Raw genomic sequence first — 288,358 nt, forward strand, 5'->3', positions numbered from 1 at the left:
GTTCTCCCCGTGCATGCGTGGGTTTTCTCCGGGTACTCCGGTTTCCTCCCACATTCCAAAAACATGCTAGGTTAATTGGTGACTCCAAATTGTCCATAGGTATGAATGTGAGTGTGAATGGTTGTTTGTCTATATGTGCCCTGTGATTGGCTGGCCACCAGTCCAGGGTGTACCCCGCCTCTCGCCCAAAGACAGCTGGGATAGGCTCCAGCACCCCCCGCGACTCTCGTTAGGAAAAGCGGTAGAAAATGAATGAATGAATGAATGTATTCATTTCGGCTGCACAGTGGTCTAGTGGTTAGCACGCAGGCCTCACAGCTAGGACACCCAAGTTTAATTCCACCTTCGGCCATCTCTATGTGGAGTTTGCATGTTCTCCCCAGGCATGAGCTCACTCCACTGTGATTGGTCACATACCCAAAGTGCTTCCTAACTATGAACCATATAAGCATGTCCGCCGTCTGTGACATCACAAAGCGGCAGTTTTGCCACGCCTTTTGAAACCGAGTGTTTTGACTCATCCCGCACTTCTTTCAGGGCTCATTTTCAAAGGAAGAAAAAGGTAAAAACTAACTTTTCCATGTCGGCTGCACAGCAGGGGAGTGGTTAGCGCGCAGGCCTCACAGCTAGGAGAGCCGAGTTCAATTCCACTCTCGGCTATCTCTATGTGGAGTTTGCATGTTCTCCCCATGCATGAGTCCACTCCACTGTGATTGGTCACATGCCCAAAGTGCTTCCTAACTATGAACCATATAAGGATGTCCGCCGTCTGTGACATCACAAAAGGGCAGTTTTACCACACCTTTTGAAACCGAGTGTTTTGAGTCACCCCGCACTTCTTTCAGGGCTCATTTTCAAATTTCATTATCTGGTGGCCAGCCAATCACAGGGCACATATAGACAAACAACCATTCACACTCACATTCATACCTATGGACAATTTGGAGTCGCCAATTAACCTAGCATGTTTTTGGAATGTGGGAGGAAACCGGAGTACCCAGAGAAAACCCACGCATGCACGGGGAGAACATGCAAACTCCACACAGAGATGGCCGAGGGTGGAATTGAACCCTGGTTTCCTAGATGTGAGGTCTGCGCTCTAACCACTAGATCACTGTGCCGCCCACAGCCAGAACATGGATGCATAAAATCAATTCAGAATGTGATATCAGTTGGTCATTTTAATTGTTATTATGCCTTGTAGCAAATGCCTTCTCCTGTTGTCATGTGTCGTTAACATGATTAAACGCGTTCAGCCTGGCTGCTCTGTAATGAGAAGATGGCTCTCATTGTCTGTCATTTCGGACATTGAGGAGTCAAACCAGCGAAAGCTTTAGCTACTTCCTCTAACGTGGCATCCTCATGATACTTGACTCACCTTCGCTGACATCTCAGCAAGATAATCCCCCTCATCTGTCCGTGTTGCCCACTTCTCAAGTAAATCTCCATAATCAAGACCAATGTATGCCTTGGATACCATTAGTCCAAATCCACTATTCACAGTTCCTGTCTGACCTGCCATCAGATGTTAAACGCTTTCTGATCTTCAGTCGACCGCCACCGCCATTAAAATCCTTTTAGTGCTTAGCAGGGTGCATCGGACACTAATGGAGACTGACTGTGCTCATTTGCTTTCTGTTATCACATTAATTTAACCTCAGCTACCTTGTTTGTGTCCACATACGGGACAAGAAAGGAGCTTTTCTCAGAGTCAGCGCTGTACCTCCAGGCACAGCTAGTTAGCGGCGTGTGAAGGGTGGTGTGCAAACACTTTTGGAGTGCACGCCTCATGAATAAATATTTGTAATTCCTGTTTGGATAGCGAGGAACGCTTTCTTTTTCTCCTTCTCCAGAGCCGTCACTGTGTTTTAAGGACACGGGAGGTTGAGCCCATTCGATTGCCAGTGGTGCCTTGATGAACAGAATCGTCCCCTATTTCCAAACAATAGTAAAAAAGTTGAAAAGGAATATGCTTTACTCCATATTACTGTCAGATTCAAAATAACAGGGCGCTTTGTATGAAATAAAACAATAAAATCCACCAAACTTACAGTATAACAGTAATGCATCTTTATTGTGGTTAATTGGTTCCAGACCCGGATGTGAATTTCCACAAAGTGGGATTTCTTCATCATCTGTTAACTATAGGGGTGTTAGTTCATATTTAGAGGGCTCTAATAATGTTAAAGGTGAACTGCATTTTTGGGGAGAATTTTGACCATCATTCACAATGCTAATGTGAAACATAAACAAATATTCATTTCCCTTTTCTCATTATAACACGAGACATCAAGTTAATATGAGCTAGTTAACAATGCATGTCAAAGTATTTATATATACTTATACTTATACTTATAGTATAATTATTTCCCATTAAGTCCATTGTTAGCTAGCTCATATCAACTTGTTTTCTCACGCTTTATACTTGTACTTATACTTATAGTATAAGTATTTCCCATTAAGTCCATTGTTAGCTAGCTCATATTAACTTGTTTTCTCACGCTTTCTCTCCTTATGTGTCACATAAGGATTGTGAATGATGGGCAAAATTCCTCCAAAAAGTGCAGTTCACCTTTAACGTGATTAGAGCCCTCTAACCATGAACTAACACCCCTATAGTCATCGTGAATTCTCATATTCTCACAAAACAAGAGTAAATAATCATTTAAAGACATACAGTACATGCTCACATGTATTGCGGTGTAAATGTGTTCTCTAGGAGAGGAGACTGAATGGCGAACAGGAAGTGATGTCGAATACTTACTTCCTTGTAAAACCTTCTAAGACCCTTCTTGTTCTTATGTTGTTCTAGTCGACCGTGTGTGCTTCAAAGGTACACACGTGTGCTGCAGGTACCAAGTGCTAGCACGTGAATAATGACAAGTTGTATGATTATTTATTTAAACTCATATTTTCTACTTTATATTGAATTTGTTGGTACTTTAGGGGAAAAAAAACACCAAATTTTTGAGAGAGTTTAAGAATATTTTGGGAGGTTTCAGCCAACCAAAACTAGGCCAAATGACGGCACTCTTACACCTCCCCTTTTTTTCTGATTGCAGTGCCACCCTACCATGTGCTGTGGAAATTGAACAAGTGCATTTTGTATTGGAACTATGCCCATGGTTAGGGGCTTAATGTATGCCGTCATCACTACATACCACATTGGGTTTTCTCCTTTCGAGAGGGGGATGAAAGAGTGCACAACATGCACACTAGCAGAGCAGTGATTGGTGCAAAGCCCTGCCAGTCACACAGCAAAGACTCTTCACTTCCTCTGTCCTCCTTTCCTGGTGCAGCCTGGGAAGAGGGAGGGGAATGGATCTCTTCAGTGTGAGTCGCTAGAGCTCCCTCAGCCAGCTTTTTACAACCTGTCCTTGAAAGGCCGTTCTTGCCATCAGTTGTTTTGGTTTTTTTTGGGGGGGGCGTGTTTGACTGTGTCTCTACCTGGTTCCATGAGACAACTGAAGTACTGATTTGTCCTCGATTGCTGGAGCTCTGATGGGAGGCAGTGCCGGCTCCGGCTGGGACTGGGGATGCTGAGCGGGGGGAGGGAGGGCCTGTTTCAGCTGGGACAGCAGCTCCAGCAGCAGGGGGAATACCAGGCCGCACTGCACTGCTTCCTCAGCTGCCTGCTGGGACTGACCCATGTGCAGAGCTTTACCTCTCTGCCCAACTGCCTGCACCAGGTGAGCATCAATGGTTTCTGTCCTCCAAATCTGATGTATCATGTTTTTTTCTTGTTGCTGTGTTGCCATATGCAGTTTAAAATTTAAGCCAGGGGTCTCAAACTCAATTTACCTGGGGGCCACTGGAGCTAGGGTCTGGGCAAGGCTGGGGCGCATCAGGTTTTCCAAAAAAAAAAAAAAACGCATTTATTAAAAACAGAAAAATATACAAACTTTTTCAGTGCTTTGGTTACGATTTTCTACAATAAAAGCTCTGATAAAACATTCCACTGTTCTCAAATATCTTGTTTTTTATTTTTCTGCACAAAATAAGATGAAAAAAAAATAAACAAATCAAGAATAAAGAAAATCTATCAATCAGTAATAAATACACATAATAATAATAATAAAACGGCAAATAATAAAAACTTAAAAAACCACATATAGTTGGTGGGTAGACAAATGATTTTTTTCAGATTAAAATGAACAAAGCATTATTAGAGCCCTGTAGACATGACAAAACACGACTATAGTCACATTTATACTTTTTTTTAATTTACAACATATTGCGCAACTGCAGGGTCTTGAGACACATGCTAACTCGCAAACTAGAGAGCTAGCGACCTAAACGGTAGCCTTCAAGTTATTTCCTTTAAACTTAAATAGCCAAAAACTTACCACTTCCACACGGATAGGGAGGATAACTATTAACAGTTATTTAACCTTTAACATGAACATTAATCAAACGTAATAATTTTTTCTGGGTACATGATACCATACAGCATCCATATCAAACTTGCGCGGGCCGCACTAACATTATACTTTCATATCAAGGCGGGGGCCTCAAACTAGTGTCCTGCGGGCCACATTTGGCCCGCGGGCCGCGTGTTTGAGACCCATAATTTAAGCCATATTAAACATCGTTTGTGTTCAAATGGCATTTCTCCCCGAGTGAAGGAACGTCATGGTTGTTATAACATAGTTCACCCCAGACTGTCACGGTCGCGCTTGGCGGTGTTGCGTTGCGACCCCAGGATGCAGAGAGCAGGACCAAAAGTGCAAATAAAAGGTTTAATGCAGAAATGGCAGCAGCAGGAAAACAACAGCCAGTACCAACCAACGACAATTCGAAATGAAGCCACAACAGAAAGAGCACGCACCTGAACTAAATAGGGATAATGAAACTAGAAGCAGGTGCGTGAAACGAGCAGGAGAAAGGAAAACCAAAGGGAACAACAAAGGAAGTGGTTACCAAAATAAGGGCATGGAAACAGGAACAGAGGCAAAGAAGGAAACTAACAGAGCTGTCACGAGGGGGTGAAGCCCGCTCGTGACAGTACCCCCCCCTCAAGGACGGATCCCAGACGTCCCAAAAGTTCCACAGGCAGAGGGATGGGAGGCGGGGGGACCGGAGGTGGGTTGCTGGCCAGACCTCTCCGGAGGTCGGCCAGGGTGGCAGGGCCACGCACGAGGGCGGCCTGAAGGGTGAGCAGCCCGAAGCGCCTCTGGAGGACGCCCATGACGGCAGGCCCAGCAGAAGCCATGGATGGACCCCTCAGGGGGGCGGCCAGGGTGGTGGGCCTGGCAGGGGAGGCCAGCCCGCCGTGGAAGAGGTGGCGCCGGAGGAGGCGGCGGCGGCGTGGCGTCCCGCCGTGGAAGAGGTGGCGCCGGCGGAGGCGGCGTGGCGTCCCGCCGTGGAAGAGGTGGCGCCGGCGGAGGCGGCGTGGCGTCCCGCCGTGGAAGAGGTGGCGCCGGCGGAGGCGGCGTGGCGTCCCGCCGTGGAAGAGGTGGCGCCGGCGGAGGCGGCGTGGCGTCCCGCCGTGGAAGAGGTGGCGCCGGCGGAGGCGGCGTGGCGTCCCGCCGTGGAAGAGGTGGCGCCGGCGGAGGCGGCGGCGGCGTGGCGTCCCGCCGTGGAAGAGGTGGCGCCGGCGGAGGCGGCGGCGGCGTGGCGTCCCGCCGTGGAAGAGGTGGCGCCGGCGGAGGCGGCGGCGGCGTGGCCTCCCGCCGTGGAAGAGGTGGCGCCGGCGGAGGCGGCGGCGGCGTGGCGTCCCGCCGTGGAAGAGGTGGCGCCGGCGGAGGCGGCGGCGGCGTGGCGTCCCGCCGTGGAAGAGGTGGCGCCGGCGGAGGCGGCGGCGGCGTGGCGTCCCGCCGTGGAAGAGGTGGCGCCGGCGGAGGCGGCGGCGGCGTGGCGTCCCGCCGTGGAAGAGGTGGCGCCGGCGGAGGCGGCGGCGTGGCGTCCCGCCGTGGAAGAGGTGGCGCCGGCGGAGGCGGCGTGGCGTCCCGCCGTGGAAGAGGTGGCGCCGGCGGAGGCGGCGGCGTGGCGTCCCGCCGTGGAAGAGGTGGCGCCGGCGGAGGCGGCGGCGTGGCGTCCCGCCGTGGAAGAGGTGGCGCCGGCGGAGGCGGCGGCGTGGCGTCCCGCCGTGGAAGAGGTGGCGCCGGCGGAGGCGGCGGCGTGGCGTCCCGCCGTGGAAGAGGTGGCGCCGGCGGAGGCGGCGTGGCGTCCCGCCGTGGAAGAGGTGGCGCCGGCGGAGGCGGCGTGGCGTCCCGCCGTGGAAGAGGTGGCGCCGGCGGAGGCGGCGTGGCGTCCCGCCGTGGAAGAGGTGGCGCCGGCGGAGGCGGCGGCGGCGTGGCGTCCCGCCGTGGAAGAGGTGGCGCCGGCGGAGGCGGCGGCGGCGTGGCGTCCCGCCGTGGAAGAGGTGGCGCCGGCGGAGGCGGCGGCGGCGTGGCGTCCCGCCGTGGAAGAGGTGGCGCCGGAGGAGGCGCGAACCCTCGGTCTTGGCTGGACTGTGGAGCAGAGGAACAGCAAGGTGAGTCATGGACGAGTGGTAACATACCGGACAGCACATCCCGGTTAGCTGCTAGAACGGGTCGTGCTGGAGGTCCGGTGGGCTGTTCCTCCTTGGGCGACCAGCAGAGGCCATCATCCCCACACTCCACGGACGGGGTGTGATGTGCGTCCTCCGACGCACTGCTGGTCGTACTAGCCCCCCCTTCCGAAGGCGGATTCCAGACGCCGTATGCCGCTGGACGTGGAACCAGGGAAGGGAGGAGGGGGGCCTGGAGGAGGGCCTTGAGTTCCGCCTGCTCTGCTGCCCGGACCAGGTCTACAAGGGACCTCAGGCGGGGCTTGGGCACAGGAGGAATCTGGGCTGTCACGCAGCTTGGCATGGGAGCCGGGGTTTGGGAACCCTTGGGGCTGCGCGGTTTGGGCACAGGAGGGGAACGTGCGCCGTGGTCCTCTTCGTGTTGCATGGGAGGCAACGGGGATTCCGAAGAGGTGGGCAGCTGGGGCTCGGCGGGCAGTCGTGACGTGGGAGTCATCGGCAGCTGCGAGATGGGCCAGCACTCAGTGTCGGCGTAAGCTGAGGGTTGCGCCCTGGCTTGGCATGGCGAGGAGGAAATGAGCGGCTTCACCTTTCGACGCCGTGGAGCCCTGGCTGGAGGCGGCCGAGACGTACGTCGGTGTCGCGGCCAGGCCGGTGTGTCGTCCACGGGGCCCGGATGAACCCACGCCATGGGAACGAGCGTGCCATCCGGCCCCCACACCATGTCCTCCAGTTCCTCCGGAGTGAACTTAGTGCACTCCTCTTCCATCGCCTTCAGGATCTGCCAGGTCCAAAAGTCGCTCTCCGCGAGGTCATCGTTTGGTGGCTTCATTCTGTCACGGTCGCGCTTGGCGGTGTTGCGTTGCGACCCCAGGATGCAGAGAGCAGGACCAAAAGTGCAAATAAAAGGTTTAATGCAGAAATGGCAGCAGCAGGAAAACAACAGCCAGTACCAACCAACGACAATTCGAAATGAAGCCACAACAGAAAGAGCACGCACCTGAACTAAATAGGGATAATGAAACTAGAAGCAGGTGCGTGAAACGAGCAGGAGAAAGGAAAACCAAAGGGAACAACAAAGGAAGTGGTTACCAAAATAAGGGCATGGAAACAGGAACAGAGGCAAAGAAGGAAACTAACAGAGCTGTCACGAGGGGGTGAAGCCCGCTCGTGACACAGACACTCTGAAAGCGTGATGATGACCAGACCGAAGACACTGACTTGCTTGGCAACTCATAACATCATCCAACCCGTAACTTTTTTATTGTTTTTCCATGTTTTACAGATCGCAGAACTTTTCATCACTGAAAAGAACTGTATCCTTTTCAAAGCTAAAGTGTCCAATATCTTCAGTTCATTTAATACTGATGACCTAAAAGAGGCGAGAGTTGATAATAGCACTTCCTTAGCACATAGTGCCACAGTGTCTCTAAAGCTTTAACGGTAAGAGGCTTTGTAGGCTCTTATCTTGGCACAAAAGCGCAGTGGAGTAAACTAATTAACTTGACTAGGTTAACGGGCTTCTATAAACTACAACATTATAGGGTGAAGGGATAACAGAGAGGTGTTGTGTGTCAGTGTATATTTCCCTCCCCTCTTGACTTGCCGGCTCAGGTTATATTCATGTACTTGTCCCTGTACCCCTCACTGACCATCGTTTAAATGGCAGGCAATCAGTACGCAACATTATCCTCATACCTTGTAAGGCAGGTTTAAATCCTGTGTAATATGACATGACAGCATGAATATTCATGGCAACACGTTAAAGTGTTGGTCATTTAGCAGCCTTACACAATGATACTTTTCTATAACAAGCATTTTTAAATTGAAATTTTCACTTTAGTAGATCTTACAGGCATAATTTTTTGAAAATTATGTTGCTTTTGCAACAGTCCTTTGAAAAGGACAAAGGTCAGCTTGGGTTACGCTTTCCTTAGGTGAGACATTTCCATTTTCTGTGACCTCTAAAGAGAGAAAAACAGCCAGCACAACTTGCTCCTAACAGGGCACCATCTACAAAAACTCCCTTATGTTTGATTTTCATAACATTATTATTGTAGCTAGGAGACCAGGGTTCAATTCCACCCTTGGCCATCTCTGTGTGGAGTTTGCATGTTTTTCCCGTGCATGCGTGGGTTTTCTCCGGGTACTCCGGTTTCCTCCCACATTCCAAAAACATGCTAAATTAATTAGCGACTCCAAATTGTCCATAGGTATGAATGTGAGTGTGAATGGTTGTTTGTCTATATGTGCCCTATGATTGGCTGGGCACCAGTCCAGGGTGTACCCCGCCTCTCGCCCGAAGACAGCTGGGATAGGCTCCAGCACCCCCCGCGACCCTCGTGAGGATAAGCGGTAGAAAATAAATGAGTATTATACTAAACTTCACGGCGGTCTAGTGGTTAGCACGCAGACATCACAGCTAGGAGACCGGGGTTCAATTCCACCCTTGGCCATCTCTGTGTGGAGTTTGCATGTTCTCCCTGTGCATGCGTGGGTTTTCTCCGGGTACTCCGGTTTCCTCCCACATTCCAAAAACATGCTAGGTTAATTGGCGACTCCAAATTGTCCATAGGTATGAATGTGAGTGTGAATGGTTGTTTGTCTATATGTGCCCTGTGATTGGCTGGCCACCAGTCCAGGGTGTACCCTGCCTCTCGCCCAAAGACAGCTGGGATAGGCTCCAGCACCCCCCGCGACCCTCCTGAGAATAAGCGGTAGAAAAAAAAATGAATGAATGAATGTTTTGAGCCTGGATAATTGGGGCTTGTCCTGTCATGTTTACAACAACAATGATTATCTGTGTGTGCACTGATGATATGTAAGATTGTGTTACATTAATTAACCAATTATAAGGGTTAAAAAAGACAAGAAGGTTAAATAAATAAAGATACAAAGTGTTACTTATGCATAAACAGAACATGAACGCGAACAGAATGTGAGGCAAAAATCATGCAAGTGTCAAGCTGGCATTAGACGTGATATACATTGCTATCAGTGCTATGAACTTTGCCCTAGCCGAACATGCTGACATGTTTGCAGTGAAAATGCTATCAGATAAAATAAGTCATTACACAGGGTGATGATGCATGCAGGCTTAGGGCAAGAGTATTAGTATTAAATATCGTATTAATACAGTGTACATGAGATGCGTCAATTAAGTTTTCATCATTAATATAACGATAGCACCGTGAAGTGTTTAAATTGTGTGAGGTTCTTAATGTGACCCAGTAAAGGCTAAAAATAGCTGATGACAGCTCCACCCCAAATCCGTCCTCTTCAGACAGTCCACCACATCCCTCTAAGCCATTTGGCTCCCAGGCCCTGACACAAACATATGCATTTCTAAAAACACATCATTATTCACTCTGCATCCAAATACCATCATCGACATACATTTTGTACTTGCTATATCATCCTTTGCATGTTTTAATGTGCATTGAATTATTAAAATGTGCGTTTGCTTGTTAGGCCTCTAATGTCTTTCCCCTTATAACATCTCCACCATACTTATCAGTCGTATGTCTTTAATATACGGTATTTTTTCTTTGGATTTCATTGGATGTACATTTGTGGTAAGATATTTGCATACATCATGTCATATTACAAGAATTAGTTGTAAAGTTTGGATTTATATTGGAATTTATCTAATTCAGTGTCAAAATCATACACACAGGCTGAAATATATGCATACCTTCACCTAAATCAGTTAATAAGGGGTGCTGAAGTTTATACAATGTTTTTTTAATTTAACCAGGCCGAGCAATATTAACTTATTGCCAGCTTTTTTGCCTTCATGGACCAATACTATTCAGAAGTCCGACGAGCTCAATCTAAAGCAATCGTTTGTTTCTAGAGCACATTTTTAGAACAAAGTGTTCGAAGTGCACAATATTGCAACATAGGTATCAAACAAGTCAAAATCGCATCATGTTTATATCAGAAATTTGAACCATGGGCATTTTTAGTATCATAATTGCCATACTCTTTGATGAATACTAGTACGGTCATGTGATGCATATATTCATTCATTCATTCATTCTCTACCGCTTATCGTCACAAAGGTCGCGGGGGGGTGCTGGAGCCTATCCCAGCTGTCTTGAAGCGAGAGGCAGGGTACACCCTGGACTGGTCGCCAGCCAATCACAGGGTACATATAGACAAACAACCATTCACACTCACATTCATACCTATGGACAATTTGGAGTCGCTAATTAACCTAGCATGTTTTTGGAATGTGGGAGGAAACCGGAGTAACCGGAGAAAACCCGGAGACCATGCAAACTCCACATAAAGGGTGGAATTGAACTTGGGTCTCCTAGCTGTGAGGCTTTCATGCTAACCACATATTTAACAATATTTCCAAATAAGTCAAATTCTAGTGAATTGTCAGTCAAGTCTATTTGGGGAGGCGTTGCCAGGTCTTTAATGCAACTGCATTCACCTGCTACCTATTTATCATATAATACATGTTATAGTGTACTATTAAAAAAAAACTACACAATGATTAGAAACAATTGTAATGTCCATGATGGGCTGCATTAAATAGGTTTAATTAATAAACGACATTCTGTATGCATACACCTGACCATATTTTAGTGAAGCAATCAGTATTTATAGTTTTGCATGTGAGAGATTTGGTTTTAAATAGGCCGTTTAGACAAACGGGACAGTGTTTATTTTAAGCACTCAGTGTCCTTGTTGGTTTTTAAATTCACCTGACAAGCATCACTGGTGTCATTTCACAGTGGGCCAAGTTCAATGGAGTCTTTCTGACAGAGTGAGCAGGCGCTATTTTTAAAGGTGCTTTTAATAGACAGGCTTTTTCACAAGGACAGTACGAGCAAATAAAAGAGCAAAACTGGTCCAAATCAAACATTGCATGGATGTTTTGATACTAAATAGCTCTGGGTTATGAATCAAAAAATAAACAAGTCAGTGACTGACACCGGTACCAATCATGGTAACAACATGGACTGGATTCGCTGCATACCAGGTCATTCCTGAGACGGACGTTAGGGTGAAATAAACAAGTTGAGCTGGGGCAACAGGGCTGTTTTTAACTTCAACAACTGACTAATCCCAGTGGACAACTGAGTGATCCTTCACCCATATAAACAGATGGGAAGGCTCTCCAGTTCATCCAGGCTGAAAAAATGTTCTACGAGGTGGCACTGATCGAGCTCACAGCGCTGCACGGGAGAACAGGCAAGTTCAATGAGCATTATATGATTCCATCTGGGGATAGAAATGCATGCATTATATCTAATAATAAGCACGTGTAGTAAAGCTTACCAACATCAACAGGTGATGACAGTGTTACTAAAACAAACTACAACAAACTTGTTCTTGACTGTGTTTCCACTCGTGCTTAAAATACCTGATTGAAGGCTTACAAATGTGTTTTTGTTTTGGAAATAGTACTTCAAAGTGCTAAATCTCACAGCAAACATCAGAAACTGTCATTAAATGTATTTAAAAATTAACTGTACATTTTCAGACACTATATTAAACAAATGCTAAATGTAAATACCGTATTTTCCGGACTATAAGTTGCACTTTTTTTTGTGTAGCAGAATAACCATTGTGTTAGCATATCTTGCACCTATTCAACCTGTTCTATATTCATTTATTAATGTTAGAACTTGCCTTCTAATAGGACATAATGTCTGTTTTGGTTAAGTAATTTGTAAAATAAATTACCCGCAAAAAATGCGACTTTTTTGCGACTCAAGTATGTTTTTTTCTACCTAATTATGCATTTTTTTGCATTAAATGTATTTAAAAATTAACTGTACATTTTCAGACACTATATTAAACAAATGCTAAATGTAAATACCGTATTTTCCGGACTATAAGTCACACTTTTTTTCATAGGTTGGCTGTTCCTGCTACTTATACTTCGGAGCGACTTATAAATGAAAAAACTGTTTATGTTACATAAACACCGGACACCTTTTCTGTTCATGTTTATTTTTTTGTGTAGCAGAATAACCATTGTGTTAGCATATCTTACACCTATTCAGCCTGTTCTATATTCATTTATTAATGTTAGAACTTGCCTTCCAATAGGACATAATGTCTGTTTTGGTTAAGTAATTTGTAAAATAAATTACCCGCAAAAAATGCGACTTTTTTGCGACTCAAGTATGTTTTTTTCTACCTAATTATGCATTTTTTTTGCATTAAATGTATTTTAAAATTAACTGTACATTTTCAGACACTATATTAAACAAATGCTAAATGTAAATACCGTATTTTCCGGACTATAAGTCGCACTTTTTTTCATTGGTTGGCTGTTCCTGCGACTTATACTCCAGAGCGACTTATAAATGAAAAAACTGTTTATGTTACATAAACACCGGACACCTTTTCTGTTCATGTTTATTTTTTTGTGTAGCAGAATAACCATTGTGTTAGCATATCTTACATCTATTCAGCCTGTTCTATATTCATTTATTAATGTTAGAACTTGCCTTCCAATAGGACATAATGTCTGTTTTGGTTAAGTAATTTGTAAAATAAATTACCCGCAAAAAATGCGACTTTTTTGCGACTCAAGTATGTTTTTTTCTACCTAATTATGCATTTTTTTGCATTAAATGTATTTTAAAATTAACTGTACATTTTCAGACACTATATTAAACAAATGCTAAATGTAAATACCGTATTTTCCGGACTATAAGTCGCACTTTTTTTCATTGGTTGGCTGTTCCTGCGACTTATACTCCAGAGCGACTTATAAATGAAAAAAACTCTTTATGTTACATAAACACCAGACACCTTTTCTGTTCATGTTTATTTTTCGTGTAGCTGAATAACATAACATAACATAAACAATAACATAAACACTGGACACCTTTTCTGTTCATGTTTATTTTTCGTGTAGCTGAATAACCATTGTGTTAGCATAACTTACACCTATTCAGCTTGTTCTATATTATTTTATTATTGTTAGAACTTGCTTTCCAAGAGGACGTAATATCTATTTTGGTCAAGTAGTTTGGAAAATAAATTACCCGAAAAAAATGCGACTTATGTATGTTTTTTTCTATCTAATTATGCATTTTTGGCCTTGTGCGACTTATACTCCGAAGCGACTTATAAATGAAAAAAACTGTTTATGTTACATAAACACCGGACACCTTTTCTGTTCATGTTTATTGTTCATGTAGCTGAATAACATAACATAACATAAACAATAACATAAACACTGGACACCTTTTCTGTTCATGTTTATTTTTCATGTAGCTGAATAACATAACATAACATAAACAATAACATAAACACTGGACACCTTTTTTGTTCATGTTTATTTTTCATGTAGCTGAATAACCATTGTGTTAGCATATCTTACACCTATTCAGCCTGTTCTATATTCTTTTATTAATGTTAGAACTTGCCTTCCAAGAGGGCGTAATGTCTGTTTTGGTTAAGTAATTTGTAAAATAAATTATATATATACTTATACTCAAGTATGTTTTTTTCTACCTAATTATGCATTTTTGGCCTTGAGCGACTTATAGTCCAGAAAATACGGTAAGTTCATTTTTAATTTATTACAAACGTGCTTAAAAGATTCAAAAAGTTTGTTGAACTTGTCCTTGGAAAAGGTATATGAACCCTGTCTTGAACTTGTAGTCTTTGTGACTCCATGTTTTGTTTACCTGCTGCGTCTGGCCACCATCACCAGCATGGTGGTCATTCATCATGTCTGAGATCAGCCCAGTGTGGCGTTGTCTACAGCGGAGACATAATGCTATATTGCTATGCATCTCATTTCAAGCTGTGTCGTTTCAGAATACTCGCTCACCTCGTCTAATGTGGGTTGCAAAAGTTTTGGGTTGCATATTCATAAGCGCAGTGTGTAGAGTATTCACATATTTGCTTTGTCACTTTGCACGCCGCGCATGTCACAGTGTTCCAATGGGCGTGGCAACTGTGTTGTTTGACCCCTCTTATCTGCTCTCTTCTACCCGTATCACTGACTTGTCTCTAGTTCTCAGATGGCTCTCACAGTTCTCAGAAGAGCCAGATAGCCAGGCATTTTTTTGATTTGTTTTTTTAAACCCTAGAGGGGTGCTGTGAGTGGGGTGTATAGCCAGGGGAGAAGGGTTTGATAGCCTTGAGTGGTTTTCTGGCAGGCTGACTGAGATCCTATGCCCTGCGTTTGCGTAACAGGGCCCCAGGAGGAGCCTTCGCTGGGATCTGCAGGATGGACAACCCCAGAGGAGTTCTCGGAGCAGGCCTCCCAGGCTCAGCACCTCGAGCGGCTGGCCCAGCTGTGCATCATGAGCAAACAGTAGGTAAAACTTGCAATGCGCGGGGATTAATGTGCCGTTACATGTTCTGAGTTAATTTATAGCCATGTAAAGTTTGTTTTATGATGCTTGTAAAATAGAGATGTTAAACAAAGTATGCATGCTGTTTGTGCATTTTTTCTTTTAACGTATTTTATCATGATAATTAAACTAAATATGTATGATAATAGGACACACTCACTAAAAAAAAATTATATTATTGTTTTTTGTTGTCTTTTGAGATACACTTCCTGGTTAACACTTTAACCTTTTTGAATGCCAATACTAGTTTCGGTGTCAATACAATACTTTTTCTATAGTGTCAAAATGTACTTTCTATGCCAAAACTTCATGGCAGTGTTCTAGCTCTATAGGGAAACTAGAGTAGAATTTTTTAGTTAATTTATAGCCATGCAAAGTTTGTTTTATGATGCTTGTAACATTAGATAATATAGAGATGTTAAACAAAGTATGCATGCTGTTTGTGCATTTTTTCTTTTAATGTACTTTATCATGATAATTAAACTAAATATGTATAATAATAGGACACACGCACTGAAAAAAAAATATATTATTGTTTTTTGTTGTCTTTTTGAGATACACTTCCTGGTTAACACTTTAACCTTTTTGAATTCCAATACTAGTTTCGGTGTCAATACATCTTTTTGGAATGGAATGGAATGGAATGGAATGGAATGGAATGGCCTTTATTGTCATTATACAAGATGTACAACAAGATTGGAGAGCTTCTCCTTTCAGTGCAGTAGTCAAGTTTAAAAAAAAGTATATAAAAGTAGAGTAAAAAAGACAATTTAACAAGATATATACAAGATATATACAAGATATATACAAGATATCCAAAATATACACTTTGACCAGGATCATATGCATTTTCTATAGTATCAAAATGTACTTTCTATGCCAAAACTTCATGGCAGTGTTTTCTGGCTCTATAGGGAAACTAGAGTAGAATTTTTGAGTAAATTTAAAGAAAAGAGACACCGTAATGTACGCAAGTAGAGGGAACACCTCTGGTGTCTGGTGATCTGCTATCTCAGGCAATCTGTTGATGTGTGTGTGTGTGTGTGTGTGTGTGTGTGTGTCGTTTCTTGGATTGGACGCCACTGCAATGTTCACATACGTATAGTCCAAATGAAACATTGCTTGTGTGTGATTGTACCCCAGATGATGGAGTCTCTGGTCTTAGATCAAAATCCCACAGCTAAAATCCATAAATAAGCTGACCAATGCCTCCATCATTCATTCAGCAATGTGGTAGGAAGTCCTTTTCAGGTGTTCCTCTGATCAGGTGTCCACTAAAAGGGCCCTCCTAAACAGGCAAAGCGACACCGCGCCATTACTAATTGAAGGGAAGTTTGGCTTCGGAACAGCGAGTCTGACATTCTGTCACAATAAACAGAGCTCGCGCTACATGTTTACTCAACACATGAGGGTGTGAGGGTGACGGATGTCCTCGAATGACCTTCACATGGTCACATATCACAGAAACAGCTGGCGGATCCTCATATCTCCTGCGATGTGTTTACATTGATTAACACTACGCATGAAGGTGGGCACGTGCCAGCGAGCTCGACCTGGTGGCTGCAATAGAAGCCTCCTCTTCCTCCTCATGCTTCCTGTGTTTAATCACGGCACGTTGAGGTCAAGCTCATTGTTGGGCCCCACCCCGGACAATTAAAAATAACTAATAACTAATAGCAAATAAATAATAGCAAATAAATAATAGCAAATAAATAATAGCAAATAAATAAATAATAAATAATAAATAATAAATAATAAATAATAAATAATAAATAATAAATAATAAATAATAAATAATAAATAATAAATAATAAATAATAAATAATAAATAATAAATAATAAATAATAAATAATAAATAATAAATAATAAATAATAAATAATAAATAATAAATAATAAATAATAAATAATAAATAATAAATAATAAATAATAAATAATAAATAATAAATATAAGCCGCTACTTTTTTCCCAAACTTTCAACCCTGTGGCTTATTCAGTGATGCGGCCAATTTATGTAATTCTTCTAATGACCGCCAGGGGCTCTCGAGTAGAAAAGGTAAGATTAAGACCGGTGGAATATATGCGTCGAGGAAGACTGCAACTTCTTGTCTTGTGCATAAATTAAATTAGCGTGAATATACCCTCATCATGGAAAATGTAAAAAAAAGGCATATGACGCAGCTTTCAAGCTAAAAGCAATCGAGCTGTCCGATAAAGAAGGAAACAGAGGTGCTGCACGTAAACTTGGCATAAACGAATCGATGGTGAGACGCTGGAAAAGCAATGTAAAAAGACGAAAAAAGCTTTCAGAGGTAATAAAAGCAGGTGGCCCAAACTGGAAAGCTATTGTGTTGCTAGCGTGTTGTTACCATGTTGCTACCGTTTTACTGCCGCGTCACAGGCACCGTTTATGAAGAAAGTTATATTATTATTATTGTTAAGATATATGATTAAAACTTTGACAACTCTTTCTGTGTACCGTCTTTCTTTGTAAATATGTTTATGTTAGAAAGCCCATAATTTACATTGCATTGTATGTTCAGCTTAGAGTGCAGTGTTAGTTCTCAGGCAGTATTCAAGATTACACTCTGTTACTTAGTATACAGAAAACGCATTGATATTAATTTCATAAACATTGTGACTGTTTGAAAGCCCATAATTTACATTGCATTGTATGTTCGGCTTAGAGTGTCGTTTGTCGTACGGTGTTCGGCGGTCAGTAAACGCACCACAGTGCGGGACGTTTTTTCGGTTGAACAATATATAGATCTCTGAGCCTTATTGCGCCTCATACATCATATCACCAGGTTGATGCTGTGCGTGAATGCATAATGGTGAGTTTTTTGGCTTATTGTGGGAGCTGTGGAGTAGTTTGGGCACCCTTTTCACAAAGTTAGGCTCCCTTTTCATCGGTGCTAATATCAGTATTTAAGCTAACTATGACTAAGGGTTATTCTAGTGAGTGTCATGTTTGCTTGGTTTCTTTGTTGAATTTCTGTGTGTAGCGTGCATTTAGCTCATCATTATACTTGTGTAATATGAGTTACATTACGTTACTTATCATTTATTGTGTATTTGTCTTTGTATGTATGTCTCATCAGTACCACATCATAACCTAAATAATATAGTCGGAAATTACGGTAATTACCATGCATCTAACATTTGTACATTGATGTGTTCAATTTTTTGCCTGTTTCTTAAATGCAGAAGAGTTGCTCAGTGAATTAAACTTTACCACCTTTTCACTTTAAAAAGATTCATGGCTTGTTCCGCTCAGCTATTGATTTTGTAGGTGACAAATGTTAGCCAAAGCCTTGGCAGGGTTATGCTCTCTTCAGGTACATGTGATTCATGTTGGTTTTTTCCCCTCCATTTTTCTTCCAGGCCACATCTTGCTCTAGAGTACAGTGGTAAGGTACGTACGTCACTACAGTGAATTTGCATAGAATTCTCAAAATTCATTATAGATTATACGAATAAATTAGATATAAATTCATTTCTCAGGCTACAAAGATCCACCAGAAGACTTTCGGCAATGACCATCCCATTACTGCCAGAAGCCTGGAGCTCATGGCCACAGTCTATGCTGAGATTGGCAAGACTGAATACTCAGGTAGGTAATACTCACCAACTCAGGTATTAATACTCACCTTTAGTTGCTGATGAGCCAAAGAACCAAAAGACCACAATAATATTTATCCCATCTTTGCACTTTCACATGGACTGCTGGGCACCAAAAAGAAAACAAAAGTTTTGTCTGTATTTTTTTTGCATCATGGTCACTCAACTAGCTGACAGAGGCTAATATGAGATATATAGATAATATGAGATGTATAGATATAGCTATATATGAGATATATAGATGTGCGTACGGTCATAACCTTTTTGGAAAATTCAAACACAAAACAAACAACTCTAATTTTTTGTTCACTATCACCACACAATCAACACATAATTGGGAAAGATACAAATGAGTGAGTGCTGTTTTCTACAGTACATTGCAACCAAACCAGACCATACCAGTTCGGTATCCAGTTTCAGGTGGCCTCCTCAATACATGTCAGCGATTGGCTTATCAGTTGATTATGTTAACCATCAGAGAGCCATTGTTGAAGGAAACGTGCAAAGAAACGACAGATTGCCTTTAGTATGACGTAGGGGTGCACAAACTGTGGTTTATTCTTACTCTTTCTGGCAGTGGAACATTTTTCTCAGATAAGAATGATTACCGGTGAGTATAAATTAGATATAAATTTGAGCTGGCGCTGACAGGGTTAACTTGCTCCGACAAGTTTGCATAGTTCATGTTGTTTAACTGTCTTCAAGGCACACTGCAGTGTGAAGCAGTGTTAGGAAGTCAAACTCATGTGTGGTAATGGTTTTGTCGCTAGACTCGCTAGGTCAGTGTGTGTCTGCACTGTCCAAACGCTTTGCTGCTGCCGAGTCCATCAGAGAATCGGTCAACAGTCTTCCCCATCGGGAGAAACACTCAGAAGTTCGCCACAGAAAGGACAGTCGCCACCAACAGGAGGACAAAGCAAAAGCTAAGGTCGCGTCAAAAACACAAATTTTGTCCTGGAGGGGGGACATTTGTATTGCATGCATTGAATTCACTCATCATGGAGTTTTTAATGTTGTGTTCAGTTACCCAATGGAAAAATCCCCACATCCATCCTCAAGAAGCCAAGTCCTAGTTATGGCTTGGACACAGAACAGAGACGGAAAGGTGAAAGGAGGGTTCGATTCCGGGAGCCGGAGACTACAGTACATGGTAACAGTCTGAAGTTTTATGATTAAGTTTTCATTTCCAACACAGAACACAATTCAGCTTCAGTCTCCTCCTCACGCCGTCTCCCACAACAAAACACTTCCTCCTTCACAAACATCAGAATTTAGAATCTCACTGTTAAAACAATAACAAGTCATTAGAGTAACATTACTGACACCTTGTGACCAAGGTAGAATATAGTCCTAGAATATCAACATGTTGTTTTCTGAATGTATTTTAGAGTACTACATTGCATCACGTGATTGAATGCATCTTCAGAATGCCTTATAGTTTTGCCTTTTAGTTAATTTTGTCATTTTTACGTTTAAAAATGACTAAATAAAAAAGTGTTGCCACCTCACCTCACCGCATGTCATCTCAGTTATGATTTTAAATGAAACAAAACTACATTTACATTTTTTACATTACAATACATTTTTTTTTCATTTAAAAATGTATTCCAAATCAAAGGTCAAAAGGACTGTGTTTGACATTGGAGGTTTTGCTGTATTTGAGTGATAGCCATTTTACATTATTGTTCTTTTGTGCTGCCCCTTATGCAAACAGCCCCTTTTATCATTACACAATAAGAGAGTGCACACTTTGCAGAAAATTAACAAAAGCCATCTAGAGATTGCATTGTAACCTAATGTCCCTCTGGGAATCTGTACTATTGTACCGCTATTAAAAGTAATACATGGCATCGAAATGCCCAAACATAAGCAAGTGATTTACTGCTCCAAATTAATTATGCATGCAAAAGAGGCAAGCTCCCAGTCTGCTCCAGAGAGATAGTAAAATCTCCTGGGATCAAACAGGCGGGTGTACTGTAGCTGCAGTGCATCCCATACTTCTTCCCCTTAGCTGATGGGTTGCTTGTCTGTCTGACTTCACAGACATTCCTTCCCGTGAGAGCAAAGGTGGTAAGTCCTGTATGGAAGTGCATGAGGAAGTGTATGCAGCACTGCTTTTTTTTAAGTTACAGCCAGAGTCAGTAAACATCAGTGTTTTTAACACTATTCCTGAATGTTTGTGTGGCTCTCGTTACATTAACCATCACGTTTTGAGCCAATTAGAGGAGTCGTTTTGATGAAAATAATCGATGCTTTTTATGTTTAGCCTACGAGATAACGCCCTCCCGCCCTCACCTGGCCTTGTTCACGTGCCTCTTTCTGATGATGTCCTTCCTGGGCGTGGCCATGTATTGCACAGACCGACGGCGTCCGCAGCGAGCGTGCGAGGAGCTGGAGGCCGCGTTGGCTGTCTATCTCCTGCATATGAAGCAACTCGTGTGGGGGTGTTGGATATGGCTGACCATGCAGTGATGGAGACCACCCATAAGGGTGATGTTGGACCACTTTTACAGTTAACATGTAGCTCTCATGAGTCACGCCCATTTGCAGGGGGCGCCGGATAACGGGGGGAAGGTTAGAATAATTCCATGCTAATTATTATTAACGGCAATGTGATTGTTTTTGTTTTTCATTGGGCCCAGAATTCCTGCACATCAGTCATGGCCATGCCAGTACTTACGTATACCGCTCATTCTTCTTAAGTACTTCTGACATTACTGCACTCTTGCTTGACACATTTGATTCATGAATGGAAATATTTATTTTTACAGTACAGTACATGATTTGTGTATGTATAAGATATTAAATTATGATATTAATGTTAATGTATTTGCAGTACACTAAGGAAGAACGTCAGTTTGATACATTTGCACAATCTAACACAAGAGTTATATAAAAATGTGTCAGATAATTTGGCAAAAATATTTGAAACACCTCAGTAATAAAAGTACGTCACTTACAGTGTCAATCAAAACTCTGCATTAATATCTTTGTAAAGATTGTGCAGCTGTATTGAATGTGTGACAAATGTATTTGGCAGCTGTTATACACGTGGGTGGCATTTTGTCACATTACAAAACTGGTTGACAACTCAAAAAAAAAAACTATTAATTTCTGATTTTTCAGATTATCTGTTACATGTCTTTCTACAGGCAGTGATCAGCTTTCACTGTGTGCGTATATGTACATACGGTATATGTACATACGTGCATGGTAATCGGGTCATTGTGAGGCCAAACAAACAACAAACAACCAATTGCAGTGTGAGTCCCCTTTATGGAAGCATCATTTCAAGCATGACATGAACATCTTTAAGGGCACATCACACATACTGTGTACCTCTCATGAGCAATAACACACTAATTAGAGTTCTAATTAGAGCTTATGGGATTTAGCGAAGGAAGGATTTTTAACATCAAACTTTGTAAAAAGATGTCTTGTATGCACATTTAGCTTAGCAGCATTTCACGTATGGCCACTTTGAAAGAAGTGCCTTTAAAGAAGCTTTTCTTTGTTTTTTTTTTATGATTTCAATTGTTTTGAATAAAACTGTTAACAAGTAGGAAGACACTTGACCTCTGATGATTTTTCGATTTCTTTCATAAGGTATACTGTAAATATTGAATGCAAAATACAATATATATATATAGTAATGGAGAAGCCTGAGGTGAGATACAAGTTGCTAAAAGTAGAATGGGACTTGCTGCAGAAGTACAGTAATATTTGTTTATAGTGTGGGTACACAAAAGCACATGTTTTATTAGGTATGCTGCAGCATGCAGGGTGAAGAAAAAAAATTCTACCCTCGGAATACATTTATTGGTGTATAAAACAAGATTTAAATACTGTATGCTCCCTTCACACCTAAAAACACCTTATTATTATTATTAATATTTGCTTGTCATGCATTTGGTTTCATGCATAAGGTTCACAAAGACACCATCCAACAAAGCATCCAAGCCTCCCTGAATAGCAGGGAGGTGTTGGCATTAAAGAGCTTTAGTGGTTGAATGAACAACTATTGGTGTTTTTTTTTAGGGGAAATCAATCAGCAATGGAGAACAAAGCTAAAGCCTTCACTCGGACTCTATCTCTGCACGACGGGAGCAAAAGCCAATTGATTGTGATTGTCTACAGAGGCAAACAGTGGTGTTTCTCATGGCAGGCAAGAAGAAGGTATGGTGTATGTGTGTGTGTGCATCCTTTGCTTCCTAGATGAGGCCGGTTTTGAGGTCAGAGCCGCGACGAGAAGAAGAGCGTCCCAGTAGCAGCTCCTTTTCGTGGATGAGACCGTCCAGCAGGCTGTAGTTGTGGTAGACCTTGAGGAAGGCCAACGCGGCAATCCCCAGCCAGGTGAGCCATGCAGCCCACAAGCCAAACTATAAGAGGAAAAAAGTGAAATTAGACGTGTTTTTGGGAGTATATGGGGCTCTTCGATGATGATGATGATGACCCACCTGAGCTATAGCAAACTGGTCATAGAAAGCAGAATTGTTAACGCCCAGCTCCAGATCAGTGTCCTGCAATTCCTCGCAACTATAAAACAATACACAAAAGTTTGATAATGTTAAGGAGAGCACAGATAACCTTATTATTTTTAATTTAGGTTAAATGTTCCACATAACATAACCTGCATATTAACATGGGTGACTGTATAAAAACTATAACTACACAATTTGGCAGGGAAATAAACGGGAATCAGACTCACTCAAGCTAACAAATAAAAATGAAGGTGAATGAAGCTGTATTTAGTTTTTGGACCACTGCAACAAATTAGGGACTGTGGAGTATAATACAGTAATCATGTTTTTTCAAAAATACTATATTAACTAATACAACTTTTGTGGTTGAGTATGTAATATACACTGGTCACTAGGTGTCAATCACGTCCCTGTAATATTTAGTGAGGCACAAAACATCAGACTTGATCGCCAGAACAACAGGCTTTTATTGCAGGTTTGAATTATCTCATAACAGACATAATACTAACATAATTATCATCATAATAATAACACGGGCTACTGTTGCGGCTGTGATCCACTCCTAGCTGAAACTCAACTCTGAACCCCTGACATCACTTCCTGTCCTCCAGACGCATTTATTGAAACACACACAAGCACAGAAGTGGACCTTCCAGAAGGTCCAACTTAAACCATAATGGACTCTAAGCAAAGCACATTTTCATTCATTCATTCATTTTCTACGGCTTTTCCTCACGAGGGTCGCGGGGGTGCTGGAGCCTATCCCAGCTGTCTTCGGGCGACAGGCGGGGTACACCCTGGACTGGTGGCCAGCCAATCAGAGGGCGCATATAGACAAACAACCATTCACACTCACATTCATATCTATGGACAATTAAACCCACGCATGCACGGGGAGAACATGCAAACTCCACACAGGGAGTGGAATTGAACTTGGGTCTTCTAGCTATGACGCCTGCATGCTAACCACTGCACCACCATGCAGCCTAAACAGGATATTTTGGACGCTAAACAAATGGGCGAATGTAAGCCAAGGCCAAATTTGAGCCAAAATCAGTTGTATGGTTTTTGCATAGTCCCACCATAATAAATAATCTGATCAATTATTTTTTTTCATGCTTGGTAATTACAAAGAAGAAGCTATGTTGTTCTCTCACCTGTTGGGCATGGTGCCCCCCTCTGTGATGGAGTCACACCACAGGTTGAAGCCCACGCTGACCATGGTGCTGGACAGGAAGATGGTGAAGACCACCAGGGAGCTGATCAGCAGGTTGAGGAAGGCATTGAAGATGGAGCTGCAGAAACAATGGAGGGAATTATTCTTCAGGAAATCATTTCTATAATACAATACTTTGGTGCCTTGGTTAATGTCAGTAATGTGTTCCAGAAGGTTTGTCTCAAACCAAAACAGACTCTAACCAAAGCAAATGTTCCTATAGTATCAAGAGATACATATTTTGGACGCTAAATAAGCAGGCAGGCCTATCACGATAATCAATAAATCAATGAAAACAAAACATTATATTGACATGTGCATGCATGTTTGATTCCCTCGTGTCTCGAGGGGGCATAGGATGCTATGATATGCTGTGATATAGTGATTTATATAGTGAAATGTAGGCTGCACGGCAGTCAAGTGGTTAGCGCGTAGACCTCACAGCTAGGAGACCAGGGTTCAATTCCACCCTCGGCCATGTGGAGTTTGCATGTTCTCCCCGTGCATGCGTGGGTTTTCTCCAGGTACTCCGGTTTCCTCCCACATTCCACTCCGACATTCCAAAAACATGCTAGGTTAATTAGCGACTCCAAATTGTCCATAGGTATGAATGTGAGTGTGAATGGTTGTTTGTCTATATGTGCCCTGTGGTTGGCTGGCCACCAGTCCAGGGTGTACCCCGCCTCTCGCCCAAAGACAGCTGGGATAGGCTCCAGCATACGCCCTGCGACCCTCGTGAGGATAAGCGGTAGAAAATGAATGAATGAATGAATAGTGAAATGTAGTTATGGCAGCCATTATTATGTTTCAGAGGCCGTCGAAGGAGCACCGACGTGTTAACATCAAAAGGTCGACTACTCACTCGTCGTGTCCTTTGCACAGGAAGAAGAGCAGCCTCCAAGCCTGCACTGCGGACAGGATGAGGGAGGCTATCCCGACAAAAGTGATGAAGCTGCAGGAAGACTCGGGTCCCCATTCATCCACGATGAACCGCTGCTTCGACACAGTGATGTTCTCATTCTGCCACATCCCACGCGTGAACAGCAGACATTTCCCCCCAAAATCCTCCGTGTTTTCGGACAGAGGAACCACTGCGATGAAACCGAATACAAAAGCTAAAAAATACAGAATGCATTGAGCGAAAATTAAATTGTCGAGGGCCATTTTTTCCCCCGTTTCCCTCCTCCTTGCAGGAACAGGCGCAGCATCCACTGTTGCCGACACCTCAGTAAGAAAGGTAGCTATTGGCTGTCCCAGATGTACCCAGCTGGCGTCATCAACGAATTTGTACATGATGTAGGCCAGACAAAAAAGTATGTTAAAAAAATTGTTTGAAAATACAAATCAACATTTTATCAATTTAATTCATAAAAGTGAAATAATTTTAATTTAAAAAAATGCCTCTTTAGGTCTAACCAGCATAATAATTACATTCGGACTCATACTTTTATCTTGCTTTTCTGACCTATAAATGTACTTAGAATGTTGTATCATTGTGTTAAACCAGGGGTCTCAAACTCGCGGCCCGCGGGCCCGTGCTAGTTTGATATGGATGCTGTATTGTATCATGGATCCAGAATTGACAACTTAAAGCTGTGTGCACACCGGGCACAATTGACGCGATGCTAACGGTGCTAACTTGCTAATTGGGTAAAATGGTTATGTTTCATTAATTAATTCATTGTAAATTAATTCATTGTTAAAGGTGAAATAACTGTTAATACTTTGAATCAGAAAAAAAAACTTTATCTACCCACCAACTATATGTGGTATCTTAAGTTTTTGGTATCTTTTTGTTGTTTTATTATTATTTTATTTATTTATTACTGATTGATTGATTTATTTTATTTATTTGGATTTATTTATTTTTTATCGTATTTTGTGTAGTAAATAAAAATTAATATATTTGAGAACAGTGGAATGTTATATCAGAGCTTTTCTTGTGGAAAGCATTGAACATAGTTTTTTATTTAAAAAGATTACATTTTTAATAATTATTTTATTATACTATTTTTTTTTAACCTGATGCAGCCCAGCCTCACCCAGACCCTAGCTCCAGTGTCCCCCATAATTTAATTTAATTAAAATGCATTTTTATTTTATTTTATTTTATTTTATTTTATTTCTTTGGGTTTTTTTTGTTTTGTTTTTAATGTGTATGCAATGTTATTATAGTAGAAGAAATGTAAACGGATTGGTCCAGCCCACATGACCAATATGGAGATTTATATAAATGCATGACTTTGCACACACACACACACACACACACACACATAAATGCATTTTTTGATTAAAAATTGTGATAGTTTTTCATCTGCTGTGCTTCAATAAGACTTCCTGGATCCCTATCTCCTGCTCACAGCGTCATCTAATGGACAAGTACATGGCGTCATAATTCAGCGACTGATTACAAATGTTTGAAAAATGTCTAAAACTTAAAAAGATGCTAATGTGAGGAGCGTCAACACCGACTGACTAATGAGAGACTAATTTGGCATCAGAACGACAGAACGAATGGTGCATTTTCCTGGAAAATCTCCAAGGCTTGGGGTGACAAGTATTTATATGAGCGTTGTTGTGCACACACATCAGACACCATCATGCAAACTGCACAATTTTGCATCCACTCTGCACATGATTTATGTTCTACTCGGCGCTGCTTCTCATTTTTCCTTCACGGTATCAGATAAGCTTTGTCATTGTAGCAGTGTACCACTATAAAGCAGATTTCATTTCTTGCCTTAGCTTCATTATTGTTATGTATAATTTATGATGCCTGTGCATTTACTGCTTTAAATCATGTTTGCATGACAAATTGCACAGATTTCCTGCTTTGACTCACTTGTAGCGTCTTCAGTGCAGATCTATTTTCTATGTAACAGTCATAATAATAATGTGATGTTGTGCAGATATTGAGTCACCTGCCAGGTCACAGAGATGATGTGCATCCCCCCTGGTAAACAAAAAAAGGAGACTGCAGGCACACCCACACACGGACAAGACCAAAAGCTGCACTTTTAAATAAAACAACATGTGTGGGCTCATGAACTGAGCACCCAGGGGACACCCACAGCAAAAAGTGTGTCAGGCTGAAATATGTGTTAAGTTATTCACCCGCCTCCCCGAGAACAGACCACAGAGGTAGAAGAGGAAGAAGGAGGATTGCTAAGGCAAATGTAGTCCCGGGATTCAGACACGGGGCGTGCTGGGCAGCAAGAAAGCAATAGGAGGTCATGCATGTTTCATGAGATGCAATGACGGCAAAGCAAACATGCTTTATCAAGCACGGTGAAGAATCTTAAGTGCGCTTTCAAGGACATCACGTTAAGACTTTCAATTGCCCACCGTTCATCCTTGCATGTAACCCACACACAGTTTTAATCAGCAAAGGTTTTTAATAATTTACACATGATACTGGCTGAGAAGTACAGTATTGGGAAAGCATATATAAAGTGTATGAGACGGCGCGGACAACAACAACATATAACCACAGATGACACAATAATGTATAGGATGATTGTAGGATTGTCATTGGTCGTTGGTCATTGTGACACGGTTACAATTGTATTATTTTTTAAGGCAATTATTTTCTTTATTAAAAAAGTAAAATAAAAAAAAGTTTTTTTATTAGAAAAAGTTTTTTATTATTTAAAAAAAAATTTAAGGCAAGAAAGTGCAGACTCTGCAAACATTAAACAATTACATAGAGGACAAGCTACTCTTAAATGTTGTTTTTAACAAAAGGTTGTTTTTTTTAATTTATTGTATTATTTTTTTAAGGCAATTATTTTTTTATTAAAAAAAGTTTCTTTTAAATAAAATTTTTTTTTATTAAAAAATTTTGTTTTTTTATTTTTTTTAAGGCAAGAAAGTGCAGACTCTGCAAACATTAAACAATTACATAGAGGACAGGCTACTCTTAAAAGTTTTTTTAATAAAAAGGTTGGGTTTTTAAATTTATTGTATTATTTTTTAAGGCAATTATTTTTTTATTAAAAAAAGTTTCTTTTAAATAAAAAAAAAATTATTAAAAAATGTTGTTTTTTTATTTTTTTAAGGCAAGAAAGTGCAGACTCTGCAAACATTGAACAATTACATAGAGGACAGGCTACTCTTAAAAAAAATTATAAAAAGGTTGGGTTTTTTAAATTTATTGTATTATTTTTTAAGGCAATTATTTTTTTAATTAAAAAAAGTTTCTTTTAAATAATTTTTTTTTATTAAAAAATGTTTTGTTTTTTTTTTAAGGCAAGAAAGTGCAGACTCTGCAAACATTAAACAATTACATAGAGGACAGGCTACTCTTAAAAGTTTTTTTTAATAAAAAGGTTGGGTTTTTTAATTTATTGTATTATTTTTTAAGGCAATTATTTTTTTTTATTTAAAAAAAGTTTCTTTTAAATAAAAAACAATTATTAAAAAATGTTTTTTATTATTTTTTAAAAAAAATTTTTAAGGCAAGAAAGTGCAGACTCTGCAAACATTAAACAATTACATAGAGGACAGGCTACTCTTAAAAGTTTTTTTTAATAAAAAGGTTGGGTTTTTTAATTTATTGTATTATTTTTGAAGGCAATTATTTTTTTAATTAAAAAAAAGTTTCTTTTAAATAAAAAAAATTATTAAAAAATGTTTTTTTTGTTTTTTTGTTTTTTTTTTAAGGCAAGAAAGTGCAGACTCTGCAAACATTAAACAATTACATAAGGACAGGCTACTCTTAAAAGTTTTTTTTAATAAAAAGGTTGGGTTTTTTAATTCATTGTATTATTTTTTAAGGCAATTATTTTTTTAATTAAAAAAGTTTTTTTAAATAAAAAAACGTTTTTTATTAAAAAAAGTTTTTTATTATTTTATTTTTATTATTTTTTTAAGGCAAGAAAGTGCACACAGGAGAGAGCCATCTATGTTTGTATTAGCAAAAGAGTCCTCCCATCCCTGGTTGCTACCTTTGGAGGTAGAAATTTTTTTTTTTTTTTTAATTAAAAAAATATGTATTTTTTTTCTAATTGCAAGAAAGTGCACACAGTAGAGACCCTGTGTTTTGCTATTTCTCCAGGTCTTTATCGTCTTTATCTGCACCCTGATCATCAATTCTGTTATAACATCAACATCAACCTCACCGGCTGAATGGCTCAGACGTTAACAAGCCTCCACATGAAACTGAAAGGTAGACTTGTTGAGAAACTCATGATCCACAGCAGACCACATCACATGCTAAAAACATGGTTGAGACAGTCTTATGGTATGGTCATGTATGTCAAAACATTGTGCCCCGAGATGCGAAACATTCACGCCTAAACAAAAGCAGGCACCATCCAAACAGATACAATTACATCCTCATATCCTGTGCAGTGATGTGAGGGATCTGATGAAATATCCTGTTTCCATTAATCTTTCCCCGAGGGGTGCAGGAAACTGGGAGCACTGGGCCAGCCACTGATTAAATGCTCCTAATAAAAGCCATTCATCTCCTCTTGTTTGAAACCACAATATCTAAACACGTACAATTAGGAGACACAGTACTAACCTGTTGGTGTGTGCAAATGTCGCCAGTTCAGGAGATACGCTACTCCACGCTTGCAGTACATGGACAGTATAATGATCATACATGAACATGGTCTAATTAGGTTTCACTTGCCAAACACCATATGGACACAAATCCTGGACTAAAATCATGAGGTGACTCCTCGACGGTGAAACAATTATCCCATAAAACATGGCTAAAACAATTAAGCGCTCATTTTCCGGTAATGATATTAAAATGTCTAACCGTGCTTTGCTTTGATCAAGCATCTACTTGCAGAGCGGTGACATCATGGAATAGTATGAGAACCGAGTACATTGAAATACTGTAGGCTGTGTTTAGAAAATGACATCATCGCAGGGATTGATTTTTATGCAGGAGGACAGAAGAAGAGACAAGGGGGGGGGGGGGGGGGGTGCCAAAGAGGGCACCTGCTGGCTTGTGATGAAGCAAAATCCTCAAGAGACCAACATGAGCTCATCCAAGAGGCCGTCAGCCTTCTGGATTGGAACAATAGCGTCGCCTAAAGACCACCGATAGCTATAGGCAGCTGACGAATGGCTGACTATACGTAAACATGGTCCTGCAGAAGTAGATTGGAATGGTGTGATTATTTGTACACAATTATTATTCAATTATTTTCATTTTCATTATTAGTCATTTCATTATTACCTCTGATATTCACTATCTCCCCTCTGGACATGTCCCAACCATCTCAGTCTGGCCTCTCTGACTTTATCTCCAAGGCCTCTAACATGTAATGTCCCTCTGATGTACTTGTTCCTGATCCTATCCATCCTGGTCACTCCCAATGTGAACCTCAGCATCCTCAAGCACGGGGTCACTTGATCTTCTTGAAGATGTTTCACTTCACGGGCTGCACGGTGATGAGTGGTTAGCGCGCAGACCTCACAGGTAGGAGACCCAAGTTCAATTCCCCCCCCTGTTTGCATGTTCTCCCCGTGCATGCGTGGGTTTTCTCCGGGTACTCCGGTTTCCTCCCACATTCCAAAAACACGCTAGGTTAATTAGCGACTCCAAATTGTCCATAGGTATGAATGTGAGTGTGAATGGTTGTTTGTCTATATGTGCCCTGTGATTGGCTGGCCACCAGTCCAGGGTGTACCCCGCCTCTCGCCCCACAACCCTCATGAGGATAAGCGGTAGAAAATGAATGAATGTTTCACCTCACAGGCGGGTGCAAAACTCCTCTTTAATTTACAGTAAACCTCGGATATATCGGACTCGGATATATCGGACTCGGATATATCGGAAATTCGCACACAACGGACAGATAAAAAAGAACCGATTTTTCTGTAATGCATTTCCAATAAAAATTCATTGCATATATCTGATTTTTTATAACGGATTTCGCCTATTTCGGACAAAATCTCCAGTCCCGTTCCAATGCATTTCCATTAAATTTCCCTCGCATATATCGGATGGCCGCATCGTGGCGCTCCGATTCGCCGAATCGTGACAGGCCGCTATACGACGTCATTTGCAGCGTTTGCAGCGTTGCCTGCGCGTCCAGGTACATTGGAAACATAGTCAAGGAAGTGCCTTTTTATAACGGATAAAATCCGATTTACGCATATACCGGATATAAATCCGATATATGCGTAAAACGGACATTTTCCGGTATACGCATATAACGGATTTCGCTTATATCGGACAAAACCTGTGGGAACAATTGAATCCGATATATCCGAGGTTTACTGTATTTTAATCAATGTATACATCAAATCTTCTGTCCTGCTTACTCTCACAAGGATCGAAGGGGTATGCTGGAGCCTATCCCAGCTGACTTTGGGTCAAATATATAATATTGGAGACATTTGAGCTGAAAATTTAGGCCACCGCTTGTCTTTGAAGGGTAATGGTAGTCAAACCAGAAAAGAACAAAGCATATTTCCATGCTTTGTTATGAACTGGTCTTATAGTCCTTCTTCTTGTAGCATTTCTTTTATTTGCAACTGACCTTCCACAATCGGCATGAGGATAAAAATCCCTGCTGCACAACCAGGCAGATGGCAGGAGGTCTGCTGTCGGGGAGGAGTAGGGTGTTGCCTATAGATAAGTGATTGCAGCATCCTTAATGGAACCAGCCCAGACCCCCTGCCTTTGTTATTATGTTTGTGTGCATCCTGACCCCTGCTGGGCTGCAATGGAAAACAACAACATCTCTGACATGGGACTACATCAGCAGCATGAATTAAGTCTGCTGTGGGACATGAAGAGCAGGGAACCGTTGGCCTGTGGCGCCATCTAGTTGCATTTAAGTTTTAACCATTGTAATAATATTTTAATGAATAAAGACTCATTTTCTGGCACTATTTTCTTTATTTTTATTCCATGAAAAGAAATGCACAAATCTGCAAAGCTACTACATACAAACAGCCATACAATAGCAATTCCGTTTTTTTGCTGTTCAAAGTCATTTATAACAAGTAACATTGGCATGTATGCATTCGACAAAAGAAATTAATTTTTTCTATGTTAAATAAAAAAAAAAAAAAAAAAGGTCTACTTACATACGTTAAGAAAAACAGCACAGGGTTTTGCATAGCTTCTTTGTAATGTAGACTCGGTACTATAAGGCACTTCCTGAAAAATAAATACATCTTGTTTTTATTTTACATAATACAACCGGCTGCATCTTCACTTGCAAGATGACATGAAAAATGCACGAATTGAATCCACTTGCACTTTTCTTTTGGCATTATTTAAGTCTCAACATTCTGAAAATCACTACGGTGGATTCTTGTGCATAATTTCACTGTCTCGTTAAAACACCAGTGTTTCTCAGAAAGACAAACACAACATTGTGCAATGATGGGGGGGTTATGCACAGTAAAAGGCAATGCTGTCTGTCAAAGCCCCCCACCCCCGGCAAAAAAAAACAACAACAAACAAACCTGAAAATGTGAATTAGAGGCTGAAACCGCGAGGCCATGGAGGGCAGCTCTCGTCCTTGCTGGATAAGAAGGTCATTTGTATCTTCTCTCCTGAGGCCGTCTCAGTGTTGTTGGTGGGGCCGACAGGGCGGAGATCAGTGCAGTGGCCCTCCCCCCCGGACCGAGGCATGGAGGATGGATCTGCACTATCCCAGCTGATCTTCGTACTGTTTGCGGAAGCAGTCTCCAGCTGGGAAGAAATCCCAGCAGCGCTCCTGGTACATCTTCCACACGTACGATTCCTGAGTGGAGACATGCAAATAATTGTTAAATGCAAAGTCTATTAATATTGTAGCTTTTTGAAATTATTTTGTTTATTTTTCAATATCAGAAAAAATAAAAATAAAAATAAAAATAAAAATAAAAATAAAAATAAAAATAAAAATAAAAATAAAAATAAAAATAAAAATAAAAATAAAAATAAAAATAAAAATAAAAATAAAAATAAAAATAAAAATAAAAATAAAAATAAAAATAAAAATAAAAATAAAAATAAAAATAAAAATAAAAATAAATAAATAAATTTTGATAATAATTATTATTATATTAATTATATATATTATAGAATATTATAATATTGTTATATGTATTATATTAATTATATAAATACATTTTATAATAATTGTATTTATTTTTTAAATTTATAAATACAAAAATAGTAGCTGATGGACAGTTGTTTGATGACTCTGCCTCACTGATCACCATTATCTTAGCATGATAGATGTAATTCCAGATAATCATACTGTACCTGTCCAGTGTGCTCAGTCTCGTCCTTGTTGATGAGGTACATCAGGAAAAACCTTGAAAAAAAAACCCAGAAAAAAATAGCATCATCGCTAGAGACACAAAACAAAAATCTTAGGTCAATGATTTCTCTGAGGTCATACTCTTTCGACCTCCCTGGCAGCTCTAAACGCAGCATCCTTCTACCAATATATTCACTATCTCTCCTCTGGACATCTCTGTCCCAACCATCTCAGTCTGGCCTCTCAATGTCCCTCTGATGTACTCGTTCCTGATCCTATCCATCCTGGTCACTCCCAATGAGAACCTCAGCATCCTCATTTCTCCTACCTTCAGTTCTGCTTCCTGTCTTTTTCTCAATGGCACTGTCTCTAGACTGAACATCATGGCTGGTCTCACCACAGTTTTGTATACCTTCGTGGGACAATTATTATCCATCAATAATTGTTATTGTGACGGGCCGAATGTAGCGTATCTCACTTTAAGATAGTGATGCTAACATGTAATGTTCCTCTGATTTACTCGTTCCTGATCCTATCCATCCTGGTCACTCCCAACGAGAACCTCACCACCAGTTCAACTAGCTTTAAGATAGTGATGCTATCAAAGGGGTTTTCCAACAGGTAGCTCTTGAGCTATTATAATATAATATTTGCTTCCACATATGAATAGTTTTTATAACTGTTCAATACAGACATGATGCCTGTATTTAATAACTATTGACCACACTTTCAGATGAGATCTGCTTGGTAATTAAGTACAATTTCAATATTTCCTGTCACATAAAACAGTGACAAAATAGTGCTGGACGTTGGATAAACCTTTACTCATAAATCTGGTCATTGAATTTATAGTGCTTAATCAGGACAGATGTTTGTTTTTTTGAAATAATTGCTTCTCAAAGTTCTCAACAACCCAGTTCGTTCGGTACTGGGTCACGCCGTGATGGTTGGGGAGCCCCTTTTTAAATCAAACTGGTGGTTTCTGTCCTACAGTAAATACTGAAGGCGTCATAAATAACATGATGGAGCCCAGTCATGTGGTTGGTATTTTGGTTCCTTCAGTGACTTTGTCGCTATGAGCATGAAAAGAAACTCCTCCAGGTGGAATACTCACAGGTAGTTGGCCAAATTGTGCTCTTGCAAAGTGTGAGTCTCAAAACCGTGAGGCGTTGTGTCAAAGTAGTCGTTTCCGATCCCACAAATGAAACATTTTGTCTAAGGGGAGGGGAAAGAGAGATGATGATTAAAAAGAAGAGGAAAATGATGTTAATTAACTGCAGTTCTTGTTTATTTATTTTTATTTTTTTAAATCCCCCCTAACCTCCATGTCCTCTTTGACTTGTTCCTGCTGGTCCCTCAGCTCTCCAAAAGCATCAATGATCAAACCTGCAAGATTTGAGGCCTTTAATGTCATGTCATGACTGTGTGTGTTTCTGTACCGTCATGATGAGACGCTGAAATAACGTTTGTCTGCTCGTCTAAACGATCTCCATGATGCCACTCACCCTGGATGATGGCCAGGAGGATAACGATGACAAAGAAGAAGAAGGTAATGTCAAAAAGGATGCGGTAGAGCTCATAGGGGTCACCAGCCGGGTCTTCGATCTCATCCCCAATGCCCCCGCCTGCTCTCACGCCAACGTACATGTGGAATAAGTAGCACTGCAGAAGAAATATAGAATTAAAGCATTTCCAGTGGTCCATTTCAGATCTTTGAAATTTTTCTCTTACTGTCATCATGTCGTCACATTTCATGTCTGGCTCGTCGTCATCTGCACTCTTGTTGTAGAACTTCCTGAAGAAGTTGAAGGCCACCACAGTGTAGAGATAGACCACGACGGCCAGCAGGCCCACCGTTAGCACCAGCTGTAGACACAGAGCTTTCATTTAAGTATACAAATATATTCATTCATTCATTTTCTACTGCTTTTTCCTCACGAGGGTCGCCTATCCCAGCTGTCTTTGTGCGAGAGGCAGGGTACACCCTGGACTGGTGGCCAGCCAATCACAGGGCACATATAGACAAACAACCATTCACACTCACATTCATACCTATGGACAATTTGGAGTCGCCAATTAACCTAGCATGTTTTTGGAGAGAAAACTGAAATTATGAAATGCATAATTAGACTTGACAATATGAAATTGTTCATGAAAGGGGTTTTCAAAATGTGGCACACTGAGAACAACCAAAAGTTCATTCATTCATTTTCTACCGCTTTTCCTCACGAGGGTCACAGGGGGTGCTGGAGCCTATCCCAGCTGTCTTTGGGCGAGAGGCGGGGTACACCCTGGACTGGACTGTTAATGAGATGCACACTATTATTCTCATTCATTCATTCATTTTCTACCGATTATCCTCACGAGGGTCACAGGGGGTGCTGGAGCCTATCCCAGGGCACATTTAGACAAACATTGTTAATGAGATGCACACTATTATGTTCATTCATTCATTAATTTTCTACCGCTTATCCTCACGGGGATCACAGGGGGTGCTGGAGCCTATCCCAGGGCACATTTAGACAAACATTGTTAATGAGATGCACACTATTATGTTCATTCAATCATTCATTCATTTTCTACCGCTTATTCTCACGAGGGTCACAGGGGGTGCTGGAGCCTATCCCAGCTGTCTTTGGGCGAGAGGGGGGGTACACCCTGGACTGGACTGTTAATGAGATGCACACTATTATTCTCATTCATTCATTCATTTTCTACCGATTATCCTCACGAGGGTCACAGGGGGTGCTGGAGCCTATCCCAGGGCACATTTAGACAAACATTGTTAATGAGATGCACACTATTATGTTCATTCATTCATTCATTCATTTTCTACCGCTTATCCTCACGAGGGTGCAGGGGGTGCTGGAGCCTATCCCAGCTGTCTTCGGGCGAGAGGCGGGGTACACCCTGGACTGGTGGCCAGCCAATCACAGGGCACATATAGACAAACAACCATTCACACTCACATTCATACCTATGGACAATTTGGAGTCGCCAATTAACCTAGCATGTTTTTGGAATGTGGGAGGAAACCGGAGTACCCGGAGAAAACCCACGCATGCACGGGGAGAACATGCAAACTCCACACAGAGATGGCCGAGGGTGGAATTGAACCCTGGCCTCCTATACAAATATATAAGATACAATATTTCATTTAAAATGGCTCTGTATTCTTGCGTTACAATACATGCATGAATGATATCGAAATATCGAAAAATGAGCAAATATAAGTATTTCCTGGGAGCTTTCTCACCTGTTTGCCGTTATGTGTGACAGAGGACAATATGGTGCGAAGCGTCTTGAATCCCATAGCGATGTCCAATAGATGAGCGGCAAAGAAGAAGTTGTTGTAGTGACCCAGAATGGACATGGTGGTGTACCATACCAGGTAGAGGAACGACTGGTGTGGAAAAAAAACATCCTGTCATCCATCATCCATCCATTCGTCTATTATGCATTTATCCACGCATACTTACATTATCGGTAAAAACCACGCCCAATTTCCAAATATGATACATTGTATCAATTGAGCTCAACCTGAGTACAGAAAAATAATAATGACGGCTTTTGTTATTAGTTTTTTGCTTCTTTATCGGTGCCATGTCTCACCAAGACACCAATGAGGCTTCCTTGGTGACGGCTTCCTCTGTAGGATTAAAATCAAGAGCACTTTTATCCAAACCCAGCAGCTCTGCTATCCTCTCAGCTCCATACAGATCACCATATTTCTTGATCACCTATGTGAAGAAGAAACAAACTCTTGAGCATGATGCATGTTTTACACATCACAATAGTTTATAGGTGGCTTCAAATATGGCCGCATACTAATAACCCTTTCACAGTCCTATTTTGGTAATCTTTTTCAGCATATATGCATTCCATACAGTTTATCCTCACGAGGGTCGCGGAGGGCGCTGGAGCCTATCCCAGCTGTCTTCGGGCAGGAGGCGTGGTACACCCTGGACTGGTGGCCAGCCAATCACAGGGCACATATAGACAAACAACCATTCACACTCACATTCATACCTATGGACAATTTGGAGTCGCCAATTAACCTAGCATGTTTTTGGAATGTGGGAGGAAACCGGAGTACCCGGAGAAAACCCACGCATGCACGAGGAGAACATGCAAACTGGGGGTGTAATTGAACTCGAGTCTCCAAGCTGTGAGGCCTGCTAACCACTCGACCGCCGTGCAGCCGGTATTTTTTTTTTTTGCAGTTTTTTTTACATTATATTCACAAATATACACAGTCATCCATTTCCTATGACACTTATCTTCACTAGGGTCACAGGGGTATGCTGGAGCCTATCCCAGCTGTCTTCAGGCGAGAGGTGGGGAACACCCTGGACTGTTCGCCAGCCAATCACAGGGCACATATGTATAGACAAACAACCATTCACACTCACATTCATACCTATGGACAATTTGGAGTCGCCAATTAACCTAGCATGTTTTTGGAATGTGGGAGGAAACCGGAGTACCCGGAGAAAACCGACACATGGGTAGAACATGCAAACTCCATACAGAGATGGCCGAGGGTGTAATTGAACTGCACGCTAACCACTCGACCGCCGTGCAGCTGACCCAGCTACTACTATACAAAATATAAAATAATCAATTCTTAGTGTACCAATGACTAAAATGACTTACTTTTCGTTTGACAAATTTATCCCAGTAGTTGTTGGGGAAGGACCTGAGAAAACAACACCACAGTGGAATAAAAATCACATTCACGATAAAGCAATAATGCCAACCAGCAAGGTAGACGCACGGCGTGTTAATGACCAGTCGGTCCCACTGTCCTTTAATGTCATCGTCTGACGGCTGCTCTGTGATGTAGAGGCCCGCAAACTCCAATTTCCTGGCTATCTCCTTCTCACGCTTGAACACCACCAGCGGAACCTTATACACACAATCATATATATTCCTGTACGGTATTCTAAACACCTTTATTATACATTGTTTCATTTGGAAAGTACACTATAAGGACAAAAGTGCAGTGGAACCTTGATACATAAATGAGTTATTATTGCAGGGGACAGAATTAAAATAATGATAATGAAATACAGTAAACCTCGGATATATCGGATTCAATTGTTCCCACTGGTTTTGTCCGATATAAGCGAAATCCGTTATATGCGTATACCGGAAAATGTCCGTTTTACGCATATATCGGATTTATATCCGGTATATGCGTAAATCGGATTTTATCCGTTATAAAAAGGCACTTCCTTGACTATGTTTCCAATGTACCTGGACGCGCAGGCAACGCTGCAAACGCTGCAAATGACGTCACGATTCGGCGAATCAGAGCGCCACGATACGGCCATCCGATATATGCGAGGGAAATTTAATGGAAATGCATTGGAACGGGACTGGAGATTTTGTCCGAAATAGGCGAAATCCGTTATAAAAAATCCGATATATGCAATGAATTTTTATTGGAAATGCATTACAGAAAAATCGGTTCTTTTTTATCTGTCCGTTGTGAGCGAATTTCTGATATATCCGAGTCCGATATATCCGAGGTTTACTGTAATAATAAGTATTAATGATCTGCATAAACCACTGTATGACTCTCTGGCACCACAATGCCGCATAAAATCCCGATTACCATGATAGATCAATAAATGCTAACTCACAGCCCACCTGACATCTTTCAGGGGATCCTGTCATGCTATTTGAAAATAAAAAATAAAAAATGAAAAGCACCGCTCAAAGGTCTAAAGTGGCAAAAAAGAACCATTGTAATGCATGCTGCTCAACACATTACCAATATAAATTCAGAAAGCATTTTTTTGCTTTTTCTTTAGATTTTTGTGGCCTTTTCATAACATACATTACATGCGGTACGGGGACTTAAAAGCCTCAAAGCCTCAAAAGCAGTACGACCAATCAAAACAGAGCATAATGGAATCCCTATAAAGGTGGCAACACATTGAACCTGGAACAGATCATTTTTATTTACATTACTTATGAGGCTAAAGTGCTTTAAAAATGTAAACAAATAAAGTGAGGGTGAGGAGCTCAGCCATCCGGGAGGGGCTCCGATTAGAGCCGCTTCTCCTTCACATCGAGAGGAGTCAGTTGAGGTGGCTCGGGCATCTAGTCCGGATGCCTCCCGGACGCCTCCGTGGTGAGGTGTTCCGGGCATGCCAAGCCGGGAAAAGGCCAGCAGACCTAGGACACGCTGGAGGGATTATGTCTCACAGCTGGCCTGGGAACGCCTTGGTGTCCTCCCGGTGGAGCTGGAGTAGGTGGCCGGGGACCGGGAAGTCTGGGCTTCCCTACTAAGACTGCTGATCCCGCGACCCGGACCCGGATAAGCGGAGGAAAATGGATGGATGGATGGACAAATAAAGTTCATCCATATAAAGTGCGGGAAATCCAGCACCTTTGTCCTTATATTGTACTTATATGTTAGTTTATCAGTACTTAATAATGGAAAAGTACCTTCAGGTAGTAGTATCCCACCACACACAAAAAGGATATAATAGTGTGCAGTATTGCCAGACAGCGAAGAGTCGGTGCCATATAACCTGTGCTCTCTTGCAGGATAAAATATTCCAGAGAGCCTTCTTCCTCTTCTTCCTCTTGTCCAGTTCTCCCTCGACCATTCCAAGGATCGTCATCATCCGTGTTATCGCCAGTCACCTGATAACATTTAGTTATTTACAGTATCCGTTAGAAATGATTTGAATTATTTCATAGTATTAATGATGCATTCAACTCACTTTGTAGAAAAGAAGAATGAAGTTGATTGCAAATGCAACAAAGAGAGCCAAAAATCGCAGGTTGTAGAAGTTCCTAGCCAGGTAGTTCTGGAAATTAAAAAATATTAAAGACACGTTCACCAAATATGAACCTGCCAGAGAAGACAAACAACTGACCAGCATCTTAGTCTGGTAGATTTCCAAGCCAGCAAAAAAACTCGCTGTGAAGGCCTCCGGTGGATCTTTCTTCAGGCCGAGTCTCTTTTTAGGGGCTTTCTTCTCCTCCAATGAGAGCTCAGGAGGGGCTTCATCTTTGGCCTTGTCGTGGTCCTTCTTCTCACCATCTTCAGAGCTGCACCATGAAATATCCCATTTGATGAAATACAGGAAGAAGAATACGAGAATGACATGAAAGGGAGATCACGCATCTAAAATGGTATAAAAAAACACTCACTCTGCTTTTTCGGAGTCGGATTTGTAGTCTCCATTTGAAGCTCTCTTCTTTGCAGCCATCTATAACAATACGTAAAAGTAAGTAAGTAAAATGTATTTATATAACACCTTTCACAGACAGGTCATAAAGTGCTTCACAATCAACAGTAAAACAGTAAAAACAATGCATGCACAATTAAAAGAGCCCAAAAATAAAACAACAGTGGAAATATCAGCCCAATTAGAAAGCCTTACAGAATATAAACGATTTAAGTTGGGTTTTAAAACCATCAACAAAGTCTAATGAACGCAGAGAGACAGGAAGATCATTTCAGCCTGGAAAGATCGGTCCCCTCGGTCTGGAAATCGAGTGATCGAGCCGGGGTGTAGGACAGGATCAGGTCACTAACATAACAAGGAGCCTGAGCATGCAGTGCTCTTAAAAGTGAGGACAAAACATTTTTTAAACTTTCCGATAAGACACTGGCAGCCAATGAAAAGCTTTTAAAATAGGCCGTATATGCGTCCTCCTATTTGTGCGTCAAAATCCTTGCTGCAGAATTTTGCACCAATTGTAGGCGAGACATCTCTTTCTTAACTAGGCAAGAGAAAAGACTATTATAATAGTCTAATGGTGAAGACATCAGGAGGGGCGGCATGGTGGTCTAGTGGTTAGCGTGCAGACCTCACAGCTAGGAGACCAGGGTTCAATTCCACCCTCTGTGTGGAGTTTGTCTAACGAGTGGGTTTTCTCCGGGTACTCCGGTTTCCTCCCACATTCCAAAAACATGCTAGGTTAATTAGCGACTCCAAATTGTCCATAGGTATGAATGTGAGTGTGAATGGTTGTTTGTCTATATGTGTCCTGTGATTGGCTGGCCACCAGTCCAGGGTGTACCCCGCCTCTCGCCCCAAGACAGCTGGGATAGGCTCCAGCATGCTGGAAACCTTAGTGAGGATAAGCGGTAGAAAATGAATGAATGAATAATAAGGGATGAAACAGGCTGCACGGCGGGTGAGTGGTTAGTGCACAGGCCTCACAGCTAGGAGACCCGAGTTCAATTCCACTCTTGACCATCTATATGTGCCCTGTGATTGGCACATATGTAAACTGCCTCTCGCCCGAAGACAGCTGGGATAGGCTCCAGCACCCCCCGCGACCCTCGTGAGGAAAAAGCGGTAAAAATGAATGAATGAATGAGTCATCCATTCATTTTTTACTGCTTTTTCCTCATGAGGGTCGCGGGGGGTGTTGAAGCCTATCCCAGCTGTCCGAGCAAGAATGAGAGTCTCTGTTTTATTTATGTTTAGCTGCAGCGAGTTAGCAATCAACCAGTTCTTTATGTCCACTAAGCAACTTTTCAGGGAGTCGAACTTGTAAAATTCAGATAGCTTGAAGAAGCATTAAAGGTGGATGTCATCGGCATATAAATGATAAGAAATCTCACAGAACCTTTGAATGATCGTTCCCAAAGGAAGCAAGTACAGCATAAACAGGGCAGGCCCCAGAACAGAACCCTGGGGAACTCCACACACCAGTTTTGCTGAATCAGACTCTACTTCACTGTGAAGCTAAAACTAAGACCAGATAGATATGAAGCAAAGCAATCAAGGACTGATCCCGACAGACCTACTTGGTGTCCCAACATTCCCAACGGAATATGATGGTCAACAGTATTAGATTGAAGACTAGAGTAGCACCAACCTGGGCCTTCTTCTGCCTGACAGCACTGGCTATGGACGGAGCATCGCCGACCACCACCTCAGATACGTCCCCCAATCCGGGCTCCGCACCGTGCTTTCCTTCCTTCTTAGGCTGAATGTTGAGCAGCTCGGCCATCAGATCCGCCTCCGCCTCTTCCCCCTGAGCCATGTGACCCATCTCAGTCAATGCCGATGCCTCGCTGGCCTCCATCTTCTCTGTCTCCAGCACATCCCCGTGGATCCCGAATTGGGTGGGATCCGGCATGTTCCCCAGAATATCCGTCACCTTCATATTCTTAGCCCCTTCAACAAGGCCGCCCCCAAACATGGTGGTCCATAAAATATGAAAGAAACCCCAAATCAGGCTGTAAACAAACTGGAAGACGCCAGTGATGATCACCCAGAAGAAAGCAAAGAAGCTGTGCACAGTCTCCTTCACGCTCATCTTCCTGAATTTTCTGTACTGTCGTCTCATGCTCTTGAGAGTGAGAAGCTGGCGGAAGTGGCAGATGTTTTTTCTCATGGAGATGCAAGCGATGGTAAAGGCCGATGAAGACTCTAACGTAACACTCTCCTCTTCTTCCTCCTCCTGGTTCTCCCCCACACTCTGACCGTCATCTTCATCATCTTCTTCCTGACGTTCCACCGGATCCGGTTCTGAAATCTGAGATGCTAGCTGCATCTCAAAGATGGTGTCCTCGCAGAAGTTCACAAAGAGTTCCATCTTCTCGCTCTCTCCACCTTCATTGACGACATCAAAGATGAACTGTCGCTTCGACTCCTTAACCTGCGGCTTCTCCCACTGGGTCCGACTTGATTCGCTGATGTCAAAGTATACTCGCTCGATGCGCTTGGCTCCGCCCATGATCTCAATACGACCCAAATAGGGTTCAAAGTAGCTGAGGACACTCTCGGCCAGGTCCAGGAACGTGGAGAGGCGGCCATCGTGCGGCATGTGTTCCGAGAGGTTGGTTAGGAGGACGGCCACATTGAAGCCAATGTCCTTGGCGGGTTCGTGAAATCTCTCCACAAACTGTACATAGTTGAACATATCGTTCTCGTCCGCCTCGGCACAGGACAGAAGAAACTCGATCTCAGACTGGGAATACTGCTTCTGGTTCTCCATGGACTTCTGGAAATCCTTCTTTGATATGAAACCTTTGCTCTCGGGATCATAGACCTTGAAGCTGTCCGAGGTGGTTAGATCCTTCAGCTTGAGGAACATGTCGAAAAACTTGAGGATCATCTCTACATTGCTAGATGATTCCACCAAGGTGTCCACCATTTGTTTTCCAATTGTCCCATTGACAACATTTCCTGTGAAGAAAAGGAAATTGTTGTCATCCTTGATGGATACATAAATCTTCTATGAAGGCTTCCAAGCACTCAAAGAAGAATATAAAAAAAATGATAACCTTCTAGAAGAGACAGCATCATGACGATCATGTCCTTCTGCAGGTCCAGTAGCTCCTTTAACAATTCTATCTGACTGGAGTCCTGTTAGAAGATCAAGACAGAATAGAGACATAAGACAAACCATCCTCCTCGAAACAAGCCCCCCCACAGGCTGCTTCTAGCTAGCCTCCATCCATCAGCACACAAGTTAATGTTATTTTTCAGTCTAAAAACAGATGGTCTGGTCTGTGTGACGCATTTGGGGTCTTTATCATGTCTGGACTGAGAACATCATCAATCTGAAGTGTACTTTCATAAGCTTCCACTGGGCCTCTGCTTCTCACTGTGACCTCAATTGTCAGATGAGGAACTTTCTGGTCAGGAGGTCTTGATTAGAATAATGTAGAATAAAACGATATTTTACAGACTGACTCATAGCAAATACTGTATATAGATGTGTCTATTGCATTGATCTTTCTATGATTCTATTGATCTTTCTATGTCCATGCAGACATGGGGAGAACATGCAAACTCCACACGAGATCACCGAGGGCGGAATTGAACTTGGGTCTCCTGGCTGTAATAATGTAATGTTTCTCCTAAATGTAATGTTTAGTACAGGCACTGTTCAGGGCAGACTTGGGTTTGTACCAGGCAACTTGCGGGGCAACTAAGGGGTCCTCAGTAGGACCACAGCTAGCCATTCGGTACATTAGAAGGTTTGCTCTCGTGCTGTATATACCTGTCTGCGTTCGTGATAAAGGTAAATTAATGGGCTGTTAATGATCGTTCGCGACTATTATTTATATGCAAATTAGGTGGCGAATATCGGCCATTGTTTTGTGCGCGCCAGTGTATTGTTATTGACAGTTCAAGTGCTAGCTAACCTGTTGCCGCCCTTTCCAAATCCAGTATATGTGTGTGTGTAAATTAGCATGTGCTGTTTTAAGCTTGTGACTTACATGTATGCTAATGTTCATTCATTACAGAAACCAGACACATTAAGACATACGACTCACCACGGGCGAGGTAAGTCACTAGGATCCAGTCTCATTCAACACTGTAGCGGCTACATATATCACCATCAGCTAAGACAAGACCAAATTATTTCATGCCTATACATAGTCGATATGGATGTTTACTTTTTGGTTAATGTGAATTTAACTTTTACTGCCAAAAACAATAAAAAATAGATTTTTCTCGGGCCCCTTGGAATTGTCCTAACTTCACTGATTACCATATGATTGTATTCTACACTTTAGCTCATCATCATTACTTGTGTCTGTCACCGCTCCTCCATCTTAAAATGAAAAAGTCACCTGGTTTCATGAGAGTAGGGAAGGATTATAGTCATAAACCTGCAGAAAACACTTGTCCCATGTCATCATATACAGACCCAGACTACCTACCTGGGATAACTTCATCTGCATGTTGGCAAAAACATGCAGGAAGCCCACAACTGCATCCCACAGTCTGCTGTGAGCCAGGCTCTGTTGGTTTCCTATACACGGACCCTACAGCAAACAGATCACAGTTAGGGATGCGCCATATTGGATATAAGATCATTAAGATAAATAAGATCAAATAATCAATGTGCCCTCAGATTAGTCTTGTTAAGTCGTACCTGTATATACTCTGTTAACGAGTTGAAGACCTGCTTAGCGACTGCAAGCGCCTTGGAGAAATTCCTCTGCCCAGCCTCATCGATAATATCTTTTCCAGAGTAGTACCAATAAAAATCACTGATGGATTCCTACCAGAAAAAAACAGACAGAGAATATAAACAATGTACTACCTATAAAGTATATTTATGGCAGAGTCCAAATGTCCTACCTGAAGTCTGAGCAAGTAGTCTACAGTACTAATGATGATGTTGACTGTTGTTGTGTTACCCGTCTGTGTCCTCAAAAAGTTCTGAAAATCTGCAAATAATGTGTTTATATAATTAGGACTATGGATAAAGTTGTTTTTTAGCGGATGCGGACATACCGTTGTTGTGTCCCTCACACAGAAGCTGTAGAAACCTAAAAAGATCCTTTGTGAACTCGTCATTCTGCAGCACTTTGGAACCTGTGGAGCCCCAAAAAAAACAAATGAACTGTTTGTTTCAGTGATTAGCAAGAAACATTAATTTTAATGTTATTGCATAATTGTAAAGCTGATTTCATTTTAATATATAGACATTGTAATGTGAATAAAACTGAGCTGAGCAAAGCTTTGTTTTCCTGGTGTAAACAAAGCTTTGTGACATTTAACTCTTATCATCTGCTGGTTAGTATAATCCAAATATCTGCCAAGCATTAACTTGTTCCTCCCTCGAATGAACAAACTATCTATGTACGTAGCACATGTTATAATGAGCATGCATGTGTTCTGTCAAGCCAGGTGAGTAATGGTGCTTTTATTGCATTCCGGGTGCAGAGGAGAGGAAGGGGACGGAAGGGGGTCAAAGAGGGAGCAACCAAGATGACAGCATTTCATAGAAGAGTAAGGGAGAATCTAAACCGTGTATTTACCCCGCTCACTCACGTTGACTGCGACCGATGACATAAAAAACATGATCAGAGGAACACACAGAAAGCAGACATAAGCCAAGGAGAAGACACTGATATTTAATCACAACCACAGGAGAGAATGATAGTACTACAGCTAGAATTAGAGTACAAAGTTACCATCACTTATGTCTGAACTAGTGAAATGGAAATGAGCTGGAATATGAATGATGATGCATGTTATACACTGGTCAATAGGGACAACTATAAACACATATAATGACATTCAGTAAGACCTGTATTGAAAGTTTTGATTGACACGGTCAGGAACATAAGGTTTTAGTAATGTAGCATACCGTGTACCAATACAGATAGAGTACCTATCATTTCTACCGCTTATCCTAACGAGGGTCATGGGGGGTGCTGGAGCCTATCCCAGCTGTCTTCCGGCGAAAGGCAGGGTACACCCTGGACTGGTGGCCAGCCAATCACAGGGCACATATAGACAAACAACCATTCACACTCACATTCATACCTATGGACAATTTGGAGTCGCCAATTAACCTAGCATGTTTTTGGAATATGGAAGGAAACCGGAGTACTCGGAGAAAATGCACAGGGAGAACATGCAAACTCGGGTCTTCTAGCTGTGTGGCCTGCGCGCTAACCACTCAACCACTCTGCAGGCCGAGTGCCTATCAATAGTTTAATAAAAAGGAAGGAATATATTGTGATTAGCAATCTGGGGTTTTCTCCCACATAATTGCTGGGTTTCATTACACGTCTGGTTGTTATTCGTCATGGAGGATAGATGAGGATCAAACAGGAGTAGTTGGCGCGAGACATCAAATCAAAAATTCCGCCTACATGAAGTGTTCTCCTGTGTGGAAATCAATCATTTTGGGAAAACTTATTGAAGACTTCTTAAGATAGTCATCATAAAGGGAAAAAAGTTCAAGAAAACAGCAAGAGAGGTGGCTGCTGAACCTTTCGCTCTTGTCCAGTGGAGTATGAACATATTCAAGCTTGCAGCTAAAATATTGTTGGAACAGCAAAATGCTCATTAAATGAAGAAATAGAGAAAGTATTGGCTCACAGCAAATAACTATAAACCCTCATTATGACAGGTTAAGGTTTGAAACGTTTGATTAAGCTTTGTACTTTGTATATTCTTATTCTATTGCTCATTTGTCCTGCAGTTAGTAGGATGTGAACACTAGGGGGCAGCCTTTCACCTGTTGTTGATAAAACTATAACGCCATGGAGCATATCCATTGTTTTAGAGTGTGAGAAACATTATACATTATATGAATTATACCATTCATTGTATTAATGATGTAATCAAAACAAAATAGGATTTAGATGACTAACATTTGGACTATATATTTAGATAAGATCAACAACAGTCAGTTACTTACTCGATCCTTCTTCAGTAACCATCCCTAGACCTTCTGCTTTGTTTTGCCTCTCAAATGCATTCAGGTCCAGGACACTAACAGGAGAAATAACACAATGTTGGATTCAAATATTTAAGTCATCGTTGCACAACTAAAAAAAAAAAAAGAAAACAAAAAGTTAGTGTCTTTATGTACTGTACCTGCAAGACATCATTAGTCCAGATAAGCTTTTGAAGAAGCCGACATCCCTCTTCTCTTTAAGGTAGTCCAACATTTTCTGCACAGAACAATGAAGTTAATTGGGTTCATGAAATTCATTTCAGAATTTCTTCTCCAGGAGTGCTCGTTACCTGCTGGACCAGAATGTTTCCCCCATTGAGAATAGAGATGCCCAGCTTCAGGGTAAAGGTCACCATAGCAACCAGTCGACCTGATTGATGACCATAAGGTATAAATCATACTTACAGCGATAAGTGGTGACTGCATGAGACGGGACTGGTGAAGATACTCCACCTTTACTAGCACCAATCATCTGGAGCACCATTTCTGCAGCCCCGCGGTCGTGCAGTCGAGCCTGCTGGTACAACATCTTTTGTTTCTCCATTTCCTTTTCCTGTAAGACATGACACCATTTATGCACCGTACTGTGAAATAATTATTGTGTCTGCTTCAGTCATACCTCAAAGGTTTTGTCTTTTTCTTCCTCGTCGTTCTCCTCTTCACCTTCTGCACAACTCTGAGAAAGAAAATACGTCAAACCTACCAATTTTTGTATCAGTCAGAGCCAATAAGACATTAAAGTACCTTTGCCATCATATCGGCATATGCAATATATAAAGGATCTTCTTCCAAAGAACTGAAGGACAAAATATCATCAGTACCGTATGAGTCAAATCTGATGGTTCTGAACTGCAAAGCATTCAGTCAAACGTGTGTGGGTATGCCCATAATTTACCTGCACTCGGTCAAAGCATTGTGGCTGAAATGCAGAATGAGTTGGTGAAGAGGATCCGGCTGTTTCCGGATGTCCTCCTCTTCCTCGTCTTCAACTTTGGGCTGTGTTTTCTAGACAAGTCAAGGCCTCTCATTATGAACTGTACGGTACATTAGACTGCTGTGAGGCCGCCTGACTCACCTGGACACGACAAGCTTCTATGTGGATACACCGGGAGCATGCAGGCCATCAAGCACACGGACAAGGATATTCTCATGCAAAGGTGACATGCAGCAGCTTGGTAAAGGCGTAGAATGGAAGTAAGCATGATTCTCCGTGAGCCCACTTTACATGTTTAAATGTTTTAGCGCAGGGGTTGGCAAACTACGGCCCGGGGGCCACATGCGGCCCGCCAGTTGCTTCCAAAGTACTGTATTTTCTGGACTATAAGTCGCACAATGCCAAAAATGCATAATTAGGTAGAAAAAAAAACATAATTCCCACTGGAGTATAAGTCGCACTTTTTGCGGGTAATTTATTTTACAAACTACTTGACCAAAACCGACATTATGTCCTCTTGGAAGGAAAGTTCTAACAATAAAAGAATAGAGAACAGACTGAATAGGTGTAAGATATGCTAACACAATGGTTATTTTAGTTTAAGTAACATAAACAGTTTTTTCATTTACAAGTCGCTCTGGAGTATAAGTCACAGGAACAGCCAACCTATGAAAAAAAAGCATGAGTTATGGTCCAGAAAATACGGTATTTAGACCCTCGTGAGGAAAAAGCGGTAAAAAATGAATGAATGAATGAACCTTTAACATACAAATACTCCCCCTGGTGGCAGTGAGCAGCGTAGGGTCACGTCAGCGCTTTTTGACTGTATACTGGGCGATGAAATTGCTTTCCTAACATTATTTTCCTTTTCTATTCTTTCAAAACCCATCCAAATTTAGGACCTCATAACCAAAACAGTTTTTCTCCGTTATTATGCAGGTTTTAAACAAGTGGAAGAAGAATATAAATACTAAAGAAGCACAGACTAAACATTAAATTGGCAAGCTGAACATAGCACTACAAGACAACTCGGTGATGCCGCTCTGACATCAGCGGCGATGTCATGCTTGCTACACAAATGGGCCACCTCACTGACAGGTGATAAGAAACACTATGAAAGGCCAGGTGTCACCCAGTGCAATGTGGCAGACGCCGTCAAAACAATATCACAAGTAAAGCAGGATGGGACGGGGGGGGAGGGCCAAAGCTACCCGCAGCACGTCCGCCAACACAAATGTACGGGAGGGCCTTTATTAGTACTTACTGCAAGATCCTGTACTAGCTTCTCTTCAAAAGAGTACTCCTCTGTTTCTATCCATATTCTCTGATAGGCCAGGAGGAAGAGGTTAATAGAGCGATGCCTACGGAGGGGGTAAGAGGACATTAGCCTGGGTTAGATCCAAGCAGAGCAAAGGAGGGAAGCAGGCCCTTGAGGAGAGGTTTAGAACGGTTAGTCAGGGTACTGGTACATCCCACTGGCCATACATTGGTTATGGTTTAAGAAAGATAAATGTCAGACGTCACAAATTGATTGCTTGTCAGCTTTGAGGAGGATCAGTCAAACCCGATTGGGTGAGCAGAATAATGTTGTATAATAATACAGTAAACCTCGGATATATCGGATTCAATTGTTCCCACTGGTTTTGTCCGATATAAGCGAAATCCGTTATATGCGTATACCGGAAAATGTCCGTTTTACGCATATATCTGATTTATATCCGGTATATGCATAAATCGGATTTTATCCGTTATAAAAAGGCACTTCCTTGACTATGTTTCCAATGTACCTGGACGCACAGGCAACGCTGCAAACGCTGCAAATGACGTCGTATAGCGGCCTGTCACGATTCGGCGAATCGGAGCGCCACGATGCGGCCATCCCATACGTATATGCAAGGGAAATTTAATGGAAATGCATTGGAACGGGACTGGAGATTTTGTCCGAAATAGGCGAAATCCGTTATAAAAAATCCGATATATGCAATGAATTTTTATTGGAAATGCATTACAGAAAAATGGGTTCTTTTTTATCTGTCTGTTGTGAGCGAATTTCCGATATATCCGAGTCCGATATATCCGAGGTTTACTGTATAATAATAACACATGCAAGCTCTTGATAATGTTTGAAAACAATGGAATCTTGAGCCAGTGGCAGACAGAAATGATCAATATTATGATTATATACTATATTAGTACGTCCATTCCTAGTTCTAACCTACACATCTGACCTTTGACCTCACCTACACCCAATATCGCTTTTTTCAGCTCGATGCCTTACTGCCTATTACACAGACCAGTGGAGAAACCAGTATGGATATTTGAATGGAAGTTAAGAATTGTGCCTGGAAGGGAGCAAAGGGTCGTTACATGAGGCGGGCGCGGCCTCTGCAACATTGTTGACTACGTTACCGTCAGCATGGAGAGCAGACTGTCATAGCCTGAGTTCTCATGCATTTTCTCCAGCCAAATATGTCGGTAGGCATTCAGGAAGTAATTGTTATTTTTGTCCCTGAGGTGGGGAATAGAGGAAGTACAATAGAGTGTGACACTGAGGACAGAGCAAAGATTTCAACTGAATAGACTTGACATTACTCCTCACATGCAATACAAGAGTACTCCAGGGCAAAATGTGGCCGCCATGGAAATAGGGTCGTAATTGTTTGCTATACTGGGACATATTTCACTGTCAACAAGTCTGAATGAATGTGACATGCTGCCAGGCAGGCAGGTTGCCGCCTCTGAGCACATATTGAAGGTGGCCGCCCTCCTGCTTGGGCCCCATAATTGTTTTCCTCCTACTGTAGCTGGCTTCCTGTAATTGAGTTACAGACCAGCAGGGCATGAAATTGCTGGTGTCCCTTTTTTTGAAAAGGGAAAACATCTGCAGGCCAGACATTTATCCTACAAACACACGGCGGGTGCCTGTGCATTAATGCATGGTCACGATCCAGGAAGTGAAAAATGAGGTTTCAGAGAGAAAACACTAAGAAAGATGTTGCAGATGCTAGAACAATTACAAGGAGCTGTCCAATATGTGTCCTCATGGAAGGATCGTTATAAAGTTTTTTAGCATCGTTTAGCACATGTATTCTGAAAGTATAACATTTTTATTGCGATACCTCGGTAGATTATAGAGTGGAGCCATTCGGAAACAAGCAACGACGGCTCTTTTCCTCTGCTTGGACAGCAACTTCTGCCAGACACATTTCTTGGATCTCAATGGCTGCTCCACCTAATAGAAACAGTACATTTATCACACACATAATATCTTTCAGCTCAAGTGTTTTAAGTGATTGTAATTCATGTTAATCATCGTCAATCTGGTCATAACAAAGTGAATGCAGAAGGGGGGAAAACACTTTTAAATCCATCCATCCATTTTCTATGCTCACTAGGACCGTGTGAACCGGTCCACTTATAAGTGTACTTTCATTCATTCATTTTCTGCCGCTTATCCTCATGAGGGTCGCAGGGGTGCTGGAGCCTATCCCAGCTGTCCTCGGACGAGAGGCAGGGTAAACCCTGGACTGGTCGCCAGCCAATCACAGGGCACATATAGACAAACAACCATTCACACTCACATTTTATTACCTATGGACAATTTGGAGTCGCTAATTAACCTAGCATGTTTTTTGGAATGTGGGAGGAAACCGGAGTACCCGGAGAAAACCCACACATGCACGGGGAGAACATGCAAACTCCACACAGAGATGGCCGAGGATGGAATCGAACTACGGTCTCTTAGCTGTGCAGCACATGGGAAATTAATTGTTCAATAATATTTAATGTTTTGTTAAAAATCATACAATTAACAGAAAACTTTATGTATAAAAGCACATTACTCAGTATGCTTGTTGTCTATTATGTGTCAAGTAAGAGCCAGGTAAAATACGTAAGGTAAAGTTGAGCAATCACACACGCTGGCACCACATTTTATTTTTCATTCTCATGGTTAGCTCGCAGACCTCACAGCTAGGAGACCTGAGTTCAATGAGAACATGCAAACTCCACTGGGATTGAACTCGGGTTTCCTAGCTGTGAGGTCTGCGCGCTAACCACTCTTCCACCATGCAGCCCTATAACTGATAAACTTATAAACAGAATATTGGTCCGGTCTGCAGTGTTAACAAATAAGCTATACAAATGAATCACTGACCTTTTATGAAATAAATGAAAAAAAAGGTACAGAGTACCAGTTTTTGACACTTGGTGGAGCACTCTTCCACTCCAAACAAATTAACCATGTGAAAAACTATGGAAAACCACCAGGGTTCAGTAGATTCTATTCTTCATTAGTGCATTTAGTAACATGATGTGAAACAGTTAATATTCACAGATGAAGTATGCCACCTGTTTTCTGCCAACACCTCCACCTCCAGTGTGTGAAAGTGCAAATTGTTCCTACCAGCTCCAGGTTGAAGACAGCAGCGGAGATTCTCTGGATCCGGTCCACCACCTTCTCAGGATCAGGAGGTCCCTCGCCACGTATTATGATATCCTTGTAAAGGTTTATCTGCCACCTCACGGCAGGGTCTTCAGACTGGGGGCAGTTATCACAGAAGGATGTCAAATTCATTCATTCATTCATTTTCTACCGCTTATCCTTACGAGGGTCGCGGGGGTGCTGGAGCCTATCCCAGCTGTCCTAGCTTGGGGCGAGAGGCGGGGTACACCCTGGACTGGTGGCCAGCCAATCACAGGGCACATATAGACAAACAACCATTCACACTCACATTCATACCTATGGACAATTTGGAGTCGCTAATTAACCTAGCATGTTTTTGGAATGTGGGAGGAAACCGGAGTACCCGGAGAAAACCCACGGAGAACTTTCAAAGAACTTCCACCAAGGGTGGAATTGAACTTGGGTATCCTAGCTGTGAGGCCTGCGTGCTAACCACTAGTCCGCCGTGCAGCCCACCTCTATAAAAATGCAATATTAAAAAATAAAATAAAATATCAATACAGCTCTAAAAAACAATACAAAAATTATGAACTCACTTTTTATGGGCAAATTGAAAAAGTAAAACAAAAAAAAACAAACAAAAAAAATACAATATTAATACATATTTTCAATCAATTTTAAATTATATTTTATACTATATTATACATGATAATTCTATGTTATTGATGTTTTAATGAAGAAATGGAGGTGCCTCAAGAGGGTTTGAAATGATTCAATGACAGTACAATATAAGAAAATAAATAAAATAAAATATCAATACTGAAAAACTGATTTTAAACAAAATAAAAAACAGTAAATATGGTTTTGATTGATGTTTTCATTAAAGGCGTCCTTGCCAAGCATCAAAAGGGATTATGAAATGACCCAAAGCTAAAAAAAAAAAAAAAAAAGCATGATGTCGGTTTCACTTTTGGATAAAGTTGAATCTCGCCACTCATAAAAAGTCATTCTGTGACTCAGCTACTAGACGAATCACGAGTCCCACTAGCCCAAAGTGCTTTAGATGGACCCAAGCATGGAACCATTGGTCTTAGTGTGAGTACTAGTACTGTAATGGGGAGTCATTAGTCCGCATCATACTGCATCAGTTGTATTATTATGAGTTTTTCATTTAAGAATTCTAAGGGGAGCATTCATTCCACACTCACCTTTTCTCTGAGGTGAAGGTTTTGCCGAATGTGATCTTTGACCTCATCATCCGTGTCTCTCTGTAAAACAATATTCAAAAGCTTAGACGTGAATCAAATGTGTGTTTTTTTTTTATCAAAGCTGTCACATTTATGTTAGTCTGACCATCAAGTAGCGTGTCTTGGCCAAGGAGATGAGTTCCTGGTCTCCCGGGGTGCACATGTTCAGGCCGATTGGAAGCATCTTCTTCAGAGCGGCCACGATTAGTGATGTCTGGATGGAATAGAACTCACCCCGCCTTTTCTTATGTTTCCTCTCCTGGTCCTGTCCCCCAGACTGAAACAAATACAGTATTCACCTTACAAAATACACAATGAAGGAGAAATACAATAACGTATTACACTTCATGTCAACGGTGTAACTCATCATAAAGTAGAGAATTATCATTTATCAATGATCTTATTACAAAGTGGGAGCCTGGATGAAAATAAAAGCCAGTGACAGCAATAAAGGCATTGTTTGTCAGCCATGGCCACAATCTGTGATATCTGTAAGCATATAAATATCTCACACCTCACATGAAAACACAACTAACAAGCTGTCTCTATTCCAAAAGCAAGATGTCACAAAAAAAAAAAAGTAGAAAGGAAATCTCCACTACTGAGCCAAATCCAGGCAGCAGGCTCTGGGAAAAACATAAATATATCCACACTGATTCAAAAAACACACATAACAACATATACAAACTTGAGCCGCATAGTGGCCAAACACAACACAATCTTAAAATTTAACAAATTTCAATATTTCACCCAGTAAAAGACAACAAAGAACGAGGAAATGTACTATGCCACACACAGCAATAAAAAGGATAAAAAAGACACCAGCAAACAGAATAATATGACTTCACTTTCAATGACAAAGCACAGAGGCACAATGCACTATTTATTATCTTTCCAGTAAGCTGCCATGGAAACATGCACTGCATCACTCTACCTTTTCCTTAAAGGACTGTATGAGACAGAGACAGGCAAAGAGAGAGAGACAGGTAGGTAGAAGGGTGACAGTTAATGGAGGCTCACTTTGTTGTGTCCACTGCAGTGAAAGCCGTCTCTTCAAAAAGCATTATAATGCAATACTTGCTTCAGACGGGTGAGTGTTAGTTCCATCCACTTATAAAAGTATTTTTGGTTATTTGTTTTCTGATACTGTATACATTTTATATACCGTATATATTTTTCTGTTGACGATTGTATTGTTTGGGAAAGCTTGTTTATTTTCCTTTGGAATGATACCCCATTTGTAAAAAAAAAAAAAACATGCTGAGTTTCATGTAAAATGAGGCAAAACTTGAAAGTCTTTGCCAAACAGTTTATTCTGTGTGTGAAAAAAATATTTCCGGGTCTTGGAAAAGATGTTACTCTGTTTCACAAAGGTCTCATTATTGGCTTGAATTAAAAAAAAACATTAATAAACCAAAAATCAATTTGAAAATATGTACTGTATTTTCCGGACTACATTTTCAGACAATATATTAACATTATATTAAACAAATGCTAAATGTAAATACCGTATTTTCCGGACTATAAGTAGCACTTTTTTTCATAGGTTGGCTGTTCCTGCGACTTATACTCCAGAGCGACTTATAAATGAAAAAACGGTTTATGTTACATAAACACTGGACATCTTTTCTGTTCATGTTTATTTTTCGTGTAGCTGAATAACCATTGTGTTAGCATATCTTACATCTATTCAGCCTGTTCTCTATTCTTTTATTGTTTATTTCCGTAATATCTGTTATGGTCAAGTAGTTTGTAAAATAAATTACCCGCAAAAAATGTGACTTATGTATGTTTTTTTCTACCTAATTATGCATTTTTGTCCTTGTGCGACTTATACTCCGGAGCGACTTATAGTCCAGAAAATACTGTAAATATTACATCTGGTAATAAAAATTACTAGCTGTTTAAAACCCGTTTTTAATGTCTAACTTTTTATATCTGACTGCTGCGCCCCACCCCGCTTTTAGCTTTGTTTTTAGTTCTGAATGAATGTATGGATATTGTATTTTAATGCATAGTTTACTCTGTTTTTACTCTATTTTATTTTTTTCTCTACTGTAAAGCGTCTTTGAGTACTCTGAAAAGTGCTATACAAATAAAATGTATTATTATTATTATTATTAGCATAACTCCTGGCTATTTTATATATTGGCAGGCACAATGCAAAGACGTACATCACTTTGTAGCCTAAAAAAACACTTTTAAAAGGTCGCAGATGACTTAAAAGAGTGGTAAAGGTAACTGAATGGGCAGCATTAAACCTTGATGGGAACATCCATGGTAAGTACAGTATCAATCATATAGCATAAATATGATGTTATGCTGGCATGAAGCGATGCATGTAAACTAACCTTTGACATCTTAGTTTTATTGTCTCCAGTCAGGAAGGAAAGATTGTTGATTTCATTCTGGACCACAAAGTTCTGCTCCTCTCGTTTGAAATTCTGTGAAATTGTAAAAAAAAAAAAAAAATTAGATTAAATTTTTTTAATCAGATGTCCTACTAATACTGTTATGTTTTCTTACATGTGATTTGCACCACAGGATAAAAATCTCAGCAACCATTTTGAAGAGCTGATTAGAGTCTGGGTCTGGTTCTTTCAGCCATCTGGATCTGCACATAAGGAGGTTTGACCTTGACCTTATTCATCTAAATCGCAATGATCTCACCTGTTGTTGTCCACGTAGCGAATGAGCATGGGGTAAAAGGCGTAAAGGTCCCTGCAGAGCACAGCGAACTCATCCAGGATCAGCAGCTCGGCCTCTTGGGTGTCTCCCTTGCTGTCAGCCTTCAACAGCTCCTCCTCAGACACCACCTTCACCGTCTTCTTCTTCAACTTCTCCAGCGTTGGCAGGAAGTGACTCTTTAACAGGTCAGTGCGGGCTTTACTGATGATGGGCTGCACGTACACTGGAAACACAAACAGTGAAAACATGCAGAATATGTATCGAGTCAGCCATGAATGGAGAGTGAAAAAAGTTCTCCCATTCCATGTGGAAGTGGTACATTTCTTTGCTTCTTATTTTGTCCTTCTTCCCCACTCAGTTTGAAAACTAGCTTGCTATCCTTAAACTGGAAGCTGTCTCTTAGCCTGCATGTAAGAGTTGCACAATGTGGTAATACTAATACTAATATGTGAGTGGACTGCACGGTGGTCCAGTGGTTAGCGCGCAGACCTCACAGCTATTTCTGTGTGGAGTTTGCATGTTCTCCCCGTGCATGCGTGGGTTTTTTTCCGGGTACTCCGGTTTCCTCCCACATTCCAAAAACATGCTAGGTTAATTAGCGACTCCAAATTGTCCATGGGTATGAATGTTAGTGTGAATGGTTGTTTGTCTATATGTGCCCTGTGATTGGCTGGCCACCAGTCCAGGGTGTACCCCCGCCTCTCGCCTGGAGACAACTAGGATAGGATCCAGCATACCCCCGCAACCTGAGTGACGATAAGCGGCATAAAAAATGGATGGATGGATTCTGTTGGCTAGTTTGCACCACTATGTCGATCATTACATTACATCAGGGGTGGGCAAACTACGGCCTGGGGGCCACATCCGGCCCGGATGTGTTTAAATACAGCCCTGTGATTGGCTGAGTTTGCATGTTCTCCCCGTGCATGCGTGGGTTTTCTCCGGGTACTCCGGTTTCCTCCCACATTCCAAAAACATGCTAGGTTAATTGGCGACTCCAAATTGTCCATAGGTATGAATGTGAGTGTGAATGGTTGTTTGTCTATATGTGCCCTGTGATTGGTTGGCGACAGCTGGGATAGGCTCCAGCACCCCCACGACCCTCGTGAGGATAAGCAGTAGAAAATGAATGAATGAAATAGTTTAAAGGTGACTATAGGGGTGCTATTTCATTTCTACAGAGTTCTAATAAAAGTAAAACCATATTTTGAAGGTTTTTCTACAACAAAAATACTCAATTTATGAATACTGTTCAATACTGTACCTGCAATCCTCTTCATCCACGAGGCCTCATCGATGCCCAGGTTGTTGTTGAGGATTTTCAGGATGTTGCCCAGAATGAGGCTGAGGTGGTGTGACGTGACGGTGGTGCAGCACACACTACTGCTGCTGCTGCTGGCCGCCTGGTTCTCGGGCCCCCTTTCCCACCAGTAGGACAGGTAGTTGCAAAGCATGGGCAGGACCACTTCGATCACATGGGGCATCTCTGTGTACCGCGCTCCAGATTCGGCCATGTCGTTGATGTCTTTCACCAGCCCGTCAAGTCGGGGCATACCGGGACACATTTTCTCAACTGATTCTGGAATTCCGAGCACTAAAGATTGACTATTTAGTATCACATCGAAAGGATTGTCGGGGAAATGAAACAACATCGAACTTACTAGCTCGTTCACGGCCGCTTTTAGTGTTAAAAACAGAGCATGGGTTGTACATGTTCAGCATGGGTTCCAAGAAAGCCACAGGCATGGCCCCCGCCAAGGTGGCCAGACACTGACCCAGAGCTGGCAGCTGTCTGAAGAGAGCGGGGAACAGAACAGGACAAAGTGGTTCAATGTATGGATTCGATTACAAACACTGCAAATTCGCTGTGGGATACCTTTCTACGTAGATGTTCTTCCCGGTCCCCAGAGCATAGAGGCTGGTCAGGATCCGATAGCAAGACACTTGGACATCATCCACTGCAAAGGGCAAAACAATTCCGACTGAATCATGTCCCGTTAAACGTCAGCTGTCTCTCTTATTCATAGACGAAGAACGGAAGTCCGACATGTGTAGAGAACTGGAAATAATCATTAGATAGCAAGGTTGCTTCTGGTACACCTGGTTAGCATTTCAGAAACAGCCTCAACATTTGAATGCTAAAGCTGTTCACTTGGTAATTGGCCAAGATTTAAAAAGGTCAAACTGCCGTCATGCACGCCATCGACTGAAACTGCAGCATAATCTTCTGAAACTTTGTCAACTTCTAATATGAGGAAGTTTTGTTTTTTCTTTGGCTTATATGATTTTCTAGTACCACTCATTGCAACGAGGGAAAAATGTGATGGCAACCATAGAACCGGAGATGCCAGTCTTTGAAATGAATCTGAATCTGTTCACAAAAGGGAACATTTGATTGGATTTTCAAGTGTGGATGTTCTTCCCGTGCATGCGTGGGTTTTCTCCGAGTACTCCGGTTTCCTCCCACATTCCAGAAACATGCTAGGTGAATTGGCGACTCCAAATCATTTATTTTATAACAGGTCAGTGATTCGTTTGTATAGCTTATTTGTTAACACTGCAGACTACCAATGTTCTGTTTATAAGTACAGTTATAGGGCTGCACGGTGGTCGAGTGGTTTGCGCGCAGACCTCACAGCTAGGAAACCCGAGTTCAATCCCAGTGGAGTTTGCATGTTGCATCCGTGGGTTTTCTCCGGGTACTCCGGTTTCCTCCCACATTCCAAAAACATGCTAGGTTAACTGGCGACTCCAAATTGTCCATAGGTATGAATGTGAGTGTGAATGGTTGTTTGTCTATATGTGCCCTGTAATTGGCTGGCCACCAGTCCAGGGGTGTACACCATCTCTCGCTCCAAGACAGCTGGGATAGGCTCCAGCATGCTCGAAACCTTAGTGAGGATAAGCGGTAGAAAATGAATGAATGACTAATAACGGATGAAACAGGCTGCACGGCGGTTGAGTGGTTAGTGTGCAGGCCTCACAGCTAGGAGACCCGAGTTCAATTCCACTCTTTACCATCTCTGTGTGGAGTTTTGTGTGGGGGGTTTCTCCGGGTACTCCGGTTTTCTCCCACATTCCAAAAACATGCTAGGTTAATTGGCGACTCCAAATTGTCCATAGGTATGAATGTGAGTGTGAATGGTTGTTTGTCTATATGTGCCCTGTGATTGGCTGGCCACCAGTCCAGGGTGTACCCCGCCTCTCGCCCCAAGACAGAGGCTCGGGATAGGCTTGTGAGGATAAGCGGTACAGAAAATGGATGGCTGGATTTCGGCTTCTCAGCCGTGAGGACTCACACAGCAGGTCCACTCCAAAGTGGTGTTGCGTGATGTGCTCGAACAGAGCGGTCAGGATGGGGAGTAGCGCCACCGTAGTGTAGTTGATGTTCTGCGACACGCCTTTCATCTGCGAACGTGAGTGAGTGAACTTCCCCAGTTTGAGGTTCTCGAACGTTTTCTCCAAGTCCTCAGCGGCGTTCTCAAAGAACGTCCTCAGCCCCACCCTCACTGATTCCGAGCCCGATTTCATCACCGTCCTGTCGTAGTGGAAAAGAGCTTGATCAACACACAAAAATATTGCAGTGATGTGCTCAGTAAATGACATAACTATTTACATTAAATCCAAGGTGACTTTGCAGAGAAACGGTGCATGCAATGCATTAATATGATTAGTCTGTCTATTTTCAGCATTTCATAATTCATAACATTACTACATGAATAACAAGGCCTTGATGTATCCCAGCAGAAAGGATAAATGAAAGGTAAAACACAATATGGCCTTCATTAAGTGTGAGCTGCATTAACAAGCGGCACGCTGTAAGCTTCGGGCATCGTATGCTGCATGGAACTTGTTTGCTTAATTAAATGCCAAAGGATGCTCTTTGCTAATGTCAGTGCTTCCCACAAGACATTCCAGCAATAAGAATATTTCATGCCGTATATGCTTTTAACGAGATGAAACAAAATGTCATAAATGTAGAATGGGAAAGAATTGTTTAGCAATTTATCAAACAGTGGGCTTTTTGTTTCATTTACTTTGGTATATGAATATCCAGTGTACCGCTTTACACGCTGCCATGGTTGCACCTACCTGGTATCCAGGGTGTGTGCCAGGATGTGCAGACAGCTCACCATCGTGGTAGAATCGCTCCCTAAGAGACAACAAGCAATAATCAGAATTAGGGATATTATTGGTCAACTGATATAAATGCAGTATATATGGTAATGGTAATGGTTTTATTTCATTTGAACATGCATCAGATTACAATTGAATGCATCACATAATCAGTTCACAGTTCCACATGTCCAAAAGGAGTAGGAAGAAGCAAAGCTTATTAAATAAATTTAAAAAATAATTAAAATTTATTGTTCACTTCCTGCTTTCCTAATACAATTAAAGTTTTCTTTACTGAATTTTATTAATTTTTTATTTTTGTAATTAATTTATTTGACCAGTCCAGGGTGTACCCCGCCTCTCGCCCAAAAGACAGCTGGGATAGGCTCCAGCACCCCCGCGACCCTTGTGAGGAAAAGCGGTAGAAAATGAATGAATGAATGAATGAATTAATTTTTTATTTATTTTTTATTTTAGTACAAGGTGATATGACCATCCAATGGCATAATGGGTACCATAGTACCCATTATATATATATAATATATATTATATATAATTATATATTATATATATATATATATATAATACGTATATAATATACAGATTTTATGCGATTGGCATTGAAAGACATTTATCGCCATATGCCGATCACATGATTTTTCACTGAAATTGGCCGATATTGGCCGAGCATCCCTAATGTATTTATTTACTTTGTTTTCAGCAAAATTAATTAATTCATTCATTTTCTACCGCTTTTTCCTCATGAAGGTCACGGGGGTGCTGGAGCCTATCCCAGCTGTCTTGGGGCGAGAGGCGGGGTACACCCTGAACTGGTGGCCAGCCAATCACAGGGCACATATAGACAAACAACCATTCACACTCACATTCATACCTATGGACAATTTGGAGTCGCTAATTAACCTAGCATGTATTTGGAATGTGGGAGGAAACCGGAGTACCCGGAGAAAACCCACGGGTGGAGGGTGGAATTGGACCCTGGTCCTCCTAGCTGTGAGGTCTGTGCAGTTTTCATTCATTTTCTACTGCTTTTTCCTCACGAGGTCGCAGGGGGTGCTGGAGCTTATCCCAGCTGTCTTTGGGCGAGAGGCGGGGTACACCCTGGACTGGTGGCCAGCCAATCACAGGGCACATATAGACAAACAACCATTCACACTCACATTCATACCTATGGACAATTTGGAGTCACCAATTAACCTAGCATGTTTTTGGAATGTGGGAGGTAACCGGAGAAAACCCACGGGTGGAGGGTGGAATTGAACCCTGCTCCTCCTATCTGTGAGGTCTGCGCGTTTTTCAGCAAAATGAAAAAAAAATACTCTGCATGCTTTATAAATTGCATTTTTAAACATGCATATTTTTCAATCATGTTCAACAGGTGGTATAATTGTACACATGCATGCAGAAGGGAGCAGCTTACCAAAGAGAGAAATCCTATGTCTTACAAGAGCTGCCAGTTTACAAAACAAGCTAGAGGTGTGAAGTTTTTTTTTAAAAAAGGGGGAGGAATTCAGAAAGTTAGAATGAGTACAGAGTTGAAGCAAAGATCATACAAATGATGAGTGTTACTCTCATGCTGTGTACAGTCAATATGTGTGGATGCAAGGCAATATGCTGACCTGGTGACCATTTCCTTTTCCTTATTGGAAGCGTAGCCGCTGCTGCTCAGGTTCTTATTAGGTGACGACAGGAAGTAGAGAGAATGATTCTTGAAGTATTGGTCAATGAGTGGAAGAAGAACCTGCAGGAGCACGAGAAAGAAATATATAAGATATTCCTACACAATCACACATAGAATTCCATTCTTACTTTGGCAAAAAACTTGATTTCTTGCTCATGAGGTGACCTGTCCGTTTTTCCACTGGCAGCCATGGCCTCTGGATTGAATAAAAACCCCCAAAATGAAAAAGTACTTTCATATGCGTATTACAGTTAGAAACTTTGTGTTATAATCGTACCTAGATGAGCGATGAACTCCTGGGCGGAGTCAACATACTTGAGTAGCTTCTTGAGGAACCTGTAAGCGAACCTTTTCTCCATGGACGACGAGTCCTGCTCCAGGTCCTTCAGACCTCTGCAGCTCAAAACATAAAACAACAATCACCTTTTTGACTCATCATGTCAACTGCACTGTCAAACGGGAACTTTCAGAGGCTGTGTTTGCCATGTTAGATTCCACCTTGTGATGCTGTAGCCGCTGATTTGAAGGAAGCGGAAGAGCTCCTGGGCCTTCTCTCGATCGCGAGCCTTCTCTTTGGCTGTCAGTGTTTCATAGGGCACCAGCAAAGGGTGCGTGCCTCCACCTAAAAGCAGTTTCCAGGCAAACTGTCAAGTCAAATGTGGAGTGTACTGTGTACTGGTTTGGACCTCTTTACAAGTGACCTTTAACCTACTATGGTAATGGTAATGGTAATGGTTTAATTTCATTTGAACATGCATCAGATTACAATTGAATGCATCACATAATCAGTTCACAGTTCCACATGTCCAAAAGGAGTAGGAAGAAGCAAAGCTTATTAAATCCTACCCCTCCATCTGGTACTTTTACAATCAGTAACTGTTACATTTGTTCACTTCCTGCTTTCCTAATACTAAGCCACAACAAGTCGTCATCAAAAATTAAGCAGGTGCTTGATGTTTATTTTTAACTTGACACTCTGACATCTGGAAAGCTATGACGACCTTGTGTGACAATGTCTGGGGACCAGGGGCGTCACTAGGTTCTGAGGAGATGCACAGGATGTGAATAAATTAAGTAGACATTCACAAAAATCCAAAAACCAAATAAGGAACAAGAACCGGGATATAACTTTCCCACTTTTGGACAGATTTAGTAGAGATACTCAATTGTTTTAGGCCACCATTAAATGTACACAAGTACACACAATCTACACTGCAAAACCGCTGCTCAAGCTCTGCAACCATTCAGTCCAGTGGACAGTCATCAATTATATAATAATGATTATTATATTATTAATTAGCCTATCATTACTACTATCATCATTATTCTTCGTCTGATTATTACTACTACTAATAGGCTAGTATTTGCCTGCTTATTGGCTTGCTTATTAGCCGGCTTTTGGCCTATTATATGAAATTTGACAGAGATTTTTTTTGTAAAAAATAAAAAACATCAATAAAAAAATAAATAAATAAATAAAATATCAAATTATTTAGGGGGGCTTAAGAACATTTTAAATAGGCCTAATGACGCCCCTGCTGGGGACACAAACATCAAATTTGCACTTCAAAAATGACAAAAAAATGAAGCGCTTTGAATCTGCACACCCGTGCAAGGTCACACAAATATTTCTTAAGACCAAATAAAAGTGTTTTCGGTGAAAATAACAACATGGTGATAGGTTCAAATAGCATAGGATATTATATTTGTTTGTTTGCATGTTTAAATCTGTATAAATTGGGTCAAGATGGTACAATTAATCTCAATAATATAACATATCACCTCTATATCCCAGGTCACTCTTTTTCCTTTTGGCCCAGATGTTATGGTAATTTTCAGCCACCACCTCCACCATTCCCTTGGAACAAAGACATCAAATAGGAAAACACAAAAACACAAAAACAAATACATTCAATTTCATATTCAAAAAATATTATTGCAGTTTATATTTTGTACTCTTTGCTGTGTGGTATTCATGTTAATGAATACAGAGCTGGTGCACATACACACTGTAGAGTCGCTGTGTAGTTAATTCTATTGTTAGCTGACAACATATGTAATGCACGTAAATGCGTGTTTCGGGGGGTGTGGCTATGCCCGGGAAATAAGTGGTCACTAACCTGCAGCTCTCGGGATAGAACCACATTGCTTGTGTCTACCGGGCTGGGATGAAAACCATTGGCCTGTGTTTAATGAAATAGAAATGAATGATTAAGCAGGTTAAGTATGTTTATTTGTATTATATTATATTATATTATATTTTCCACCATACTTGTGAGGCCTGAGAGATCTTTCGCATCTTTTCATTCTCCCGGTGCTGAGATGTGCACTCTCCATCTCTGGCCCGATCAACACTCCAGCCCATTGCCAGCATGCTCTTCAATGACTCCCTGATTGGCCATCTGTAAATCTCTTTCTCCTTAACACATATTCAAATAATTACTCTCAAAATAGTCCTTTAGTTACACCATGTAGACAAAAGTACTGGGACATGTTTTTTTAATCAATTACATTAGTCTACAAGCAGAATGCTTCTGGAACAAAAGTAGTGAAGTTTATAGTGAAGGTTTAGATCACTAATAAAGAAAAAGTCAGATATGTAGATTTATACATTATTTGTACATTTATGCAAAATAAGGTAAAAATGGTGATTTATCAGAATGTTCAGTGTGTCTACAAGCAACCAATTCCATCTGAAAGCCTGTCTGCATATTACAATATATTCATTTTAATATGTCTAGAGTTCATTCATTCATTCATTCATTCATTCATTCATTTTCTACCGCTTTTTCCTCACGATGGTCGCAGGGGGTGCTGGAGCCTATCCCAGCTGTCCTCGGGCGAGAGGCGGGGTACACCCTGGACTGGTGGCCAGCCAATCACAGGGCACATATAGACAAACAACCATTCACACTCACATTCATACCTATGGACAATTTGGAGTCGCTAATTAACCTAGCATGTTTTTGGAATTTGGGAGGAAACCGGAGTACCCGGAGAAAACCCACGCATGCACGGGGAGAACATGCAAACTCCACACAGAGATGGCCGAGGGTGGAATTGAACCCTGGTCTCCTAGCTGTGAGGTCCGTGCGCAAACCACTAGACCGCCGTGCAGCCCATGTCTAGAGTTTTTACATAATTTTTTTTATTTGCTGAATTTTGCATGCATGGAAAGAAATGTCATGAACAGAAGCAGAAATTTACTTTGTCAGAATTTATCGGAAACTACAAGGCAGATAATTATAAGCAGCTGGTGGCAAAAGTCCAGCTGCATTATGTCACTTTTTGAGTTCCCATTTAGATTTTTTTTTTTCCATTGAACTGTGGAGAAGTAAGCGGTTAGCAAGGGGAATGATTCCAGCGGGACATTGTAGCTATCGAGAAAAGATATCCGGGAAAGTGGAATCCATCTTTGCTTGCTGACTCAGCATTCTTCAGAAAATGAATAAACAGAACTTTGTTGTTTTATGTGTTACTTTAGCTTGTTTTTCGCAACATTACTAGTTTATTGTGCAACTATTTTCTAAATATTAGTATTATTTTTTGCCACTTTTAGCCACTTTTATATTGAGATAGACCTTATAGTTGGTTTGTATGCTAACTGAATCAATTTAACTCTGAATTATTTATTTTAGCCCTTATGATTCCAACCATAAGAGTACACAAACCAAGGTGCATAGAGACATGCATGGATGAGTTTGATATGGAAAAACTTCTTCTGCAACATCAGTGACCTTTGACCAAATAAGACTTTCGGAGATTACCAATTTTCACTTCCTGGAAATGGGTGTCCCAATACTTTCCCCTCTGCATTCAACAAATGTAAAAATGCAATATTATCATAAATTTTATGTTGCGTACCTTCTCTGTCAGGGCTTTGTATGTCCTGAGCTGTGGGTGAGTCCTGGCCTTCTCGTCCACACAGTCTCCATATTTCCACCCAAGCAACACCTGGAGAAGAGTCACAGTGGGAGGTATGAGGCCAATCTATGTATTGTTTATTCTTTGAATGTCATGGTAGATGATATAGACGCGATATGATCAGATTTTGCTTTCCTCAGCTGTCTTTTCACAGATGCAACACTGCATCATGTAGCAGCAACAATGGAAATCATTGGTCCCCAATACAGAAACAAGCAGTCTTATAGTCAAGCCTCATTAGCTTTACCTTCTCTGCTGACCATTTCTCATGGGAATGTTCAGCATACTTGTTGACAAAGTGCTCAAGCTTCTCTGGGAGAGCAATGCTGAAAGATAAATGTGCGTATTAATAAGCAAGGACTCCCGATGCATGCAGTTCACTTTCTTTGTACCGTATTGTTCGTGTAATGTGCACGAGCGCAGCTGCAGTGTGACTTACTTAAAAGTGGTGATCGGTTTGGGGTCAAAGTTGCCATGAGTATCTACAGAAAGAGGCTTCTCCATGGTACTACTAATAGACCCATCCACGTAGTCGGGCGGCAACGCTCCGGCTATGGCGCTCAGACACGGCATTGCCATCTTGAACAGCTCTGGGTCATATTTCTGCACAAAAGGAAGAAAAAAAAAGGTATTGTCTTGCATTGGTTGCTCATTAGCCTGGTTGGAACAACAATAAGGCAGCAACGAGACAAAGAGGAAGATATATTCATGATGAATTATTAAGGCTTCATATCAATATCATCCATTCCGATATTGATGTTTTTAGTGCGGGCCGCCTGCACACCCTCCTCCAATGGGCATCCATTTAGAAAGATGTGCTGAGTCCAGACGTTTACACTATTTCAGTGTACCAATGCCAAGATGTGTTTTTGCACACATGCATGTTCATCATCACCAAGAGATCAATCAAACAACTTTAAATAACACTATATTATATTTATATACTGTATAATATTCATTGACTCATTCACTGCCAGCCATTTTCACACAAGAGAGCTCCATACTGCATCCGAACGGTTGTTTGCTTCTATGAAACAACAAAAACAACACATGAAAAAAATATTTTGATGACAAAAAGCGTCTGCACGGTGGACGAGTGGTTAGTATGCAGGTCTCACAGCTAGGAGACCCAAGTTTGATTCCACCCTCGGCCATCTGAATAGTTGTTTGTTTCTATGAAACAACAAAAACAACACATGAAAAAATTATTTTGATAACAAAAAGCGGCTGCACGGTGGCGAGTGGTTAGTATGCAGGCCTCACAGCTAGGACACCCGAGTTCGATTCCACCCTCGGCCATCTGAATAGTTGTTTGTTTCTATGAAACAACAAAAACAACACATGAAAAAATTATTTTGATAACAAAAAGCGGCTGCACGGTGGTCGAGTGGTTAGTATGCAGGCCTCACAGCTAGGACACCCGAGTTCGATTCCACCCTCGGCCATCTGAATAGTTGTTTGTTTCTATGAAACAACAAAAACAACACATGAAAAAATTATTTTGATGACAAAAAGCGGCTGCGCGGGGGTCGAGTGGTTAGTATGCATGCCTCACAGCTAGGAGACCCGAGTTCGATTCCACCCTCGGCCATCTGAATAGTTGTTTGTTTCTATGAAACAACAAAAACAACACATGGAAAAATTATTTTGATGACAAAAAGCGGCTGCACGGGGGTCGAGTGGTTAGTATGCAGGCCTCACAGCTAGGAGACCCAAGTTCGATTCCACCCTCGGCCATCTGAATAGTTGTTTGTTTCTATGAAACAACAAAAACAACACATGAAAAAATTATTTTGATAACAAAAACCGGCTGCACGGTGGACGAGTGGTTAGTATGCAGGCCTCACAGCTAGGAGACCCAAGTTCGATTCCACCCTCGGCCATCTCTGTGTGGAGTTTGCATGTTCTTCCCGTGCATGCGTGGGTTTTCTCCGGGTACTCCGGTTTCCTCCCACATTCCAAAAACATGCTAGGTTAATTAGCGACTCCAAATTGTCCATAGGTATGAATGTGAGTGTGAATGGTTGTTTGTCTATATGTGCCCTGTGATTGGCTGGCCACCAGTCCAGGGTGTACCCCACCTCTAGGCTCCAGCATAACCCCGGCAACCTGAGTGAGGATAAGCGGCATCAAAAATGGATGGATGGATTCTGTTGGCTAGTTGATCATTATGTTACAATGGTGGGCAAACTACGGCCCGGGGGCCACATCTGGCCCGCCAAGTTTTTAAATACGGCCAGTAATCTGTGATGCTCTTCATGTTTTTAAGTCGCAGAAAAAAAAATTTAAAAGTAAGTTTTAGTGAAACAGCTGATGCATAACACTTGGCAGAGGTATAAGAAAGTCCAAAATAAACAGACGCCTCTCACCCTCTGGGAGAGCGAGTCAAACACTCCCCAGAAGATCTTCTTGGTGAGCTGCAGTTCATCCTCCGAAGCCGTGCCGTAGCTACCCCAGCCGGATGGCAGACAGTAGTACTTCCAGTTCTGCTCATAATGGTTGGTCAGCAGCTGGAGGACACACCATGGAAAAAAGATGAAAATTAAAATACAGAAGAGACTTTTATCACAGGGACAATAATATAGAGGCCGTGGAAACGCATACAAGCAGCACTCAGCACAAATGAAATGTAAATGTAAATTCAGTATAATTGTATACAGCAGCATGGTGGACGAGTGGTTAGCGCGCAGACCTCACAGCTAGGAGACCAGGGTTCAATTCCACCCTCTGCCATTTCTGTGTGGAGTTTGCATGTTCTCCCCGTGCATGCGTGGGTTTTCTCCGGGTACTCCGGTTTCCTCCCACATTCCAAAAACATGCTAGGTTAATTAGCGACTCCAAATTGTCCATAGGTATGAATGTGAGTGTGAATGGTTGTTTGTCTATATGTGCCCTGTGATTGGCTGGCCACCAGTCCAGGGTGTACCCCGCCTCTCGCCCGAAGACAGCTGGGATAGGCTCCAGCACCCCCTCAACCCTCGTGAGGAAAAAGCGGTAGAAAATGTATGAATGTATAACAGGGCGGCACGGCGCTATAGTGGTTAGCGCGCAGACCTCACAGCTAGGAGACCAGGGTTCAATTCCACCCTCGGCCATTTCTGTGTGGAGTTTTCATGTTCTCCCCGTGCATGCGTGGGTTTTCGCCGGGTATTCCGGTTTCCTCCCAACATTCCAAAAACATGCTAGGTTAATTAGCGACTCAAAATTGTCCATAGGTATGAATGTGAGTGTGAATGGTTGTTTGTCTATATGTGCCCTGTGATTGGCTGGCGACCAGTCCAGGGTGTACCCCGCCTCTCGCCCCAAGACAGCTGGGATAGGTTCCAGCACCCCCCGCAACCCTCGTGAGGAAAAAGCGGTAGAAAATGAATGAATGTATGAATGTATAACAGGGCGGCACGGCGCTATAGTGGTTAGCGCGCAGACCTCACAGCTAGGAGACCAGGGTTCAATTCCACCCTCGGCCGTTTCTGTGTGGAGTTTGCATGTTCTCCCCGTGCATGCATGGGTTTTCTCCGGGTACTCCGGTTTCCTCCCAACATTCCAAAAACATGCTAGGTTAATTGGCGACTCCAAATTGTCAATAGGTATGAATGTGAGTGTGAATGGTTGTTTGTCTATATGTGATTGGCTGGCGACCAGTCCAGGGTGTACCCCGCCTCTCGCCCAAAGACAGCTGGGATAGGCTCCAGCACCCCCGCGACCCTCGTGAGGAAAAAGCGGTAGAAAATGAATGAATGAATGTATAACAATGTATGTGAAAGTGCGTCCACTCTTTCACAGGCTAGTCATATCTTACAAAAATGTATCTTTTTTTTCTTCCCTGGCGGCCAGATGGGTGAAGTGGATCAGCAGAGCCAACACGCTTGTAATCTCAATGTCTAATACTCCATCCGCATGTTTTTTTTTTCTACATCTGCTTCTTCCACAATGTCACTTTATCACAGATGTCAAACAAACAAGTGGAAGTATATAAGAGAGGGTGGAAACAGTTATTCTATCCATAAAACACACTGAAGGAGACCACAGTGACCATGCAGAAGAAAAGAAAAGGTCTCATAATGAGGCATGCGGGCGAGGCAACCGGAAGGGGGGGGGGGGTGATAAGAGACCGCGCCCGCCAAGAGAATTTTAAACAGAGTGAATAATATGTTGGCCACCCTGAGAGGCATCTTGCAGTATTCAGTCAGCAAGGGCACGTCAAAGACGAGGCGGTGCAGAAGCTGCTGCAGCATAGAAGGGCGAAGGTGCCTGCAGAAAGAGGTGAGAGAGAGAGAGAGAGATAAGTGTGCCCCCCCCCACTGAGCTTCTCTTAACCACCGTCTCTGACTTGGGAGACAAGCCAGACCCCATTTATTGTTAATCTCAACCCCTGTCTGCGCAGATAAATGCGCCTATTGTGCTGTCCTCACTTGCAGACAGCCAGCAGGCACTCCTCAATGGCGTCTCTCTGGGCTTTGGTGAGGGAGCGGCCCTTGGAGAGGCGGTAGATGGTGTGCAGGGTGGAATCGATGAGCGTGGCGTGGTGCTCGGTGCCGGCGAAGAGGGGCGCGCAGCGAGTAAGGAGGGGGAGCATGGCTGAGCCGATGTAACGGTTCATGGCCAATGCCGTCTCGGTGGTGCACAGACCCTCCTGCAGAGAGATGTGGGATTACACTCTGACACCGCGCGCAAACATTTAGATGATACTCAATAGCCTAAGATGCTGCCCCCACGACCTGGCCACAGGTAAGTGGAAGAAGATGGATGCTTTCATACATTTCTATCATCTTGCATAAAAAAATTAAAAATAATAATACTATTATAATATATACTATACTAGAATAATATAATATTAATTTAAAAAATAATATATAATATATATATACATATATAATATATTATAATAATATACTATAAATTATAATATAAAATATGACATTATATTATATTACAATATAATATAAAATAATAATAATATAAAATATATAATATAATATATTATAATAATATTATACTATAAATTATAATATATATACAGTATATAAAATATTACATTACTACATTATATTATATTACAATATATAAAATAATAATATATGTTAATATATAGTATGATTAATATATAATATATTATATTAAGATATCACATATTAATATATAACATTATATTAATATTATATTATAATAATATTACACTATATATTATAATATAAAGTATTATAATATAATGTACTATTTATATTATAATTCATAGTATAATATTATAATATTATATTATTTTTATTATGTTTTAAATATAAAATTATAATAATATATAATATAATATGATACAAATAATATTATACTATATATTATAATATAATATAAATAATTATATTATAATTTAAATTAACAAGACAAGTCTTTTATTATTAAATGTCTTTGTTCGGTTAATTTTGACAGAAAAGCATTTATCAGAGCTTCTTATTTTTTTCTTAGTTTTTGTAGTCAAACCCCACTAAAAATTATAATTTTTAAATGATAATAAAAAAATTATTATAATAATAATACTAATAGTATACATTTGAATGAATGGATTTCTGCTTGGCGCCTTGATATCTAATTTCATTGTAAGTAAATGATCAGACATGTAATAATATCATTATATAATAGTAATATCAGTTATTATTTGATTTGCCCACCTCTAGATAACTGCACTTTGTCATTAATATGTTATTTTATGTCTATTATTTAGTCAATGCAGGCTGTATTTGGCTCAGTTTCCCTGCTTTAATTGACCTTCAGCATAATTCAACGTCATGCTGAGAAATGATCTTTTAGAGCACAAACAGCAGGCTGCACTAAAAGGAGCAGCCCACTATAACACATAATAGACTAAACAGATAATAACTATAACACATGTTGCCTTCATCCAATTAGCATTGAGTATCTGACTGTCTATATTGAGTGAAAAGCATTGTATTCATATGGACGCCAATCAGAGATAATGGCTTAATGAGTTTTGCGGTGAATTGTACATTTCATATTGACAACAAGATAAATGTTTCCAATGTAACCCAGGTCTTCCCGATCTGCTAACCACTCACGCCCCCCCTGTGTGCGCTGTGCCCCATAGAGTCGTCTTAAAAATCGCTCGAAGGCCAAACGTCTACCTACCGTATCGAGAGAGTTTGCTGCCCTCAGGTCAGGAAGGAAGCCAACTTCAAGCAGGTGAAGCAAAAAGCTTTGGTCCTCAATACCGTACACTCGGTCCAGGAACAGCACCATTGGGGCTTTGTGGTCCGGACAAAAGCTGGCTGACATGTCTGGTTCTGTCACAGAGCCATCTGAGAGGGCAAACAAAAGGAATCTTCAATACTGTATACGTCAGACTTTTTTCGTCTTTTAGTCAGCAACTTAAATATTAAAATACAACATGATTTCCGATGCATAAGCCGCTATTTTTTCCTCACACTTTGAACCCTGCAGCTTATACCGTGATGCAGCGAATTAGTGGACATCGACACTGGGAGTGACAACAAAAGATGGCGAGACACTGGCGGTGTCTGTGGTGAGAGAATTGTGGAACTATTCGGTTCCAACAGTGACGAGGACAACTTTAGTGGACGATCGTTTTAAAACGATTTCTTCCTGGGTAATTAAATATTCTACGTCAGGATGTGACTTATAGCCTATGTATGTACAAATAATGTTTTCTCTTTACATTTACATAAATTCAGCTTATATACCATGCTCTAAAGCAGGGTTCTCAAACTCAATTTACCTGGGAGCCACTTAGAGCTAGGGTCTGGGTGAGGCTGGGCGCCGCATCAGGTTGAAAAAAAAAAAAAAAAAAAACAAAACGCATTTATTAAAAACTGAAAAAAATCAATTAAAAAAAACTGTCTTCAATGCTTTTGCTTCTGCTATACGCTACACTTTGCTTTTTGCTTTGGTTCCGGTTTTCCACAAGAAAAGCTCTGATAAAACATTCCACTGTTCTCAAATATCTTAATTTTTATTTACATTTTTTTTTTAATTTTATTATTAAATTTTTATATTTTATTTTTATAATAAATATTTTTATTTACTACACAAAATAAGATGAAAAAATAAATAAGTCAAAATAAAGAAAATAAATCAATCAATCAGTAATAAATAAATAAAATAATAATAAAACAGCAAATAAAAAAAACTTAGAGCAATTATTTTTTTCAGATTCAAATTAACAGTATTATCAGTTATTTAACCTTTAACATGAACATTAATAAACCATTTTACCCAATTAGCAAGTTAGCATCGTTACATCTGGGAGCAGCGTCGTAACTTGCAAAATCAATTGTCAAATTGTGTCCGGTGTGCACACAGCGGGCCACGAGTTTGAGACCCCTGCTCTAAAGTCGGGAAATTATGGTATCCATAATTTAACAAATTTACGAAATGTTAATATATACTGACTATTCGGTATTGCCTTCAATAGCCGCGAAAGGGTGAAAAACTAGATTCGGTGATGTGGAATGAGATCGGGAGCTTGGTGAACTTGCTTATCAGTAAGTTGCTTATCGGAGTCATGGCTGGTTGTGTTAATTTAACCCATTCAGCCTCCCAGGTATGTTCTTTATGCTTGTGTAGCTGAATAACTGAATAACTCAGAAATAAAATTCTAAATACATGCTACTTATAGTCAGGTGTTTTTTTATATATATTATGTTATTTTTTCCTCTTTGTGAAGGTTTTTTTTTTTTTTTGACAGATGCCACTTTTACTCTGGATTGATTCATAGTCCGGCAAATAAAAAATAAAACTTTCAATACTTTACGGTACGAGTGGTTTACTCAGCAGATGAAACCGTTCTGTCTTCCCTGCTGACAGAGCTCATGGCAAGCCTCGCCATGCTCGTGCAGGTCAATCATTAGAACAAGACAAGCTGGGTACCAGTGATCTGGCTTCGTCAGAGCCGTGGGCGTGCACAGAAAAGCACTTGGCTGATTAAAAAGGCATGAGTAGTAAAATGAAATCAATATCCTTCAGCTATGCTCATGCTTTTGTAAGCATGGCTATGGAAAGCACACAAATTGTCTTATGCAAATATGCACAATGGATATTTTCATTAGCCTGGTATTTATTGATTGACAGGGACAGGGCACATTCGTGACATTTCTAGCAGTAGGCCAAAATTTGTCAAAATGCTATTTTTTTTTTTCTGTCGTCCCTCATCCTAAAGCCATTTACTAAAAATCTAATAATGGGAAAACATTGAGCCAACAATCAAACAACAACACTTTCACAAAAGTGAGTACATGCATCATATTTCATCAACCAAGCTGTACACTGACTACTCTATATTAGAGCCGCTATGTTATGTTTTATATCTTAGCCCATTCATAATAAATAATACAATTAGAGATATTTAGTGAGATACTGTAAGGAGTCCAGTAATTACTTCTATGAGGTAAATATTCTTGTAACTAGTGTGGTTACCTCATCAATACGTCTTTAATTAATACAGAACGGCACAACAAACAATGGCCTCTAACATCATCCACCATCTAGCTCAGGGGTCTCAAACACGTGGCCCGCGGGCCAAATGTGGCCCGCAGGACACTAGTTTGAGGCCCCCGCCTTGATATGAAAGTTTAATGTTAGTGCGGCCCGCGCAAGTTTGATATGGATGCTGTATGGTATCATGTACCCAGAAAAAATTATTACGTTTGATTAATGTTCATGTTAAAGGTTAAATAACTGTTAATAGTTATCCTCCCTATGCGTGTGGAAGTGGTAAGTTTTTGGCTATTTAAGTTTAAAGGAAATAACTTGAAGGCTACCGTTTAGGTCGCTAGCTCTCTAGTTTGCGAGTTAGCATGTGTCTCAAGACCCTGCAGTTGCGCAATATGTTGTAAATAAAAAGAGTATAAATGTGACTATAGTCGTGTTTTGTCATGTCTACAGGGCTCTAATAATGCTTTGTTCATTTTAATCTGAAAAAAATAATTTGTCTACCCACCAACTATATGTGGTTTCTTAATTTTTTATTATTTGCCGTTTTATTATTATTATTATATTTATTTCTTACTGATTGATTTTCTTTATTCTTGATTTATTCTTATTTATTTTTCATCTTATTTTGTGTAGAAAAATAAAAAGTAAGATATTTGAGAACAGTGGAATGTTTTATCAGAGCTTTTCTTGTAGAAAATTGGAACCAAAGCGAAGTTTTTTTTTAAAAATTGTTTTTAATAAATGTGTTTTTTGTTTTTTTTTGGAAAACCTGATGCGGCCCAGTCTCACCCAGACCCTAGCTCCAGTGGCCCCCAAGTAAATTGAGTTTGAGACCCCTTATCTAGCTGAACTTATATGACACTCTAATTGCCATTCCAACTCAGTTGTGCATAAAAGAGAAAGTGAAGGCACCACCAATAGCGAATGAAGCCACAAAGTAAAAGTCCTAAACAGGAAATAATGGTGGAAACAAAGGAAAACCAAAGTACCAAAAGTAGTCAAAGTGTAGCAACCACTTAAACGTTCTACCTTTATTAATGATGGGTGTTTTAAGTGGTATGCTGATGATTCCCACCAGGTCCTCCATGGGCACCAAAGAACGTAAAATGGCTCGAATACGAAGGGCTTCACCTTTCCCTTTGTTGATGAGCTGTAGACAGTAATAAGACGTAATGTAAATATAACATATAATATAATAATAAGAGATGAAATTTGTCGCTAACGCACATGCATCTCCGGGGCACAACGTCCCAGCAGGTCAATGAGTGCAGAGTAGAAGGACATGATGGCATTTCCCATGTGGACCACCTCCTCTTCATCGTCACCATCAGCAGATCTAAAGGTCAAGGGAGAACATAAGCAGAGAAAAGGCTTTCCTTAAGGTTGGGAAAGAGGATGAGCAGCAAATCAGTTCCTGGCCACTTCCTGTGATCGATTCAATAAGCTTTGCTTGATCTGTAGAGCTCACACGTCAGAGCTGACTCCCTGGACAGAGCCAGGCAGGTCCAAAGCCGGGGTTTCAGAGATCTTGATGGCTTCTTTCATAGCAGCCAGAAGGCCGTTCCCTCCCTCTCCTCTCAGGGCGGGCCCGAAACACTCGGGGCGACGGATGAGAAGCTTGACCACAACACTGGAGTTCTCCTCCACACTCTCACCTAGGAAACAGAAAAATGTTCAGTTAGATGGAAGGGAATAACAGGAATAACAGTAATAACTTCACAATATGTTGATTGTGGTTTGCAATAGGGAAGAATTACTCCTCAATGTAGAAATTGTTACTAATATTTCTACTAGTCAAGGGCTGCACGGTGCGCAGACCTCACAGCTAGGAGACCCGAGTTCAATCCCACCCTCGGCCATCTCTGTGTGGAGTTAGCATGCGTGGGTTTTCTCCAGGTATTCCGGTTTCCTCCCACATTCCAAAAACATGCTAGGTTAATTAGCGACTCCAAATTGTCCATAGGTATGAATGTGAGTGTGAATGGTTGTTTGTCTATATGTGCCCTGTGATTGGCTGGCCACCAGTCCAGGGTGTACCCCGCCTCTAGCCTGAAGACAGCTGGGATAGGCTCCAGCATTCCCACGACCCTCATGAGGACAAAGCGGTACAAAATGAATGAATGAATAATAGATATCAAGGCTGCAAGGTGGACTAGTGGTTAGTGCGCAAGCCTCACAGCTAGGAGACCCGAGTTCAATTCCACCCTCGGCCATCTCTGTGTGGAGTTCGCATGTTCTCTTCGTGCATGCGTGGGTTTTCTCCGGGTACTCCGGTTTCCTCCCACATTCCAAAAATATGCTAGGTTAATTAGCGACTCCAAATTGTCCATAGGTATGAATGTGAGTGTGAATGGTTGTTTGTCTATATGTGCCCTGTGATTGGCTAGCCACCAGTCTTCTCGCCCGAAGACAGCTGGGATAGGCTCCAGCATACCCAAAACCTTAGTGAGGATAAGCGGTAGAAAATGAATGAATGAATGAATGAATAATAAGGGATGAAACAGGCTGCGCGGTGTATGAGTGGTTAGTGTGCAGGCCCAGCTAGGATAGGCTCCAGCACCCCTCGTGAGGATAAGCGGTAGAAAACGAATATATGAATTTCTACTAGTGAACCAAAATATTAGAAGACTGCAGTTGCAACAATGATTAAAACTCAAAATCAAAATTGAGCATCGGTCGGTTCTGAAGTGGAATCTAATCTCATCATAACAGTCCCGCTCAATTTCAACATGGCATGAGGGTTTGGAGCCGTGTGGCAAAAATAGATTTTCATGGAGGTCTCAGTTACTCAGGAATTTACAGCATTCGCTATTGTGTTCTTGGAACCTAACCCCCCACACAAAGTGCAGTAAATAAATACATCAAATATCCAGGGGCTCTTCATCTTTTTCTATTGGATTTTATGCACCGTTGTGGTGTACCAAATAGTGTGATTATAAAATATTTAACACCTGCAAGAAAATGTAATTCATCTACAATCAGCACTGCTTCACATTTTTGTAGCCAAAGGCCAAACTTGCACCTGACTCACTAACTTTATAAAGTAATGTAAGTCGAATATAAATCATTAAACTTCCACAAGGGTCTGATATGCTAACAGTAGTCATACCATTAACAAAAACAGCAAACCGCAAGAAGGAAAGGTAACGTTCTCCCTCAATGGGGTTCCAGCCGATATCTGGATAACCTTTCGCCAGAAGCATCGGACAACTCTGGAGACCGCAGCCCGCCAAGTACGTGACTACCTGCAAGGAAGAAAGAAAGTACAACCTCACTTAATCCTGGTGTTTAGTTCCGGAAATTACCACAACAATCATTCCAGAAGCTCCACCTTGTCTAGATCAGGTTCTTCCAGGGCCAGAGCCAGACCGTTGTTGTCCATGACAGAAGAAGCGGCCACATCGAGAGGAGTGGAGCCCCTCATGGCTGGTGAAGCTGCAATGATAAATACAGAAAACACACAAGAGCTAATAAAAAATACATTATATTTAACATTATTAGAGCCCTGTAGACATGAAATAACACCCCTATGGTCACCTTCACACACTTTTTTACACCAGATTGCACATAAGAGAAAGCATCCACTAGTGTAGCAAGTTACCAAGTACAAAAAGGACAAAGTAGGAAGTAAAATTGTATACATTTGGACAGCGCTAAAAACGTTACGGTATGTGGAATTAAATTACTGAGCCATTTCAAGAAAAAGTACAAGCAGTTGACATTTACCAAGTATATGGAAGAGGAACCCAGACCTATGTCTAATCTACTTATCCTTTATTCCTATTCAGGCTATTATACCCAAAATAACAATATGGACATTCCCATAGAAGTGAAATAGCTGCCAATAGGCATCAACATGGAGACATCCGTGTTGATGGGTGAGGTGTTCTGGGCATGCCCAGCCGGGAAAAAGGCCCCGGGGCAGACCTAGGACACGCTGGAGGGATTATGTCTCACAGCTGGCCTGGGAACGCCTTGGTGTCCTCCCGGTGGAGCTGGAGGAGGTGGCTGGGGACCGGGAATTCTGGGACTGCTGCCCCCGCGACCCGGACCCGGATAAGCGGATGGATGGATAGATGGATGGAGGCATCAACAGTAAATGTGGACTCTTAAATCTTCACCCACCAAGGCCGACGCTGCTATTCGCTAGCAGGTAACTCAGGTGGTCAAACATGGCTTTCTGATTCTGGCGACTGATCCGGCAAAAGTAGCACAGGAAGCGACAACAGCTGGCGACCATCTTGGGGAAGGCAATTTCCTATGAGATGGCAAAATGAGAGCAAACACGGACCAGAAATGTGTTACTCCTCCTTGCTTGCATGTACAATACATGTATGTGAATTGGTACTTGGTGTGGAGTAATGGAGACAATAAACATATACATCACATCCTATATGTAATGATATGTGTAATGATATGCAGTATAATTTGATTGCATAGAATCTTTGCCCTTCATTTGTATATAAAATTAAACTGGTGCATTTTTACACCACATTATCATCTTTTTTAAGGCAATTACTGACCTAGCTCTAATGTTGTGGCTTATGTGTCTAATATGGTGGCCAATGAGCATTAACCACTAGACCAGGGGTGAGCAAATTACAGCCCGGGGGCCACATGTGGCCCGCCAAGCGTTTGAATCCGGCCCCGCCAGTTGCTTTCTAAGTATTTCAACTTTTAACATACAAACTGGCCAACATGACTTGCAAGTCGGATGTCTTATTTAGTAAAAAAACAACAAAACTGTCAAATTAAATGACATAGTTTGATGTGGTCTTATGTTTAAAGTGCTCCTGAAAAAAAGGGACATGAGAACATAAAGCTGATAGCAGATAAAACTAGACAAATAATTCAAGAAAAAATATAAAATAATAAAAAATATAAATAAAAAAATAAAGTATAAAAATAGTGTGTGAGGGCTGCACGGTGACCAAGTGGTTAGCACACAGGCCTCACAGCTAGGAGACCCGAGTTCGATTCCACACTCGGCCATTTCTGTGTGGAGTTTGCATGTTCTCCTCGTGCATGCGTGGGTTTTCTCCGGGTACTCCGGTTTCCTCCCACATTCCAAAAACATGCTAGGTTAATTGGCGACTCCAAATTGTCCATAGATATGAATGTTCTGAACTCCTGTTTTATCAATGCTGGATTAATCAGAGAGAAGTAGAGCAACTTCATATAGCTGCCGTCATGTTATTTGTTAAAGCAAAAACAATTGTCCATAGGTATGAATGTGAGTGTGAATGGTTGTTTGTCTATATGTGCCCTGTGATTGGCTGGCCACCAGTCCAGTCCTCTTGCCCGAAGACAGCTGGGATAGGCTCCAGCACCAAACGGTAGAAAATGAATGAATGAATTTTGTGAGTGGGTCCTGTGTTTGTGTAAAAAATGAAAATGAGATGTAATCCATCAAAAAAAAAAAAAGACGTCATACCTGGGATTTGTCACTTCCAAGCACATTCACCATGACCTCCATGACTGTCTCATGCATGCCCAGTATTCTCATTAGATTGGGATGCTGATAGAACACCTTATTGTTCATGATGTCACTGGTAAGAAAGAAGAGAATTGATTATAAATGTACAGTTACAGTAAAAAAAAAAACATACATGGCTACCCAAGTCATTGTTTAATATTTATATGAAACATATTTTCACCTAAGCCCATCAATCATGAGCTTCTCCTCTTCTTTCCCCATCCGAACAGAAAGCAGCGATCTGATCTGACCCAAAGAAGCCAGCAGCTTGATGGTGTCCTGGACTGAGGCGGCACTGATGGTGTAAGTCTTCCTCATGGCCCTGAGCAGCTCACCAATGCTGTCATATTGCCTCCTCAGAAGGCTGAACATCTTCCGAACCAGTTCTGGGTCTTGGATGTGACACTCCTGGGCCCAGCTGACCATGGTCTGTGAGATCAACTCCTTCAGGTTAGCTGCAAGAAAGGTTATTGGATGGAGTTTTATAACATTTTGTATATAAACGGTATAAATGAATGTAAAAACAAGCAAACATCAGTTACAGTTTTTCTCGATTGATGCCTGAGACACAATGACCACAACACATAACCAACCAAACAATCCCCTTCTCCAAGCTATGGAAGATGCATGTGGAGAGATTCCAGCGGATGCTTTTCCATGGCTGGATTCGCCATGCTAAGCAATATTTCCCTCACTGCTTGGCCAGAGAAAACCTTGCATGTGATGTAAATGAGGTGCTGTGGCCTGACCTAAACAGAAGACGTGATGCAGTATAGTCTTTTGCTTTGTTATTGATTGATTTTTTGTTTATTATTATTTTTATTATTTCTTTAACTGAAGCTGTATACATGATGCAGACCACTGTATGTGGAACTTTGTGTTGGCTGTGACACTTCGTACATTGTTTTTTGGCGAAAAATTAAAAAAAATTAAAAAAATATATTTCTGTGTAACTCTGTGTTCTGAGTCAAAAAAAATACCACAAAAACCAAAAAACAAAATTCTAAAACATTTTGCAAGAAGTGTCACACTGTTTTTTGGATGTAAAGTTTCATTTTGCAGGAGAATTGAGGGGTTTTCAGAAATGTGTGAGTGATTTTTGGATTTGTGTGTAGAGTTCTGAGAATATGAGGCATTCTTTCAGAAAATGTGTTTAAACAATGGAGAAAAACTGTATTGATTGATTTTTTTTGTTGATGATTATTATTATTTCTTGAACTGAAGCTGTATACATTTAGATGCAGACCACTGTATGTGGAACTTTGTGTTGGCTGTGATGAACACTTCGTACATTGTTTTTTGGCGAAAAATTAAAAAAAAAATATTTCTGTGTAACTTTGTGTTCTGAGTCAAAAAAAATACCACAAAAACCAAAAAACAAAATTCTAAAACATTTTGCAAGAAGTGTCACACTGTTTTTTGGATGTAAAGTTTCATTTTGCAGGAGAATTGAGGGGTTTTCAGAAATGTGTGAGTGATTTTTGGATTTGTGTGTAGAGTTCTGAGAATATGAGGCATTCTTTCAGAAAATGTGTTTAAACAATCGAGAAAAACTGTATTGATTGATTTTTTGTTGATGATTATTATTATTTCTTGAACTGAAGCTGTATACATTTAGATGCAGACCACTGTATGTGGAACTTTGTGTTGGTTGTGATGAACACTTCGTTTCTTCGCATTGTTTTTTTGTGAAAAATAAAAAAAAATATTTCAGTGTAATTTTGTGTTCTGAGTCAAAAAAAAATCACAAAAACAAAAAAAAACGATTCTAAAACATTTTGCAAGAAGAGTCACACTGAACACAAAAAGGCCCGAGTCATGATGAATATGATGTAATTACAGTGTTTTACACTGAGCACATCAGTGTTCAACTGCTTCATTTAAATGTTTGTTTGTGTGCGTCATTTGGAGACAAAACACCATTTTGAGAAGAATGAAGACTGTTTTTGGATGTAAAGTTTCATTTTGCAGGAGAATTGAGGGGTTTTCAGAAATGTGTGAGTGATTTTTTGGATTTGTGTGTAGAGTTCTGAGAATATGAGGCATCCTTTCAGAAAATGTACTGTAAAAACTGTAACTCAGAGGCATCAGCAAATGCACAGTTTATACAATATTGATCCCCGAGAACCAATCGCAATTAGGTGATGGTGTCTTTAATGCCCACGTGATTGCCTAATTGTTGCTTTTCCAAACAGTATTTGACAGCAAGGGCATTGATCACAGTTCTGGATGCGTGTGAGTCCAGTCAGAAAGATGACGTTAAACTTATTGGATGCTGGAGAGAAACGCAGTAGCAGTACTTTTAGCTATAAAGCTTCAAAGGATTAATACTGAAAGCCTTCTTTACTTGCAGGGGGAATTGAACTGAGGTTGAGGTTGGCGGTTGTCTAGCAGATCATGGCCGCAAACAGCTATTGCCTTTGATTTAATATAACGCCATCAAGGACACAAAAGGAAGGAAAAAGAAAATCTAATTCTATCTAATCTATCTAATTAACCGACTATATTAAAGCTAACAAACACATATAAGTACTAATGGTAAACTTTATTGCAAGAGAATTTAATTTAAAAAAAAATCCCCCGCCTGCAGCAATTGAATTGTGCCTCAATTATTCTCCTGCTTCCTTCGCTCGCATTCGGACGCCACCAGATGCTGCTGAAGTAGACTTTTCTGAACTGCATCTGCCACCATAAACCAGTACGCTGATCAATCAGCGTTATGCAACATGCCTCACAGTCTTTTACAAAAAAAAAAAAAAAAGTGCCCACTCCTCTATTTCAATCCCGCCTTGCATCGAAAGCATCTGCACTCTGCATTTTCTTGCAGGGAGAGCAAATGTGCTAATAAATCACATTAAGTGTTTCCACATTCAATAGCATGCAGTTCCATACTTGTGTGTCCTTGTCTCGGACCTGACTCAGGTGTAATTGATAGAAGTGAAAAGGAGCAATGATGACGACAATACAGCAAATATCCATCATATTCGTAATGAACAGCAGGTAAAACGCACACTGCACCATTTAGAGAATCATTTCAAATTACAATTTTGATTGGAGGTCATTAAAGTGCCTCTCAAGCAGGGAAATTAATCCCCATTTATTGTGTCTGTCTAAAAACTGATTGAGAAGGGTTTTTATCTTAATGGGCACCTACCTACCTATCTATTGCTTTAATCAGGGGGAAGATTTGATTCTATTACAAGTGCAGGGATTGGAATAAAATGGAATTTTGCAATGAAAATAAGAGACATTTTTTATTTGATGACGCATATGCAACCAGGTAATATAACATTCATTCATTCATTTTCTACTGTTTATCCTAACAAGGGTCGCGAAGGTGCTGGAGCCTATCCCAGCTGTCTCCAGGTACACGCTGGACTGTCACAGGGCACATATAGGCAAACAAACATTCACACTCACATTCATACCTATGGACAATTTGGAGTCGCTAATTAACCTAGCATGTTTTTGGAATGTGGGAGGAAACCGGAGTACCCGGAGAAAACCCACGCATGCACAGGGAGAACATGCAAACTCCACACAGAGATGTCCGAGAGTGGGATTGAACCCGGGTTTCCTAGCTGTGAGTGAGATCTGCGTGCTAACGACACGACCCCCTCATTAACATGGGAATGAAAAATAAAATGTGTGATCGCAGCGTGTATGATCGTTCAACTTTACCTTACGTATTTTACCTGACTCTTACTTAACACACATAATAGACAACAAGCATACTGAGTGGAGATGTGCTTTTATACATAAAGTTTTCTGTTAATTGTATGATTTTTAACAAAGCATTAAATATTATTGAACAAATTAATTTCCCATGTGCTGCACAGCTCGGAGACCGGAGTTCGATTCCATCCTCGGCCATCTCTGTGTGGAGTTTTGAGTGGGTTTTCTCCGGGTACTCCGGTTTCCTCCCACATTCCAAAAACATGCTAGGTTAATTGGTGACTCCAAATTGTCCATAGGTATGAATGTGAGTGTGAATGGTTGTTTGTCTATATGTGCCCTGTGATTGGCTGGCCACCAGTCCAGGGTGTACCCCGCCTCTCGCCCGGAGACAGCTGGGATAGGCTCCAGCACACCTGAGACCCCTGTGAGGATAATCAGTAGAAAATGAATGAATGAATGAATAGTATTAGTAATAGTACTAATAATTAATAGTAGTATAATAATAATATAATAATAATAATATTAATTCATTCATTCATTTTCTACCGCTTTTTCCTCAAATAATAAAATAATAATAATAAAATAATAACAATTAATAGTACTAATTTTTTCAGCCCAGTAGTGGACAGTAAGGCACAAATGAGGTAGTTTGAGGGCGGCATTGGCATTACCATATAGTGAAAATTAGAGGAAATGTGAATAATTCCTTTGCAAGTTGATGTTGACCCTAAGTCGGGGGGCCGCAGAGCTCTTTGTATAAAAAGTCTCGAGCCCTGAAGTGTTTTGTTCTTCCTCACAAAGTCTCCAAATTATGCTTTTCACTCTGAGGCTCCATTAGCATAATGGAGTTAGAAAGATATTAACACGGGAAATCACTGTTACACCTTTTCTAACTACTTGACTACTTGTTAAATTGTTGTGTTTATTGGAGTGGTTGTATGGTGTGTATGTGTTGGTCTGTGTGTATGTCTGATAAGGGTTCTACACACAGGATGTATACACTTATCATGTTCATTTCAGGGGCTTGTAAATGATATTGAATCCGAGTGGGGCACTATATTAACTTTTTTAAAATATATAAATACTAGTAAATCTAATATGAATGGTTGTTTGTCTATATGTGCCCTGTGATTGGCTGGCGACCAGTCCAGTGTGTGCTTCGCCTATTGCTGGGATAGGCTCCAGTGTGTGTGTGTGTGTCTAGTATGGAGGGTGGGAGGGAGGGTCTTTCTTTTGTTTCTTTGTTTTCCCTTTAATTGTGGTAATTGTTTTAATTCTGTAAAGTACTTTGTGTTGCATGTCTTTGCAGGAAAAGTGCTATACAAATAAAGTTGATTTGATTTGAACATGCTCGGGTTCTGCAGCCTCCTTCGAAAACCACTCCTACTCTATTGCTATTGGTCAGGGGTCGAAGGTCGCGTCCAGCCCCACACCACAAATCTGGGTTTCATCGAGACACGGCCCCTTGAACCAGTTATGTGATATTGTTATAAAAAAAAACGGTAAAGAATATCTGGATATTGAATACAAATAGATGAAAATTGGAGTATATTCATTCACCAAAAGAGTTCTGTAGCTCACCATCAAATCCTCCGATGGCTGCCTTAATCCAGTTGAAATACACAATTCAAACATTTTCAAGACAAATCACCATCATGTAGAACAGAAGTGTGAAAATCTGAAAATGTAGACTAAGGCTACTTTAAGTCACACAGTCCATCATTTATTTCTTTTAAAGACCTCATTTAGTGATTTCCCTTTTCCATTCCCTGATGTTCTTATCAAATTGTCCGTAAGGACATTTTTACGTTAGAGTGGATTTAACAGTTTTACCATTTTCCCAAAAAGATGGTACCCCATTATCCTTGCGGCGATAAAAGCGTGTTGGACGATCTATTTAATTGTTTTTCCCTTTTTGGTGCAAGCCTGTGCTTTTTGTCACTGCTGCTGAAATACACAATCTTCTGCCACTATAGCAGGGGTCACCAACCTTTTTGAGGCCGAGGGCTACTTTGTCAGCACGGATAGTAATGAAGGGCTACATGACCTGTTTGCGGTGAACTTCCAAAATGACAAAACTGCACGGATCACTTTTTAGTACTCAGAACAAAAGGAATAGTAGTAGTAACACTATGTGAAGCGACTGCTCACATTCATTCATTCATTCATTTTCTACCGCTTTTCCTCACGAGGGTCGTGGGGGTGCTGGAGCCTATCCCAGCTGTCTTTGGGCGAGAGGCGGGCTACACCCTGGACTGGTCGCCAGCCAATCACAGGGCACATATAGACAAACAACCATTCACACTCACATTCATACCTATGGACAATTTGGAGTCGCTAATTAACCTAGCATGTTTTTGGAATGTGGGAGGAAACCGGAGTACCCGGAGAAAACCCACGCATGCACGGGGAGAACATGCAAACTCCACACAGAGATGGCCGAGGGTGGAATTGAACCCTGGTCTCCTAGCTGTGAGGTCTGCGCACTAACCACTCGTCCGCCGTGCCGCCCCCGACTGCTCACATATCAATGTTAATTATTTTCCACGATAATGGTAACAAAAACATATTTTTTAACAAGAAACATTTATTTATGTGCTCACATATTTGAAAGTCAGAGGGAACACCTTTCTGTGATTTTTTTCACCTGCCTAGTGAAAAAAGTCCTTTGTTTGTCCAAAGCCGCCTTTAACAAACGGGCCTTTTTCATCCGCTTTGGTATTGCAACAGTCGCCCCGCAAATAAGACACATACATTTTTCTTCAAAATACAATATAATAGAAAAATTCTTCCTCTCAATCACTGTGGAAAATTTAAGTCCTTTTTCACTTTTCTGCCAGGTTTTTGGGGGCTAAACTGCACAAGTAAGCTAACTCCTCATCACCGCTGCACTATATCGGAAAAGCGGTGAGCGGACGCGTGCGCACACATGAACTTTGACTTGAGGTAAGAGTTCGTTATAAAATATTTTTGTTTAAATTTTTGATGTTATAAGACGCTCGGCACGGCAGTCGAGTGGTTAGCACGCAGACCTCACAGCTAGGAGACCAGGGTTCAATTCCACTCTCGGCCATCTCTGTGTGGAGTTTGCATGTTCTCCAAATTAGGTATGAATGTGAGTGTGAATGGTTGTTTGTCTATATGTGCCCTGTGATTGGCTGGCCACCAGTCCAGGGTGTACCCTGCCCGAAGACAGCTGGGATAGGCTCCAGCACCCCCGCACCCCTCGTGAGGATAAGGGGTAGAAAATGAATGAATAATAGATATCAAGGTTGAAAGGCGGACTAGTGGTTAGCACACAGGCCTCACATCTAGGAGATCTGAGTTCAATTCCACCCTTGGCCATCTCTGTGTGGAGTTTGCATGTTCTCCCCGTGCATGCGTGGGTTTTCTCCGGGTACTCCGGTTTCCTCCCACATTCCAAAAACATGCTAGGTTAATTGGCGACTCCAAATTGTCCATAGGTATGAATGTGAGTGTGAATGGTTGTTTGTCTATATGTGCCCTGTGATTGGCTGGCCACCAGTCCATGGTGTACCCCGCCTCTCGCCCGAAGACAGCTGGGATAGGCTCCAGCACCCCCGCGACCCTCGTGAGGAAAAGCGGTAGAAAATGAATGAATGTTATAAGACGATTAAAAAAAAATACATTAATGTAAGCAATTCTGATTCAAAATTTAAAGCACAAAATAACAATGATAATTTGTGACCAGTGCTATTTTTAGACGATGCCTTGCGGGCTCCTTAAGTGGTCCACATGCGGCCGCGGGCACAGCGTTGGTGACCCCTGCGCTATATAGCCTGGCATGTGAAATGTTGTGTTAAGTTAAAGGTATTGGTGCAGGCGCTGGTGCCAAGTAATGCACCGTTACAGGGTATTGCATCATATCTGCAGTTAATTGGCATGACAACACCATCCAGTTGACAACATAATCCACAAATAATACAGTACATAATAACGGGATACAAGATATGCTCACATGGTGCAGCTTGTTCCTTCTTGGCCGGTTGCTCTGTTTTATGAGCTTGTCCTTTGATTTTATTCACCAGGGTTAGAAGGCGGCCTTTAATAGACGTATCCTGGTCATCCTCATCTTCCTCCATGGGGATTCCTACAGCACATAAACAGACACACGATAAACAGGATGTGAAAAGACTATTGCGGCAATATCTCAAGTCAAGAAAAGCTGCCTATGGGGGGGTTTGGGGGGGGGTCTCTACGTGTCAAATGTATGACGTGTGTTGCAGTATGGACGGTATCTCATGTTTGTGGGCAATATCGAGTTAATTGCTTTTCTGTGCGGAGGCAGCCATGACAGGTCGGTGTTTTGTGGCGGGACTAAGGCGACCATTAGATCGGTTGAACCGCAGAGGGCCGGGTGGTTTCATTATTTATCAAAACATAAAGATATTCTCACACGGATAGGAAGTTCTCAACCACAGCATACTGCAAAGGAACAGAGGAAGCCCAGAGCATTAAAGAGAAATGCTGTTTAACTGTATTGGGGGGTGGGGGGTCCAAAACCAGTAAATGGTTGGACCACTATTTGCCCCAAATATTGTATTCACCGATCCAGCATCGCAATAATGCTTGCTATCTTCAAAACGGGGGCTGCACGGTGGTCGAGTGGTTAGCGCGCAGACCTCACAGCTAGGAGACCCGAGTTCAATCCCACCCTCGGCCATCTCTGTGTGGAGTTTGCATGTTCTCCCCATCCGGGTATTCCGGTTTCCTCCCACATTCCAAAAACATGCTAGGTTAATTAGCGACTCCAAATTGTCCATAGGTATGAATGTGAGTGTGAATGGTTGTTTGTCTATATGTGCCCTGTGATTGGCTGGCCACCAGTACAGGGTGTAACCCCGCCTCTCGCCCGAAGACAGCTGGCATAGGCTCCAGTACCCCTGCGTACTACTGTACTACTACTACTACCTGTTTTTGCACCATACTATTAACATTCTATATGCCTCACAGCCAGGAGACCCGAGTTCAATTCCACTCTTCTCTGTGTGGAGTTTTGTGTGGGTTTTCTCCGGGTACTCTGGTTTCCTCCCACATTCCAAAAACATGCTAGGTTAATTAGCGACTCCAAATTGTCCATAGGTATGAATGTGAGTGTGAATGGTTGTTTGTCTATATGTGCTCTGTGATTGGCTGGCCACCAGTCCAGGGTGTACCCCGCCTCCCGCCCGTAGAGAGCTGGGATAGGCTCCAGCACCCCTGTGACCCTTGTGAGGATAAGCGGTAGAAAATGAATGAATGAATCTTCAAAATGTACCAATGTTTGTTATCCATAACATTACCCTAACCCAGGGGTTAGCAACCCACGGCTCCAGAGCCGAATGAGGCTCTTCAGCCTTTGTTGTGGCTCCCTTTGCAATGCTCAAGTAAGTATTTTTTAACACCCAAATGAAAAAAATACTCATCTTTCTAATTTCTGTGAGATCGTATAATAGCAAAAGTACTCCACTTTTTCTCCTCGGAACTACTTTATACCGCAAAATTCCCTCCAAATCCGGCAGTCAATCAAATTTTGGGAGCATGTCGGTACACATTTGTTCATGCGTCAGGTACTGAGGTTTAACCAAGATTTCAAACTTTCGAAAGTTTATAAGATATTGTTTTCAAATTGTGTTTTGCGGCTCCAGCGTATTTTATTTAGTGAGGCATCGGGTAAAAGCGCTCTTTTGATTGTAAAGGTTGCCGACCCCTATCCTAACCCCACTATCTGTGACTATGGCCCATTGTTGTGTCATTCACTCACAAGTAGCAGCATGCTAATGCACATATCACAACAGATATACACCCGGTTTCAAACCCCTTCAGACCACGGCCAATACAGTTGAACTTCACATTTTAGCGAGGCCTTTTATTGTGGCCACCCGAGGGCACAATTGTGCAATAATTATGCTGTGTCACCAGCATCTCACAAACAAAGATTTAGACATATTTGGACATATTTTCATCCCAATATGGCTCACAGCCGTTTGGGAGTTGATAGCGACAACCATATGCCAAATCTGAAGGATATGCAATGTCTTCATCCATCTTCATCTCACCGCAGTGAAGCTGCAGCTGGTTGTGAAAATCAAAAAGCTCCTCCTGGATATCTGATGGACAAGGACAGTCGTCACCGGTGCTGAAGGTCAGCAGCATGTTAATCTAAAATATAAAGACAAAACAATAATTTAGTTATGATATAGAACTACTAACATCTCATTGTGCTCAACATTGGAGAGAATGGTGAGACTTGTGGTTCACGTTTTGGACATCATGACAAGTCATTAAAGCAAAGAACTCTGCATCCAGCTGTGACCCCCAAGGGTGTGTGTGTGCATGTGTGTGTGTACATGTACTCTCAATGAAGAAATGACACAAGAGATGAGAAACTGTTATGCCTTGAAGCTCATGTCAACACAAATACACAAAGAAGACTTCATTTGGTGCATGGAGCAGCTGGGCAGTAAGACAACCTTAAGTCCAAAATGAAGGAATCCAATGCTACAATACACACACAAACGAATGGGAATTGGAGTGTTGGCAGCTAAATTAGTCATGTATGTGGAAAATTACATAAGTCATGTAAATTGTCCCTCATGAATCATTGAGTTATATGCATCATTTCAGCCAGAGTGGCTGCAGGCTGTGTCTGTGGTCGGTGATACATACATTCATGTGTGGTGGGGTTATGATTTATTGTATCTGACATCTGGCTGACAAATGTTTATATTTTACACACGTAAAGTCAATACATGATCAAAAGTGTGGACATTTTGAGGTTTGTTGTTTAGTTTTTATATATATATTTATTCTATACTGTATAACATTTGGAAAATGATTTAATTTAATCTCACTGAGGAAGAAAACTACTAACTTAATTATGCACCCTTTGCACAATATGAAAAACAATACCAAATTAACAATAAACATAATCTGTCCTCCGGGTGGGTTGCACGGCGGACGAGTGGTTAGCATGCAGGCCACACAGAGTTTGATTCCATCCTCAGCCATCTCTGTTTGTTAGGGCAAAAACAAGTGGTCGAGTGGTTAGCGCGCAGGCCTCACAGTTAGGAGACCTGAGTTCGATTCCACCCTCTGCCATCTCTGTGTGGAGTTTGCATGTTCTCCCCGTGCATGCGTGGGTTTTCTCTTCGGGTACTCCGGTTGTTTCTGTTTTTTCGTCTGACATTTTCGTGGAAAACTGTTTAGTGATTACTCATTTGAACGCATATTGTTCAAATAACTCGCCGGAACTACTTTCCTCAACACGACCAGAAGGGCTGCACGGTAGAAGAGTGGTTAGCACGCATGCCTCACAGCTAGGACACCCGAGTTCAATTCCACCCTCGGCCATCTCTGTGTAGAGTTTGCATGTTCTCCCCGTGCATGCGTGGGTTTTCTCCGGGTACTCCGGTTTCCTCCCACATTCCAAAAACATGCTAGGTTAATTGGCGACTCCAAATTGTCCATAGGTATGAATGTGAGTGTGAATGGTTGTTTGTCTATATGTGCCCTGTGATTGGCTGGCCACCAGTCCGGGGTGTACCCCGCCTCTCGCCCGAAGACAGCTGGGATAGGCTCCAGCACGCCCTGCAACTCTCGTGAGGATAAGCGGTAGAAAATTAATGAATGAATGTCCTCCAGGTGTCTTATATCTAAATTACAGCTAAATTAAATTAAATTAACTCCTAAGTCAGTCACACTGTACACAGAACACAAGAAGGACATCAATGCAGTAATAAAATACTACATACAAGAATTAAATTCAATAGTAATAAATAAATAGGAGTCTTTCAATGTCAATAATAAGACCGCTACATTGCTTGACTATTAGCGTTACTTTCGGAGGATCAGCGACCTGGCAGTTATGTGTACAGTTGAGTTTAAGAGTTTTGTGATTTCCGACCATCTGTGAATGTGACATGAGTTCTGACGATGTGTGTGTCAGTGTGGGGCGAGGCAGACGGTTGCGTGGAGAGAGGACGGTTGAGGTAGCTGATGTTGTTTTGGCAGTCGACAGTATTGCGTTTTGTTTTTGCAATAAAACGATTGGGTAGACATTACAATACGATCTTTATCCTTAAGGATGGTAACTACTTTGCCAGCAAGTCTTGTGTCTATAGGCTGTTTTTTATACATTTACGGGAGTGCATGTGTGTGTGATCATGAAAATCCGTAACACTGGACAACGTAAACCAAGGACCACCTCTATTTGTAATTACCGCAAAATGTATTTTCATGTATCACTGCAGTGATAGTGTACCTGTTCTTGGGGAGGTGATCGGAACTCCTTGGTCTTCTTGGCAGTAACCGCGGCGGACATATTTAGCGCAAGCATTAACTCGTTGTAGCGGAACTTTTGGTTGTACTGCAACTTGGAGACAAAGTTGTCCGAAAAGGACACGATGGCTTCGATGCGGTGCTTCAGCTCACAGTCGCAGAAATAGTGCAGCAGCTCGCACATCTGTAGAGACAAATAAAAGTTACTGAAAGATCAGATCGTGTATGTTCATGTCACTATACCATATTTTCTGGACTATAAGTCGCACAAGGCAAAAAATGCATAATTAGGTAGAAAAAAACATACATAAATTGCACTGAAGTATAAGTCGCATTTTAGTAATTTATTTTCCAAAGGAGTAGGAAGAAGCAAAGCTTATTAAATCCTACCTCTCCATCTGGTACTTTTACAATCAGTAACTGTTACATTTGCTCACTTCCTGCTTTCCATAATACAGTTTAAGGTTGTTGTTTTTTTAATAATGCACCTTTTACTGAAGTACAAGGTAATATGACGATACAATGACATAATGGGTACCATAGTAACCGTCAATATAGTGATATATATATATAGCACATCATGACTGGTTCAAGACTCTTCATCCTTGTATTTAGCAAACATCAACTGCTTGTGTCTTGAATTGGCTCATCGTTGTGCATTGTTTGAGGGTCTCAAATACGCGGCCCGCGGGCCAAATGTGGCCCGCAGGACACTAGTTTGAGGCCCCCGCCTTGATATGAAAGTTTAATGTTAGTGCGGCCCGCGCAAGTTTGATATGGATGCTGTATGGTATCATGTACCCAGAAAAAAATATTACGTTTGATTAATGTTCATGTTAAAGGTTAAATAACTGTTAATAGTTATCCTCCCTATCCGTGTGGAAGTGGTAAGTTTTTGGCCATTTAAGTTTAAAGGAAATAACTTGAAGGCTACCGTTTAGGTCGCTAGCTCTCTAGTTTGTGAGTTAGCATGTGTCTCAAGACCCTGCAGTTGCGCAATATGTTGTAAATAAAAAGAGTATAAATGTGACTATAGTCGTGTTTTGTCATGTCTACAGGGCTCTAATAATGCTTTGTTCATTTTAATCTGAAAAAAATAATTTTTCTACCCACCAACTATATGTGGTTTCTTAAGTTTTTATTATTTGCCGTTTTATTATTATTATTATTATATTTATTTATTACTGATTGATTTTCTTTATTCTTGATTTGTTTCATTATTTTTCATCTTATTTTGTGCAGAAAAATAAAAAGTAAGATATTTGAGAACAGTGGAATGTTTTATCAGAGCTTTTATTGTAGAAAATCGGAACCAAAGCACTGAAAAAGTTTGTATATTTTTCTGTTTTTAATAAATGCGTTTTTGTTTTTTTTTTTTGGAAAACCTGATGCGGCCCAGCCTTGCCCAGACCCTATCTCCAGTGGCCCCCAGGTAAATTGAGTTTGAGACCCCTGATCTATTGTGATCCCCAGAAATTTATATTCATACCCATGAACAGAAAAGGTGTCCAGTGTTTATGTAATAGAAACAGTTTTTTCATTTATAAGTCGCTCTGGAGGATAAGTCGCAGGAACAGCCAACCTATGAAAAAAACTGAAAAAAGTGTGACTTATAGTCCGGAAAATACGGTAATACACACATGTCCATATACATTTGTATATATAAATATAATCTAGTTATGTTTGCGGTGTATTACCTGTCGTTTCACAGGTTCAGGCAGTCTCTTCTCCAGAAGCCCTTTCATCAGCTGTTTAGCTTCTTTGGCTTCTTCCTCTCCGGCTTCCACTGCCTTCTCCTCGGCCCCCGTTAGTCCTTCTTTGTTGGTGGTACAAATGGTTTCTTCCTTGTGTGTCCGGGTAAATACATTCGGGTCAATAAGCAGTAAGATCTTGTGAACGTCCTCACTGCAGAGTATACCCATGGTCAGCAATGTGCTGATGAGCTTCAGGATTGGCACAAACTGGTACTCGACACCTCCTCCGACAGGATCACGGATGTAGTGCCCGCCTCCTTGGACAGCCTCCGTCAACATCGATATCGCTTTTGCTTTTAATGCGTCCAGTGGAATCTGTGGACTGTAGAGATAATGTTCCCGTTTGGTGTTGATGAAACAAGGCGGAGCAAAGTTGAGGCGGGGTTTCAGCGACGTGCTGAGCCCCACCCCTGGTGGTAAGTGTTTTTTGGAAGAGTCAGAGAAGAGCCGGATGGAGCGTGTCTCTGCCGTGACCGGGATGATGAATTCATCTTTCATCATGAGTCGAGCCTCCTTAGCTGTTTCCAAATGGATGCTGATGAGGAGATTGTAAAAACCTTCCCGTAGCATTCCCGACAGGTACTGGTTGTCGATGGTGTATAACAGTTGAGATTGATCCAGGTGGCTGCAGAGGGCGTGGGCCACACGGGTGTTACCCAGAGCGCAGAGGGCGCAGTAGAGCTTCAAGGTGTGATAGTGGAACTTCCTCATGTCCTCCTGCTCGGACAATTCCATGATGTCAACACACCTTGGAATACATAGGATAATTATGTCAATAATTAGAAATGAGTCGAAGGAAAAAATGCTGCACTTATCATCAATCTGATTCAATCAATCGGATTTTGTTTTCACAATTAAGTATTTCATAACAATTACTCGGCTGCACGGTGGTTGAGTGGTTAGCACGCAAGCCTCACAGCTAAAAGACCCGAGTTCGATTCCACTCTCAGCCACCTCTGTGTGGAGTTTGCGAAAATGAATGAATGAATGAATAACAATTACTCGGCTGCACGATGGTTGAGTGGTTAGCACACAAGCCTCACAGCTAAGAGACCCGAGTTCGATTCCACTCTCAGCCATCTCTGTGTGGAGCTTGCATGTCCTCCCTGTGCATGAGCCCACTCCACTGTGATTAGTCACATGCCCAAAGTGCTTCCTAACTATAAACCATATAAGGAAATCCGCCCTCTGTGACATCACAAAGGGGCAGTTTTACCACGCCTTTTGAAACCGAGCATTTTGAGTCATCCTAAACTTCTTACAGGGCTCACTTTCAAATGCGCAAACCTCATTATCTGAAATGTTGGCATCGTTAAATATGAGGATACAACATTCTAAATACATTTATAGGTCAGAAAAGTGGAAAGAGCATAATAGGTCCCCTTTAAAATGTAGCCTTTTTTCTCCCTCTTTTGTTCATTCATTCATTCATTTTCTACCGCTTTTCCTCACGAGGGTCGCGGGGGTGCTGGAGCCTATCCCAGCTGTCTTTGGGCAAGAGGCGGGGTACACCCTGGACTGGTCGCCAGCCAATCACAGGGCACATATAGACAAACAACCATTCACACTCACATTCATACCTATGGACAATTTGGAGTCGCCAATTAACCTAGCATGTTTTTGGAATGTGGGAGGAAAACGGAGTACCCGGAGAAAACCGGAAGCACATGCAAACTCCACACAGAGATGGCCGAGGGTGAAACTGAACCCTGGTCTCCTAGCTGTGAGGTCTGCGCGCTAACCACTCGACCGCCGTGCCACCCCCCTCTTTTTGTTGATATTTTGATTAAACTTACCTATCTTCTACTCCTGATTACGAAAGAACGGAAGAAGGTAAAAACTTTTTTCCATGTCAGCTGCCTGGCTGAGGAGTGGTTAGCGCGCATGCCTCACAGCTAGGAGACTCAAGTTCAATTCCACCCTCCACCATCTCTGTATGGAGTTTGCATGTTCTCCCCGTGCATGCGTGGGTTTTCTCCGGGTACTCCGGTTTCCTCCCACATTCCAAAAACATGCTAGGTTAATTGGCGACTCCAATTGTCCATAGGTATGAATGTGAGTGTGAATGGTTGTTTGTCTATATGTACCCTGTGATTGGCTGGTTCAGGGTGTACCCCGCCTCTCGCACGAAGACAACTGGGATAGGCTCCATTATGAACCGTTATGAACCGTTATGAAATCTTCTTATGAGCATGTTTTTGGAAGCAACCAGTAACAATGACACCATTCAGCAGCAATAACACAAACATCCATCTCTACTGAGGAAAACAAACCTGTTCTCCTCAGGTATGTGAACTGCCATCATCTGAAGCGGCTCCACACAGTGTACCGACCATCCGTGTCTCTCACTGGCCCGGGCCATTTCCACCTTCAGGAAAGTGTTTGGCATGCGGCTCCACAGCACCGCATTGATGGTTTGAACGTCCAATCGAGGGGGACACTGAGGCACCGGGTTCTTATGTTCGCTCTTAAAGATGGCTGACGACAGCGGCATGGCGTTCTGCACGGGGAAGCGTAACATTCAAGTGGTTAGAAAGCTCTGTGAGTAACCCATCACCATCACGTTGCTGTGCTTCCCGCTTGAGAGATGATGTGATGGTGAACTTTAGGAACAAATGACCTTTTGAAGATAGGATGTAGTTGTGAATGTGGATGGCTTATTCTGTGAGTCTGACATTTTCCTACGAGCAAATGGCACAAGTTAGCATCAGAATGCTCATGCTAATGCTTGACCGAGCTAGTCAAGGCTCTGCAATTTTGTGTGTGACTGTATTTGTGTGTGTGTGTGTGTGTGTGTGTGGTATAGACATGCATGTTTTCTGTTATCAAAATTTGCAAACAGAACCAAAATAACTCATTTGTTTTGTTTTTGTTTTATTTGTTTTGTACCAACCAGTGGTACAGGGTGGTCCCAAAAAGGGGTGGACTGGTCGACAAAGCATTGACACTTGCAAAAGTTGCAAAATAGAGTTCTTCCACAGAAACACAAAATGTACCACTTCATGATAAAAGTGGTTTTCGACTTTACACAAACTTTACCTTTATCTTGGCAAGTTCAAACTGGAAGAGGTTCGGGCTGGTGGGTCGCACAAACACAGCAGGGAAAAGCTTGGTGTTTGGTTCCACCTGGAGACAAGAGCAGTCACCACACAATGCATGACTTGCAGAAAAAAATCAGCTTAATGGTTCATGGTGAAGCTTCAACCACTTGATGCCGGATCAGTATGCACTATAAACGGGCTGGGTGGGGATGACTCAGCGCTGGGTGACGCAGAACAGATTTCAGTGAGAACATAAGAAGATTAGTACCTTCGAAGGAGTTCTCAAAGCTGAACAGAAAAACTGTCAAACGTCTGATGTTCAACAATGCAAACGTCAGGGTTTAAATATGCACATACAGGAAAAAAGTTCCTCACCAGGTCAACAAACTGTAACTAGATAGATGCATGAACAATTGCACAGGAAATCATTCTCATTATATATTCGGAAGTCCATCCATGCATCCGTTTTCTATGCCCCTTGTCCTCATTAGGGTTGTGGAGGTATGCTGGAGCCTATCCCAGCTGACTTTGGACAAGAACCAATCACAGGGCACATATAGACAAACAACCATTCACACTCACATTCATACCTATGGACAATGGAGTCGCCAATTAACCTAGCATGTTTTTGGAATGTGGGAGGAAACCGGAGTACCCGGAGAAAACCCACGCATGCACGGGGAGAACATGCAAACTCCAAACAGAGATCGCCGAGGGTGGAATTGAACTTGGGTCTCCTAGCTGTGAGGCCTGTGTGCTAACCACTAGTCCGCCTTTCAGCCTTGATATCTATCATTCATTCATTCATTCATTCATTTTCTACTGCTTATCCTCACGAGGGGTGCGGGGGTGCTGGAGCCCCAGCTGTCTTCGGGCGGGGTACACCCTGGACTGGTGGCCAGCCAATCACAGGGCACATATAGACAAACAACCATTCACACTCACATTCATACCTATGGACAATTTGGAGTCGCTAATTAACCTAGCATGTTTTTGGAATGTGGGAGGAAACCGGAGTACCCAGAGAAAACCCACGCAAAACTCCACACAGAGATGGTAAAGAGTGGAATTGAACTCGGGTCTCCTAGCTGTGAGGCCTGCGCACTAACCACTCACCCGCCGTGCAGCCTGTTTCATCCCTTATTATTCATTCATTCATTTTCTACCGCTTATCCTCACTAAGGTTTCGAGCATGCTGGAGCCTATCCCAGCTGTCTTTGGGCGAGAGGCGGGGTACACCCTGGACTGGTGGCCAGCCAATCACAGGGCACATATAGACAAACAACCATTCACACTCACATTCATACCTATGGACAATTTGGAGTCGCCAATTAACCTAGCATGTTTTTGGAATGTGGGAGGAAACCGGAGTATCCAGAAGTCATTCACTGATAAATGAGTGTATTAATATTTATTACATAATTGCATTAATTACCTGATAGGACGTGGCTACTTCCTTGCCGTTGACAGTGAATGTCACCAGACCAGTGGCCAGGTCTATGAGACAGCCAATTTCCAGGTCCACATTGCTGCGGCTTGAGCCATGAGTGGCGTTGGTCACGTCGCCTCCCCACACCATGTAGCAGTTACTCCTCCTCACACTATCAGAACGCAGCCATCACAAATACATTAACATTATACAAAGTCGAAAAAACGATTGGCTTCGAGATCTCACCTCTCATGGACCCGTCCTCGCTCATCCCCCAGGGTGACAGTCACAGTTCTGGTCTTATTGAGGGAAAAGTTGTTGCTATAGTAATGGTAGTCGGGAGTCACCCAACCCACCCACACACATGCGGGTTCCTGACCAGCAAAGACTCTCACAGAGTGGTAGTACTGTAATAACATGTAGATGAATGTTACTGTAAATAGGTTTTCTGTTAATGTTGACTCGATGATGATTCAATACCGTTGTGATGCTGCTGTAGTCCACTCGTCTACTTTCATCGCTGTGTCGAACAGATCGCAGTGGATATCTACGGTCAACAGATAATTAACTACAGTGCAGGTAACGAGCCTAATGAGTTTGAATAGATTTTCATGTAATGTAGATTAAAATTACATGCTATGATTGACATTTGGTCTGTGCAGCAATGTACCAAAGATGAGTACCTGTGTTTGACCTTCAGGGTCTCATCATCATGAACTCCATTCATGTCTACAACAGGACTGGTCTTGAAGAAGGATTGGAACTCCACAGGCATACTGAGACGACAAAACACCATATCCGCATTGCTGTTCTGGGTACCAAATGTCTTGTGTGTTACTTTGAGACACGGGGGGCTGTCAATGGTCCCGTCAATCCTGGTGACCTGATAAGAACCAACAAAGTCTGAGCAAGCATCCAAACTTTAGTTGAGATGAGGTATTGAAGTGTTAGATGATACCGTGATGTGATTGTGGTCCTTTGGCACATTGACAAACGTTGGCAGACGTTTGCTGAACCACATGGTGAGCTCTCGGTTCATGTTGACAGCGAAGGGTTCAAACCCCTCCTGGAGGCCACACATGGTGTAGTACTTGAAGGTGCTGGCGTCTTTGCCAAGATTCATACGACCCACCTGAGCCAAGCCCAGACTGCATACCGGAATGAACCCTGCACAGTCAGCATGAGTTTGATGGATGGTGTCACATTATATACTCTATAATTCTTCTTCTTAAATTTTTGATGAGTTCCTTGGACCTTCTCGATGTTCCAGCGTGTGCTGTCAAACAAGTAATTTTTTATGACGGCAATAAAAGAAACTACAAACTGCAGTCAATCAGGATCTCGATCAAGAACTGAACAGGGACTGACCTTATCAAGTTAGACATTCTCCAACCTTAGGCCCCACTTATTTAAAGATTTAGGTCAGGGGTCGGCAACCTTTACTATCAAAAGAGCCATTTTACCCCCACGCTCACTAAAGGAAAATAGACTGGAGCCACAAAACATAATTTTAAAACAAATTCAAAGTTTGAATATTTATTGTGTGAAAAATAAATTCGGTTAGACCAGGGGTCGGCAACCTTTACTACCAAAAGAGCTATTTTACCCATATGCTCACTAAAGGAAAATAGCCGCAAAAACATAATTTAAAAACAATTTGAAAGTTTGAAAATTTCTTGTGTGAAAAATACATTCGGTTAGACCAGGGGTCGGCAACCTTTACTACCAAAAGAGACATTTTACCCCCATGGTCAATAAGGGAAAATAGACTGGCGCCACAAAACATAATTTAAAAACAAATTAAAAGTTTGAATATTTATTGTGTGAAAAATACATTCGGTTAGACCAGGGGTCGGCAACCTTTACTACCAAAAGAGCCATTTTACCCCTATGCTCACTAAAGGAAAATAAACTAGCGCAACAAAACATAATTTAAAAACAAATTGAAGGTTTGAATATTTCTTGTGTGAAAAATGCATTCGGTTAGACCAGGGGTCGGCAACCTTTACTACCAAAAGAGCTATTTTACCCATATGCTCACTAGACCAGGGGTCGGCAACCTTTACTACCAAAAGAGCCAGTTTGTACACTATATATTTCACTTGGTTTACGGCGTTTCTGGTTATGTATGCACTCTCATAAATGACTTATTGAAAAACTCTTATTGGTATTTGTATGTATATTTCTTAGGTATACCTTTTGACTGTTAAGTTGCTGTGTGATGACTTTATTTGTAATATGACACTGTGAGTCAGACTGTTATATTCAGTAACTTGGACACACTGGACGCAGGGTTCAAAGCTTAAGAAAAAAGTGGTGGTCAATAAACCGGTACAACACAAAAGAGGAACAGAACTTGTTCCTAATCCGATGTGGATTACACAAATCCTCACACACAAACACATGCATTTTCTCACCATCCTCAGTTTCAAAGTCGGTGAAGCAAAGTTCAGAGCCTTTGGTGGTAATAAGTATCTCTCCATTGAGGGTGAAGATCATGGATTTGTCCTCCATGTTAATCATGCAGCCCACCACATCTCCACTGTGCCAGCAGCGTCCGAACAAACGGCTGCCCATGTTCAGACAGTGGCCCTGTGTACATGTCAAGCATATAGAACAATGGCTGACAAAATGTTCAGACTTATTACCAAGGGATAGTTTATAAAGTGAATAGAAATGTTTTTTAAAAATGTGCAAATTTGTTTGATGATGGGAAGAATGAGGGAGGCTGTATTATTATTATTATTATTATTATTATTATTATTATTATTATTATTATTATTATTATTATTATTATTATTATTATTATTATTATTATTATTATTATAGACAGCTGCTAAGCAGCAGTCTATGAGGCTTCCATTACTGAGCAAGCCCATATTGGTATTATTATTTATTATTTATTATTTATTATTTATTATTTATTATTTATTATTTATTATTTATTATTTATTATTTATTATTTATTATTTATTATTTATTATTTATTATTTATTATTTATTATTTATTATTTATTATTTATTGTCATTATTATTATTAATGGATGACATCCCCCATGACTAATTGGAGCCTTGTCCACCTTGAGTCAGTTTATTGCACGTTTTAGTTTGTATTTAATTTAAAATGTACGTGGTTTCCTTGTAAAAAAAAAGTGTAAATAATTTTTAAAATATATATATTTTGTATTTAAATAATATAAATAATAGAGAAATAATACACTGCAATGGAGGACAATTTTGTTGTTTCAAATTGTGCAATGACAATAAAATGAAATTTATAAAATAAATTCTCTTGCTCCGACATAGACAAATGTAAAACAATAAGGGTTATGATTACCCTGTAGCCATCAAAGACGAAGGCGAGGTCATCTGTGCCCAGCTCCACGTCTGGCTTGCATCCAGGTCTGGCCCAGCCAACTCTCATGTCTCCTCCTGTCACCGCCTCGAATTCAAAGTACCATTTGCCCGTCTTCACCGCATATGTTCGCTCCACTCGGAAGAAGCGGATTTTATCGATGCTGAGCCGTTCAACCACTTGTCCTGGAAGGGACAACCACAGAGAAAACCAGGTTTGTAGTGTAACTTTATACATCATTTTGAAGTGTGTTTTGGTGCCTTAATGGAACTTTCATTGGCGTAGTCCCACCCACATGACGACAATGACCAATGACAATGAAAACACACCTCCTTCTTGATCAGATGGCTCTACATTGTAACCATAACCAATCAAAGTCCGTATGGCCTCCCGTAGACTGTCACGATTAGACTTCTTGGTACGTTCATCCAGCATGGCGTAGGGGACCAGACGGGGGTTCCGCTTACTTTTCAGATCCTGCAGGAAGTCACAAACATCGATGATATGCACTCAAGGGGCTTATTTAAAGCAGAGTCTCGCTTACTTATTAACTGTGATTTTTTTTTTCGCAGAATCTTACTTATTTATTGCAGAGCCAAACACATTTGGAAACAACCAATAAACCTTGAGTAGGTTGTTCTAATGAATCCTGCATGTCTAAATGTGAATTTTGAATTTTCAGATTTCAGTGCGTGCCCCAACAAGGTCAAAGTTCACGTAAGAGGAAAAAAAACAAAAGGCTAAATATTTTCCATGTACTAAACCAAAATCAACTTATTGTAAAATAGCAAAAATGAACCACACTGGCTACACACTGCACACACACTGCGGCACATCCAGTGTACCTGCTGAATGCCGTACGTCCATCCCTGCTTGATGCGGTCTTTGGCCCAAACATTGTGGGCATTTTCTGCCAATTTATCCACCAGCAACTCCTGACCTGGAGTCAGTTTCATCTCAGAAAGGTCTAGAGGGGATGGTTTATAACCACTGGACATCATGAAGCTACAAAAGAGAACATTTGGAAAAAGTCATGAATGTTTAAATATGAATTCGATCAATATATGTATCTCGAGAAATACACTCTTACTTCTTTGGGAGTTTGATCTTCTTGAGTGATTCGTCAGCGTTTGGATTGACTTGAACAACTCGACAGCCCAGAGCCAGCAGGGTTCTGTGAGGGGGGGGGGGACGGGGATCAGTGAATAAATACTGGTCTTTAGAGACTGTTTAATCCCAAACATCACCTCTGCCTTGACGAGACATGCACATCTAAGTGGTAGTGGGTAGGTGGGGGTGTGTTAATGCATTAAATTGTGCATATCAGCAATAATAAAAGTCAAGGGAATACCCCGAGAACTGCATTAGGTGTGAAATCATCTTCACACCCTGTGGGAGGAACCTGTAAAAATCTTTTTTTTTTTTTTTTTGGATTGACGTCATTGACTCAGAGAGCAACACTGCTACCCGGATGTGTCAGTTCGTACACACATATTGAGAATAATTATGCTACTATGTGCTTCATGTACAGAGCATTTACCTAAAGCACTTTTAATTGGTCTCCGTGGGAATTTAAGTGTTGAGCACTGACACGTTCTTAAGACGCAGCGTCTGTCTGGTTGTGCAATCATGTTAATTGAGACGTCATATTTCCCTAAATACTCTTAGAAGACCAAATAATGAAAAATATATTATAGTCGAACAATATGGAAAAATCATTGAGAAAATGGGCATAGTCTACGGGTCCATAAGCAACAATGACAAGAGACAATGTTGAAAGTGTGTCAGCTTTTCCGGATAAACAGCAAGCTGAACACGTGATGTGTACGTATCCATTGTACGTATCCACCTACAGTACATGTCACATGCAGGGGTCTCAAACTCAATTTACTTGGGGGCCACTGGAGCTCGGGTCTGGGTGAGACTGGGCCGCATCAGGTTTTCCAAAAAAAAAAAAAAAAAACGTATTTATTAAAAACAAAAAAAATTAAAAAACTTCGCTTTGGTTCCAATTTTCTACAATAAAAGCTCTGATAAAACATTCCACTGTTCTCAAATATCTTAATTTTTATTTTTCTACACAAAATAAGATGAAAAACAAATGAACAAATCAAGAATAAAGAAAACCAATCAATCAGTAATAAATAAATAAATATAATAATAATAATAATAAAACGGCAAATAATAAAAACTTAAGAAACCACATATAGTTGGTGGGTAGACAAATTATTTTTTTCAGATTAAAATGAACAAAGCATTATTAGAGCCCTGTAGACATGACAAAACACGACTATAGTCACATTTATACTCTTTTTATTTACAACATATTGCGCAACTGCAGGGTCTTCAGACACATGCTAACTCGCAAACTAGAGAGCTAGCGACCTAAACGGTAGCCTTCAAGTTATTTCCTTTAAACTTAAATAGCCAAAAACGTACCACTTCCACACGGATAGGGAGGATAACTATTAACAGTTATTTAACCTTTAACATGAACATTAATCAAACGTAATAATTTTTTCTGGGTACATGATACCATACAGCATCCATATCAAACTTGCGCTGGCCGCACTAACATTAAACCTTCATATCAAGGCGGGGGCCTCAAACTAGTGTCCTGCGGGCCACATTTGGCCCGCGGGCCACGTGTTTGAGACCCCTGGTCTAGAGACAGCGCCACTGAGAAAAAGACAGGACGCAGAACTGGAGGTAGCAAAGATGAGGATGCTGAGGTTCTCATTGGGAGTGACCAGAATGGATAGGATCAGGAAACGAGTACATCAGAGGGACATTATACTATGTTAGAGGCCTTGGAGATAAAGTCAGAGAGGCCAGACTGAGATGGTTCAAACATGTCCAGAGGTGAAATAGTGAATATATTGGTAGAAGGATGCTGCGTTTCGAGCTGCCAGGTAGGAGGCGGTTCATGGATGTAGTTCTCCTCGTGCATGCGTGGGTTTTCTCCGGGTACTCCGATTTCCTCCCACATTCCAAAAACATGCTAGGTTAATTAGCGACTCCAAATTGTCCATAGGTATGAATGTGAGTGTGAATGGTTGTTTGTCTATATGTGCCCTGTGATTGGCTGGCCACCAGTCCAGGGTGTAACCCGCCAGCTGGGATAGGCTCCAGCACCCCCGCGACCCTCGTGAGGATAAACGGTAGAAAATGAATGAATGAATGAGTAAAGTTATACTGCTATAGATGCTGAAGTTCTCTGAGGATACTGAGGTTCTTGTTGGGAGTGACCACGATGGATAGGATGGTGTGGGAGAGACAGAAGACAGGGTTGGATGGAGGAGATTGATTTTGCTGTGGTCGGTCTTAACTTACTTTGAACACTGCAAAAACAAAATTCTTATAAGTCTTATTTCTCGTCAGCCCGTCTACGGTTCGGGTTTTTAATGCACAGCCATCATCATAATGTAATATGTCATTTAGTCCTAGTCATGGAAATTAACTTAAATTAATTATTATGCTCCTTTTCCAGTCAATCATCCCGTCATCTCAGTCTCGGATGAGTAAACTCATCTACAACTCACCGTTACGTAGTCCATCAGATCCAAGAAACTAAAGAGGAGTTCAGAACATTCACTTGAAGATACGTACTTCAGAGTTTCTGTCGACATCTGTAGGTTGTAGTTCTTCTCAGTCTCGGGCAGCTTCGAGAAATCCACCAGACACGGATGCTGCCGCTTATTATCATCCCTGATCTGTGCGCAAAAACAACATTTATGTCAACTCGGTTCTTTTTTTTTCCGTACTAAAGTCTTGTCGCTGTGGACGAACAAGTGAAGAAGAATGCGGTCTACTACAGGCTGCTACTGATAAAGTAACAGTCTGCTACTAGTGATCATGTTATGAAAGAGCAGCGAGGGAACACTTTCCTCTTAATGTATGAAATACCAAGCCGGAAATGTAGTACCTGTCATGACGCTGCACTTTATGCCAAAAAAAAGTCCTTTTGGCAATGCCCGCATGGCGATGGTGACTGTCTTACCATAAACATGCATTGGTATGGAGCTGTGTTTGTGTGTGTGATGAACACCAGCCAGCTCTGAAGGAGTAATACTACAAGAATTCACTCTTTGGAAGCAGCTTAGAAGAAATTAAATGAAGAAAAGAACATCGTCTATGCAGATTTGCATTTTTAGGAAAAGTGGGAGTGAAGCTCATCGTATGCTAATTCTCTGTCTACAAAAAGTAATGAGTTATAATAGATGGAGGATGTTCATATATGTAAATTACACATTTTTGTTTTTATTTATTCCTACTAGGGCATAACAGGTCTGTTTATCCGCATGACTTATATTGTACAATAAACCAAGAAACACATAGGAGATATTATATAACCATACAGCCACTTCATTAGGTACCCCAGCATCATCTAAGTAGGTCCAATTCAGCTTTCATTGCGCATTCATAGATAATAATGCTCAGTATTTTTAGTAGTACAGTAAACCTCGTATATATCGGACTCGGATATATCGGAAATTCGCTCACAACGGACAGATTGAACCGATTTTTCTGTAATGCATTTCCAATAAAAATTCATTGCATATATCGGATTTTTTATAACAGATTTCGCCTATTTCGGACAAAATCTCCAGTCCCGTTCCAATGCATTTCCATTAAATTTCCCTCGCATATATCGGATGGCCGCATCGTGGCGCTCCGATTCGCCGAATCGTGACAGTCCGCTATACGACGTCATTTGCAGCGTTTGCAGCGTTGCCTGCGCGTCCAGGTACATTGGAAACATAGTCAAGGAAGTGCCTTTTTATAACGGATAAAATCCGATTTACGCATATACCGGATATAAATCCGATATATGCGTAAAACGGACATTTTCCGGTATACGCATATAACGGATTTCGCTTATATCGGACAAAACCAGTGGGAACAATTGAATCCGATATATCCGAGGTTTACTGTAGTTGCATTACAATGACAAGTTACGCAAAACCAAAACGTAAAGAACACGTCTCAGAATGAAACAGTGCAGTTCGACCACCCACCATAATGAACACCACAAAACAGCATTATTATCTTTGCAAAGACAGTATCATAAACATAAATTATACTGTTAGGTTTCATTAGATTATGCGGGTACACCTAACATTTTGGCTTGTACTATGTAGTATGAAGTTGAAAGTAGAATAACCCAAATTATAGTATAGAATTTCCCATTTTTAGGTTATGGAAATTACATGTGTATATTATAAGATTATGTTATATTATTATTATTTTGGATAATTGCCATTGTAAACATACAGGTAAAAAAAAAAGCATTAAATTATAGGATAACAGAATATTACTGATCTTTACTGGCATGTAGAAGATTTTATAGGTCAAATGTTCACATCTAACTCCAGGCAAGAATGTCACGTGACCTCTTATGGTGCCTGCATAATCAATTTAAAGCCTCATTTATGTTCTTCCATAAAAAGAACAATTAAATAAAAATTTAAAAAAGCATTCTTCTTGGTTTATCGCCGTACTGAAACTGTCACAATCCTGTTGTGCCCCTTGGATGAAACAACACTTGGTCGTTTTTTGATTGTATACATTGAAACATGGACACAATGGTTGTGCTAATCTACGAATAAACTGAAAAAGCAGCAAATGACATGAAAAGCACTCAGAACGGAAAATGAGATTTTTCTTTTCCACTTACCCTCTTTTTTGGTGTGAACCGCAAATTATGAGAGAGAAAGCAAGATGATGTACAGGCATTTTGTGGTAAATAAATGCTACTATTAGTATTCCAAGCTACAGAAAATGTGTCATCGAGATGTTTATCTCTCATGGCAAAATGCATGGATTATGTTTTCTTTCAAATCTCGATGATGTCATAGTGAAATTTCTCACCTTGCCGTAGGACCAGCCAAGTTCGATCTTATTCATGCCCCACAGTTCATGGATGTTCTCCGCCAGTTTGTCCCGCACCTTCTCCAAATGTGGTGGCATGACAATCTGAGGAAACCCATCAACTGTATGTTATTACTGCTAATAAAACACATTACGTTGTTTATTATTACCTGGCTGGTTTCCACAGGCGTAGGAATGAAGGAAGCCTGCGACGAGATGAGGGTGGTCCCCAGCAGATCTCGGACCCCATCCACATCTCTCTTGTACTCCTTCACTGGCTCCACCCTCATCTTCTCTTTGGGTAGCAGAGCCTCGTAACAGGGGGCATAACTTGATGGAGGCAGAAATTTAAAGTCGCCGTGTCGACCGCCCAACAGGAAACGAACCCTGATGATGATGAAAAAAATAAGGTCTCTTGTTGGAATGGTATGGAATATTAGTTGGAAAAATAATGTAACATGCACATATTTGTATTCTACTACAAAAATCGAACTTGAATATGGGAGTAGTCGGTCTTCTTCTTTCTCTTTGGGCTTTTCCCACAGCATCCTTCTACCAATATATTCACTATCTCACCTCTGGACATGTCCCAACCATCTCAGTCTGGCCTCTCTGACTTTATCTCCAAGGCCTCGAACATGTAATGTCCATCTGGTGTACCTCTTCCTGATCCTATCCATCCTGGTCACTCCCAACAAGAACCTCAGCATCTACAGCAGTATAACTTTACTCATTCATTCATTCATTTTCTACCGCTTATCCTCACGAGGGTCGCTGGAGCCTATCCCAGCCTAGGGGTACACCCTGGACTGGTGGCCAGCCAATCACAGGGCACATATAGACAAACAACCATTCACACTCACATTCATACCGATGGACAATTTGGAGTCGCTAATTAACCTAGCATGTTTTTGGGATGTGGGAGGAAACCGGAGAACATGCAAACTCCACACAGAAATGGCCGAGGGTGGAATTGAAACCTGGTCTCCTAGCTGTGAGGTCTGCGCGCTAACCACTAGGCCGCCGTGCCGCCCGCCTTTCCAACATGATATGCCCAAACACACCTCCAAGTGCCTTGTGAAGAAGCTGAAGCTGATGCAATAGGTGATGAATTATGTCTCCGGACTTGAACCCAACTGAGTACCCGTGGGGCATCCTCAAGCGTAGGATGAGCGGAAGAGGATTTACGTACTACGTAAAACAACCTGTGCAGCTCTCAGGTGAATTCTATGCCCAAGAGGATTAAGGCAGTGCTCAATAATAATGGTGTTCAAATTAAATATTCACACTTTGGGTACAATTTGGAAATATTCGCTGTACTAGCTCGTAAACCTAGTGTGTTATTATCGTTGGTAAATCTATGCAAACTGTACAATGACTACTGTAAATTATTTTCAAGTTTCATCTCCATATTAATGTTCCTTTCATATATATGTATATGGGGAAAAATGTGGGTGGTGTACTCACATACATACAGTACTGTGTATAACCATTAGATATGAATGTAATGTGAAAGTTACTGAATATTATATAAGATACCATTTAACAAATCAAAACGACTTAACTGTAGTTGTAACTTTCTAGTTCAACAAGACTGCTTCAATGACATCTAAAATGCAAGAGTGATGGGTTTCCTTGGAGAGTTTAAAAAAAAAAATAGGTCTCAGTCATGACTGCTGAGAAGCTCTCGAGAGGCATCCCAAAATAAAGATTGGAGTATTGTAGTAGTGGTGACGCAAATGAGCCTTTTATGGCTGCGCCACTCAATTATTGAAGAGAGAAAATGTGCCTTATGCGACTCATCCACAAATGACAGCCATGTTCTCCCTGTTCAGTGTGTCAGCAGTTTCATCTCCCAGCATGTCTCCCTCCCCAAATTAAATGGTACAGTACATTTGGAAATCAAACTTGAAAGGATTTTTTTTTGTTGTTATTAACGTTTCAGTTATAGCACAGATAGTTAATAGTACACGGAGAGAAATATGGAGATTCTGACTGTATGCAAACCAAAAAATATATAAGAACAACACCACCTGTTACCAATATTTGTTTGAAAGAACGGATTGTACAAACAATATATATTTTTATATTTTTCACAATTACTAACTCAAGTGCATAAAATTGGTCATAAATTTTCATTCGGTCTGAATGTTGGAACTCTTGCATTACAGTAATGAGTCCACTGGGCCAGTTGGTGCCAGTTGGTGCCAGTGTGTGCCAATTCGCGCCAAAGATTATGTGATTGGCATGTCGTGGCACAAAATTAATGTTCGCTCAGCATGTTGCCATTATTCGGTGCCACAGCGAGCCACTACACGCTAATAACATAATCTTTGGCGTGAACTGGCACCAACTGGCGCCGGCTCAGTGAACTCCTAGCATCATTGCCGCAACTTGGCTCGCGCCATTATATTCCAGTGGATTCCAATAGACGGATTGTTTGCGACATTTGGTTCCACTTGGTGGACACAAAATATTTAAAATTTTAAACATTTTGAAATATTCTTGCCACCAAATTGAACTTTTACCGCCGTTACAGGCCCCAACGAGCCAGTTGGGAGGCAGTTTGAGCCACTGCACGCCACTAGGCACCTTATTAGTGACACTAGGCGCCAAAGATAGATAGACTTCCTTTATTGTCATCGCACAATATCACAGCAGTGAAATTCCCAAGGAAATGTCATTGCCTGGCTCCCGTATAATAAGAAAAAGTAATAATAATAATGTGGTGAATAAATAGATGACATCAAATATGAACAACAATGTACAGCGTAAACAGTAAATTGCACGAATAATTTAAATTAAATTGATTTTAAAATGAATTATAATATATAATTCATTTTAAAATGAATTTTAATATATAATTGATTTTAAAATGAATTATAATATATAATTCATTTTTAAAAGTTAATTATAATAATATATAATTAGTATATATTAATAATATATAGTTAATTTTAAAATGAATTATAATATATAATTAATTTTAAAATTAATTATAATATAGAATTACTTTTAAAATTAATTATAATATATAATTAATATTAACATTAATTATAATATATACTTAATTTTAAATTAATTTAAATAAATTAAAGCAAATTGCACTGGCGCAAACTGGCGCAAACTGGCGCAAACTGGCACCAACTGGCACCAACTGGCACCAACTGGCACCAACTGGCACCAACTGGCACCGGCGCAGTGGACTCTTAGTTTAGTTTAAAGGATTAAGGATAGAAAATAAATAGAAAATAAATATTTGTTACACAGTGATATTTCATCCCTTTCCTATTGTACAGCACTGACAACTACAACAATGACAATATGCTAATCAATATCAATAAAGATGAACATAATAAAGGCCAAATTTCTAATGTTCTGTTGTTCTCAATGACATCAGACTGAGCAGGTGTGGCTGTAGGATCGTGAGCATACAGACTATATTCCATGCAGGGAGTTGAAGGAATAGAACGCTTCCACGATGTCCCTTGTTGTACAAGGTCTCTGGGTTTGAAAGAGTTAAATCTGCATTGTAAAACGGAGCTGTGCTCATCAAAGTCAGCACCAATCCTCATAAAAAAACTGCCCAAGCTTAAAATTCCATTTCAGCGTCACATCAATCACACGATCTGTGGTCACCATAGCAACAGAGGGAGCTACACAGCCGGGCTATTTCACCTGCGTCCAATCTCAAGGCCTTGAGGATGCATGCATTTGGACTGGAGTGGGTGGGTATGTGGATGAGATGGATTTCAGACAAGCGGGGTTTTTGTGTGAGTCGAGAGTGTGTCTGCTTCATCTCATCACGCCTGTTTGAGTGTGTTTGCCTGACAAACAAATAAAAACTCACTTGACGCCTGCAGAGAAGCTGACGACGGGGAAGAAGAGTCCATCTGTGTTGAAGTTTTCAAACATGCCCTGAACGGGCTGTCCGTTGATGCGGAAGGAGATGCTGGGGGCTCCGAGGTCGAGGCAACAACTCACCACATCCTCTGAGGTTAGGATGTGCTGGTTGAGGGACGCAACTGCCCGCGGGATGCGACCTAGGAAACATCCAAAATAGGATACGGTAGGGTTCTTTTCTGTCTGGACTCCTCCTATCCTTGTCAAACAAACATACGCATTATTATCTCACCTGACCACAGGTGGAGTCCATCAAAACCGTAGGAATAGAGGTCATCTCCCACGCCGTTGCCCCCCCAGCCCTCGCCTCCTCCGGGATAGGGTGCATAGCCCTTAGTGTTGGCCCAGCCTACTCGCAGATGGGAAGGCTCACTGGTCACAAAGTGGTCCACCTGGTCGATCATAAGCTCGTAGTACCATTTCTTATACTGAGCCGAGCCGTCGCTCACACCGAGAAAGATGTTCGGTCTCATGCTGGCAATGAAGGACAGACATAAGCAGCCATGTTCATTTATCGTACTGTAATATATCCTGTACTTTATCCTTCAGTGCCAAAGAGAACAACCACTAGGACAATATAGCCAATGATTTTAACTTAAATGGGACCTATTAGGCTTTTTCCATTTTTCTGACCTATAAATGTAGTTAGAATGTTGTATTCTCGTGTTAAACGATGCCAGCGTTTCAGATAATGAGGTTTGCGCATTTAGAAATGAGTTTGGAATGGTTCAAAACGCTCGGTTTCAAAAGGCGTGGTAAAAAGGGCCCCTTTGTGATGTCATTGAGGAGCGGATTTCCTTATATGGTTCATAGTTAGGAAGCACTTTGGGCGTGTGACCAATCACAGCAAAGTGGCCGTGGGGGGAATAAATTAAAACAGATCGTTTTGGCAGGAAATAAAGGAAATACAGCTGGAATAGGTGCAGATTCTGGAAAATCTAAAAAAGGGAGAGAACCCAAACAGAAGACTTCAGTGATGAAGAGGTTTTCAAGCTAGGCTTCTCATCAGCGCGATCGCTAGCCATGACTCCTGTTAGCTGAAATGTACCGTATGTGTTTGTTGAGTATACCAGGGGTGTCCAAAATGTTGTCAAAGGGCCATTTGACAAGACAAAAATTGTGTAATCTAATGCTAAGAGTCCACTGAGCCAGTTCGCGCCAATGCAATTTGCTTGTGTCACCAATAAGGTGTGCAGTGGCATAAACTGCCTCCCAACTGGCTCGTGGTGGCCTGTAACAGCAGCAAAAATTGAGTTTGGCGGCAAGGAAATTTCAAAAAGTTTCAAATCTTCGTCCACCCAGTGGAACCAAATGTCACAAACAATGCGTCTATTGGAATCCAATGGAATGTAATGGAGCGAGCCAAGTTGTGCCAATGATGCTCGGAGTCCACTTGGCCCCGGCGCCAGTTCGCGCCAAAGATTATGTGATTGGCGCGTTTTCTGTGTGGGTTATTGTGTGTAGCTGCTCTATAGGAGCAATTCAATACAAAGGGTGGTAAAATGAGCATAATCGGTCCCCTTTAACCCAGTTTCTTTTTAAAAGATGCCGACAAAGAGAACCATGACCGTTCTAAAAGTCAGAATTAATTTTCAATACAATTCAATTTCATGATGATGTAACCTTACATGGGCTTCTTTGTTATCGCCCATGTGATTTATTGCACACCAACTAAATAAAAGGAAAAAACACATAAATAAAAGAAATACAGCTGGAATAGGTGCAGATTCTGGAAAATCAAAAAAGTTTTCTGTGCGGGTTATTGTGTGTAGCTGCTCTACAGGAGCAATTCAATACAAAGGGTGGTAAAATTAGCATAATCGGTCGCCTTTAACCCAGTTTCTTTTTAAAAGTTGCCGACAAAGAGAACCATGACCGTTCTAAAAGTCTGAATTAATTTTCAATACAATTAGATTTCATGATGATGTAACTTCTTTGTTATCGCACATGTGATTTATTGCACACCAACTAAATAAAAGGGAAAAAAGACAGCTTCCCTGATTACATTAATTAGCCATTTTAAAATGCATGAGCCAGCACAAATCAGCTTTGGAGCCTGGACAATATTAGTGTCCAATGACCCATTGGTGATGAAGTTAGTTAGTATTTCATCAATATGAATTATTTGGTAGCACTAAAATTACATTTGTTAACATTTTGTTTGATGGTGTTCTGCAAGAATGTACAAAATATCAAGAAAATATCCATAAATCTCGGGGACAGGTCTGGTGCCAAATCCAAGATATTTGTTTTCATTTTTGACATACAAAAGTAGTTCCTAGGTAAATGGATTTCTAACCTTTGGACGTCATTGACCAGCTGGGTTTGCAGTAGCAGGTCTCTCTTGGGCAGCAAGTGATCACAAATGAGGTTTTGATTGGTTCGTACGGCAACGCCATTGCACACACACAGTGAGCAAAGCACATCAAGGATCTAAAGGTGGAGATGTCGGAACCAAGGGAGGACAAAGGAGCAACAGTATTATGACAAAGACCTTCCTTCCCGACCTCTGATATGCAGTATAAGGAAAAGATTATCAAGACTCGAAGTATCTGTGCTAATCACCTTGTGGTTACGTCCGTGTTTATACAGCAGCGATATGATGGACTTAATGTGTCCCCTCTGGATCATGTTGAGCGCCTCTGGGCTCTCAATCAGAATGCAATGCAGAACTTCCAGAATGCCTGCAAAGCCACCGCATCATCCGTTAGTCAGTACAACTATTGGTGTATCCTTTATGTTTACAGTGGAACTTTGGCTAGCGTCCTTTATCTGTTTGTTGGAAGCCCTGAGTCTAAACAAGGGGTCAGCAACCCACGGCTCCAGAGCCATATGTGGCTCTTCGACCTTGTTGTTGTGGCTCCCTTTTTTTTTAACACACGAAAATACGCATCCTTGTAATGAGTTTTTTTTTTATCTGACTTTCTGTGAGACCCTGAATCAATCCTGGCTGAATTATTTTTTATTTTTTTTAGATAGACTTTCTTTATTGTCATTGCAGTAAACAGCACAGCAGTAAAGCAGTAAAATTGCCAACGAAATGTTGTTGCCTGGCTCCCGTATAAAAATAAATAATAAATAATAATGTGGAGAATAAATAGAATTATATATATATATATATATATATATATATATATATATATATATATATATATATATATATATATATATATATATATATATATATATATATATATATATATATAAATATTTTTGATAGTAAAGGTAGTAAAGGTTGCCGACCCCTAGTCTAACCGAATGTAATAATATAAATCCAAATAATCAGTTCCAGAAAGCTAAAACTTGTTTAAAATGCATGTAAAAATTATAGATATAAATGACGAATTACATGGATAAACAAACATTTATTGAAGACATGACTTTTGACGACTGTCCCCAAAGACATGATGTGGCAGCAAGATCAACCACCACCTCCTTCCTGTTTTGACATGTTTCTTGAATTCAATAGTCATTCATTAAAGCCAATTAAAGCCAATGAAAGCTGCAAGTGCTGGAATTTTTGATATTATTGAATTCATGAATTAACTCATGGTGGACAATGGTGTCCTTGTGGTGTCTCACCACCACAACGTGTCTTTGGGAACAGAATTCTTCAATGTCAGTCATTTATATGCATTTAGAATTTTTTTAGGCATGTAAAACAATAATTGGAAAACTACAAAAACATGTTTTCCGTCAACCGCTGATGACAGGTGGTGTAACTCCCGGAATGCTAACAAGGAAGGGCAATATTTATACAGTCCATCTGTATTTTTAATTTATAAAGACATGAGGGAGAGTTAGTTAACCAAAAAAAAAAACCCTAACCAGGGCGGATGCTAACCGAGGTTCCACTGTATATTGCATAATTTTTACAAGCTGGGCATTATTTATTTAGGGTGTTTAATAATGCACCTTACAAGGATGTGTTGAGCCTACCTGAAGAAGACTCCAATCTCTCCAGCTTGCTAACCAACCAATCCAAGCTGTTGGAGAACTGGGTGCAGTTGTTTCTGTTTCCTCTGATTAAGGCGGCTGTAAGGCAAAAGAAAAGAGCACATGCTAATTGGGAAAAGGATTTCTTGTTTTCCAGCGTAGGCTTAAGAAGCCAGACACTTGACCATTTCATTTGTGGTGGTCAATAAAAGTGAAGAAACCAGAGAAGCATGCAGAGAGCTTTGTGTGCGCTAGCAAAAAGCAGGTTGACAGGAATGGACGGAGGCATTTTAAATCCACTTAATGCTGCACAGCAGCAGGTGTGGAGGAGGAGACGGTGGGAATGAAAAAAGATGAGACATGTCTAGAACACTAATACAACCTTGTAGGTGAAACTTGTGTAAATACGGCTTGGAAAGACACAGGTGGGAGTGGGAAGAATTTTCAGGTTGACTGAGGTTGTCCTTAAAAATGCACTTTTAAAAAACACATCTTTGAATTTTCTGCACCTGCATATTTTATGTTAATGTTACTCAGAGAAGTCGAACAGTCGCCATCTTAGAGTAGAACACCGGGGCCATGGGCCCATGTCAGGTCAGTGAATTTATGAGCTATCGCAGATCAGCGGAACATTTATGAATGTGCAAGTTGGCCTTTCTGAATCCTCACAACCTTAGAAATCAATCCCAAGTGTGCAGCGTCAGTAAGTGGAGGGTTAAATAGCATGTCAGCACAGCTCTATCCTGGCACAACCATTCATCACAGTAAAGAACGTGCATGTGTGTGTGTGTGTGTGTGTGTGTGTGTGTGTGTGTGTGTGTGTGTTACCCAAAAGCTCATAGAGCAAGTTGAGAATGTCTTTCCACGCTGCTCCGGCCTCTGAACCGGCACACTCCCCAAAGTGGGCGACACTGTTGTAGACGTTCAGACGGTCTATGCAGTTGGACACCAGTGTTAGCATACCCTACGGAATAAACAATGTCATAATTTTAAAATGATAATTTAAGAGAACATCAAAATGTGTACCTGAGTTCAATCCCACCCTCGGCCGTGCATGCGTGGGTTTTTCCCACGTTCCAAAAACATGCTAAGTTAATTGGCGACTCGAAATTGTCCATAGGTATGAATGTGAGTGTGAATGGTTGTTTGTCTATATGTGCCCTGTGATTGGCTGGCCACCAGTCCAGAGTGTACCCCGCCTCTCGCCCAAAGACAGCTGGGATAGGCTCCAGCACCCCCGCGACCCTCGTGAGGAAAAGCGGTAGAAAATGAATGAATGAATGAACAAAAGAGGGAGAAAAAAGGCTACATTTTAAAGGGGACCTATTATGCTCTTTCCACTTTTCTGACCTATAAATGTATTTAGAATGTTGTATCCTCATATTTAACGATGCCAACATTTCAGATAATGAGGTTTGCGCATTTGAAAGTGAGCCCTGAAAGAAGTTTAGGATGACTCAAAACGCTCGGTTTCAAAAGGCGTGGTAAAACTGCCCCTTTGTGATGTCACAGAGGGCGGATTTCCTTATATGGTTTATAGTTAGGAAGCACTTTGGGCATGTGACCAATCACAGTGGAGTGGGCTCATACACAGGAAAGACATGCAAGCTGGCCACCAGTCCACGGTGTACCCCGCCTCTCGCCCGAAGACAGCTGGGATAGGCTCATGATGGAAATGGATGGATGGATTGATTTCGGCTTCTCAGCTGTGAGGACTCACAAAGCATGTGGAGCTACATAGCGTCCGAGTGGTTAGCACGCAGGCCTCACAGCCAGGAGACCCGAGTTCAATCCCACCCTCAGCTATCTCTGTGTGGAGTTTGCATGTTCTCCCCGTGCATGCGTGGGTTTTCTCCGGGTACTCCGGTTTCCTCCCACATTCCAAAAACATGCTAGGTTAATTAGCGACTCCAAATTGTCCATAGGTATGAATTTGAGTGTGAATGATTGTTTGTCGATATGTGACCTGTGATTGGCTGGCGACCAGTGTAGGCGGGTGTACCCGCCTCTTGCCGGAAGACAGCTGGGATAGGCTCCAGCACCCCAGTGACCCTCTTGAGGATAAGCGGTAGAAAATGAATGAATGAATGGGGGGGGGGGGGGGGGGGGGCAAAGTGAACCAAAATGGCTGATGATTTATAATGCCAGGAAAAAAAATCACGAGTCAGCTGTCCAGAATGACAAATTGATCTTGTGGGTATAATGTCAAAGAGTGGATCCAAGATCACTAGGACTGATAAACAGGATAGAAAACAAGCTGATGAAATTGGCCTAATTGCTATATTGTATGCAAATAGATTTTTTTTTTTACAGATTGTGATAAAAGGATGTACTGCGTTTAATTGATTGTTTCTGTTAACGTCATTGCTTCTCCACCACTCGGCATGCAGCTGACATTTGGTAATTGATGACAGCAATTTGGGCTGGAGGCTCCGCACAAAGCCTTTGTGCATTCATGCAAGCCTCACAAATACTTAACACGCCATACTGTAGCTGCTGATGCCTTATAACACACTGCCTCCAGTCACACAAGATGCTACTGAAACTCACCAGAGAATACATTGTTTTAACTTTCACACGTACACACATTGTTCCCCTCTCTCATTTGTGCAACCGCTACCTAAAATTGCCCCAGCAGAATGGTGGCCTATTGGCTGCTTGCCCCTGCAAGTGAAACATGAAAGTCAAGCGCGGACTGCCTCTAGGTCACATGGTTACAACCCAGCAATACCTAATAAACGGTAGATTAGTGTAGAATGTACCTTGAGGGACAACATTTTGTATTTATATGAGCCACCATTGTTCGCAGGGGGTGCTGGAGCCTATCCCAGCTGTCTTTGGGCAAGAGGCGGGGCACACCCTGGACTGGTCGCCAGCCAATCACAAGTGAAATGTATAATCTGTAATGCATAATCTACAGTCACTACATTCGACATTAGCCACTTTCTCATTTAGTAGCATAATGAAGTATGTCTCCACCCTCGGCCACCCTAGGTATGAATGTTCTGAACTCCTGTTTCACCGTTGCTGGATTGATCAGAGAGAAGTAGAGCAACTTCATATAGCTGCCGTCATGTTATTGGTTAGGGCAAAAACAATAGTCAACTAATGACGGCGGACGAGTGGTTATCGCGCAGGCCTCACAGTTAGGAGACTCGGGTTCGATTCCACCCTTGGCCACCTCTGTGTGGAGTTTGCATGTTCTCCCCGTGCATGCGTGGGTTTTCTCCGGGTACTCCGGTTTCCTCCCACATTCCAAAAACATGCTAGGTTAATTGGCGACTCCAAATTGTCCATAGGTATGAATCAAATCAAATCAAATCAACTTTATTTGTAGAGCACTTTTCCTGCAAGGAGATGCGACACAAAGTGCTTTCCAGAATTAAAACAATTACCACAATTAAAAAGGAAAACAATGAAGAAAAAAGAAAGCCCCTCCTTCCCACCCTCCATACTAGACCCACACACACACACACACCCATCCACCCACACACACACACACGCAAGCACACAATCACCCACATTAGGGAGACATGGCATGGTACTGAGGAACAAGGAAACGCCACCTTTGGGGCCGTCCACACTGGGAGAAGCTGCAGGCCGTGCCATCGGAGGACCAGCACCCGGGCCCTCCGACTCCGTTAGACGGGCGGACCCCCACATTAAAGGGAGGAACCCCCCAGCCGGCCGTGTCGAAGGGACCCAAGGATGGCACCCCCTCAGCATACCCAAACAGCCCCCAGTGTGGAGGACCCCCCTGAGGAAACACTGGAGCTGGAGCTAAAAACTAAGACCATAAAATAGGACTAAAAGATAAAACATAACACTGGAGTTAAAAACTGAAGATTAAGAGCATAAAATAGGACTAACAAGATAAAAACAAAACACTGAAGTTAAAAGGTGAAGAATAAGAACATAAAATAGGACTAAAAGGATGAAAACATAATAAAAGCTTAACAATATTAGTTAAAAGCCTGATTAAAAAGGTGCGTCTTTAATCTTCTTTTAAAAATATCAACAGTCTCCACAGTCCTGAGGCTCTCCGGCAGGCTGTTCCACAGGTGGGGGCCATAGTGGCTAAATGCTGCCTCACCGTGGGTTTTTGTTCTGGGTTTTGGTTTCGCTAAAAGGCCAGTGCCGGAGGACCGCAGGGACCGCGGGGGTTGATATGGTAAAAGCAGATCAGATAAATAAGAAGGGGCAAAGCCGTTAAGACATTTAAAAACCAGTAAGAGAATCTTAAAATCGATCCTGAAGCGGACGGGGAGCCAATGCAGCGACTTTAAAACCGGTGTAATGTGCTCCCGCCCTCTGGTCCTCGTCAGCACACGTGCGGCTGAGTTCTGTAATAATTGGAGATTTAAAATACTTTTTTTGGGAAGACCAGAGAGCAGGGCATTACAGTAATCTAAACGACAGGATATAAAAGCATGCATTAGCACCTCCGTGCTGGCCTGAGAGAGAAACGGGCGGACTCTGGCTATGTTCTTAAGGTGATAAAAACCTATTTTTGTTATATTTTTAATATGTGGGATAAAATTTAGCTCAGAGTCAAAAATCACGCCCAAGTTTTTGACAGAGTCGGCTAGTTTAATATCCTGTAATTTTGGTAAAAGTTTCTCTCTCTGGCCTTCAGGACCTATGACTAAAACCTCAGTTTTGTCCTGGTTGAGCTGCAGGAAATTCTCTGCCATCCATGACTTAATGTCTACAATGCAGTTAAAAAGGGCATCAAGTGGCCCTGAGTCATCAGGAGACACGGCGATGTATAGCTGTGTATCATCAGCATAACTATGGAAGCTGATGCCGTGCCTCCTGATCACGTCCCCAAGGGGAAGCATGTACAGATTAAAAAGGAGTGGACCTAAGATTGAGCCTTGAGGAACCCCACATTCAATTTCATGGGTTCCTGAGGAACATGTATCCATACTTACATAAAAACATCGGCCTGTGAGATAAGAACAAAACCAGTTAAGAACAGTACCAGAGAGGCCGACCAGGTATCTAAGTCTATTTAATAAAATGTGATGGTCCACTGTATCAAAAGCAGAGCTTAGATCCAGTAGAACCAAGACTGTGAGGTTCTTGTTATCCAAATTCCACCTGATGTCGTTTAAAATCTTTACAAGTGCTGTCTCGGTACTGTGGTTCCTCCTAAAGCCAGACTGATGTTTCTCTAAAATGCTATTTCTGTTTAAAAAGTCATTAAGTTGGTAAAAAACCAGTTTTTCTAAAATTTTACTTAAAAACGGCAAGTTGGATACGGGTCGGTAATTATTAAGATTGTTGGGATCTAAATTGCTCTTCTTCAGAAGGGGCTTCACCACCGCCGTTTTGAAGGCGGTGGGGAAGACACCCGTCTGGAGAGAGCAATTCAAGATGTTTAAAAACTGCTCCTCAAAGAATCCATAAAGTGATTTTAAAAGTGATGTGGGAATTGGATCTAAAAGGCAGGTTGTTGGGCTTACTTGGGAGAAAACTCGACCAAGTGTCCTTGCATCAACCAGGGCAAAACTCTCCAGTCTCTCCTCAGGCAAGGACAACAGTCCAGGTGTGGTAACAGAAAAAACTTTCTGGGGTAACAGGCAGGATCTGATGTCCTTGATTTTAGTTCTGAAGTGGTCTGCAAAGTTTTCACAAAGATCGTCTGTTGGTGTCTTAAAAACTTTATTAAAATTTGTGCCTGTTAAAATATTAAAGGTGGAGAAGAGGAACCGGGGATTGTTTTTATGGTTGGAAATGAGTTGTGAGAAATGGGAAATTCGTGCCTTTTTTACTGTATTATTGTAGGTTTTGAGTTGTTGACATAAAATCTCGTAATGAACTGTCAATTTAGTTTTTCTCCATCTTCTCTCAGCACTCCTGCATTTTCTTTTCAGTTTATTGATCTCATCGTTATTTCTCCACGGGGGTGTAGGTTTCCTTTTTATTGTTTTTGTTACAAGTGGAGCTACTGAGTCCAGAGTTGACTTCAGTTTACTGTTAAAATTATCAACGATAAAATCACAAGGTGCAGGTAAAATTTCAGCAGGAGTGCTCTGTAAAATCTCAATAAAATTTGCAGCCACTTCAGAAGTTAGATAGCGTCTCCTCACTGTTCTCACCGGGGCCTCCTCCTGGTTAAAACTGGTGATGCTAAAAAATACACAGTAGTGGTCGGACATAGCCAGGTCAACAACAGAGGACACACCGATGGACAGGCCATGGGTTATGACCAGGTCCAGGGTGTGTCCTCTGTTGTGAGTTGGCTGTGTGACGTGCTGCTTAAAATCAAGACAATTTAAAAGGTTTAAAAACTCTCTGGATATTGGATCCGAGGTGTCATCAACATGTAGATTAAAATCACCAGATAATAAAATCCTGTTATAAGAAGTGTGAATGATTGATAAAAATTCCGAGAATTCACTAATAAAAGAACTAGAGTGATGGGGTGGTCTGTATACAGTGACACAAAGAATCGGAGGGCTGCTAAAAGTAAAGGCATGGTGCTCAAATGACTTGTAACTGTTAAAATACACTCCATTTGAGGTCAGTGAGTCATTTGTGATGGATGCCGTCCCACCTCCTCTTTTACCCTCTCTAGTAGAATATAAAAAATTAAAATTTGGTGGGCAGGCCTCAGTGAGAACAACGGATGCGTCAGTACCAAGCCATGTCTCAGTTAAAAGAAGACAGTCTAACTTATTATCTAAAATCATATCATTCATTAAAAAGGTTCTATTTAAAAGAGAGCGGACATTAAAAAGTGCTACATTGATGGTGACAGGTGGCTTGTTGATCATGGAGGTGGGGTATGGGTGTCTATTGAGTGGTCGGAGGTTATGAGGGTTCACAGGGTGAGTATGGCGGTGTCTGATGTGTCGATATAGTGTAATGATTACTGGAATGGAAGTAGTGTTGATGTAAGTTTGAGGTCCAAGTCCAGTATTATGTGTATGGTAGTCAGAGGTGGAACTGAGTGAATAGGAGCATGGACCTGGGGGACATCAATCAGAGTGGGACAGAGCAACAGGTGTGGGTTTGGGGATGATACCATGTTGAAGGCCAAAAGTCAGGTTGGAATGTTGAATGTGAGTGTGAATGGTTGTTTGTCTCTATGTGACCTGTGATTGGCTGGCCACCAGTCCAGGGTGTACCCCGCCTCTCGTCTGGAGACAACTAAGATAGACTCCAGCATACCCCCGCAATCCGAGTGACGATAAGCGGCATCATAAATGGATGGATGGATTCTGTTGGCTAGTTTGCACCACCATGTCGATCATTACATTACATCAGGGGTGGGCAAACTACGGCCTGGGGGCCACATCCGGCCCGCCAAGTGTTTAAATACGGCCCTGTGATTGACTGAGTTTGCATGTTCTCCCCGTGCATGCGTGGGTTTTCTCCGGGTACTCCGGTTTCCTCCCACATTCCAAAAACATGCTAGGTTAATTGGCGACTCCAAATTGTCCATAGGTATGAATGTGAGTGTGAATGGTTGTTTGTCTATATGTGCCCTGTGATTGGCTGGCCACCAGTCCAGGGTGTACCCCGCCTCTCGCCGAAAGACAGCTGGGATAGGCTCCAGTACCCCTGCATATTACTGTACTACTACTACTACTACTACCTGTTTTTGCACCATACTATTAACATTCTATATGCCTCACAGCCAGGAGACCCGAGTTCAATTCCACTCTTGACCATCTCTGTGTGGAGTTTTGTGTGGGTTTTCTCCGGGTACTCCGGTTTCCTTCCACATTCCAAAAACATGCTAGGTTAATTGTCGACTCTCTTGCCCAAAGAAAGCTGGGATAGGCTCCAGCACCCCCGCGACCCTCATGAGGAAAAAGCAGTAGAAAATGAATAAATGAATGAAGTGTGTCCAGACTTTTGTCTGAAACGTTTGTTTGCAACATTTACTCACTTCCTGTTTGAAAAGATTTTGCCTATTTTTCAGCGAGCGTAGCTTGATTTGCCTCTCTTCGTGCTCCAACTCGGCATCAGGGAGCTGGAAATACGTGATGAGGTCATTGAGGGTTTGGAGCACCTCCTCGACGGGCAAAGCCACAAGTGCCTTGTTCTTCGCACCCAGACAATCCAGATCTCTGGAATGAGACACAAGGCGCAGAATGCTAATCATCCTCAGCTAACATACGTACTTCCATTCATTAATGAGCCATCTACAACGTTATGTTATTGGTATTGCCCACAGCTGCATCATCCTGAAATGTTGATTTCCGCTAGCTGGCTAAAAATAGCGCCAGTCGTATGAGCGGGAGGGGTGGGGTAGACGTGTGTGTCACCGCCTCAGGGGAGGCTGACACACTCACATGTTCCCACTATGAGTGCTTCCAAGTCAACACAGGGGTAGAAGATGGGTGCTTTGATAACAAAGAAAGGTAGTCAGAACATCCACTTGCTTCCTTTTCATTGCCGGCCATATGTGGCTGTTTCCCAATTGGAAACGCATGAATGGACCACCGACTGAACTGTTAGATGCTGCGGCACCCTGCGGCTTAATTCCACGTTGAATATGTTTACCCTCTGGAGGCACGTTACATCATGACTCGGAGCGTTTGTGGGATGAATATGTGCGCTTTATCATCAATGACAGTACATTTGGCAACATGCTATTGTGTAGAAAACTTGCATAGACTCAGCAGCAGAAGCACTCCGGCGTACCTGATGAATCGGTTAAAGAGGAGCGTGGTGTTGCGGATGATGCGCGCCGCTCGGGATTCTTCATGTTGACAGCGCTGCAGGGTCAAGCCGTCATCCATGTGACCTTCAGAATGAAGACACGCCTTAAGGAAGACAAAAGGAATGTTGTCACGATGAGGAAATCATTTCTCAATCGTGTCTCTATGCACCCGAAATGAGGGGAAGTGTGATATTGAGTCCAGGCTGCGATACAATCTTATAGACATTTTAATCAACTCATTACCCTGCACATATTTATCTTCTCTAAACAATCTCATTCATTTATTAATTTTGTTTGTTTTTGTCTCTGCCTTGCATTCTAATTTAAAGACACGCTTTTGTTTCTGCACTCACTCGTCTCTTGAGAGGACCCAGGCGGGCAGATTTGACATCAGGTGCCTGGTAAGACAGCCACAGACTCGTGGCCACGTGCATGATGAAGCAGAGCGAGTCCCCATATTTAATCTCCGCTACTCCCATCCCCTCAATGTCACGCTTGGGGCTCTGCTCCAGCTTCTCCTGTACACGTGGATGAGAGAGAGAGAATAAACATGTCAAACATACTGTGAGTATGCAGTCCAATTTAGTACACACTAGTATATACACTAGTATATACACTAGTATATACATATACCACATGTATTGGCACACTTTGCTTAATCAATAAATGATTGCTTTGGTGTCCTGGTGCAAACTTTTTAGGCTACCACTGATGGATGGATGGATGTGTGGATGGATGGATGATGGATGGATGGATTGGATGTGTGGATGGATTGGATGGATTGGGTGGATTGGATGGATTGGATGGATGGATGGATGGATGGATGGATGGATGGATAGATGGATGGATGGATGGATGGATAGATGGATAGATGGATAGATGGATAGATGGATAGATGGATAGATGGATAGATGGATAGATCGCGGGGGTCGCGGGGGTGCTGGAGCCTATCCCAGCTGTCTTTGGGCGAGAGGCGGGGGTACACCCTGGACTGGTCGCCAGCCAATCACAGGGCACATATAGACAAACAACCATTCACACTCACATTCATACCTATGGACAATTTGGAGTCGCCAATTAACCTAGCATGTTTTTGGAATGTGGGAGGAAACCGGAGTACCCGGAGAAAACCCACGCATGCACGGGGAGAACATGCAAACTCCACAGAGTGGAATTGAACTCCGATCTCCTAGTTGTGAGGCCTGCGTGCAAACCACTTGTCCACCGTATAGCCACCCAACACACATGAAGAGTAACTTTAGTTACATGCAATCTTGAAATCCCACATAAAGGGTCACTAATTTGCTCACAATCACTGGCCGTATCTTAAATCTGATTACTCAGAGTAGAGTCCGATGGTGACTTCAGTCCGAGTGGGCAAGTTCAGCTACATTAACCTCCATGGCAAAGCTTCTACCGGTGCAACAACTCTTTTCATTTTCATTGTCCTTGAAAAATGGTGATTTGCCAGTCCAAGGTGAGTGGGTGGTTAATTTGTTTCTGGTGATCCTTGGTGACTGCTTCTCAGTGGAGCTTACTTAATGAGGAAGTGTGCAGTGTTGGCTCCTCTGTAACATGGGAGGAGAAAAAAAAAACTAAAACATGCATGTTCGTGTGACCTTGCCTTAGAAGCTCTGAAGCAGAAGGCAGTCGCTATTGTGTCCGACCTGTCACGGTCCTGCAGCACCAAGCCATGGTCCTCGGTCATTGCTAGGTAGTGGCCGGTGGTCAGGTGGCGCAATCGGAAGGGCTGACCCCAGCGGATGTGGCTGCCGCTCCAACTACATCATTACACGTGCACACACAAAAACGTATCACCCATATAAGTAGGATAGTTGGATTTTTTATTTTTTTTTTCAAGCCCTGACAACCTAATATCCACTAATTAGTTGATCTGTGTATTGCTGCCGGCTGTTAATTATCAAAAGTGCGATGCAATTAAGTAGAATAATTTGCAAATGGCTAAAAACATTTGACTAATTATGCTGTTTAATCATATTTCCACCCACGTATGGTCATAACCGTGACGTGGAAACTGAACTATGAGTCAGGGGAAAGAAAAGAGACATTAAAAAATGTGCAGTGTTAAAGTAACCTTTGGCTTTGGAAGGACAGATGTGTCCATAGACAAAAAAAACAGTAAAAAGAAGACATATTGGATAAAAATCATGTTAAGTGGTTCAGAACCGACCTGATCCGGAGTGGCTCCAGCCTCCACAAAGATCTGGCCTTGGCACCAGCTTTACCTGTCTCGTAGTTGACGATCCTGTGAAGAAAGACATGACAGACATGGCTGCCATCACTGATACAGTCAAGGTCATCCGGGCTATAGTAAACAAAAACAGTCGATCAATGGGGGAGTGTTTTGACACATAAAGCTATGAACAATAAGTATACATTGACTGTGTGAATAGAGCTCAAAGAGAGATGCATACGTCCAAGATAAGACACAGCCATAATCACAATCAGTGAATGGAAACAAAGACTTGGCTCATTACTCCGAGTGACATGTCTGCGCGTCTTTGAAAGAAATGCATGAGGCTCGGCCCTTTTGTGAGATTTCCAAGGGCACACAATGAAGAGAAGCCAAAAATGGAAATTACTATTCAATCCTGCCCTCCCACATTTGCCATGCTACGTTCTAAAAACAGACTCAGTGTGTGTGTGTGTGTGTGTGTGTGTGTGCCTCGCATACGTACGACGTACACTGAAAAGGCAATCATATCAGGACATTATTCCACACTGAACTCATTCAAGCATGCTTTTAAAGGAAAAGTGCACTTTTTTTTAATCCACAATCCTGAAGTGAGACTTGAACAGTGCGTTTCAAAGATATAAAAACAGGTAAAACTGGGACGCAACTATGAAAAAACCTCCAAAAACCGCTGCATTTACATCATATATTCATTCTCTACCATGGGCTACATCCTGGACTGGTCACCAGCCAATCACAGGGTTGTATTTAAACACTTGGCGGGCCGGATGTGGCCCCCGAGCCGTAGTTTGCCCACCACTGATGTAATGTAATGATCGACATGGTGGTGCAAACAAGCCAACAGAATCCATCCATCCATTTTTGATGCAACTTCTCGTCACTCGGGTATGGTGGAGCCTATGCTCAGGCGAGAGGCGGGGTACACCCAATCACAGGGCCATATTTAAACACTTGGCGGACCGGATGTGGCCCCCAGGCCGTAGTTTGCCCACCCCTGATGTAATGTAATGATCGACATGGTGGTGCAAACTTCTCGTCACTCGGGTATCCTGGAGCCTATGCTAGTTGTCTCCAGGCGAGAGGCGGGGTACATCCTGGACTGGCCTCATATAGACAAACAACCATTCACACTCACATTCATACCTATGGACAATTTGGAGTCGCCAATTAACCTAGCATGTTTTTGGAATGTGGGAGGAAACCGGAGTACCCGGAAAAAAAACCCGCATGCACGGGGAGAACATGCAAACTCCACAGGGTGGAAATTGAACTCGGATCTCCTAGCTGTGAGGCTGTGCATGCTAACCACTTGGGACCACCGGTGGTGCAGCCCTGCATTTACATCATGTTATTGACACCTCGACACACCACACCCGATAGATACTAGCCAGCTAGCAACAAGCTAACCAAAAGGTAATGCTACATATGTGAGTTTGGTTTTGAATTTGCTACATGGTTGCAGTATGCGTATAAAATTAAAAAAGGTTTTTGGAGGTTTTTGAAGTGTTTTAATAGGAGGTTTTGTAGGCAGAATTGGTATGTCCCATTATGTGCATTTTTGAGCTGTCTTTTTTTATCTCTTTTTATATCCTTAGAACACACAGAACAGAGAAAGACATGTCTGTTCCAGTGTCACTTCAGGATTGTGGGTGATGAGCAAAATTCCACCCAAAAATGGGACCAGAAAAAGATCCACTGATCTAATGATGGTCAAGAGATTAAGTGGGCTGCCCCGATTATTTTGTCTATATAGAGTATCCAGGACCGAGTCTGCAGCTTTGACCCACTTCAAACTCCTTGTGCCACTTTTTTTCTTTCTCTACATCATCAGCCTTTTCTGTGTCACCAAACAACTATCCTGGATATAAAAATAAAAATGCATCCTTATTTTGGTCCCGAGTGTTGTGCATCGTTTGTGTCATGCAGCCTCTTGCGCCGCCACATGTATGTGACCCAGACACTGCGTCTATATCCAAGTGATTTATCACCTAGTCCTATTTCGTACCTCTGCTGCTCTTCACTCTGGTCTGACCCCGGAATGGTCACCACCTCATCATGCCCATGAAACAGTCGCATCACATGGCCGCCCAATAGGTAGCCTATAACAGAAATATACTTATTACTGCTTCAGTGTGATAAGCCACAACGTACTGTTAAAAAAAATATATAATCAAAATCAAAGTTCAATACAGTTCATTTGTATGACGAATTTTTAATAATAACAATTTTAGATGATATTATTTTTGCAATCATTTCCCACTATTGTCACAGGTAGTAGGAGCAGGCGAGCTCAGACAACTGCAATTTTCTTTAGACGACTGCAAAATTGCAAAAGAAGTAAAAGAAGATAAGTGAGGTGTGTTGGCACGGCTCTCTACCTTCCTCGATGTTGCTGCCAGAGCAGATTGGGTGGACGTTCCACAGTGTCTGCATGAAAGAGGCGTCCACCTGGATGTTGCCGTTGGAGATTGATAAGTGCTGTTGGACACAAGATTGCACAGTGTTCACACCAAATAAGAGACAAAAGGAGTTTATGGTGGCATGATTCAATGACAGAACATAAAAATATAAGTCAAGTATTTAGTACATCACATCCCCATTAAATCCATCTTTTCTATACAATCTGAAAGGGTCAGATTTTGGATACAGCTCTTGTATTGCTCTATGTCATTTTTCATGAACCTGGGGTGACAGAGCCTTCTGTATAACTGCCCCCACCCTTTGGAACTCTTTGCCCCATTCACTCCGTCCTTGCCCTGACCTTCCCAGTTTCAAAAAACAACAAAAAACCCGCTTTTACTCATGTTTTAACTGTGTATAAACGAATCAATGTTGTATTTTAACGTATCTTTTACTCTGTTTTTATTCTACTCCATTTTTCTGTAAAGTGTCTGAGTATGTATTATTATTATTTATTATTATGAGCTGAATTAAAAAGGCCTATATTTATCAGATATTGTTCACAGTTCTGTCTAAGCAGTAAGCATTCATAATTCATTCATCCATCTTGATGGCATATCAAGATGCTGATGAAACAGCATGATTAATGTACAGATATGACTTAGGTTGAATACAATAAAAAGCCACTCCAAAATATGCAGCTTTCTTGTACTGGGAGGGGGTCAGACCATTAGTCAGTATCTGGTGTTACCAGCATTTGCCTCAAATACACGCACTAATTGAGAGGCACCAATGTTAGACCAAAGGCTGGCTGACACCACGGACAGATTGACAATAATAAATGAAAGGCAATAATACACAGTGGAAGGTCAGACCCCTTTTCTGTGGATCACTGGGTGTGTTTTCATGGTTTTAAGTGTACAATGCTGTGATGCAAAGACCAGGAATGTGGTGTGGAACAAAGCCTCGCTGAGGGAGATGACAAGGTTGTGACAAGGATGATAACAGCACAGGCCTCCACCTCCTTTAAAAAGCCACTGACAGCAGTCTGAATACATCACAACAATATGCTAATCCTGCAAAGACGACATTTCCAGTCCACGTCGGTGCAGGTTGTGATGTGATGTGACGTTTGCGGCACACTTTACTACGTAATTTTATGAACACATACATTAAATCAAGGGGTGGGCAAACTACGGCCCGGGGGCCACATCCGGCCCGCAAAGTGTTTAAATATGGCCCGCCCGTTCTTTCCAAGGTATTTCATTGAGCCTATCCCAGCTGTCTTTGGGCGAGAGGCGGGGGACACCCTGCACTGGTCGCCAGCCACAATCCTTAAGTGCATTTCAAAGATATAAAAACAGGTAAAACTGGGACGCAACTATGAAAAAACCTCCAAAAACTGCTGCATTTACACCATATATTCATTTTCTACCATGGGCTACACCCTGGACTGGTCACCAGCCAACCACAGGGGCCGTATTTAAACACTTGGCGGGCCGGATGTGGCCCCCGGGCCGTAGTTTGCCCACCCCTGATGTAATGTAATGATCGACATGGTGGTGCAAACTAGCCAACAGAATCCATCCATCCTTTTTTGATGCCGCTTATCGGCACATATAGACAAACAACCATTCACACTCACATTCATACCTATGGACAATTTGGAGTCGCAAATTAACCTAGCATGTTTTTGGAATGTGGGAGGAAACCGGAGTACCCGGAGAAAACCCACGCATGCACGGGGAGAACATGCAAACTCCACACAGAGATGGCAGAGGGTGGAATTGAACCCTGGTCTCCTTGCTGTGAGGTCTGCGCTAACCACTCAATCACCGTGCCGCCCGACTGTTAGAATTATATATGTCAAATATATAGTCTAACCCCCCGTCAATTTTGTTAAATCAAGTCAAAAAGTTTGTCCGCCCCTGCACTAAACCAATATGAAAATCCACATAAACCAAAAAAAACTTACGAGATAGCGCTCGGAGGACACGCTGACGAGGATGAGGTCATCACCAATGCGTACCTTCTCTCCTTCCGATCTCTGTTTGGAAGCCGGGTGGATTGTCCACCAACAAGCCTCACCTACGGTGACAAACATGTATACGGTATTTATACCATTGTACATAACCTGGAACACTTCACTATTTATGAAAACAAAAAATATGAAAAGAATGGAAAAACATAACAAATTCAAAAAGAGGCCGAGTCAAGCATCAAGATCGGACCAGACTATAAAATGTGTAATCAGCTTTCCCAAAAGAAATACACCAGTATTCCACAGGGAATATTAACAGTGATGATAAAGAGGCGCATACTGAAATGTACTCAAGCAAAGATAGATAAGGAACAGGAGGAGGTGCAGAGAGAGTGAGAGAGAGATAATCTGTGGAGGTTAAAAAAAAAACTAATGAAGCTTAGCCCTCCCCCCGCCTCCTTTTTTTTTTTTTTTTTTTTACCTGTTGAGTCCTCCTGCAGGCCGACGTCAAATGATAGCTTATCAGTCTGTGACCTTGACGTTTTCAAGCAGGCCAGGTACTGTGGTCAACGCACACATACACACACACACACACACACATTAAATTAACCGAGTTGTCACATGTGACATCACCACTGATTGTGAATGCAGAAATTGTCCATGACAAAAATGACCAGATGGTGTTTTTATATCTTTCCTATGTGTATTTTACATTTGGTAATGGTAATGGTTTTATTTCATTTGAACATGCATCAGATTACAATTGAATGCATCACATAATCAGTTCACAGTTCCACATGTCCAAAAGGAGTAGGAAGAAGCAAAGCTTATTAAATCCTACCCCTCCATCTGGTACTTTTACAATCAGTAACTGTTACATTTGTTCACTTCCTGCTTCCCTAATATAATTTTATTTAATTGTATTTTTTTAATTAAAAAAATATTTTTGATTTTTTTTTACATTTTTTTCATTTTTTTATGGTTTTATTTCATTTGAAAATGCATCAGATTACAATTGAATGCATCACATAATCAGTTCACAGTTCCACATGTCCAAAAGGAGTAGGAAGAAGCAAAGCTTATTAAATCCTACCCCTCCATCTGGTACTTTTACAATCAGTAACTGTTACATTTGTTCACTTCCTGCTTTCCTAATATAGTTTAAGGGGTTTTTTTTTCGTTTGTTTTTTTTTTTAATAATGTACCTCGAACCGAAGTACAAGGTGATATGACCATACAATGACATAATGGGTACCATAGTAACTGTCAATATAGTGATCTATACATATCACTATATTGATATTTAGCAAACATCAACTGCTAGTTTCGTGAATTGGCTCATCGTTGTGCATTGTTTGAGGTCCTTACTCAATCCATTCCATAGTTTGATTCCACATACTGAAATGCTATGGCTTTTTAACGTAGTCCTAGCATATAAGTGTTTCAAATTAAATTCTTCCCTGAGATCATATTTCTCCTCTCTTGTACAGAAGTATTGGATGACATTTTTAGCTAATTGCTTATTTTTAGCCGGTTTAAGTATTTGTGATTTTAGAAATAAGGAATTAGTATGTTCTCTGTAGGCGGCATTATGAATTATCCTTACTGGCCTTTTTTGCAGTACATTTAGTGAGTGAAGATTGCTTTTTTTTTTATTTTACATTTAATACAGAGTGAGGGTTTTAATTACAATTGTGGATGTGGATTTGTGGCATTATTAACAGTAGTCCTTGCCTGGGGCCTGCAAGTCCTTACCATGGAACTGAACGAGTGCCGAAGCAGGATAGCATGTCCGTAGAGTAGAGTCTTATGGCCGCCACTCTGCGCTGCCTGAAACATAATTCAAACATATACATCATTATGTAAATTACTAATTAATCATCGACAAGTCTCCCTCCAAAGACTGCAATATTCGACTTCAACAAGGACCTTCTCACACACAAAGCCGGCCTCATGCTGGGCGCACATATCTTATGGAAAGGTTTTCCTTCCCGTTGAGATATGTGCAGGAATACAGGGGTCATCTTTCCAGCAATCCAGCAAAAGGAATGTGGGAAGGATGCTCAACGACCAGTCAGTCATTGTCCACATCAGAAGGGAATGGCTCCACCCGATTATGGCGTTAGGATGCAGGAAGGGTACGGCTGATATTTGAAGTGTTTTTTTTTTGTTTTTTTTCAGCAGACCTATTTTACTCACCTTCCTTATGAGCCTCTAGGAAGCATTAAGGTAAGACAAGAGTGTTTTCATTATTCTAAGTCTTGTCGTCTCGACCAATATTTTTAATTTATTGTTGTCAATAAGTAGATGTTAAAGAGTGAGTAAGAAAACGCTCAATGGTATTACATAATACCATTTGCACCACATCACAAAAAATGAAACTAAGACATAAATGCTACAAAACTAATGTTAACTGTGTCACTGTGAGTGTTCGCAATACAATATATGGACAAATTTGACCCCCGAGGAATTTGGGAGGTCAGAGGTCGATTTGTGGTTTGTGCATTGGCGTACAGAAGGTCCTTCCTAAAACTGTTCCCACAAAGTTATGCATTGAATTGTCTAAAATATCAAACAAATAAGACGTAATAGAGCACTAAATTGCTTAAATATGGTTTCCTGTTACTTTTGTCCATATACTGTAGTATATATAGAGTATTTGTTGATATTATTTCTACCATGCACCATCTGACTTACTCTGTTCTGTATATACTGCATATGCACCGCCACTGGCTAACCAGGAACGACAGCCAGCCTGTGATTTGATGCAGTTGCTGTGCAGACTGCAGCAACTGCAGACTTCTCGGCTTCCCGTGTGCTGTTGGCTAGCCGCTACAGCTGCTGGCTGAGGTATACTGAGCTTAATGCACTGAGGCACATACAGCTGCAATCCCCACAACCAATAAAACCTGAGTCTCCTCTACCCACTGTGAGGCAGTCGGCGATACAGATGGAGCCACAGTGAGAGCGTTCAAGGCTCACATCAGTAAGAACCCGCTGTAGCGATTACTGAAATGAGAAAATGCATCACCCGTGGCTAAATGAAACATAAAGGTAAAGATATAGCAACATGGATGGTCTACTGCGGGGGTCTCAAACTCAATTTAATTGGGGGGCCACTGGAGCTCGGGTCTGGGTGAGACTGGGCCGCATCAGGTTTTCCAATAAATTTATTAAAAACAAAAAAATTAAAAAAACTTCGCTTTGGTTCCAATTTTCTACAAGAAAAGCTCTGATAAAACATTCCACTGTTCTCAAATATCTTATTTGTCTACACAAAATAAGATGAAAAATAAATAAACAAATCAAGAATAAAGAAAATCAATCAATCAGTAATAAATAAATAAATATAATAATAATAATAATAATAAAACGGCAAATAATAAAAACTTAAGAAACCACATATAGTTGGTGGGTAGACAAATTATTTTTTTCAGATTAAAATGAACAAAGCATTATTAGAGCCCTGTAGACATGACAAAACACGACTATAGTCACATTTATACTCTTTTTATTTACAACATATTGCGCAACTGCAGGGTCTTGAGACACATGCTAACTCGCAAACTAGAGAGCTAGAGACCTAAACGGTAGCCTTCAAGTTATTTCCTTTAAACTTAAATAGCCAAAAACGTACCACTTCCACACGGATAGGGAGGATAACTATTAACAGTTATTTAACCTTTAACATGAACATTAATCAAACGTAATAATTTTTTCTGGGTACATGATACCATACAGTATCCATATCAAACTTGCGGCGGGGGCCTCAAACTAGTGTCCTGCGGGCCACATTTGGCCCGCGGGCCGCATGTTTGAGACCACTGGTCTACTGTATGATGCCACGCAGATAGTGACTATAAGTGAAATATTAATTTAATGCTGTGACATTAGCAGACCCCCCCTTCGAGGTGTAGATGTCGTGCACCTGTTTGTATTTTCAGACAAACCTGCTGTGGTCGAGAAGGAGCCAAAAACAGAGCAAAGAAGGTGCACATTAGATATCTCCAGGGTAGTGCTGTCTCTTTGATGGACTGATCTAATCCAGCTGCTGGATATCTGGCCCTGCAAAGTTGGCATGCACTACCAACTGGTGTGTTATCTTTGCGGTTCATGTTGGTTCCCACTGTGTCTCCTGGCTAAAACAGACCCGACTGGCAATTTGCTTCAGGCAGCCTCTATTGATAAGTCCATCTGTTCCAAGTCGCATTGATTTCGGCGTCTCGGCCGAGACATATTCAACCTCCAGCTTCTCTTTAATGACGCTTCCTTTTGACATTTCAGTGAAAGCAAAGAATAAAGAAGAGGCAGACAACATTGATAATAAAATGCATGGGTGGAAACAAAGCACTGAATAAATAAAGCAAATTGCAACCAAGCATCCTAAAAATGACCAGTAGCTGGTTATTATTTGCAACTCCATACATAAACCTGATTTAAGTTACAAAATAAGTATTTTTTTCCGATTTAGTGTAAATATATCCCATGAACATATTCAGATTAAATCTCATCTTTACCTTCTAGTTTCGACAATCTCTGCATGTTCGCTTGTATTACATTTGTGGTTTGACACCAAACCACTTGATCGGTATTGAACCTCAACTTTGGTTCACTTAGTGTTCATACTGACATCATCTACTTATCAGACATTCATTCATTCATTCATTTTCTACCGCTTTTCCTCACGAGGGTCGCGGGGGTGCTGGAGCCTATCCCAGCTGTCTTCGGACGAGAGGCGGGGTACACCCTGGACTGGTGGCCAGCCAATCACAGGGCACATATAGACAAACAACCATTCACACTCACATTCATACCTATGGATAATTTGGAGTCGCTAATTAACCTAGCATGTTTTTGGAATGTGGGAGGAAACCGGAGTACCCGGAAAACCCATGCAACTCCACACAGAGATGGCCGAGGGTGGAATTGAACCCTGGTCTCCTAGCTGTGAGGTCTGCGCGCTAACCACTAGACCGCCGTGCCGACTCTTATCAGACATTGTCCAGTAAATATCAACCCCAAAAAGTCCCAACTTTATTGACACTAGCCACGTATACATGGACCCAAATATTATGATTGTATTTGATTTATTTGCTTAAACTGAAATAATGTAACCTTTGTATACACCTCATTCCGAAAGAAAAGTGCCAATCCGAATGAACATATAATCGGATTCACAGGGGTGGAATATTCCTTTCCCCAATCCGATTGAGGTATCTTGTTCTTCTTCGTGGTGTTTTTCTTCTTCTGTTGTTTATTGGCGGTTGACAAGCAGCTTTCGTGTGCATTAGCTCCATCTGTGGAACAGAATCTAAACACTTCTATACTTTATTCATAAGTCCAGTTTTATTAAAAAAGAAAATATATATCTATATAAAACATGTCCCATAAAATATTCATTTTATCGTTTAAATTCATCCCGGGTGCGTTCTTTCAGCGCATGCTCAGATATGACGTAACACGCACGCTCGAAAGGTTCTTCGGTTTTAAAAATGGAGGCCAGCAATCGGCACTGGACTGCTGATGAATTTTTTTTTATCCAAACTAAATTTCAAGAAAAACGAAAAACTCGCAAAACCGAGTTATTCCAACAAGTAAAAGACAAACTCCGGGAAGTCGGTTTACGTTTTACTGGGCATGCCCTATTGACTATTCTGATTGATTATTGTGGCGCATGTAGACAAGAGATTGGAATATTCCTTTCCATGTATACCATTGTTTTCGGAAAAGTCATTCGGAAAGATTCCATTCGGAAAGAGGAAAAACTCATGTAAATGTGGCTAGTGTTCATAATGGGCTGAAACTGAGATTTTCACAATGCAAATGAATGCAAAATCTGCAGGTGTTGCATACAAATGTAATTATACTGTATAGGATGCTATGTAGGCTAGCTGAAGCATTATAGTCCACGTCTTCGATACGTATTACGACTGAAATGACGGCGAACCTCACCAAACCAACCATTGTATCCGAGCACTCACATCAATTTAGTTTTAACTAAAACTGCCAAGTGTTAACAGCCTTAAAAAGGTACGCTGTAAAAGGACTAACCCTGGACTAGGTGCTCCAAAAAAAACTCTAATTGAGCGTTACCTCAGTTTTTCATATTTTGAGCTGCCTTTTCCCAACGCTACGGACGATTATTCCCTGCAGGCTCCCCCCCCTTGAGAAGAAGCGTAACCGATGGTGTCGCCTGCTCACAAGGCAGTCCCTCGCATCCGAAAGCTGCAGCTCTGACACATCCATTTATCTCAGACGTCAAGGCCATGAATACGAGCCGATAAACAGAGGATTTATTGGAATCCTCAACATAATTAGTCATGTGATATTAAGAAGTGAAAAAAAGCTAAAAAGCTGAGACGACATCATCGGTTCTTATTTTAGATTCCAGTGCTTCCTTGCATCATCTCATAGCGTTGAGTCACTGAGTCAAAAGACGACACCGTGACCAATGTAATGTTTGACGTGGAGAGAACGCCATACAACTAAATGATACAGCTTGAACATCCAAGAGGATCCCCTGAGGACATGACTCATGTTAGGATGACGTAAATCCAACATTAAAATGAAGGGAACTATCTGAGAGGAACCTTAATCTCTGTCTTTGTCCGGTTAGTAGATGTTCCAATCCAATCCACTTCATTTATATATTTTATAAACAGAGTTTCCAAAGTGCTGCACAGACTAGTAAAATAAAAAGTAATAATCCAAAACTAGGGCGGCACGGCGGACGAGTGGTTAGCAAGCAGACCTCACAGCTAGGAGACCAGGGTTCAATTCCACCCTCAGCCATCTCTGTGTGGAGTTTGCATGTTTTTCCCCGTGCATGCGTGGGTTTTCTCCGGGTACTCCGGTTTCCTCCCACATTCCAAAAACATGCTAGGTTAATTGGCGACTCCAAATTGTCCATAGGTATGAATGTGAGTGTGAATGGTTGTTTGTCTATATGTGCCCTGTGATTGGCTGGCCACCAGTATCCCGCCCATAGACAGCTGGGATAGGCTCCAGCACCCCCCGCGACCCTCGTGAGGAAAAAGCGGTAGAAAATGAATGAATGAATAAAGTATAGAAGTGTTTAGATTCTGTTCCACAGATGGCGCTAATGCACACGAAAGCTGCTTGCCAACCGCCAATAAACAGAAGAAGAAAAACACCACGAAGAAGAACGCACCCTGACAACTTTCCGTTTGAGCGGGTACAAGATACCTCAATCGGATTGGTTAAAGGAATATTCCATCCCTGTTCAATTCTTTCAGTTTGAGCAAATAAACCAAATGCAATTGGAATATTTGGGTCCATATATTCATGACTATTAAACATAATATTTGCAAATGATGATTAATCAATGTTAACTATGAAAAGTGATATTGGATAATTCCTCACGGCACACCTGACGGTTTCTCAAGGTACACTAGTGTGCCGCAGCACAGTGGTTGAAAATCACTGATATACAGTACCCACCCAGGGAATATTAAAACACATATGATCACATGCATAAACTACAACGCCAACTATTTATGGCATCACACAAGTCTTTGGGTGTCATTGGGTTCAAATAGGACTTGTGGACTATTCCACTGCGTCATGCATTAGGGATGAGAATGGGAATGATTTGAGCGGTGAACATACCCATCGATCCGGGCCGCGTGTCTATCATGTGGAAGATGGAGATTAAACAGAAAAAAAAAAAGATGGGATAAAAACACATCAATGAGAGAGCAATGTTAAGATTAATTCCACACTAATGATGACAAATTCACCTTGTATTGATTATTTGTGAACCTAAACCTCCAGCTTGTCCGTTATTTATCTTAAAGCAGCGAGTAATGAACCTTTTTGTCAGAAGAGTTTGTTTCTCCCATAGAAAACTGTGGCGCTAAATGAAGACCACTGCGTCTCCTTTGTCCTCATTCATATTCATGCAGGCGAGGACCTCTTGGCAACCGGGGTCCCCTAGTCACCGCAGTGGGCTTATTTAGCCCATTAATCTCTACACCCGAAACAGGCGAGCTGTACACTACACACTCTTCTCAGATACCTACGCAGGCTGGAGTGGAAAAATGTGTGGCGTTTTCGGTTTTCCGTGTCACTCACCCCTTCACTGTTCTGTCCGCTTTTAGCCAGCATCTCCTGCAGGGCCCGAACCGACAGGGACTGTTCCAGCACAAAGGTACAGATGCACAGGTCTGGAGGAACATACTGCAGCAATAGAAGAAGGAGTTACAAATAAAAGAAGAAAATCTGTCAAATCAAATCTTATTTTAAAGTTAGGCAGCACGGTGGTCTAGTGGTTAGCACGCAGACCTCACAGACCTCAATTCCACCCTCGGCCATCTCTGTGTGGAGTTTGCATGTTCTCCCCGTGCATGTGTGGGTTTTCTCCGGGTACTCCGGTTTCCTCCCACATTCCAAAAACATGCTAGGTTAATTGGCGACTCCAAATTGTCCATAGGTATGAATGTGAGTGTGAATGGTTGTTTGTCTATATGTGCCCTGTGATTGGCTGGCCACCAGTCCAGGGTGTACCCCGCCTCTCGCCCCAAGACAGCTGGGATAGGCTCCAGCACCCCTCGTGAGGATAAGCGGTAAAAAATGAATGAATTAATGAAAAATGATGCACGATGCATGAGTGCTTAGAGCAGAGGCCTCACAGCTAGGAGACCCGAGTTCAATTCCACCCTCGGCCATCTCTGTGTGGAGTTTGCATGTTCTCCCCGTGCATGCGTGGGTTTTTTTCCGGGTACTCCGGTTTCCGCCCACATTCCAAAAACATGCTAGGTTAATTAGCGACTCCAAATTGTCCATAGGTATGAATGTGAGTGTGAATGGTTGTTTGTCTATATGTGCCCTGTGATTGGCTGGCGACCAGTGTAGCGGATGTACCCCGCCTCTTGCCCGAAGACAGCTGGGATAGGCTCCAGCACCCCCCGCGACCCTCGTGAGGAAAAAGCGGAGAAAACCGGAGTACCCGGAGAAAACCCACAAAAAACTCCACACAGAGACGGCCGAGGGTGGAATTGAACTCTGGTCTCCTAGCTGTGAGGTCTGTGCGCTAACCACTCGTCCGCCGTGCCGCCACTCCACAAAATTATGTTGTAAAATAAAAAATACAATAAGACAATTGCATTAAAAGTGTTACATATAATAGATAGTATAATAAAACATGCGTATCACATGACTGCATGATAAAAATAACGTCACGTAATCTCTGAGGAGAAATCAAAGTAAATGGCCGGATGGGAAGCAATTCAGCCCCACCCTCCATGGTCCCTGTGGGTGATTAACAGCCAACCTTTGTGCCCTCCATGCACTGCTCAACTGCCCTGGGAGAGGGAGGCGGTAAAATGAAGGTCCGCAGGAGCCGGAATGGATGATGAGTGTCCATCCTTGTCAGGGTATGGTCTCCCAGGGCGAAGCACCAAGACAGCTTTACAGCGGCATGGATGTTTGTTTCATCACGAATCGTTACATGATGCTGTTTGGTTGTATTATGTCATTTATTTATAGCATCAGAAAGGAATACATTTGGGGTTTTTTTCTCTTCTTTTCAGCTATAATGAAGATTAAACTTCTTTCGCTAGAAATAAAGTGGCTTGATGCAACTGTGGCATTGAAGACGCTGACAGGACTGGCCATGCAGGTAGTTCATCACCATCCAACGGCTTGGTGTTAAAATTTAAAGCGCATACATCAACAACTTCATGCGGTCGAGGTGCCTCATTATTTGACCAGCTCAGCCAAGAGTGAGACTTCGTCTTTTTCTAAAACAGGAAGCCAATGGAGACCACATGGGGAAAAAACATCCATTATAGGTTTAATTGCCATCCCATACAGGAGGAAAGACACTTAAACACATAAATACTCTTTAGACCTGTTGGAGGTCAGCAATGGTCACGCTCAATGGTCGAAGGTACGAAGTAATCATTACTGTTGTTACTGTATGTAATGTATAGGAAAACTAACGAGAGTAAGTCCCTAACTCTACTATTCTTTGTTTACACCAAGCCCGCTAACTAGTTAGCATCTAATGTCCATCCATCCATTTTTTATGCCGCTTATGGGTATGCTATCCCAGCTTTCTTTGGGCGAGATACACCCTGGACAGGTCGGCAGCCAATCACAGGGCACATATAAGCAAACAATTCACACTCAAATTCATACCTATGGACAATTTGGAGTCGACAATTAACCTAGCATGTTTTTGGAATATGGGAGGAAACCGAAGTACCCGGAGAAAACCCACACATACACGGAGAGAACAGTAAGAAAGGGTTTCAAATAGAGTGGGCAAGAAAGCCAAAATAAGAATCCAAAAACAAACCACTTCCACACGGAATAGGAGGAACTTATTTTCACTCGATCGCGTTGGACATACCATAGCTGACTACATTCAGTAATGTGATGTAATCTCCTGTCTCGTCCATGTTTTGTGCCATTACTGACACCTAGTGGCCGGAATACTACATACGGTAGACCAATAATAAACCATAGCCACCCATGCAGATTGTGACAGTAGAGTCATTGCTCGTTTATCGCAGTTAACTGGTTCCATAACCAAGCGGGATAAGTGACGATCCGAGCAGTAGGATTTAATATTAATATATGGAATATTTCCATTTTTAGAGCAGAGACACCCTGTTTATGACCTTTTAAATATAGTTTTAGTATTATTAATATCTACTATTTTGCAATACAACTCAATGAATGACAACAACATGGCAACAACATATAACATTATGATGATTCTGTTTGCCCTACGGATGTTTTGATCAGGTTTTTATGCTGATGATTATTCATTCATTCATTTTCTACCGCTTATCATATGAGGGTTGCCATGGTGCTGGAGCCTATCCCAGCTGAGAGGCGGGGTACACCCTGGACTGGTGGCCAGCCAATCACAGGACACATATAGACAAACAACCATTCACACTCATATTACCTATACCTATGGACAATTTGGAGTGGCTAATTAACCTAGCATGTTTTTGGAATGTGGGAGGAAACCGGAGTACCCGGAGAAAACCCACGCATGCACGGGGAGAACATGCAAACTCCACACAGAGATGGCCTAGGGTGGAATTGAACCCTGGTCCTCTAGCTGTGAGGCGCGCTAACCACTAGACCACCGTGCCGCACACCTATAGTCATTCATAACTTTAAAATAATATTTGATTTGACAGATTTTCTTCTTTTATTTGTAGAGATGGCCGAGGGTGGAATTGAATTGGAATTGTCCTGCACGCTAACCACTCGACCGCCGTGCAGCCTGCTGCTGATTAATAGTAAATTAATTTTAGGATATTGCCCAGGGGTGTGTTATAATGGATTAAACGTTAAGACAATTCCAAGGTCACATGACTGCCATGGGGCCCAAAAACATGGGTAATTATTAAAAAATAGGGGAGGGGTCAGAATTCCTGGTTAAAACCCCTGCGTGACATGTAACATTAATTCAAGGTCGCATGTTGTGCTGTAATAATGATACTATTTTATATTTATTGTACTATTATAAACACAAGCCTGATCGGGTTTGTTGTACCGTGCAAGCTTGATGCAGCTAAAGCAGAAAATGCAACATCAGCTCCAAAGACGCGACTCAGCTATAATAAAAAAATTTGAAGGCACTTACAGCAAATGACAACAGTGTCTATGAAACAATCCATCAAAAATGTCACGTTTAATTCGAGCAAATTTTCTTCAACCCACACAGAGGGAGAGTTCTCCATGAAGCTTTGAGAGAAAAGCTCATGAAGGAGGCTGCAGTGGATGCAATCCCTGCTATTGTTATGTGCATCTCCACTTGTCTTTACTGATTGCTGCAATACAAGGATGAGCTTAATGGATATGCGGCTCCCACTGAGCTCTTGCCAGGGTGAATAAAACCTTTCATGCGGTTCACTTTTTTCGGTCCATTGTTTTGTGTGGATGAGTGCATGACTCCATAGAAAACAGTTCATTCTGTATTTGGTAACACAGCTGAGAAAATACATCCCATTCCAGTCAAGTGTCACTTTTATTTGATATCTTCTTATTAATATATTGGCTGCACGGCGGTTGAGTGGTTAGCTCGCAGACCTCACAGCTAGGAGACCGGATTTCATTCCCACCCTCGGCCATCTCTGTGTGGAGTTTGCATGTTCTCCCCGTGCATGCGTGGGTTTTCTCCGGGTACTCCGGTTTCCTCCCACATTCCAAAAACATGCTAGGTTAATCGGCGACTCCAAATTGTCCATAGGTATGAATGTGAGTGTGAATGGTTGTTTGACTATATGTGCCCTGTAATTGGTTTGCAACCAGTCCAGGGTGTACCCCGCCTCTCGCCCGAAGACAGCTGGGATAGGCTCCAGCATCCCCGCGACCCTCGTGAGGATAAGCGGTAGAAAATGAATGAATGAATAATAGATATCAAGACTGCAAGGCGGTTAGTGGTTAGTACGCAAGCCCCACAGCTAGGAGACCCGAGTTCAATTTCACCCTTGGTGGAAGTTCTTTGAAAGTTCTCCGTGGGTTTTCTCCGGGTACTCCGGTTTCCTCCCACATTCCAAAAACATGCTAGGTTAATTGGCGACTCCAAATTGTCCATAGGTATGAATGTGAGTGTGAATGGTTGTTTGTCTATATGTGCCCTGTGATTGGCTGGCGACCGGGGTGTACCCCGCTTCTCGGTCGAAGACAGCTGGGATAGGCTCCAGCATGCTCGAAACCTTAGTGAGGATAAACGGTAGAAAATGAATGAATGAATAATAAGGGATGAAACAGGCTGCACGGCGGATGAGTGGTTAGTGTGCAGGCCTTACAGCTAGGAGACCCGAGTTCAATTCCACTCATTACCATATCTGTGTGGAGTTTTGTGTGGGTTTTCTCCGGGTACTCCGGTTTCCTCCCACATTCCAAAAACATGCTAGGTTAATTAGCGACTCCAAATTGTCCATAGGTATGAATGTGAGTGTGAATGGTTGTTTGTCTATATGTGCGCTGTGATTGGCTGGCGACCAGTCCAGGGTGTACCCCGACTCTCGCCCGAAAACAGCTGGGATAGGCTCCAGCCCCCCCCTCCACGACCTGGACAAAATGAATGAATATAAATATATATTTGTGTGTGCCTACCTTTGCCTCTGATGTGGGCTCCAGGTAACACAAACGGTTCCCCAGCCCCTCAGCAGCCAGGCAGAACTTTCGATTCTCCTTCTGGATGCAGGCCACACACTGAAGCACCACTTCATCATCCTGTCAAGAGAAAACGGACTTCAATCTCTGTGTGCACTCACGTATAGGGCACAGGGCCGCCCCAAATCCTTTGTATAAGACACTTCTGAAGTGGAGACCTTGGGACTGTTCAGCGGTCAGTGGGATTGGACACAAACAGGCTGATTATTTGTGACAAAACATCACTTAACGATAAGGAATTCAGTCGAGATGAAACAATGTGTCTGAATCTGGCTACGGTATCTAATAGCCAAACAGGACAAGCTGTTATGAATGGAATCATACCCAAGTTGAGCAACCAAACACATACTGTGTATGTGACTGTGAGGAGGCGTAATGATTGGATATTCTTCAAGCACATTAAGCTGGGCTGCAGAAATAAAACCGGGCACTCAAGTATACCACACAGATTTAAAGCTCATAAATAACACACAGTCTCCACCCGTGTTCGTCGTTTTTTTTCCCCTCCGCCTCAACTGGCTAATTGGGAGGTTTTCCTTTCTAAATGTAATGATCAAACACATCCATGGCTGATCCCTTTGAGCCCCCCCGATCTCTTTAAGGCTATTTACACTGTTTGTATGGTGCAAATTAGGTTGAAGCAATTGGTTGGAACATTCCAGGATTTCAAAGAAAGTAAATGACTCCATGTGCATGTATATTTGTTAAAGATAGGTCTCTTTTTTTATATTATTAACCCTGTCATTACATGTGAGAAGACAAACATATCAATAATAAACATTTAGAAAGTGAAATAACTTAATATTTTATGTCAAATGGTATATATTTATACAGAACACAAACTTATCTTGTTAGTCAAAGCTATTAGGCCACCTTTTGAAGGTGGTGTGTTAGCTTGAAATAATTCATTCATCCTCACGAGGGTCGCGCGGGGTGCTGGAACCTATCCCAGCTGTCTTCAGGCAAGAGGCGGGGTGCACCCTGGACTGGTCAATCCTTAAGTGAGACTTGAACAGTGCGTTTCAAAGACATAAAAACAGGTAAAAGTAGACAACTAAGGATACAAAAACTATTCTGCCTATGGAAAAACCTCCAAAAACCGCTGCATTTACACCATATATTCATTTTCTACCATGGGCAACACTCTGGACTGGTCACCAGCCAATCACAGGGATGTATTTAAACACTTGGCGGGCCGCATGTGGCCCCCGGGCCGTAGTTTGCCCACCCCTGTTATAATGTAATGATTGACATGGAGCAAACTAGCCAACAGAATCCATCCATCCATTTTTGATGCCTGTCACTCAGGTTGTGGGGGTATGCTGGAGCCTATCCCAGCTGTCTCCAGGCGAGAGGCGGGGTACACCCTGGACTGGTCGCCAGCCAATCACAGGGCACATATAGACAAACAACCATTCACACTCACATTCATACCTATGGACAATTTGGAGTCGCTAATTAACCTAGCATGTTTTTGGAATGTGGGAGGAAACGGGGAATGACGGGGAGAACATGCAAACTCCACACAGAGATGGCCGAGGGTGGAATTGAACTAGGGTCTTTTAGCTGTGAGGCCTGTGCGGCAATCACTTAACCACCATGCAGCCCCTCTAGGAAAACATTCATTAATTTTCTACCGCTTATCCTCACGAGGGTCGCGGGGGTTGCTGGAGCCTATCCCAGCTGTCTTCACCCTGGACTGGTCGCCAGCCAATCACAGGGCACATATAGACAAACAACCATTCACACTCACATTCATACCTATGGACAATTTGGAGTCGCTAATTAACCTAGCATGTTTTTGGAATGTTGGGAGGAAACCGGAGTACCCGGAGAAAACCCACACATGCACATGGAGAACATGCAAACTCCACACAGAGATAGCCGAGGGTGGAATTGAACCCTGGTCTCCTAGCTGTGAGGTCTGTGCGCTAACCACTCGACCGCCGTGCAGCCCCGCTTATTAAATAATATTGTATTGAAATGATGTCATATACGTATCAGTTATGCAGATGGATGGATGCTCATGTTTCCCTCCATTGCTGCTAAGCTGTTGTCGCCAGATTGATATGCATATCAGTTATTAATTCCTCTAACCACTTATCCGAACCCTACTTCTGTAAAATGTTGCTAATAGTAAGATTTGATACAAACGTTGCATAAATGGCGTGATAGTGTTTAACACCATAAATGCTGAACTGGCAACAGTTATTCTTCACAATAGCAGACTAAGCAGAAATCTGCTGATATGTGGTGTTATGGGACTTGGGGGTGGGGGTGGGGGTGGTTGGTGGGCATGTTCTACAATGGCCGGGTGCATTATTTAACGTGAGGAGTGCTGTGGTAATAAAGTAGCAGTATCCATAAGCTTCTATGCTACAGTGCAGTATGATGAAAGAGAGAAATGAAAGCCACTCCAAGTATCTGAATACATGCACATACAGTATACACATTTTATTTTTTCTACATTTGTGTGTTTGGAAGAGCTGCATGGAAATCGATAAGACAAGCCTCAGGGCCATGATGTGCATGACACACTTTTTTTTTTAGTTGCTGCTCATGAGCGCCAGTTCAGTTGGAGATTAGGAGAGTAGGAAATTTGGAGCACACTAAATATCATTAAATATCAACCGATTGTGCTTTTTCCACTTTTATGACCTATAAATGTTGTTAGAATATTGTATCCCCACGTTTCAGATAACGAGGTTTGTGAACAAATGTAACAGTTACTGATTGTAAAAGTACCAGATGGAGGGGTAGGATTTAATAAGCTTTGCTTCTTCCTACTCCTTTTGGACATGTGGAACTGTGAACTGATTATGTGATGCATTCAATTGTAATCTGATGCATTTTCAAATGAAATAAAACCATTAAAAAAATGAAAAAAATGTAAATAATTTTTTTTAATTATTAAAAAAATACAATTAAATAAAGTTAAATTATATTATGAAAGCAGGAAGTGAACAAATTCAACAGTCCTACTCCTTTTGGACATGTGGAACTGTGAACCGATTATGTGATGCATTCAATTGTAATCTGATGCATTTTCAAATGAAATAAACCATTTTAAAAAATGAAAAAAATGTATTTTTTTAATTATTAAAAAAATACAATTAAATAAAATTAAATTATATTAGGAAAGCAGGAAGTGAACAAACGTAACAGTTAGTGATTGTAAAAGTACCAGATGGAGGGGTAGGATTTAATAAGCTTTGCTTCTTCCTACTCCTTTTGGACATGTGGAACTGTGAACTGATTATGTGATGCATTCAATTGTAATCTGATGCATGTTCAAATGAAATAAAACCATTAAGAAAAATGAAAAAAAAAATGAATTAAAAAAATACAATTAAATAAAATTAAATTACATTAGGAAAGCAGGAAGTGAACAAACGTAACAGTTACTGATTGTAAAAGTACCAGATGGAGGGGTAGGATTTAATAAGCTTTGCTTCTTCCTACTCCTTTTGGACATGTGGAACTGTGAACTGATTATGTGATGCATTCAATTGTAATCTGATGCATGTTCAAATGAAATAAAACCATTACCATTACCATAAAACAATATGTATAAACTTTGTATGTGTGTATAGAATCCAATGCACTTGTCACTGTTCTCTTGAATTGATTTTACTATTCAAGTGACTGTTCTGGGGGACTGACGAATCAATAGGGAAATGTAACTCAACTGAAATACAGATTGAAATTAATAGCATATGTCAAATCAACACTTGACTGGTTTGGTGTAAAGCCGGGAGAGAAGGGGGGGGTGCGGGGGTGGGGGGGGGGGGGGGCATATAAGAACAGAATTGATCCAAATATGAGATTTCAGCCAGTCAGAGAGGGCTGAGATCTGTTTCATCAGGGAGGCAAGCTAATCTCTTCATCGCTTCTCTCTTTCACTTTTGTACCTAAGCTGGAGAATCGTTCGTTCAGTAAGCGACTCCCTCTGTGATGTCGTCAAGGCTATATCGATATAGATATAGTCTTTTTCTCTGAAACCACAATTGGTAAGATATGCCAGATAAACTTCGAAATGGAATCATGAAGTTGTCCTAAAACAATGTCAGGCTTAGGACAAGCTGGATGGAAGGATGGATGTTAGTTGAGTCTCCAAGGAAACCTTGAGATTGAATTTGGCTCCATTACAATATAACCCCCCCCCCCCGCCCCCCACCCGTACCTTATTCCTTTGTTCTATGTAAATCTATAACACTGTTGTCTCCATTGTGTGTGTACTGCAACAACAGTGTAAAAATCCATTTACCTCCGAGACCTGCGCGAGTAACACTAACGCATATCAATGAGCGCTCCCATCGTCGTATTTTCTTGTTTTCGACCAATCACGCTCTTCAGATGCACAGGGAAAAGCCCACATTGGTGGAGATTTTTGCATAGTGACAGTAAGGCCTCTCCTCTACAAGCCAATCGCTGCACACGGACTCGCTGAGACGGCTAACTTGGGCCGGAGCCCGCCGTAGAACAGCTCCTCCTCCTTATCCATCCATCCATCTCACACCCTGTCAAAGTGGAGTCCCATTCACTTCATATCACAGCAGCTGACAACGCACATCCCGGAATTCCTGCGAATCCTTAAAATAACTGTGACAGTCACCCACAGCAGCAGCATGAGTGAAACGTGTGACTTCTAAGTGAGACAGGCGTTATTACACATAACTCTGGAGCAGTAACTTTTTGGCCCTGAATTTCTCTATTATTACTATTAGTACCGCTGCAGGCTTCCCTCCAGACCAGGGGTCTCAAACATGCGGCCCGCAGGCCAAATGTGGCCCGCAGGACACTAGTTTGAGGCCCCCGCCTTGATATGAAAATTTAATGTTAGTGCGGCCCGCGCAAGTTTGATATGGATGCTGTATGGTATCATGTACCCAGAAAAAATTATTACGTTTGATTAATGTTCATGTTAAAGGTTAAATAACTGTTAATAGTTATCCTCCCTATCCGTGTGGAAGTGGTAATTTAGGTAATTTTGGCTATTTTAAGTTTAAAGGAAATAACTTGAAGGCTACCGTTTAGGTCGCTAGCTCTCTAGTTTGCGAGTTAGCATGTGTCTCAAGACCCTGCAGTTGCGCAATATGTTGTAAATAAAAAGAGTATAAATGTGACTATAGTCGTGTTTTGTCATGTCTACAGGGCTCTAATAATGCTTTGTTCATTTTAATCTGAAAAAAATAATTTGTCTACCCACCAACTATATGTGGTTTCTTAAGTTTTTATTATTTGCCGTTTTATTATTATTATTATTATATTTATTTATTTATTACTGATTGATTGATTTTCTTTATTCTTGATTTGTTTATATATTTTTCAGCTTATTTTGTGTAGAAAAATAAAAAGATATTTGAGAACAGTGGAATGTTTTATCAGAGCTTTTCTTCTAAAAAAATTGGAACCAAAGCAAAGTTTTTTTAATTTTTTTGTTTTTAATAAATGCGTTTTTTTTTTTTTTTGGAAAACCTGATGCGGTCCAGTCTCACCCAGACCCGAGCTCCAGTGGCCCCCAAGTAAAGTGAGTTTGAGACCCCTGCTCCAGACAATAGCTGGATCAGATGAAAGTCCGCAGTCCACCATCTCTCCATGATTTATATTCGATATAACAAGTTTGATACTTAAAAAAATAAATGGCTTTCACACAAGCTAATTTTCAAAGTTGTTGTTCATACACTGAGCACACATTTATAGTTGTTGGTGGAACAATAGAGAAGTATTTATTTAATGCATAACAAAACTTGAAAATGGCATTAGCTAGTGTGTGCTGTAGCCTGATGCAATAACACAACAGGCCTCCTGCAAGCAAGCAATTTCTTTTCCAATTAGGCAAAATCGCCATTGCGTCGCTATTAACAATGGCGACTGCTTGTGATGTGATTATTGACCAATCGGGACTCGCCTTTAACTCTACAATGACAAAATGAGAGTCCACCAATTATGCCCCCCATGGCTGACCTTGTACTAATTTGCATGCAAGTTAATTATTCATTATCACCGTTGATGATGGAAGTGATGCAGCGTTTAAAAGCAAGTAATGGCTCTTTGTGCCTGAGGAAAAACACAATCCTCCATCAGTGTGCATTGAAGTCGAGTCGGTGTGGAGCTTAGTTGATTTAATAATGCATTATTCTGACCCTGTACGTACGCGTAATATAGTCAAGTCGCGTACACGTATGATGTCGGTGGAACACATACGTGAACAAAGAACACAACGAATCCAAATGTCATTTCTTTAGTGTTGTCCCATGAGAATTTCCAGTATAATAATATATTTGCAGAAGGCACATATTTGTGAAGGCACTGCTGCCTTTTGTGAGGTACTGTGCATTATATCTATATTTTAATAAATAAATATATCATTGTATAGCAGTCATACTTATTGGAAGTAATAGTAAAAATAAAATTATAACAATAACAATAACTGTTACATTAAAAAGCAGTTAACATTAACTGCTTTTGGACTCCAGCAAACCACAGCGAGAGCTATGGCCTGCTTCCTAATTTCCTTATTTTGCATGTTTTTCATACTTACATGTTTTAACTCATCAAACAAATGTCAATATTAGTCATAGACATAAAATGCGGTTTTGAAATGAAACTTTTTTATTACTAAAAGGGACCTATTATGCTTTTTCCACTTTTCTGACCTATAAATGTAGTTAGAATGTTCTATTCTCGCGTTAAACCACGCCAAAGTTTCAGATAATGAGGTTTACGAATTTGGAACTGAGCCCTGAAAGAAGTTTGGGATGGCTCAAAACGTTCGGTTTCAAAAGGCGTGGTAAAACTGTTCCTTTGTGATGTCACAGAAGGGCGACTTCCTTATATGGTTCATAGTTAAGGTCCTCTTTAAGGGAGAGAAACAATCCAAATCTACATGGCCCTGTGTGAAAACAATTATTGACCCCTACTATTAAAACATAACTGAGAATAACTGAGACCAATCCGTCTGGAAAATGTTATAAAGCCATTTCCAAAGCTTTTGGACTCCAGCAAACCACAGCGAGAGCTATTATCCACAAATAGCGAAAACATGGTGAACAGTGGTGAACCTTCACAGAAACGGCCAGCCAACCAAAATTACATCCAAGAGCGCAACGACGACTCATCCAAGAGGTCACAAAAGACCCCACAACAGCATCCAAAGAACTGCACCCCTCACTTGCCTCAGTTAAGGTCTGTGTTCATGACTCCACCGGCCAAACGGCCTGCATGGCAAAGCTTGATGTCGAAAACCACTGCTGAACAAAAAGAACATCAAGACTCGTCTCAATTTGACCAGAAATCATAATCATAATCATTCATAATCCATGATCCATCCATACAGGACCATGTAGATTTGGATTTTTTGTGCAGTAAAAAGTTTCATTTAAGTGTGACCAACATGCAAATAAATATGAATATATATATGTATATATATATACATATACATACATACATATATATATATATATACATACATACACATATACATATATATATACATACATACACATATACATATATATATACATACATACATATATATATACACACATACATATATATACATATATACATACATATATATACATACATACATATACATACATATACATACATACATATACATATACATATATATATGCATATACATATACATATATATATATATATATATATATATATATATATATATATATATATACGTATGTGGGAGTGGTCATATATGTATTTGCCTATGTGGAGTATATAAATATATATATGTATTTGCCTATGGAGTTGCCTATGTGTATTTGTCACTCTATTTGTATGAAGGGTGGGGAACTGCTTCCCACCACCCAGCAGGCCCCACCCCACACAGACAGGACAGCCCCCCCCCCCCCCCCCCCCCCCAAGACCGGTTCCACTGTTGCCTTATTGCTACCCTGCACTTGAGTCCACCATTCCTTGCCTCCACATCCCGGCCATGACAGTAATTCTTTCTTTATTTGTTTATTTTATCCTCGTAATCAAGGATTGAAAATGACAACACTTTGAGCACAAATGACCTTTGGTTACATTTACTTTTAGAATCCGGGATCAATATCCTTATAAATCAATTAGGCTCCTGCTTTGATACAGTCCAGTCCAGTCCAGTCCGCTAGCCTTGGTGCCCCTGTGACAGGATTCTCCAATGTTTTGGCTAATAAGAGTTTACAGAGGGCCCGCTGCCAGTCAACACTGTACACAGGCTGACTCACACGCCGACACTTTGTACTCGACTGATTGCTACAGCTGAGGTACAAAATACAGCTGGGCAGCAGTTTCTCCTACCACACGCTGTTTTGTATCCTCTCACACATAGACCCGCAGTGTGTGAGTATGCTATAGGAAGGATGCCTAGAAGAACGTCTAAAGATGGTTCTAGAAGGGAGAACATACTCTGATAATGGTGACACCATGGGGGTTTGGTATGACGGTACGCTATCTGCGCGCTAACCACTCGACCGCCGTGCAGCCGAGTCAATTTTATTTTTATTTTATTTTTTTTATGATGTTGTTTGTTTATCTTATTTAAATGTGTACTTGAATTTTTCTGCCATTTATAAAATAATGAAAATATTTGTTGTCAAAATAATGTTGACAATAACATAATTTACCAGCAATAATTTGTGGGAAACAATTATGGCATAAAATCACATTAATTGGATTGATATTGTTTCCCGGGCTGCACGGCGACTGAGTGGTTAGCGCACAGACCTCACAGCTAGGAGACCAGGGTTCAATTCCACCCTCGGTTATCTCTGTGTGGAGTTTGCATGTTCTCCCCGTGCATGCGTGGGTTTTCTCCGGGTACTCCGGTTTCCTCCCACATTCCAAAAACATGCTAGGTTAATTAGCGACTCCAAATTGTCCATAGGTATGAATGTGAGTGTGAATGGTTGTTTGTCTATATGTGCCCTGTGATTGGCTGGTGACAGCTGGGATAGGCTCCAGCACCTATCTATCTATCTATCTATCTATCTATCTATCTATCTATCTATCTATCTATCTATCTATCTATCTATCTATCTATCTATCTATCTATCTATCTATCTATCTATCTATCTATCCATCCATCCATCCATCCATCCATCCATCCATCCATCCATCCATCCATCCATCCATCCATCCATCCATCCATCCATCCATCCATCCATCCATCCATCCATCCATCCATCCATCCATCCATCCATCCATCCATCCATCCATCCATCCATCCATCCATCCATCCATCCATCCATCCATCCATCCATCCATCCATCCATCCATCCATCCATCCATCCATCCATCCATCCATCCATCCATCCATCCATCCATCCATCCATCCATCCATCCATCCATCCATCCATCCATCCATCCATCCATCCATCCATCCATCCATCCATCCATCCACGCATCCACCACACATCCACATCCACACCCACTATATGTGCCCTGTGATTGGCTGGCGACCAGTCCAGGGTGTACCCCGCCTCTCGCCCGAAGACAGCTGGGATAGGCTCCAGCACCCCCGCGACCCTCGTGAGGAAAAGCGGTAGAAAATGAATGAATGAATGAATGTTTCTATACCCAAAATGTCTCTCTCTCAATATTTTCCAATATGTTGAAAACTGGAGTACTTTCTCCTTTCGGGAAAATCCAGGATTTGTTCTGTGGACACAGTGTTGTAACTGCTCTCCCGTTGGGCCTCCAAGAAGCCCTTTCACGCCAAAATACAACACATTTGACAAAAAGCTTCAATTCCCTTGATAAATGATTGAAAGAGAAGCAGGGGGAAGGTTGTTTGTTCCTTTGTCACCTGCTGCAAACCCTTACAAAAAAACGCTGTCACATGTTGTTATGTAGTGTAGAGAAAAATACAATACCCTCCAAATCATCTCCCATAGTTATTCAAATATCTCATTGCAGAGTGGAGGCCTTTTACAGAGCCGTTCATTCCCATGTTGTTCCCTTTTCACTTCAGTAGACAGGAGGTGTAAACCAACGAGGTGATGAAAATGCTTACCTGTCACATTTAAGCTACCACTGTGGAGGAGAAGCAGTGCTGTGAGGTGCAGTGAACCTCTTAATAGCCTTAACTCCTGCAACGCTTTGGTACGGAAACATGCAGATACCTCCACACCGGGGAGGGCTTTATCTTCTTGCAGGGTTCACTTCAGGTGTTCTTTTATTAGCTCTACCCTCAGATAACTTGCAGCCATATTTACTCTTAATAGATGAATGCTTCCATTCATTCATTCATCTTCTAACGCTTATCCTCATGAGGGTTGTGGGGGGTGATGGAGCCTATCCCAGCTATCCTGCCAGCCAATCACAGGGCACATATAGACAAACAACCATTCACACTCACATTCATACCTATGGACAATTTGGAGTCACTAATTAACCTAGCATGTTTTTGGAATGTGGGAGGAAACCGGAATACCCGGAGAAAAACCCACGCATGCACGGGGAGAACATGCAAACTCCACACAGAGATGGCCGAGGGTGGAATCGAACTCAGGTCTCCTAGTAGTGAGGCCTGCGTGCTAACCACTTGTCCGCCATGCATCCCCACATTCCACATATTATATTATTTATTATTTATTATTTATTATTTATTATTTATTATTTATTATTTATTATTTATTATTTATTATTTATTATTTATTATTTATTATTTATTATTTATTATTTATTATTTATTATTTATTATTATAACAAATCATAAATGACTAAAATCCAATTGGGTGAAACAGGTTCATATAAAAACATTATCTTAATGTTTACATTTTGAAGTGATATCTCGTTTATTATGTATTTTTATTTTTATTTTTATTTTTATTTTTATTTTTATTTTTATTTTTATTTTTATTTTTATTTTTATTTTTATTTTTATTTTTATTTTTATTTTTATTTTTATTTTTATTTTTTTATTATTTTATTATTTATTTTTATTTTTTATTATTATATAAAAATAACAAATCATAAATGACTAAAATCCAATTGGGTGAAACAGGTTCATATAAAAACATTATCTCAATGTTTACATTTTGAAGTGATATCTCGTTATGACTTCATTGAGGGAAAACAATGAAGATAATCATAATAATAAAACATTAGCTATGATATATTATTGTATTACTATAATCATTCATCCACCCATCCATTTATCCATTAGGGTCATGAGTATGCTAGAGCCTATCCCAGTTGACTGCAGGCGAGAGACAGGGTCTTATGCGCTAATCGCACTTTGCGAAGAGAGAAATAAAACATTGACCTTGAACACACCAAATCCATCCAGCCACCCAAAACACCAACATCACCACAATGGCTCCCCATAAGCCCACAAAGACAAGCCAGGCTCGAGCCCAAGGCCAGCAACCAATCGCTGTGCAGTCCTGAGTCCTCCACATTACATCCATCTTGCATGCTTGAATGTTAAAGGATAAATCGCTCACATATTCTCTTGCTTAGGCCGACTGTTAATGAGGCATGACAGAAACACTTCTTCTTCCAAACTTGCCATATTTTCTACGAACGGCCATTTAAAGCCTGCAGTGACTCTGATCCCCCCCCCCCCCCCCCCCCATGTTCATCCATGTATCAATGCAGCTGTCCCTGCAGAAGAGGCCCAACGCTGATCTACAGCTGAGACGCTGTTATGTCAAGCTCTGTTTGCTTCAGGATGATATACACGGGCTTAACAGTTCATGCGTCGTCTTTAAAGTGCAGCTGAGAGTCTTTTGAACGGGGGATCCGTGTGGCCCGCTGAAGACAGGTGGAAAACATTTTTGTAACAATTGGTATTATGTCAAATCATCAACCTGCACCTGTCATCCGGAAGAGGTGCTTCCGAAATTGAAGATACAGTAAACCTCGGATATATCGGATTCAATTGTTCCCACTGGTTTTGTCCGATATAAGCGAAATCCGTTATATGCGTATACCGGAAAATGTCCGTTTTACGCATATATCGGATTTATATCCGGTATATGCGTAAATCGGATTTTATCCGTTATAAAAAGGCACTTCCTTGACTATGTTTCCAATGTACCTGGACGCGCAGGCAACGCTGCAAACGCTGCAAATGACGTCGTATAGCGGCCTGTCACGATTCGGCGAATCGATATATCGGAAAAATTCGCTCACAACGGACAGATAAAAAAGAACCGATTTTTCTGTAATGCATTTCCAATAAAAATTCATTGCATATATCAGATTTTCTATAACGGATTTCGCCTATTTCGGACAAAATCTCCAGTCCCGTTCCAATGCATTTCCATTAAATTTCCCTCGCATATATCGGATGGCCACATCGTGGCGCTCCGATTCGCCGAATCGTGACAGGCCGCTATACGACGTCATTTGCAGCGTTTGCAGCGTTGCCAGCGCGTCCAGGTACATTGGAAACATAGTCAAGGAAGTGCCTTTTTATAACGGATAAAATCCGATTTACGCATATACCGGATATAAATCCGATATATGCGTAAAATGGACATTTTCCGGTATACGCATATAACGGATTCCGCTTATATCGGACAAAACCAGTGGGAACAATTGAATCCGATATATCCGAGGTTTACTGTATTTCCTTTCTTGTTCCCTTCCGTTTTCTCAATCCCTGCTGGTTTTACGCTCCTGCCTCTAATTTCATACTCCCTATTTAGTTCAGGTGTGTGCTCTTTCTTTTGTGGCTTTTATTGTATCCCGCTGCTGCCATTAGCAATAAAGACGATACCTTTTTATCTCCACTTTTGGTCCTGCTCTCTGCATCCTGGGGTCGCATCGCAAAGCCCTACAAACCGGAACCTGACACTTTCTGCACCACAAACGGAATTATAGACAGAAAATAAAAATGCAATACAACAATTTTGCAGGAAGTGCTACAATTTTGCAGGAAGTGCTCCTGGAAAGAAAGGAATTTGTGAATCTTCTCTCCTATTTGCTGACTTAGCAGAATAGTTTTATATTATTAGAACACACTCAGCAGAGAAGAAAATGATAAGCGATATCTTGTGTGCTGCATGGTGTAGTGTAATGCAGAGGATTGTTACAGTGGAATGAATCTTTTATGAGGTGAGAAAAGGCCACCTCATTGCCAATATCAGAGAAAAAAAGGCCAGGACTTTGTCACCTGCCTCCAGGAAGGAAAAAGACTTTTGTGGGTGACGGAGGTAGAATCGTAGCGCTCGGGTACAACTGAGCTGTGACGATCATGCAAATGACTCAATTCAGCACCCCCTGTTTAGTCCATTCCGAAACACTTGCTCGGAGCATAGAGATAGGAATTACATTTTGGAGAGCTGTCTCTAGCCTGGAGAACAACTCAACCTTCTCCTAAGAGGGAGGGCAAAGTAAGCTTAACAGCACCAGATTGCTGCAGTTAACACTCCTCTAAATGGCTTACTCAGGGCACAGCGGGGAGAAAGAACATTGGACATCATTACAGGCAGATAGCAGAAGCAATGCGTGCAGTGGAAATGATTCACAAGCACAGCCAAAAGAAGGAAGATTTTCAATGAATAATGTGTGACACACTGACATCGTTTCTGTGGTAACCCGGCTGTCGCTTGCTCTTCCTTGGGAGAGAGAGAGAGAGAAAGACACTTTTCCTGTATTCTAATAAATAATTAGGCTGTACAGCAGGGGTCTCAAACTCAATTTACTTGGGGGCCACTGTAGCTCGGGTCTGGGTGAGACTGGGAATCCGCATCAGGTTTTCCAAAAAAAAAAAAAAAAACGCATTTATTAAAAACAAAAAAATTTTTTTAAACTTCACTTTGGTTCCAATTTTCTACAAGAAAAGCTCTGATAAAACATTCCACTGTTGTCAAATATCTTACTTTTTATTTTTTTAATGCTAACGTGCTAGCATTAGCATGCTAACAGCTTGCATTATGGTGTTTATATACGAATGCTTGAATACCCAACTTGTATTGAATATTGCAGTATTGGTCTTATTTGCGTGTGTAGTATTTGTATAAGCGCATAACTCCACAAATGCTAAAATATTATAGGGTAATTATGTTAGCATGCTAACATAATTGTGTCGACCTATGAAAAAATGCTACTATGTTAATATTAGCATGCTAGTAATGCTAACATGCTAACATTAGCATGCTAACAGCTTGCTGTCAAAAAAGTAAATGAAAAAGTAATATTCTCCCAAGAAAAAGTCACAATTTTGTGAGAATAAACTTGTAATATTATGAGGAAATTTAATACCCAACTTGTATTGCATATTGCAGTATTGGTCTTATTTGCGTGTGTAGTATTTGTATAAGCGCATAACTCCACAAATGCTAAAAATTATAGGTTAATTATGTTAGCATGCTAACATAATTATGTTACCGTGCTAACATAATTTCTGTTATGATGTTGTTATGATGCATAATTGTGTCGACCTATGAAAAAATGCTACTATGTTAATATTAGCATGCTAGTAATGCTAACGTGTTAACATTAGCATGCTAACAGCTTGCATTATGGTGTTTATATACGAATGCTTGGCGGAGGTAAACAAAAAAACAATAAATAAAGTTGTAATTTTTGGGAAAATAAGGTTGCGGGAAAAGTTGTAATGTTATGTGAATAAAGTAAAAATATTATGGAAATAAAGTCATCATCAAATTAAAAATACAACAACAGCAAAAAAGGTAAAAACAGCTGTCAAAATATTAAGAGAAAAAGTAATATTCTTCCAAGAAAAAGTCACAATTTTGTGACTATTTTGACTATTTGTGACTATTTTGTGTATATTATGAGGAAATTTAATACCCAACTTGTATTGCATATTGCAGTATTGGTCTTATTTGCGTGTGTAGTATTAGTATAAGCGCATAACTCCACAAATGCTAAAAATTATAGGGTAATTATTTTAGCATGTTAACATAATTGTGTCGACCTATGAAAAAATGCTACTATGTTAATATCAGCATGCTAGTAATGCTAACGTGCTAACATTAGCACGCTAACAGCTTGCATTATTGTGTTTATGGTGTTTATATACGAATGCTTGGCGGAGGTAAACAAAAAAACTATAAATAAAGCTGTAATTTTTGGGAAAATAAGGTTGCGGGAAAAGTTGTAATGTTATATGAATAAAGTAAAAATATTATGGGAATAAAGTCATCATCAAATTAAAAATACAACAACAGCAAAAAAGGTAAAAACAGCTGTCAAAATATTAAGAGAAAAAGTTATATTCTTCCAAGAAAAAGTCACAATTTTGTAAGAATAAACTTGTAATATTATGAGGAAATTTAATACCCAACTTGTATTGCATATTGCAGTATTGGTCTTATTTGCGTGTGTAGTATTTGTATAAGCGCATAACTCCACAAATGCTAAAAATTATAGGGTAATTATGTTAGCATGCTAACATAATTATGTTAGCATGCTAACATAATTTTCTGTTATGATGTTGTTATGATGACATAATTGTGTCGACCTATGAAAAAATGCTACTATGTTAATATTAGCATGCTAGTAATGCTAACGTGCTAACATTAGCATGCTAACAGCTTGCATTATGGTGTTTATATATGAATGCTTGGCGGAGGTAAACAAAAAAACAATAAATAAAGTTGTAATTTTTGGGAAAATAAGGTTGCGGGAAAAGTTGTAATGTTATGTGAATAAAGTAAAAATATTATGGAAATAAAGTCATCATCAAATTAAAAATACAACAACAGCAAAAAAGGTAAAAACAGCTGTCAAAATATTAAGAGAAAAAGTAATATTCTTCCAAGAAAAAGTCACAATTTTGTGACTATTTTGACTATTTGTGACTATTTTGTGTATATTATGAGGAAATTTAATACCCAACTTGTATTGCATATTGCAGTATTGGTCTTATTTGCGTGTGTAGTATTAGTATAAGCGCATAACTCCACAAATGCTAAAAATTATAGGGTAATTATTTTAGCATGTTAACATAATTGTGTCGACCTATGAAAAAATGCTACTATGTTAATATCAGCATGCTAGTAATGCTAACGTGCTAACATTAGCACGCTAACAGCTTGCATTATTGTGTTTATGGTGTTTATATACGAATGCTTGGCGGAGGTAAACAAAAAAACTATAAATAAAGCTGTAATTTTTGGGAAAATAAGGTTGCGGGAAAAGTTGTAATGTTATATGAATAAAGTAAAAATATTATGGGAATAAAGTCATCATCAAATTAAAAATACAACAACAGCAAAAAAGGTAAAAACAGCTGTCAAAATATTAAGAGAAAAAGTTATATTCTTCCAAGAAAAAGTCACAATTTTGTAAGAATAAACTTGTAATATTATGAGGAAATTTAATACCCAACTTGTATTGCATATTGCAGTATTGGTCTTATTTGCGTGTGTAGTATTTGTATAAGCGCATAACTCCACAAATGCTAAAAATTATAGGGTAATTATGTTAGCATGCTAACATAATTATGTTAGCATGCTAACATAATTTTCTGTTATGATGTTGTTATGATGACATAATTGTGTCGACCTATGAAAAAATGCTACTATGTTAATATTAGCATGCTAGTAATGCTAACGTGCTAACATTAGCATGCTAACAGCTTGCATTATGGTGTTTATATACGAATGCTTGGCAGAGGTAAACAAAAAAACTATAAATAAAGCTGTAATTTTTGGGAAAATAAGGTTGCGGGAAAAGTTGTAATGTTATATGAATAAAGTAAAAATATTGTGGGAATAAAGTCACCATCAAATGAAAAATACAACAACAGCAAAAAAGGTTAAAACAGCTGTCAAAATATTAAGAGAAAAAGTAATATTCTTCCAAGAAAAAGTCACAATTTTGTAAGAATAAACTTGTAATATTATGAGGAAATTTAATACCCAACTTGTATTGCATATTGCAGTATTGGTCTTATTTGCGTGTGTTTAATTATGTGACTTGACTTGTGGAATTAACAGGTTGCGCTGCACAATGAGATCGCTGAAACAAGTTTTTTCATTTAATTCACAAATCCGCATTACACAGTATTTTGCTCAATTACTGTAATTGCTGTCAGGCTTATTATTTTTAATTGGCTGTATTATTTCATTGAGTAAATCAATGCATGGCTTGAATCACTTGTGAAAAGTAACTGTAATATCAGCCGTGGAAGGTTTTTATAAATAACAACATAAGATTTGAGGTAGTCTTACAGTATCTACAGAGACAAATTTGCATATATCAGCGCCTTGTGTGCATCGAATAAAGAGCATCCCCGTGGCAAGTAACGAGCACACACGGTGCAACCAACGTACAACCCAAAGACACAAACAACAACAACAAGGTAGCCCACAGAGGGCAGCTTCCTTCAGAGCCTTGTTAAATATTCACACTCTGACACACAAGATCAATCAGGCCTGCTTACTGCACGCCATTGACACAACTGCGGAAATTTCTTCATTTGGTGGCACGATCAATAGCTCATTACAGCAGCTTTACACGGGCTTGTCTTTGGGCCTGCCCCCTCCCGAGATCCGCTCCCTCGACATCACAGGCCTGCTTTTTTTTTCTATGAGACTTCATCATGCAACAGAAGAAACACGCCTCTGCATAACAGCACTATCACAACAATGGCTACAATTTGTCACAGGTGATGCAAAATGTGAAATATAATGGAAATTAATACCTGTGTCCTTGGAAGTGTACATTCATCTGCATGGATTTGATCAATATTGACGGCTCAGCATTTCGAGGTGGTTTAAAAATATGAATTTGTAATTACACTTATTACGTCTTATTTGTGAGCATCACATCAGTCACATTAATTATGCCAAAACGCAAGAGATTTATGTATTTATTTAAAGGGGACCTATTATGCTCATTTTTGGACCCTTTGTATTGAGTTGTAGTCTCCTATAGAGCAGCTACACACAATAACCTGCACAGAAAACTTTTTAGATTTTTTTTTTTAGATTTTCCAGTATCTGCACCTATTCTATGTGAAGTATTTCCATATTGCCTCATATTAACTCACTAGCAAGATCTCAGTGTATAGACTGGTCATATATCTCATCTCGTCTCATATTATCTACATACTGTATTGTATATAACTCTGGGAAAAACGGTTGATTTTTGTTAATACTTGGGTCGTTTATATTGTTTATTTTTCTATATTGTGTATTTTTGTACTGCTTAACTGATTCTGTACTCTTGCAGCTGTGCAATGCAAATTTCCCCACTGAGGGACGAATAAAGGCATATCTTAATCTTAATCTTAATCTTAATCTTAATCTTAATCTTAATCTTAATCTTAATCTTAATCTTAATCTTAATCTTAATCTTAATCTTAATCTTATTTCAGATGTATTTCCTTTGATTTGTGCTTCCTGCCAAAACGGTCTGTTCTCATTTATTCCACCAACAGCCCACGTCTGGGCACGTCCACTCCACTGTGATTGGTCACACGCCCAAAGTGCTTCCCTACTAAGAACCATATAATGAAGTCCGCCCCTCTGTGACATCACAAAGGGCCAGTTTTAACCACGCCTTTTGAAACTAAGCGTTTTGAGTCATTCCAAACGTTTTTCAAATCCGCTAACCTCTTTATTTATTATTTATTATTTATTATTTATTATTTATTATTTATTATTTATTATTTATTATTTATTATGTATTATGTATTATGTATTATGTATTATGTATTATTTATTATTTATTATTTATTATTTATTATTTATTATTTATTATTACACGGGAGACAGGCAACAACATTTCGTTTATTATTGACATTATTCTCCATCATTTTTTATTTTTTATTTTTTATTTTTTATTTTTTATTTTTTATTTTTTATTTTTGTTTTTATTTTTTATTATTAATTATTTATTATTTATTATTACACGGGAGCCATTACCTGAAAATGTTGCATCATTTAACACAAGAATACAAATTTCTAACTACATTTATTGGTCAGAAAAGTGGAAAAAGCATAATAGGTCCCCTTTAATAGCAACTCAGTGTAACATCTGACATGGAACCGATTCAGAAATAGTGCCTTCGTAGGTGAGGGACAATCATATTCAACAGACAACTAGATAATCTTGCTTTTGTTATATATCAAAACACTATATTTTATGATTTATCGTAGGAGTATATTAGATCTTACCCTCCAACTACATTGTAAAGCATTTGGTTACGCCTGCGCTAACATAACATAACATAATATATACAAGCGCCTCACTCACAGAGTCTGACACATCAACATTTCAATCATTAGATAACATCTTCACCGGGAACCATAGAAGGCAGCTCAATTTTATGACAACACATTTAAACACACACAGGTGATATTACATGTAAACATCAAAGGTATATTAGATTGTATTGCAAATGCATTATGCAGAGCTACAAGCTAATATACTGTACACTAGAGAGTGCTCCGGAAAGGTATTATTCTTTGCAGAGGAGCAATGGACACCGTTTAGATGTCACGGGAGGAGATAACTAAACTTGTAAATAATGGTGACCACCGAAAGAGATCATCGTGGATGCAGCAGTTTTGTCAGAATTTACTCAGCGCGTACTGGTCAAGTTCACAGTTTGTAGCTAGCATGAATTACTAAAAAGTTATATTTACCAATTACACATTAAACTGCCGTTCGTGGCTGTCACTCATGGCTGTTACTCTTCGGCGTACACCCTGGACTGGTGGCCAGCCAATCACAGGGCACATATAGACAAACAACCATTCACACTCACATTCATACCTATGGACAATTTGGAGTCGCTAATTAACCTAGCATGTTTTTGGAATGTGGGAGGAAACCGGAGTACCCGGAGAAAACCCACGCATGCACGGGGAAAACATGCAAACTCCACACAGAGATGGCCGAGGGTGGAATTGAACCCGAGTCGCCTAGCTGTGAGGTCAGCATGCTAACCACTCGACCACCGTGCAGCCCACACACACTATTTTATGCTTATAATTTTCCTTGAATTATTTGTCTGACATTTCGTTAGCAATTTCACTGCTGTGTTATTGTGCAATGACAATAAAGAAAGTCTAAGTCTAAGTCTAAGTCTAATCTGTATTGTTATTAGTATCGTATCGCCAGATTCTTACTAATACACACCCCTACCCTGAAGACGAGTAAGCGAGTAAGCCATATTTATCATTTACTTTTGAACAAAATTGTTCCACATGGGATATACAGTAAACCTCGGATATATCGGATTTAGTTGTTCCCACTGGTTTTGTCCGATATAAGCGAAATCTGTTATATGCGTATACCGGAAAATGTCCGTTTTACGCATATATCGGATTTATATCCGGTATATGCGTAAATCGGATTTTATCCGTTATAAAAAGGCACTTCCTTGACTATGTTTCCAATGTACCTGGACGCGCAGGCAACGCTGCAAACGCTGCAAATGACGTCGTATAGCGGCCTGTCACGATTCGGCGAATCGGAGCGCCACGATGCGGCCATCCGATATATGCGAGGGAAATTTAATGGAAATGCATTGGAACGGGACTGGAGATTTTGTCCGAAATAGGCGAAATCCGTTATAAAAAATCCGATATATGCAATGAATTTTTATTGGAAATGCATTACAGAAAAATTGGTTCTTTTTTATCTGTCCGTTGTGAGCGAATTTCCGATATATCCGAGTCCGATATATCCGAGGTTTACTGTACTGCATTAAAATGTGTCAATCAACACCGGTCAGTTTATTTCAGTAAACAAAGACACATAATAAGTCATGGCAAAAAAACATGCAGGCATTGGACAAAGTTGGGTTTAAGAAGACGGAGTCAGGATTTTGGGGTGAAAACAGGGAAATAACTGCGATAAAAAAAGCATCATTCAAAGCAAATGGCACTGTCGGTAAGAGAGGAAGCAGAAGCATGGCAGGGTGAAGAAATATATAGCTCTGGAACTTATTTTTTTTTCTTCTTTATGCAAAGTTAAGACCAGTGTCTTCACATAAACAAACCAAGCGCTGTCACAGCACATTAGTGGCAGAGCCAGTCTGGCCTTTTCAAAGTTGCTCCACCCACTCAAATTGATAATAAGTTGCCAAAATGTTATATTTGCCCCGCAGGGGTCCTCGCAATGGAGCGCTTGTTTGTGCGCTGATCATGACACCGCAGGCACTTCTGAAACCCTCCTTTCCTCCCTGCTGTGTCCATTCTAATGACACAACACACAGTGAGCTACCAATTCATTTACAGAACGACTCGCGGGTAATGAGCAGCCTGATTCATGTGACCGTGAGATGATTCAAATGATTCACTGCTCATTACCAAAGCCACTGCTGGTGCATCATAGGGCATCTCCAATTCTCCACCAGGATGTATACAGGTTATCAAGAGCCCGTCGTCGGATCTACTCTGACCCCACGCACCCCCAGCATGGACTGTTTTCTCGCCCGGCGTCGGGGAGAAGGTTCTGCAGCATCCGCTGTAGAACAACCGGGTTTAGAGACAGCTACTTCCCCCTGGCCGTCAGACTGCTCAATGCCAAATAAGCCCCTCTACCTAACCCTAACCCTAACCCTACCTGCCCACACGCACAACCAAAACTTTAAATTATTGTTATTTATTCTAAATTATTTAAATTATTTGTACAAATTACTGTTTACGCTGTACATTGTTCATATTTGATGTAATCTATTTATTCTCCACATTATTATTTATTATTTATTATTTATTATTTATTATTTATTATTTATTATTTATTATTTATTATTTATTATTTATTATTTATTATTTATTATTTATTATTTATTATTTATTATTTATTATTTATTATTTATTATTTATTATTACACAGGAGCCAGGCAACAACATTTCGTTTATTATTGACATTATTCTCCACATTATTATTATTTGTTTGTTTGTTTGTTTGTTTGTTTGTTTAATATTTAATATTTAATATTTAATATTTAATATTTAATATTTAATATTTAATATTTAATATTTAATATTTAATATTTAATATTTAATATTTAATATTTAATATTACACAGGAGCCAGGCAATAACATTTCGTTTATTATTGACATTATTCTCCACATTCCATATTATTTATTATTTATTATTTATTATTTATTATTTATTATTTATTATTTATTATTTATTATTTATTATTTATTATTTATTATTTATTATTTATTATTTATTATTTATTATTTATTATTTATTATTTATTATTTATTATAAGCCAGGCAACGACATTTCGTTGGCAATGTCTATGTCTATGTCTTCCTGTGGAATGTGCTGCTTTCTAAGCATCCCCCTGACGTTAAACAGTAGTTTGAAGGAAATGTTTCTCCAGGTCTCCCGGCTCAGCGTTACCCCTTCCTGTCAACACCAAATTACCCACAACCGTGTCATCTTCAGGCATTCCCTTGCTTCTCTTCCTTTTTCCTCCCACGGAGTTGCCTTTATAGGCAGCAGTCCGACAGGGATAATTTCAGATACCACTCCAGGGAAATTACTTTCTGTTGTTAGAGAGAGGCAGTTTGCAAACTGCTTTATCAAGCGCTTTGACTCCAATAAAAGGCCACATTTGGATGCCAGCAGGAAAAACATATAGCTCTTACATATATACGCCACACAAAGCAATGGTACTGATGCTACCGTATTTATGTACAGTCTACCGAACGTGACTCGGTGTGTTTATACTGTATCGGCGTACATGTATCCAAGTTGAGCATTTCTTTCTGCAGGAATGACTTAAGTCGTGTACTCTGCATTGAGTACCTCCACTACATACATGATAGTAATGTGTGTGCGTTCAACCAAGCTTTGCTAGGACTGATGAATAATTTCTGCACTATGTTTTGCTGTTGCACGTCTGGTGCAGCCTGACTGCACCACGCAGCACCACATTTGCATTCAACGCACACACACGCATTTTCCACCAAGCTCATTCACTGACCCAAAATTACCAAATCCAAAAATAGGCTAGCCTAAAAAAAAAAAATGTTATGATTCTGAATGATTGTTGTTGATGTTTTCTCGTAAAAGGACGAATAGTGTCGCGGAAATGTCAGCTTCTTTTAGGAGCAGGAGGCATGCTGATGTGGTGACCTCTATGCACTGCGGTTAAAAGGTTGAGCGGCTATGAGGACAAATGAGCAGAGGGGGTGGGTGTGGGTGGGGGGGGGGGGGTATCAGATGTCAGCGAGCGAGAGAAAAAGATCAGCGCTGTTCTTGGAGGAGGAGGAGAAGGGAAGAAGTGCAAAGACTACACATTGAAGAATCCATCACTTACGTACATGGTTCATGCCTAAAGGCTGTGCTATGGGCGTCTCGGATGCCTGTTGACATTTTGACAGTTGTTTGTTAGGTACAACATGAGAAAATATTAAAAAAAACTAACATTTCAATTAAAGCCTCTCAATTCAGAAACAATACGCTTATTATTTTAAATATCAACACCACATTTAGAGAGCCTACCACTGAGTTGGGCCGTATTTTTATCCTTTCAGACATGACTTCTTAGTACCATTATATCAGAATCTATACAGCATCATCACCGTCATCACAGTCCGTGTCACACATTACACAGGACCCTCTTTTCCATCTTAATTACTCTGAATTATTACAGTACAACCGTGAGTATCAACAATGTCTATTCTATGCATTCTTGCTACGCTCACTTGCATGTAGACGTTTGCTATTGCTGCACAAAGCAAGCCTGGGGGCAACTGTCTGCTCTCTCACTCACTGGCCATAACATTAGGAACACCTGCATAATATAAAAAACATCTTTGTATTTAATTGACGTGTGTGTGTGTGTGTGTGTGCAGAGAGTACTGAGAGGCGTCGGTAATAATGGATTGTCCCGTTACCAAATCATATCAAACACACTGCAAATCCTTGTTAAATAAACAGAAACATTAAAAAGACATAAAAAGTGATGCAGTGCAATGCAAATATATGTTTTTTTAATTAGATGTCACTAATGTGTACATGTGTACGTCAGTTACACAACATGTTGTGACTGTGTGTATAATGAGTGTATAATGTGTATATTCCTTTGTGCCTTTGTGTATTATTTCACTAATCAGACAGTTTTGCAACAAAAAAAAGTGCCATTAATAAAGTGATGGACTCAACTTCTTAATACAAATCCTGCATAGTGATGGAATAACTGAGATGATTCCAAACAATAAGGCAACCACCTTGAAGATGAGCACAAGGCTCACTCTGGTTGGCAAATGTTGTGAGAAAAAAAACATTTTAAATGATAATTGATAAACAGTTGATAGACAACCTCCCCCTTGCATGGGATAATTGATGATAACCATGATGACAATGAGAAGTACGCCGAGCAGCAAGGCAGTATAGTGTACTCACAGTTCTGAGGAACTGGATCTCATCCTCTCCTTCTCCGCCTTCAGCCATGGCTGCAAATAAAGCGCACTCAGGCGCTGGCTCCTATCCCTTGTCGATGTGAGCATACAGCTAATCCACAGCCATGCAGCGGGCTAGACTGCCAGCCAAAGCCCACGGCACAAGCCTCCTTCACCGGTGGCCCCGGGAGGAGGAGGAGGCGGAGGAAGGAGGAGGGCGTGCGGAAGGGATGTTGGTACTGATGCTGGCTGGCTTGGTTGGCTTGGCTGGGGCGACTGTGGACGGCGTGGCGTGGAAACAAGGAGAAGCAGAGACACATCTGTGACGTCACAGGCAGAGCGCGTAAATGCAAGCATATTCTGAGTCAGTTATAATAATAATAATAATAACAACCGGGGTTTGGGGAAAGCTCAGAAAGCGTGCAAGATTCACCGTGCAGAATATTTTTGTGCATCCCCACGCATAGCACACGTTTAGCTAACCAGTAATGTTTGACTGCAAGAAAAAACTGACTTGGTGTTATTGATACAGCATAAAACCACAATCCATTTTTAAAACCAGCAGTTACCCGATAAAGCATTTACAACATTTTGAATAACTCTCATGACATTATGATGCCGTTGACTCAAACGAACATAATAACCTTATGCATTTGAAATGTTAAAAAAATATCGTATACCTGACTCACTATTAAATGACAATTACTGACATTAAAACAAGCATTTGTGGTCACTAAAATTTGACCCATATTCAGATAATAGTGACAACTGTATTCATGTTCACACTAAAAGAGTGGCGCCTATCTGTTAAATGCAATGCTGCCCTCTAGCGTCACAGTACGGACCTACAAGGCGACAATATTTACATTCACTGGCCACCACATTAGGTATACATGTAAAATATATGTCTTTGTTTGACATTATCACGTACAATGGTGAGGAAAAGTGTTTACCATCATCAAAAAAAATTAACAAATTATTCAAAATTCAACTAAATTCATTTTTTAAATTATACTTTTTATTATTAAAGGGGTAAAATTCCAAACTATGTGTGAAAAAGTGATTGCCCCCAAAACCTAATAATTGGCTGGGCTATCCTAAGCAGCAAAAACTGCAGTCAAGCATTTGCAATAACTTGCAATGAGTCTCTTTTTGGCCCACTCATCTTTGCAGAATTGTTGTAATTCAGTCACATTAAAGGATTTTTCCAGCCTGAACGGCATTTTTAAGGTCATGCCATAACGTCTCAGTAGGATATTGGTGAGGACTTTAACTAGGCCACTCCAACGTCTTCATTTAGAGGTAGACTTCCTGTGTGTTTTGGATCGTTGTCCTGCTGCAGAACCCAAGTTGGTTTTCAACAGATGGTTGGACATTGTCCTTAAACTGGAATTTTGGTAGACGGCATAATTCATGGTTACATTTATTACAGCAAATCTTCCAGGTCTTGAATCAGCAAAACAGTCCCAGACCGTCACACTACCACCACCATATTTTACTCTTGGTATGGTGTTCTTTTTAGGAAATGCAAAATTACTTTTACTCCAAACAAACCTTTCAAAAAGTTAAATGATATTACAAACACCCTCCACTTTACCAATGCGAACTACAACCAAACATTTAATTATATTATATTATATATATTATATTTAAACGCTCAGAGATAGGCACTCATTTGACTGTGGAGGTGTACTTATTCAAGTGTCCTCTGTTTCCTTGCTGCACCAATTAAAACTCACAGGTGGCCTTTTATTATCTCCTCCATTATTATTAGTGCTTGACCTTCACCTCTCCTTGCTGTTATGGTCTGCATATAAATATTCCACGTTTTGGTCAGATTATACTGTAGAATGTTCAACGGAATTGCCGATGCAAGGTTAATTCTTAATAGACAAGATAGTTATATACAGTCACTGTAATTTATAATGAGACTAATTAGCAAAAAGCACATTTGGCATATTCATCCTGAATGGTGGGAGACGGGAGTCAAACGTCTATAATGTTTTGACCAAGGTAGAGGCTGCTTAGTAATGTTCATTTAGGTTGAAACAAATGTCAATATTATACCTTATAATACAAGCTTCATACTCAAAATAGTCCATACTTTTAACTGTGGCCAAAAACGGTGGAAGTCATACATTATTCAAGTCATTCAAATGGGACATAAAAGGTTTAGAGTAGATGCGCATATCAGCCACTGGGTGTCGCTGTTTAGCTTTGAATAACATCACCTGAGACTCTTAAAAAAACAATGTAAATATACACCTGGTATACTTGTTTTCGATACCTGTGCGGCTTAAAACTTAGGGATCAGTGCAAACTGTCACCATGACAACACAAACTGTAATCGTTCGCAGTAGATGCGACCTTGGCCTACCTGCAAGCTGCAGCCGCACTGGCTCAAATACTTGTAGGCGGAGTTAAATGAAATTGAACCAATCACTGCCCGGTTAGAAAGCGCGGGGGTCTCCCATTGGGCTACAGTCTTGTCAATGTATAGGAGCCCTGGGAAGCAACGGTGCGTCCTGCTGGCTGCCTGGCTGGCTGGCTGGCTGGATGGCTGGTTGCACCACAGACATGACAAGAAATATTCATCCTGCAAGTGAATCGGGTAAGTAAATATCTGTTTGTTGTTTTAACGACCTATTAGGATTTGAGCCGCTGCAGGTGCAGTAGAATTTTGCGCACTTTCCGCCTCTGATACAACATAGACTGCAAACTGAAGCGGACATGATTGGGTTATTTCATGTGTTTTGTTTCTACGTTACAGTACATATATAGCACAATATATATGGATTTTTTTTTTGTTCACAATTCTGAGAGGATCATCCCAAAACGATGAAGTAATGCTGACGTTGTTAAGGAGACATGCACACCTGGCTAGTGCAAGGTGACATTAACCCATAGGGATTATATTATGATGTAAACAGCTGAGAGGTATTTGCCAAGTGATAAAAGTTGTCCATGGCTAGAACTGCAGAATAACATTGTGCTTTACCTGCAAACATATCCAATATAAGCACTTCAACCAAAGAATAATATAACAACACCACCACCACCGGCACGATTATGTTACATATAATGGCATATATAAGGATATATAAGGAAAATAAATTTCTGGGCATCACAATAAATGAAAATATGAGCTGGAAACCTCATATTACAAATATACAACATAAGGTGGCCAAAAATATTTCAATATTTGAATATCAGAAATCACTCCACACTCTTTATTGCTCTCTGGTTCTACCATATCTTACTTATTGTGTGGAAATATGGGGTAATCACTATAAAAGCATTCTTCACTAGCTAAATGTACTGCAAAAAAGGGTAGTAAAGACAAAAAATTAAATAAAAAAAACTTAAACTATATTAGGAAAGCAGGAAGTGAACAAATGTAACAGTTACTGATTGTATAAGTACCAGATGGAGGGGTAGGATTTAATAAGCTTTGCTTCTTCCTACTCCTTTTGGACATGTGGAACTGTGAACTGATTATGTGATGCATTCAATTGTAATCTGATGCATTTTCAAATGAAATAAAACCATTAAAAAAAATGTAAAAATTGAAAAAAAAAAAGTTTTTAATAAAAAAAAATACAATAAAATAAAATAAAATTATATTATATTAGGAAAGCAGGAAGTGAACAAATGTAACAGTTACTGATTGTAAAAGTACCAGATGGAGGGGTAGGATTTAATAAGCTTTGCTTCTTCCTACTCCTTTTGGACATGTGGAACTGTGAACGGATTATGTGATGCATTCAATTGTAATCTGATGCATTTTCAAATGAAATAAAACCATAAAAAATGTTTAAAAAATTAAAAAAAAAAATTTAATTAAAAAAATACAATTAAATAAAATTAAATTATATTAAGAAAGCAGGAAGTGAACAAATGTGATGGAGGGGTAGGATTTAATAAGCTTTGCTTCTTCCTACTCCTTTTGGACATGTGGAACTGTGAACTGATTATGTGATGCATTCAATTGTAATCTGATGCATGTTCAAATGAAATTAAACCATTAACCATTACTAAGCTAAAAACAAAAATGTATGTTGACACAAATAAAATGGCTGCCGTTCATGCCTTTTTAGTCACTGCTGTCTTGTATACATGCACATACAAATATATAGTCTCAGAGAAGCAACTGACAATTCATTGTGTCATTATGATTGTCTATATATTAAATAATAGCTAACGTTAGTAGCTAAACTTTGCCAAATCTGTATTATTACCTGACAACAAACACAAATCATGTGTGTGTATGTGTAGCAGGGAGGAATACGTTTGTGCCCCCCTAACCAAGGCAGACAGCACATGTGGTTATTAATGTTTCACTTTCCTTACATAAGACTAGAGGGAAGGTGGCTTCCGAAATAGAACATTTCATCCAGTTCATAATCAACAGAATTGACTGCTAGGTCCATACTAGCGCAGGTTTTTGTTGTCAAGGTGGATCTATTTTATTTAACAATAATACTGTACATATGACTGCTTTGTATTCTTCCCTACAGCATCAGGATGGGCTATAGGATGAACACCCCCTGCAGTCAAGTCCATGTGCAGGTGGACCACCTCCTACAACAAGTATTTTGCTGATCAAATATGGCGCCCACCATGGAGGGCACACACACAGTTTTGTATCTCTATTTGCCCATCCGTGAGCTCAGCAACATCAGCCTGTATTTCCCCAAGAGGCTGGACCGGAGCTTTAAGTACAAGAGCCGCACCAATCGTTCAGCTCGGACCGGTAATGACCATGACTGGGGAAAGGAGGATCTCGCTGTGTCCAAACAAAGAGGCCAGTCTTCCGACTCCTCGGCTAAACCCTTCTGCTACCGGCAGGCAACAAAAGCGGCTGTTGCAGAACTCTCCTGGCTGGCTGCAGAGCACCACCAGTTGCTGGCAGATCTCTTATCCCTGTGCAGGGATTGTTCTGACAAAGTCAAGATGGGGAACCAGGATGGGAAAATTCAGGATTACATCAAGGACCCGGAAGATGACCCGGGAAGTCAAGCCGTGAGAAACACGAGTACTCCAGAGCAGAAAATGGTTGCAGCAAAGACTCGAAAGATGAAAACGAAGGGAGGCAAGAGGCCCGTCGGTGCTGAGGATATCCTCCAGAGTCAGATGAAGAAGAAGATTTCAAATGGAACTCCATCCTGTGATCTTCCTGCCAAGAATAGTTCCTCTTTGGAGCAGATTCCAGGTACATCATTCTGCGTCCATGGTACTAATCCCATCCTGCCGATGGAGGAACCTTTCCAGATTGCCAGAGAGGGCTGGGACTCAATGGAGGACAACCAGACTATTGACTCAGACATGGATTTTTGCAATGATTTCTCAGAGTACGACAGCGAGCAGGGGTTTGAATCCGCCTCCTGCTGCCTCATGGAAGGTCTAACCAGAAGGGAAAGTGGGAGCAACCTTCGACCTTCGGTAAAGAAGTTCAACTGCTCGGACGAGGTATCAAACGACAACGCGATGGTGAACTCCAATCAAGAGCTGCCCAGTAAAACCAATCCAAAGGATAAGGGGGTCAAAGTGGTGGCTAAAGTACAGGATATAGAGGGAATAGTGGAAAGTGTCAGTCATACAAGCCCAGATGAGTCAGGGTCTTCTGGGTCTTACCCGGAGACCAGTACATGTCCAAAGCAGTACTGTGGACTGTGGAGATCCAGCAGAGACACTCTTCCCAGGGTGAGCAGAGAAAAGGGTCAAAAGCTTACAGAGGGTCTCCAGTTGCCTCTTGACCCTCTACTCCGATGTAAACCTCACACCAAGAGTCCCACTTCACCTTCTCTTGCCGATGTCTTCAACGCATCCTTCCCCGCCTCCAACAGCCTCCAGAGCATGTCGCCGGCCCTTTCCCCGAGCCCAAAACTCAATCACCGCATAGTACTGATCTCTGATAAGAACGCGGACCATGAACGAGAAAGTTCCGGTAACGCAGATGAGACCAAGGGCTTCACCGAGATCACTGACAAAAACGGAAACAAGCGAACGGTTACACATTTGGATTTGAACCTCAGCAGGCGGCCAAGCAACTCCGGAAAGTGGAATTCTTCTGGGAACTCCACAACAACAGGTAAGCTAAATGGAATGTCCGAAAAACAAACACACATTCACAACAAGAAGCATTGATCATGTAGCTTAGCATGTAATTGTTGACATTAGTGCTTTGATCATCCTAAGGCAGGGGGTCTCAAACTCAATTTATTTGGGGGCCACTGGAGCTAGGGTCTGGGCGAGGCTGTGCTGCATCAGGTTTTCCAAAAAAAAAAATGCATTTATAAAAAACAGAAAAATGAATAAACTTTGCTTTGGTTCCGATTTTCTACAAGAAAAGCTCTGATAAAATATTCCACTGTTCTCAAATATCTTAATTTTTACTTTTCTACACAAAATAAGAAATAAAATAAATAAACAAATCAAGAATGAAGAAAATCAATCAATCAGTAATAAATAAATATAATAATAATAATAAAATGCCAAATAATAAAAACTTAAGAAACCACATATAGTTGGTGGGTAGACAAATTATTTTTTTCAGATTAAAATGAACAAAGCATTATTAGAGCCCTGTAGACATGACAAAACACGACTATAGTCACATTTATACTTTTTTTATTTACAACATATTGCGCAACTGCAGGGTCTTGAGACACATGCTAACTCGCAAACTAGAGAGCTAGCGACCTAAACGGTAGCCTTCAAGTTATTTCCTTTAAACTTAAAAAGCCAAAAACTTACCACTTCCACACGGATAGGGAGGATAACTATTAACAGTTATTTAACCTTTAACATGAACATTAATCAAATAATTTTTTTCTGGGTACATGATACCATACAGCATCCATATCAAACTTGCGTGGGCCGCACAGACATGAAACTTTCATATCAAGGCGGGGGCCTCAAACTAGTGTCCTGCGGGCCACATTTGGCCCACGGGCCGCGTGTTTGAGACCCCTGCATTAGATCGACTACAAAATGAACAAAGCATTATTAGAGTCCTGTAGACATGACAAAACACGACTATAGTCACATTTATACTTTTTTTTATTTACAACATATTGCGCAACTGCAGGGTCTTGAGACACATGCTAACTCGCAAACTAGAGAGCTAGCGACCTAAACGGTAGCCTCCAAGTTATTTCCTTTAAACTTAAATAGCCAAAAACGTACCACTTCCACACGGATAGGGAGGATAACTATTAACAGTTATTTAACCTTTAACATGAACATTAATCAAACGTAATAATTTTTTCTGGGTACATGATACCATACAGCATCCATATCAAACTTGCGTGGGCCGCACAGACATGAAACTTTCATATCAAGGCGGGGGCCTCAAACTAGTGTCCTGCGGGCCACATTTGGCCCACGGGCCGTGTGTTTGAGACCCCTGCATTAGATCGACTACAAAATGAACAAAGCATTATTAGAGCCCTGTAGACATGACAAAACACGACTATAGTCACATTTATACTTTTTTTTATTTACAACATATTGCGCAACTGCAGGGTCTTGAGACACATGCTAACTCGCAAACTAGAGAGCTAGCGACCTAAACGGTAGCCTCCAAGTTATTTCCTTTAAACTTAAATAGCCAAAAACGTACCACTTCCACACGGATAGGGAGGATAACTATTAACAGTTATTTAACCTTTAACATGAACATTAATCAAACGTAATAATTTTTTCTGGGTACATGATACCATACAGCATCCATATCAAACTTGCGCGGGCCGCACTAACATTAAACTTTCATATCCAGGCGGGGGCCTCAAACTAGTGTCATGCGGGCCACATTTGGCCCGCGGGCCGCATGTTTGAGACCCCTGTCCTAAGGGCTTCACATGGAGTTAATTTTTTAATTTACCTTACTGTTGTTGCCTGAAATCCCTGTAATTGCTCTTTATCCTGAACTCTATTCTCCACAATCACAGCCGAAATTGGGCCACTTCGAGTGGTCTGTTTGCTCATTACTGCACCGACGTGTGCAAATGCAAATTAAAAGAGCTTATACAAGTCGCAATCAGGCTCTGACGATAATTTGGTAGATGATCTCTAAGGAACTGTATAAGCGCTGTGGCCAAGTCAGAGATTAGCGCCTCTGATCAAAGGCTCAAACTTGATGCAAACTTTGACCCGACTACGGTTCTCATGAGCGCTGTGTTAACTGAAGCGTTGCCAATTTGCTGCCGGAGGTACCCCGTTATCCCACTGCTAAACTCATACCTCCACACCCACAGGAGAAACAAGGTCACCAGCAGGTATGAAAAAGGATTAGAACTGATGTCTTTAGACATAAATAGATCATCTATTGTGTTTCCTGTTAACACGGAATAGATTTGTACGATATGGACAAAAGTTTTGGGGGGAAACTCAGAACTCTTCTAGAAGATTTTAGAGCGTCCATTCATCCAGAAAAACATTTCTTATGTCAGAGGTCACCTATGTTGGATGAGAGTAGAAATTCCTGTTCGAGTTCATCCCAAATGTTTTTTGAAGGAGGTGAGGTTAAGGCTCTCAGGTTTTTTTTTTTGTAAGCACCTTTCTTTTGAAGCCATCAAACCCATAATTGAGTCATCTGTCTCTCAGGAGATCCGGGTTCAAATCTCTGTTCAAACATCTGTGTGATTAATTTTGCATGCTCTTTTTTTCTCTCGTAAAGTAAAGTAAAGTAAAGTAAAGTAAATCCACAATAAAATAAAATAAAATAAAATAAAATAAAATAAAATAAAATAACATAACATAACATAACATAACATAACATAACATAACATAACATAACATAACATAACATAACATAACATAACATAACATAACATAACATAACATAACATAACATAACATAACATAACATAACATAACATAACATAACATAACATAACATAACATAACATAACATAACATAACATAACATAACATAAAATAAAATAAAATAAAATAAAATAAAATAAAATAAAATAAAATTAAATTAAATTAAATTAAATTAAATTAAATTAAATTAAATTAAATTAAATTAAATAAAATTAAATAAAATTAAATAAAATTAAATAAAATTAAATAAAATTAAATAAAATAAAATAAAATTAAATTAAATTAAATTAAATTAAATTAAATTAAATTAAATTAAATTAAATTAAATTATTCATTCATTAATTTTCTACCGCTTATCCTCACGAGGGCCGCAGGGGGTGCTGGAGCCTATCCCAGCTGTCTTCGGGCGAGAGGCGGGGTACACCCTGGACTGGTCGCCAGCCAATCACAGGGCACATATAAACAAACAACCATTCACACTCACTTTTTTTACTTTCAAAGTAAAGTAAAGTAAAGTAAAGCCACAATAAAATAAAATAAAATAAAATAAAATAAAATAAAATAAAATACAATACAATACAATACAATACAATACAATACAATACAATTTAATTTAATTTAATTTAATTATGCATGTTTTACAAGGGCGTTAGTGGGCTTATTCAGAGAACTCTGGCTTCCTTCCACATCCTAAAACCCATTCATTGTCGGTTGAGACTGTAGATTGATCACATGCGTGAATGTGAATGGTTGTATGTCTTGCCATGGCCTCTGATTCAAGCAGGGTACACCTAGTTTTGGGTGCCTCTCACCCAAAGTCAGCTGAGCTAGGCTCCAGCCCACCCATGACATGCCACTTGATGGCAGCCGAAATAAGAACACTGCCGTATTCCGGAATGTCCAGGAACTACGTGAACGTTTTAGCTAAAAACAACCTAAACATTTTTAGATTATGACTTGGTTAACTATCTGTAGGTTAACTTTTACTTTCTTTACTTCCAGAGTTAATCTTCAATGGGTGTCACTCTCGTCAGCCCACCCCCCTTAATACCCTAACGTATGTTATTGTCTGACATACGGCAGGCAGCTTTTTCCAATCAGATTAGTCAGTTACGTTCCAGCGAGGTCATATGAAACTAAACAGTACAAGAGCTCCTTCTCCCTGCAAGCTGTCATTCAACATAAAGAGTGGCGCCTCGCTGCATTGTTGACCCACAGAGAACAAGAGTAAGCTCTATTCATGTAATGACGTGAACTTTGTAAACACAAGCTTAGGGTGCATCCTTTGTCCTAATATGTCTCACGTTGTTGCAGAGGAAATGTGGACTAAAGTTCTTTCCCTGTCTGTAACCCCTGAAGCATCTTCATTACGTCTCTGCTCTGTTCCAAATGTACATTGACCAGTGGAGTGAAGCCAAGTTAACCAAATTTTCTGTCCTCCAGTTGGAGCCCTGTCAACCTCAATGAAAGCACACTTCAGTATTTCTCCATTCTCTCCTTTCCATTTGCTACCACAATTCCATTTCAAATGAGTTAACGGTACATGTGGGAGCTTCGGGGTCATGCAGCACAGCACTTTTGAGGTTCTACTGCTCTTACACAGAGCAATCAGTCCATCAGTCGGCCTTTTCACAGCAAACTTGTGGAGAGAAGCAGCAGTAACGGTGGTAAGAGGAGCTCAATGATTTATAATAAGCCCTGCATTGCTCATGATTTATACAAAAGTCCATGATCCTCCATCCTGGCTAAAAGCGGCAGAGTGGAAGCTGCCACATGCTCTCAACATACCATATGGTACCATAATTGTGTGACTTTGAATGATGACATTATGGATTTTATTGGACAAAATATGGGCTCGCATTAGCAAAGCTGTTGAAGGGTTTTAAATAAAAACGAGAAACTATTTTAAATCACGCTCGACCAGTGAAAGCCATCTTACTCCAGCACAACAAGCTCTATATCAGGGGTCTCAAACACGCGGCCCGCGGGCCAAATGTGGCCCGCAGGACACTAGTTTGAGGCCCCCGCTTTGATATGAAAGTTTAATGTTAGTGCGGCCCGCGCAAGTTTGATATGGATGCTGTATGGTATCATGTACCCGGAAAAAATTATTACGTTTGATTAATGTTCATGTTAAAGGTTAAATAACTGTTAATAGTTATCCTCCCTATCCGTGTGGAAGTGGTAAGTTTTTGGCTATTTAAGTTTAAAGGAAATAACTTGAAGGCCACCGTTTAGGTCGCTAGCTCTCTAGTTTGCGAGTTAGCATGTGTCTCAAGACCCTGCAGTTGCGCAATATGTTGTAAATAAAAAAAGAGTATAAATGTGACTATAGTCGTGTTTTGTCATGTTTGTTAATTTTAATCTAAAAAAAATAATATGTCTAACCACCAACTATATGTGGTTTCTTAAGTTTTTATTGTTTGCCGTTTTAATATTATTATTATATTTATTTATTTATTACTGATTGATTGATTTTCTTTATTCTTGATTTGTTTATTTATTTTTCATCTTATTTTGTGTAGAAAAATAAAAAGTAAGATATTTGAGAACAGTGGAATGTTTTATCAGAGCTTTTCTTGTAGAAAATTGGAACCAAGGCGAAGTAAATTGAGTTTGAGACCCCTGCTCGATATCATAACAACAGTAATAATAACAGTTTTTCATGGTATTTTGCAGTGGCGTCATTAGGCCTATTTTAGGGGGGCTTCAGCCCTAAAAAGTCCCCCTAAATAATTTGATATTTTTTATTGATTTTTTTTAATGATTTTTTTTTTTTTTACAAAAAAAATCTCTGACAAATTTTATATAATAGGGCAAAAGCAGGCTAATAAGCAAGCCAATAAACAGGCTAATACTAGTCTACTACTACTAGCAGTAGTAACAATCAGAAGAAGAAGAATGATGATCGTAATAATCATAATAGGCTAATTAATAATATAATAATGATTATTCTGCCCCGTCCTCAGAACCTAGTGACGCCCCTGGTATTTCGGTTACCAGTGTGAAAGGTGCAAAACATTAGAAACACCTCTCGCTCTGATGCTGTGCAATTTCACAGGAAACTAACTACAACCTCAATAATAAACAGACCATTGGTATCTTTACACATACAATCTTAAATAAAGCCCTTGTGTGACAGCTGAGTATTTACACTAAATACATGAAATTGAAGTCAGTCAGTAAGCCTTTAAATACAAAAAAAATATTATTAAGCCTCATAATTCCTAATAATCCGTCTGGCACTGTTTGTGTAGTGATTGTATCTACTCCCGACTAAACAATACCTTATTTTAAAGCTTGGACATAGTATACATTTTCACCTTTTTTAATATATGCATTGATACTGGAAGTTAGTTTGGTCCACACTATCTCTGACTATTGTCTCTAACAAGTGTTATTGTGTACATGATCCATGATATACATACAGTATATACTCCAACATACAGTATGTCACACACACAATAACTAAGCAGTGGGAACGGACACAAACATTAGCAACACTAGCATCACTATGCAAGGTACAGCGCTAACAGTGCTTCCTGTGTCTCTTGAATTTTAAGCTGCGTAGCGAAGCCTGTTTTTTTTGGGGGGGGGGGGGGGGGGGGGGGTTGGTGGCCATATTCACAAGGCGCGCATCGAGTTGGAGGCGGGTCATAGGCAATATTATGTCCATAAGGAAGGGATAGTGTTTTTGTTTGGGATGTTATAAAAAAATGGCGGCACGGCGGTCTAGTGGTTAGCGCGCAGACCTCACGGCTAGGAGACCAGGGTTCAATTCCACCCTTGTGTGGAGTTTGCATGTTCTCCCGGGTTTTCTCCGGGTACTCCGGTTTCCTCCCACATTCCAAAAAAAAACATGCTAGGTTAATTGGCCATTCCAAATTGTCCATAGGTATGAATTTGAGTGTGAATGGTTGTTTGTCTATATGTGCCCTGTGATTGGCTGGCCACCAGTCCAGGGTGTACCCCGCCTCTCGCCAGAAGACAGCTGAGATAGACTCCAGTACCCCTGCGTACTACTGTACTACTATGACTACCTGTTTTTGCACCATACTATTAACATTCTATATGCCTCACAGCCAGGAGACCAGAGTTCAATTCCACTCTTGACCATCTCTGTGTGGAGTTTTGTGTGGGTTTTCTCCGGGTACTCCGTTTTCCTCCCATATTCCCAAAACATGCTAGGTTAATTAGCGACTCCAAATTGTCCATAGGTATGAATGTGAGTGTGAATGGTTGTTTGTCTATATGTGCCCTGTGATTGGCTGGCGACCAGCCCAGGGTGTACCCAACCTCTCGCCCGAAGACAGCTGGGATAGGCTCCAGCACCCCCACGACCCTCATGAGGAAAATCGGTAGAAAATGAATAAATTATAGGGGACCTTTAAGGTTTACCAGGAGCTAAATACTCAATAGCCGTCACAGCCTTGGACAGTAAATTGGCATATTTGCTTTGGTGTGCAGAATCTATAAAGCTTCCCTTGACCACTGAGGAAGAAGAGTGATGGTCAGCCAGAGTGGCAAGTAGGTTCATCCATCACTCTCGACAACACCCCCCCGTCACAATGTGACATGAGATGGTCCCTGAGCCACACCAGACACAGACAGACCTATTCACAAAGAATGTAATAAGTCCCGCATGGCAACACCCACACCGTGTGACAGCTGCTCATTTTCACTGTTTAATTACTTCAGTGGTATTGAACACCTGCACGGAACAAACACCTGCATAGCGCAATGTGGTTAAAAGCACGGACTGCGCCAAAGAGGTTGTTATTCATATGGATGGGGAGGATCCACTTCTTCTCATACATAACTGTGTCATCTGAGTTGACATCACGAGTCTGCTTCTGCTTTTAAAACAGCAGGGGGGGGGGGGGGCAGATTAAATAGCAATAAGCTCACGTTTCCCTGGATTCGGTCCAAGCCTGTGCAACATGAGGGCTTCTGAGTATCCTGTCAAATAAATAGATGCACTTTGCATAATGTTCTTTATGATGCAGTTGTTACATTGCAGCATGGTCAGAGTCAGACTGCAGTGTTTGGGTGAAGTAATTAAGATATGCTTGCTCCTTTCTTGACCAGATGGGGGCAGTGTATGCACCCTTATGCATACATAAAAGGTCCCCTGTTCTGCACAATTGACTTTTTAATGATGTTATAACAGTAGTATGTATTCCTAGAGCAGGGGTCTCAAACTTGCGGCCCACGGACCGCATGCTAGTTTAAGGCCCCCGCCTTGATACCAAAGTTTAATGTTGAAATGACAGCTTAAAGCTGTGTGTACACCGGACACAATTAACATGATTTTGCCCCGCCCATACTGTTACCCTACCCTGTTACCCCGCCCTGTTTTGCTTTGGATTAGCAATGAAGCTAAAGGCTTATAACGCTGGGTACAAATAAATGCAGGAAATGATTTGGAATAAAACGGAAAATAAAGTTAAAGTTAAAGTTACGACGCTGCTCCCAGATGGAACTGAGTACGATGCTAACTTGCTAATTGGGTCAAATAATTAAGTTTCATTAATGTTCATGTTAAAGGTTAAATAACTGTTAATACTGTACATTTGAATCTGGAAAAAATAATTTCTCTACCAACTGTATGTGGTTTCTTACATTTCTCTTATTTGCTGTTTTATTATTATTATTATTATACTTATTTATTACTGATTGATTTATTGTCTTTATTATTAATTAATTAATTTATTTTTTTAATCTTATTTTGTGTATAGAAAAATAAAAATTAAGATCTTTGAGAACAGTGGAATGTTTTATCAGATATTTTGGTGTGGAAAACCGGAACCAAAGTACTGAAAAAGTGTAGGGTATAGCAGAAGCAAAAGCATTGAAGATAGTTTTTTTATTGATTTTTTTTCCAGTTTTTAATAAATGCGTTTTGGGGGTTTTTTTGAAAACCTGATGCGGCCCGGCTTCACCCAGAAGCTAGCTCTGGTGGCCCCCAGGTAAATTGAGTTTGAGACCCCTGGTCTAGCATCAAGACTAGATACACTTGCAATGAACTATCGTGGGACATCTGGGGGTACTTAAAATTGTCATAAAATATGGCACCCCCAATTAATTGACTAATATTTTTAATGTACTATATGTGTTGTATTTATTTTTACCATCAATAATTCCATTGGAAGTCACTTTCACATTTGCAGTCTGTCCACCCGCTTTCAAATGCCCAAGGCACATTTTCAACACCAGATTTGGAACTGTCCCAACACACAGACAAGCAGTACCCACTGCGGAACCATGCAGCAGAACATTACCGTAATGAAATGTTATTAATATAATCCTTCTTTTTTTCCCCCTTACTAGCTACGTCTCAGATAGCTGGCGCAACTGTAGCTCCTGCTGCTGTCTCATAATACCCCATTGCAGTGGATAGTTTTCCAACAAAAGCTCTCCGCTTGATTGTGTGTCTGTGTTGGGAGGGGGTGGGAGGGAGTACTGTCACATCTGAATTTAAAGCATTTGGCTGATGAACAAACTCTGGGTTTTATTCAAAAGGACTACCAACCGACTCTGCAGTCATACTGTGTTTCCCTGCTCAAGGATACTCGATACACAATAAGGTTATAGGATATTTATGTGGTTTGTTCAACAGGATGTAGTGTACTCGGATTTCGCTACAAACAAGTCTTGGTGTTTTCCAATAACTGCAGGAATATCAGGTCACCGATGCGCCACCTTTTCCCCTTTTTTTATTTCTTATTTCTTATATTTATTTCATTCATTCATTCATTCATTCGTTTTCTACCGCTTTTTCCTCACGAGGGTCGCAGGGGTGCTGGAGCCTATCCCAGCTGTCTTCGAGCTAGAGGCGGGGTACACCCTGGACTGGTGGCCAGCCAATCACAGGGCACATATAGACAAACAACCATTCACACTCACATTCATACCTATGGACAATTTGGAGTCGCCAATTAACCTAGCATGTTTTTGGAATGTGGGAGGAAACCGGAGTACCCGGAGAAAACCCACGCATGCACGGGGAGAACATGCAAACTCCATGGCCGAGGGTGGAATTGAACCCTGGTCTCCTAGCTGTGAGGTCTGCACGCTAACCACTCGACTGCCGTGCCACCCCAAATATGACATTCATTCATTCATTTTCTACCGCTTTTCCTCACGAGGGTCGCTGGGGTGCTGGAGCCTATCCCAGCTGTCTTCGGGCAAGAGGCGGGGTACACCCTGGACTGGTGGCCAGCCAATCACAGGGCACATATAGACAAACAACCATTCACACTCACATTCATACCTATGGACAATTTGGAGTCGCTAATTAACCTAGCATGTTTTTGGAATGTGGGTAGGAAACGGGGAATGACGGGGAGAACATGCAAACTCCACACAGAGATGGCCGAGGGTGGAATTGAACTAGTGTCTTTTAGCTGTGAGGCCTGTGCGCCAACCACTTGTACTACCATGCAGCCCCTCTAGGAAAACATTCATTCATTTTCTACCGCTTATCCTCACGAGGGTTGCGGGGGTTGCTGGAGCCTATCCCAGCTGCCTTCACCCTGGACTGGTCGCCAGCCAATCACAGGGCACATATAGACAAACAACCATTCACACTCACATTCATACCTATGGACAATTTGGAGTCACCAATTACAGGGGAGAACATGCAAACTCCACACAGAGATAACCAAGGGTGGAATTGAACCCTGGTCTCCTAGCTGTGAGGTCTCGCCCGCCGTGCCGCCCCAAATATGACATATGAAACATAAAATTTTGCCAATGCTGAAGCTGCATTTCTGCTGTCTTGACAGAAGAGGGCAGCCTTTCCTAAAGTGGCCAATAAAAATGAGGTTTTGATCTTTCTCCTATGTTTTTTTACAGTAAATATCAGTCCTTATCAATGCATTACTATTGTCTGGAGGTGTATGTTTTATTGAATCAGCATAACTTGCTGGTGTGGATGATGGGTAGAGGCCTGACTAAGTGCTGCTAAAAATAGCTTCAGGCCTGCAGGAAACACAGGAGTCTCTCTTGCCGCCTGTTTGATGCTAAATTATTCTGACGCCTCCTTTTCAAGGCAATTGTGTTAATCATGCAGGCTACACAGTAGCACAGCTTCCCTCACGTAGCCGCATGCTAATTACGCCATTGTTGTGTTTGTTTATGAATCCCCACAGAGGACTCTCTGCTACGTCATGATGATATTTGGACGTTAGATGGTGAAGAACCCCAAGTGCTCCTGTCCCGTGTTCCCCGTCCAGATCACCTGGATTTCCTCCGCATTACACCGCCTGAAGATGACATCATCGGGGATACACCTTATTATCCCAAGCTGGAGTGCACGGTGAGGGATGTACGAACAATATCTGACATGATAGCCTCCACTTATGAAAGCGGCTGAAATGCGATGATGCTAACGTCAGCATGTTACCATGTTAACGTTTTAACATCCAACATGGTAGAGCCAAGTGTCTGTGTGTGATGAAAATGTCAAAAAATTATACTTTAATATTAGTATGCATTATAAATAATCATATTAGCATGCTAACACTTTACATGATAGCATTTAGTATTTATATGAATACAAAAAAAATTAAATTATGAGATCACCCTTGAGTTTCTCATTCATTTTAATGACTGGCATAACTAAAGGTACCTTTGTTTGGACAAATATAATGATGACGACAAAAAAAGCTCATACGACCTAATTTTTGGGAAAGTACAATACCATAGCTATTGATAAACTTTTTTTTTTTGAAGCAATTGTTATTATTAGCATGCGGGACTCAGGAAAATCTGGAAAAATCAGGAAATCAGGAAAAAGACAAAAGAAACAAACAAACAAAATCAAGAAAACCACGGAAATTGATAGATATAAGCTCTTAAATTAAACTCTTATGAGTTATTTTTGTTGTCATAATATTTGTAGAAACAAATGTACCTTTATACCATGCATTAAAATGAAACAAGGCTGGTCTAATATTTTTTTTCCATGTCTGCCAATGTTAAAACTACTTAAAATTGATTTTAAAAAAATGCTACTATGCTAATGTTAGCATGCTAAACTTCGCACCATCGCACTGACTGCCAATGTTAAAACTGTTGAAAATGGCTTAGAAAATTTTACTAGGCTACTGTTAGCATGCTAGCAATGTTAACCTGTGAACTTTAGCATGCTACCAATTGATAGCATGCACTTAAGCCTGTATTTATTAATCTCTGTGACCCTTGTGAGGATAAGCGGTACAAAATGAATGAATGAATGAATATTCTTATGCTAGCAATTACTATTGCTAGCATGCTAACATTAGTATCGTAGCATTTTTCCCGTTTAAGTATTTAGTATTAGTATTGAGTATTTAATACTTAGCGCTACCATGCTAGATATTGCGTGCTAACGTTACCATGTTCATTCATGTTTTTCTGATGGTCTTGCATGAAAAACCCAATACTTCAAAATTGGTGTTAAAAACCAGTGGAAGGAACCTATTCAGCACAGGTTTTTCTTCGGATAACAGCATTAATGTGATCGAACGCTTGACTTTCTCCGCATTAACAGAAATCCAAAGCTCACTTCAAAACATTTCATGTGCAGACATTCTTCCAGATTAGGTGTTCACTCAAGCGGTTTGCATTCTAGGCATTCTAAAAGACAGTTGCTAAGGAGAACCGGAATGGAATGGCGGTTGTCCCTGAAAGTGGGCAACGCTAAACTGTTTACAGTGTGCTTACAAGTCGTGGGAGTGGGAATCAGTCACACTTTAATACTGGGTAAACTGCAACTGATTATGCATAAGCTGCTCATGGCGCAAGGTTGCTCAATGTTAGCATGTTAGCTCACCTTGCCTGTACTGTAATGAACACAGAACCTAATCCTCGGAGGCTTTTTACGGGAGTAGCGTACACGGAACGGTGCAATACTTGTGGCATCTCCACATCAAGACACGCTGCTGAAGTAATCAGACACCTGTGGACGTTGCTACACGTCCCCTCCCAAGGATGGGCGGGACTTTGAAGGGAGGCGTCCACAGACTGGGTAAACCAGTGAGACACATTTTTTTTTCCCCAACTTTTTTTTCTCACACAACAGACGACTGACTGAGGAAATTCTCAGTCATGGCTTCCGGACTTTACTAAGGATACTAAGGATCAACATCATCAACATGGAAAATACACCTCACGTTGTGGGAATAGGAGGAAACGCTTTGTGAAAAGTCAGGTGAACTCTGCTCTATGAAGATTACAGCAGGATAAATTCCAGCCATTGAACAGATTGACTTATCTGGTAGTGACATGGGGAACGTTCTCATAGAGTGAAACCTCAACTTTTACTACTAATACTAGTCTTTATGCGACCGGTACAACGTCTATATTCACCACACAGTCACATTATTTTTGGTGGTCCTGGAGAAGGTAAGAAAGAGATTTGCCCGTACAAAGAACTTTTGTTTTCAGTCAGTCTTTGAGGCGGAAAGAAAAGGAGCAGATTAGGTACTCACAGGACACTTCGCCAAAGCTGCCATATATTTTTCTTTTTTAATGCCAGCGTGACATTTGAAAGAGAATGGACAGTTCAAGTAATTTTTCTGATGCTCAAGGGACAAAACCCACGACTTCTTTATTAAATGTCTTCAGTAATCTACTAACTAGGGAGAAGTCACCTTCAGATGCGCCGCCCGCTGTGTTAACATCTTTTAAAGAACTCTCAGATGGGAAGAGTCTTCTTGGTGAAGGATGTCAAGTTCTTAAAGTGGGCAAGGATGGAACTCACAGGGGTTCACCTAAAGGAGTGTCTACAAGCTCACCGGATCAAGATCTCGTCCTGGTTACGAGAGTGGAAACCTACAGTGACTCTGACAACGAGGAGGAAAGGGCAGGACTGTCAAAGACGTTGTCCAAGCTAACTCAGCATGGCAATGATTCAACGGACCGTATTGATGGACATGAATCTATGGACCACAGTAATGGAGATGAACGAGGTGATGGCCCTGAGGTGGAATTCCATGTGCCAGAGTTTCGGACACATGGATTTAAAAGATCGCCTTTTGAATCTTATTTATTGACGGACAGGTCGAACCAAAGAACCGACTTTAGGACGGTTCCCAGAGAGAACACAGAAGAAATTGGAAGTAAACACATGGAGAGAAGAGAAAGCGACGACTACGAAGGCATAGATTGTTCTTTGCCTGTTCCCTCCATAATTATTGGGAATAATGCAGATACATCTTCGACATTACAGCAGGCGACAGAAGACCCGAATCGCTCACATATATCTGGAACCCATGAGCAAAATATGGAGGATTCACACCCTTCCTCTGCGAATCCAGACGTGGATAAAATATCATCATCTAATCTTCATCCAAGTGCTAAACTTACATCCCAACACTCACCAGAAGACAAACCGTCACCGGTATCCCAGTCCAGAGACACATCTTCATTTCAGATGCCAGCCCTCTTCAGTGGTCTACGGGTTCTGAAGAAAGGAGCGCTGGGGGACGAGAGGGAAACGGTGTCAGAGATCAAGCAGCGGGAGAAAGATGCTGATCTGGCGTTGCTAAGTTTGAAGAAAACGGTGAACAAAGCCAAGCTTCAACCAGAGCAGAAGACGCTTGGTACTGTTAAAAAACACCCAGACACAAAACCTCTCTCGGAAAGTCGGCGAAACAGTCGGCTCCTTAACCTGGACATGCCCGGTGATGGGCGGGAAGCAAACCCAGACAAAAAGGAGTCTGAAACTGCAGCGATTGAAGGAGATCAACCCCCGCATCCAGAAGTCAAAAAAACTTCAGATATGGCTTATGAAACGTTCAAAAACATTTTCGGACCAAAATCTCTCAGGAAGGACAAATCAGATCCTGTGGATGTAGAAGCACTCAGAAAGAAGATTAAAAACGACAAAGAAAGTCTACGATCTATTTTTGAAAGAGCTTCCAAAACCGCCAGCAAGGAACCAAAAGTTCCCACCGGAGCTAACGTATGTTAGCATCTATCTTTGTAACCACAAAAAGACGACCATAGCTTTGTCCAGCAGTATGTCATGGTTGTTGTGTTTGTTCCGTCATCGCAGACAGAGACCACTTCCCCTGCAGACAGCGAGGACCGCACTCCAGGACGTCTGCAGGCCGTCTGGCCGCCCCCTAAGTCCAAAGATGAGGAAGAAAAGGTGGGACTCAAGTACACGGAAGCAGGTAAGAAGCTAATATTTCTATTCTGTATTTACTGTTTGTTTCTGTGTTGAATTGTTGAATTGCGGGATATTAGAAATGACAAATTCATTCATTCATTCATTCATTTTCTACCGCTTTTGATAGATATAAGCTCTTAAATTAAACTCTTATGAGTTATTTTTGTTGTCATAATATTTGTAGAAACAAATGTACCTTTATACCATGCATTAAAATGAAACAAGGCTGGTCTAATAATTTTTTTTCCATGTCTGCCAATGTTAAAACTACTTAAAATGGATAAAAATGCTACTATGCTAATGTTAGCATGCTAAACCTAGCACCATCGCACTGACTGCCAATGTTAAAACAGTTGAAAATGGCTTAAAAAATTTACTAGGCTACTGTTAGCATGCTAGCAATGTCAACCTGTAAACTTTAGCATGCTACCAATTGATAGCATGTCCTTAAGTCTGTATTTATACACCCCTGTGAGGATAAGCGGTAGAAAAAGAATGAATGAATGAATATTCTTATGATAGCAATTACCATTGCTAGCATGCTAACATTAGTATCGTAGCAATTTTTCCCGTTTAAGTATTTAGTATTAGTATTGAGTATTTAGTACTTAGCGCTACCATGCTAGATATTGCGTGCTAACGTTACCATGTTCATTCATGTTTTTCTGATGGTCTTGCATGAAAAACCCAATACTTAAAAACTGGTGTTTGGATTGGTATTAAAAACCAGTGGAAGGAACCTATTCAGCACAGGTTTTTCTTCGGATAACAGCATTAATGTGATTGAATGCTTGACTTTCTCCGCATTAACAGAAATCCAAAGCTCACTTCAAAACATTTCATGTGCAGACATTCTTCCAGATTAGGTGTTCACTCAAGCAGTCAAAAAAGCTTTTCCTCACGAAGGTTGCGGGGGGTGCTGGAGCCTATCCCAGCTGTCTTGGGGCGAGAGGCGGGGTACACCCTGGACTGGTGGCCAGCCAATCACAGGGCACATATAGACAAACAACCATTCACACTCACATTCATACCTATGGACAATTTGGAGTCGCTAATTAACCTAGCATGTTTTTGGAATGTGGGAGGAAACCGGAGTACCCGGAGAAAAAAATGACAAATAATAAATTATAAAATATTATGTATGTGGACTCTTGTTTCATGCCAGTCAACTTGACAATAAATAGCATATGGAATTCCACAGAAAATTAAATGAATCAGCAGTTGTATTTATATTTTTTAAACATTACATCTTATGGGCATGCACATAGAAAAAAAACATCCCTAAATTGTTCCATCGCATACTATTACTATTACTATACTATTTATTACTATTATTACTATACTATTACTATACTATTACTGTTACTGCTTATGATTAATATTTTAATGCAAGTGTCACATTGAAGTAATCACAAAGCTGTACATGTAAATAATGCATAGTACATCTTATGGGATATGAATGAGAAACAATGCAAACAAGAGTATAAGCAAGCCACCGTAGTTTAATGCAGAATATATAGAGAGAAATAGTTCATGTGTTTGTGTTGTATCAAATTCTTGGCTTAATTCAATAGTGTTGACAGATCATCTTTGTGGTGTCAAGTGTGACTTGACAAATGATTTCATTTCGGGCATCACTCTTACCAGCTGCACAATCCAAAACTGGTCGGTTTAGTTGCTAAACTTGGCCTTTCATAAAGAAAGTGACCCACCCCTGTGTAGAATTTCATTACTTGTTTTATCAAACTCATCTGTACTTTTTCTACAAACCAGATATTCAACATCCTTGAAGTTCATTGCATCCTTGTCGCTCTAACTTAACCACACCAGCAATAGCGAGGAGATTTTTTTTTTTTTTTTTTTTTTTTGGGGGGGGGGGGGGGGTATTGTGTCAACATACAGTACAGGTGACATGTGTTTGTTTTCAGAGCACCAGGCTGCCCTTCTGCAACTCAAGAGAGAGTGCAAGGAAGATTTGGAGCAAATGCATGTAAGTTATTGTCAATGTAGCAAAAAACACATTTTGTGAAAATGCATGATGATGGACAGATATGTTTACATTTCTTATGTTGTCCAGATGACAACTTTTACCAGAGTAAGTTGTAAAGAACAGTGAAACAGTGTAACAATAAGCATGGGAATATACTTACCTAGTAGTTAACAGTCGTGGACACAAGATGGCGCTAAGTAATCATGAAATGTTGAATTAGTCGACTCGTACACACACACCTCGACTGGAGCTCGTCTCTTCATTACAGGGCAGTTGTGTCATTCGGTATTTTGGAAACTGGGCGTTTGTATAGGCAGCAAAACTATTTGTATAATATATTTAATGAGGAGATTAAGTCTCGATAAGGACTCTACGTAGAGTCAACGACTCTAAATCTCTACGTAATGATATATCTGTACTGAATGACTAGTTGTTTACTTTCACCACTAAACCTACTACTAAACCTTCATTTTTGTCTACTAATAAAATTATTCCATCTCCATTCATTCATTCATATTCATTATTATATAGTATACTTACATTATATTCACGTGTTCTATATGTCATACATCTTTGAAGTAAAACTTCCTGGTTAAAGGCTTTTTGAGACTATTTTAGCCAATCAGATGAGACTATTTTAGCCAATCAGACGTCAGTCAGCTTACTCGGGGCGGGGCCTTAAAGAGACAGGACCTATTACTCACATATACTGTATGGTTAATGTCGTTAACATACTGGTTAAAGGCTTTTTGAGACTATTTTAGCCAATCAGATGAGACTATTTTAGCCAATCAGACGTCAGTCAGCTTACTCGGGGGAGGGGCCTTAAAGAGACAGGACCTATTACTCATATACTGTATGGTTAAAGTCGTTAACATACTGTACTTCCCCAAAACAGTGGGATGGTAGTGGTTAGCACACCTGTCTCACAGTCAGGAAACTATGTTGGAACCATAGTAATTAATTGTAAGAATAGAGAGGTGAAAAAAACAGTACATTTAAATGAAAAGCAGTCTCAAAACAATTGAAATACACAGAAACTGATCTTGTTGATGAAAATGGACATACAGTAAATTAAAAACTTAGTCTACTATCAGACTAAGTGGGATTTTGGCACAAATTAATATCGCCAGTTATGAGATGATTCATTGGTTATTTTTTTGATGACAATTTGACATATATTTCTAAGTGTGTTTGTTAAAAGCCTTTAATTTGTCTCCCTTTAATGGGCTGATGCAGACATCGAGAAACATGTACCGCGGGCAGCCCACAACAAAGGGTGGGAACGTGCCTAATGCCGTTTCAAAGCGAACAAGTTAATAAGGAACATGTGGAAGGTTCAATGCTCAGCAATTTTCTTGTTGTTTCCAATCAATACTTTGGTTAGGTTGGGTCGGTCCTTTATCGTTTCAAATGTCAACTGCAACATGATACATTTTGTCCGTCCTATAATAAAGAAATACGACAATAATTTAAAGACTTAAAGATTTCTATTCAATGTAGTTCAATTCAGTAAAGGCGATATTATTTGTCATCTGAATATTTTTGTGTGTTTTTTTTTAGTCAGATTTTGAACTTCAGATCTTCCAACTTCGAGGCGAGCATGCGGTGTCAATATCGCACCTTGAAGGAGTCATTGCCAAGATGCAAAAAGACAAGACCTACAATGCGAGTGTGGAGCACAGGGAGGTCCGAGATGTGGGTGTGTCCACTGCAGATGACCCCACATACAGAACCTGCCGCACTGTGGGTATCCAGACGGACAGGGAGACCTTCATCAAGAGCCCCGAGGGTGAGGCCGGCAATCAAACACCCAGCCAGAACATACCAAAAAGACTTAACATGGACTCTATCGGACTCAATCTGGGGGTTAAGACAGCCCCGGGCCCTGCTGGGCCACACCAACCTCCCCCTCCCTTGCCAGGCCCCTGTGGACCACCACCGCCGCCACCCCCACCTCCTCCTCCTCCTCTACCGGGCATTATGGGAGCACCGCCACCACCACCTTTTTTTGCCGGAGGGGGGCCTCCGCCACCGCCACCGCCTCCCCCTCCTGGTCTACCTGGAGCTGGCCCACCTCCTCCACCCCCTCCACCAGGCTGCGGCCCCCCGCCTCCTCCACCCATGGGGGGGTTCGATCTCAGTCATATGTTGGACAAGGCCCCTCGGAAGCCTAGTATTGAACCAGGCTGTCCCATGAAGCCTTTGTACTGGACCAGGATACAAATATATGACGATAAGTATGTGTCACACAATACACATGAAGTAGCAGACCTTTATGGGGCCAAAATAAATATCTATAAATTTATATTTACTATTTTATGATTATATTTAGAGGCAGGTATCATGTCATTATAATGATAGTTTCAGTGTTGTGAAGCCACTTAAAAAATCAGCAATTTAATATATGAATTGTGTTATAAAACATTGATGACGTCATATATAAACCTGAGTAACTTTAAATCAATGACCCTACATAAGACTTTATGCTAAATATTACTTATTTTTTTATACTGATTCCAACATGTTGATGGTTTTCAGCAGTAAAATACTGCAATCAAGTGAGCAGTTCACTTCATCCACATCAATGTGTTTGCCTCGGCACCATTCCATTCTACTCCTAAAAGTGTGTATCTGTAAGTGGATTATCCAGCCCATTTACTGTGGTTGTGGTTGCTGCTTCATGAGTGCCAGGCGTTCAACTTTATGACCTTGTATTTCCATGGCTGAATTAGTGGGGTGGGGTGGCCGAGTTGTGGTCCACACTCTCTCACCAGTCCCGGCCAAAGCTGGAGGACTGACACTGTAAAGGGTCAGGATAAAGGGGCGTTAGATGATGAAATTATAACCGGATCAGCTGGGTGTTTTTTTTTTTTTTTAAATGTTATGATGTTTGGAAGAGGGTTTGGGATGTTGCCAGGTGGACAAATACACATCAGACACACTTTCTTGGCAAAGTCTGGAATTAAATTTTGGAGGGTTTCTTCTTCTCCGGGATAATTTATTAACTTTTCAATTAAAGGGCAGAATCCCTTAATGGGATTAAGTTATAGAACTGAAGGAACAATACAAAGAAAAGAAGAAATACTCGGTAGTGTCGGCTATTCTATTCTAATAGTGGTCACAATCACAGTAAATTGAATTTACTTTCAACAATCATATCCGTTTTTTTAAACAATATCCTGGTTATATTCAGCTATGATTTGGCATAATTGTGTTAACTCAACGAGGGTCTGCAGAACGAGAGTTAAGAGTGCTAGCTATGGCGCTAAAAGCCTGAGCTGTCAACTCGACGCCCAGCACAATTCTTGCAGGAAAACTGCACTTTGAAGTGAATCCTTACATTTTTCTCTTTTCTGTGCGTTCTAAAGATATACAAACAGATTAAAAAAAAGACACAGCTAAGAATGCACGTAAATATTTGAATGAAAAAATATACATATAGCGTTAAGAAACATCTCGGTAGTGTTGGCTATTCTATTCTAATAGTGGTCACAATCACTGTAAATTGAATTTACTCTCAACAATCATATACGTTATTTTAAACAATATTCTGGTTATATTCAGCTATGATTTGGCATATTTGTGTTAACTCAAAGAGGCTCTGCAGAACGAGAGTTAAGAGTGCTAGCTGTGGCGCTAAAAGCCTGAGGTCCAGCACAATTCTTGCAGGAAAACTGCACTTTGAAGTGAATGCTTACATTTTTCTCTTTTCTGTGCGTTCTAAAGATATACAAACAGATAAAAATAAAGACACAGCTAAGAATGCACGTAAATATTTGAATTTAAAAATATACATATAGCGTTAAGAAACATTTGAGAGCCAGACAGAGACATCAAAAGAGCCATGGGTTCCCGACCCCTGATGTATTGCATCGGTAACGACTTTAGTATTTAATGAAAGCAGATTTAATGCTTTTTTTAATGCTTTATTCTATGCTGGTAAAGTAAGTGTAAAATGCACTACATTGCGATATTGTCATTTGGTGTTGTGGAATAGGTTCCATATTGTGGTAGCAGAACGGATCATATCATAAATGACACTTCCTCTTGACCAGTTATACAAGAGTGTACAAATGTGTTAGGAAACTAGCCTCAGACTTTAAGAGGGAAAGCAGATGAATGATGTGTTGGTAACAACAGCGTGTTAAACATCCTCTTGACTTTAAACATCTCGTGTTCTTGGTCCTACTGCTGTTTGTTTTCATGACCATTGTTACTCAGCAACTTCTCAATACATTCCCAGAGGACACAAACAAGCTTGTATCAATGTTTGGTTATTTTTATCACCTGCCGTATAAACAGTGCAGAATCCAGCCTGGTTTTGTGACAGTGAAAATGAGGGGGGGGGGGATGCATTGATTAAACAAATATAAAGCACTCTTACTCTTCAAGTTGATGGAACTGTTGTTCTGTGAAAATACATCACAAACTAACAGCGGGATGTTTTCTTTCCAGCAACAACACATTGTGGGGCTGCCTGGAGGAGCCGGATGTCATTGACACTCAAGAGTTTGAAGATCTTTTCTCCAAGGCCACGCTGCAGCCAATGAAAAAACCTTTGTCAGACACTTATGAGAAGAAAGTCAAAACAAAGAAGGTACGTTTATTTTCTTACCTTTTAGCTATCAACTTTGTATTAATATTAAGTACATTCATTCATTGAGTAAGGACCTCAAACAATGCACAACAATGAGCCAATTCAAGAAACAATACAAGCAGTTGATGTTTGCTAAATACAAGGATGAAGAGTCTTGAACCAGTCATGATGTGCTATATATATATATCACTATATTGACACTTACTATGGTACCCATTATGTAATTGGATGGTCATATCACCTCGTACTTGTACGGTAAGAGGTGCATTATTAAAAAAAAAAAAAAAAAAAAACCTTAAACTGTATTTTGGAAAGCAGGAAGTGAACAAATGTAACCGTTACTGATTGTAAAAGTACCAGATGGAGGGGTAGGATTTAATAAGCCTTGCTTCTTCCTACTCCTTTTGGACATGTGGAACTGTGAACTGATTATGTGATGCATTCAATTGTAATCTGATGCATTTTCAAATGAAATAAAATGATTAAAAAAATTAAAAACAAATTTTTAAATTAAAAAATACAATTAAATAAAATTAAACTATATTATGAAAGCAGGAAGTGAACAAATGTAACAGTTACTGATTGTAAAAGTACCAGATGGAGGGGTAGGATTTAATAAGCTTTGCTTCTTCCTACTCCTTTTGGACATGTGGAACTGTGAACTGATTATGTGATGCATTCAATTGTAATCTGATGCATGTTCAAATGAAATTAAACCATTACCATTACTCAAAATAATTTTAAGATTAATAATAGAATTAATAATAATAGAATAATTTTTAAGATTTTATAGCGGAACTGTACGGCTGAACACAAATTGTTCTGGAACTCGAGTAGATCCTGAATTAATCTGTTCCAGTGTGAAACTGTTGCCATCCTAAAATCTTGATTCGGTGTTTTTAGATGTTCTACCGTTCTTAACCAGATATTTGACATTCATTCATTCATTCATTCATTTTCTACCGCTTTTCCTCATGAGGGTCGCAGGGGTGCTGAAGCCTATCCCAGCTGTCTTTGGGCGAGAGGCGGGGTACACCCTGGACTGGTCGCCAGCCAATCACAGGGCACATATAGACAAACCACCATTCACACTTACAAGATATTCGACATTTCCTTGATATTTGGGTCAAATTTGGGGGTGTTCATCTTGAGAGGTTCACCTGACTTTACCCCTCAACCTAAAACCACATGATACTTTAAACATCAAATGTTGCAATTCTGCAAGTCTGCTGCAGCCAGCACTTGGTCAGCATGTTGGCCGCCTTGTGGTCCTGACTGTGGCGTCCGTGCAGACTGTCCCCTCGAAATCTATACACATCCCCTATTCTGATCAATTTGACAAGGCTCCACTCTGGTCTACAGGGCCCCAGTGTGTGTGTGTGTGTGTGTGTGTGTGTATTATTTGACTGTGGTCTCCATGGTCAAATCGCTCCATTCAGTCTGGTCACTCCACAGTGGCAAAAGCATTTGATCCAGGTCAGACAGCCGCAAGCAGACAAAAACGCTCCTGTCTGTGCTGACATCATCTTAAAAGATGTCTGAACCCACACATGGAAACTTTGCCGGAACATCACATTTTGGCCCCATGACGCTCATTTTCAGGTCCATTTATCTTGAGCTCCTTCTATAGCTTTGATGGATACATTTCTAAATGTACTTCATTTAATAATACCAGCCTTTCACGCAGCTTGTTAGTCCCTGCCCTTAAAACAGTGTCTAACTATGAAAACACATAACCAACCTCAAGAAAAAGCAGTGTCGGCATATTTTGTGGGTGAACAGTACTTGCTAAATGGGATTAAGGTGGCTGCACGCCGGTCAAGTGGTTAGCACACAGACCTGGACCCGGGTTCAATTCCGCCCTCGGCCATCTCTGTGTGGAGTTTGCGCGTTCTCCCTGTGCATGCGTGGGTTTTCTCCGGGTACTCCGGGATAGGCTCTGGGATAGGCTCCAGCACCCCCGTGACCCTGGTGAGGATAAGCAGTAGAAAATGAATGGGATTAAAGTTACATACTTTTTATGGACTATTCCTGTAATAGTATATTACTACCATCCATCCATCCTTTTTCTATGCCGCTTATTCTTATTAGGGATGCAGCTGGGGTACACCCTGGACTGGTGGCCAGCCAATCACAGGGCACATACAGACAAACAACCATTCACACTCACATTTATACCTTTGGACAATTTGGAGTCGTCGATTAACCTAGCATGTTTTTGGAATGTGGGAGGAAACCGGAGTACCCGGAGAAAACCCACGCATGCACGGGGAGAACATGCAAACTCCACACAGAGATGGCCGAGGGTGGGATTGAACTCAGGTCTCCTAGCTGTGAGGCCTGCGTGCTAAACACTCGTCCACTACTACCATATACAGTATAATAATATTTGTTTAATCAGATAGATTTACAGTATATATGCAGTGCAAGTAATTATAATATTTTTTGTAAAGATTTCACTGTTTTGGGTAGAGTATGTTAGAATTTTTGACACTTTTGTCACTGATGTTAAACTTAAGAGAGGGCCTGACTCACAATATGTGTTCTTAAATGTGAGTGTTGGGGTTAGAGCTTTCATGCTTTTCACATAAAATCTTCAAATCGCGCATGTGCCGCTATTTGATTGATCGTTAAACACCGTAGAACAAAAGTACATCAAAAATAACACGACAAATTACACAGCAGTTAGCACTGTAGCATCGAAGCTAATACTGAATATAAATAGCACTCACCACTTTTAGCCTGCTTCTCAATCAATGGCAGAGTCTTGACTTTATAAAACGTTGTACTTTAGTGTCCAGAGTCCTTTTATAGAGCCATTTTTTTACCTCTTGCAATGTTGTCTTACTTAAATTTCTTCTTCTCAAGTGTTTAAGTGCCACCGAACAGCCATAATTGTTGTTAACTTACGGAAGTGATGATACAAGTTCCTGTTTGGTAGAATTCAAAATAAAAGTTTGAATTTCACAATAAACACAACATTACAGCTGCAGTCACAGTGCATTTTAGGGACATTGCTCATGTTGGAACAGAAAGACGCTCTTCCAAACTGTTTCACTTGCAAAAAAACGGAGGAATTAAGATGCTCAAGGAAGATTGGTTGATTAATTGATTAAAAGGAGTGATGTACCCTTTGTTAATTTTGTGTTATTACAATTTCCCCACAAAAATTAGTATACCAACCGTATTATATCTTCTTAAAAAACAATACTGTATAAATTAATCTTGGATATACTCTAGGTTGGTCTGTGTACTGTTGGTAAAGCAGTATAAGAACCAGGAAGTCAACATTTTGGCTAAATATGTATTTAAAACTGTCCTAAAATTAGTTTCTGATATGTGAGGCGTGCAGTCACTTTTGTGAGATATTGTATTTAGTCCCCATTTGTATGTTTTTTTGTTTTCACATCCACCAATGTGTGTGTTTTTACCTAAATGTGTGTGTGTGTTGGTCCAATATCCTCAAGCATTATGCACTTGCTCCAAAAGTGTTGCCAGAACATGCTAACCTCCAGCCGTGGGCCTCAATGTAGTCCAGAGGAGATGAGTGGGAGGGAATGGAATGTATTCCTACATTATGCATATATCTCCAACATTTAACATGGGGTGGGGGGGGGGGGGGGTGTCACTGATGCCTACCTGACTGAGTTAATGTTTATCATATGTGTGCAACAGAAAAATCAAAGTGCTTGTTTACTCTGTAGCTCTTTTCTCGGTGCTGATTAGCATATCAAAGCAGAGGAGACGACACGAGCAGACAGACGTTTTTTTTTTTTTTTTTTGCCAAAGCGGAGTGGACTGTGGTGTAATTGCTGGCATGTGGCTTGACTCCACACGCATTGCACGTATAGCATTGGAAAGGAGGAGATAGCGGAGGCTTTGCACGTTAAGTGCGGTCTTGATTGTGATCACAATTCAAGTCAAACAAAATGGCTATTTCCTACATCCATATAAAACAAACTTGTTTCGACTGGAATACAGCTCCCCTTACACAAGGGGTCTCAAACATGCGGCCCGCGGGCCAAATGTGGCCCGCAGGACACTAGTTTGAGGCCCCCACCTTGATTATGTCGCCTTGAAAATACAATATAGACAAACAACCATTCACACTCACATTCATATCTATGGACAATTTGGAGTCGCCAATTAACCTAGCATGTTTTTGGAATGTGGGAGGAAACCGGAGTAACCGGAGAAAACCCGGAGAACATGCAAACTCCACACAGAGATGCCCGAGGGTGGAATTGAACCCTGCTATCCTAGCTGCGAGGTCTGGCTGCTAACCACTCCACCACCGTGCCGCCTCCACTTGCATTAATAAATGTTAATTTAACATTGAATTGAATTTTTCAGTGTAGTCTTCCAAAGGCAAACATTTGACTTTCCCCAAGAGTGGACACTTCTCCTTCACCCCACAGGAGGGAGCCGTTCACTTTTGATGTTTACCTGTCTCAGCATCAGCACGGCACTTACTCTCAGCCATTAGCTTAGCTTCTTTGCACTGAGACCAAGCATCTAGCATCACTTGTCTTTTCTCATTAACTTAACTTGTTTGGTCTAATTGGCAAGTTTCTGCAGCCACAGTGAGTGGGAGCGACTCCCGGGCTGCTTTAAGTGTGGCCCCGTCTAAAGTGGTTAATTAGAGGTGTTGAGGAAAGCCTGGTGCTCAGCCGTGCCGTGTCCCCAGAGTGGGAGATCCCCAGTGATCCAGGTAATAGACCTGGAAGCAGCATGGCACCCACTAACGCCCTGTAATGCAATACCCACTTCTAAAGGATTGCGCTCGCCAGCTCCCACTGTACAGCCCGGTAGCCGACAACACCATAATACCTAATGAAGAAGCCTGACACATTAACTTTTAGAGCGGGGCCTTACCTTTGCCAAAACTCTCTCTTGGCTTTACGGCTAATTCACTCATAAGTAATTGTGACCATGTGTAGGCACAAATAAAAATCCTGTGAATTTATAGTTTGTTATAAAAGCCCTGCTTCTTGTTGCTTTGCTCTTCTAGACTGTCCTTTTATGGTGCCACTAATGCCTTTGTACTTTCACTGCCACTTGATATTTCTTTCATGAGATCTCCCATGTGTTCTCTGGTGCATTAGTTGATATCATTTGGACGATTTTGATCATTTCCGTACGTGTGCGTATGTTCACAGCTTTTTACGTCACAGCCGTGGATCATCGCAGTTGCGGTAGATAAAGTCGTCTTGTTTGGAGATCTTCCCAGGGTGCTTAGACTTAACTCGGACACTCCGGTCTTACTCATCGTGACAAATGCATTTCATACTCTTGCAAAATAGACATATTTCCCTTTAAAAGATGTCCCATTAAGCAAATTAACCTGTTTTATTTTCTAAATTTAGCATTTTTCACCATAACACATTTACAGCAACACAAGTACACATTTTCTGTTATTATGTTTCCGATGATGTTTATAATTTCCAATGCTCTATCAATGAAAAAATTACATTTATTAATAACGAATCTTACTTTTGACATGACAAGAACAAGTCCTGTTAACTTGTCATTTGTGATCATGATTGACTGTAGCTGATTCTCCTCTTTGACAGCGTTTATAGAATGGACTCTTGCTCAGATTGATGGCAATGTCTAAGGTCGAAGGATCTAACTATAAGGCAGGGGTGGGCAAATATTTTGACCCGTGGGTCGCATTGAGTTGACAAAATTGTTTGGGGGGTTCAGAACATATATTTAACACACACACTATTTTATGCTTATAATTTTCCTTGAATTATTTGTCTAATTTTATCTGTAAAAGTGTTATACTATCAGCTGTATGTTCTCATGTCCCTTTTTTCAGGACCACATCAAATTCATTCATTCATTCATTTTCTACTGCTTTTTCCTCACGAGGGTCGCAGGGGGTGCTGAAGCCTATCCCAGCTGTCTTCGGGCGAGAGGCGGGGTACACCCTGGACTGGTCGCCAGCCAATCACAGGGCACGTATGGACAAACAACCATTCATACTCACATTCATACCTATGAATGGACAATCTGGAGTCGCTAATTAACCTAGCATGTTTTTTGGAATGTGGGAGGAAACCGGAGTACCCGGAGAAAACCCACGCATGCACGGGGAGAACATGCAAACTCCACACAGAGATGGCCGAGGGTGGAATTGAACCCTGGTCTCCTAGCTGTGAGGTCTGCGTGCTAACCACTAGACCGCTGTGCCGCACCACATCAAACTATGTAATTTAATTTTAGTTTTGTTGTTTTTTTAAATTAAATAAGACATCCGACTTGCAAGTCATGTTTGCATCAGTTTGTATGTTAAAAGTTGAAATACTTAGAAAGCAACTGGCGGGCGGGATTCAAATGCATAGTGGGCCGCATGTGGCCCCCGGTCCGTAGTTTGCACATGAACCAACCCATGAACTTAGATCTGGAACATGGCTCACTCCTGCAAGATGACAGCACCACCGATGGGTGTTTCCAAAAACATGCTAGGTTAATTAGCGACTCCAAATTGTCCATAGGTATGAATGTGAGTGTGAATGGTTGTTTGTCTATATGTGCCCTGTGATTGGCTGGCGACCAGTCCAGGGTGTACCCCGCCTCTTGCCCGAAGACAGCTGGGATAGGCTCCAGCACCCCCTGCGACCCTCGTCGGAAAAAGCGGTAGAAAATGAATGAATGAATGAATGAATATGACCATTATCACGTATGAGACATGTGTGCCTTCCAGCTTAACAATACAAAAGGAATTTTGTTTTTTCTCTCCAGATAATCAAGCTGCTGGATGGAAAACGTTCGCAAGCTGTCGGCATTCTCATATCAAGCCTGCATCTGGAAATGAAAGATATTCAGCAAGGTGAAAAACATTTCCTGGTATCAGATCATGTCGAGTTATTTTAAATGTCTGTCATTTTTGATCCGATATTCCCAAATCAATGAAGCGACTTTAAAGTGTTTCCATTGACCAATTGGGAAGGGGTCTTGATGAAATGCAGATGAAGTATTTTTAGGGAGCTCGGCAGCGGAGAGTAATTTCCAACATTTTTGACAGCTTCTAATTTGGAACTAGAGAACCGTTTTAGTATTTGTTTCCCTTTCAAATGGAATGTGGATGAATTTTCCAGTTTCCATGATGGGAAAGAAAATGCCTCGATTTGTCAAAAAGTGAGACAGCACCACTGGCATGGAAGTAGACGTCCCCGTCGAGCTAAGATCCCTCCCGCGCTGTTTATAATCAAAAGGCCGTCTGCCTTGTTTGAGGAACTGCACGGTTGGACCGCATACTCGCCATGCATGTAAACACATAAAATACTTCATTCAGGACACAACATTATGGGCCTGAAATCGGTCCTGTCTTGTGGGGTTGTGGTGGAGAGTGCTTGCCGCCTGCTAGTCTGAGTACGCGGCCAGCGGATCTGTTTATTGTAGCTAGTGACGGTTTCCACAAGCCTAATGGGACTGACACCCCGCTAATGATCTAAGCATGAACAAAACCACCTTCAACAGTCGGCAGTTGCAAGTAAAACCAGGTTGCCCTTTCTTTCAGCCAGTGTCTTTTGTTATTATATATCAGCCTTTACTGAAGGTAAAATGGACAATTTGAAGATGACAATAGTGCCTAGGACCAGTCCAGGGTGTACCCCGCCTCTCACCCAAAGACAGCTGGGATAGGCTCCAGCACCCCCGCGACCCTCGTGAGGAAAAAACGGTAGAAAATGAATGAATGAATGAATAGTGCCTAGGGATGCACGGTGGATGAGTGGTTAGCACGCATGCCTCACAGCTACCAGACTCGAGTTCAATTCCACCCTCTCTGTGTGGAGTTTGCATGTTCTCCCCGTGCATGCGTGGGTTTTCTCCGGGTACTCCGGTTTCCTCCCACATTCCAAAAACATGCTAGGTTAATTGGCGACTCCAAATTGTCCATAGGTATGAATGTGAGTGTGAATATAACGAGTACTGTCAAATGATACTTTTAATCAGATTAATCAGTTTTTTTAATGAATTAATTGTGATTAGACATAATCCCTCCAGTCTAATCACAATTAATTCATAAAAAAAAAAACACACACACACAGCTGGCCTGGGAACACCTTAATTAACGTAGTGAATCAAATAAATTTGTTTCCTCATTATTATTGTTGGGCTGCGTGGTGGACGAGTGGTTAGCGTGCAGACCTCACAGCTAGGAGACCTGAGTTTGATCCCACCCTCGGCCATCTCTGTGTGGAGTTTGCATGTTTTTCCGAGTACTGCGGTTTTCAAAAACATGCTAGGTTAATTAGCAACTCCAAATTGTCCATAGGTATGAATGTGAGTGTGAATGGTTGTTTGTCTATATGTGCCCTGTGATTGGCTGGCGACCAGTCCAGGGTGTACCCTGCCTTTTGCCTGAAGACAACTGGGATAGGCTCCAGCACCCCCCACCGTGAACCTCGTGAGGATAAGCGGTATAAAATGAATGAATGAATGCCTTAATAAGAACACGTCTGAATTCCTGTCTATGGCCGTCCCTGCTTGCCTCCATTTTGTTGGCAAATTAACCAGACATGTGATATATAATGTAGTTAGAGCCGCAAAACAGGGATGGAAATTGGTGCTTAGGAGAAAACTAAGTGACTGAGTGACCTCAAGGGCCACCATGGTTCAAGGCTAATAGGAGGTTCTCCCCCATGCAACAACACCTTACTGGAAAAACACAAACACAAATGTTCACACACATGTACCTCCACACCAGCCGATGAGTGAAAAGTGGAAGGAGAGGGTGTGAGGCAGTTGGCAGGCCAGCTTTGATCTGTCCCCGTGGAGAGATATCCGGCTTCCCTCGGCTCTGTGCACACTGGAGCAGGCCCCCCTTTGGTGTGTGATTGACGGCTGCATGGCTGAGGGACTGAATAATCCACTCTAATAAGATGTAGGAAATGGACCTCCAGTGTTTCCTCTGATCCAGACCACATTGACAGCTTCACTGCAAGAACAACAGCTGGGAAACAGAATCCAAAGTATTACCTTGTTATGTGAAAGCAGTGCATGGCTAAAAAAAAAAAAAAAAAACAGCTCTGTGTTGTGTTAATGTAGAAGCAGTTTTACCAGAACCTTCTATTCTGTGTTTTTCCAATAATAAAAAACACATTGCAGAAAAAAACTATACATTAATTTACTTCTGCAGGGTCACACAGACAATACAAATAAATCATTCACCATAAAGCTCCAAAACTGAAAAAAAAAATTCTAGTCAACGCAAAGTACAGTTAAGCCCAACATTATTCATACCTAAGTCAAGCCCATCATTCACAAGCCTTATGTGAAACATGATCACATGTCTTGTAAAAAGAGAAAAACAGCTCGATTCCAAAGCCCTCTTAAAAAAAAAAAAACGCCTCACTCACATAAGCCGTTGCTTAAAGCCACCAAAAATCTGCTACCTTTGCTGACGGGTATCTAGGTCAGTGTTTTTCAACCTTTTTTGAGCCACGGTACGTTTTTTACATTGGAAAAATCTTGTGGCACACCACTAACCAAAAATGTTCCAAAATGTCACCACGACCTCACACGTGCATCAATAAGTCTATCGGAGGAACAAGGTAGGTGTTGCCACACGGACCAATATTACATTGCTATGCTAGTCTTTACACCACAGACACTCCACAGTAGCCACGTTTTTACATCACCACTTTTTCTCTTTCCCAATGACCTTTCGGGAAACAATGGTATCCATAGAAAGGAATATTCCAATCTCTTGTCTACATGCGCCGTGTGAAAATCAACCAGAATAGTCAATAGGGCATGCCCAGTAAAACGTAAACATCAACATCACGTGATACCGGCTTCCCCCGAGTTATTCTTTCACTTGTTGGAATAACTCCGTATTGCCAGTTTTTCGTCTGTCCAGTCTTGAAATTTAGTTTGAATCAAAAACCAACTTTGCTTAGTCCAGTGCCGATTGCTGGCCTCCATTTTTAAAAGTGAAGAACGTCTGGATCTGCGTGTTACGTCATATCTGAGCATGCGCTGAAAGAACGCACCCGGGATAAATTTAAACATTAAAAAATCAAATTCAATCTTGCTAATATTTTATAATTCAACTCGGGACATTTATTTTCTTTTTTAATAAAACTGGACTTATGAATAAAGTATAGAAGGGTTTAGATTCTGTTCCACAGATGGCGCTAATGCATACGAAAGCTGCTTGCCAACCGCCAATAAACAACAGAAGAAGAAAAACACCACGAAGAAGAACGCACCCTGACAACTTTCCGTTTGAGCGGATACAAGATACCTCAATCGGATTGGTTAAAGGAATATTCCATCCCTGTTCAATTCTTTCCGTTTGAGCAAATAAACCAAATGCAATTGGAATATTTGGGTCCATGTATACTATTGACATAATGGCTATTGACATAATATTTGCAAATGATGATTAATAAATGTTAATTATAAAAAGTGATATTGGATAATTCCTCACGGCACACCTGACGGTTTCTCAAGGTACACTAGTGTGCCGCGGCACAGTGGTTGAAAATCACTGATCTAGGTTGTATGTTTGTTATGCTAACAGCAGCCAGACGTGTGTCAGCTGATCCAGCAGGCATGGAGTCATCCCTCGCGTCCGTCTTCCCCCCCTACGAGTACATAAAGCCGTGACACCTCTCTGACACAGAGCAGGAGTCACTTTCTTTTCTGACGCTGTGGTCTACATTTAAACTAAACACACGTGCAGCCTGTAGATAACGAGGGAACTAAGCTAGAGGCGAAAAACGTCCTCTTTTAACTTGTTTGTATCGCACTGTAATGATTAAAGCCGCTGTATTAAAGCAGCGTTTATACGGTGCACGTGGTCCAAGAAGTTACAAACTCATGGATAATGTTTAGAAAAGAGTATTCCACATTCCATCTGTTCAACGGGAATATTGCAACCACCATCTTGAGTTTGAAATTGAGCATTACTCAATTTCAAAACGATTATACTTTGAGTATTCAAAGGAAGAAAGCTTCTGCCAAGACCTTCTCCATTTATTAGACACACTGTTTATAATGAATACCGCGTTTACTCTTTCAGCTGTTCTTACCGTGGATAACTCTGTGGTGGATTTGGAAACCATTGAGGCTCTATATGAAAATGTAAGTATATCTAATACAGTTGTAAAATAGGTGTCAAGCCATTATGTTACTTTTTTTTTTTTTTTTTTGTTATCACAGAGGGCTTCCGCTGATGAGCTGAGCAAGATAAAGACGCATTATGAGACTTCCAAAGAAGATGAGGTCAAACTGCTGGACAAACCTGAACAGTAAGTTAAAACTTCCTTAAGTGAATATACGACAGATATACGACTACGGTTATTTTGGCGTAGTTGTTTGTTACAATAAGGTAATTGTTGATCAATCGCCTCTTCATCATTCTCTAAAAGCTACAGTATTTTATATTAACACAAAAACATCACAATCCGTGAAATGTGTAACCAGGGACATTGCCCAGCATGCTTTGCTGTAGTTAAAATGTCACTTTTGACTTGTCTTATGCTTCTTTAAGGTGTTATTTTGGACAGACGAAATAGGGCGTAATATTCATTCATTCATTTTTTACTGCTTATCCTCATGAGGGTCGCGGGCGTGCTGGAGCCTATCCCAGCTGTCTTCGGATGAGAGGCGAGGTACACCCTGGACTGGTGGCCAGCCAATCACAGGGCACATATAGACAAACAACCATTCACACTCACATTCATACCTATGGACAATTTGGAGTCGCTAATTAACCTAGCATGTTTTTGGAATGTGGGAGGAAACCGGAGTACCCGGAGAAAACCCGCGCATGCTCGGGGAGAACATGCAAACTCCACACAGACATGGCCGAGGGTGGAATCGAACTTGGGTCTCCTAGCTGTGAGGCCTGCATGCTCACCACCCGTGCAGCCCCTAATTTCATTCATTCATTTTCTACCACTTTTCCTCACTAGGGTCGTGGGGGGGTGCTGGAGCCTATCCCAGCTGTCCCAGCGGGCGAGAGGCGGGGTACACCCTGGACTGGTGGCCAGCCAATCACAGGGCACATATAGACAAACAACCATTCACACTCACATTAAAAATCATAATCATGTTGACAAATATTCATTCATTCATTCATTCATTCTTTTTTCTACCGCTTATCCTTACGAGGGTCGCAAGGGGTGCTGGAGCCTATCCCAGCTGTCTTCAGGCAAGAGGCGGGGTACAACTGGACTGGTCACCAGCCAATCACAGGGCACATATAGGCAAACAACCATTCACTGTCACATTAAAAATCATAATAATATTGACAAATATAACTAAATATAATTCATTCATTAATTTTCTAACGCTTATCCTCACAAGGGTCGCGATGGGTGCTGGAGCCTATACCAGCTGTCTTTGGGCGAGAGGCGGGGTACACCCTGGACTGGTGGCCAGCCAATCACAGGGCACATATAGACAAACAACCATTCACACTCACATTCATACCTATGGACAATTTGACATCCATTATATGATTTGTTAAATTTTGTTAAATTTTCTTCCAGAATTTGGTTTGATTCCAAATTGTAAGACCCCAAGGGCATCCGGTTGAACAGGTTCCACTATATCTTCCTGGGAAAATGGGAAAAGTGTCATGATTTCACACATCATTCTAAAATGGGTTTTAGCGTGTGCAAGGGTGCGTTCATGGACGTCGTCTCTGCAGTTTCATGTCGTCAAGGTTTAGTAGTCCGGGCCAGTTAATGAGGCCTGGTCCCAGTGGTGCCGCTCAGCCTGGCCTTGCTATTTCCATGTTTGACCAGAGCTGTCACTACGGCTGCCTGAGTCATCCCCACTCAGTGTCCAGCTCCATCAGCGGGCTCTAATCACACAGGATGTTACAGCTCCGCTCCCCTCCGACACGCCACTGTTTACATAAGTCAGGCTCAAGCCACCTTTGATCAGTCCCTGGACGCCGCTTGCTCCTTTCTCCCCGCCGAGCCGCACCACGCATTGGCCGTCAGCTGCCAGAGAGCACCATCACCGACCGACTCAGCCGGTCCTGCGCAGGGAAGCGCGGCCTGCCAAGGACCCGGAATAGTCCTTCCTGTTAGACGTTTTGTTTAATTCTGTCATAACACATCACACCCCCATTCTCCTCCTCCCCTTCTGTTTTCCAGGTTTCTTTATGAGCTCTCCCAGATTCCCGACTTTGCAGGCCGAGCCCACTGCATCATATTCCAGTCAGTGTTCCTCGACTCAATGTCCTCCATCCATCGCAAGGTGGAGATTATATCAAACGTCTGCAAAGTAAGAGCAACAAGACAGAAAACGACACTTCATTAAAGAGTCATCATGCTGCCTCATGGTTGGCTGACTTCATAACTGTGTGTGTGTGTGTGTGTGTGTGTGTGTGTGTGTGTGTGTGTGTGTGTGTGTGTGTGTGTGTGTGTCAGGAGCTGCTGGAGTGCAACAGTTTGCGGGATGTAATGGGGCTTGTTCTGGCCTTGGGGAATTATATGAATGGAGGGAACAGGACAAGAGGTCAGGCTGATGGCTTTGCACTGGAGATCCTCCCCAAACTAAAGGACGTCAAGAGTAGGGTAATGTAATGGCCTATCAATTACAACTCAAAGTGGAGCTATCACTATTATTATGGTAATGGTAATGGTTTTATTTCATTTGAAAATGCATCAGATTACAATTGAATGCATCACATAATCAGTTCACAGTTCCACATGTCCAAAAGGAGTAGGAAGAAGCAAAGCTTATTAAATCCTACCCCTCCATCTGGTACTTTTACAATCAGTAACTGTTACATTTGTTCACTTCCTGCTTTCCTAATATAATTTAATTTGATTTAATTGTATTTTTTTAATTTTAAAAATGTGTTATTAATTTTTTTTTATTTATTTTTATTTTTTATGGTTTTATTTCATTTGAAAATGCATCAGATTACAATTGAATGCATCACACAATCAGTTCACAGTTCCACATGTCCAAAAGGAGTAGGAAGAAGCAAAGCTTATTAAATCCTACCCCTCCATCTGGTACTTTTACAATCAGTAACTGTTACATTTGTTCACTTCCTGCTTTCCTAATATAATTTAATTTTATTTAATTGTATTTTTTAATTAAAAACATTTTTAAAATATTTTTTAAATATTTTTTATTTATTTTTATTTTTTAATGGTTTTATTTCCTTTGAAAATGCATCAGATTACAATTGAATGCATCACATAATCAGTTCACAGTTCCACATGTCCAAAAGGAGTAGGAAGAAGCAAAGCTTATTAAATCCTACCCCTCCATCTGGTACTTTTACAATCAGTAACTGTTACATTTGTTCACTTCCTGCTTTCCATAATATTGTTTCATATATATACGTATATATATATATATATATATATATATATATATATATATATATATATATATATATACGTATATATATATATATATATACGTATATATATATATATATATATACATATATATATATATACGTATATACGTATGTATATATATATATATATATATATATATATATATATATATATATATATACACGTATATATATATATACACGTATATATATATATATATATATATATATATATATATATATATACATATATATATATATATATATATATATATATATAGCACATCATGACTGGTTCAAGACTCTTCATCCTTGTATTTAGCAAACATCAACTGCTTGTATTGTTTCTTGAATTGTCTCATCGTTGTGCATTGTTTGAGGTCCTTACTCAATCCATTCCATAGTTTGATTCCATATACTGAAAAGCTATGGCTTTTTAACGTAGTCGATGGCTTTTTAACGTATTATTATTATTTGAATGTAACAATCTTCTAAAAATCATTTCTTTTCCAGGACAATCATATCAGTCTTTTGGATTACGTGGTTTTGAGCTACCTGCGGAATTTTGATAGTGTGAGTTGTCTTCAAACAAACAGACTGAATTCCTGTTTTATATGTTATATGTTATATACACATACATTTTATGTTTGTTGTGTTGTAGCAGGATGCAGGTACAGATAAGAGTGTGTTCCCTTTGCCCGAATCCCAAGAATTCTTCCAGGCTGCACAGGTCAAGTTTGAAGATCTAACAAAGGACATCAGAACACTAAAGAGAGATTTGACAGGTATTTGTACATTCTTCACTAACGCAATATTAACCTTCAAACTGACCTTCAACAAAGTCCATGTCTTAGCCAGCACATCTTTAGTACTAATCCTACTGTAGTAACGAGCTCATACAAACTATTCCACACACTACAATCATCAGACAATATCATATGTTATATGTTATACTGTTATACTGTCAAATGATTAAAACTTTTAATCAGATTAATCACACGTTTTGTTAATGAATTAATTGTGATTAATCACCATGATGTCTGAAATATGCCTATTTTTACTGTATTGAATGAACAGAATGATGCTTGTACTGCTGTGGATTTCTTAATTTCCTCATTATTATTGTTGGGCTGCACGGTGGTCGAGTGGTTTGCGCGCAGACCTCACAGCAAGGAGACCCGAGTTTAATCCCACCCTCGTCCATCTCTGTGTGGAATTTGCATGTTTTTCCGGGTACTGCGGTTTCCAAAAACATGCTAGGTTAATTGGCGACTCCCAATTGTCAATAGGTATGAATGTGAGTGTGAATATAACAAGTACTGTCAAATGATTAAAGCTTATAATCAGATTAATCAGTTTTTTTAATGAATTAATTGTGATTAATCACCATGAGCAACTACTTCTGAAATATGCCTATTTTTACTGTATTGAATGAACAGAATGATGCTTGTACTGCTGTGGATGCGTTCAGGTCAGAAGGAAGTTATAAATGAACATCAGACTCTGTCTGGGGATGCTCCACTGTGCTTCCGTCTGCCGTCATAACAGAGAGGCATGCTGGTGGGCATGTGTTAATTACACTAAAAACGGAATTAACGGAATTAATCACATAAATTTGTTTCGGCATTATTATTGTTGGGCTGCACGGTGCTCGGGTGGTTAGTGCGCATAACTCACAGCTAGGAGACCCGAGTTCAATCCCACCCTCGTCCATCTCTGTGTGGAGTTTGCATGTTTTTCCGGTTTGACTGTGAGTGTGAATGGTTGTTTGTCTATATGTGGACTCTGATTGGCCGGCGACTAGTCTGGGGTGTACGCTGCCTCTCGCCCAAAGACAACTGGGATAGGCTCCAGCACCCTCCGCGACTCTCGTGAGGAAAAAGCGGTAGAAAATGAATGAATGAATGAATGAAATTAATTTCGTCATTATTATTGTTTGGCTGCGCGGCGGTCGAGTGGTTAGCGCACAGACCTCACAGCTAGGAGACACAAGTTCAATCCCACCCTCGGCCATCTCTGTGTGGAGTTTGCATGTTTTTCTGGTATGACTGTGAGTGTGAATGTTGTTTGTCTATATGTGCCCTGTCATTGACTGGCGACCAGTCCAGGGTGTACCCCGCCTCTCGCCTGAAGACAGCTGGGATAGGCTCCAGCACCCCCTGCAACCCTCGTGAAAATAAGCGGTAGAAAATGAATGAATGAATTATTATTGTTATTTTTGACAGCCCTAGTTGTAGCATTGACAAGAGTTAGGTTGGACACCACCTCTTCAGCTGGGATAGGTTCAAGTGACCCTAATGAGGACAAGCAGTGGATGGATAGATTACTGAGCAGCCTAACCTAATTCACAGTGTTGCAGTAAATTTCTGGTTCTATGTTTATCGTCACACTTTGAATCTTCACCAGAGTTATCACAGATAAAAACACAAAAAAGGAAAGTACACATGTAGAGGTGCTCCAATATTTTTTTCTGATTAATCACATTTGATCTCATCTATTCTATTCATACTGTTTTGGCTCATAAAGTTGAATGTGATCGTCCAGAAGGGTACGTACGAGCGTCAGAGATGGATTCAGCTCTCCAGCCAGTCAGTCTTGGCCAGGGCCATACAGAGGTTAAAGGCGATGCCCTCTCGTGCCCCTGGTGTCTGTGGTTATTTAAATCAACCAATAATACGGCATATGAAAGCAATTAGATTTGCTCTCAGCGCTCCCCTACGTTTTTTAAATCGCTGTTAAAGCGCTCTCCTCTCTGACCTGGGGGAAAAATACAAAGCGTCTCCTAAAGTAGCCAGACCCACCTCAAGCTGTCAGTCATTTATGAGGGAAAATAGAAGACCTAAAGACAATAAATGCAACATAAGAGCGCTCGTATTTGATCTCTGTCACGGCCCAGTCTGGCACAGTAGTCCTCCAGGGTATAACACGCTCCCTGTGATGCTTCACAGGTTGTGGACTTTTGCTGAGCTCCACCTATGACTCCCACCAGCTCTTATTCTGTGCAGCCGACAGGAATAAATATTTATGCCTGGTTGTTATAAGCCAGCCTAAAGAAAGCAACTGGTCTTAATTATAAAGCTAACTCTTTTTGTGCACAGTGAAATGAAACAAAACGCTCACACCGAATCTGATTTCTCAAGAAAGTCTGACTGACCCTCACCTGATCCTAAAGTGGCGACTGCGGTGTTTTTACCCTGCGGCCTAGGGTCAAAGGCTATGAGACCTGGTGTTACCACTCCAGAAGCCATCTCTTCTGGTGTAACACTTCCTGTGTTAGGATTTGGGTGAGGTATTCAATGGGAATTGAACCTAAAGGAAAATTTGACTGCATTGTGGTTTATTTTGCAGTTGTAATGAAAAGAAAAGCAGAGAATAGTAGCGTAACTGTTTTAGCAAAGAACTACTGAGTCAACCACTGATGACATCATAGATGGACGAGCTGAGGAGCAATGACTTTGGGTTCCGGTTTCCAGGCCACCGATTGGAAAAAAAAAACGTTACGAACACATTTGCATATGCTCCAAATGTCAAAAACACATGTTGAACTGAGGGATATCCGACTTAATAGGTAATATTTTACATTATCACATACTACAGTATTAATTGTCCCTGTACTCTAGAAACCGCCCATGAATGATACGGGAAAAGGCCAAAATGATACTGTGTCAAAGCCCAGGGCAGTGATACTGATAAAATATAGACTTTAACCATGTCCAGTATCAGCCCCCCGTAGCTGCTCTGGTGTCGTGCCTGTGAAACAACCAATCAGAGAACAGCGCACGAGCGCGAACACACAGCGTTTGTTTTGCTGCCGTCTGTGCTCTTGTGAACATGTCAGCCGTTGACACTCCCGGCGAAAGACAAATAGGGAAAATAGCAAACAGAATATTAGAAATGGAACGTTTTATCACCATTAATGAGGAGGACATTCTTGAAATTATCAAAAAAAAAACGAAAAATGCAAATACAAGTCGGAAAACCAAGGGCGACCTCAAGCTTTTTTCTGAATGGCTCATCAACTGCAAGAACGAACGAAGACTGGTAGAACGTATTCCCACGCTTGAGTTAGACAAATACGTGTCTATGTTTATTTTATCAATCAGAAAAGAAAATGGGGATGAATACGAGCCTGATTCTCTCAAATCAAAATTCAACTCTCGAAAGATAAGATAAGATAAGACTGTTGATAAAATATTATTGTTGAAATATTTTTGCAATTATTGTGTTTACACTGTTTAGATATAATACATGTAATAAACTGAACATTTTCTGGAAACAAAATGGTCTTTTGATTAAATAGTATGTGATAATAAGCTCATGATTAAATAGTATTGTGATAATAAGATCACCCCTTCGGTCTCGGGCTGATACTGACACTTGGGGGCATGATACCTGGCCTGATACCAGACAAACCATGTGATAACCTATAAGTACAGTCAACCTCGGATATATCGGATTCAATTGTTCCCACTGGTTTTGTCCGATATAAGCGAAATCCGTTATATGCGTATACCGGAAAATGTCCGTTTTACGCATATATCGGATTTATATCCGGTATATGCGTAAATCGGATTTTATCCGTTATAAAAAGGCACTTCCTTGACTATGTTTCCAATGTACCTGGACTGGGCAATGAAAAGAGACGTAAGGTAATGAGAATTGAACTTTATTGGACTCTGAGCATAACAAATTGTTAATTAAGCTAGGCCCTGTTACGCCCGTCAGGCCTACGTTATTTCCAATAGTGAGGTTAAGATCTCATTCACTGCTGTGCTAGTATTATTGACGTCACTCACTTTTATATTTGTCCTAAATCTGGAGCCAGGAGAAAGACAATAGCCAGTGACATCAACAAGATTAGCATAACGATGCGGCCATCCGATATATGCCAGGGAAATTTAATGGAAATGCATTGGAACGGGACTGGAGATTTTGTCCGAAATAGGCGAAATCCGTTATAAAAAAATCCGATATATGCAATGAATTTTTATTGGAAATGCATTACAGAAAAATCGGTTCTTTTTTATCTGTCCGTTGTGAGCGAATTTCCGATATATCCGAGTCCGATATATCCGAGGTTTACTGTATTATACATCTACCGATTTCTAGAATCGGTAGATGCCCAGAAGATTGCCCAGAAGATTTGTCTTCTGGGCACCCCTCTTATGGGAGTACTGAAAAAAATTCTCCAAGGTTGCCAGATCTGAGTTGACATTATTTCCAATTACCAATGGAATTATCAAAGCACCACCAAGAAGTAAGACGCAGGCAAGCATAAGCTTAATGCTCTAATTCGCTTTCATTTTATTTATTGAATATGCCACGGCCCAATAAAATACGAGCTGCAAACGGCCCACAAGACAGACTCTGGACACCCCCTGATTAAGAGGCTTTGTGAAGGTAATAAAACATTGTGATGAGTCAGAGTCTGAAGCGTTCATCCAACAGCTCATCTATGCTGCACGTGTTTCTCTTACGTTGTCCCAACGTGCTCTCGTTTTTTTTTTTAAGCGGAGACAAGTGTGTATTTCAGATCACCTCAAAGTCTCTCGTCTTAATCACACAAGTTCAATTTTTTCTTTCCACTTAGGATCCCACAACCACCATTATCTCACTTCATATTATTACACATTAGGTGCTAGGCTCTCTTTACAGACTGTGCAAAGCATTTCTAAGTGCTACTTAAGCGCCTCGGGTTATCTGAGTAGTGTTTATCTTTTCTGTGTGGGCTCCTGCTTGGATGCGCTCGCATGTCGCTGCCGGGTCTCGAAAGTTTCAAATTCCCTGGGGGGGGGGGGGGGGGGGGGGGGGGGGTTTGTTGATTTAACACAGCCCATAAAACACGCGGTAACATTCATCACCAAACTGGCTCTGGTAACAACTTTCAAGCGTAGCAGTATTTTGTTTTTCTGCATGTCGAGATGGCGACGAACTTAGCTGCCAAAGATGCTGAGTCTACCTCTGCTGAGTCGGTCTCTGTTGTTTCCCTTTTGTTCTAACCATGAAAGGGGCTTTTACCATCTGTTCCATCATGACTCAGACGGTCTATCAGATGTTCAGACAGTATTATACACTGAACATCAATGGTGGATGTTGGATGCAATTGGCGACTCCAAATTGTCCATAGGTATGAATGTGAGTGTGAATGGTTGTTTGTCTATATGTGCCCTGTGATTGGCTGGCCACCAGTCCAGGGTGTACCTCGCCCGAAGACAGCTGGGATAGGCTCCAGCACCCCTGCGAACCTCGTGAGGATAAGCGGTAGAAAGTGAAGTGATTACTTCATTATTAACTTTAATATCACTGATTAACATGGTTTGTTCCCTCCGAAAGCTTCAGTATTTGGTATTGCAATACAGTATGTTTGTTTGTTTCTTTCCGCTTTTTCCTGATTACGGAATCACCACAGCGGATCTTTTTGATCCGCATACTGATTTTATATTATTTGATATATGACACTGGTGATGCTTACTAGTGGAGATTTGAACCCACTCCAAAGTCCAGAACGCTAATCACTACACCACGTCGGGTATTGCAATACATTATAATTCATAAAGCAGACAATCATTTTCACAAAAGACAAACATTTCTTTTCAAGGGGAGAGAAATTGTATTCATTCATTCATTCATTTTTTACCGCTTATCCTCACGAGGTTCGCGGGCGTGCTGGAGCCTATCCCAGCTGTCTTCGGGGGAGAGGCGGCGTACACCCTGGACTGGTCGCCAGCCAATCACAGGGCACAAATAGACAAACAACCATTCACACTCACATTCATACCTATGGGCAATTTGGAGGCGCCAATTAACCGAGCATGTTTTTGGAATGTGGGAGGAACGGGGAGAACATGCAAAGGCCGAGGGTGGAATTGAACGCGGGTCTCCTTATTGTGTGGCCTGCGCGCTAACCACTCGCACACCATGCAGCCAATAGAAATTTTACTTTATTTTAATTTTATTTGATTCTTTTGTCTACAACAGTGGTTCACAATTCATTTCTGTCATGCCCCCCATAAGGGACAGAAATTTTAGTGGCATAATGTCTAAATTGGGCAGTTATAGAACTACTAACTACTAAATATTCTTTGACCCTTTGGTGAGCGACTAAAAATCAGGTAATAATTAGGGATTCTCTGATCAATCGTCCACCGATCAGTATCAGACAATTTCCGTAAATAATCGCATGATTGGCATATGCCGATAAAACTACCTGTTGCCGGCACTATAGCAGCCTGCAGTGACGCTTTCGTGCAGTCTTGACCTAACTAATATTCCGGAGGTAGCACGTTAAATAACTTCAATAAGGCATTTAACAGAGTATGGTGAGTTTTGAATGCGAACACATGATTTAATTCATAGGATGAGATGAGCAGTCTCACCCCCTCACCCCCATTTTTTGGCCCCCGGGCAGTCAAGGGATATTGGAATTGACCTCACTCATAAATAAATTTACAAATGATACAAATAATTAATCCATCTAATCGGCATCGGACAAATTTCAGTCCTGAATGATCAAAATCTGAAATAATAATTTTTTTTTATTCATGCTTAAAATTACAATAATAATGCAATGAATGTATAATCCCCAATGTGTACATAACTCAATCATTAAAGGCATAATAATTCATTCATTCATTCATTTTCTACCGCTTTTTCCTCACGAGGGTCGCGGGGGTGCTGGAGCCTATCCCAGCTGTCTTCGGGCAAGAGGCGGGGTACACCCTGGACTGGTGGCCAGCCAATCACAGGGCACATATAGACAAACAACCATTCACACTCACATTCATACCTATGGACAATTTGGAGTCGGTAATTAACCTAGCATGTTTTTGGAATGTGGGAGGAAACCGGAAATGGGGAGAACATGCAAACTCCACACAGAGATGGCCGAGGGTGGAATTGAACCCTGGTCTCCTCCCTAAAAATCATCAATTTTTTTTATTCACACTTAAAATTACAATAATAATGCAATGAATGTGTAATCCCCAATGTGTACATAACTCAATCATTAAAGGCATAATAGTTTTCCTACTTAATTAAAAAATACTGCTTCAAAAGATGCAAAAGACAATGTCCTAAGCGAGAACATTTATATTCTTTAAGGCTGCTGTGGCTTTGCGGCCTTTTCTGTCTGGACCACATTTTGAATAGAGCCGCCTCAAAATTGTAGTCTTTGGGGTTTTAATGGGCCTTTTTGAGTTGGGGTATTTCTGCAGGGGAAGTGCGGTTTGTTGAAACAGGATATTTTGGTTGTTATGTTTGTGGGGTTTTTTTTATGTTGTCATAAGTTGGCTCTTGTGTACTTAAGAAGTGTTCCCGATTCTGGTTGTTCATAGTTAACTCATCCATGTTAAATTGCTGACATTTCCTCCGTGATTTCTTCAGGCAGCCAATAAATAAAAGATGTAATGGAGGGATTTTACCGAGTTGCAGGTGCAAAACATGAGAAAGAGACAACGGCCAGACCTGTTAATGCTCTTGTTTTGTTGCGCAGCTATTCAGCTATTTGGTCATCAGGCAAGCTAAGGTATTTATTACAGTCATTAATGACTTACAGGTTGGACCAATGTGCCAAAGTTCTGTGTGTATCGCATCCCAGGCTTATTTTTGACAGGAAGTGGGAATGGTTGGAACACGCTCAGTCACGGCTGTTTCCTGCGAGCGTGTGCTAGTCACGTCATTTGGCACCACAAAGGAAACCCATCAGGAAACAGCAAACAGTTGTGATGAGCACGCACACGCACACTCACCTCTGATGGAACCATGCCGCAATTTTCACCTTCAGTACATTTTCTCTTCTTTCTCTTTTTTCCTAATTGTTGTTGAATCTTATTCATACACATCGCCTTTTTGTAGTCGGTGGATAAGTGGTAGGTGCTTCTGCTTTTAGTGTAGAACAGGGGTCTCAAACACGCGGCCCACGGGCCAAATGTGGCCCGCAGGACACTACTTTGAGGCCCCCGCCTTGATATGAAAGTTTAATGTTAGTGCGGCCCGCGCAAGTTTGATATGGATGCTTAATGTCAAAAATTATTACGTTTGATTAATGTTCATGTTAAAGGTTAAATAACTGTTAATAGCTATCCTCCCTATCCGTGTGGAAGTGGTAAGTTTTTGGCTATTTAAGTTTAAAGGAAATAACTTGAAGGCTACCGTTTAGGTTGCTAGCTCTCTAGTTTGCGAGTTAGCATGTGTCTCAATTGCAGTTGCGCAATATGTTGTAAATAAAAAAAGTATAAATGTGACTATAGTCGTGTTTTGTCATGTCTACAGGGCTCTAATAATGCTTTGTTAATTTTGTGGTCGATCTAATGCAGGGGTCTCAAACATGCGGCCAGCGGGCCAAATGTGGCCCGCAGGACACTACTTTGAGGCCCCCGCCTTGATATGAAAGTTTAATGTTAGTGCGGCCCGCGCAAGTTTGATATGGATGCTGTATGGTATCATGTACCCAGAAAAAATTATTACGTTTGATTAATGTTCATGTTAAAGGTTAAATAACTGTTAATGGTTATCCTCCCTATCCGTGTGGAAGTGGTAAGTTTTTGGCTATTTAAGTTTAAAGGAAATAACTTAGGCTACCGTTTAGGTTGCTAGCTCTCTAGTTTGCGAGTTAGCATGTGTCTCAAGACCCTGCAGTTGCGCAATATGTTGTAAATAAAAAGAGTATAAATGTGACTATAGTCGTGTTTTGTCATGTCTACAGGGCTCTAATAATGCTTTGTTAATTTTGTGGTCGATCTAATGCAGGGGTCTCAAACATGCGGCCCGCGGGCCAAATGTGGCCCGCAGGACACTACTTTGAGGCCCCCGCCTTGATATGAAAGTTTAATGTTAGTGCGGCCCGCGCAAGTTTGATATGGATGCTGTATGGTATCATGTACCCAGAAAAAATTATTACGTTTGATTAATGTTCATGTTAAAGGTTAAATAACTGTTAATGGTTATCCTCCCTATCCGTGTGGAAGTGGTAAGTTTTTGGCTATTTAAGTTTAAAGGAAATAACTTAGGCTACCGTTTAGGTTGCTAGCTCTCTAGTTTGCGAGTTAGCATGTGTCTCAAGACCCTGCAGTTGCGCAATATGTTGTAAATAAAAAGAGTATAAATGTGACTATAGTCGTGTTTTGTCATGTCTACAGGGCTCTAATAATGCTTTGTTCATTTTGTAGTCGATCTAATGCAGGGGTCTCAAACACACGGCCCGCGGGCCAAATGTGGCCCGCAGGACACTAGTTTGAGGCCCCCCGCCTTGATATGAAAGTTTAATGTTAGTGCGGCCCGCGCAAGTTTGATATGGATGCTGTATGGTATCATGTACCCAGAAAAAAATTATTACGTTTGATTAATGTTCATGTTAAAGGTTAAATAACTGTTAATAGTTATCCTCACTATCCGTGTGGAGGTGGTAAGTTTTTGGCTATTTAAGTTTAAAGGAAATAACTTGAAGGCTACCGTTTAGGTCGCTAGCTCTCTAGTTTGCGAGTTAGCATGTGTCTCAAGACCCTGCAGTTGCGCAATATGTTGTAAATAAAAAGAGTATAAATGTGACTATAGTCGTGTTTTGTCATGTCTACAGGGCTCTAATAATGCTTTGTTCATTTTAATCTGAAAAAAATCATTTGTCTACCCACCAACTATATGTGGTTTCTTAAGTTTTTATTATTTGCCGTTTTATTATTATTATTATATTTATTTATTACTGATTGATTGATTTTCTTTATTCTTGATTTGTTTATTTATTTTTCATCCAAATTCAGTACTATTATCTGATGAATTATCAGCAAGTTCGGGCAAGTAGTTCACACTTTAAGGATTCCCCATTAGCAAGTAATTTTTGTTTTTAATGTAGAGCCCCTGGACAAACAACATATAATATTTTGTTCATTACATGTAATATCTTGATATTTTGCCTCTAATTGATCATTTCCCTTCAATTTACTCAGCTTGCCAGAGAAATGTACAGAAAGTGTGCGCTGACTCCTCAGAGGAACACCTTCAGCCGTTCAAAGACAAGATGGAGGGATTTGTCGTTACTGGTGAGTCAAGTTTAACTTTTCAGTTTAAATCCAAACCTCCCCAAATCTGTGATTTTTTTTGGGACCCTGAATGCAAAATTCAAATCAGCTGGGTGGTCACCATGCCGTAAATATATATAAGTATGTATGTATGTTGGCTCGGCTGTGGTTGCTTGCTGAGCGAGGGTATTTACTAGGAGTCTACTATCCTGGAGAAGGGATTGCGTTGCCTCTGACATGACTCCCTTGTACTCCTGCTTGCCATAAAGCTGGCGGGGCATCTCTGGCCGTGACCTTGTAAAGACTGGCCAGGCTTAGTGGATCAGTCCCGTGGACCACCACGGCAGGAGCAGAGCTTTTTTTTTTTTTTTTTTACCTCTAATCATCCAAAAGTCCTGACCCGGACATGGGTCCTCAGCCTCAGTTGGGATAGACTCCAACTTCTGCTGTACCCCAGAACTGGCTAATCAATATAGAAAATGATCTGTATGTTGTTTGGATGATCAATTACAAGTGTTTTAATAGTTCAGCTATATAATAATGCCAAGGGTAAGGGTATGGCCCCCTGAGCGATTGAGTTTGACACCCCAGGCTGAGACTATGACAAGCTGTCATCAATTCACTACACATTTCACAAACTATTTTTCATTCTCATGGCAATAAGAGACATCCCCTGTCAACTTAATATGCGATACGTTCTTTTATGTGGTCGCAAAAAAAAACTTGAGTCAAAGTCTGCAGTTCTTTACCTCTGAAGATGGAAAATTCCACCAAATTCGACAGATTACCGCCAAATTCGAGAGACTACCCCCTATGTTTTAATAGGCACTGTTCGATGGGATTATGTTAAAGGATAGATTAAGCAGGCTGCACGGCGGATGAGTGGTTAGCGCACAGGAGACCTGAGTTTAGTTCAGTTCCACCCTCGGCCATCTCTATGTGAAGTTTGCATGTTCTCCCCGTGCATGCGTGGGTTTTCTCCGGGTACTCCGGTTTCCTCCCACATTCCAAAAACATGCTAGGTTAATTGGCGACTCCAAATTCCAGTGAGACTGGAACAGACATGTCTGTCTCTATTTTGTGCATTCTAAGGATATAAAAACAGATTAAAAAAAGGGTTAGGGTTAGGGCTAGGGTTAGGGCTAGGGCTAGGGTTAGGGTTAGGGTTAGGGCTAGGGCTAGGGTTAGGGCTAGGGTTAGGGCTAGGGTTAGGGCTAGGGCTAGGGTTAGGGCTAGGGTTAGGGCTAGGGCTAGGGCTAGGGCCAGGGCCAGGGCTAGGGTTAGGGTTAGGGTTAGGGCAGCTCATCGACAGCTCATCAATGCACGTAATGGGACATACCAATTCTGCCAAGAAAAACTGCTATTAAAACAGTTAAACCTCCAAAAATGTTTTTTTCATTTTATACACATGCTGCAACCATGTAGCAAATTCAAAACCAAACGCTTGTTGCTAGCTGGCTAGTATCTATCGGTACACGTACAGCCTCACAGCTAAGAGATCCGAGTTCAATTCCACCCTGTGGAGTTTGCATGTTCTCCCTGTGCATGGGTTTTCTCCGGGTACTCCAGTTTCCTCCCACATTCCAAAAACATGCTAGGTTAATTAGCGACTCCAAATTGTCCATAGGTATGAATGTGAGTGTGAATTGTTGTTTGTCTATATGTGCCCTGTGATTGGCTGGTCACCAGTCCTGGGTGTACCCCGGCTCTTGCCCCAAGACAGCTGGGATAGGCTCCGGCACCCCCTCGACCCTCGTGAGGATAAGCGGTAGAAAACGAACGAACGATAGATTAAGCCCAAAAGTGATTAAAATTGAAAAATCTCTCTTTTTAGCTTTTGTTGCACAAATAAAACAATGCCAAAATTGTTAAGAGTTTCCATAGAATATTTCAAAGACTATAATATAGCACATCTTGAACATAGTTTCCACTTGTAAACCCTGCTTCATAAACAGGATTCTTCCACAATCTGTTGCCCGTGTTTTTTTTCTCATCCTTTGTGATGAATATGTAAGTCAAAACAAAGCAAAAAAACTCGCACATCAAACAGCAACCAAGGTTGTTAAATAGTGAGTCATCAGCGAGTGATTGGGTTTGTAACCCAGGTGAACGAATGGCAGCAGATCACAGACGCATGTGCTTGACACATTTTCGAAATTCAATCGTATCCACGAGACGTAGTGTATGTGTTCACACGGATCCTTGTCCAAATACCCGAGTATTGTTGAACAGATAAAACCTGTATTGTGAGAGTTGTGTTCCCGGGGAGTGCTGACCTGTAACCCCGCCTGTGGAGAGCCTCACAGCGGGATCTGCAGGTGAACCCAAACGCCCTACGCTTTGCCTCTTAAATTTCCCTGTATGATCTCTCCCTGGTCCAACAGTGGATCCCTCCTAAATCCAGTGATCCGTGTTTTTTAAAGGCTGTTCTGCCCTTCGTCTCGTTGCGTATTTGCCCTTCATTGGAACCACTTCAGAGGAGCGCTGAATGGTGTTTCCATTTTTCAACAGCTTTAAAACAAAATGTGGCTCAAACTTGAGTTTCCAAAGTATTAGAACTTTGCAAAAATATAAAGCACAAGCCATTGTGCTGGTGGTTGATATCCAAGCTAATTTCAAAACAATCTTTCCCATCGGGAAAAATGTCTTTGACTGGACAACCAAGCTAAGGACATTAGCTGTCATACAAGTGCAAATGAAATGAACCATGGCATGATTCAACTAAATAAAACTAAAATAAACTAAAACTATTCTCCATTTGAATACCAGAGAAACAGGAAATTGTCACCGAGTGGCATTTTGTAAGTAATAAAGGCTTCATTTATTTGTATTCTTCTGTAATTAAGTAATTCCCAGCAATTCCCATTCCTGGTTCTATGGTAATTATTAAACTTTTCCTATTTGTATTCAGTCGTACCTTTTTTTTGACAAGAGATTGAGGAAAAACTCGTCATGTAAACGTGGCTAATGGAGCCTACAGCTTTCCGAATGACCTTTCCGAAAACAATGGTATACATGGAAAGGAAATACAGTAAATCTCGGATATATCGGATTCAGTTGTTCCCACTGGTTTTGTCCGATATAAGCGAAATCCGTTATATGCGTATACCGGAAGATGTCCGTTTTACGCATATATCGGATTTATATCCGGTATATGCGTAAATCGGATTTTATCCGTTATAAAAAGGCACTTCCTTGACTATGTTTCCAATGTACCTGGACGCGCAGGCAACGCTGCAAATGCTGCAAATGACGTCGTATAGCGGCCTGTCACGATTCGGCGAATCGGAGCGCCACGATGCGGCCATCCGATATATGCGAGGGAAATTTAATGGAAATGCATTGGAACGGGACTGGAGATTTTGTCCGAAATAGGCGAAATCCGTGATAAAAAATCCGATATATGCAATGAATTTTTATTGGAAATGCATTACAGAAAAATTGGTTCTTTTTTATCTGTCCGTTGTGAGCGAATTTCTGATATATCCGAGTCCGATATATCCGAGGTTTACTGTATTCCGATCGCTTGTCGACATGCCGCTGTAATCCAACAGAATAGTCAATGGGGCATGCACAGTAAAACGTAAACATCAACATCCCGTGATACCGACTTCCCTGAGTTTTTCTCTCACTTGTTGGAATAATTCGTTATTGCCAGTTTTTCATTCGTCCAGTCTTGAAATTTAGTTTGGATCAAAAACAAACTTTCCACAGCAGTCCGGTGCAGATTGCTGGCCTCCATTTTTAAAACTGAAGAACTATATGTACATTCGGAATGAGGTGTATACAAAGGTTGAATTCTTTCCGTTTGAGCAAATAAATCAAATGCAATTGGAATAATTAGGTCCATGTATACATGGCTAGTGAGTCATTGTGTATTTACATTTGCAACACCAAAAAAAAATCATCTAGGTCCACAATTGAGCCGAGTGACATTGAAAAAAACTGTTTTACGGAACCCTTGCGTCCCTCTTTCACATGCACTCCATCCTTCTGGTTGTTATCTGAGCTCCAGGTAAAGCAGCCATTTAGAAAAGTGTGTCCGAATTTTAAAGCCCAAATTTATTGTCGCTCTCAGCATGCACATCTCATAACTTTCTCGTTAGCGACTACTGGTTTCATGTTTACACAGGGAGGGAGCACAGAAAGAGAAACTTCACACATCCTCTCTCACTCGCTCTCACTCGGCTCCAGTGCCACCTCTAAACAGTCGCACCAGAGGGATACCTCAGGCGCCAGCCTGACCCCCACTGAGACTAACGCCATTGGTCATGGCCCCTCTCCACTCCCTCCTCCTCCTCTCTCTATCCCAGACATGGTCAGCCCCTCCCTTCATTAGGGCTACCTCAACCCAGTGGCCCACATACATGTAAAAAAGGGGTGGATGGTCGGTGTCTGAAGCTTACCTTTTCCCAAAAGACCCCCAAACCGGCCTTTGAACAATTTTTTGGGAGACTTCCCCCTCTTAGATCTCCAAAGTGGGAAAGGTCCCCCATCATTGTAAAAAAAAGGATGAATCTGGAAAAATGCAATAAATCTGAGATCACAGGCACTCTCTGGCCCGAGATAAATTCTTGCACCTCGGCCTGGCCCGCCACACACATCTGCCTTGCATTTAGACACTTTTACATGGCAGGAGTCCACAGGAGCCTCCAGTTCCTAATCCTCTCTCTTCGACCCTGATTAAGGCCACTTGCAGTCCACGCATACACACCCTAACACCCAGCGTCACAGACAAAACTTTACAATGTGCTTAAGTGTCACTGGGAGAGGAGAGCACGCTGCAAAGTGGAACTGCTCTTCTTCTGCAGACCTCACGTCACCAAAACCGGGACTGAGCGTTGAACATAGTGCCCCCTTCTGAACTCAACGGATAATTATCGAATAACTGTCTTAATCAGATAGCTTCTGTCTTCTTTTACAGCTCAAAGTGAGCATTCTGCTGAAGAGGACCGTCTCAACGCCGCACAGAAAAGGTAAAGCAACATTGACGCTCAGAAAACATCAAATCAATCAGTGTTAAGGGTCCTGATACAAGAGCACACATTCATTCATTCATTCATTTCATTTTCTACCGCTTTTCCTCACGAGGGTCGCGGGGGTGCTGGAGCCTATCCCAGCTGTCTTCGGGCAAGAGGCGGGGTACACCCTGGACTGGTGGCCAGCCAATCACAGGGCACATATAGACAAACAACCATTCACACTCACATTCATACCTATGGACAATTTGGAGTCGCCAATTAACCTAGCATGTTTTTGGAATGTGGGAGGAAACCGGAGTACCCGGGAGGACATGCAAACTCCACACAGAGATAGCCGAAGGTGGAATTGAACCCTGGTCTCCTAGCTGTGAGGTCTGCGCAAAGAGCACACATTTAAACGTTAAATACTAGAGAAGAGGCAGGTAATAACGTAAAATTATTATTCATATTTTTCCATTTAAGACATTTTCTTAAGTAAAAATCTCTGAATCCATCCAAAACCATGGCTGAATCCGAAGATGGGGCATCTCTTCTCGGCTTTCAGCATAAGCCCTGCCTACCGTCTGAGTGTGCTCAGCCAGAGTTGCATCGTGGCGCCTGACAGTTTCTGTTTGTCAGCATGTCGCCAATAATATAATGTTGCAGAAACATTTATTGTACACCAAGTCTGTGTAATATCTTTACTGTAAGCGTAATCGGAAAATAAGATGTAGAGAAATGTCATATGTAAAGGCGGTGCAGTAAACGAAGGTGATCAGACTTTTACAGGAAATTATCAGGGCTTTTCCTTCATATACAGATATGGTAATGGTAATGGTAATGGTAATGGTTTAATTTCATTTGAACATGCATCAGATTACAATTGAATGCATCACATAATCAGTTCACAGTTCCACATGTCCAAAAGGAGTAGGAAGAAGCAAAGCTTATTAAACCCTACCCCTCCATCTGGTACTTTTACAATCAGTAACTGTTACATTTGTTCACCTCCTGCTTTCCTAATATAATTTTATTTTATTTTATTGTATTTTTTTAATTAAAAAAATTGTTTTTAATTTTTTTAATGGTTTTATTTCATTTGAACATGCATCAGACTACATTTGAATGCATCACATAATCAGTTCACAGTTCCACATGTCCAAAAGGAGTAGGAAGAAGCAAAGCTTATTAAATCCTACCCCTCCTTCTGGTACTTTTACAATCAATAACTGTTACATTTGTTCACTTCCTGCTTTCATAATAAAATTTTATTTTATTTTATTGTATTTTTTTATGGTTTTATTTCATTTGAACATGCATCAGATTACAATTGAATGCATCACATAATCAGTTCACAGTTCCACATGTCCAAAAGGAGTAGGAAGAAGCAAAGCTTATTAAATCCTACCCCTCCATCTGGTACTTTTACAATCAGTAACTGTTACATTTGTTCACTTCCTGCTTTCCTAATATAGTTTAAAGGGTTTTTTTTGTCTTTTTTCATGTACTGAAGTACGAGGTGACATGACCATACAATGACATAATGGGTACCATAGTAACCGTCAATATAATGATATATATAGCACTTCATGACTGGTTCAAGATAAGTTTTCCAAAATGAATAATAAATGGGACTAAGAAGTATAAAAATCAGCACAGATAAAATGCTATCCTTTATCAGCTTGTTCCATTCAGGACTATTGTGATTTATTGTTGTAATAGCCTCATACAGGCGCCAAGCTCGTGTTCAAGATGGAGTATCTGGAAAATATCACTGTGGTAAAAGATGGAGACACACAAAGCAGACGCACGTTCTACCTTTCCCACTCAAGATTGTGAAAGGAGAAAGTGGAAGGATGCTTTAGGTGCAGGATTTGGACGTATGACTGGCAGTAAATGGTCCTGAAGGGCTCTGTTTCCGAACCAAGACAACCGTGAGTGACACCACTGTACTGGAGGTGTTGATCAAAAGGGTGCTGCGGCTGACTTTTAATGACGTTTTCCGTTAATTTCATCTAAAGAGGGTGGCTGGCCGCCTGGCGCTAGGCACAGCGAGCACAAGGTGAGGTGTGGAAGGCTGGGTGGGGTTTTTCTTTTTCCTCTCTCAGGTTCCCACAGAGCCACCTCATAAAAGTGACACGCCGTTGATGAATATGGGCGTCAGTGGGCTCACTGAGCCCTGGGTGGGCCCTCACATCTGTGCTGGATGAGGGATGGTCACACAAACACACGAGAGCAGCAGCGGCAGTGCTAACATTATGGCATGGTGTTAATAAAGCAAACAGACAACACATCCCTGGTGCTACCCGATACCTCAGCCTCACCCGGGGAGTCTGGGAGTCGAGACGCCACCAAGTAGGAATGAAGGCAGAAATCATAGTGAGGCTCACCACTGCTTTTGTTGACATCTTTACTTATTAGCGATATAAACCACTTCGCCTTTTTGATTGACTCGCTGTTTTATACTTCTTGTTGGCCTATTTCTTATTTAACAGGAGGAGGTTGCTAAAATAGCATTATGCTAAAACAATGTCATATTATTCATTCATTCATTTTCTACCGCTTTTCCTCACGAGGGTCGCGGGGGTGCTGGAGCCTATCCCAGCTGTCTTCGGGCGAGAAGCGGGGTACACCCTGGACCGGTCGCCAGCCAATCACAGGGCACATATAGACAAACAACCATTCACACTCTCATTCATACCTATGGACAATTTGGAGTCGCCAATTAACCTAGCATGTTTTTGGAATGTGGGAGGAAACCGGAGTACCCGGAGAAAACCCACGCAACATGCAAACTCCACACAGAGATGGCCGAGGGTGGAATTGAACCCTGGTCTCCTAGCTGTGAGGTCTGCGCGCTAACCACTAGACCGCCATACTGTATATTTGCACTCAATGGCCATAACATTGCAGTATATTGACAACCATAATAATAAAACACATTTTTAAGTTGATACTCGGCATGCAGGGCTCACAGCTAGGAGACACAAGTTCAATTCCACCCTCGGCCATCTCTGTGTGGAGTTTGCATGTTCTCCCCGTGCATGCGTGGGTTTTCTCCGGGTACTCCGGTTTCCTCCCACATTCCAAAAACATGCTAGGTTAATTAGCGACTCCAAATTGTCCATAGGTATGAATGTGAGTGTGAATGGTTGTTTGTCTATATGTGCCCTGTGATTGGCTGGCGACCGGTCCAGGGTGTACCCCGCTTCTTGCCCGAAGTCAGCTGGGATAGGCTCCAGCATACCCCCACATCCTTAATGAGGATAAGTGCCATAGAAAATGGATGGATGGAATTCATAATAAAAGAAAATGTTTCCATATATATATTATATTATAAAATATTTGTCCATCCATCCATTTTCTATACCGCTTATCCTCCGCTTATAAGACAGCTGGGATAGGCTCCAGCACCCCCGCGACCCTCATGAGGATAAGCGGTAGAAAATGAATGAATGTTACGCCCCGTCTGTCCAAAATAACACCTTAAAGAAGCATAAGACAAGTCAAAAGTGATATTTTAACTACAGCAAAGCATGCTGGGCAATGCCCCGGATTACACATTTCACGGATTGTGATGTTTTTGTGTTGATATAAAATACTGTAGCTTTTACCCTGACATTGAGAGAATGACGAAGAGGCTGTCAATCAACAATTACCTTATTGTAACAATAACAATAACAACTACGCCAAAATAACCGTAGTCGTACATCTGTCATATATTCACTTAAGGAAGTTTCAACTTACTGTTCAGGTTTTTTTCCAACAGTTTGACGTCATCTTCTTTGGAAGTCTCGTAATGCGTCTTTTGGCCTCTGTGATGACAAAACAAAAGAAAAAATGAACTGAATGGAATTTAATATTTAATTCCCACAGAATAAATCAAGTGTATCTATCTATTTGTATTTATTATTTTTGGATGGACAGATGGACACATTGTATATGTCCACATATGGAAAATATGAATAATGATCAATTAATATCCATGATTAATACCCCAAAATGTTCATAATATGGCCCCAGATGTGCCAGTGAGGACAGTTAATAATAATAATAATACATATTATTTAAAAGCGCATTTCAGGACACCCATGGTCGCTGTCCAGAAGATAAAAAAACACCAATATAAAATACAAGATAAAAGACAACATACAATAAATAAGAACATACAGTTGCAAGTAAGCGAGTCATGTCAAAGTGGAGTTGAGTGGTCATGTGTTCAAATTCAGTATTCCCGGTCGAGTCCCCTGTTCTATCTGATAAGTCGCCTTCGCCATCACTACGCACCATTTCCCTTACGTTTAGGTATCTCTCTCTGACAGAACCATGTCAGACTTTGGTCCAACTCCGCCTCCTACACAGTTTACGTCCGTGTTTTCTACTGGGGAAACAAAGGAATGTGGACCTGTCCGTCCAAATAGTTCCTGATTCCCATGGTTTTGGAATGGTCTTTTTTTATCGAGCTGTCAAAGAGGAATGCTGCAGCAAAGGCTCGCACGGCAACACCATCATCAACAGCCTGGATTACACAAATTCAGTACAGTTACCGCGATGTGTGTGTGTGTGTGTGTGTGTGGGAAGTGTACGTGGCCGGCTTGATTTTGTTTATATTTTTTTCAGTAGTGCGAGCGTGTTTACATCTGTTTTGAGTGAAGCTTGTGTATCTTGCTTGTTGCATGAGAATCCAGAGAATCAAAAGAAAGGAACTGTTGCTTGATTTGTGCATGGTTTGACACCGTGACCCCGGGTCAGGAGAGGACCCGACCGACTCTGATCACTGTGCCAGAGCTTGCCTGCTGCAACACGGCATGTCGGTTTGCTCAGTCTAAACAAAGCCTTTCTTTGGTCCAGTCTGGAATGATCTACAGTCTGTTTTTTTTTCTGAGCATCCCGGGAAAATGACACAGAAGTGCAGTGGAATGGGGAAGCAGGCTCAGGCCAGGATTACTACCCCCCCCCCCAGCTGGTCAGCATATTGGGCCATGTCTTACATTAGCTTACATTAGCGTCGTGAAAGCCACCTTACCCCAAATTACGTCTTTATGCTCAGAAATACTTTGAAATCAGTAACATCAGTGATCATCGAAAGGGTTTTCCTTTTTCTTTGGCTTTGTTGTTTTTTGTGATGCCATCATTGAATAGTGATTTTACACCAGATCACTGATCCAAAAGGGGGAAAGTGTGTTGATAACCATAGAACCGGAAATGAAATGGTTTTTCTGTACTTACAATGCAAATATTGCAACATAAGAAAGCTTCCAAGTACAATGTAAATAATGATGCTCTCTCTTATATATGTATATACATATATTGGAAAGTGTGTTGATAACCATAGAACCGGAAATGAAACTGTTTTCTGTACTTAAAATGTAAGTATTGCAACATAAGAAAGCTTCCAAGTACAATGTAAATAATGATGCTCTCTCTTATATATGTATATACATATATTGGAAAGTGTGTTGATAACCATAGAACCGGAAATGAAACTGTTTTTCTGTACTTAAAATGTAAGTATTGCAACATAAGAAAGCTTCTAAGTACAATGTCAATATTGATGCTCTTTCTTATATATATATTTATATATTTATATATTTATATATATTTCTGTACTTAAAATGTAAGTATTCAACATAAGAAAGCTTCTAAGTACAATGTCAATATTGATGCTCTTTCTTATATATATATTTATATATTTATATATTTATATATATTTCTGTACTTAAAATGTAAGTATTCAACATAAGAAAGCTTCTAAGTACAATGTCAATATTGATGCTCTCTTATATATATATACACATATTTATTGGAAAGTGTGTTGACAACCATAGAACCGGAAATGAAATGGTTTTTCTGTACTTAAAATGTAAGTATTGCAACATAAAAAAGCTTCCAAGTGCAATGTAAATAATGATGCTCTCTCTTATATATGTATATATATATTGGAAAGTGTGTTGGTAACCATAGAACCGGAAATGAAACTGTTTTTCTGTACTTAAAATGTAAGTATTGCAACATAAGAAAGCTTCTAAGTCCAATGTCAATATTGATGCTCTGTTATATATATATATATATATACACATATTTATTGGAAAGTGTGTTGACAACCATAGAACCGGAAATGAAACTGTTTTTCTGTACTTAAAATGTAAGTATTGCAACATAAGAAGGCTTCTATGTCAATATTGATGCTATTGGTGAAAGCCACCTTACATCCATGAGTGTCAGTCATTGGTCGGTGTGGGACAAGCGAACATCTCGTGAATAATTACCTCCTTTTATCAATGCTTTGACAGGCTCAGCTATAGAAAAAAAAAACTTTTTCATGTTTGGGTCAAAGAGGCGAGCTGAAGCAGGAGGCTTCTTCTTCTTCTACTGCATGTGTGTGTCTCACTGAGACTTCAGATTTGGTTACAATTGCATTTGGAGGGCGGACCCAACAAACCTGGAAAACTGATTTGATTGAGTGGTTAGCGTGCGTTCAAATGTGCTTATTCATCATTAATTGTATGCCAGTAAATACAGTATGTTAATATGTGCACGTGTATGTGAGTGTGTGTGTTGTATTACACCGTATCCTGCAGACAGTGGGGGTCAATGTGATAATGGAGCCACCACCACTGGCTCTCCCCCGTGTCCCAGCAGGGTAGAAGGTTTGCTTCCAGTTCTATTTCTCGCCTCTCTGTCGGACTCCCTATCCATCATTTCTTTTTCTTTTTTTTTTTTACACATATTTTATTCTGAAGTGAATTATTTTTGACAAAAAGAGTCCATCACAGCAGCCTATCTGGAATAGTTCACTAGTAAATCATTATGGGTATTTTATGTTTAGGTTCTCAATGTTGTTTTTTTTTTACTCCACCAGTTTCCAGGAAATGGTGAACTACTTTGGAGTGAGGCCAAAGTCAGGCGATAAAGAAGTGGCCCCAAATTACGTCTTTATGCTCTGGTATGAGTTCTGCAATGACTTCAAGAACGCTTGGATACGACAAAGCAAGAACATCTCCAAGGAGAGGTGAGCTGCTTCATTCACACGTTTACAGCATTTTTTTCGGCACGGAGGTCTAGTGGTTAGCGCTCAGACCTCACAGCTAGGAGACCAGGGTTCAATTCCACCCTTGGCCATCTCTGTGTGGAGTTTGCATGTTCTCCCTGTGCATGCGTGGGTTTTCTCCGGGTACTCCGGTTTCCTCCCACATTCCAAAAACATGCTAGGTTAATTGGCCACTCCAAATTGTCCATAGGTATGAATGTGAGTGTGAATGGTTGTTTGTCTATATGTGCTATGTGCTGTGATTGGCTGGCCACCAGTCCAGGGTGTACCCCGCCTCTCGCCCAAAGACAGCTGGGATAGGCTCCAGCATACCCCTGCGACCCTTGTGAGGATAAGCGGTAAAAAATGAATGAATGAATGAATTCATAATAAACCACACGGTTAGCATATGTGAATGGTTGTTTGTCTATATGTGCCCTGTGATTGGCTGGCGACCAGTCCAGGGTGTACCCCGCCTCTTGCCCGAAGACAGCTGGGATAGGCTCCAGCATACCCCCGCAACCTTAATGAGGATAAGCACCATAGAAAATGGATGGATGGATGGAATTAATAATAAAAGAAAATGTTATACATGTATATAAAGACAAATATTTGTCCATCCATCCATTTTCTATACAGCTTATCCTCACTATAGGGTCTCAGGCATGCTGGAGCCTACCCCAGCCGTCTTCAGGCGAGAGGCGGGGTACACCCTGGATTGGTGGCCAGCCAATCACAGGGCACATATAGACAAACAACCATTCACACTCACATTCATACCTATGGACAATTTGGAGTCGCCAATTAACCTAGCATGTTTTTGGAATGTGGGAGGAAACCGCAGTACCCGGAGAAAACCCACACAAAACTCCACACAGAAATGGCCGAGGGTGGAATTGAACTCGGGTCTTGAAAGATGAATTATTAAAGGAAATATTCTTGAAAGGAAATTATCTCAACACTAATTGCGGTCAATATGTGTGTATGTAAACCATTCATACCTTTGTGTTTTTAATTCATTATTAGTATCAACATTTTCACCTTTTCTAGTTACAGTATGCCTTTTTGCTCTATTGTTCCACTTTGTGTTTTTATTGATTTTATTTCTGCAATGAACCACGTTCCACGGACGGCTGAATATTCCCATCCTCATATTAGCTCATTGTTGTTACATTTGAGCAGTTGCTTAACAACGTGTAGGTGTGATGTCAAATTAGAGCTGAGTGTACATGGTTGATGTGTGGATGCTGGGATGTAATTAGAGCAGAGAGGGAGGCCATCAAAGAGGAGGCAAACACAAGCTGCTTGGGCCTCCAGACCCTGAATTTATGACGTTTCCTCTGACCTGAGGCGTCATTTTGGGGGGGCATTCCACCAGCTCTCCTGGCGGCCGACTGTCTTTACTAGCGAGCCCACGGAGGCCACTGGCCGTTAAAGGCTGAGCATTATGGGAGAATTGATAAACACTGTAATGAAGCTGGACATGCAGCCCGAAGGGCAAAAGCGCTTCACGTGTGGAGAAGACTGCGGGAGAGAAAAGCTCGTTTTTGTTGTTTTTTTACGTATTCTGGTGCCATCGTGGCCCTTCCCCAACTTGGACTCATAGGTAGACATCAGATGGTGACTTATTTCACTTATCTACGCTCATACCTGGCTGATATCCGATTTCCCTGTGAAATAACGGAGTTCCCCACCACAGACCCATGTGCTGGGGTTTAATTATAGAGGCCGGGTTTACTGAGGTATCCAGTCTCACATTACTCACAGCTGATTGTGGTTATGTACAATTAACTTTATTTTAAATACTTTTGCTGCACTCATAAAAGCCAAGTGTTTTTTAAAGGCTGCCTCATTAGCTCATCAAGCCGACAGTCCACGGGGCTTTCACTCATCGCAAGTTGGAGATGAGCAAAGTTCCCAGTGGGAATGCTCCTCCGAATAACTGGACAGGGATATGACGCCATTATCAGCATTGTCTAATTGAAATACTTTGAAATCAGTAACATCAGTGAGCATCGAAAGGGTTTTCCTTTTTATTTGGCTTTGTTGTTTTTTGTGATGTCATCATTGAATAGTGATTTTACACCAGACCACTGATCCAAAAGGGGAAAGTGTGTTGATAACCATAGAACTTAAAACTGTACTTAAAATGTAAGTATTGCAACATAAGAAAGCTTCTAAGTACAATGTCAATATTGATGCTCTCTCTTATATATATATGTATATATATGTGTGTATATATATGTGTGTGTGTGTGTGTGTGGAAATTGTGTTGATAACCATAGAACCGGAAATGAAACTGTTTTTCTGTACTTAAAATGTAAGTATTGCAACATAAGAAAGCTTCTAAGTACAATGTCAATATTGATGCTCTCTCATGAAAAAAGTTCTCCTCCCATTCCATGTGGAAGTGGTACATTTTTGGCTTCTTAATTTGTCCCTTTTTCCTCTCGGTTTGAAACCCTTTCTTAAGCTTAGGATAAAAAAATTGAAGCAAAATGACTATGTAGAATGCTAATGCTTAAATTGGCGGCCATCTCTTGAACCCGTACAATATGAGTTTCAATCTGATGTAAACAAACAATGATTGGGGTGTAAAGGTGACTATAGGGGTGTTATTTCATGTCTAATGGGGTCTAATAATGGTAAAAAACGTGGAAAAATGTCAACAGGTTTTCTGTGCTCTAACTACGAAAATATTAAATGTATTAATATTGAATCCTACTTGAATCCTAATTCGCTTCTCGTGGTGAGGTCTGGAAAATTCATAAAAATTGTGTATGAAATAAAAATATATGTGTGTATAACTCAGTGTTAATGTAAGTTTGTATACTTCAAGGTTGAAGGAAGCTCAAGAGAACATCAAGAAGATCACAGCTGAGAAGCGAGTAGAAACTAAGAAGATTAACGCCAACAGTCTGGTAAGAACACTTCCTGTTTTGTGTACTTCTGTTACTTCAGTGTGTGTTTGTGGACCTTGTGTGTTTGTGTCTGTGTCCTTCACAGAAAGAGAGGCTACGGCAAAAGGAAGCCGGCTTGGTGTCCAGCTGAGTGAACGGGCATTCTTCTGCACCCTTAATGGTTCTGCCCCCCCCCAAAAAAAAACCTGCACCCCTACATATTTTGTGGTTCCGCTTGTGCCATAGTACAAAAGAAAGCTGCAAGTGTGCATGGCTGCCACAAGCCAAAGTGATGAGGATCCTAAAGGCCAAAGGTGGACCTCATTCATCCAGCATGGCGTGACCTCTGGTGTCCAGCTTGTGAAAGGTCTCACCGGGTCAGCTCGTGGTTCTCCAACTGTGTCAGCAGACACGTCCATGAAGTTCTTCCCTGAGAAAGTATCCTCTCATCTGTGCTGACAATCTGATAAAATTTGAACCCATCCACTTCATGTCCTTTTAATGTAGCCAGCTTCTTTTTATCTGCTAATGTTCTAAACGCTTGTAAATGTGATGTACAGTAGAACATGGGCTTGAAGCAATATAAGAAACAAGTCCTTCACGTTGTTGACACGTATGATTTGTTCCTACATTGTGCACTATACCATACTCTGTTTTGATGATGACCATAACTAAAAAAACAGTTTGGTAGATTATTTCTCAGTTTTATTTCTATTTTCAATCATGTCCCATGTTTGGGGCGACATACAGTGGTGTGAGTCTTTGCCCTAATTTTTTTTGGTTGTCTCGCTTAAATGTTTTAGATCAGGGGTGGGCAAACTACGGCACGGGGGCCACATCCGGCCCGCCACGTGTTTGAATACGGCCCGCCAGTTCTTTCCAAAGTAAATTTTCCAAACATTTTCATGGTTTAAGTAGCTGGAATTTTGTTATTTGATGTGGTCTGTTGTTTACAAAGTGCTCCTGAAAAAAGGGACACAAACACATACTACTACTACTACTACTAATAATAATAATAATAATAATAATAATAATAATAATAATAATAATAATAATAATAATAAATTACTAATTAATTAATAATAACAAACAATATCAAATAATAATAAATTATTAATTATTTGATAATAACAAACAATATAAAATAATATTACATTATTAATTAATTAATTTATAATAAATAATAACAAACAATATAAAATAGTAATAAATTATTAATTAATTAATTTATAATAAATAATAACAAGCACTATAAAATAATAATAAATTATTATTATTATAAATTTATAACACACTTTACATCAAATAAATGATCTCAAAGCGCACATATAGCAGATTGCATGACACTTTTACAGATACAATAATTCCAGAGTCTAGCCCCCCCGTCAATTTTGTTCAATCAATGCGGCCCACCAGTCAAAAAGTTTGCCCACCCCCTGTTTTAGATCATCGACTTTAAAAAATAGGCAATTACAACAACTTGAACACACAAAGCAGTTTTTAAATGATTTGTTTTTTTTGCATTAGTAAGCCTTTTTAGGTCATGCCACAGCATCTCAATAGGACAGGAGTTGGACTAGGCAACTCCGAAATCTTCATTTGTTTTTTTTTTTACCTCATTCAAAGGTGGACTGACTGGTGTGTTTTGGATCATTGTCCTGCTGCACAACTCAAGTTGAAGGTCATGAACGTTCTCCTTCAGAATTGTCATGGTTTCATTTATCACAGCAAGTCTTCCAGGTCCTGACACAGCAAAACAGCCCCAGACCATCACACTACCACCACCATATTTGACTGTTGGTATGATTTTCTGTATCTGAAATGCAGCGTTACTTTTACGTCAGATTTAATGGGACACACAGCTTCCAAAAAGTTCAGCTTCTGCCTCATCAGACCAGAGTATTTTCCACAAAAGTCTTGGGTAACGTCAATATGTTTTCGGGCAAAATTGAGATGAGCCTTAATGTTGTTTTTGTTCAGCGGTGGTTTTCGAAACTCTGCCACGCAGGTCATTTTTGCCCAGTGTATTTTTTATGGTGGAGTCATGAACATTGTTTCATCGATGATGGATGGCTCTCACTGTGGTTTGCTGAAGTCCCAAATATTTGGAAATGATTTGTTAATCTTTTCCAGACCGATGGATAGGTCTCAGTCAGGTTTCTTGGAGGGGGGGGGGCACTTTTTTTTTAGGTTTGGAATTTTTTACAACTAATATTTAATTTTTGTTTGATGATCTGAAAAACATTTAAGTGTGATAAAAAGAAGAAGGGGATCAAACATTTTCACACCACTGTATTAAGTCAAAACAGAGAAATATTTACAAATGTGATGACACACCTTCCTTTAAAGCAATTTTCTGCTTACAATGGTTGTGTTGTGTAGCTCACTCAAAGCCCGTTAATGAAGTATTTTTTCAGCAATATTTCCTCGTTTTTGCACTTCTTTTGCTAGGCAAGGTTGTACAGTTTATGAATAGCATAGACTCAGAACAGAATATTTTTGTTGTACTCCTCATTCAACAGAAAAAGTATATTTATGTATGGAAAGATGTATTTTATGTACAGTGTTCCCTCATTTATCACGGGGATAGGTTACATTATTGTAACTATTTGTGTGTAATTATGTTTTAAGACTGTACATCCCCTCATCATACACTTTTCTCAGACAGACATGACACATTTTCACATTTCTCTCTTGTTTATATACACTCAAAAAAGTTTTAGTGATTACCCTACAGGTTGAAGACAAGAAATTAAAAGACTCACGTATCATTTCACTCCTGTAACCATGCCTTTTCGTCCTGGCACCGTTCCGCTATACTGGAGCGTTTTTGTATCCATGTTAAATCATATTACTGCAGTCCTCCTTCCCGCTGAAGATGTATTTACAGTAAAAGGTATTCCATTAATGGCGCCGTATTGCCGCGTATCTTCTACATTCTTTAACATGTCCAAAAGTCCAACTTTTGTGCTATTATTAGTATCCTCCGCTGCATTTTGGGCGCATTTTTGTTGACTTTGTGGGTTTTTTCTCGGAGAAAATTGCAAATATACAAGCTAGCAAGCTAGCAAGCTAGCAAAGTAAGTCGAGTCGGCAAAACAGTACGAAGGAGATTGATTGACAATGTTCTACACCAATCAGGGCGCAGAAAATAGATTGAACAGAGAGAGACACTCAACTTCCCATAATGCAATTCTTCTTAAAGGGCCAGGCTCGGGCCTTGTAACAGCATTAATGCTGTGATAAAAAAAAACAACGTGATAGAGCGAGGGAACACTGTACAGCCTTATGAAGATGTATTTTAAGACTTTTTATTTTATTGAGCGAGAAGCTGCTAAGAGATGTATATTTTAAGCTTGCATGTGGCCTTCATTCTGTAGTACAGGGTTGTAAATATTTAATCATAACACCCCAAAGCCACGATATAGTCATAATACCTCAGACAGATGTCAACAATCAGAGTATAGCCAGTATAAAAGATGCATGTCCAATTTTTTTTTTACCCTCCAAAGTCTGTATCACAGCACTGTATAATGATATGGAATTGTTTTAAATTTCAAGAATAAACTCAAACACGGTACTGTATTTATCTATCTATGATTTCATGTGTAAGAATGAAGTCATGTAACTAATCACTGGGATTCTTTTAAAGACATTTCCAGGAAGGCTCCTAAAATAAGTGATTAGCATTATAAACATGTGGAACTTGTTAGGCTATTGGAAGTTCCTTTTTAGAACAAGTCAGATTTTAGGAATGTGAAGCGATACAGGTGGAAAAGGTTAGTTTATTTGCTGTGCCACTATACACACATGTACTAGTACTACTACTTAGTTTTACTACTTTGCATGAACTAAGTCATTACATCATACATTCTTTTTTTTTAAACTATCTAATATTTTATATAGACATGTATATATATGCATTTAAAAATCAAGTTGTATTGAAAAATCTTTTCACCGACAAATATATCAATATTTTTATTATTATAGTTCCAGTTGTGATTTGTTTAATTAATTGTCTGTCCCAGAATGGCTGCCAATATCCTGAAAACTGATAAAAATGTTTTCCCAATGTCCTCTCTGGTGGACTTTTTCATGTTTAATGTCAATATAACTGTCAAAATTTAATATAAAAATAGCATAACTCTCAATGGTAAATCATAAGAGGACTATTAATTAAATAATGGTTCAGTAGTCCACTGCATAGAACATTGTATTTTTTAAAAATCTATTAAAAAAACATTTTTTTCCTGGTTTGCATGTGAATAAAGTAACATGTTCCATATTCCAGCATCCATTTATTTTATATTTTCAGGGATAACTTAATAATCAAAAGAGTACATTCAATATGATTTACATGTAACAACTATTTAAACTTGATGGGGTGTAAAACTCCACTTAACATTTTTTTTTAAAGTATTGTGTGTCTTACATGCACCCAAAGAACATCACTGACTAATTCACTGACATTAAAAAAATATTATTTAGATCTAAGTTGTTGTTTTTTTTAATAACATTTTTCATGTCCAAACGTCCATTACTATTGATCCTTCCAATTCCACACAGTGGAAACAATGTTGGTGCGTGAAACTTGCTCATTCCTTTCCTTCATTGCAACTTAAAAGTGTGAATATTTACAAAGAAAATGTCATTTGCACTTACATGATAGTTTTAATGAAGCATGTCCGTGTTTGCTGTGCAAAAGGAGAAAAAAAGGATGGAGCGCTAGTCCAGCTCTATGGATATACAGCGGCACTGCTTGACGCGTTGGATGCGTTTCTTCTTGGTGGGCGGCTGTTGGTCGGGGCAGTTCAAAGTGAAAGTCATGGTGGTGAAGCGTTTGGGTTTGCAGAAGGAGCACGACTGGAAGGCGCCCTCCTCCCTGCGGATGTGCCTGGGGATGTAGAAGGAGTTACACTGTCCGTAGCAGAAGCGGTTGATGATGGTGCGGCTGATGCAGCCCTCTTCGTGGATGGTCTGCTTGAGGGGCTGCGTCTTGCACCAGTCCCGTTTCAAATACTGGCGCTCGGTTACGTGTAACGCCTCCTGGCTGGACTCCAGCACCTCGTCGGCGGGGGAGGACGAGCCGTGTCTCTGGCGGGGACCGGAGCCCGCTTGCTGTCGCTCGGATTCGTTGGGGTTGTTTTTGTCCGGATGGGGAATGGCGCCCTGGGAGCCTCGGTTTCTTTTGGACTCCCCGAGAGAGGACAGAAAGCCGAGGATGAACAGGAGACTGCAGATGATGCGCGTCGAGTTGGCCATCCTGAGGGGAAAGGACAAAAATGAGTGACCAACACATGGACAGAATTACGCACAGCTTTTACGCAGCGTAAAAAGGCACTACTAAAGCTATATACAGCAGTTAGAGTCAAACTATTTATTTTTAAAATTAAAATTGATAAGCATGAGGCAAAAGGACATCAAATAAAACTTTCCGTCATATTTCATCATATTTTTATTCTTGTCATCTAAACATATAAAAATGCAATCAACGCGTTATCATCCCAAATTCACCGACCTGCAATCCTCAATGTTTATATCCTGTCCGCACCTTCCGTGGGCAGGCACCCACTCTCACCGTCCCTATCGACTCTCCACTGGGGTGACTGCAGAAAGGCGGGAGACCGAGTCCAGGTCCTCCATAGACTTGAGGGAACACGCAGGTTTAATACCGAATTGCTGCAGCGCCGCACTGTCTCCTCTTTAAATGTCTGCCAGCTGAGATGCGGACTGCGCTTCCCTCCACATTATTGGCTAAGAACCATGTGGACCAAATCGAAACTTATCCGCCCCCTACTCCGAGGCCTGAATGCAACACAGGGAGCAAGGGGGTAGGACACCTGAATGCATCACACCAACTTAAGGATAGTTTGACTGATAGCACGACTGAGGAGGGGGAGCACCTGAACGAGTCACTGAGCTAATTGAAAACAATATAATAATTGAAAGCAGGTCAGGACACTTGAATGCATCACAGAGGACAAAGGAGGGATGGTCAGTGAACTAAAAAAAAAAGGACTGCAAAGACCATAATATACGACAGTGGCCAAGAAGAGACAATACATGTGAATACATCACATGAAGGGCTGGACTCTTGAATGCAACATAGCCAGCAAATGAGGGCAAGACACTTGAACGCCTCATAAAAAAGAGTAGGGGGCACTTGAACACAACCGAGGCGTAATGAATGTATTTCTGACACCTGAACACGTCACAGCGAATGTATGGGAAGAGCAAATCAGGGAGGGTGCCTGAAGGGGAGGACACTTGAATGCAACACAGGGAGCAAGGGGGTAGGACACCTGAATGCATCACAACAACGAAGGACGACACATGGATAGTTTGACTTGATAGCATGACTGAGGAGGGAGAGCACCTGAACGAGTCACTGAGCTAATTGAAAACAATGTAATAATTGAAAGCAGGTCAGGGCACTTGAATGCATCACAGAGGACGAAGGAGGGGTGGTCAGTGAACTAATCAAAAGGACTGCGAAGACCATAAGACACGACAGTGGCCAAGAAGGGACAAGGCATTTGAATGCAACATAAGAAGCAATGAGGGCAAGGCACTTGAACGGCTCATACAAACGAGTAGGGGGCACTTGAACACAACCATGGCGTCAAGGATGTATGTCTGACACCTAAACACGTCACACGAATGTATGTCCAATGAACTGAGGGGATGTGGACAGATGAGTATAGGACACTTGAACGCAACACATGCAAAGTCAAGGAAGCTCGACATTTTAATGCACCATAGTGAACAACCAGGGTACGAGCCGTGAAGGCAACACGTGTAAACAGTGCGGTAGAGGAAAGAATGAAGGGTACTTGAACGCAGCTGAGAATGAAGTCAGACATTGCTATACATCGCCCCCTTGTGGATGCTACAATATTACAAGATGAAAGAAAACTGTAGAACGTAGAAATACTGTTTATTTTTCGGAAAGGTCTTTTGTACTGGCTGCTGGCTTGGAAATCAGACAAATGACATGTCATCAATACTACTGGGCTATTTTTTTTTCATCATTTCAAAAGGTGCATTTGTTTTGGCGTTTTACAAAAAATAAAACGATATGAAAATATGTAACAATAAAAAAGGTAAACAGAAGCCACGGTATACATAAATAAAAGACTCCCAGTCATCCCACCAATAAACTCATTCACCTGCACTCTAAACTACTCAGGCAGAGGCACAATTCATGAAGGCCATAAGACGAGACAAGCAGCACTTAATGTAGCTCCAAATAAATTAACTCCCACGTGTGTATCGTTTTTTCCCAGCTGCACATGAAGGCACATGAATGCGGTCTACAAATCCACAGGCTTGGTGGCAGACAGCAGGCGAGGTTGGTTAAGAGGGTTTCTCGGTGAGCCTCGGTAATGTTGCACCTCTCTCTTCGCCAGCTGCTGCAAAACGACCTTCTGAGCTCCTGCATCGGCGAGAGAAGAGTCCACTTTGGTCTTGGGTTGGACCTTGTTGGTCACGTCGCCCAGAGCACCGGTCTTGACTTTACCGGCCAAGAGGCTTGGCTTTTTGGGTGGCACTGGGGGTGGCTTCTTTAGGGGACGTGTGCTGTTCTCTCCGTTCGGTGGCTGAGGGTGTGGGTGGGGGGACAGGCCGCTCTCGAGGCTCACTGCTTTTATAGCATTCATGCCTTGACTGGTGGTCAGCTCCAGATTCCAAGCGGGTCTCCGGCTCTCTCCCAGAAGAGAGTTGATCCTGCGGACCGCCTGACGCACAGGGGTGCGCTGAAACTTGAGCGGCGACTTGATTTCCTGGACTCTGCCTTTGGGAGACTGAAGGGTGAGTTTGTTGAAGTGTTGAATGTGGTCCGCCACGCGGGACTTGTGGTGGGCCAGCCGGTTTGGACTTTTTGCGCCGGCCTCTGCGAAAGACAAGTCCTGGTGATGCGCTGCAGTGACATTTGCGTCAACGGCATCTGTGCCCAGCTCATCTCCAAGGTCTGGCTTGTAGGGAGTAGACTGAAGTCCTGGAGAGACACGCATTCTGAAGTGGGCCGGACTCTGGATGTCCAGAGCGTCAATCAGCCTGCTACAGCGTACCTGCCCCACAGAGTCGTTGCTTCCTGGCGTCGCAGAGCTGCTGCGGCTTTCGGCGGCAGAACAAAACGAACTCTGAGGTTCTCTCACTGGTGGACTGCAGCTCCCAACAGACTCTAAAACTACACTATCAATATGCAAAGGCGATAAGGTCGCTATGTCAAAGGTAAGGTTCTGCTCATGAACCAGACCTCTCTGGCTAGTCGGTGTCGCTACCACGGGAGTCTTACAGAGGATACTGTCCCGTGGTTCTGCTTGTACCGTCTCCTGTGTTAGAGCTCCGAGTTCGGCACCGGCTTCTTGGAAGCTGTTCTCAAGCTTCGGCAGGGGCACTCCAGTTTGGCAAGAGGCTTTGAAGATGGAGGACTCGCATTCTAGGCTCTCCGCGCTGGAAGCGCAACACAGCTTCTTCGGAAGGCTGGACGCAGTCAGCGGTTTGGACACGACTATGGTGGGTTCAGACACGCAGTTGCTCTTCAGACGCACACTCGTGGGTGTATCGGTGAAGGCGCCAACACTGAAAGGCTGCTCTCCTCCAGGGGCCTCCACGCTCCATGAGGTGCAGTGGACATCTGGGTCGCATTGAGGGGTCAGCAAGTTGTCCTCAGACTTACTTCTAAACGTTGAACCTATCAAGGTGGAGGAGAAGCAGCTATTAGTTATGCAAAAAGCATTAAAAGAAGCACAACCTTCCACAGTTGGAGTGGACTTACTCTTGGAGTCGACGTTTGTGGGCTGAGCCGATGGACTGAACACGGTCTCTTTGGTGAAACAAAAACTGGCGGTGCTCTCCTGGGTGGCAAGTCGCCAGCCTATGGACTCAGACCCCTACACCAGCAAGCAGCATGGAATGAGAAATGAAAGATGAGAGAGATTTATTATTGTGTTAAATGAAGCCGCAGATGCCACCCACAATGCAACATTTAGTGTTAATGCTAGGACTTTTGGGGTTAGTTCTTCAGAAGATGGCAGAAACCACTCAGAAGAAACGACATAATGGATGTTGATGTCAGTCCTTTTTATTAAGTCAAGAAAACACATTAATATAGAACATTTGTTAATTATTGACAGCTCACCCAATGTACCAACATATACAATAAATATAGACGTGAAATGTCTAATGTAATAGTGCTTTGCATAATATAGCAAAATGATTGGACATGAAAATAACATTTACCCTTGTACCATAACCCAGATGTCAGTGAAAATAACCATATGTTCTACTTTTAAAACCATGCATGCATATACAGTAAACCTCGGATATATCGGACTCGGATATATCGGAAATTCGCTCACAACGGACAGATAAAAAAGAACCGATTTTTCTGTAATGCATTTCCAATAAAAATTCATTGCATATATCGGATTTTTTATAACGGATTTCACCTATTTCGGACAAAATCTCCAGTCCCGTTCCAATGCATTTCCATTAAATTTCCCTCGCATATATCGGATGGCCGCATCGTGGCGCTCCGATTCGCCGAATCGTGACAGGCCGCTATACGACGTCATTTGCAGCGTTGCCTGCGCGTCCAGGTACATTGGAAACATAGTCAAGGAAGTGCCTTTTTATAACGGATAAAATCCGATTAACGCATATACCGGATATAAATCCGATATATGCGTAAAACGGACATTTTCCGGTATACGCATATAACAGATTTCGCTTATATCGGACAAAACCAGTGGGAACAATTGAATCCGATATATCCGAGGTTTACTGTAGTACACTCCCTGCAGGTCTTCCCAAACTTTGAAGGGGAAAGTTAAAACTTTCCATTTTAACTCTGTCAACACAAACAGTGTGCATATGATATATTGCAAAATATAACATGATTTGCACAACAGTGATGAAAGTCCTAGCAGGGGAGCGCACTTACGGCGTCTTTATGGTTCCTCCCCAGGCTGAAACGCAGACGGAGCGACTTGCGCGGTGCCTCTTTTTTGCCAACTTTGGGAGAAAAGCAGCCGGTGCGTCCCGATTCAACTCTTCAGGATAGAAATCAAGACAATAATCAATGCAAGACAAGGCAAAAAGTACACAATGTTCATCTTCATTCAAGACCGCCTACTTTGGTACAAGATGAGCTCGTTTGCTAGCTATATGGCAGAGCAAAAGGGGACCGTGACCTTTGTGAAGGTGAAAGCAAGGTGGGAATGTGTACCTGCTGACTACATGTCTGCTGCTATGCCGTCTACTCTTTCTCCTTGCTGAGGTGGCCGCCTGCTTTCGAGACTTGCTTGCAGAGGGAAGGGTACTTTGGGAGGCATCCAACACCCCTGAGGCGCTGTAAGCTATAAAACAGGAAAGACGTTTCAAAGGAGCCACACAGCAGAAGGTTTTTGCTGGGCTTTGGACAATTAGACAATACCTGATCCAGGAGTAGAGGTCCCACTGAACAAAGAATTGGGAAGTAAGTCCATCCCAAGGTTCTTGACAGATCTACGTTTTTTGTTCGAGAATCCAAACGAATGACCAGAATCTAAAGGAAGCTTTCGCTTGGAGATGGGCGTCGCAATCACAGGAGTGGTAGAAGAAAAGACTGGTAAAAAAAAATTCAATTTGGTTTATTGGGATGGGATAATCTCACTCCAAATGATCTGAACTCATGTTTCTGTGCCGTTTCTATAGAATAATGCTGCATGTATGAGTTGAGCCATTGTAGCTCGTAGCTGACATGTCTTGTTCGTGCTTGAATGGGATTCAGGAGACGGAGCCTCGGCTGGTTGCAGCCAAGCCGCACATTTAATTTTGCACCATCTTGAGTCAAGGCAATTATTCAACAATCAATTCCACGCAATCTACAGCATCCATAAAATCCCTTACGTCCTTGCTGTTGACATTTTGTTTAAAAATAAATAAAAATCAAGTTTAAAAAAAAAAAAACTTACCTCCAAAACTGTGCCTGTTTTTTCTCCTCATCCCTGAATTTTGGTCCAGCTCCCGAAGCTCGTTGTACACAGGGGACAGAACCCCCGACTCACAGGCAATCATGGCTGATACTTTCTCTTCCAGGAACTGTGGCAAAACACCTGTAACACACACACACAGTAAATATTAGTGCTTAAGAAGCCTGAGGCGGAGAAGTCAAGTGTGTTAGAGGTGTGTGCAGTGGTACCAAAGTTTTCGGCGTGCTCTATAAAACAGTGAACTACAGCCGTCTGCAGTTTGAGGCGTTTCTCTGTGTTGGCATTCATCTTTTCTGTGCCGTCTCCGGAGTGGAGGAGGTTGGGAGCCAAGATCACGGACAGGTTGCAGATGTCCATCTTATTTTCTGCACTCCTGTAATCAAAAAAGCAGCTTTTTAAAAAATATATTTTTAAGAAATCACCCATTTTCTATCCTATCCCAGCTGACTACAAGCTGATCATGTACAGTATAATATAAAAATGTCACAACAACAAATGTTGCTGGTTGATAATTGTGCTACAAATTGTCAATAATTTATATCATCTACAACATTTGAGGCAATTTTTGTCATTTATTGTCATGAGGTGTAGTTAACATTTGAATCACAAGATGGCACCCAAGTGTTGTGTACCTCTGTGAGCCACATTAGCTTGACAGAGATAATTTAATGTACAGTATGTTGTTGACAATAAAAGACGTTTGAGATCAACGTTTCAGAGAAACAGAATGGTCGCGTTTCTTGTGCAATGTAGCTAGTGACACCGTCTGTGAGCGCGCACCATTTTGCACTGTCATCAAATATATTGACAAAATTGAGCTTTAACACTTCTACGCAGTCTTCTTAATGAATTAATTTAAAAGTAGTCAAATGGGTATCGGTATAACTGGCATGACTGATCAAAAAATGGAAAGGTAAGCACCTCTTGGACACATTTTGAAGGAAGTCAAAGAAGTGCCGCAACACGCTTTGGTTCCTGTCAGGCAGCAGAGAGGACAGAAGCATGGTGGCGCAGGTCTGCTCCTCTTTGGTAGCGAGCTGCTGGGCCTTGAGAAACGCCTCCTGCAGCTCCATAGGCAGCACCGGCTCTGGCAGTTCCCTGAAAAACTGCTTCACCAGGCCGGCCACATCACAAGGAAGAGCAGTCGCCAGGCACTCCTCGCCCGAATCCACTTTAGCCTAAAGATGCACACAACAAAACCCTTTTGTCCAAAAGCTCCCTTTCAAAAGGTCAAGGTCATTCGGCGACAGCAATGTCACCCTACTCACCCGTAGTGCTTTCAGGCGGACAACAGAGCCCGATTTTCTGAAGAGGCCCTCTGTGTCGATGTGTGCTTGGAGCTTCATGCATGCATCTACGAGGAAGCTAGGACAAAACAGATATGTTAGTCTACTCAATCTCAACATATATATCCACTCAGTAGGAACACATATTTATACAGTGGAACCTCCAAAGTCAAACACTATCCATTCTATGACACTGGATGACTTCCCATTGTAAAGTGAATTCATTCATTCCAGCCTCAAACATCAGAAAAGTTTGTTTTTTAACTCTACAAGCAATGTTTTCAGTAAAAACTATTAAACATCGTAAAATAAGCTTTACATTAAATTCCATTTCTGGCTCCATGGTTAATGTTTCACAAGAGAAAACAATTTCCACTGTGCATATGAATGACTATTTGCGCTTACCTTGGCACGCAGCCACACTCCATGTTATAATATGGCAAGTTCTCCAAAGGTACGCCAAAAACCTTTGACTGTGGGCACAAAATTACAAAAACTTTTAAAAACAGTCTTATTTATATATTGTGCATTGTTTATACAGATACTTTTTAGTACACTTTTGTGTTAACCTCAGGATTTTCTCCATATGTTGGCACAAGCCCAACCAAATGAGGAAGTAAAATGGGATTTGAAATGACAAAGTCTCATGGTCAAGAATCTTGTGACTCCCAACACGATTCCAAGTGCATGGGACCAAATCAGGGGGGCATGCTTTCAATTATTCGGAAATACATTCAGTAGTCTAAACAATATTATGTCAAATGGATATAAAGGTTGATATGTCAACACCACACAGTCCTAAACAGATAAAAATCACAACATACAGTCATTGAAAATATTATTAGACCACCTTGAATCTTCAGCTTCTTGTTCATTTGAATGCCTGTTCCAACTAAAGGCACATTTGTTTGGCCAAATGAACAAGACAAGTCCAATATTTTTTCCCACTGTTGAATACGAATAATGTTATATGTTCTAACTTACCGAGTTGTTGGCAGTTGACTTGCACCTGGCTGCTTTGTTTTTGTTGCAGCTCTTTGTCTTGATTCCATAAGCTGACTGAAGATGTTGCACAGCCACAAGTCGGATCAAATTTCTCTCGTCGACCATCATTTTAAAAGACCTATCTAGCTTCTACTTACAACACTGTATAGTACAGTAATTTTTTAAAAAGCCTCGCTTTCTTTCCCAAAAGTAATACCAATACTTCTGTTGCTAGGACATTTTACATGTATGTAGACGTTAGACGAATTAAACTATGGCCTTTTTTTTAAAAAAGGGAGACGGGGCTAAAAGAGTTAGTTAGCTAAAATCAACTGCTCGATTAGCTAACACGAGAAGACGTTAGCTGTAGGGCAATAGTGCTAACGTTAGCCAGCCACAAAACAGAACTTAACTACGGCACGTTGCCAGTAAAGCAAAAAATGTTGCCACGAAATTTGAAGTCACCCCTTATGGTCTCCATGCGTCGAATACGTTGAACTATACCAATTAGCTTGTCTACGACATTGCTTCAGCGTCCATACGACGCCATTTCGTTAACTTCGGTGCGAAGTTGTCTGCCCGTTTCCGCTGTGTATTCAAACTTACAGCGCCTGCCTTCTGTCTGTGCGCTGATTGGCTGACACAGTTTGAACGCTGTTGACTGTAGCGTTTGTTTTATACATCCAAGGCACACTACACGGGCGGAGCTATAGCTTGAGACAGGACAAAAGACACGTTTGGAGGAGGAAGCTATAAATCGACTGACCCCAACATCTGCACATATTTGTAACATTTGTAAATTACTATTCGCTCTTATATGAACATATGGTACTGTATATGAAGGTTATACAGTTGCAAGAAAAAATAAATTTGTATGAAACTGAAGGGTTAAAAGTGGTTTTCGTCATTTACAGAAAATTTTAAGTAATTTTCCGGTGTCCTCTGTGGTGGACATGTGGTCATACTACTACTTTTCAATATAAAACTATGAAGATGTGTATATTCAAGAGCAAAAACGACTTCGCGTATCATTCATAATGTGACCAAAATATGTAACAGGAAATGTAAAAAATGCCCAAACGAAGAAAAGATAAAAACACTGTTTTATTTCGCCTAATCGCAGCAAGGGGGCAGCAATGCGCCAGGCAACGTTTCAATCTGCAGGGGAAGAAGAGGGAGAAAAAAAAACGAAGAAGACCTATCACACTTCCGGGTTAAAGTTAGTTCAAGTAGAGTTCGTTGTCGCCTTCTTGGAATTCTAAATCCAAAAAGACCAAATTGATATTATTGTATACCACTGCGCAATTTTCTTACAGCTCTTATATCCTTATATAAAGGGATGCAACATGGCAATAACCTTAACTGTTGTCAGTCGTTGTTTTCTCGCGAGGTTAATGTCACACGCTCGGTGTCATCCATCCAGCCAGTGTCCGAGCCGAAGAAACATTTCCCTGATTGACACACCAGGCAGCCGACTGGCCACGGTAGTGTTATACAATCACGGGGGAACCGGCGAAAACACGCGACTGGACCGAAAAGCTCCATCGTGGGATAGGAAAGGAGGAGAACGCGACGACGACAACCACTTCCGGCTGCTTCAGACGTTGTCAGCGGGCTTGGGACTCTGTGGTGCTGTGTTTCTGGACATTAAAGAGGGCGGACTCGCAAAGAAAACACAATCAAATGGGGTACTTGAACGCATCCTTTGGTCAGCAGAGTGTGCGTCCCCTTTTAAACCGGACAGTCCTCGGTATAAATACAACTTTATTGCGGATGTTGTGGAAAAGTCTACTCCGGCTGTGGTCTACATAGAAATCGTAGGCAGGTGAGTTCCCTTAATGGACTTATTAATACTTATTACAGACCCCAATAATAGGAGACAGCGGTTATATGAATTGAAGTGTTAATTGAAGCATTTACAGTAAACATAGTGTTTCTTTTTCATATGAATGGATCTTATGTAATTAAATATCACTGTTTGCTTTTTACAGACATCCATTTTCAGGGAGAGAGATGGCCGTGTCCAATGGTTCTGGTTTTATCATCAGCAGTGATGGACTCATAGTGACCAATGCTCATGTTGTGGCCAATAAGAGAGGGGTCCGAGTCAAGCTGACTAATGGAGAAGTATACCAGGCAACCGTGCAGGATGTCGATCAGGTGGCGGACATTGCCACCATCAAAATCTCTGCAAAGGTGAGTGAGAGTTTAATTCCACACACGTCCCATACATGTGGGGTAATAATGACACTGTTGTATTTTTATCTTGAGCAGGGGTCTCAAACTCAATTTACTTGGGGGGCCACTAGAGCTCGGGTCTGGGTGAGACTGGGCCGCATCAGGTTTTCCAAAAAAAAAAAAACGCATTTATTAAAAACAAAAAAATTAAAAAAAAAACTTCACTTTGGTTCCAATTTTCTACAAGAAAAGCTCTGATAAAACATTCCACTGTTTTCAAATATCTTACTTTTTATTTTTCTACACAAAATAAGATGAAAAATAAACAAATCAAGAATAAAGAAAATCAATCACAGTAATAAATAAATATAATAATAATAATAATAATAAAACGGCAAATAATAAAAACTTAAGAAACCACATATAGTTGGTGGGTAGACAAATTATTTTTTTCAGATTAAAATGAACAAAGCATTATTAGAGCCCTGTAGACATGACAAAACACGACTATAGTCACATTTATACTCTTTTTATTTACAACATATTGCGCAACTGCAGGGTCTTGAGACACATGCTAACTCGCAAACTAGAGAGCTAGCGACCTAAACGGTAGCCTTCAAGTTATTTCCTTTAAACTTAAATAGCCAAAAACTTACCGCTTCCACACGGATAGGGAGGATAACTATTAACAGTTATTTAACCTTTAACATGAACATTAATCAAACATAATTTTTTCTGGGTACATGATACCATACAGCATCCATATCAAACTTGCGCGGGCCGCACTAACATTAAACTTTCATATCAAGGCGGGGGCCGCGTGTTTGAGACCCCTTGATCTTGAGTCATAAAAAACTGGTGTTGAAAAACCACCAGGGGGCGCTCTTGATCTTAAAATGCCAAGATGGTCAACAGTAAAATGAACCTATGAGACCTTCTTCACTGCATTCTTGACTTTTGTTGACGTTTTGAGGCTCTCCTCCATTTAACTGCAGAATCCTTTACCCACACTCTCACTCGGCCGTTCGTCTGACGTCCGTCAAGGGGAGTTTGTCGTGGCCATGGGAAGCCCGTTTGCTTTACGGAACACCATCACATCAGGCATCATTAGCTCAGTGCAGAGAGGCAGTAAGGAGCTGGGCCTGTCCAATCCCAACATGGACTACATACAGACGGATGCAGCCATCGATGTGAGCGTACAGTAATGAGACAGATGTTTTGCCACTGGAGTTTGATTGTGTCTTGTCTGATTTTTTGGGCAGTTTGGGAATTCCGGAGGCCCACTCATCAATCTGGTGAGTCTGTACTATGAATGCTTATGTATCACAATCATTGTGGCTCATCTTACACGTCATTATCATGTACCTAGGATGGTGAGGTCATCGGGATAAACACTATGAAGGTCACTGCAGGAATCTCCTTTGCTATCCCATCCGATCGCCTGAGATCTTTTCTTGATCAAGCTGCAAACAGAAAAAGTATACAAGTTTTTTTTCCTCCTGTACAATTATGGAAAAATCTCTTAACAGTCATATCCTGTTATTTTCATTTCAATAGAAGGTTCCTGGTTTGGCCAGTCGGAGACAAAGCGACGGTACATTGGTGTCATGATGCTAACACTCACGCAGAGGTAAGGATGGCAAGTGCATGAAAGAGTCCAAATCAGTTTGTCACCACAAACGTGTTTTTTTTGTGTTGGTTCCACAGTATCATTGCAGAGTTGAAGTTGAGGGATCCATTTTTCCCAGATGTGACACATGGAATTTTGATCCACAGAGTCATCGTCGGTTCCCCAGCAAACAGGTACAGCCTGGATCACAATACAAGTAACCCTAAAGAGGTCATTAATATTTTTTTTTTGTACATGAAACCACTGTTTGTAACATGAAGTATGCTTTTCAAGTCGGGATAGCAGAGTTGATCTGGTAATTTCGATCTATATTCTTTTTCAACTCAAGGCAAAATTACTTGAAAGTAGCACAAAATCTCATAGGTTAACATTGGAGGACGTGTTTAAACTTTTATAGGTAACAGCTTGTAGGGAATCGGTTCAAATGTTCCTCACTTAATGACGGCTGTCCTCGTCAGAGCTGGCCTGCTGCCAGGAGACGTTGTACTGGAAATCAACGGAGCGAAGGTCAACACCTCAGAGGAGATCTACACTGCTGTCCGCAGCAGCGATAAGATCACTATGGTGGTGCAGAGAGGACGAGAGCAGCTTCACCTGCAAATGACTCCTGAATACACGGAGTGATAAAGCAGCCACACCACAGATGTTTCTCTCATTTTGACCAACCAGCCAAGGGACTAATTCAGGTCTGGGAGGGTCATCACAGCTGGAATTAAATGTTTTCTACAAGGAAAAGTGGATTTTTGTCTAGTGTATTGGATTGATTTTGTTTACATGAAACTGCTTACGTTTCTGTATTTCCAACAAATATTTTTTTCGTAAAGTTAATGACATGAAACAGTATTATATAAGAGCCGTTTAATGTTGGACAGCAACAATAAGCGTGGCATGATTGATTACCTGATCAATTACACAGACGACAATTAACTGAGCAATGTTGGACAACTTACCAATGATCTCCCTCATTTCCCTTTTGAACGTCAAACAAAGACCATCCATGTCATCGCGTGTTTGATGGAAAACAAAGGTCGTATAATGTGAAGCAAAGCAAACCAGGTTATGTTTTGACAGAGCACGTACATACAAGTGCATTTCCCTGTTATTCATACAATAATACCAAGAAATTAATAAAGTGACATGTACTGGACTGCTACACAATTATACATAAGACTGAAGCTAACATTCAAACCACAGCAGGCTTAAAACAATATGTTCATACTTGCGGACTACAGACATTAAGAGTACTCTACAACATACAAAGTATGGGAGCAAATGATAAAACTGTTCGAATCCCATTACAACTAGTTTAAAAAGGCTTAATATATATATATTGCTGGTAATAGTTTTCTTTTTAAGAAAATATAAATTGTGCGACTGAAGCTTACAATACACTGCTGGCAGTTGCGCCAGGTTCTCGGTGACCTGCTGGAAAAGGGTCATCTTGAGAGGCGCTGTGTGCTCAAGAGACTCCCAGGAAGAGACGTGGGGCGGGGGCAGGAGAAAAAAAAAAATTAAAGTGGAACTTTGTGGTGTCGGAATTCCCTCCTAGTGACCCAGATGCTGCGGTGGCACAGCGGAATGCTATAGACTTCACATGATGTGCACAACCGGCAGCCAAAACCAAGGTGGACGTATTCAGATTCATAAATAAGACAAAGTTGGGGTGAGGGTTGTCGTGAGGAGGAGGAGGAGGAGGATCTGTCGTGTCAATTTCAGCATCGCCTCAGTTGACATGGTCCAATGCCCGCAGAAGCTCCTCCCCTTGCAGCAGACACTGGCGACCCTGTAAGGGGGCGTTGACCTCGCAGTCGTAGCGAGTGAGTTGTGGCAGGGTGAAAAGGCTACTGGTGGCCTCTGATGTGCTGCCTAGCAGGCAACTTGCCAAATCTACCACAAGAAGAGACTTAAGTGTCATGGCAATTGTCGGCTAATAATTTGGAGCAATCAACAGCCGTCGTCAATTCACCTGACGGTAGCAGAACTACAGTTTGGGTGGTGGACTTCAGCTTTTTCCCATGTTCCTGGAGCACGGTATCCTGGGAAAATATAATACATTGTTATTCTAGGAACTAATTATATGTATTTGTGTGAAGTGTGAATGCTGAGATTTTTACCTTCCCAACCATCACTCTTATGTCTTCCAGTTTTCTTTTGCGCTGTGCATTTTGCGCAGCCAGGGTCCAGAGTGACACACCCTTCTCCAATTGTGGTGTTCTGCAGCACAGGCATGGAATAATGATGCTCAAGATTAAGAAATGGCTAAATATAGAAAAAGAAATACCTCTTAGCGAGGATCACAGAAGAGGGCGAGACAACGAGTGGCTCCTGCGGCGCAGGAGTGGTGGCACAACTTCCATGCGAGCCGGAATAATTATGGACCTCCTGTTTGACAGGTGAGCTCTCCAAGGATTTGACTGGTCCACAAGACAGAGGCTCTTCTGGGCTCAGACTGCGCAGTTGGAAGTCATCGTCCATGGGGATGTAGGGAGCTAACATCTCCAGATCCAAGTCCTCCGTCGTCTGGAAGGACAGAGAATGATCCCCTCCATTACATGCTTTTTTTTAATTTATTTTTTAAATTGATCACAAATTATGAATGACAATTCCTTAGTATTTATTTACCTGTGTGGTAAAGGGGGTCTTGGGTTGGGTATCAATGGCAAACAGCTTCTCCACTAGATCGAGTTTGAAATCAGACATGTCCGAGTCCATGGTTAAGCAAAAGTCCATTAGTGGAGGAACCTGAAGATAAAATTATAATATTATTGATATTATTAATAGAAGTGGCTGGAAGTACAATTACAGTGTATTCTACCATAAGGAAGTTGTATATTAGTTTAATACGCCCTTCATCAAAACTAAAATATCAAAGTCATTCAAATTACAGTAAACCTCGGATATATCGGAAATTCGCTCACAACGGACAGATAAAAAAGAACCAATTTTTCTGTAATGCATTTCCAATAAAAATTCATTGCATATATCGGATTTTTTATAACGGATTTCGCCTATTTCGGACAAAATCTCCAGTCCCGTTCCAATGCATTTCCATTAAATTTCCCTGGCATATATCGGATGGCCGCATCGTGGCGCTCCGATTCGCCGAATCGTGACAGGCCGCTATACGACGTCATTTGCAGCGTTTGCAGCGTTGCCTGCGCGTCCAGGTACATTGGAAACATAGTCAAGGAAGTGCCTTTTTATAACGGATAAAAATCCGATTTACGCATATACCGGATATAAATCCGATATATGCGTAAAATGGACATTTTCCGGTATACGCATATAACGGATTTCGCTTATATCGGACAAAACCAGTGGGAACAATTGAATCCGATATATCCGAGGTTTACTGTACATGCTAATCATGCCATTAAAAAAACTTCTTAAAAAGACGGGTCATCGGGGCCTGAAAACAAAGAAGTGGCACCAAATAACTTCCGCCCAAGCTAATCAGAACTTTTCTTCCGGTCACACGCACAAGAAAAAGTTTACCGATAGTGAAAACGTGAGTACAAAAAGTACTTAGATGTTTACAAAAACGTGTAGCGTTTACCTGTGCTGGGCTGTGATTGGTTGCCGGTGTGGACGCGGGGCTTTTTCCATCCACAGTTTCGACAGTGAGGGGCTCACTTGGTGGCAGAGGGGAAAGAGGCGCGGCTAGCTTGTCGCTCGTGGCAGGAAGCATCACGTCATTGTAGAGAGGCACATCTTTCAGCAGCTGGATATCAGCATCTGTGTCAGAGGATCGACTGTTAGAGAGCTTCAAAGGTATTTAGAAGACAATTGGAAAGGAGCACAAACCAGGGCAGCTGAAGTCCAGGGATATGATGGTGTCTCCAGCTGCTGGAGCCAGCAGCGTGAGGGCTTCAGGCTCTTCTTTCAGCTGATCATACAAGCTGGTCACCGGCTTCGGCTCAACTGTTTGTGTAAACAGCTTGATCACATCCAGCTCGGGGGGCTTCTTCTCCTCGACCAGCACCTCCTTCAGCGGGGATGGAGACTTCTCTGGCGGGCAGCTCTCCACAACAGCATTGTCGTCATCCTGCTGCTCCTGCTTTACAGGCTTCACATCTTCTGTCTGCTCCAAAGACATAATCACTTTTTCCTCCTGGATGCCACTGCAGAGAGGACATACATTGCTACAAAGCTTTTCCCGGTGCTTTTTGCTACAATGGCTATACGAATAGATACTTGAGATGATCAATGAGGTCTTTTTGGGCTCCTTTCATACCTGAGAACAAAGTTGACACAGACAATGCATTGTGGTTGAGAGTTCTTGTTGTTGTAGATGACAGTTGCTTGCGTCTCCACCCACACAAAACCACCTCTCTTGGCCAGCATCCGGTATTGGCCTGTGCTGACCTGGCCCTTTGCAAACACTGAAACAAACATTAGCATTGCACCGCCGTCAAAAAATAAATATGTCTAGATGTTCTTTTCAACCTCCTTTATATATTATATATATATTATATACCCCAAGTTGCATGCATCGTTTACAATTTTGCTTACAGTTATGATGAGTCTTGGTAAGGTGGTCCGAGTCCAGAGCGTGGTAGTACTCGTACACTGAACGATTCAACAGGTCTTCCGGCTCATATCCCATCAGCTCAGTGATCCTGTAGGAGCACAGTAGTCGGAAGTTATAAATAAAGCTCTACACCAGAGCATTACGTCGATCACGTAAACGTCACTTTGTAGATGCCATATGATATCAGACAGCTGGCATTATGCTCCTCCATTGCGTTTCAAAATACACAATGAGATGCAACGTTCATCTTTATTATTGCATGCACCCCTGATTTACATGTAAAATGTACATAAATAACACTGAACACTAGGTGGCAGTATGACTATTACACTGAAGGATTAAGGAAGTACAGTCACCTCTCGTCACAGTATGTGAACTTCATGTCCATTGTATGGCGGCTGAGGAAGGTCTTGGTGTCCAGAGGGACTTCAATGTTGGAAGGGTGTGGAATAGGGTCACAGATGAGCACCAAGTAGGGAACTGGTGACTCCGCATGGTCATTGGCAGTCTGTGCTGTGAGGCTGTCATGAAGGCACACGTGCCCGGAGCAGTGGAGCACCTGTAGATGGTCAAGACAAGGACGGTTAAGGGTTACTTCAACCCAGTCCTTCTTATCTTAAAGAAAAAAAAAAACATGGTTTGGTTCATGCATCCGTTCATTCTCCAAAAAAACAAAAACTCTAATTAGTTAGTTAGTGTATTTAACAACTAACTTACTTTTAAAAATGTCCAAGCTGCAATGTAAACTAAGGATCAGATATCAGCTGGGTGAAAAATACAACAATGAAAAATTCTAGACTGCCTCAAATATGGCTGCATAATAAATCAATCCCACAATGGAAAAGTTCATTAGAAAATCTTTGTTGGTGAAACACACTGGAATGATCTTCAACATTGACAAATAACTGCACTGCAAAGCGAAATTATGTTTTGGGTGTGGGAATACAATTTTCCTACTACAAGTAATCTGAACTCAGTGTTTGTACATCATTATGGGTACTTACTGTCTTTAGCATGGAGTTGAAGAATTACACACCCCTAATGGCCCGTCTAATGTGTATATGCATTACATACCAAATAACAGACTGATTCATTTGAATTCAAACTACATTTACACACTAATACCCAATTTTCTTTGTTTACTGATTCCACCCTGCACTTTACATCATTTTGACAATCTTTCATTACCTTCCATGTAGCGGACTTGACATTGACAGTACGGCCCCGACTGGTGAGTGTGCACTTCATCCGAAGGAAGAAGCTACGCTCTGCGTCCAATTCCTTGGCCTTTTTGGAGCCTGAAATTGTGTCCACAGCAAGTGAAACTTGATTCAGAAGAGAGAACTAGAATATCATCTTTGTGTGCTGAAACTGAAATATTCTTTTCACCCTAAGTGTTTTTATGTACATTGTTTTTCTCCTGCAGAAAATGCAATTCAAAGGGGACCTACAATGCTCATTTTTGAGTTGTGGACTCCTATAGAGCAGCTACACACAATAACCAGAACAGAAAGCTTTCTAGATCTTCCAGATTCTGCACCTATTCCAGCTGTGTTTCGTGCTTCCTGTGAAAACGGTCAGTTTTAATTTATTGCACCCATGGCCCACCTCCAGGCACACCCACTCCACTGTGTTTGGTAACACTCCCAAGTGCTCAGAAGTGTGCCGATAGCTGCTGAAGCCAACCGATAAACTGAACATTATAGGACAATAAACGGCAATTTAGCTTTTTTAAATGTCTGCTTACAGCCACATGTGTTGGATCCCGAATCCGATCCGGGAGTTGAGACTGGACACTACAAAGTTTCACTCCAAAATAAGTTACTTCAAGACATCTCTCAATGGTAAGTAGCTTTAGCATTTTAGCGTTGACAGATTAAAATATTTTTCTTTTGTTGGTAGGGAAGCAGGAACTCCACCAACTTGTGCCGTTGTCAGGAATTTTAAACAAATGTAGCTTTCCCTTACACCCAAAAAAAACACTTCCTGCAAGCCATTGCTAACAACGTAAACACAAAAGCAGAGCTTGGGGGAGGGCAGGGAGCATATCTCACTGACACAGCACGCCCATATAAGGAAGCCTGCCCATCTGTGACATCACAAACCTCCAGTTTTACAACACCCTCTGAAACCATTTCAAAACGTCTTTCAGAACTCACTTCCAAATTCACAAACCTCATTATCTGAAACATCGTTTAACACAAGAATACATCATTCAAACTACATTTGTAGGTCAGAAAAGTGGAAAAAGCATAATAGGTCCCCTTTAATTCAAATATTATCATAAAATAATGCGCTGGTGATGCAGCATACTCTTCCAAACACACACATAGTGTACCTGCTCTGTGGACCAGCATCTCCCTCAGTTCCTCCTGATCACATGGGTGCGTAAAATCAAACACGCTGTGTCCAGTCAGGTCAAACTGCAGAGATAAGAGACAGAATGAAATCTCTATGCAAGCATTTCATGCAATGCAATGTAAACCTTCCTCATCCTTAGAGAATTATCACAATAACCTTCTTCTTTATCGTTTCTAAAAATGACTCTACACCCTTATTTAATTCACATTAATGACACATTCTCAATTCAGACCTACCTGTGCCAGGCCGAGACACTTGTTAACATTCTCAGAGAGATAGACCATATCTCCATCTTCAGAAAGCACCATGAGAAAACCATCCAGAGCTTTTAAGTAGGAGCTGTTCAGCTGGGTGTCCAACTCACTCTCCTCCTCTGATTTTGGCTCGTCTGGAAAAGCAAAGCAACACATTCAAATAGCCAAAATGTGCAAATGTCAAGAATTAATCTATATGGATAGAGCAACTTGTTGAACACAACGAGTTTTTCCTCTTTCCGAATGACTTTTCCGAAAAACAATGGTATACATGGAAAGGAATATTCCAATCTCTTGTCTACATGCCGCTATAATCAAACAGAATAGTCAATTGGGCATGTGCAGTAAAGCGTAAACATCAACATCACGTGATACCGGCTTCACTTGTTGGAATAATTCCATACATTTTTAGTTAGTTTTTCGTTTGTCCAGTCTTGAAATTTAGTTTGGATCAAAAACAAACTTTCCCCAGCAGTCCAGTGCCGATTGCTCGCCTCCATTTTTAAAACTGAAGAACGTTTCGAGCTGCGTGTTACATCATATCTGAGCATGCGCTGAAAGAACGCGCCCGGGATAAATTTAAACAGGAAAAGATCAAATTCAATATTTTATAATTAAACTCGGGACATGTTTTATGTAGATACATATATTTTCTTTTTAAAGAAAACTGGACTTTAGAAGTGTTTAGATTCTGTTTCACAGATGGCGGTAATAAAAGTAAGAAAAGTAATTAATTTAACTGTAAAGCCTAAAATTGAACAACAGCTGTGGACACTGACCAGTGCTGAGGAGTTTCCTCAAGCGCAGGTAGCTGATGGTAAGTCTCATGATGGAGGCCTTGTCCAGGCTGGAGCTGATGCTGTGAGACAGAGGTAGCTGCTGGGCCAGCTCGTAAAACACCTCCGACTCCTTCCCTCGCCGGCATCTCGCTGCATCCCTCGACTTTTCCTTCCTCCGCTCCGAGCTCACCCTGCAGGCGATAGGCGGTGGTCGGTCATCGTGTGTACAGATTGGCTCTGCAGCTTTAACTACTTCTTCTTGACGTTTGTTTGTTTGTTTTATGTGTTCGTGTTTAGGGAGAATGGGAAGCCAATGGCCTGCCGAAGGGTAAGGACACAGCGCCTTGATTCTGCTAAAACCAAGCTTATCACCAAGACTTCATCTGGACTACAGTGAAACCCACATTTGTACTTGTACAGCTGCCGGATTTGCTGTAGACCAAAAGAGGAGAAGTACACCCCCTCGCTGTGGTTGGCTGAGAAGACCACGTGAATCATCTTCTCTGTGTCACGGTGCACAACCAGAAGAGCTTACACCACCAATCATTTTGACATTTACGAGCACAGCTTAACAAGCTGCAGGAACAGTAGTAAAACTGGCACCCATGCAGTGAGCCAACAAACACGCAACTGACAACTTAAGAGTAGCGTAATACTCTTCCTTTCTCCAAGTTTAAGTTACCGTTCGTGCAATTATGCAAATATTAGCCTTACAACTGTTGCATGATTATTACAGATAAGTTGAAGCCTAGGGCAACTATACAACAAAATAAAACATTTCAAATCATTGGTACCACACAGTCGATGTAATTGAATTTAACAAGCACTTGCAGCTTTTGTTGTCTATGTAATTTGAAGCTCTCGAACAAAAATTGGATCAGCTCACTAGAATTAGCTTTCTCCATAATTGAATCACTGGCTGGGAGACAGATTGTTTTCTTTCAGGCAAGGAATGAAGCAATTTCACTTAAGTCGAGACTTGTCAATAAAATCCATTGTGATAGGTATTGCATTGCACCAATCGTCCAAATAAGGCATAGGCCAAAGATCGGTGAGTCTGCAAACAAAAGCTCAGGCCAAAAGCAGAAAAAACAGGTAAAAATACAGTTCCATTCCAAGGTGCATGTGGATGGAGAAGGCCAATCTAGCGGCGTGACGATTACAATTATCTACAATGTGACTTGGGGGGAGGTTATTGGCAGACGTATGGAGAGCCGCCTTCAACACCAGGATCTCCCAAGCGTCACCAATCAATACTACTGACAAATAGCCACGCTATTTTCAGTAGGCCTCACATGATGCAACCATAATGTTGGGACACTTAAGCGACTAAAGTCAGTTATATTTCAACATTTGGCTGACGCTAACCGGAGTTGTCTTTGGATAGAATGTCTGAACTTCTCCATGACAAAAATTTCAGTGAAATATTCGATTACTAAAATATTCAATAGCTGCAGCTCTCGTAAGTTATCGAACAAAATGAGCACAGCAGCTGTTCAGAAGTCCCCGGAAGCGCTTGGGAGTGTGACCAATCACAGTGGAGTGGGCATACCTGGAGGAGGGCCAGGGGTGAACTAAATTAAAGACTATTTGAGTGGGAAGCAGGAAATCCACGGAAACACTGCAGAAAGAGGTGCAGAATCTGGAAGATCTAGAAAGCTTTCTGTGCAGGTTATCGCGCGTAGGTGCTCAACAGGGGGAACATTTATTTTTAACAGGAGTACACTTTCACAAAAGATGCTTCCTTGAAAAGCATACTTTGTTTGCTGATTCAATGTTGGTGTAAACTATTTTTTGGAAACCCTAATTTAAATTTTACACAGGTAAATGGGATATTGCTGAAAGTGCTCTTATTTTGAAGTGTGTTGTGTGAATGGAGAGGCACTGTGCAAATGATAAACTTGTTGTCCTTGATTTACTCCCATCAGCTAGCATCCTGAAACCTTGGGTTACATTGGCATCCGTTCATGGTCAGAACTAGACAGGACGTCCTATCTTTTCATGAGCATGAACTGATTAAGCCTGCGCGAACACGAGTAGTCGAGTTGCAATCAATTGAAAATGTGTGACAGTTGATGCTTAAAAAAAATAATAATAAGATGCCAACTTATTACAATCATCAACAAAGTCTTTAAATTGTCTTTGACCATTTTATATAATATCACAGCAGTTAACTTATTAAATGTCTTTGACATTTAAAAAAATGTTAAACTGACTTGATAATATTGCTTGTACAGTTAAGCGATTTTACAATGATCTCCTTATACACACACATTGTTTTCCCTCTATATGAAACTGAAATAGCCCGTGAAAATAACAATCCCCAGCTGAGATGAATGCAATCCCTGTCGTGAGGCCAATGTTACATAACACCACTCTTGCACATGGTCATGCATGACCAGCAGCCCTAGACAAATACCCTACAGCAAAATAAAACATGTGCTGCTACGATTTTGCTTCTTTTATCCTTGACATTTTTGCATAAATCCGACACCTGTATGAACATGATATATTCAAGTCATGAATAGATGGATACCAGTGGACAGGACATTAATGGTGAAAAAAATCACCAGTGCACAATGAAAAGCCAGTAAGGGGTATTTTGTTTCGAGGGACTGACCTATTTCACTAGAGATGTTCTCACTGTCTGTCAGTACTGTTTAATTTGACAGTAAAGTTTGTCTTATGTGTTACATAATTCAGTGCAGGATAAAAATGCTTTCTCTAACAGGCCAATGACCCCGTGGCGGCATTTTTGGTAAGTAGCAGAAAGGCACAATAAGCAACTATTGATAACTGTCAGAAGAGACCAATTGATCAGACAATTCTGCTCAATGAAAACAGAGAAAGAGCAGTCCCTTTGTGACCAGGACCATTGTTGACGATACAAAAATAAATACTCTAATTGCAGGCTCCGGGGGGAAAAAACAAATGAACAGAATTGACTCGAGGAAAGGGGGGGTGAAAAAAAAATCAGTGCACTGACTGCCAGTGCTCTGCTCTCTAAAGTGGGAGCCAACATTCCTTTCGCTCTGTGTTCTGTTCTCTGGGTGCAAGTGCTCTTCTTTTTCTTTTATTTGGGGGCCGCTCAGTCAAAACATCAGACAACAAGGGGCTTTATAAAGAAACATGCTAGTGTACAGAGCTTTTGAACACCAAATACACTTTCCTTTGCCTTCCCTCTGGACAGGAACCAGGCCAGTAAATTGTAGTGAAAATTAAAGATTGTGCAAGATTAAAAACATGGCAAGATTTTGCGTTCAGAAAGAAAATATCTGCTGGGCACCAAGTCTGTGATGATAATAAATATATAAATCACACCATAACTAAAAATTAACTTAATAATTTTGCCAGGCAGGAAGAGGATTCACTCTGTGCATTGGTTTTCAGCGCCTTGACCTTTGTTTTGTAGAACAATGCATGAACGGTGTGAGCCCTTTTGTCAGTCATACAATCTTAGTGGGGCTGCTAGAGTGAAATGCAACAGAAGTAGTAAAATTCAATATATTGTCAGATTTTTTCAACGTCATATCATCAATTTGTGTGCATCAATTGAGTGTCCTGTGACACTCAGGGTGAAAATTTGGAAGTGCTATATAAAAAGCAAAGTGGAATGACAATGTGCAGCTGACGGGGTGGCAAATGGGGAAACAACATTGACTCCCACACTGTGTACAAGTAGTAAAAGGTATGAGTTATCAGCTGGAGACATTATTTTTCCACATAAGCAACACTCCCAAGTTCCAATACAATATCTCCTTGCAGGGCTGCAAATGACCACAATATACCCCAATGGACATACAATGTTTTTCCCAATATGGGAATGAGCGCACAATTAAGAGTAGTGCTGCTAATTATGAAAAGTATAAACATAATGAAAGTCTCTTTCCTGATTGGATGGAATTATCTTTCAACAAGGCTCTGTTGCCCTGTTCACAGAGCCTTGTTTCAACAAATCCATCCGTTATGTTGCACAGCAAATTATATATCGGTTACTAAAAACGGAACTTCCACTGCAATACAAATTTGGCAAGCACTGTTGACGTCAATGCTTGGTGATTAAGAGATGAACAGAAATAATACCGCAGCAGTGTGTGGCACTACCTACATAATGCAAGTAAAGCTAGGAACAGAATATTTACTGAAATACAAAACAGGATATCATGACAGTTATTGGACCTACTCAACTGGAAATATGCCTGATTTGAACTTAAGCAAGAAATTTGGAGCCAAATATATTTCTATATAAGAACTGCAAACGATGTTTTCTCCAGCAATATACAATAAACTACTCACAAAAACTCACTGATAATACAAGGAAATGTCCCATTGTTTTTAAGGTTGCCATATTTTTCAAAATCCTACACGTGATAAAGCAGCCAACTTAATAGCCATCAAGGATATAAGATGTGACAATTTAAATGATCTGTGCTGTTAATAGCTGCCAGTACATAAAACTACTGTAAGTCCTGTCGTCTCTCTGCGGTGCCAATACCCAAAGGTACACTTTGTACTCACGTACCTAAAATAACAGGCCGGATTATATATATTTAATTAAAAAAAACACACAGCAGCACTGCTCACAAGAGATAAGACAGCTAAATGGGCGTCAAATCTAAACAGAAGCTATTAGCGTGATAAAACCTGTCAAAAACTCGACGACCATAAAACAAAAACGTAGCTTGCAGAGTCTTTAACTCGACCTTTTTTTTAAACACTCATACGCGAGTAAGTAGAACAAAGTTAGAAACAGCAACAAATGAATGCTCGTTTAATTCGCAAAAGTACACATTTATTGTGGATAGCTGGCGATGCTAGCTAGCGACATTAGCTGCTAGCTAACAAAATAGCGTCGCTAGCTATTATGTCCTCTTAAATGGAAGAGCGAGTAACATGTAACCTTGAAATACAGTCCATACGCGCCCGCTAATTGTAACATTAAAACCTCCACCGAAGAGTGAAGTTTTCAATGAAGTACAAGGTATTGTTACTAGTGTTGCGTAACGTTACCTTTTCTTTTCAGGTACAATTCCTGTGTCCATTTCAGGACTGAAGAACCCGAGTTAAGTCGCTCGATGTTGTAATCAAGCGGTCTTCCGTCGAAGAAAACAAGCCACACGACTCGCAGATTTTCCACCAATACAGACGCGGAGCTCCTTTAAATGTGTGGTAACAGTCGGTATATTTTGCGAGGGAATAAGTGTTCCATCCGTTCAAAGGCAGGCGACTAGTAGCGACTGCCACGCTGGAGACCTGGAGCTACAAGACGGAGATCGCTAGAGCACAGTCCCATAGAGGATGCGGGGTCGCGCAGTCACGTGTTCGGCTCATCGTGGACGCGCCTGGGAAATATACACCTACAGTACTGTCAACCTTTCCTGCACCCGGAAATAATAAAGGCACGTGCGTATTTTTTGTAAACAAAGGAAAAAGAAAAAAACACTTAATTTCTGCCTTTAAAAAACAATACTGGAAAAATGTAATAACTTACGGAGATCCCCAACAAATCACCTACAATCCTGATCAAAATTTTATAACTAGGTAAAAAATTGCAATAATTTGAATTTACATTTTTGCACTGTTGGATCTTAATGAGGTTCTAAGTAGGGTTTCAAAATGCAAAAAAAAAAAGAAACAGTAAGCAATAAAGTTATTAAAACCATTAAGTGAAATAGGATGCACGTGGGCATAGTGAACTGTTGAAAAACATTATCATTATCAACGATGGTTTGACGCCCCTGCACAATCTGAAGCTCCATTGTTCCATTGAAGGAAAAAGCACCCCGAATAATGATGGCGCCCCCCGCCCCTCCACGGTACCTTGTGTGAAAACATCTCAGTGGGATCTCCATGTCATGCCAGTAACGTTTCATAGTCGGTTCCATCAGGACCGTCGAGTCCCATGTTTGGTGCTCTCTTGCAAATCCCAAACGGGAAACATTTGTGGAATTGAAGGAGACAAGACCTTTGAAGGACCTTTTCATCCTTAAAACTCGACTTTCACCAAAGCTGTATGACGGTTGGGCTGCACGGCGGTCGAGTGGTTAGCGTGCAGACCTCACAGCTAGGAAACCAGGGTTCAATTCCACCTTCGGCCATCTCTGTGTGGAGTTTGCATGTTCTCCCCGTGCATGTGTGGGTTTTCTCCGGGTACTCCGGCTTCCTCCCACATTCCTAAAACATGCTAGGTTAATTGGCGACTCCAAATTGGGTTTTCTCCGGGTACTCCGGTTTCCTCCCCCATTCCAAAAACATGCTAGGTTAATTTCCGACTCCAAATTGGGTTTTCTCCGGGTACTCCGGTTTCCTCCCACATTCCAAAAACATGCTAGGTTAATTAGCGACTCCAAATTGTCCATAGGTATGAATGTGAGTGTGAATGGTTGTTTGTCTATATGTGTCCTGTGATTGGCTGGCCACCAGTCCAGGGTGTACCCCACCTCTCGCCCAAAGTCAGCTGGGACCCTCGTGAGGAAAAACTGGTAGAAAATGAATTTATTGGACTCCACTCTGAACCAGTAACAACCTTTATTTTTGGAGTCAAAGATCGACCCGTGTTTTGAAGGAAAGCCAATCAGATCCACCGACTCAGTACCGGTGACATTTTTGTTCCATAACCATCAGGGTCTTTCAATTATTTTCTCCGAAGGTGTCTTGAAACATTACAGATTTACTAAAACAGCTATTTTCCTAAAACTGTGTGAACGGTTGATCAATTCCAGGATGTTTTCATGTATAGCTTCCAAATGCTTTGTTGTGAACAAGGAAAAGGAAGACATCCGCCCTTGACCTCTGGCCTTGAGCATCCCCTGCCAGAGTAAAACAAATACCCTGTTAGCATGCTCCACCCCCTGTTAGCATGCTCCACCGTGCTGTAAAGTGTGTCAGTAGCCACGTTTACATGAGATTTTCCTCTTTCCGAAGGACGTACCAGAAAACAGTACTTATAATAAAGGATAAAGGAATATTCCAATCTCCTGTCTCCATGCACCGCTATAATCAAACGGCATGCGCAGTAAAACGTAAACAACATCACATGATTCATCAAAGATGGCGGATGAGATTGTGATTACCACGATTGTTGAGTTTTTTTTAAAGCAGCAACTTGAACGTTCAGTTCTTTTAAAGTTTGTATCAAAAACGAACTTTCCGCTGTTGTCCGGTGATGACTGCTCGCCGCCATTTTTAAAACCTGAGCGACGTCTTTGTGTTACGTCGCAGCTGAGCATGCGTTGAAAGAACGAACCCCGACAATTTTCCAATTGAGCAGGTACAAGGTACCTCAATCGGATTGGGGAAAGGAATATTCCACATCTGTGAATCCGATTATACAGTAAACCTCGGATATATCGGATTCAATTGTTCCCACTGGTTTTGTCCGATATAAGCGAAATCCATTATATGCGTATACCGGAAAATGTCCGTTTTACGCATATATCGGATTTATATCCGGTATATGCGTAAATCGGATTTTATCCGTTATAAAAAGGCACTTCCTTGACTATGTTTCCAATGTACCTGGACGCGCAGGCAACGCTGCAAACGCTGCAAATGACGTCGTATAGCGGCCTGTCACAATTCGGCGAATCGGAGCGCCACGATGCGGCCATCCGATATATGCGAGGGAAATTTAATGGAAATGCATTGGAACGGGACTGGAGATTTTGTCCGAAATAGGCGAAATCCGTTATAAAAAATCCGATATATGCAATGAATTTTTATTGGAAATGCATTACAGAAAAATCGGTTCTTTTTTATCTGTCCGTTGTGAGTGAATTTCCGATATATCCGAGTCCGATATATCCGAGGTTTACTGTATATTCATTCGGATTAGCACTTTTCTTTCGGAATGAGGTGTATACAAAAGTTCGATTCTTTCCGTTTGAGCAAATAACACGAATGGAATTGGAATATTTGGGTGCATGTAAACGTGGCTACTATAAGTGCTATTGTAAATTCTAATTGGTAATGTATAGACGGCTTAACTTTAGCTAAAAACATCAATTTTTTCATAAAGTTCTCATCTTTAAATGATAAAAGTCATATAAGGATATGATCTAAAATGACCTTTAATACAAAATGGAGCGAGTGCAGGAACTTAAATGACCGTTTCACAGAATTCTGGTTGGGTGACTCCTGACTAGGCAGGTTCCTCCTCTCCTTGTGTGTATGTGTGTGTATGTGTGTGTGTGTGTGTGCTTCATGTCTGTTTGGTCACTGTGATTCAGCTCTCCTTTGGAAAGAAAAATCAAAATGACAGTAAAATCACTCCCCTTTTGACTGTTTTGTCTGTTGGGCTCTTTTGATCCCAAACCGTTACGGACTTTAAAGGCTAGTCGACACGAGCGAAAACAAATGGGCATTGAACATCAGGCGCTCTTGTTTATTTGTCCTGGTGACGGATCAATGAATCATACCAGTTCCATGTGGAGTTATAAATAAAATATGCATGAAAAGACCTTTACCGGACCATTACACTATTGAGAAAAAATACTGCTTTTTTTCCAGGCAGTAGTACAAAGTTTGAGCAGTTTTTTTTCTGCATTGTCTGCTTTTGAGGGCCATCAGTCAATGCGTGTAGCGCAGGACTGATTCGATCAGCACACACACACACACACACAGCCGGCGGCCATCAGTACATCTCAGTAATGAAATCAGAGATGTAGCTCTTAAATCTTTTTTTTCCCCTTTCAACATTTCCAGAGGAAAAATGCCAAATGGGGCCCCATTAATGAGTAAACAAAACATCAGGCCATTTAATCCACTCCCATTCCTGAAATTGCTGCATATAGCGGCCATCGCTGTGAGAGTTCAATGTATTTGGAGATTAGTCAAGACTTTTCTTTTGATAAAATGTATTTTAAGATGAGTCTTAGATAGATATAACTACAGTAAACCTCGGATATATCGGACTCGGATATATCGGAAATTCGCTCACAACGAACAGATAAAAAAGAACCGATTTTTCTGTAATGCATTTCCAATAAAAATTCATTGCATATATCGGATTTTTTATAACGGATTTCGCCTATTTCGGACAAAATCTCCAGTCCCGTTCCAATGCATTTCCATGAAATTTCCCTCGCATATATCGGATGGCCGCATCGTGACGCTTCGATTCGCAGAATCGTGACAGGCCGCTATACGACGTCATTTGCAGCGTTTGCAGCGTTGCCTGCGCGTCCAGGTACATTGGAAACATAGTCAAGGAAGTGCCTTTTTATAACGGATAAAATCCCATTTACGCATATACCGGATATAAATCCGATATATGCGTAAAACGGACATTTTCCGGTATACGCATATAACGGATTTCGCTTATATCGGACAAAACCAGTGGGAACAATTGAATCCGATATATCCGAGGTTTACTGTATATCCAAACAGAAAGCTGTAGTTATTCTGCATTAGATCAAAGTTACTTCAGATTTGTCAGATCGTCTGTACTATTAATTGCCATTACTATTTAATGACACTTTACTTTGAAGGATTTCTGCTGAAATATACAGTACATAAAGAATTTGGGGGCTGGCAACCAGTCCAGGGTGTACCCCCAACCTCGCGACCCTGGTGAGGATAAGCCAGATTTCAGCAACCCACGGCTCCTGAGCCACATTGTGGCTCTTCAGCCTCCCTTTGAAATGCTAAAGTATTTTCTAGACAAAAGTTAAACATCCCTCACAGAAAGCACATACTGTTGGGTGGGGGTGGGGGGGGGGGTGAAGAGATAAACAGATGCAGGCTTCCTCCCTTAAACTAACAGGATGTACACTTGTCTTCTCTTCTTTTAGTCTCGAAATAAAGACGTCCTTTGTTATTCTTTTTTAAAATATTGCAGTTTGTACTGAAGTGTACTTTGAAGTGTCTTTCAGCCCTCTTAATGTTTTCCTATTTCGATCCACGGCCATGTTTATTCTTCCCACTGAACTCAGCAGGTGATGAGCCTGTTGCTTTTGGCGTGGACCGCAAAGAAAAGTCAAAACGTTTCAACTCTGTACGACTCCTCGATGCTTCAACTCGTGTATGATTTCTTTCCTGATATACAGGTTTGAAAAAAAAAAAAAACGTTCTCCGGAAAGGTTCTGAAAGGTTGCAAAACATTTGTTGCATTGTTAAAGGAAAGTCTTAAGATGGTAGCAACATGATGATTGTGACTTGGAAATAATCCAGTATGACAAGTATTATTCCTTTGGGACCGAATGGCGCAATGTCCAAAAATTCCCAAACTTGACAGTGGTTATGAATCACCATCAAACTTTCAGAACAAATGAAATGTTGCATCATCAGCATGCAGAACGGCATCCCGGCGATTGACATGATGTTGCTACATTGTGAAGGTCAAACTTGAGTTTCAGTGTTTTTATTTTTATGTTGACTATGTATCACAGGGTGGAAACGGCACAACAAAGCAGAAAATTACTCAAATAAACCGATGAGCTTTTAATAATAATAACTGTTGACTGAGTTTATCTGACAATTCTAGTATAAGTCAATGTACTAGGTCAGCTTCCCATTGGATGTGCTGGAAGAGGGAGACACAGCAGCTTGGGAAAATAAAGAAAAATTCTGTTAAAAGCAAAATAAATACTTCATACGGCGCGGCGGTCTAGTGGTTAGCGCGCAGACCTCACAGCTAGGAGACCAGGGTTCAATTCCACCCACGGCCATCTTGCATGTTCTCCCCGTGCATGCGTGGGTTTTCTCCGGGTACTCCGGTTTCCTCCCACATTCCAAAAACATGCTAGGTTAATTAGCGACTCCAAATTGGCCATAGGTATGAATGTGAGTGTGAATGGTTGTTTGTCTATATGTGTCCTGTGATTGGCTGGCCACCAGTCCAGGGTGTACCCCGCCTCTCGCCCGAAGACAGCTGGGATAGGCTCCAGCACTCCCGCGACCTTCGTGAGGAAAAGCGGTAGAAAATGAATGAATGAATGAATGTTTAATAGGGCGGTCGAGTGGTTAGCGCGCAGACCTCACAGCTAGGAGACGAGGGTTCAATTCCACCCTCGGACATCTCTGTGTGGAGTTTGCATGTTCTCCCCGTCCGGGAATTCCGGTTTCCTCCCACATTCCAAAAACATGCTAGGTTAATTGGCGACTCCAAATTGTCCATAGGTATGAATGTGAGTGTGAATGGTTGTTTGTCTATATGTGCCCTGTGATTGGCTGGCCACCAGTCCAGGGTGTACCCCGCCTCTCGCCCAAAGACAGCTGGGATAGGCTCCAGCATACAATAGGCTCCATGCAGACTACTCCGCCAACTCAAGAAATTCAGTTTTCGGGGCGTCATGGAGGACCCAACCCTATTGAATACGCCTGTACACTTTTTAGAAATAAAAAAAAATGACAGAAAATTATTAATGCATTTCAAAACACATCTTACAGTCCTTTGGCATGTTGGTCTGACAGAAGATACTCGTTCAACAAAAAAATACAGAGCCTACCCTAGCTGGCTTCGGCTGGGAGGCGGGTTGATTGCAGTCATATCAACACATTGAATAGTCATATTTACATTAGGTTGAAGTGACTTTTATTTGCATATTGGATGAGAAATGATGACACACACACACCACTAGTCAGCTGTTCCGGGATTCAAACTGGAAGCTTTCTGGGAATTTCTGGCATTCCAGTCAAAATGGAAACACTACACACTCATACCATCCAACATCAACCGTAAAACTGCAAGCTCATTCAACAGTGGGGAAAAACTGAAGAACTAGTTGGTCCAAAAATGTATCCACAAATCCAAACTTTACATAAAAAGCTCGATGGATTTGTTTGTCCAGTCGTATTTCTTGACAAACACGCGTTCGACTCCACTCGCACGTCTCTGAGGAATGTCAGTCATACTGCGGCCACTAAGCCCGCCTCCCACATAGACCTAAGTCTCCTGCATCTCAGACGAAGTGAATGAAAAGTCTTCAAACTCCTCCTGACTGATGGCAGCAATGTGAGGGTTGTCAATGGGTGTGAGGGTGGGCTCTTCCCTCGTGAAGTCCGGGTCAAAATTGTTGACGTCCTCCGGTGTTTTCTGTGAGGGACATGAAGTCGAGGTGACGTTAACTGGGATTAAAATGATAAAATGGATGATTGTTTGTGTTACACGTACTATTTTGGGCTTGAACGGTGGCTCCATATCCCTGCGATTGAGCTTCTCCCAGTCGATGTTCCGGAAAAAGGGATGGCTGGTCACAGCACTTTCTCCGCCTTCTGATTCCACGCAACCGAGGCGCCGGCTTGGGTTTTTGGTCAGCAACTGTGGACGCACAAAAATGAAAGAACTGAAATAACCACAAAATATTTCAGACATAGTTGCTAATCGTGATTAACTTAAAAAAAAACACGATTAATCATTTGACAGTGATTATTCATTCATTCATTTTCTATCACTTATCCTCACAAGGGTCGCAGGGGGTGCTGGAGCCTATCCCAGCTGTAGACAAACAACCATTCACACTCACATTCATACCTATGGACAATTTGGAGTCGCTAATTAACCTAGCATGTTTTTGGAATGTGGGAGGAAACCGGAGTACCCGGAGAAAACCCACGCATGCACGGGGAGAACATGCAAACTCCACACAGAGTTGGCCGAGAGTGGAATTGAACTTGGGTCTCCTAGCTGCGGGGCCATGTGCGCTAACCACTCGCACACCGTGCAGCCCCTTGACAGTGATTAATCATTTTACACAACATGTACACCATCTTAAAAATAAGCACACATTTAATGGCACACAGGAAACATCATTTTTTTAAATATATAATTATAAATGATTAATATATTATAATAATATAATATAATATATTATACTATATTATATGTATATAATATAAACTTTTAATTATATATAATAATAATAATTATATATAATAATATAAAAATATAAAAATAATATAACAATATAATATAATAATAATTACATATATTACAATATATTATATATAATATAATATATATTAATATATGTAATTAAATGTTTAAAAACATGAGATAATGCAGCAGATATGCGAAAAAAGGCTCGGTTTTACCCGCCCGCACACAAACACTGCGTTTTGTGTCATAGCTAAATATGCAAATTAGACAATGACATCATCTAGCGCCCCCCCACCTGAAACCACAGATACATTGAAGTCCTGATCCAATCCTGTGGACTGTGGATTTATCCTGTAGATAAATGTCCTGGTTGACTTAGAATTGCTACACAATTGCCGTTCACATTCCGACATCACGATACCGGGATAACGCCGATTAATTGATTAGCCACCGTGAGGCTTCAAACAGGAAGTGGCCCCATGAGGTTAGAGTGTCATAGAGTGTGGTGGTGTGATTTAGGCTCACCCAAAAGTGAAATCTGCATATCTTCACGTGAGTGGTGTACTGTACATAAGCGGATCAGCACCACAGTTTGAGGTCATGTACAAACTGGAGCCCATCCAAAACGTCATTGAGTCAACATGTCCTGACCTACTCCGTCACAAAAAACACACCCTTCTTTGTTTCTGGCACATCCTACGGCCAAGCAGCTGGGCAAAGGTCAGCGTAGTACAAGAGACTTTGCAGGCGTTGCTGACAATGAAGCAATAAAAGCCTAAACGACTTACCGTCGCAGATGAAAGACGATGTCGCAAGAAATAAAAGACAACTTTGTTTTGACTTGCCGTGAATTCTTAAACGGTAACGTGCGCATCTTCAGGCTGGCAGTGGCATTTACACAAAGACAACAAAACTAATGAGCGGCCGTCTCCCGAGTGACAGTCGCCAGATTAGAACCGAGCTGCCGGGATGATTGATAGAGCCGCCTTATATCAGCTATAGGCATCAGGACCAGGGCAGCTTTGTCAAAACAAACGCTCTTTAAAAACATAGCAAGGACTCTCATGTATGCTAAACAGGAAACCGAATAAAACGAAAGTTTTCTCAGAATTTTATGACAACGCTTATCCACTTCATCGTTCTCCTCACGTTCTTTGACATCAAACATTTGAGGCGGTCGGTTTCCCACATACCAGTAGAGTAGACACCAGATCCCTTGGTGGGGGTTACAATCTGGCACCACCAGTAAAGGGTGAAACATGGCCATCTAACCATGTGCCCTGTGATTGGCTGGCCACCAGTCCAGGGTGTACCCCGCCTCATGCCCGAAGACAGCTGGGATAGGCTCCAGCACCCCACGCGACCCTTGTGAGGAAAAGCTGTAGAAAATGAATGAATGAATGTATCGAGTTGTGGACTCCTATAGAGCAGCTTCACACAATAACCAGCACAGAAAGCTTTATAGATCTTCCAGAATCTGCACCTATTCCAAGCAGTATTTCTTCGGATGTCCAAAATGGTCTGTTTTAATTTAATCCACCCATAGCCTGCCTTTGGCTGCACGATGTACGAGTGGTTAGCCCAAAGGCCTCCCAGCTAGGAGATCCGAGTTCAATTCCACCCTCGGACGTCTCTGTGTGGAGTTTGCATGTTCTCCCCGTGCATGCGTGGGTTTTCTCCGGGTACTCCGGTTTCCTCCCACATTCCAAAAACATGCTAGGTTAATTAGTGACTCCAAATTGTCCATAGGTATGAATGTGAGTGTGAATGGTTGTTTGTCTATATGTGCCCTGTGATTGGCTGGCGACCAGCTGGCACTCCCCGTGACCCTTGTGAGGATAAGAGGTAGAAAATGAATGAATGAATGGCCCGCCTACGGGGACACCCACTCCACTGTGACCGGTCCCACTCGGCTAGTATTGCTTGTACCCGGGCACGCCCATATAAGGAAGTCCAGCTCAATGTGATGTCACAGGGAACCGGAAACGCTCACTTAGCATTCTGAGCCATCCCGAACTTCTTTCAGAGCTCACTTCCAGATGCGCAAACCTCATTTTCTGAAACTTTAGCATTGCTTTATACGAGATTACAACATTTTAAATACATTTATAGGACAGAAAAGTGTGAAAAGTATAAGTGTCAGCCTGTAGAAATAAATCTCATGTTGATGTTTGACCACACATTATCAACATGTTTAGACTTGAACTGTGTTTGCCCAACGGAGAGTCAAGCTAGTCTGGTTACGAAAAGCACAGAGAGCCGTCCCAAAAGTGTGTTTAGAAAACACACCAGTGTGGGCCATTGAGAGGAAGTAGAAGTTGTACACACCAGCTGGGATCAGCCACTTCACGTTAAGACCTCACATGTGATGGCAAAGCCTTCTCCACTCAACTATCCACCAAAGATTCCATACAAGCTTTACTCAATGGATCTCTCGTCCACGAGCGGGCAAAGTGCGGCCCTCAGGCTACATCACGCCCGCCAAGCATCTCAATTGTGGCCCACTGGGCATTTCCAAATTCCTGTTTTTAAACCTTGAACATCGAAACTGCAGCCGGCAACATGACTTGCAGTGTTATTGTGGCACGTTTGAGTCACCAAAGTAGTTGCATGAATCTTTAGCTTGTACAAAAAAAAAAGGCCATCAAAACAACACAACACGCCAACACACATGACCCACAAAGTAACCTTCCTAAGTACAACACGTGGGCATACAAACAAATATCAATGCACAATACCCGTGACAAAAAAAAACACCCATATATTCCTGCCGCAGGGCATGCTGGGTAGCATGCGCTACTCTTTGTCATAGACTTTTTGCCGTGTTTTGTTGCATTTTCGCTTGATTGCAATGTTTTATTGTTCATCGTTCATATTGATGTCGCAGATGGACTACCCAGCATACCTTGCGGGCATTTGAAAAGTTTTATGTTCAGCTGTTCTTTATTAATTCCCTGTGATTGGCTGGCCACCAGTCCAGGGTGTACCCCGCCTCTCGCCCGAAGACAGCTGGGATAGACTCCAGCACCCCCCGCGACCCTCGTGAGGAAAAGCGGTAGAAAATGAATGAATGAATACCCGTGACAAACAAAAACACCCATATATTCCCGCCGCAGGGCATGCTGGGTAGCATGCGCTACTCTTTCCCACAGACTTTTTGCCATGTTTTGCTGCATTTTCGCTTGATTGCAATGTTTTATTGTTCATCGTTCATATTGATGTCGCAGATGGACTACCCAGCATACCTTGCGGGCATTTGAAAAGTTTTATGTTTAGCTGTTCTTTATTAAGTAGTTGATTAATGCAATGCGTGAACTTGCCGTTCTGTTTTGATGGCACCGCGAGTCATAAAGTTTGCACACACCGACGTAGCCGCTAGCTCCAAATCCTAAGCGAGTGCGTTTACTTAACAAGCCCCTTGTCAATATTGGCTGTACTCTTTATAGATCCGATGGCGCTCCCGATAGCAAACCCTGTGAACAATGCTCGTGGGAACACGGAGAACCTTGCAGTGGATCTACTCTTCTAAATAGAGCAGCACGTTCAAAATCCACTCACTTGCAGGACTTTTTATGTAACATGTGACACAAATGAGCTTGGCACGGTGAAGCATGCTAGGATAACAACAAGGGTAAGAGGGGAGGGGGGGAAGGAGGTTGTTGTATTTATAGCCAGTCGACTGAGACCGGGCAGTGGATCGACTCTTATAAATAGAGCAGCACGTTCAAAATCCACTCACTTACAGGACTTTTTATGTAACCAGGGCTCTACATTAAAAACAAAAATGACTTGCCCCATGTAAAATGAAAAGACTGCCATAATGATATCATGTGGCATCACATGAGAATCTCAAATAAAGATGAAATGATTATCATTTCTTGTGGTTGTTTTACTACATAGATCATGACGTTGCATGGAAATCTGGATTGTCAAGAGACTTCTAGGCACTTTGCCTTTTAGAAGTTGTGCACCACAATGAAACATTATCGAATAGACACATTTGTGTACTAGTAAAGTGTTTTTAAATCCAGAAAAAAAATGCTCAACGGTCAAACAATAATTTGTGAAGCAAAAGGTGAGAAAAATACACAGAGAAATGGAAGCGCTAGATTTTGCAGCTTGTGCAAAATCAGCACTTGGTATATTGGATCTAATCGCTGGTGTTTCATTGTGACCACTTCAAATTGTCACAGCAATGTGATTCACTCACCTGTGCCATCATTTGATTTGCTGCCGCTAATAAAATACTTGTTTAGGAGGCACTGCTTCATCACTTTTTGGTGTTTTCCTTCACAAGTTGTTGAAGAATTAGACCATGTTGGCAAGGACGCCATGATAGATGTTTTCCTAGTAAAACCATTGCTGATTGGTTGATCACGAACAAGAACGGGTGTGGGTAAAACGTGGACTGTGGACTACCGACCGCGGTCTAAATAAACGATTCTGATTGGTCCATTTCAAGATTTGCAAGGATTGGTTGGCAAATTACCACCGGAATTACGCAGTCCGTGTTTTACCAACACCCAACAAGAACCGCTTTTAAAAAAACTCTTCGCAGTACGGAATGCCAAAGTGCACTAGCCCGACGGGAATATCACCGATTGGATTTACTTGCCCGAATTTTGTTTTAACTTGCCCCGGGCCATCGGTACATCGTTATTGTCGAGCCCTGATAGATGTTTTCGTAGTCAAACCATCGCTGATTGGTTGATCGCGAACAAGAACGGGTGTGGGTAAAACGCGGACTGTGGACTGCGGTCTAAATAAACAATTCTGATTGGTCCGTTTCAAGATTTGCAAGGATTGGTTTGCAAATGACCACTGGAATTACGCAGTCCGTGTTTTACCAACGCCCAACAAGAACCGCTTTTAAAAAAAACCTTCGCAGTACGGAATGCCAAAGTGCACTAGCCCGACGGGAATATCACTGATTGGATTTACTTGCCCGAATTTTGTTTTAACTTGCCCCGGGCCATCGGTACATCGTTATTGTTGAGTCCTGGTAACATGTGACACAAATGAGCTTGTCACGGTGAAGCATGCTAGGATAACAACAAGGGTAAGAGGGGAGGGTGGAAGGAGGTTGTTGTATTTATAGCCAGTTGACTGAGACCGGGCATTGGACCATGACTTAATATAGTTATGTAAGAGCCCCAAAGAGGCCAAACAGCTGGCTGGGTAAGAGAGCGCTTGCAAGCCTGCCCGTGACTCGACAGCGTTGAGTGTCGACAGAAGAAATGGCGCAAATGAAAAGCAGAACAAAGCCCATTTCCGACAGGCACTGCTCACAAAAGTGGTAAATTGATTCTTTAACGTTAATGATCGCGGCTTAATGTCTTCTTCTTGTGCGATGCAGGACACAGATCAAGTGAGAAATTGATTTCTTCTATCATTAGTTCAGCTCGAAGAGATATTCCCTACTGAGTCTGACAGATGCAATCAGTGGAGAGTAAACGCCTGCCAAGGACAGACAGTGACTCATCCAAAAATTTCATTCACTTTGTCTTTTTTTTTTTTTTTAAAGAGCAGTAAACAGTAAATAAAGATGGCAGACTCACGGCTTTAAGGACGCTGACGGACTCCTCGCTGAGCCAGGGTGAATACGAAATCTCTTCCTTGAGGATCGCCTCGAAGAGGTCGTCTTCATTTTCGGCTTCAAAGGGCGCGTGGCCCTGCAGCATCTCGTACAGCAGCACACCCAGCGCCCACCAATCAACAGACGGTCCATACAGCATCTCCTGGAGGATCTGTGATAAACATAACATTATTGATTACAGCTCAAGGAGCCTTCAAGGAAACCAGTAAATTACATGATGTCCAGTTGATGGATGTTTTCAATCAGTGTGTTCCTGTGAGCCTCCATCGTTTAAAAAAAAAAAAAAAAATCATAAATGACTTAACACAGTGATTATGGTACTTGAAATGATGTCGTAAGTTTTTTTCTGTGTCTTTCTTTTACAATCTCCATACCCTGTGATATTACTTTGAATGCACCGGTTGATATGCCCCTCAATGGAAAAGTAAACAGTAGAGTCTGCTTTTCGTGGTGGTTACATTCTGGGACCACCAGTGAGTGACAGTAATTGTATTTATATTTATATAAATGTATTTATAAATAATTTATAAATTATTACCAACTATTTTCGGCTTAAAAAATAAATTCGGACCAAAAATCTGCGATTATGCGGGCACATGAGTGCTGAATCACAAATGCGGGGGTTGTCCGCCATATTTAAATCTTAACAAACAGTAGTTTATCAGTTGGTGATTGTCTATTTTAATTTAACGCAGGTCTATCGTATCGTTGGTGGTGATGTGCGGCTCAATACTGAAATATCGATACCAGATATTTACGCTCTAAAATGGATTCTCAGATCAAAATATCGATACTCTTGACACGTCAAGTCATTAGAGGTAATGCATGTCAATAACGAGGACACCATTTTCACATATTTTACATGATTTTGTGCTCTGTGAATTTCCACAAAGCATCACTATCTGATAATCGCCAGTCATTTCCTTCGGTCTGCATATTAATCAAAATGTTTGAGAATATAGTGAGAAACTAACTTTGCACTCAGCGTCCGACTAAATTGATCATTCATTCATTCATTCATTTTCTACCGCTTTTTCCTCACGAGGGTCGCGGGGGTACCGTTTATCCTCACTAAGGTTTCGAGCATGCTGGAGCCTATCCCAGCTGTCTTCGGGCGAGGGGTGCGGTACACCCTGGACTAGTCGCCAGTCACATATAGACAAACAACCATTCACACTCACATTCATACCTATGGACAATTTGGAGTCGCCAATTAATCTAGCATGTTTTTGGAATGTTGGAGGAAACCGGAGTACCCGGAGAAAAAACCCACACAAAACTCCACATAGACATGGTCAAGAGTGGAATTGAACTCGGGTCTCCTAGCTGTAAGGCCTGCGCACTAACCATGCATCCGCCGTGCAGCCTGTTTCATCCCCTATTATTCATTCATTCATTTTCTACCGTTTATCCTCACTAAGGTTTCGAGCATGCTGGAGCCTATCCCAGCTGTCTTCGGGCGAGAGGCGGGGTACACCCTGGACTGGTGGCCAGCCAATCACAGGGCACATATAGACAAACAACCATTCACACTCACACTAAATTGATCACCTATAGGGAATTTTAATGACTAAATGTATTTTTTTTTAAAGGGAGAAATTCTGTGATGTCCTGAACTCCTACTTAAATAATGAGCATTACAAAGCTTCCCAAAGGAGTTGCTTAACTTCCCATGTTGTTGTTTAGACCATAAACTAGTCTGGCTGACTCAACAGCGCCTCCAAAAGGCATATCATATCTTTCATCCTAATACATTCCTAAAATGGGATAACGACCATCTTAATGGCTCATTGTTTAAAAAAAAAAACATTGAGGTGAACTCCAGCATTGTTTAACAGTTGACCTCAAAGGCTTTGCTGGCTTCCGGTGCGTCACGAGGGAGTCTGTCTGTGCTTAGAGGAAAAGGGAGGAGCCTTGGATATGCATCATACTAGAAACCAATCTTTCTTCTCGGCACAGTCTAAACTGACCTCAGGGGCAATGTAGTCAGGGGTGCCACAGAAAGTTCTGGCTCCGATGCCGTCAAAGATGCCTTCTTTGCACATGCCAAAGTCAGCCAGCTTGCAGTGGCCGTCCTTGTCGAGGAGAATGTTGTCTAGCTTGAGATCACTGAAGGGCAACAGAAAGAAATGGAGAAGGTGAAAATGACATATTTGCTTTTAGACGCCATCATGCTGTTGCTGTACACTGGTCAATATGTGCCTGCAGGCTCGCTTTTTTTTCTGTTTTTTTCCCCAGAAAAGCCTCACTCACAAAATGGTTGGTAATCATTTATAAACATGATCAGAATCAGAATCAGAAAAGAGTTTATTGCCAGGTATGATCAAACACATACTAGGAATTTGTTTTGGTATAGTTGGTGCAGACACATCTATTAAAAAAGAATGAAAAATACAAAATATACAGAATAACAGTATAAATATATGTACACAGTCTGTTTTTTTGTTTGTTATTCCGGAAGTGCAGTCTGACTGTTTTTCCTAAAAGTCCAAACTGGGCGTTAATGTAACGATAACGTTAATGTAATGAAAATAAAACACACAATGTCAGCATACTACATATCCACACAATACAATAAACGAGTTCTAAATAAAAGGTGGGAATGGCCAGTGGCAAGTCATTAAAGTGGCTGGGTTGTTTACATAATTATTAAGGTATTACTTTTATGTGTTTCTATGTTTTTAATCTTCCTTTCACGAGTGAACAACGCAACTACAAATATGAGGAGCGTTACTGTAGCTGAATCTGAACTAACAGTTACTCTTATTGCAAATGTTGATTCAAAATCAGATGATAATTCAGCCTGAAGTTGCAGGACTTTGGGTTAGACCAGGGGTGGGTAAACTAAGGCCCTGGGGCCACACGCGGCCCACCAAACGTTTGAATCCGGCCCGTATTTCAACTTTTAACATACAAACTGGCAACATTACTTGCAAGTCGGATGTCTTATTTAGGAAAAAAAAACAAAAAAACTAAGATTAAATTTCATAGTTTGACTATAGCTATACGTTATAGCTGATAGTATAACACTTTTACAGATAAAATTACACAAATAATTCAAGGAAAATTATAAGCATAAAATTGTGTGTGTGTTAAAATTATTTTCTGGCCCCCCGGACAATTTTGTTAACTCAACACAGCCCACAAGTCAAAATATTTGCCCACCCCTGTGTTAGACGCTGGGTCCTCGCTATCCGTGGGTGGTCTCGGAATCTAACTGCGATTTAGTGTAAGACCACCAACTGCAATTTAGTGTACAAGTAATTCTTAGTTCTGTGTGTGTGTCAGAGGGATTCACACCGGTAGATGATGCCTTTGCCGTGCAGGAACATGAGCGCTGAAGTGATCTCCGCCGTGTAGAAACACGCCCGGGGTTCTTCGAATCTCCTGGACTTCTGGATGTGGAACATCAGATCCCCACCACTTACAAACTCCATTACAAAGAAGAGACGGTCCTGTGTGAGAAGACGCGGGAAGACGCCATTTATACTTATATCCACACTTACACGCATTATCTAGCAGTCATTGGCTTCAAGGACGTGGCTCCAGTCTCCTGGACTTCACGCCTTGCTATAATGGATCGCTGTAGAACTGAATGTGGTTTGAAGTTAGTGGGGTGAAAAAAATGTTGATCGAATTCATAAATCTTTCTTTCTCATTACAGGATACGTTCCGCCGTACGTAATGTAGAAATAAGAGCCAGAGTGAAAATCAGTGGGCTGGAGGATGTAATGCACGGGTCTGCGTATAAAGCTTCATCAAATGGTCAGACAGCAGCCAAGTACTGCTGCAGGGAGTAGAGAGTAGTACTTGTTCAGTACTACACTTCAACAACTGTCCTTTTGCCTCATTGTGTGTTTATGACTATGCCTGTGTTGTACTTGTTTACTGGGCAGTATCATTTACAGTTACACATATAAAATGTCTTTTTTTTTTTTTAAACCCTTCATATAAAGCAAGGGTCTCAAACTCAATTTACTTGGGGGCCACTGGAGCTCGGGTCTGGGTGAGACTGGGCCGCATCAGGTTTCCCCCCCAAAAAAACGCATTTATTAAAAACAAAAAAATACATGCTAACACATGCTAACTCGCAAACTAGAGAGTTAGCGACCTAAACGGTAGCCTTCAACTTATTTCATTTAAACTTAAATAGCCAAAAACTTACCACTTCCACACGGATAGGGAGGATAACTATTAACAGTTATTTAACCTTTAACATGAACATTAATCAAACGTAATAATTTTTTCTGGGTACATGATACCATACAGCATCCATATCAAACTTGCGCGGGCCGCACTAACATTAAACTTTCATATCAAGGCGGGGGCCTCAAACTAGTGTCCTGCGGGCCACATTCGGCCCGCGGGCCGCATGTTTGAGACCCCTGATATAAAGTGTTCTGTTGATGTACTACGTCTACTACTCCTCGGACCAGAGAGTATTGACGGTTTTGGTAGAATACTGTATTGCTCGAAATATTTGTACGTCTGCGCAAGGAAACAAGCAAAACAAGTTAGATCAGGGGTGGGCAAACTACGGCCCGGGGGCCACATCCGGCCCGCCAAGTGTTTGAATACGGCCCGCCCAATCTTTCCAAAGTATTTCATTTAAACTGAGCCAACCTTTTGATGGTTGTATCAATTTCGTTTTTTGACATGGTCTGTTGTTTACAAAGTGCTCCTGAAAAAAGGGACACAAGCACATAATAATAATAATTATTATTATTAGATTATTATAATTATTATTAGATTATTATAATTATTATTAGAACTATTATGATTATAATTATTATATTAATGCTAATTATTATATTAATTATATATAATATTATTGTTATATTTGCATATTTTACATAATAATAATATAATAATTATTATTTTAATTTTATTGTAATTATAATATTTTATTATTTTTAAAATATTTAAATATAAAATAATAAATAATAATAGCAGATTGCATGACAATTTTACAGATACAATAATACCAGGTGGACTGTTGCGTGTAAAATATATAGTCTGCCCCCCCCGTAAATTTTGTCATATCAATGCGGCCCGCGAGTCAAAAAGTTTGCCCACCCCTGAGTTAGATGAACCAAACCGGAAATACCAGATGAACTTCACACCCAATCAGAATTCACCGTGGCACTGTATTATAACCACCAAGACAAATGATCTGTGTTGTTGTTTTAATCTTCTTGTTTAAATGCTTCCTTAGAACACACATTATGCTGCTAGGTGTAAAGCCTAATGCTGCTACCGCCACATTTGGTCACACAGTGTACCTTCCTGTTGAAAACACAACACGACGCCACTTTGTGACGTTGAGTTGCCGTGAAGGTGTCGGCTTCCCAGAGTTAATTCTCATCTCCGTGCTAGTCTATTCTGAACAAAGGTGAAATAGGTCAGCGGAGGCTCAAAACACCTAAAGACGATTAGGACTGACCTGCCGCTGAGTCAGAGCTCAGCTTGGAAAAGGAGCAATGTCAACTAGTGGTGTGTCGGTCACGAACGAACGGGTCAAAATAATTTTTTTTGTGAACGGGATGAACGAGGTCCGTAAAATACCCGTTCAGTTGCAAATGCTTTTTTGTGATTGGCTGGAGACTCAGTTCACCGTTCCTTTTTTGCAGGGCGGGACTATCTCTGCGTACTTGCCTGTCTTATCCTATCGTCGCGCCTCGCTGCGTGGGTGGGTGGGGGTCAGCTGACTGAAAGACCGAGACCGAGAGATTGACCGACACTCGTCGGCCATTCATTCCTGACCGACGTGAACATAAATGAACGGACTGACTCGACACGGCTGACCGGGTCTATGCACAGGGGGATCACAGTCTAACGACAAATTGACCGAAATGAACGGATCTTTTTAATGAATGAAACTGAATGATCCGCTTCACTGAAATGAAACGGTTTTTCCCACCACTAATGTCAACAGACGATACCTGGCTCGTGACAAGTTGCACACTGCTGCCACCTGTTGACCGCTTCATGTGCTGCAGTGCAGTACGCACAACAAACCACCGTATTGCTTTTCCAATATAACAAGATTTTAGGCAACTTTATTCACTCTCTTGAAATTATTTTAAAACTATATCACAAAGTGAGTATACCCCTCACATTTTCATGGAAAAACATTAATCAAATGACCCTTTAATACATGTATAGTAGTTAGTGTACAGCTTCAACAACAGCGTCCATTTGCCATCCCATCAAAATAACTCAACACAGCCATTCATGTCTAAACCAATGGCAATAAAAATCTGTTTGTGTTCAAAATAACCTGAAAAGTATGGTATATGGGGGTCATCCAGATCACAGTCTAAATACTTTATGTTGTGTATGCAGTAATAAAATACTCAAAATAATCCAAAGGCGTGTGACATACTGTAAGTATCTTTATCGGATGCGTGTGTCTTTACTCACCAAGGTCTGGAAGCAGCAGTACAACTGTGTAAGGTATGGGTGACAGCTGGCGAGGGACAGGACCCTCTTTTCAGTCATGGTACACTCCACATCATCATCTTGAATGATGATGTCCTTTTTCAGCACCTTGACTGCAAAAACTCGATCATTCTTGTTTAGCTTTGCAAGCATCACCTGTGGATAGAGAGCACACACACACACACACACACACACACACGTCATTCCAGTCATCGGGAAAGGCCGCCGTAACAACTTAACACGTCTTTCCCACCTTCCCAAAGCTGCCTTTGCCGAGCACTTGAAGAAATGTGAAATCTGAGATGGAAAAATGAGGGATCTCCGGCCGAGACTTTACACTCTTCCTTCTTTCTGAGGCCTTTTTTATGCGACCAACAACAGGATTCTGGAAGGACAAAGGACAGAAGGTCGGCACCTCGGCACCGTGTGCTTTATACTTGATGCATTTAGAAGATGCTTACTAATGGAGTATTTTGGGAGAGTTCTCGGGGCTGCACGCCCATCTCTGTCAAAATTTTGGCCAGTTCAACGCTGTCGACTCCGCAGTTCTGCGCCACGTTGCCTTCGCATCGGATGTGAACATTCATTTTACAGACTGCATAGAGGAAGGAAGCATAGAGTGGAAAAACTGTACGTCGTAAAGAACAGCTGATGATCTCCCACACCGACACTTACCTTTGCAGTGCAAACCCTGCTTGACAAAACCCCACAGCAGCGATCCGCAGTGGTTGCAGAAAGTAGGCGACTTGTAATTGTGAATGCTGAACTGGTGGGGGATGTTGATGCTGAATCCAGGGCACGCAGGCTGCAAAACAACAACATTCATGTTCATGTTAAGTTTCCTCAACGTGGAAACAGGAAAACAACAACAACAACAACAACGTTGGTACCTGTGCCTTCCTCATGCGTGGACACACCGTGACAACCTGTTGGTGGCAGCGTTTGTGAACCACACACGTACAAACTAAAGGAAAAAAAAAACAATCAGAAATAAAAAAAGAGCCAAATCTTGTCTTTTGATTGTTTAAGTAGAAAGTCATAAAGTCACCTTGGCACTGGTAGCCCTGCTTTCCAAAAACACCCCTGGAACAAAAAAACATGCAGGAAGCCATGACTTCCGGTATCTCACATTTCAAACTGGTATCTTCTCACAAGCATATACTTTAGAGTAGTCAGTGTATAGCCGTATATATACGAGTGTAAGTCAACACATAGCCTAAAGTCAGGTATGGCGATAGCGTCACGGTCCCAGACTTCGGTCACTGCGGAGTATTGATGTGTGCCTCCATATTGAAATATCTAAAATCGATTCTCGGTTGAGTGGTCATAGCTAGGAGACCCGAGTTCAATCCCACCATCTCACCATCGGCCATCTGGAGTTTGGAGTTTGCATGCAAGTCCGGGTACTCCGGTTTCCTCCCACATTCCAAAAACATGCTAGGTTAATTAGCGACTCCAAATTGTCCATAGGTATGAATGCGAGTGTGAATGGTTGTTTGTCTATATGTGCCCTGTGATTGGCTGGCCACCAGTCCAGGGTGAAGACAGCTGGGATAGGCTCCAGCATCCCCGCGACCCTCGTGAGTAGAAAATGAATGAATGTTTTCCTAGAGGGGCTCCACGGTGGACGAGTTGGTTAGTGCGCAGGCCTCACAGCTAAAAGACCCAAGTTCAATTCCACCCTCGGCCATCTCTGTGTGGACTTTGCATGTTCTCCCCGTCATTCCCCGTTTCCTCCCACATTCCAAAAACATGCTAGGTTAATTAGCGACTCCAAATTGTCCATAGGTATGAATGTGAGTGTGAATGGTTGTTTGTCTATATGTGCCCTGTGATTGGCTGGCGACCAGTCCAGGGTGTAGCCCGCCTCTCGCCCGAAGACAGCTGGGATAGGCTCCAGCACCCCCTGCGACCCTCATGAGGATAAACGGTAGAAAATGAATGAATGAATAAAATCGATTCTCAATCAATCATACTTCAGTCATTTGAGGTAATGTATACCAGTAACTGGAGTACAGTGGAAAGTACTAACTCAATTGGTGGGAAGAACAGACAACAGTGGTGCTCATACTAAATATTCACTCTTTGGACACTGTGAGGTTGCCAGCTATTTAGACAATAACGGATAACCGTAAATTTACTCAAGCTGTAATACTGACGTGTTGCACCCAGCTTTCA

General features: G+C 41.2%; 9 protein-coding genes and 2 long non-coding RNA genes across 19 annotated transcripts in view; 4 read left to right on the forward strand and 7 right to left on the reverse strand.

Moving 5' to 3' along the window:
* The first annotated feature begins 3,536 nt into the window (after positions 1–3,536).
* On the forward strand, positions 3,537–22,026 carry c13h14orf180 (chromosome 13 C14orf180 homolog). The gene is made up of 9 exons (XM_058091376.1): positions 3,537–3,689; positions 7,779–7,809; positions 11,615–11,701; positions 14,675–14,795; positions 18,220–18,250; positions 18,340–18,448; positions 19,227–19,384; positions 19,480–19,606; positions 20,723–22,026. Exons 1-9 carry the CDS (start codon positions 3,537–3,539, stop codon positions 20,926–20,928), a joined length of 1,023 nt encoding a protein of 340 aa, XP_057947359.1. The 3' UTR covers positions 20,929–22,026.
* On the reverse strand, positions 21,713–25,394 carry LOC131140059 (transmembrane protein 179). Its single transcript, XM_058090138.1, has 4 exons — positions 25,016–25,394; positions 24,095–24,232; positions 22,914–22,992; positions 21,713–22,835 (listed from the first exon to the last, which is right to left on the reverse strand). The coding sequence occupies exons 1-4, from the start codon at positions 25,315–25,317 to the stop codon at positions 22,668–22,670; spliced, it is 687 nt and encodes a 228-aa protein (XP_057946121.1). The 5' UTR covers positions 25,318–25,394; the 3' UTR covers positions 21,713–22,667.
* Positions 25,395–32,013: 6,619 nt separating this feature from the next.
* Positions 32,014–189,636, reverse strand: LOC131140056 (ryanodine receptor 3-like). Of its 3 annotated transcripts, XM_058090130.1 has the most exons (107): positions 188,726–189,636; positions 168,535–168,806; positions 167,451–167,492; positions 144,159–144,278; positions 139,146–139,250; positions 138,681–138,701; positions 133,251–133,265; positions 132,807–132,881; positions 131,533–131,611; positions 131,046–131,158; positions 129,049–129,148; positions 128,676–128,769; positions 126,647–126,721; positions 126,080–126,236; positions 124,809–124,973; positions 124,437–124,558; positions 123,679–123,859; positions 116,604–116,739; positions 115,779–115,874; positions 114,405–114,523; positions 114,139–114,272; positions 112,072–112,313; positions 111,787–111,979; positions 108,107–108,323; positions 107,937–108,041; positions 105,675–105,778; positions 103,156–103,239; positions 102,911–103,070; positions 102,395–102,542; positions 102,048–102,250; positions 101,128–101,302; positions 99,669–99,877; positions 99,394–99,593; positions 99,191–99,257; positions 98,957–99,117; positions 98,717–98,882; positions 97,280–97,366; positions 96,514–96,740; positions 94,184–94,988; positions 92,470–92,670; positions 90,266–90,368; positions 88,186–88,317; positions 80,710–80,983; positions 80,487–80,601; positions 79,178–79,310; positions 78,384–78,487; positions 78,162–78,297; positions 76,521–76,707; positions 76,280–76,388; positions 76,082–76,202; positions 72,731–72,900; positions 71,005–71,225; positions 70,753–70,843; positions 68,962–69,102; positions 67,032–67,195; positions 66,840–66,918; positions 66,533–66,622; positions 64,941–65,087; positions 64,789–64,851; positions 64,451–64,526; positions 63,167–63,290; positions 62,946–63,061; positions 62,797–62,864; positions 62,607–62,728; positions 62,408–62,457; positions 60,946–61,006; positions 60,153–60,391; positions 58,730–58,811; positions 58,515–58,645; positions 58,118–58,447; positions 56,836–57,076; positions 56,692–56,779; positions 56,517–56,609; positions 54,272–54,442; positions 54,127–54,186; positions 52,919–53,053; positions 51,633–51,745; positions 49,778–49,874; positions 48,475–48,584; positions 48,324–48,375; positions 48,199–48,255; positions 48,033–48,132; positions 47,870–47,949; positions 47,720–47,796; positions 47,541–47,614; positions 46,147–46,164; positions 45,620–45,700; positions 45,464–45,552; positions 45,255–45,383; positions 45,040–45,144; positions 43,651–43,732; positions 42,237–43,552; positions 40,554–40,612; positions 40,277–40,451; positions 40,121–40,207; positions 39,840–40,040; positions 38,158–38,288; positions 38,037–38,079; positions 36,993–37,120; positions 36,860–36,920; positions 36,637–36,783; positions 35,112–35,246; positions 34,886–35,042; positions 34,702–34,766; positions 34,495–34,595; positions 33,383–33,434; positions 32,014–32,876 (listed from the first exon to the last, which is right to left on the reverse strand). In XM_058090130.1, exons 2-107 carry the CDS (start codon positions 168,580–168,582, stop codon positions 32,781–32,783), a joined length of 14,736 nt encoding a protein of 4,911 aa, XP_057946113.1. In that variant the 5' UTR covers positions 168,583–168,806; positions 188,726–189,636; the 3' UTR covers positions 32,014–32,780. The 3 variants fall into 3 exon arrangements, with proteins under 3 accessions (XP_057946113.1, XP_057946114.1, XP_057946115.1); XM_058090131.1 differs by lacking the exons at positions 133,251–133,265; positions 138,681–138,701; positions 188,726–189,636 and having other exon boundaries at positions 168,535–168,814; XM_058090132.1 differs by lacking the exons at positions 46,147–46,164; positions 49,778–49,874; positions 133,251–133,265; positions 138,681–138,701; positions 188,726–189,636 and adding an exon at positions 50,923–51,022 and having other exon boundaries at positions 168,535–168,814.
* On the forward strand, positions 44,312–50,536 carry LOC131140062 (uncharacterized). 3 transcript variants are annotated; one of them, XR_009132343.1, is made up of 4 exons: positions 44,312–44,393; positions 44,620–44,659; positions 47,857–48,099; positions 48,193–50,536. It is a non-coding gene; the product is annotated as an uncharacterized LOC131140062 (long non-coding RNA). The 3 variants fall into 3 exon arrangements; XR_009132344.1 differs by having other exon boundaries at positions 48,589–50,536; XR_009132342.1 differs by lacking the exon at positions 48,193–50,536 and having other exon boundaries at positions 47,857–48,186.
* On the forward strand, positions 171,037–240,448 carry LOC131140058 (formin-1-like). 4 transcript variants are annotated; one of them, XM_058090134.1, is made up of 19 exons: positions 171,037–171,141; positions 173,048–174,621; positions 185,513–185,679; positions 189,403–189,523; positions 191,448–191,509; positions 193,073–193,749; positions 195,968–196,109; positions 202,860–202,947; positions 207,151–207,212; positions 207,291–207,379; positions 209,240–209,369; positions 209,516–209,662; positions 210,958–211,017; positions 211,109–211,229; positions 221,385–221,477; positions 226,381–226,432; positions 233,280–233,429; positions 236,287–236,368; positions 236,454–240,448. In XM_058090134.1, exons 2-19 carry the CDS (start codon positions 173,139–173,141, stop codon positions 236,496–236,498), a joined length of 3,771 nt encoding a protein of 1,256 aa, XP_057946117.1. In that variant the 5' UTR covers positions 171,037–171,141; positions 173,048–173,138; the 3' UTR covers positions 236,499–240,448. The 4 variants fall into 4 exon arrangements, with proteins under 4 accessions (XP_057946117.1, XP_057946116.1, XP_057946119.1 ...); XM_058090133.1 differs by having other exon boundaries at positions 211,106–211,229; positions 236,454–240,447; XM_058090136.1 differs by lacking the exons at positions 171,037–171,141; positions 173,048–174,621; positions 185,513–185,679 and adding an exon at positions 186,817–189,309 and having other exon boundaries at positions 236,454–240,446.
* LOC131140061 (uncharacterized) lies at positions 193,604–199,034 on the reverse strand. 2 transcript variants are annotated; one of them, XR_009132341.1, is made up of 4 exons: positions 198,842–199,034; positions 197,949–198,077; positions 195,897–196,049; positions 193,604–194,312 (listed from the first exon to the last, which is right to left on the reverse strand). It is a non-coding gene; the product is annotated as an uncharacterized LOC131140061 (long non-coding RNA). The 2 variants fall into 2 exon arrangements; XR_009132340.1 differs by having other exon boundaries at positions 195,897–196,068.
* A 296-nt stretch (positions 240,449–240,744) lies between the features above and the next one.
* grem1b (gremlin 1b) lies at positions 240,745–242,009 on the reverse strand. The gene is made up of 2 exons (XM_058090139.1): positions 241,866–242,009; positions 240,745–241,610 (listed from the first exon to the last, which is right to left on the reverse strand). The coding sequence occupies exon 2, from the start codon at positions 241,607–241,609 to the stop codon at positions 241,073–241,075; it is 537 nt and encodes a 178-aa protein (XP_057946122.1). The 5' UTR covers position 241,610; positions 241,866–242,009; the 3' UTR covers positions 240,745–241,072.
* A 1,068-nt stretch (positions 242,010–243,077) lies between these two features.
* LOC131140071 (rho GTPase-activating protein 11A-like) lies at positions 243,078–250,301 on the reverse strand. The gene is made up of 11 exons (XM_058090160.1): positions 249,594–250,301; positions 249,015–249,082; positions 248,592–248,688; positions 248,245–248,501; positions 247,533–247,696; positions 247,306–247,446; positions 246,786–246,956; positions 246,579–246,708; positions 246,294–246,402; positions 245,127–245,241; positions 243,078–245,042 (listed from the first exon to the last, which is right to left on the reverse strand). The coding sequence occupies exons 1-11, from the start codon at positions 249,720–249,722 to the stop codon at positions 243,661–243,663; spliced, it is 2,763 nt and encodes a 920-aa protein (XP_057946143.1). The 5' UTR covers positions 249,723–250,301; the 3' UTR covers positions 243,078–243,660.
* Positions 250,302–250,765: 464 nt separating this feature from the next.
* Positions 250,766–254,136, forward strand: LOC131140073 (serine protease HTRA2, mitochondrial-like). Its single transcript, XM_058090163.1, has 8 exons — positions 250,766–251,418; positions 251,585–251,789; positions 252,767–252,961; positions 253,034–253,066; positions 253,141–253,249; positions 253,329–253,401; positions 253,479–253,574; positions 253,860–254,136. The coding sequence occupies exons 1-8, from the start codon at positions 250,940–250,942 to the stop codon at positions 254,023–254,025; spliced, it is 1,356 nt and encodes a 451-aa protein (XP_057946146.1). The 5' UTR covers positions 250,766–250,939; the 3' UTR covers positions 254,026–254,136.
* A 108-nt stretch (positions 254,137–254,244) lies between these two features.
* On the reverse strand, positions 254,245–266,619 carry hif1aa (hypoxia inducible factor 1 subunit alpha a). Its single transcript, XM_058090162.1, has 15 exons — positions 266,337–266,619; positions 261,327–261,517; positions 260,530–260,681; positions 260,271–260,355; positions 259,121–259,230; positions 258,289–258,491; positions 257,914–258,020; positions 257,636–257,783; positions 257,206–257,522; positions 256,958–257,136; positions 256,024–256,143; positions 255,683–255,921; positions 255,516–255,615; positions 255,368–255,437; positions 254,245–255,288 (listed from the first exon to the last, which is right to left on the reverse strand). Exons 1-15 carry the CDS (start codon positions 266,366–266,368, stop codon positions 255,125–255,127), a joined length of 2,217 nt encoding a protein of 738 aa, XP_057946145.1. The 5' UTR covers positions 266,369–266,619; the 3' UTR covers positions 254,245–255,124.
* A 5,206-nt stretch (positions 266,620–271,825) lies between these two features.
* Positions 271,826–288,358, reverse strand: part of prkcha (protein kinase C, eta, a) — a 23,511-nt gene continuing 6,978 nt past the window's right edge. The window contains exons 4-14 of the mRNA XM_058090616.1: positions 287,229–287,263; positions 287,071–287,144; positions 286,856–286,985; positions 286,642–286,775; positions 286,434–286,565; positions 286,163–286,336; positions 283,040–283,194; positions 281,710–281,848; positions 279,702–279,890; positions 273,439–273,585; positions 271,826–273,360 (exon numbers count right to left, since the gene is read on the reverse strand). Coding sequence (XP_057946599.1) covers positions 273,211–273,360; positions 273,439–273,585; positions 279,702–279,890; positions 281,710–281,848; positions 283,040–283,194; positions 286,163–286,336; positions 286,434–286,565; positions 286,642–286,775; positions 286,856–286,985; positions 287,071–287,144; positions 287,229–287,263 — 1,459 coding nt within the window. The 3' untranslated portion in view covers positions 271,826–273,210. The remainder of the gene's footprint in view (positions 273,361–273,438; positions 273,586–279,701; positions 279,891–281,709; positions 281,849–283,039; positions 283,195–286,162; positions 286,337–286,433; positions 286,566–286,641; positions 286,776–286,855; positions 286,986–287,070; positions 287,145–287,228; positions 287,264–288,358) is intronic.

Source organism: Doryrhamphus excisus, chromosome 13, assembly GCF_030265055.1.
Source record: "Doryrhamphus excisus isolate RoL2022-K1 chromosome 13, RoL_Dexc_1.0, whole genome shotgun sequence".
In the NCBI taxonomy this organism is placed as follows: Eukaryota; Metazoa; Chordata; class Actinopteri; order Syngnathiformes; family Syngnathidae; genus Doryrhamphus; species Doryrhamphus excisus.

Bases quoted from the DNA above. Each gene is read 5' to 3' on its own strand.
- c13h14orf180 (XM_058091376.1), top strand. From the start codon at position 3,537: ATGCTGAGCGGGGGGAGGGAGGGCCTGTTTCAGCTGGGACAGCAGCTC. The intron at 3,690-7,778 runs GTGAGCATCAAT...CATGTTTTACAG, and splicing joins TGCCCAACTGCCTGCACCAG to ATCGCAGAACTTTTCATCAC. The intron at 18,449-19,226 runs GTAGGTAATACT...TTTTGTCGCTAG, and splicing joins TGGCAAGACTGAATACTCAG to ACTCGCTAGGTCAGTGTGTG.
- LOC131140058 (XM_058090133.1), top strand. From the start codon at position 173,139: ATGGCGCCCACCATGGAGGGCACACACACAGTTTTGTATCTCTATTTG. The intron at 185,680-189,402 runs GTGAGGGATGTA...CCGTCATCGCAG, and splicing joins ATCCCAAGCTGGAGTGCACG to ACAGAGACCACTTCCCCTGC. The intron at 209,370-209,515 runs GTAAGAGCAACA...TGTGTGTGTCAG, and splicing joins TTATATCAAACGTCTGCAAA to GAGCTGCTGGAGTGCAACAG.
- LOC131140059 (XM_058090138.1), bottom strand. From the start codon at position 25,317: ATGGCCCTCGACAATTTAATTTTCGCTCAATGCATTCTGTATTTTTTA. The intron at 24,233-25,015 runs GTGAGTAGTCGA...TTGTTTCTGCAG, and splicing joins CTGTGCAAAGGACACGACGA to CTCCATCTTCAATGCCTTCC. The intron at 22,993-24,094 runs GTGAGAGAACAA...ATTGTTTTATAG, and splicing joins GGGGGCACCATGCCCAACAG to TTGCGAGGAATTGCAGGACA.
- LOC131140073 (XM_058090163.1), top strand. From the start codon at position 250,940: ATGGCAATAACCTTAACTGTTGTCAGTCGTTGTTTTCTCGCGAGGTTA. The intron at 253,250-253,328 runs GTATACAAGTTT...TCATTTCAATAG, and splicing joins TCAAGCTGCAAACAGAAAAA to AAGGTTCCTGGTTTGGCCAG. The intron at 253,402-253,478 runs GTAAGGATGGCA...TTGGTTCCACAG, and splicing joins ATGCTAACACTCACGCAGAG to TATCATTGCAGAGTTGAAGT.
- LOC131140056 (XM_058090130.1), bottom strand. From the start codon at position 168,582: ATGGCTGAAGGCGGAGAAGGAGAGGATGAGATCCAGTTCCTCAGAACT. The intron at 99,594-99,668 runs GTATCATCTAAC...GGTTCTTATCAG, and splicing joins AGGACCACAATCACATCACG to GTCACCAGGATTGACGGGAC. The intron at 43,553-43,650 runs GTTATCATTTTT...TTTTCTTCACAG, and splicing joins GATGCTGTCTCTTCTAGAAG to GAAATGTTGTCAATGGGACA.
- grem1b (XM_058090139.1), bottom strand. From the start codon at position 241,609: ATGGCCAACTCGACGCGCATCATCTGCAGTCTCCTGTTCATCCTCGGC.
- LOC131140071 (XM_058090160.1), bottom strand. From the start codon at position 249,722: ATGATGGTCGACGAGAGAAATTTGATCCGACTTGTGGCTGTGCAACAT. The intron at 246,957-247,305 runs GTAAGTTTTTTT...TTTTTTTACCAG, and splicing joins AAACAGGCACAGTTTTGGAG to TCTTTTCTTCTACCACTCCT. The intron at 245,242-246,293 runs GTAAGTGCGCTC...TTGCTGGTGTAG, and splicing joins GGAGGAACCATAAAGACGCC to GGGTCTGAGTCCATAGGCTG.
- hif1aa (XM_058090162.1), bottom strand. From the start codon at position 266,368: ATGGACACAGGAATTGTACCTGAAAAGAAAAG. The intron at 261,518-266,336 runs GTAACGTTACGC...TATCGCCTGCAG, and splicing joins ATTGTACCTGAAAAGAAAAG to GGTGAGCTCGGAGCGGAGGA. The intron at 260,682-261,326 runs GTCAGTGTCCAC...TTGCTTTTCCAG, and splicing joins GAGGAAACTCCTCAGCACTG to ACGAGCCAAAATCAGAGGAG.